Here is a 244,396-nt window from a genome sequence, read left to right as displayed (position 1 = left end):
ACTGAATCCAACAGTACCAATTTCGTTAAGAACTTATTGCACGAAATCATTTTATCTCTCATCAAAGATGGCAGAAAACATGCATTATTGTACTCTGGAGGGGAGTTTCACAGGGGATTACTCAAAAAGTACACAGTAAAAGTACTTGATTGTACTTGTGCTACTAGCCCAAGTAGTACTGAATCCAACAGTATCAATTTCATTAAGAACTTATAGCACAAAATCATTTTATCTCAAATCAAAGATGGCAGAAAACATGCATTATTGTACTCTGGAGGGGAGTTTGACAGGGGATTACTCAAAGAGTACACAGTAAAAGTACTTGATTGTACTTGTGCTACTAGTCCAAGTAGTACTGAATCCAACAGTATCAATTTCATTAAGAACTTATAGCACAAAATCATTTTATCTCAAATCAAAGATGGCAGAAAACATGCATTATTGTACTCTGGAGGGGAGTTTGACTTGATTGTATTTTTGGTAGTAGTCTAACATGTACTGAGTCCAACAGTACCAATTGTATTAAGAACTTATGGCTAAAAATCATTTTATCCCTCATCAAATATCATTTATTGATTGATCAAATATCCCATAAACACTTGTACTTGCGTCAGCGCCACTTCTCGGCGATTACCGTAAATACGCTATTAATCGCGCACTCAAAAATGAAGCTGCTCATTTGACCAAGCAAATGCGAGAGACGGCTGAGTTGACCGCAGTGTGGAAACGCGCCATAAATGTCTTAAGGAGAAGGGCCTTAATCGCCTCATATTTGCAATGGTGCGGGGGTCTGTGATAAATCCCACCAACCTGGATGACGTGGAAATATCCCCATCACGGACTCGTTGGCAGACAAAGTGTGCCTCCACTGTGCGAGCCACGCCGCAGCGGCATGCTCCCAAAACTCCGGCAGCTTTACAAAAACTTCGCGATCAACCATGTTCATTGAGTCTTCGGAAACTTTCTCGAAAACGTCAGGGTCACCGATGTAGAGCCGATGAACGGGAGTCAGAGGCGGTGTATTCAGAATGGACTTCCACACTTTATTATCCATTAATTGACAAAAGGTAAGTACATGTGCTGCTCTGTATGATAAAATGAATAATAAATAACACCAAACCCCAGTACCCTCATTAACCGGTCCGGGTTGCAACACACACTATATGACTCAGTGAATTATGTCCCGTAACTGTCACTTGCTCAGAAACAATGCCCGATGTGTTTTGGACGTAATGTGATCTTTGTTTACATTAGCAAGCATCGCTAACACTCAGAGCTAACCTGTACTGGAGAGAGTATGTGTACAGAAGCAGGAAATAAAAAAAGGAATTCACCTTGTGGTAAACCCGCAAGAGAAAAAGCATTTGATGTTTGTTTCAGAAATAATCCTTGATGTCGTTTGGAAAATGATATGGCGTTTAATCACGGGAGAATTTAGCTTTATCTCCGGTAGAATTCTGAGTAGTCACAAGCTCCCCCTCCTCCTTTTTTTTTTTTTTTTAAAAGCTAAGGATCCTGAACTTGCAGTTCTCTAGGGCTGGAATATAGGGATATGAAGGATGTCTAAAATGCATGATCTGTTCGGTATTTTGAGCAAAACACACCATAGACATGTTTTTTATATATTTGTATGTATCTGAGACCCATAATATATGCCTAAAAATAGCACAATAGGAGACCTTTAAGTATTTCAATGTATTGCTACTTTGTACTTCTACTCCACTTCAGTTCAGAGAAAAATCGTGTAATTCATTTATTGAATACCTTTAGTTACTTTGCAGATTTGAATTAATAATGTAAAATATATTTACAACATTTAAAAAAGACTTTAGTCGCAAGTAACATCCACAAGCTACCGTGCACTATACAAAGTAATTCATATTTGCTGCACCTTTACTATCTTTGATAAATTGTAATCCAAACATGTAATATATGATTCTGAAATGGGCTAATCTGCATAAGACATTTTACTTTTGGTACTTTGATTATATATTATATTTTGAAACTAATACTTTTGTACTTTACTTGAGTAGTATTTGAATGCAGGACTTTCACTTAACAGAGTATTCCTACACTCTGGTAAGTCCATGAAGAGTAATTTGATTGTGTTGTTTTTTTTTCTATCATAATTGCATTAAACCTCATGTGGAGACCTTTAAGCCCTGAACAGGGATCAGTATTCATTTATTCTAATCCTGTTAGCCTTATGGGACAAGGTTCAATATAAGCTGACATGAGCTCAGTGCAATGAGGTTAACAACAATTGGCAACAAGAGATAGAAAACATAGATAGCATAGGAACGAACAATGCTGTGGACAAAACAAATTGCATTTATATTGGATTTTAAATTATTTCAGCATGATCATAGTGGTTTGTTCTTTTTGTTGCACTTACTGTAGTCATAAGTGCAGTTTGATTGACCTTTTATCTTATTTTTACCTGATTAAGCAGGACATTTGTGTGTTTCGGCTGCTGTGAGGGATGTTATTCGGTTCTCTCTGCAGGATAACCACAAAGCAATATAATCAGGTGTCGTAGAAAGGGATATCAACTTCAAATAAGACAGGAAAAACGTATAAACACTTTATTATCTGCTGCTCCACATATGTTGTCTTTTACCTACTTGTGATTGAATTTCCATATAGTTTCTCCATACTTGTCATTCCCAATCCATCCACAAGAGGCCCTCAGAATTTCCCATCAGCCCCATTCACCTCACTCTTACATTCACCTGTTCCTCATTACCCAATTAACCCCAGTATTTATATCAGCCCATCTCCACCTGCTTCTTGTTAGAGTGTCAAAACTGCGTTGTGCTTTCGACTGAAACCTGTACCTGTCTGCCAGAATATTATACATCTCCCATCTGTTCAATACATTTGATATATTGTTTTTGTCTTATTTTAAATCACAAATCCTTTAATTAAATATCCAGATCATTATTAAAACCCTCACTTTTCCATAAACGTATTCTTAACGTTACAAATTAAACATCCTTGTCATTGTTTTTGTTGAAACAGAAAACGCCTCATCTCCTTTCAAAGTGGGGCAAAGGACAAATGCCAAGTGTAGTTAAGATATTTACAAAATGAAATAAGGCCTCATCGTAGCACACACATGCAATCTTAATGTTTCACCACCTGATTCACTCAGTGGCCTCCCGCTCTCCTTGCTCCTGGGTCCTTTGGTTCACGCTGCCCAGTCATCTGAGCACCCTAAGGGGGGGGGGCATTTCAGAGCACCACCACCAGACAAGAAACGCTCACAATGTTTCTTTCAGTTCACACACAGAATAGTTATTTATAATTGTGCAGCTTTTTTACAGCACTTGTCTTAACTATTGTTGTCATTTTTGGTTGCTAACTTGGTATTAAATTAAAAGGTTGTTTGTGAATGAATAAAAAGTATATTTTTTGAGCTTGACTGTCTTTGGTTTGTTTTACAGGGGTGATGATGGGAACTATGGAGAGTTGTGGAGGGAAGACATATGGAGCATTGGAAAGAAGATCCATGCTGGAAATGATCCAAGATGAGCCTGCTTCTGATGCTGCTTCAACAACAATACTGGTAAAGAAAATATGAAATCCTAAGGAAATGTCTGTTTTGGCTTTTTTTTCTTCTGGTCTTCAAGCTGCATTCTCAAATGGTCTTTTTATGTTTATCCGTCCACTTAAATTGTCCGTAGCAGATTTTTTACCTCAGATGCACTCGCTGTTAATCTTGGCTGGTAGCTGACTCATATTTAGAGACAGACATGCAGCACAGGGTGAACCAGTGAAGCATTGCATTTGTCAGATTCAGTCTGCCTGCTTTTAATATGACAGCAAAAACAGTGTGACCTAATTACATACAGTGCACAGTGAATACACAATATATTGACAAGTCACATGACATTTATTATTCATCTTTTCATAAAAGTTCCTCCTAGAATCCCAAACTTACACGAACCAACACCATAGTTCTCATACCTTAATATGAACACACTTTTTTCAACCTATACCTAAAACCCGGTTCTCAGTATAACTCCATTACGATGAATTGTGTAAGATTGTTAATAACTGTAATATGCTTACTGCACACATTATTAATGTTTGCTTCAACTTCATTTCTGAGATATTGTGTTTTGTTTATCTATTGGGTTGACGTAAGGGTCTAAAAATACCCATAAGTCTTAGCAGCTGTGGAGAAGAAGCCAGCCACATTTGAGAAATGTGGTCTTGTATCTTTTGTAAATATGAACTAGAAGGAATACTGCAGATGTGAATAGGACTTTTACTTCCACATTAAGGGTTGACATCGGTGGCAGAATTTTGTCGATTAATTTGGAGGACTTGTTTCAATGTTTGCTTTCAGCTTGTGTTGCCACATTTTTTTTTTAATGTGTGTCTTTCTTTATGAATTGCTTCCCTTAAATGTTTCTACCCTGTCCTCTCCATTCGCTGTTCTTTTCCTTTGGGTGACTTCCTGTCGGACGAACAAGCTCCTCAGGGAGAGTTTGAAGTTTGCGACAGGACGCCTTTTAGACAGGGAACACTCACTCATGAGACTCAGCGCTTAGCCAAAACTGCTCCATGTGGTTGTTTCATGTGTCCACCAGGGACACAAGCTGATGAGTTGTGACATCCCTCCTGGAGCACACACACACACACACACACACACACACACACACACACACACACACACACACACACACACACCACACACACACACACACACACACACACACACACACACACACACACACACACACACACACACACACACACACACACACACACACAGACTTCCAGGCACTCAGGCATATAGAGCGAACAAGCAGCATCTGGAGAATCTTTCTGAAGGACTTTATACCCAGGGTTATTAATGACATTACTGAACAGAGACATGGTTATGTGTGCAGGCAGGCAGGAAGACACACACACACACACACACACACACACACACACACACACACACACACACACACACACACACACACACACACACACACACACACACACACACACACACACACGCTCACGCACAGGCACACACTCTACATGTCATTGACCTTAAGCTCTCAGCAGGCATGGTCATGAATTTGGCATTTATCCATCATTTGTCATTAACTATGCCTCTCTGCTTTTCTCTCCCGCTGGTCTCTTATCACTCTCATTTCCTCTTGTCCTTTCCAAAAAATGGTCCTGAATCACTACACACCATGTTGATATACATTTGGTTCCTTTTGTAAATGTTCTTAGATAATCTGAAGGATTTCAAAATGTCCTTTTTTCTTTTTTAAATGAGGAAACCTTGACAAACCCATTGGATTTTCAGATATTTCAAATATCTGAAAAATGTAAACATGTATGTTGGCCTTGCTCGCGCCATGCTTTTAAAGATGGCCTTGTCAGTCAGTCTAACAGGATGCAAATGGTCAGAGTTACATATCTTAGCAACTATTTGATGGATTGTCTTGAATTTTGCTGCAAATATGAAAGTTTCATAGAGGATTATACCTGCTTACTTTGGTCAGCCTCTTTCCCTTATTCTAGGAAACATCTCAACATCTACTTGATGTCTCAACACCAGATTTAGTTCAAACATTGATGTGAGCCGATGAATCCTTTTAGCTTCTCCTCGAGTCTAGCACCATCATCAATTCAAGATTTCTGTTGTACAAATACTTTGGTTTTGGACCAAATACCTGCAATTGTGACATTCCCATTCGACTTAGCTGTGCTTTGTGCTCCTCTAATTGCTAGCATGCTAAAGCAAGCTGGTAAACATGAGTATGCATGTTATTGTGAGCATGTTATCAGTTAGCTCGAAGCTCAGCATGGCTGTTGATTCACAAAGAAATGGACTTTTAAGACGAGGACGATTGATAAAGCCTGAAGCGTTGCTGACTTCTTGTTTTAACAATGGTTTCAGGTTGTTATAATAATGTACCCCAATGAGCATGTCTGCTCCTCTATTTACTCTAATCTGTATTTCTGTTGTTCAGTATTTGGGATTCCTTCCTTCAGGGCCGTCCTCTTCACTAACCGCTGTACAAACAAATCTCTAATTTGATCCCTGAAGCACTTCTGCATCATTTGCAATGTGGTTCCATCACATCAGAGTACAGCCTCTCCTCACAGTGCAGTACATCATCGAGTTAATACAGACGGGCGGGCACTGCTGAGGTGCTCCTGAGAGGGGAAGCAGGTCTCTTCTTTGGCTTATGTCATTCATGTTGTGTTTGCATAACCAGTGCTTAATTATGTAAATATATGAGGACAAAATCCAACACTAAACACCTCGAGCTAATAGCTAAAGTTTAATTAACAATCTGGTTCATCTGTGGTGAAAACATCATCAAATGGACTGTATGTCTTGAGGAGATTTAGACATGCATGGAGCTCTTCCTCATCTTTGTCATTTCATGGTCCTAATTTGGTTTACATCGGCCTTTTATAGCCTCTATTAAAAATAGAGAATTACAATTGAATTTAGCACATATCACATCTATAAATAGATGTTTATATGTGATGTTTATATGTATAAATAGATGTTTATATGTGGCATTTTAAGCAGATATTAAGACATTATCAAGTGTCTTTACACTTAGTTTGTTTTGTTAAGTGTTGGCTCAATTTAAAACTATGATACTTTTCACATTTTCTGTGTTATTATATTTATACTTTAAATGTTTCTAAACACCTTGTAAATGCTGTATAAAACAGGTCAAACCTTTTATCCTCCGACTAACAGTTTGTATTCATAATTTTTTATTTGAATGTGAAATATTTCCTAACGAGGGTTTTGAGAAGATGACTGACAGCTTTTAACAATATAACATGTCAAGTGTTGATATTAGTTCTACAAATCAAAGCTAAAACTAGTGATTTAGTAAATACAAAATGTAATTAATCTGTTATAAAATAATGGGTCACTTCCTGTTCATTGGCTCTGAAGATGTATTGGGCTCAAACTAATGTAACACCTGTGTAAATCTACTAAACCAGACACAGATGAGAGAAGGCTGTACTGAACAATTATAATATTATCATTCGTTAAACAAGAAGAGCCGCTGTTACCTGAACTGACACTCTTCTCGTGTTGTTGCTAACAGAGAGCATGTTTTGGCACATTTTCAAGGCTGGGTTAACATGTCATTTTGTGTAAATCTCCTCATGGCTAAATGTTTGGCCAATCAAGTGTTCAATGTAGCGTAGTTACAGAACAGATTATAATTAGACATTACAATGAGCCACAAGAGGGCAACAGCAGGCCGGACGGACACTGCTGCAGGATCTGTGTAAATGGCAGTTTAATTTGAGCTGAACCTTTGGAGGACAGGAAATGCTCCCCTGGGACAAGCTAACCACAGTTCAATAAATCAAAGTGGCTCCAGAGACGCTCATTGTAATACCTTGACATACAGATTCAACATTTCAATAGCATCGGTAACATGTGTGATGTTAACATCTCTGTGTCTCCAGCTACCGGTCTGGTAAATGGCTTAAGGTTAACTCTTGGCTACGTTTGCTGAATAATAGAATTACATAATCATTATGGTCTCTAATTGCACAGTGCATGCAGGCCTATTGGATTTGTATTGTATTGCACATAATAAGTGCAGCTGTTTAGCTTCAGGGGAAGTAAAGGACCAAAAATAGATCTATTCGAAAGTATTCCCATATGGTGCATGAATACAAGCTCTTTTGTAGCACATGTATACAGTCGGAGGCAGCACTGGATTTAATCGGGAAAGGAAATTCGATCTTTTTTCAAATGAGTCGTTTTTGAAGTTTAGGCAAGCAGAATATTTTTACTTAATTGTAATGTAAACTGTTAACTACATCCTTCCAAAACAGTACAATTGGAAATCTAGCAGTATTGGTATACAGTTGCATACAAAAGGATATATTCAAATAAAATACTAAAGTCAATGTTCTTTTCACCATTCTGCAGAGTCCAGCACACTCACTGGTATTTAAGATCTAATCACTTTGTTTTCTTATAGTTCACTTTACCAGCAAATGTGACATCACCATTTTGTCTTGTGCTGATGAGATGAGAGTGGATGTCTTTAGAGAGAGAGAGAGAGAGAGAGAGAGAGAGAGAGAGAGAGAGAGAGAGAGAGAGAGAGAGAGGAGAGAGAGAGCAGAGCCTCTAGCGATACTAGATACGATAGACCCGCTCTATATCGATCTCTCGCTCTCGCTCGCTCTATATCAGCTCTCGTCTCTCTCTCATCTCTCACTACTCTATCATCCTCTGCTCTGAGAGAGACTTTTACTCCAGTGTGTGTCGAGGAGGCTGGCAGTGAGGAGGAGAGCACCGGAGAAGATGCTGGATGCTGAAACGGAGCTGCTGGCGTTTCGCTTTCTGTCACACTGAAGCAGCTCTTATTGCGACAGGCAAAAAACAATACATCTGTGTGAAAGCCTCAGGTAAGAACAGACATTCATTTTAAAATGAGAAAAATTGTCTATCTTTTTTAATAATTTAATAATAAGTTTTTTTCAATTAAAATGTCTGGTTGGTTATAATAAACATTTTCACCTGACTACTTGTGATATTGCTCAGATATTTAAGTTTATTTCCTCAGAAAACCTCGGATTGCTGACGTCATTTTAATTACCTATTATGATTGTACGGTTCCAATTTACCATGAAGAAACATACCTTTTATTATTATTAAGGAGCAGTTATTAAGCACAACTGATATCTATCTGAATTTTATTTAGTTTTATTTCCATTTCTATGATTTCAGACTGAGCGACAAACATGTGCAAACAAACAAAATATATAAATCTAAACATTCAAATGATATATTCTGTATCTACAATACTGCAGTTCTCAGAGATTATGCAAGTGTTTCTACACGTTCTGTATGATTTCTTAGAGGGAATAACTTGCTTCATTAAATCATATATTCTTGTTTTTAGTTTTTTTTTCACATCTATCAAACATACAAACATTTTTGATGCAGAACCCTTAACTTCAGTTTATGTTGACTCTAAAGTCCTCCATCAGCCTATATCTTTGCAGCTTACTGCCAACAAAGCCTCTGCGGATATTTGTGGTAAACAACAATTATTCAGATATATCACTTGGACTTGAATAATAAAGCTTGGCTGGACGTAGATAAGTGCCTGTTTTAAATCAATATTACTTTTTCATTTATATTGTCGTAATCTTAAAGCCATAGTTCAACATTTTGAAATATGTACTGATTCAAGTTGGAAGTTTGTGCCGGCAGCTTGTTAGCTTAGTATAGCACAAGAGCATTAAACCGAAGGAGTAAAAACTAGCCCTACTCGAGTCTAAATAAAATAATAATGCATATCTAAAGCTCGCTTAATTAAACCTTATTTTCTTGTTTTTTATTTTAAAAATATAGTGGTCCATATGTAGACAAACCTGTTTATCAGTGTGGCTTACACACGTTGGTAGGTGGATTTTGTTTTTCTGACAGAGCACACTGGTGGTTTTACCCCGCTTTCTGTGTTCATGCTAAACTAAGCTAACTGACATATTGGAGATACTGCATTGATCTTCTCATCTAACTCAGCAAGAGAGCAAATAAAGATATGTAGCAAAATATCAAAATATTTTTCAAATAAGAGCAAAGCTTTTGTCTGTGCAGCCGAGAAGTCTTTCATCCATGTTATAACCAGTGGTCAGCTCAAGAAGAGTCCTCAGTACAGAGGAGGAGCTCACTGGCTAACATGTAGTGGCAGCACCATTTTCAAAGCTGAGATGGAAGGAAACGATGAAGAAAAGGAAGCTTGAATTGTCCTTGGTGTGTGTGTGTGAAATCGATTTGCAGTACAATAACAATCACTTTTATTTGGTCCATCATCCTCTGCCATGATCAATTTATTGAGTCCCTTTCTTCTTTCCCATGCTCCCTATAATCCCTGCTGAATGCTCCTTTTGACCCCAAATCAACTGTATTGACTGTATTGTGGTGGTGGATTATACAGGCTGCTGAGCACTCAGGTGCTGACTGATGTGGCTAATGTGCTTGAGCAGAAACGGTTCACGCCGACTCAACACCCCCTGCCTGCTGAACTCAGGGGAAATAATTCCTACTGTAGGTTTATTTTCTTGTGGGTCGGTGCTTTTCGAAATGTTAGCATTCAACACTTAATTGTCTCGAGTCCTGTGTTTTTAGTAGCAAACCAACTTAGTGGCAAAATACCTGCTGTCAGTAGGTAAATGAAATGTTACACAGTCTGTTTTAAAGGGTACAATTTACAAACACATATTTATTTATGGATAGTCCACCATCGTAGGATATGACTGATTTGAAGTGCAGTGCCAGCATCTATGTATGAAATTAATTTGAAATTAGAGTTTCGAGGTAGGAATGCTGAATGGATGATGGTGCATATAATGTTCATGCAGATGATCCGAGTTCATATCCTATGAAAGATTAATGTCTTACTTTTCTGTCTAATTTTTTTAATTAATTTTTTTACCTTAAAGGTGGGGTAGGTCATTTTGGAGAAACCGGCTCGATTGCGCTAGAATTTGAAAATACACAGCCGGAACAAATCTGCCACTTCCTTACAGAGCCCCTCCTCCAACACACACGAACGCGCACATGACTAATGAGGGCACGATGGAAGGCTGACAGGCAGGTAGGCCATCCAATCATTTTAGCCGTACCACGGCACGGCTTCCACAGATGACATTTTTGTATGTATTTTTTGTCAAAGCACTTCAGATATTCATTGCTATCGGGATTTTAAGAGCATTCCATGGAATATAACAAAAAGTGTATCTCGAGCCGGTTTCTCAAACTTACCTACCCTATCTTTAAGCAATTGTTTTAGTTGCCCAAAAAAAATGTTTTATTCAGATATTACTACTAAGTAATACCAGGGCCAGAATCACAGATGTTGATACCAATACCGAGGCTTTGTGTCAGTTAATATAGGGAGAACCAGTATCATGCTTTGAGGTGAATACTTCACTTGTTTATTTTATCATTATTCTTTTTTTCACTTACATTTCAAGCCAAGCTGATTTTGCTGATCTCAGAATATATCCAAATAAAGATTGAATGATAAAAAGACGATGTATACAAGCAGTTTCTGATAGACATGACCCATTGATTGACGTTTCCTCCAAAACTTAGATAGAGTTAGGGAAAGTCCAGAAATAAGGTTGAAATAAGAATATAAGCTCCTTGTGATACCGTATCTATTTCTGAGTCTTTAGCTTCAACTCTGCAGGGAAAATACAGAAGAACAGTGACTTTTTAATATGTCCATAATGTATCTTTGTTATTTATAATGAACTGACTTGGTTACGTTATCCGTAGTTAGAGCCCCTGATTCCCTTTATTGACTGTTGGTCAAAGAATAATATTTCTATGCATGTACAATTATTGTAAAGAAAGGCTAAAACATGTATTGGCTATGACTTGCAGTATGCAAATGAATTCAGTCACCAGAGGTTGCTGCAAAAGTGCTGATATCGTATTTTTAAAGGGGTGCTTTATTCCCTTTATAATAACTAAGATTGATATGCACATGGCACACATACTTAAGGTTGAAGGTAATGGAATTCAGTTGTTTTATGAGGACACCTGTCCAGTATAAGTGGGTGAAATTGCCTCTTTCATCATAAAACGATGTCAGGGTTGGGGTCAAGTCCAGTCAGACCTAATCCATCAAAGCAATCAATGGAGATTCATGAATTTCCCATTACTTCCAGTGACGACGTGTTCCACATGAACTCATTCAGTCAAGCCTTTAGCAATTTGGACGGTGGAAATGTACAGTAATTGACTTTCCTCCTCCACAAATCTGCAGCTGAGGCATTATTGTTTCCAACTCTCGGGAATTCCCCTAGCACAGCAGATGTGCTGCACAATCCCACTGTGGCTCAAAGTGTTTGATTAGCTATATATCACGGGCACATTTGAATGGTTCACAGCCAGAAAAGATGGTTGGAGGCAGATGTGTAATTATGTATCTGTCACAGAAACACAGATGTAAACAGAGACCACTATTCCACCTTGTATATGCTGCTGTGTGGTGATGTCTGCCCTGCATGACTCTCCGTCAGGGGTCTCAAGGGGACAATATTAATCAGAACGAACAATGTAAACAAACAATCGCGTGAGAAGTTGTAAATTATGCTGATGACCATCTTATGTTTGGAAAAGCCTTCCTTAGTTACATTACATTACATTACATTTAGCTGACGCTTTTATCCAAAGCGACTTACAATAAGTACATTCGACCAGGAAGACACAACCTTGAAGAAAACAGAATCATATAAGTGCATCAGGTTTCATAGAGCCAATCATTTCAAGTGCTACTCAACTGGCTTTAGATAAGCCAGTCCTTTATTAGTATATAAGTGCTCTGTTAGCAGTTCTTTGTTAGTCATTCTATCGCTCGAAGTGGAGTCGAAAGAGATGAGTTTTCAGTCTGCGCCGGAAGGTGTGTAAGCTTTCTGCCGTCCTGATGTCAATGGGGAGCTCATTCCACCATTTAGGAGCCAGGATAGCAAACCCACGTGTTTTTGCTGATGGGAACTTGGGTCGCCCTCGCAGCGAGGGTGCAGCGAGTCGTTTGGCTGATGCAGAGCGAAGTGCACGCGCTGGGGTTTACGGTTTAACCATGTCCTGGATGTAGGAAGGGCCAGATCCATTCGCAGCATGGTACGCAAGTACCAGTGTCTTGAAGTGAATTCTAGCTGTTACCGGAAGCCAGTGGAGGGAGCGGAGGAGCGGAGTGGTGTGGGAAAATTTAGGAAGGTTGAAGACCAGACGAGCCGCTGCATTCTGGATGAGCTGCAGAGGTCGGATGGCACATGCAGGTAGACCAGCCAGGAGGGAGTTGCAGTAGTCTAGGCGTGAGATGACGAGAGCCTGGACCAGAACCTGCGTCGCTTTCTGGGTCAGCTGGGGAAGCATCCTCCTGATGTTGTAAAGCGTGTATCTGCAGCAGCGGGTTGTAGCAGCGATATTTGCAGTGAAGGACAGGTTGTTATCCAGGATCACACCCAGATTCCTTGCAGTCTGGGTCGGGGAGACAACAGAGGTGCCGATGTTAATGGTCAGGTCAAGAGTGGGACAATCTTTTCCCGGAAGGAAAAGCACTTCAGTTTTGTCAAGGTTGAGCTTGAGATGATGAGCGGACATCCACTGAGAGATGTCAGCTAAACAAGCAGAGATGCGTGCGACGACCTGGGTCTCTGAGCGGGGAAAGGACAGAATTAGTTGGGTGTCGTCAGCGTAGCAGTGGTATGAAAAACCATGCGGGCTAATGACAGATCCGAGCGAGTTTGTGTACAGGGAGAAGAGGAGGGGACCAAGAACAGAGCCCTGAGGGACCCCTGTAGTTAATTGACAAGGGTCGGACTCGGACCCTCTCCAAGTTACCCTGTAGGTGCGGTCTTTGAGGTATGAGGTGAGGAGGGAAAGTGCAGAGCCTGATACTCCAAGTTCTTGGAGAGTGCGAAGGAGGATCTGATGGTTCACCGTGTCGAATGCAGCAGACAGGTCCAAAAGGATGATGACAGAGGAGAGGGAGGCTGCTTTAGCAGTGTGCAGTTCCTCAGTGACAGCAATGAGGGCAGTTTCTGTGGAGTGACCTGCCTTGAAACCAGACTGGTGCGGATCCAGAAGGTTGTTCTGATGGAGATAACAGGAGAGTTGTTTAAAGACAGCGCGTTCAAGTGTTTTAGACAGGAACGGGAGGAGAGAGACAGGCCTGTAGTTTATAACATCAGACGGGTTGAGAGTGGGTTTCTTCAGGAGAGGGTTTACTCTTGCCTCCTTGAGACTGTTTGGAAAGTGACCAGAAGTTAGAGAAGTGTTGATGAAATGGGTGAGAAACGGTAGAATATCAGGAGCGATAGTCTGAAGGAGGTTAGAAGGGATAGGGTCCAGAGGACAGGTGGTAGGGCGGGCAGAGGTAACGAGGGTAAGAACCTCACTTGGCGAGAGAGGGGAAAAAGTGTGCCGGTTGACCGTCGGTCAGGTGATCCAGCGGTGAGTAAAGGTGAGTCAGAAAAAGACGAGCGAATATCGTCAACCTTTTTTTCAAAGTAGTTAACAAAGTCGCTTGACAGAAGGGAGGAGGGGGGAGGGGCTTTGGGAGGGTCCAAGAGGGTGGAGAAGATGGAAAATAGTTTTTTAGGATTGGAATAGGAAGATTGGATCTTGTCTTGAAAGAAAGTGCTTTTTGCCTGAGAGATCGAAGAAGAGAAAGAGGAGAGGAGAGTTTCTTACTTTCACCTCACAGCACCAACAACATCCTTCCTCTTGCTCGTTGCTATGTTTACATTTGAAGAGCTCCCTATGGGAACATTGGTTGGTGTTACGTGTCATGGAATATTGTCATATTTGGCAAAACAATTCTCTTATCTTTTTGTTTTTGTTTGTATACCAACTCTGATATACTTCACACCATAAAACTGCCATTCGCCAAACACCCATTTTTGTTCCCTTCTTTTTCCGTTCCAGGCTAATATCTTCCAAGTGTCTTTTTATCTGAACCTGCTTTTGAACAGTGCAGTCCACTCTCAAAACACCAAATGAGGGAATATCTAGCTGACAAGTGGTTTAAATCCCCCAGTAGAGTTCAGATATACAGAATACGTTCTGGAGGTTCGTGGTGGTATTACCTTATATGGGTTCAGTCTACATATTATAAGTTTGATTAGCCTGAACGACTAAATAAGGTGGCAGACACGACCATTGATAATTGTATTAGTTGTAGGGTAACAAGGAAAGTCTCAAGTCTTAATTTTCGATCAAGTTCAAGTCATCAAAACTTCAGTCGAAGTCACAATGAGTTAAAGTCCACATCTCTGCCTAGCACGCCATTGTTTGTTAGATGATAAGCTCCCCAAGAGTCTGTCGTTGGCACCTCCTCCCCGATGACTTCATTCAGGTTGTTAAAGATGGCAAGCTATGATGGGTCAGATACTAATGTGTAGTCTGAACCGTTTATTGTCAGGGTCACAGCAAGAATCTATGACTTATATAACCCGATCTGAAACAGCGACACACTTTCTGTTTCGTCAATTAGTGAACGCCAGCGACAATTAGACAATACTGTTTACAGGCTCCTTTTTAGATGGAGGTTGTATCTCAGTCAGTGGGGTCTTGTTCAAGTACCAGTACAGACCAATCTGTCTAGACTGGTAGCTGGAGATTCTGACATCTCTTCTTATTGATGTGTGAATCAAGAAGTAACAATAACAAAACTAATTTCTCAAAGGGGACAAATATAAACCTTATGTGAGGGCATAATAGGGCGTGTTAGGACATGGTTCTGGTGCATCTCTGACCTTGTTTCTCCTCATTATTCTATCGCTCTCTTCCCTTGCAACTTCCTCATCATAAACCCAGAAAAACCCCCTCAGCAAGCCGTCTCACACACACACAGAGAGCAAACAGATACCACAGAACGGCAGAGAGACAGAGACAGACAATAAGCCTGAGGTTTGCATTCTGTTTAGTGGCCTCCGCACTGCCTCTGGTGTATAAAAGCACGCACAGAGACACTGGGATTTCCACTCACCACCATATGGGTGTTTGCTCTCATACTGAGTTTGTCATGCAGATCACTCTTCTCCACACACAAATACACATGCATGCCATGCAGATTAAAAAAGGTAAATGCAATCAATCTTTTGCAGTTTTTCATCCAAAATAAGAGGTTGTATCTGAGAAGAACTTCAAGCTGTCGCTGACAAGTTTGTGCTCTAGTAAACAATGTATTCATTGGCACATGACGGCTGACACACTAAGGACAGTCGGCCTTGGTTGACAGTCACACGACATGGCACACAAGCATTAAAACAGCCGCAAGGTCTCAGGAAGCGGTGTTCTAAAGCGTGTATCTGTTGCCACAAGCCATCTTCTCCCCATGCCTTTTCCAGATCTAAAGCTGCATGAAATGAGGATGCAACAACCCACGTTTGATACACCAAGTCTGCTTGTTTCATTGCCTAGGCGCCATCACCAGGGTTGTTATAACTCAACAGGAACAGGAATGTCTCTACAAAATGTCATGGTAATCACTCCAATAGTTGTTTAGACCTGTCAGTCAATAACATCAAATGTCAACATCATGGTGGCACAACAGAAAAAGCCAAGGGATCACCAATACTGCTAGGATTCACTGTTGAGGGACAAGGGATGTCTGTATGACGTTTTCTGACAGTCCATCCAATAGTTGTTCAGATATTTCAGTATGGTGATGGATAGATTATGTGAGGCTTTACTTTCGGCACAGTTTATATGCTGATGTTTGTCGTCATAAATGACAAGACCTAAGTTTTGACCCGCTAAATGGAAAGTCAGGGGATCATCAACATGTTGTTTGGGAAGGGTTAGGATGTCTGTATGGAATGTAATAGCCAATGTTTGTTGAGATATTCTAGTGTGAACTAAAGTGGTGGAAAGAGTCTGATGCTGTACATATATACGCAGCTAACGTGCTGATATGTGTTGTCATAAAGAACAAAGTTTGACCTGGTGGTGGCGCTAAATAGAAAGTCAGGGGATCACCAAAGTTCTTGTGATTCATCCCAAGGACGACAAGAATGTTTGAAACAAACGTTATAGCAATCCATACTATAGTTTGTCCATTTCACTGAAAGTTGTGGACAGACCAACCCATATTTTTTCATGCCTTGAGTCTCACTGCTTAACAAATGCACCCTAACATTTTATCCGTCCTGCTTTCATCCCTTGACCTACGTATGTAATATTTGAAAGCCGTTGAGTCTTTCACTCTGACATGTTTTGTTGCCCTGCCTCTTCCTCTCACTACACATACTCTACTGTAGGTACAGACATTTCTAGACAACTCTGAGACGTCAACGCTTTCAGCTACACATGCTGGGATGGAAGACCAGATTACTGTTTTATCAATGCTTGGCTTTACCCAGGAGATCGTGTGTGTGTGTGTGTGTGTGTGTGTGTGTGTGTGTGTGTGTGTGTGTGTGTGTGTGTGTGTGTGTGTGTGTGTGTGTGTGTGTGTGTGTGTGTGTGTGTGTGTGTGTGTGTGTGTGTGTGTGTGTGTGTGTGTGTGTGTGTGTGTGTGTGTGTGTGTGTTGTGTGTGTGTGTGTGTGTGTGTGTGTGTGTGTGTGTGTGTGTGTGTGTGTGTGTGTGTGTGTGTGTGTGTGTGTGTGTGTGTGTGTGTGTGTGTGTGTGTGTGTGTGTGTGTGTGTGTGTGTGTGTGTGTGTGTGTGTGTGTGTGTGTGTGTGTGTGTACCCCCCCCCAGTACCATCCCTAGAGAGTCATCAGACAGGGGATAAAGTAGGTGGTGATGCCTCTTTCCAGAACTAAGCTCCATAAGCTGCTTCCTCACGAGTCTGACAGCCTCAGTGGAGGAGTGGAGAGTCGTTTAGTATGGGGGCAAGATAGCAGAGAGCATGAATGGATGAGGGTGAATGGATGAGGGCTGGATTGACGAAAGAAGTGACAGCTGTGGAGACAGCGAAGGAAAAGGAGTGGGTTGGGAGGGGTTTGTTATGCTGCGATGGGTTAGTCTGTTGAAATGAGATGAAATGTTTTAGTCTAATTTAAGATGGGATTGTTTAGATTCCTCGGGGAACCATCTGTTCACCCTAAATTACTGTTGTGGGGGACAAGGTCGCCTGAACCTGGTTTCCTGGAATAACTAACCTCCTGTTAAGAGATAGTCCAGATGTTTTGAAATGGGGTTGTATGAGGTACTTATCCATAGTTTGTGTATTATCTAAAGTAGATGTTGTTCGACATGTTGAAGAAACAAACAGCAGAGCAATGTTCTGCTGTAGACAGAGGTAGCAGCTAAACATACAGTATTTAAGTCACTATCCGTCTTAGTTTAAAGCTATATTTGTTTCAAATATTTGTATTGAGAAGAAGCATACAAGTGTAAGCAATAGTACATACTTCTTTGGGGTGGAAATCGTGCTTCTCTTTTTCAACATAGAAGACAAACAGAACAGCCAACAAGAAATAATAAAGAAAAAACATAGCATGACAGGAATAGCATACTTAATGACATACATAGTCAGACTCATAGTGGGAAAGAACATACAAAATAGTATATATAATACAAATAAATAAATAAACTTAAACAATTGTTTTTGCAATGCATCTCAGCCGACCGTCCCCCTTATAAATGAAACCATTGGACCCCACATCCTTTCAAATTCCCCCAGTCTATCTTTTAGGATATATATAATTCTTTCCAAATGCAGTTTAAGCTATATTTATTTGCTTTATTTGAATGGAAAACATTATCATCATGACCGAAAGAACGAGATTGCGGATACAAGCGGCCGAGATGGGTTTTCTCCGCAGGGTGGCTGGCGTCTCCCTTAGGGATAAGGTGAGAAGTTCGGTCATCAGGGAGGGACTCGGAGTTGAGCCGCTCCTCCTTCGCGTCGAAAGGAGCCAGTTGAGGTGGTTAGGGCACCTAGTTAGGATGCCACCTGGGCGCCTCCCTAGGGAGGTGTTCCAGGCACGTCCAGCTGGGAAGAGACCAAGGGGTAGAGCTAGGACCAGGTGGAGGGATTATATCTCTTCGCTGGCCTGGGAGCGCCTTGGGATCCCCCAGTCAGTGCTGGTTGATGTGGCCAGGGAAAAGGAAGTTTGGGGCTCTCTGCTGGAACTGCTACCCCCGCGACCCGACCACGGATAAGCGGGAGAAGATGGATGGATGGATGGATGGATGGATGGATGGATGAATGGAAAACAGATATTTTTTTCGGAATGGATCTGATTATATCCCTTTGCTCTCTTTAAATCCACCATAGACAGAAACGTAATTTTGCCTTACAGTACACAGATGTCACTAGTCCACCTTTGCCTCCATTACTGTACAGTAGGTCGTTTGTTTGTCTTATTTTGTGACTTTACAAACTAACCCATTCGAACACCAAAAACACAGTAACACAAACTAAATAATTGAGGCAGCAGTACACTAACTTGTGTGTTCTTCAAGGTAAAATTACTCTTATGGTCAATGAATCCTGGTGGTTTTGATCCGTCAAAAAGGGCTGTCTGATGGCAAAGTGTACACTTACACTGATTGGATAAGTACCTCATACAACTTTCAACAGGTCTGAAAGAATAATTTAAAGTTCAGATGACTGATCCAATGCCCTCAACCAAATTGTGTACTGTCCACCTGTTCTGTCACTACCAGGGTCATTATAACTGGGTAATCCTGTAGTTTTGGCCTTCACTCAATGCTGGGATGGATCTGTTTTGACTCCACCAAAATATAGCTGGTAGGGCAGAAACTGTATGGATTTGGCCTCTAAACACTTAGTCTTAGGCTTAATTCTGTCTTAATGGTGGCCGTTTGACATGTAGGTCGTGGGGAGGTCACATCTGATTTATTGCCTGACCAATCAATGATCAGGTTTTTGGACGGTTGGTTGGATTTCTGTGAGATTCAGCATTTCAACAGCCTAATTTCCCAATAAGGCTGGTTTAAAAAACCTGTTCTAAACTGCAGTTATCTTGGTTTAATATTACTGCAGACTGTCTGGTTACTCTGCTGAGCGCCAGCTGTTTAAAGCCAGTTGTGCTCTGTCAACACAGCTGAACAACAAAAGACAAGGATTTCACAGTGGCTTATACATGTTACTAGGTGACCAGTTATTCACAAATCCCTGCTTTATGTTGACCAAATAAAAAAAATGGATAATATAACAACAGCTGCAGTGTCTGATTACAGCCACACGGCCCCTGATCTGTGCAGTCTTCATATTATTTGCCAAAAGCTTTGCTTCAATCCCGCACATACAAAAACACAAGTCCATTTCTGGTTTAAGGAGGGAATACTTCCATCATTTTAGGAAGCTCAATTGAGATGATTTACATTAAATAAAAAATACTAAAGTGTTGGCTGAAGTCAACTTGTTTTCCCATGTTGGTCACAGTTTTCAGTAAAACAGAAACAGAAATTATAATTAAATCAATCAAAGATAATACCCAAATAGAAAACATTGATTAGAATTTCCTTTAACCTGAGATGAACATGAAACATTTATTTTTTATTTTTATAGTCCCTCTTGAATTATTACTATAAAACAATTGGCCGCAGTATTAACTAGACCCAATTCATCTATTTATTTGAGGGTTAAAACATTTTTCTTTTTTTCCCTAAAATATTAATATGTTTTAAAAGTCAAATCAGTCAGAATCAGGGAAGCTCCTCGGCGTTGCAGGACACACAGGAAGATGATACAATCTGTCAGAGTTTTCCTCCCTGCAGCGCTCACACACTCTCACATAATGTGTGTTTGCTTGTGTGCTGACATAAATAACTTCTATTTGTGTGTGAGTGTGTACGTTCATGCTTGTGTGTGTGGCCCTGCAGCTCTTAGTCAGCCCAGTCTCATGGAGCTAAAATGCCTGGGTTTCCATTTACTTCACGTCAATTTGCAATGCTTTTCACTCGGCAGCTGACCGGGTGTGACAGGTCCTCCCTCTACACACTGTGTGTGTGTGTGTGTGTGTGTGTGTGTGTGTGTGTGTGTGTGTGTGTGTGTGTGTGTGTGTGTGTGTGTGTGTGTGTGTGTGTGTGTGTGTGTGTGTGTGTGTGTGTGTGTGTGTGTGTGTGTGTGTGTGCACATTTTTGCATGTCAATTTGTGCTAATGTCAATGCCAGGTTTGTGAAAGTCTTAAATAAAGAAGACTTACTTTCCTGTTTTTGCTGGAAGCTGAGAAACGGACAGTGTGAGCGAGCAGGCAGACAAACAGAGATGGATGGACAAACGGAGAGAAGGAGAGTGAGCTGAAAGATACAGAAGAGCAAACACCACTGATCCTTGCATTTCAAGTTCTCCTCATTTGACCTTGGATGGGAAGAAATGTTGTTGTGTTGGATGGAATAGAAGAAAACTCAAAGTCTGCAGCCATGCTCCCAGCTCTGAGTCATGCAGAGCAGGGAGATGCTTTGAGCCCAACGCTAACATGCTCACAACAATTTTAACATGTCAGGACAGTCAGTGGTCATAGTTTTACTTCAGCATGTTTTTAGACACCTGGAAGCTGATTGATGTCTTCCTATAAATGCAACAGATTTAACCATCTATTGTAAAAAAAACGTAGGTCAAATCTGAAAAACGACACTTTGCTTTTTATGTTGACTCTTTACTCAACTTTTCTTTCTGCTTCAAAAACAAAAGCACTCTCTGTTGTGTTCTCTTTCTCTTGGGTTCGTTTAAGCGCTCCCCTTCAAGGCCTGGAGACCTGCTGTTGTGTTGATTGAATATGCATTGCTTCTCTGTGGAATTTCAGGTTTTTTTGTGTTTTCTTTTGTTGAATCGTGTATACTGTTTAAGTATTTGTGCTGGCTTTCTGCTTCACATTTTTCATTTCACATTTCTCTGCTATTGTTGCATTTGTTGTTGATGCTATATGTGTTTATGAATTGGCATTGGTTTTAAAGCTGCTGCATGTCGATGTTTTTTTTAGGATTGGATAAATAAAAATGTTGTCTTGAATATGGCATTAGACATTAGTCAGTATTCATTAGTATTCCTCAGCTGGGTACCATGAAAGTCTCCAAGACATTTCAAACAATAGGCTTTCAGTTTGGTCCAAAGTCTTGGGCCAACTGACAGATTGAAGCGTCCCTAGAGCCTCGCTGGCACTGTGGATAAAAATAAAACCTCTACTATTTTCGTAAAACTACATCCTGAATGTCTTTTTTATGGTTTTAATCATTTGAATTTTTCGATAATGTACATGATAACAACTGTGAGTAGGAGGACGAAAATTACTCTGCTACTCCTTTCATCATCATGGAGTGGATAACACCCGGGTTCACGTCACAAATAATGACCTACTGTATAATCTCAAGTGGGCACACACGCACACACGCACACGCACGCACACACAGACATACAGTACATGAAAGTACCCCTGCTCCCCAGAGGTTGTTCTCCCCCTCAGTCAAGTAGCGCTATAAAACGGCCGTAAATCAAACCTGGCCTCGTGATGACATGTGTCCTTGGTTTGGCCTTCTCTGGAGATGCTCCCAAGAAATCCCATCATCCCCCACATTACAAACATAGTTTGGACAGATGATGCTAGATGACGGGACGGGTGGCGCAGTGGTCTGTGCATCCGATCATCAGATCAAGGGGGAGTGCTGGGGAACTCCAGTTCGAAACCCGCTCCTGCCGCCACTGCGTCAGGCCGTTGTGTCCTTGGGCAAGACACTTCACCCGGATTTGCTCCGGTGGGTATTGTCCACAGTACATGTATCACACCAATGTATACTTGCCTCGATGACCTCGAGGCGTGAAGATGGACGGTGTGGCGCAGTGTGCTGTGCAATGATCATCAGATCAAGGGGTGAAACCCGCCGCTGCTGCGTCTGTAAAGCCGTTGTGTCCTTGGGCAAGACCCTTCACCTGAACTTGCTCCTGTGGGTATTGTCCACAGTTTCTGACCATTGCATGTATGTAATGTGTTTATATGTAAAGCGCTTTGAGTCATTGTAAAAGCGCTATAATAAATGTAAGGAATTATTATTATTATTATTATTATTATGAGTATCTGACTGTCATATAAGCCTTAGGTGAAGACTGGATACACAAAAGTATGTTTTGATGTGGAAGGACCTGAAATAACCCCACTACAGTGTAATGAGAGCAAAGTGTATAGAAGCATGTTTATAGCTAACAATAACATTGTGGCAAGGCAACTCATTACGTCTACTCCACTACATCTTGTGCTTGTGATGAACTGAAGGATTAAGGTTAATATTGAAAAGATACTGCTACATCTTATGCTGAATAAACCATTAAGAACCTTGGATCAGCTGGAAACGGCATTATCAAAAAGCTGGAAAGTTTACTTTAGCCCTGAGCCTGTTTTTCAGGTCTCAGGCTCGAAAATGACATTCCCAGAACAAATGACCATATCTTCCCTTCTAAAAGGGTTAAATTAATAATCTTTTTTCTCGAACTAATGATAAACCTGTGAGTTGGATGTAGAAAAGTCAGAATCAATATAGATGTTTTTTATTTTAAAGAAAATTCAGATTGAACATGGTAAAAAACTGTAAATTATAGTGTCCGTCCAAAAAATATTTTGTACTTAACAAACCTTGGATGATGGGTTAGTAGACTAAAAGCTTTAGGAATCCAAAGTACAACATATAATAAGTACCCTGTATCAAGATTGAAAAAAAAAACTCTTCTGGGGCCATTTGGGTGGATTTTCCTTATCTCTGGCCCCCCTTGCTCGATTTTGACATGTGACATCTCTTTCTGACCGTTAGAACCAATAGAATCGAAGGGGAATCTCCCTGCACACACTCATGTTAAAAAAAAGATGGCGTCTTCGTGTACACAGTTGTGCTCCAGAGTGAAGCTGTCTCTAGGTCTGACATCTCAAAACCGAAAAACAGATTTATTTCTCATGGATTATCAGAAATCATTCAAAGGGACACAGACACATTGGATTAACCTATGGATTAACTTCAGCATCGTTTTTATCGTTTTAATGCCATTGAAGACCACTTTTGACCAGACTACCACACAGGTGAGCTATTTTGCCGTTTTTGGCTAACTAGCTCCATATGTTTTGATGTGTGTTCTTGTCATTATCTCCGAGAGTTCGTATGATTGAGTGACAATGAGGATAATCATCGATTCTGTGTCCCCTCACGATGTGAAACGATGGGTTGACATGTGCAGCAAAGATAAATAATAAGGTTTTGTGAGTGAATTTCGGTGCAGTCATCTGTTAGCATTCAGAGGCTCAGCGTTAGCATTGTGTTTTTTTTTGTTAGATTAGTTTCTTTCCGTTACATGGATATAAAACATTCATAGTTTATTAAATGAACATGCCCTCAGACACTGTTTTCTGCAAGATATTGCAGGAGGCCCCGGGGTCTCTCGGGTTTAACAGATTAAGATACATGGTTCTTAATCTGTAAGATTTAAGATCCATGTGCAGATGATGTGGTTCTAATGGCTTCATCGGTCTGCGACCTTCAGCACTCACTGGATCGGTTCGCAACCGAGTGTGAAGCGGCTGGGATGAGGATCAGCACCTCCAAATCTGAGGCCATGGTTCTCAGCAGGAAACCGATGGACTGTCCACTCCAAGTAGGGAATGAGTCCTTACCCCAAGTGAAGGAGTTCAAGTATCTTGGAGTCTTGTTCTCGAGTGGGTTTTCTCCGCAGGGTGGCTGGTGTCTCCCTTAGGGATAGGGTGAGAAGTACGGTCATCAGGGAGGGACTCGGAGTTGAGCCGCTCCTCCTTCGCGTCGAAAGGAGGCAGTTGAGGTGGTTCGGGCACCTAGTTAGGATGCCACCTGGGCGCCTCCCTAGGGAGGTGTTCCAGGCACGTCCAGCTGGGAAGAGACCAAGGGGTAGACCTAGGACCAGGTGGAGGGATTATATCTCTTCGCTGGCCTGGGAGCGCCTTGGGATCCCTCAGTCAGAGCTGGTTGATGTCGCCAGGGAAAAGAAAGTTTGGGGCTCTCTGCTGGAACTGCTACCCCCGCGACCCGACCACGGATAAGCGGGAGAAGATGGATGGATGGATGGATGGATGGATACATGGTTCAGCTCTACTACACTATGATTAGATTAGATTAGAATCTTTAACGACCACACAGCCAGGCTGGTGGAATTCGTGTTCAGTGCAGAGTATTACAGACACACAGCACAGCACAGGGGAAAGACATATCATAACATAAAGTTCAAGGTGTGGTGGATTGTTATTGTTCATTGGGGTTATTTAGAGTCCATTTAGTGTCCGTATTGCAAAGGGGAAGTAGCTGTTTTTGAAGCGGGTGGTTTTGGCGGACAGTGACCTATGGCGCATCCCTGAGGGCAGAAGTTGGAAGACATGGTGAGCTGGGTGGGAGGGGTCAGAAAGGATTTCTTTGCCCTTGTGACAGTTCGTTGGTGGTGAAGTGATTCGAGTGATGGAAGGGGACTGCAGGTGATTTTTGATGCTTTATTGATGATACGTTGAAGTTTATTCCGGGAGAGGTTGTCTGAACTGCTGTACCAGACTGTGATGGATGATGTGAGGATGCTTTGGATGATGGCTGTGTAGAACTGGATTAGGAGATGTTTCCTCACTCTGTATTTCTTGAGCTGCCCAGAAAGAATAGCCTTTGGTTGGCTTTTTTCGTTTTTTGTAGATGTGGTCTGTGTTGGTCTTCCATTTGAGGTTATTGCTTATGTGAGTGCCAAGAAATTTGAGTGATTCTTTGGTGGAAATGAGTTTGCCGGAGATAGATAGAGGTGATTTGGGCTGTGGCTTTCGCTTGAAGTCGATGATTATTTCTTGGGTTTTTGCTGTGTTAAGTAGGAGGTTGTTTTCTGAGCACCAGGTGACTGCTTGATGGATCTGAGTGAGGTATTGTGTTTCATTATTATTTGAGATGAGTCCTGTTATTGTTGTGTCATCTGCGTATTTATATATGTTGACTGTGGGGTGCTGGAATGTGAGTTGGTTTGTGTAGAGTGAGAATAACCAGGGGGATAGGACACAGCCTTGTGGAGCTCCTATACTGAGGTGCAGAGATGTGGAGTTATTTATTTTGACCCGTTGTTGTCTGTTCCAGAGGAAGCTGTGGATCCAGTGACAGATGCAGGGGTCAGTGTTCATGTCCATTAGTTTATTGAAGAGTTTTTCCGGGTTGATGGTGTTGAAAGCGGAGCTGAAGTCTAGGAACAAGATGCGTGCGTAGGTGTTGGGGGATTCCAGGTGTTGTAAAGTGTGATGGATTGCCATGGTTGACAGCGTCATCCACGGATCTGTTGGTTCTGTAAGCAAATTGATATGGGTCCATGAGGGGGGATGTGCTGGTTTTTAGGTGCCTGAAAATGATGCGCTCAAATGATTTCATCGCCACAGATGTGAGGGCTATGGGTCTGTACTGTAGTCATTGAGGCAGGATATTTTATTAGACTTGGGTACAGGGATGATAGTGGATTCCTTAAAACAGTGAGGAACTGAACACTGGCAGAGGGAGGAGTTGAAGATGTTGGTGAAAACAGGGGCCAGTTCTGCAGCACAGTGATGGAGTGCCGCAGGGCTGATGTTGTCTGGGCCTGCCGCCTTGTTTCTCGCCTTGTCTGCCTCTTTGATGAGGAATGCTGTAGAAGGCGTTCAGTTTGTCCGGAAGCTGATGGTCATTTTCAGGTGTGGGACGGGGGCTTTGTTTTGTAGTTGGTGAGGACCTGAAGTTTTTTCCAAACTGTCCTAGTGTTATTGTTTGAAATGTGTATAAAGGAGTTCAAATGAACACAACCTTAAACATTTATAGCATTCAAACCAGAGACTGTATATATAATGATTCAAACGCATACATTAATGTACCAGCCTTGTTTATCCAAAAACATACAACGATTCCCTCTGAAATGTAATGGAATAAATACGAGGACCTCAAATGTGTTTTATTGCACAATACCTTAGATTCCACCATCGATCTGTAGAACTAAGTACTTTACATGAGAGCGATTGAGGGGGTCATGGGGTGAAAAGAGGGGTGATATTGATATGCTGTCATGTGTAAAGCAGTTTCTGTCCCCTCACTGGATGACATTGAGAATCAGATAGGCGTGCGTCCTGCTGCAGAGCTCCAGAGCACATCGATCTCCTGTAGGGCAGCGGCCGCTCCACTCAATAGGCCATTCGTACTGCGCGTGCGTGTGTGTGCGCACGTGCGTGTCTTTGAGTGTGTTTCGATCTAAAACATTTCTAATATGATAAATTATTTACAATCTATTATAGATGAGAAAGCATATTTGTGATATTACATTTACAATCTTATTATTTCAAGTACATTTAATCCAGGGCACTGTTGAAGTATGTGTATTTTTACTTGAGTATTTTCATACTAATGAATATCTACTCCTCCACATCTAAAAGGAAAATATTCACTAATATTTACACGAATCACTTAGTACAATTGCAATACCACACTTTAAAAATATGCGATTACATGAAAGAAGGGGAGGGAATAAGCTCATTTATATTTAGTTGCCATTACGGTTTATGTATATATATACTCTAGTATAATATTAAATTCACAACTTTTTATATATTTATATATGTATAGCATTTTTAGTGTTGTAATGTTACTTTTCACCCCCACCTCATCCACCTACATTGGCTGCCGGTCAAGTCCCGGATTCAATACAAAACACTCATCCTCAGGTACAAGTCCCTCCATTCCCTCGCCCCCCAGTACTTATCGGACCTCCTCCATCCCTACACCCCTTCTCGGAGTCTGCGGTCCTCAGACACGGGCCTGCTCTCCATCCCCCGCTCTCGCCTCCGAACTGTTGGTGACAGGGCGTTCAGGGTTGCGGCCCCCACCCTCTGGAATGCACTTCCTGCCGAGACATCTTCAAATCATCACTAAAAACACACCTGTTCACCCTGGCCTTCGGGCCCTAGCCCTTTTCTGGTCCCCCGGCTTCCTTTATTTATTTATTTATTTGGTTTGCCCGTTGATTGTCTGTTTGTTTTGTTTGTCCACCATGTACAGCGACCTTGGGTCCCTTGAAAGGCGCTATATCATTTATTATTATTATTATTATTATTTTATGTGAGTAAATTGTCTGAATGCTTCTTCAACCATTGATTTATTTCATTACAATTAAAAAAAACTGAATACTATTTCCTTACCCATTAAGTTTTTTGATATTCTACCAATTGGTCATTTTCACACCGTCCACGCTCTAGTGATTTAATGTATATTGACACTGTGTGTGCGAGTGTGTGCGCGCGTTTCCGTTGAGTGGTGACTCACAGGCTGAAAGTGCCGGCTATTTTAGAACATTTCCTTTCTTACTGACCCCACCTTTCTCTCTCACTGAACCCTTCAAGACACACACACACACACACACACACACACACACACACACACACACACACACACACACACACACACACACACACACACACACACACACACACACACACACACACACACACACACACACACACACACACACACACACACACACACACACACACACACACACACACACACACACACACACACACACACACACACACACACACACACAGACACTCACAGACATCAATCTGTCAAGTTGCCACCGTCCACAATGATAGCAATCCTTGACATTTACATGCATTGGAGTGAAGACGGGGAGGAAAGAGGGGGAGCGGGAGGATGAAGCGCACTGAGCCGTTAAGTAAGTGAGGCATTAAAACCTCCGTGCTCAGCAGCCACTGGCTGATCTTTTGTGATGTGTAATGCTTGGTCAAAGTCATACAGCGGCTCGTTCTTACACTCTAGGTTACTCTACAAGTTAAAAGTGAAACGATGACATTGACAGATCCAAATGGAGACTGATTATATTGATACATTGGGGTTGGCCATCATCAAGACCCTTAAAGAATGGGGCATAGCATATGCTTACAATGGAGGGAATGTATGTGCTTTGGAATCTGTGCAGTTTCTTCTCTCTATACTGTCGTCAAAATGTGTGCAGGATCACTCAATCAGGGCGGGGCAGGCTGACACAGCAGTCTGCGCTGGACCACAGGCGAGAAGTTGGGGTCATGCTTCTCTCTTAACAATGTTCTTGTCAGAGATAATGAGTGCGCTTCTCTGCAGTGAAAATGTCTCGAGGCATACACACAACACATTACAGCCAACCCTGGCAACACTTCACTGTCCGCAGTCGGCCCCAATTAACGGCACATTTTCAACACGCAAATTCATGAAGCCCGTGCACTTGGACATGACTGGCAGATGTTTGGGAATGTACTGTAAGGCACAGGCGCGGGTTCAGCAGTAGGTGAGTTAGAGCTGAAATAAATCATGGATAATCAAATGAGTTCCTCCCGGAGCTTGTAAAGGGAGTGCTCCTCCAGCCGGGGCACACTGACCGTGGAGTGGGCCGTTACATCTCTGGACTGCTTCTACTGCTTTTTGCTTTGAGTCTGACGTGGTCACTGATTTCATTCTGTGCAAATATGTTTACATGAATTGACACCAGTTTTTTGGTCTAAACTTCTAACACAATATTTTTCACAAATAAACTGTGATCTGTTCCATAACAATATTTAATATTTAAAAAGGAGCCACATAAAGCTAGTTTAGTCACGTCTCATGGAAACATAATGAATCATCATTAGCTATATGCTTATGCCAACATGCTAAGATTTACTAGGTATACTGTTTACGATGTTCACCAGCTTTGTTTGTTAGCATGCTAATATTTGCTAACTAACACTGAATGCAAAGCTGATATGTCTATATTGTAGCTGAAAAGTTAGGTAAAGCAAAGTTGTTACGGTTTATCTTCTAGGCATCTTTTCACATGATCGCTGTACACAATTTTATGACAATCCATAAAATACTTTCACACAAACCTCCACACATGACGTCACCATCTTTCAAGCCATGCACAGCTAGTGTGGCTAAAATGGATCAAACCCAGATCAATCAGAAGACAGTTAGTCACATCTGCATTCCACCCAGGATTACAAAGAGCCAATTCACTTAATTAATGGAGAAATAGAAAGTGCTAGTTGTAGCATTTTACGAGCTGTGGTCAAGTGCACATGTGAAGAGAGGCAGGCACGTGTTTGAAATCCTTAAAGTCATCCCAAAACTGCAGAGCAGCAATTTAAGCTCCATATGCAGCCTGAAGGTTTGTGCTTCACATTATGCATGCAACTAAAATAGCCACCTTGATCAAATCTTTCATATCTCTCACTTAAATCTTTTTCCAAAATAGGTGCGCAGGCTTTTTGTTGTTTACAGTTTCTGAAAACAACAAATATTTGACTACTAGAGTTTGCTGAACACAGCAGAATGCAAATAAGGAAATATTGGGGTTATAGCAGAATCTTTGCTGTATTTTATGAATATATATATTAGCCACGGTAGTAACACATTTTTATTATTTTTGGAACAATATAGAATCACATTTTGGCAGTTCTCTCGACATTTTTGTCTTAAAGAGCAACTTAAGAGCTGGTGCAAATCTTGTTTTGCTTTAACTTCTCGCCTTTTCTCACATTACTGCTGGGTGGATTCTTTATTTTTTAAATGCTGTATAAACACTTAAATTAGAGCCTACGTTATCCTTAAATGGGTAAAATATGGCTGACTTTCACTCATTTTGTGCTAATGTTAAAGAGGCAAGGCTCACCCGATAAATGTTCTAATATTTAACATAGTCGTATATGATTTTGAAATGTTTGTTACCGAATAGGCTATTATAATATATTGTCTGCATCCTCTTGAGAAACCACAAACCCTATTCCAGATACCACCATTTCCAAATGTATGCAGTGTGTTCCTGTGCATCATGGGAAACATATTTGAGGTTTAAAAAACAACAATCCTTCTGTTCCCAGGCTGAGTGCATTTGATTTGTGCTGGCAGGAGATTTGGACTCTGCGCTGGCAGTTGGCAACAAGTGATTTTAAACCTAAAAGACAGTTTCTGGAAGCTTTCCAAAAATCCAGCAGCCGTGAAGTTTCAGAGAGGAAATGTTTTTATGTTGATTGCTTTTTGTCTGAAATAAAAAGGTAGATTGTTTGAGGCTGTTATTTTGCAGCTTACTTTGAGATACAGTACATTGGGGAAAACTGCGGGAACATAAACAGGCACTTTAAAAACACCCACTTATATTCTTTGGCATAAATACATTGTATTTACATTTCAGCAATTAAAATAGAGGTTCAACTTGAAGCTGTGTCTTTGTGAGTTCTAAACGCTGAATCTTCATCTGTTATTCATTATAAAGTGAGAAATGTGTTTTTTTATGACACCTTTTTTTTCACTAGACTCCTTTGCATTTTTCTGTAGTGTACTTAACAATAGAAACATTGTCAGTGTTAGCTTTCGCAACATGCATTTCATTAAGTATAACATTATCCAAAGATCCTTATGTGAAGAAAATGGCATCATATTGGGTATTCGGTGTCTTTTTAACAGAAAGTTACATGGTCTTCATAGAATCCCTGGACTCTTCATGTGTAAGCCCAGGATTTACAAGAGTTATATTGATAGACATTAATCCTAGGTTGATTATTACTGCTGCACTGATTTAAAAGAAGCTGCTCAAAACACATCTAGGGTGACAAAATGAATGATAAAGTTGACAAATGGAGATTAAGCTGGTTCATATACAGTACTGTACAGTATACCACATACAACATAAAGATTGAAAATGCTTTATGACAGAGAAGTACAAAATATATAGAAAGAATAACTAACCCCCTAAACGCACCAGGAGCGTCTGCGCTGCGCGGCGCAGGCAGGAAGTGATGAAAATCACCTTGTTGTCTGCTTTGCTGGTTGAGGGGGTGCACCCAAAACCGGCTCCTTCTCCTCCCCCCCACCACCGTCTTTCAAGTAGGAGAATACATGCCAGCGCTCTCCTCCGGTTTACAGGCACTGTCAATTATATATATATAAAATAATTATGATGATGAATGCATATTTTTTTACCACTAAAATACAGCAACACATCTTTGATTCATGTCGTTTATAACTGGAATATTACAATTATTTTTAACTGTGTGTGTAGTCTACAACACAACAACATAGGAAATAACAACAATAAACACGATTTAAACAGACACAAACATAAACCATTTAACTACGTAGCCTACTACTTGTAGAAGTACGTGGGGGCGTGTGGCGTAGTGGGTTGTCCCTAGGCGTTCGGATCAGGGGGTCACAGGTTCAAACCCCGCTGCAGTCAGCATGTCGTTGTGTCCCTGGGCAAGACACTTCACCCCAAATTGCTCCTGTGGGGATTGTCCACAGTATTGAGTATGTAAGTCGCTTTGGATAAAAGCGTCTAACAAGTGACATGTAATGTAATGTAAAAGTACAAATGTCCAGGAAATATTCCAAAATCAACAACAACTGCGAGGCTGCACACACGACGCTCCTCTCTGCAACGTTTTGAAACGCGCCTGGTGTGTTAGGTCGCAGGAGGAGGTCGCAGGAGGAGGTCGCAGCGTGGCGCAGCCGCAACGCAGTGCGGCGCAGACGCTCCTGGTGCCTTTAGGGGGTAAGACCTAAAAAATTAAAGTTTGTTGCCTTGAAACTTTTTATTTTTTACATCATGCCAGGCGGGTGATTTGAGACACATGAACAAAATGCATGATATGCTCTCAGATGATAACTCCAGTTCATGCATTATTTAAAGAAAGTCACTAGTGAGCCTCTTTGTGACACACTATGCAGCTTTGCTTTGCTTTAAGCCAAAAAAGTTTCTCGCTGTCCTGAGACCTCAGCGTCTCGCTGTCCTTAGTGATGCACTTTTTGGAGTCGCTGCCCTTTTTGTGGGAGCTGCATGTTTACTTTGCATGCCTCTGCGTCTCTCTCTTTGTGTGTTTTAGGTTCAGGATGGAGAGGACGATGAACATGTCTGGCGGCCCCCCGGGGGAGGAGCTCACGGATGAGGAGAAGGAGATCATCAACGGCGTCCTGGCTCGTGCTGCCATGATGGAGGCCACGGAGCATGAGAGGATTGAGTGAGATGGAAAACTATTGTCTCCGTTGCACAGAATTAAATCAGCCGTCCGTGTAGAGATGCTCTCTGAGCCGAGCGTTTTTTTTGGTGTAACACCAAGTTTTTCTTTTTCGTGTGCTTACATCTATTTCCATGTGTTCTCAGGCGCCTCTCCAGTCGGCTGGATAACATCAAGAAGACGGCGTGTGGTGACGGGCAGTCCCACTGTCTGTTGTGCGGGGCGTCTTTCGGGCCACAGGGGGTCACAGCTGTCCTCTGTGTGCAGTGCAACAAAGTAGGTGGAGCTGTACTCTTTTTGCTTGAACAGGGACAGAAAAGAGACAGTATTGCAGAGAGTCCCCAAATGATATTAGGTTGCCCTGTTTACTATTTTCTTCTATAATGTTGTGTAGATCCTAAGAGGTTTTTCTGTGGTGATGAGCACCCAGTGGGCCATATGCTAACAGGGTTTAACATACACTCTGCATATCCTGGTCTCATGCCTGCATACATTCTGCTGCTTGTTGCTCTCAATTACTACGTACTGTGTGAACTGTAAAATATATGAGCTCTGTGCACCTGCCACCAGGAACTATAATCTGTAGGTTTAATGCTCCGTGCGTGTCTTAGTCATGCAGTGGTGGAATGTAACTATATGTACATTTACTCAAGTACTCTATTTAAGGACACATTTTCAGGTACCTCAGTCTTTTTTAATTCTTATGACACTTTCCACTTCTACTATACACAATAGGGAAATATTGTACGTTGTGCTGCGTATTTATTTGGAAGCTTTAGTTACTTGTTACTTTTCAATATACGAAAATGCAGAAGGAAGATAAAACTATTAGTGGATTAACCAGAAATGTATTGGGACCTGTTTTGATCGTTTCAGGTTTTTTTTAAAGTAAAAACATTTCATGGTTCCAGCTTCACAAATGTAAAGCTGTGTTTTACTTCTAAAGCAGTTCAAATTGGATTTTCATCAATGCATGAGTAACTTTAATGTAATGATTTATTAGGGGACATTTTACGCTTTAATACTTTTAATACGTTTTACTCATTATACTTAATTACCTTTACTAAAGTAACATATTCAATGCAAGCCTTTAAATTGTCACAGTATTATTTATAGAATGATATTCGTACCTATTCTTAAGTCTGTATTTGCTTCTTCGCAGCACATGTGCAGCAAATGTGGGATTTTCAGCAACGGAAGGACGAGTCCTACCTGGCTGTGCAGAATCTGCAATGAACAAAAAGAGGTGAGAGGATGAGGAGAGATGAGTGGTTTTGATAAAATCATTGGGACATATTATACCATTATGTTGTTCATCCGCCACCAGAACACAGGCTTTTCTCATGATGTGAACCATTTTCTAGCTTTTAGTCACGTCTTTTAGCACTGAATCGCATTTCACCGTCCAGTGACCTGGAAAATTACCTTCCATTGATACCCCTTCAATACCCATAATGATTTATTTCAACGCCTTTTTAATTCTTAAAAATACAGACAGTGTTTTGATCAATATGAAACATGAATATTAAGGTCTGTTTTCAGTTTTTCTCCCTGATTCAGTTATACAATACTGTTGTGATGATGGCGCTGCGCTTTGTTCTCTGCCTCGGGGAGCCCAGACTCTTTAATTAAATGCTCTCTACTGTCAGTCAGACACAGGGGTGTATCTGTTAGGCTGCCAAATATAAAGTGCTCCGGTGTCTGCCCCACTGAATTAAGCAGGCACCAAAATAATATTAATTTTTGATAGCAGTTAAATGTCTTAATCCGTCAGTTTATTAATCTTGGAATATATTTGAATATAAATAATCACACTAATCAAAAAGTAAACACAAAGACTTGTTTCCTTCATTAATCCACTTACAAGTATAGACAGACACTCACCGAGCAAAAATCTCCCCAGAGGCCAAATTCTCTATCTGGCAATGTTAACAAAAGTACGATTTAACATGTGTTTCGCCCTGTGATTCGGATCCGCTCCAGATTGAATGGCTTCTCCCTTTGCCCCCTGATTCACCCTTCCACTAAGTTGAATGAAAATGTGTTTTTACGTAATCCTGCTAACAAACAAACTCAACCAAAAAACCTAACATCCTTCCAGAAGGTAATGCAAGGAAATACTGAACTCCTTCTTGTTTCTGTCTTTCTTTTTGAGTTATCGTTGACACAATTTGTTTGTGTACTATATATACGTATATGTGCCTCTGTGAACAATAAAAATAGGTCACAAAAATCAAATCAAATCAAGTTTTATTTATATAGCACATTTATAAACGATTTTTGGTCGAACCAAAGTGCTGTACATATAATAAAAATAGCCTACAGTAGAGACACTTTACAGCAAATACAACAGCACAGATTGTTCAGAATATCAGTATGAGAAAAACGACACCCTCTATCCTTAGACCCTCTGTCCTTAGACCCTCTGTCCTTAGACCCTCACATCGTACAAGGAACAACTTCCAGAGAAAACCCACAGTTTAAGGGAACATGAGAGAAACCTCAGGGAGAGCAACAGAGGAGGGATCCCTCTCCCAGGACGGACAGACGTGCAATAGATGCCGTGTGTAAATCGAAGAGATAATACATTTGACAGCATAGAGACCGAATGTTAGGAAATGCATGTGTCTGTAATAAGAAGATGAATCCACGAGGATGTCAGCTACAGTCCTGTGGAAGCCATCAGGGAAGCAGCATGACGAGACCCAAGGCAGGACCGCAGAGACAGGTTCAGCCACGACCCGAAGTCCACGACTTAATCCAAAACTCAGGATAGAGGATCCAAGACACAGGACTACAGCAAGAGGATCAGCCTCGACCCCGGATCCCGGCGTAGATATAGATACAAAACAAGAAAAAAAGATTTGGCTGGGTTAATCGGAACAAGAGAATACACAGACACAGACAGAGAGGGGAAAGGTCATTAGATAAAAGTTATTCTTGATAACCTAGAAAGATCTCCCCACTCAATCTATCAAGACCCGAGCAGTTCTATTAGATATAGGATAAGAAACAGAGAGCACAACAACCTATCTCTTCGTCAGATGCACTCCCCCGCTTATCTAAGCGACTCTGTACCCCGTTACCTTCTACAAGGCCATAGACCAGCAGAGGGAAAATGGGGGGTGGGTAAGGGTAAGGGTTTTTAAGAATAAACCGCAAGGGTCTAAAGGGAAAAAAGATGAAATATAAGGTACTATATTTGAAGTAATCCTATCTACTATTCCTATATTCTAATAATGTATAAACTATTTTAAAAATACTTTATGAAATCCTATGTTATGTTATAAATATTCAAATAAAGAACTAAATGAATAAATAAATAATTAAACAAAAGCCAGAGAGAAAAAGTAAGTTTTAAGTGTTGATTTAAAACCCCCCAGGGTCTGGGCCGACCTCACATGGAGGGGCAAAGTATTCCAGAGCCTAGGGCCAGCCGCTGCAAAAGCTCGATACCCTCGGGTTTTAAGCCTGGTCTTAGGCACTATCAACAGCAGCTGATCAGCCGACCTTAAGGCTCTGCCTGGGGTGTAGCGATGGAGGAGTTTGGCTACATAGGCCGGAGCCAGCCCATTTAGGGCTTTAAAAACAAATAAAAGGAGTTTAAAATCTATTCTGAACCGAACTGGAAGCCAGTGCAATGAAGCCGGAATTGGGGTGATGTAGTCACGCTTTTTATGGCCAGTGAGAAGACGTGCAGCTGCATTCTGAACTAGCTGGAGGCGTCTAATTGAGGCCTGGTCCATACCCACATACAGAGCATTGCAGTAATCCAGTCTCGAGATAACAAAGGCGTTAATAACCCTTTCTAGGTCTTTAAAAGATAAAAACGACTTGGTCTTAGCCAATAGTCGTATTTTGAAAAAGCAGGTCTTGACTACAGTGCTAACCTGCTTATCACATTTTAAAGGCGCTGTTGAAGGTCACTCCAAGGTTCATAACAGAGGGGAGGATATTTTTATTGAGGGAGCCCAGAATATCAACCGGGGAGACTGTTGGTTGGGGTCCAAAAAAGATAACCTCGGTCTTGCTCTCATTGAGGGTGAGGAAGTTTTGTCTCAGCCAGGAATTAATCTCTATTAAGCAGTCCTTCAACTGCTGTAGTGAGTTGGCATTTTGATTGAGAGGCAGATAAATCTGTATATCATCAGCGTAACAATGGAAGGGGATATTATGTTTTGTGAGAATTGAACCTAGGGGCAGTATGTACAATAGAAAAAGGATGGGGCCCAGAATCGAGCCTTGGGGAACCCCACAGGTAAGAGGGGCTTTGGCAGAGGAGAAGGCACCTAACTGCACTGAGAAGCTACGGTCCGTCAAATAAGACCTGAACCATGCAAGGGCAGAGCCTGTAATGCCTGCGGACTGTTCAAGCCGGACAGGATACTATGATCCACAGTGTCAAAGGCAGCAGTTAAATCTAACAGCACCAAGACAGCTGGGCTGCCTGAGTCGGCGGCTAAGAGCAGATCATTAAAAACTCATAAAAGGGCTTTTAAGAGAGAAAAAGAAGGGCTGAACTCTACCTTACCCTATCTCCCACTAAAGTAACTGCATTTTTTTATTATTATGGCCACTAGAAGCTGGCGACAAACTTAATTACTTAACCAAAGGAACCGGGTAATTTCCCATTTAAAAATAAATCTGAATTGACTGTGTTCCTGCAGGTACAGAAGCGTTCAGGAGCTTGGTTCTTCAAAGGCAGAGTGCAGCAGGGTCTGCCGCCCCCCCTCCCTCTGTCCGGATCCAGACAGTCCAGCTTCGACAGTTCTGGACAAGATGAAGCTACACATCAACAGAGATATGGTAGTTTAAGCTATAATTTGTTATGGATTGATGTAAGGACGTTTAAGAATATCTTGACTGTACTTAAATAAATATAAGTAAATGCATCGAAGTGCATTTTAATTTCAACAACCAGTACTATTAGATTGATGTTATAATATTTCATTCTCACTTAGTACACAAAAAGTATGTACAAAATACCATTTCTACATCGTGTTACAGGATATTTTGATTAGGTTACTTATTAATGTAAGCTTTAGCCTTAGTACAGTTAAAGTGGACCGAGTAAAATAGTAGTAGAAAGATTTGTTTTAGATGAAGCTGCAAAAATAAAATGCATATCCAAATGTCATAATATAGTATTCATGTTTCATTAAAACATGATCCTTGATGCGCTCGCCACAGGACCCAAATGTCTGATGGTGTTACAGAATGCAAAGTGCAGCAAACACAAAGTGCAGCAAACACAAAGTGCCACGGCCCGTTAGCTCCTGCAGGCGGCTGCTATAAACGCTCGTGTCACTTTTGACCTATATTTCAAAGAATTAAACTAATGCTGGCTTTTCCATGAGAAACAGTAGCAAATTAGATCTTTTAATTTATTGAACTAGATTAAATTATCTTCACTTTCCTCGATCTGTTCACTGTCTTCAGTTGAGCAGCTATTACATGCTTGAATAAATGTACATCTGGCAAATTGTACTTGTTATTTCCAAAATACCCTTTGTTTATTTAGAATATTAAGAAATTATACTTCTTATCTACTAGACTTGGATGAGCTGACACAAGGTTACTCTATATTAAAGAATCTTGGACATAAATTCATATTTTGTGACATTTTATTTTACTTTCAACTTCTCTTCTCTATGTTGCGAGAAATATTGTACTTTTTACGTGCATATACTGCAGATTCATATATTATATGATATATATATATCTATTATAATAGCAAAGAAATTATGAATGATGATTTATTATTTTGGATTAAGATATCCAGCAGTGTTGGGAAAATACTGAATGTACTGTTCTAATATCAGAGTAGCACATGATAACAAAGGCCCTACGTAGCTGTGTACGTGACAGGATGTATGATTACCTAGAAGAGCGTCAGGACACACTGTTTTAGGCATATGATAGCTATGTGACAACGATTAACATGATGATTCAGCCTCTATGGAGATAGACATACGACTGTCATGTTTATTGTTTACGCAGGCCCTACAGTATATAATAGCTAATCTAAACTAATAGAAGGCCAGAATACTGCTTTGAACCGGTATTCTGCATCTTGTGACTGAATAACACCCTCTTTTGTATATAAGCATGTCAAGGACACTGTTTGGGGAACTATTTGTCCCACGCAGCTCTGTGTGTGATGACTACTTCCATTCTTGCAAGGATAATAAATACATGTATCCTGATTTTGAAGACCAAGCCGGTGGCGAGTGATATTTTTCTAACAAGCAGTATTTAAAACACTTCAAATTAGGTCCAGCTTTACCATTTGCAAATTTAACGTGGCAAATGCATATCCATATTATTGCGAAATAGGACTTTAACTTATGGTTCTTTGAGTATATTTAGATGATATTACTTTAGAGAGTTTCTGTTAAAGATTTTTTAGATTATGATATTGCTACTTTTGTGTCTTCCACCACTGGAGAAGTAATAGAGATAGAATTAGCTGTGTGTCAGCATCATTATGTTGCTGGTGGCAGCTGATATTCTCATTTTGTGGCTCAGAGGCGCAGCAGCAATCCTGTGGATCAGAACAATGGGAGCAGACAGCAAGAACAACAGCTGACAGCTATAATGAGAACCCGTCCTGTCCAGCTGCTGTAATGAAGACCGAGAGACAAGTGTTAGCCTCAAAACCACCGCGAGCAAACACACAGCAGGCCGCCCCCCCCTCAGGTACAGCAGCACTGCTCCTTCTGAGTATAAACCCAACACAACAGGACTGCTTTCAGAATATATTCTGTCCCTGACAGTGTATAAAAAGATGCTTCAGACACTGCTAATTTCTCTTCCAGACGTTGGAGACAAACCCCCAGAGAGGAAGGTGTCCCACCCGGCGGTGGAGGAAAGAAGACAACCTGTCGTCTCCAGCTCCGTTTCATCCCCTGTTCCTGCAGCCAGGGTTAATCCACCTGTTAACCCACCTGCCAACAACCCTGCTGCCCCCCGCCCCCCCCCTGATCAGACAGAGGACGAGGAAAACGACTACGACTCAGATGACACAAGTAAGACCGATATTTTATCTTAAACTTCACCTTTATAGAATTTAAAATCCTCTGTATTAGTCTTAGAGTTTCACTTTTTCAATTATTTCTATCATTGTGAATAATATATATTGTGCTTGCATCGGTGAAAAAAAGTATGTGTGGAGCAGTGAAGACAAACAAATGTTTATCTGTCTTCGAGGGAAATTGGTTTTCTAAGTTTTCAGATTCCGTTTTTCTCTCAGATGTCATTTGAGGTCCTGTGTTTTTTTATTCTTTCAGCCACGCTGGGGTCTCTGGAGTTCAGCCTCCTTTACGAACAGGAGACCCACGCTCTGCACTGCTGTGTCATTAAAGCTAAGGTAAACATATGTACACACACACACACACACACACACACACACTCACACACACACACACACACACACACACACACACACACACACACACACACACACACACACACACACACACACACACACACACACACATGAGATGAAGAGACATGAGATGAAAAACAAGGACGGAAGAGAGGTACAAGACAAAGTGAGATAAAAGAAGAAATGACAAACAAGACAAGATAAAAAAAATACATGACAAGATTTGACGAGACAAGTAAAGACATGAAAAGAGTAGAGACCATCTGGAGACGTTATCACACAAGCCACGACGCAAAAAAGGACTCGGGGCGTAAAGTTCGGGGGCCATTTATTTCTGGCCCCTTTGCCTGGACCCCACCAACTGCATACACACCTTTTTGATTCATCTAAAAATGTACATTTAGTGACGGAAAGTGATTGGGCAAAGGGCTTAAAGTGGGGGTCTAGGTGTGTCGGGGGAAATGCGAGTGTAAAAATAAAGATGTGAATTGAAATGAAAAGATGAGAAAAATACATCTCGAGAAAAAAAAAATCCTCAAAGTGTCATTTCATTGAAAGAAACATTTGCAGTGCAACAATACAATATGTGGAATATATAAAACCAACTTTTGAGAGGCATTTTGTTTCAAGCTGATTCAGAACCATTACTTTCCTGTAATGTGTCTCTCAGGGTTTGAAGTCAATGGACTCAAATGGATTCGCTGACCCGTATGTGAAGCTGCATCTCTTACCTGGAGCCAGTAAGGTACAGTCACCTAACTTCCAATTTCAAGGTTTATTTTGAAGAATGTGCGGCTGTGTCCCTATTTTAAAGATTTACTTTACTTACTTGTATTTTTCTCAGTCTAACAAGCTTCGCACCAAGACTCTGAAAACCACTCTGAACCCGGTGTGGAACGAGACTCTGGTCTACCACGGTATCACTGATGACGAAATGGCTCGCAAAACTCTCCGGTAAGAACAACCTTAACCTTTATATCCTACCAATTAATTAAAAAAAGAGTTTAATGAGGGAACATTTCCGTCTTCAGGCTTTCAGTGAGTGACGAGGACAAGTTTGGACACAATGAATTTATTGGAGAGACTCGAATCGCGCTGAAGAAACTGAAGTTTAACCAGAAGAAGAACTTCAGTGTTTGTTTAGAGCGGGTGATCCCGGTGAGCCTGACAACAACACTAACATCTCATACTGTTAAAGAATTCACTGAGAAATACATGCATTTTAATTAAATGGTCAGTTCAACTTAAATCCCAGTCAACTAAAGAGGAACTTTTTCTACCCAACTAATATCTGTGAAGAGACGTTTAACAATCACACATTTTGTATGTAATTTCATGCAGAAATGTCAACATTTGGAGGAATAAAAACAAAAGATTGAGTTGCCCAAAACAATCTCACCTCAAGGTTGATTAAACTGCAAAAAGACAGTTTAGTAAATGTCCACTTTAGAGCTGCATTTCTTTTACCAGGCCAGACGAGCACTTTCCCCTGTTTCAATGTTTTTATGCTAAGCTATGCTAACTGTATGCTGCCAATAAGGCTTTAGTCAAAGTCAACTTTAATGTTATTTGTCATACAGATATAAAGCCAGAAAGCAATTAATAATTTCCTAAAATACAGTACTTCTCTTTTAATTGACTAATGAATATACAGTAGCTTTTTGGTGAACAGAATATAATAATAACAATAATGATAGTGATGACAATGCTTTTTCTCTGTACAGGTGAAGAAGGCTGTGGGGGGATCAGCTCGAGGCATGGCTCTCTACGAGGAAGACGTAAGACCCTCACATGGATCTCATGATAATGTGCATTGGGTTTATTTGACTGTATAGTTGTATTCTAAGAAGTCTGCTTAGTTTGTCTGTATTTAAAAAAGTTATCTTCAAACATTTGAGGACAGCTACATTGTTTCCTCCCGTTTGTTAAACGACAGTGACCATCTGTTTTCGAAAATTAGTTAGCATTTGAAAAATAGTGAAGCCTCACTTCAGTTGAGCCAGTTTTTAGAGACAGGCAAACGCATGTTGATTGAAGTCTGTTATAATGTACAAGCTGTATTGAGTTAACCTTAATGCATAATGATATACATGCACTTTATTCAGTTCTTAAACTCATACATTATCTTCCATTAGTAGGAATTATGATAATCACTGTATAATCCATCCAGCCAGTGCAGAGGGCAAAGGAGCGGAGTGAAATGTAATACTGTTACTTTACGTGCATTAGTGGCATCTGTTTTTGTGTGTGTGTGTGTGTGTGTGTGTGTGTGTGTGTGCGTGTGCGTGTGTAGCTGAAGGAGGGGGAGGACTCAGAGGAGAGGGGTCGTATCCTGGTGTCCCTGATGTACAACAGTCAGCTGGGTCGTCTGATGGTGGGCGTGGTCCGCTGCGCTCACCTGGCTGCCATGGACTCCAACGGATACTCCGACCCTTTCGTTAAATTGTATGTACTCCATTCATCTGAATCCTCCAGATTAGGTTTAAATTAGGTATTACAATTACCTTTACATTCTCTCTGAAGAGTGTCCATAGTTAAAAGAGGCACATTTTGGTAGAGGATAATGTAACAAACTCACAAAAGTGTCACTTGAGAAAAAAAAAGGGACATGTAAAGTAAAAGCAGTATTACTAACAAAATATGCTGCATTAAAATATCATATTATCAATCAATGTTTATTTATATAGCCCAATATCACAAATGATACATTTGTCTCAGTGGTCTTCACAGTGTGTACAGAATATCAGTATGACAATACGACACCCTCTGTCCTTAGACCCTCACATCGTACAAGGAAAAACTTCCAAAGAAAACCCAGTTTAAAGGGAAAAATGGGAGAAACCTCAGGGAGAGCAACAGAGGAGGGATCCCTCTCCCAGGACGGACAGACGTGCAATAGATGCCGTGTGTACATTGAAAAGATAATACATTTGCAACATAGGTAGTCCAAATGTTTGGAAATGCATGTGTGTATAATAGGAAGATGAATCCACGAGGATATCCATCCAGGACCTATGATCCAGGACCACAGCCACGACTCAAGATCCAGCGCTCGCGATCCAGGACACAGGACCGCAGGATCATCCATGACTCCGGATCCCAGCGTATATAGACACCAAAAAGAAAGACATTTGGGGAAGCTGGGTTAATCGGAACATGAGTGTACACGGGTATAGACAGAGAGAAGGAAGAAGTAAGATGTCCCCCGACAAACTAAGCCTATATCAGCAAAACTAGGGGCTGAATCTAATCAGCCCTAACTATAAGCTTTATCAAAAAGGAAGGTCTTAAGCGCACTCTTAAAAACGGATAGGGTGTCTGCCGCCCGAACACAAACTGGAAGCTGATTCCACAAATGTGGAGCTTGATAAGAAAAGGCTCTGGCTCCCATTGTACTTTTAAAGATTCTAGGAACAACCAACAACCCTGCATTCTTGGAACGCAATGCCCTAGTAGGACAGTAGGGTATAATGAGTTCTTTAAGGTAAGATGGCGCCTGCCCATTAAGGGCTTTGTAGGCGAGAAGAAGAATTTTAAATTCTATCCTGTGTTCTATAGGGAGCCAGTGTAAGGCAGCCAGAACAGGAGTAATGTGGTCCCTTTTCCTAACTCTGGTTAGTACACGAGCCGCAGCATTTTGAATCAGCTGAAGCAACTTGATTGACTTCTTGGTACTCCCTGATAATAAAGAGTTACAATAATCCAGCCTAGAAGTAACAAATGCATGGACTAGTTTCTCTGCATCGTTTTGAGGCAAGATATGCCTGATTTTTGCAATGTTACGTAGATGGAAGTAGGCGGTCCTTGAAATTGATTTTATGTGGGCGTTAAAGGATAAATCCTGATCAAATATAACACCAAGATTCCTTACAGTCTCACTGGAGGCCAAATTAATGCCATCCATAGTTAGTATGTCTTTAGATAATTTGTTTCGTAGATTCTTCGGGCCAAGTACAATAACTTCAGTTTTGGTCGTGTTTAACATCAAAAAGTTTAAGGTCATCCACGTTTTTAAGTCCTTAAGGCAGTCTTGAATTTTATTTAGATGATTAATTTCATCAGGCTTGATTGATAAATATAGTTGAGTATCATCCGCATAACAATGAAAGTTTACAGAATGATTCCTTATAATATTGCCTAACGGAAGCATATATAATGTGAACAAAATAGGTCCGAGCACTGAGCCCTGTGGCACTCCATGGCTAACTTTGGTTTGCGTGGAAGATTCATCGTTAACACGTACAAACTGAGAGCGTTCAGATAGATAGGACCTAAACCAGCCTAAAGCAGTTCCCTGTATGCCAACTAAGTGCTCTAGTCTTTGCAATAGGATATCATGGTCGATAGTATCAAATGCAGCACTAAGATCGAGCAAAACAAGAATAGAGACAAGTCCCTTGTCTGAGGCTATTAGAATATCATTTGTGACTTTAACCAGAGCTGTCTCTGTGCTATAATGTGTTCTAAAGCCAGACTGAAAATCTTCAAATAAATCATTGTTTTTTAAGTAATCACACAACTGTTTTGCGACCGCTTTCTCAAGAATTTTTGAGAGGAACGGAAGATTAGAAATAGGTCTATAGTTGGCTAAAACCTCTGGATCGAGGTTGTGCTTTTTAAGAAGCGGTTTTATCACTGCTACTTTGAATGATTGTGGAACATAGCCTGATAATAAAGACATATTCATAATATTTAATAAAGAAGTGCTAATTAATGGAAAAACTTCCTTCAACAGCTTAGTTGGAATTGGGTCTAACATGCACGTTGATGGTTTAGAAGAGAGAATCATTGAATGTAATTGTTCAAGGTTAATGGCTGAAAAGCATTCTAGTTTACTATCTAGTGTAATATTAGAACTTACGATTCCGGGAGCTGTTGATAACACTATACTGGTCGAAGGCAAGAGGTCATTAATTTTGTTTCTAAGAGTAACAATTTTATCGTTAAAAAAGCACATAAAATCATTACTACTGAGTGCTAAGGGAATAGAAGGCTCAATCGAGCTGTGGCTCTCTGTCAGCCTGGCTACAGTGCTGAAAAGAAATCTTGCATTATTCTTATTCTCATCTATTAATGAAGAGTAGTAGGCTGCTCTCGCTTTACGCAGTGCTTTCTTATATTCATTGAGAGTAATATGCCAAATTAAACGAGATTCTTCAAGTTTAGTGGAACGCCATATCCTTTCAAGTTGTCTAGACTTTTGCTTTATTTTGCGGGTTTCGGCATTATGCCATGGAGCTAATCTATGTTGTTTTATTTTCTTCTTTTTCAAAGGAGCAACAGAGTCTAATTTTATTCGCAGCGCATCTATAGCACTATCAACAACATGATCAATTTGGGGTGGTGTACATTTTGTATAAGTTTCCTCCCCTACATGCAGACATGCTATCGAGTTAAGTATTGGTGGAATCTCTTCCTTAAATGTGGCTATAGCACTAACAGATAGGTTTCTGCTGCAAGAGCTTTTGACTAATGCTTTGTAGTCTAGTAACAGTACTTCAAAAGTTACTAAGAAATGGTCGGATAAAGCAGGATTATGCGGTTCGACTAATAGTTGCTCAATTTCAATACCATAAGTCAGAACAAGGTCGAGAGTGTGATTATAACAGTGGGTTGGTTTATTTACACTCTGACAGAAACCAACAGAATCTAATATAGAGTTAAATGCAACAGTAAGGCTATTTTTATCATCGTCAACATGAATATTAAAGTCACCTACGATAATTACTTTGTCTGTTTTAAGAACCAAAGTTGATAAAAACTCAGAGAATTCTGATAAGAATTCTGAATAAGGACCTGGTGCACGATACACTGTAACAAATAAGATTGGCTGCAAAGTTTTCCAGGTCGGATGCGTAAGACTAATAACGAGACTTTCAAAAGAGGTATAATTACATTTTGGTTTAGTATTGATAAGTAAACTTGAGTCAAAGATTGCTGCAACTCCACCTCCTCGGCCTGTGCCTCGAGCAATATGAGTGTTGACATGGCTGGGTGGAGTGGCCTCATTTATGCTGACATATTCTTCATGTCTCAACCAAGTTTCAGTGAGACAGCATATATCAATATTATAATCTGATATTAAATCATTTACCAATATTGCTTTAGATGCTAGAGATCTTATGTTTAAGAGACCACATTTAATCTTCCTGTTTTGTTGCACTGTAGTAGTTGTTACATTTACTTTTATTAGGTTATTATGTATGACACCTCTATTAGGTTTTACCTTAAATTGTCCTTGGGCAGACACACACACCGCTAATATTGGGTATTTTATTGGGTTCGGGATTCCTATGGGTGACTGCCTAGGAGAGAGCGCAGAGAAGCGTGTAAGACTGCGACTCTGCCTCCTGGTCTCAACTCCAGTTTGTCATGGATTACGTCCACAAAGCCCTGAAATGTTTGCCGAAATGAGATCTGCACCTTTCAAAGTAGGGTGAATGCCGTCTCTCTTAATCAGACCAGGTTTTCCCCAGAAGGCTGTCCAATTATTTACGAAGCCCACATTGTTTGCTGGGCACCACCAAGACAACCAGCGCTGAAATGATGACATGCGGCTATACATGTCATCATTGATCAGATTGGGGAGGGGACCAGAGAAGATTACGGTGTCCGACATTGTTTTAGCATAACTACACACCGACTCCACATTAAGTTTGGTGCATTCTGATTGGCGTAAACGAACATCATTACCACCGACGTGAATAACAATCCTACTGTATTTACGTTTATCTTTAGCCAGCAGTTTAAGATGCGCTTCAACGTCGCCCGCTCTGGCCCCCGGAATGCATGTGACTGTGGAGGCTTCGGTCTCTAAATTCACGTGTCTCATAATAGAGCTACCAATAACCAGAGTTGGCTTCTCAGCGGGTGTCTCGCTGAGTGGGGAATATCTGTTAGATACGTGAACGGGTTGGTGGGGACCTGCGGGTTTCGCGTTATGCCCCTTCTGAACAGTCACCCAGCCTCCCTGCTGCTCGGGAGTTGCCGGGGGACGGCTAAGAGGAGCTTCCTTTTGCCGGTCCGCACATGCTAACATGGGCTTTACTTTAGCTGAGTTACTTTCTAAGATGCGGAGCCGGGCTTCTATGGCTATGATTCCCGCCTCCAACCTAACAACTATACTACATTTAACACATGTATCCTTACCAGTAAGGGAGGCCGGGAAGTAACCAAACATGAGACAGGAAGAGCAGGAAATAGCACCAGAAGGTGGGGAAAGAGCCATGGCTAGCTATCAAGCTAAAGTAGCTACCGTTAGCAAACCCGAAAAGAGTGTAGGCAACTGTGGAGTTACAGTCGCTAAGAGAAGGAGAGTTGTGAGTGCTTAAGCTGTAGTAACGTGTGATTACAACGTCAGGCAGTTGCCGTGATCAAGAGTTTTAAAACGATCGATTAAGTTTAAGTTAATAAGCTATCAGCAACAGAACAGGCACACGGGATACCCGGAGATGACAACAACAACCGGAAGTTACAACGTGCTCACCGCAATAGGTTCCTCCTGTGGTTAGGTATTAAAATACGGCAACATTTTTTGGAAATGTTCTTATTTTCTTTGCTGGGAGTTAGTTTAGAAGATTGATACCACTCCAATGTATGTAGCCTATATTAAATATATACGTAGCTACAGCAAGGAGATAGTTAGCTTAGCTTAGCATAAAGACTGGAAACTGTAGCAGCAAAAACTAGCGGGCGTACATGTGCATCCATGTGCCCTTTAATATCCCTCTATTTCAGCCCATGTTAGAGAAGGGCTGATTCTGGGTCAAAAGCTTTAAAAAATCTTATGCTGAGTGTCTGATCAGGAGATTTCTACCCAGATGCAGCTAAATGCTGCCGTGATTTAATGCCATACCATGTTCAAAATCACATTAAGGAATATTTCTGAAACAGTAATGAGCTCAAATGCTTTTTCTCTTACGGGTTTACCACAAGGTGAGTCCCTTTTTATATCCTGATTTGTTACACATACTCTCTCCAGTACAGGTTAGCTCTGAGTGTTAGCGATGCTTGCTAATGTAAACAAAGACCATATTACTTCCAAAACACGTCGCTCATTGTTTCTGATAGGGCCGTGGGTGTAAAGCCAGCCCACATTTCCGATATTATGTCATATCGGCAGAAAATCTGGATCAGCTCCGTTGTACCCCCGTTTTTAGAGATTTGGGTAGAGAGAGAGAGAGAGAGGGTTTTGCTTTCTGACACTTTGTGAGTTCCCTGACACACCGGGGACACATTTTTATTGAAAAGTGCATTTTGTATGATAGGAGGCCTTTAAGGGACAGACAAGGGGGGTATTGATCTTAGCATTTGACTTTCAGCATAAAGACAATAATAGTTTGGAATGTTGAACAATTTTGTCTGAAATGTCTCACAGATTTGAAGACATCATTGTTGATGATTTTGATTCTGCAGTTTATACAAAGTGTTTTATTATAATGTGTGTCATAATGTCACTGTTTCTTTCCTTTGTGCTGTAGGTGTCTGAAGCCAGATATGGGGAAAAAAGCTAAAAACAAGACGCAGACAAAAAAGAAGACTCTGAATCCCGAGTTTAATGAGGTCAGTTATTTCTCAAACGTTGGCATTGTATTTGCACATACTGAACTTCTCCATCTCTTCTGCTCAGCCAGATCTCAGTTAGAGATGTTGTAATCATGTTCAACAACTGTGTTTCAGGAGTTTGGTTATGAAATAAAACATGGCGAGCTAGCCAAGAAAACCCTCGATATCTCAGTCTGGGATTATGACATGGGAAAATCGAATGATTTCATTGGTAAGTGTGGATACTGTCTTGTGATCGCGCTTCAAACATCATTTCCTTGGTTTTGCAATGATGCCTGTTTCGTTAGGCATCAAATGTAAATGTATTTATCGTGCCTAGGATGATTCTTAACAACTTTGGTGTGGTTCTTCAAGCACCAACATGATGTTGATATGTGTGTGATTGAGTACAATTTCATTTGGATGGATTGGAAATTTGGTAAATGCATTTATTTCGCTTTCAGGATGAAAAGTGAAAACTTTAGTGATCGCATTACTTTTGATGTTGGATTTATTACTAAAACCTGCAAAACTAATGTTATTAACATCCTCCCAGGCTGTTCTTAACTTAACTGAAGTAAGATTACACTATGCCTGGTATAAATCAGCATATAAGTCTTGCCATTGTGAGCTAAATACAGCGTCATAGAGATGCTATCATGTACAATAACTCTTAGTGTTTATGTATTATGTATTTCCGCTAACTTTTCTCTGTGCCTCCAGGAGGATGTCAGCTGGGCATCCAGGCTAAAGGGGAGTGTTTGAAGCACTGGTACGAATGCCTGAAGAACAAAGACAAGAAGATTGAGCGCTGGCATGTCCTGCTAAACGACAACTCTGTCCAGTTTGACGATTAAAACCTCTTCTATGTTTATTCTTTCTCCATCATTCCCCCTGTAGCATATTGTCTTCCAGTCAGCACGGGTAGACGGATATTATCCTCTTGCTTTGATGTAGTTTGTCCCCTAAGTGCAATGTGCAGGCTACATTTGACACCTGTAACAGTTTACAGGTGACCAACACGGATGTTGACCTCTGGCTCTTTTTTAATGAGGAGCATATCATATCATCAGCTGTTTCATATAATAAGTAAACCTCATATGCACTAATGATTGAACAGAGTTATCATTTTTTATGGAGAAACAAAACCTTGTTATCATTGTGATTAACACACTATGTTGAAATTAAGTGTGCCTCCATGGGGAATTCCTTTTTCTTGCATTGACCTGTTCTCCTAATGTTGATCTGTGCTCTTGTCATACGATATGAGATCATGTAATGTGTTATCTACGTGACGAGTGCTTGCATCATGCATATGTTAAATATTTAATGGGACAAATACAGCTGTTTGGTTTCCAAAATGATGTTTTTTGTTGATGTGAAATGCGTTTATTTTTTGTTTTTGACAACATGTTGGTCTCTTTATCACTTCATCACCTGTGCATGTGTGAGCTCTCCTCTACTGGAGAATTGCTGAAATGCTTCTGCATGACAGTTCATTATGAAGAACATAGTCAATACAACAATGTTAGCACACTTGCAGATCATCTGTGAATTTTTCTTGAGAGATATATATGAGATTCAGATCTGCAAGTGTTATCAGATTGATTATTCATATTTTGCTCTTTGTATTTATATTGATGCATGTCATATTGTAGCATACACGTGGCTAATAAATAAAGACATCATGACACTTCCTGTTCTCCTCTGCTTGCTTGTGTTGTGACATGTCAGGAATCAGGCGAGGTTTGAGCCAATCAGCTCCGTCAGACACGCGGCGGAGAGTTTTGCGAACTTTGACTTCTGGTGATAAAACCTCTCTTCTTTCCAAGTGGGTAAAAGTTTAAAAACTTGTTACACTCTGAAAAGTCTGCTTGAATTTGAAGCTCAGGAATAATCTACCCTTTTTAGTGGGGAGGTTCAAAGGAGGGCCTGATGGGAAATATAAATATTTACAACTGGAAAATGCAGCAGCTTCAAATATATGCACCTTTTGGTTGCTCACACATTTTTCTTTTGTTCTTTTTAAGTTCTGGATACTATCACTTCTTCAGTATAGGTTCAATTACATTTTTGTCTCGATTCATTTGTTCTCAGAGGCTATAAACTTGTAATTGTTTGTTTGACTCATCAATGCAGAGATTTTGTATTTTTATTCCATGCATTGGTCTTTCTCGTCAAAACTTTGGACCTACATTACCCATAATGCTAATTGACCACAGAGAATTCAGTCAGAGATTGAGGATTGTCATGTACGAAGTGGCTTATGTGTAAACAACGCTGACTCACTGACATCACTTGCGTCAAGTAATCAAAGTGTGTCCCTTTAGAGACACTAAGGACTTTACTTTATTAACTAAATGTAACATGCTAGTAATCCCAGACAACATAACTTTACTATAAAATCATTGTAGATCAAAAGGTTAAAATATTCCTGGCTTGAAAAATATAGTCACCCCACATTTGTTCTCTCCTCTGATTGCTCCCACCTTCTGTCAATGAATGCAACATGAAAGCAATCACTGATATGATTAGGGTTAGCTTTGTAAGGGTAAGTATCCGCATCCGGAAACATAACCTTGACAATAAAACAATATTACAAACATTTCTTTATTACCAATTAAACTGTATACATTCACACAAATACTGTATGTTTTAAGCAAAATCCAGAAGTGTTTCCCCATAATTGCATCAAAACTGTAACAAAATGTCTCATACATTTCTTACTCAACTTTAAATGTCGTCCTCCCCACAATCTTTCAAAAATAATATCTGTTTGTCTAATATCCCATTTTATAATCAATATAAATGTATGAGTTTGTCCAACATTAATTGAAGAGTCTATTTATCGTGTCTATCTGGGAGCAGCTGTCACTTATAAATGTGTTCGTCACATTTGCAGATTGAACTGATTTGGCTTGTGTGTGTAGGTGTGCGTGTGTGTAGGTTTGTGTGTGTTTATGTTAATCGATTTATGTCATGGTCACTGTCAGTGATGTTTAGGCGCGAGACAGAGGAAGAGAGGAGTGATGTTTGACTGAACTGACAGGGTCACGTGGTTCAGGCTGATTTGGATGTTGCGTTCATTTGAGATCCACCGAGTGAAAAAGCCGGCGCGCCACCGCCCCCCTTTCTCATTTAAAAACAGACCTAGCGTCTGTCAAGCTGTCATTGACTCCTCAGTGAGTGGAGGATTCATTCGTTTTAGATTTAAAGTTTAACAGCCACTCTCTTTCAGCCGCTTTTTTCGCACTTTTTCACCATGACGCACATCTCTCCTTTTCTCACTCTCATTTTAACTTTATCCCTCCTGAGCTGCACAGCTGCAGAAGCGTCTATCCTCTGCACCTGGACAAAAGTGTTGTCTAATAAAGAGGTGCATTACGTCTTTCTCCACGGTGATGCCTCTCCATCTCTGCGGCTCTACCACAGCGCCTGGTCCGAGCAGCGCGCACTGCTCAGCTGCACTTGGAGCGACGACGCAGCAGTGATCCAAAACTATTTCTCTATATGCCGTGAGCGCAGGGACGAGTTCTCAGATCATCCAGATAAAAGTATCGATTTGGACTCCATGTTGAATGCAGAGGGGCTGTGCGTCTCTTTGGCTTCTCCAGGAGATGGAGGACAGGAGGTGCGCACAGGAAAGAGGCTGGTGAGGAGCGTCAGTGGACACTCGGCAGCTGAGAATCATCCAGGTCAAGTTGAAAGGTCAGAGGTCAGGACTCACCAGCGTGTAAAGCGTGGCTTTATTGTGCCAGGGACTCTGTGGTGCGGCTCTGGCAACAAGGCGCCATCATATGCTGATTTGGGTAGGTTTGTCTCTTTTCTTTCCTCTAAAAAGCAATGTAATAGTTCTTGATCAATGTTGGAAAGTAGTTCCCAGGAAAATCTGACAGTTATGATAAAAGGTGTTTCGTTTCTTTTTATTAAAATACTGAAGACGTTTCTTACTTTACATGACATGACATTAACTCTATCCAAGCAAGTTGTGTCACTTAAAAGTAAACAAACTAATTGCTGTTTAAATTAACCGTTTATCACATTGTGGTTATCTATGTGGGAATTATTTCTCATAAAACATTTGCAATCCTGACTTTCCTCAAAAGTTTAAACATTCTTTATTGCGTTCATGTTTACAGGTTCCTATCTTTGCTGCCTCATTACTGCCACTTGTAGGTCAGTAGAATACTGTGTGACCAGACAGAGTTGTGTATCACCACCACCTATTTAAAACATTGACCAATAGTGCAAGGAGTGGTAAAAAAACAAAACTCAGGGCACTTAAAGTTGTTTTCTTATGCTTGACAGACCTCCAGAACAACAGATGAAATTACAAAACCGTTGAATACTATAGGTGTAGAGCATGTGTCAAACTCAAATACACAGTGGGCCAAAATAAAAATGTATTTAAGTTTATTGCAAAACGTATTGAAATGAACTTATTGCACATATTACACCTGGAACTAACAAAGCTTAAATTATCGCCTATAAAAACAACATTAAACATTAAATAATCAGTTGCATTCATTTCTTATGGCTCTATCTGCAGCTTTTCCGGAGTAATTTCTTATGATTACATTTTTCCACAGGCCAACAACAGCTTCAAAAAAACAATTTCCCTCAAAGAAAAAAACAAACATGCCCTGTGGTCGCAAGAAAACAAGTGCAGATGGAACATCCATTGAAACTCAGGCTGCGTCTCAGGTCGACTATTTTCATTTCCTCGGTCGTCGGTCCTCGGTATCACCGGAAGTTGATTTGTCTGCGCCATCTTGAGTAGCGTCCCATGGCTCTTATTTCCATGCATATTTCTGCCGGAAGACCGAGGATCGAGGAGCGATAATGGAGGAGCGAAAACCGAGGAACCACCAGACTCCGATGAAATCCTCAGATACTCGCCCCGCCCCCTTACTGTGTATCGCTCACTGATTGGACGATGCAGCGCATGCACTGATCTGATGCTTCTTGACATGAGAGCAGTTTCCCAGCGGAGTGAAGAAAATACATGAACCTCACGGGAGTCACTCCTCAGTTTATACTGTGTTTTGTTTAAATTAATGTATCATTTAGTTACAAATATGTGATATATCTGAACAACAAAGTGGTCAAAAATCATTTTATTCATTTATTGGAAACATTTTCATGATCGCTTTTTTCGTTTTACATTTTCATTTATTCTCATTTCTATTCAGTCAGTCATTAAGTGCTATTAAAATGTTAATGTACTACATATCCACACAAACAAACAAAGTGTGTGCAATCCAATGAATGTTAATCTAACTGGGTTTTGATCAGAGGCACGGGAAGGTATTTTGAGTGGGGGTGCTGAGGTGCTGGACTCCAGTGAACCCTATTACGGGCACTATAGAGCACGCACAAAAGCACTCCCCACACGCAAACACACAGTACACCCGCGACTGTTACAATGAAAGGTGTGCCGCGGAAATAATCTTTTGAATAATTTGTGACCAAACCGTTTGAGACCCACTGAGATAACTTAGACTAAAGTTAACTATCTAAACACTCAGAGAGTCCTTTAGCTCACCTGAGCCTCTCAGTCTGAGAGGAGAGGACTCTCCTCCAGCTTGTTGTGGAACCAACAGCTCCGTATGTCCGTTAGTGCAGCTAGCTAACCAGATGCTAACAACACGGTCCCTGCTGCTGGCACCGGTCCCTCTCTCTCTCTCCTTCACACACACACACACACACACACACACACACACACACACACACACACACACACACACACACACACACACACACACACACACACACACACACACACACACACACACACACACACACACACACACACACACACACACACACACACACACACACACACACACACACACACACACACACACACACACTTTTATTTCCATGCAACTCTCTGATTGGTCTGGTGTCTTGCCTCTGTTGCATTCACTGAACACGGGAAATTACAGTTCTCTAGTGTCTTGATGAGGTTCACGTAAAGCACGGTTAATGTATTATATTATGGAGGTAGAATTGTCCGGGGCTACAGAAACAACATTCGGGGCAGGCCAACATATTATTTTACCAACAATGTGGAATGTATTGGCTACATATGACACAGATTATGCACAGCGGGAGCAGCAATAACCGTCAAATAATAATTCAGACAGGGGAGCTCCGCACCCCCTGCCTGCCGCTAGGGGGTGCTGCAGCGCCCTCAGCACCCCCCTTCCCGCGCCCATGGTTTTGATAGATAACATATCTATTTTTCTTCTCTCAATTATTTTATTTCTATTGTGCACTCTAATCAATATTCAAACTATTGTTCGTTTATGCATTTTAAGAATGGTGTTTATCTTTTTTGAGAATGAGTTCTTATTTTATTTGAGATGATATAAATGTTTGTGTCTGTAAATGTGTGGCGGGGGTGTGTGTGGAAATAACGGGGACAGCGCTGGCTGCTGTCAGATGATCAGCTGTGCGGAGTCATCACAAACGGACGTCGCTTCACGTGACGCTCCGGATGAAAGAACGTCCCATTGCTCGTCATTTCCCTGCTTCTCGTGGTTTCCTTAGAGGCTTCTCAATTCTTAAATTTCCCCTCCTCGACTCCCCTCCTCGAGACTTAGTCCCGCCCACAGGAGATGCGAGCGGAGGACCGAGGAGGGGAACCGAGGAGAGAGGAGGGGAAGCAGCAGACGTTTAAAGAAATGAGAACTCCTCTCCTCTGAGCGGTCATATTAAAGCGACGTCCGTTCATTATTACGTGGCAACAGCTGCATCAGCTGTCAGTGTTTTGTCATAGCGCTGTATTTTATAATCTCTGTTAGATCAGCTGAACATTGTTCCCCCACATATTTACTTTGAATTAATTGAGAGTGCGGTATAATGAGACAATAACAGGCTACAGATGCAGACACACACACACAAATATATGTATATAAATATATACAATTTAAAGTATGAGAGCACTCTCATAATAACGTAACCCAATCAGAGACTGGATATCTCCCCCCCGTTCCCCCCTCTCTCTGGTCGCTGAAATGGGGAATTGAAATTACGGGCCAAAAGTTGTATTTACAAGTATTAAAAGTAAGGACACCAAACCAACTGAGACCTGTCTATCCGCCGCATCTACGCACACACTGTACCACAGACACACCTACACACTGTACCACACACACCTACAGCTCCTAAAGCATATAATCAGGCTACAGCCGTTGTGTATTTTATTCTGTGAAGCACTAAATGGTTTTAGAAAAATATTGACTCTTTGTTTGTAGATATCTACTCAACTAAAGCAAATGAAGAGAGTAGGCCTGTTATACTGAGTGATATACATTCGACACACTGCTCTGCTTTCTGCACGGACCTCACAGCTGTTCTCTCTGGAAATATCACCACGCGATGAAAGCAGTTTCTAAAATAATATCCAGGGGATGCATGCAGAGCTGTCATTGGCTGAGATAAGTCCGGCCGTGCGTCATGCCTCCACCGTTCCCGGAAATGCATCCGCGGAGGAGCCGTGGAGGAACCATCAGTGTATCCTCGGTTATAGCTCCTCCAGAGAGCCTCCTCGATGCTCGATCCTCGGTCCTCGGTGTGCATTTAGAGAAATGAGACGTCCTTCAAAATGGCGAGCTGAAATTCATTTCCGGGTCACTACCGGAGGACCGAGGAGTCGAGGAGGGGAAATTTGAGTATTGAGAAGCCTCTCTTGCGTCTCTCCATGCTTCCCTGGTGCGAGGGACTACACCATAGACTGTATATAGGACTAAACGCAGGGAAACGACGCAAGTGAGGGACGCAAGGATTCCATTTAATCGACCTGAGATGGGCCCTCAATGTGCTGCTGTGATGCTAGTTCAAGCCAAATACTTGGCATCTCATCTTGGGTGCAAGTTCATCAATGTTTGGGGTCAGGCCCTGAGCTGAGGAAACCCTCTGGATTGAGTGAAGGTGTGCGTGCAATATACCGGCGGGCCAGATCTAATAGCAATTATAAATTATCCTGCGGGCCGAAATTAAATCCACCAAGGGCTTGATTTGGCCCCCGGGCCTTGAGTTTGACACATGTGGTGTAGAGTGTTTTTTTCAGTTTTCACAGTTTGGTTCCCAAAAATGTAGTCTCTGTTAACACTTTCTGGAATTGTAATGGTATTTGACTCAAGATGCAGTTTCCTTTTAAGATAAGATAAGAAAATATAAGATAAGATAGAACTCTATTTACTTGAATGGAAATTGTTGAGCAACAGTACAAGACTGGAAAGTGTGCATTATAGAAATATCAACCACAATCTGAAAATGTACACAACAATAATTATAATTTTGTCATTGATTTTTCTCTCTCATCCCTCTTGCAGGAGTGTTTTCAGATACTGACAGCTGTTGTCGTGAACATGACCAGTGCAAACACACCATCCTGTCCTTTCGATCCCAGTTTGGGGTCTTCAACAGCAACATCTTCACCATGTCTCACTGTGACTGCGACAACAAGTAGGGAGTACATGAATGTAGATGACATCCAGTCTATATCATCTGATTTGTCCTCTTTAATGTTATTTAACCCAAAATGTTTCATGCTGCAGGTTTCACAGTTGTCTGATTAATGGGAACGACAGCATATCTGATGTGGTGGGATACACTTTCTTTAACCTGCTGAAGATGCACTGCTTTGAGTTATCACACAGACTCCAGTGTGCTCAGAGAAACTGGTTTGGAATGTAAGTAACGTTTTAATTTATGCATGTAGTGTATGTTTGTGATTTGGATGACCATCTGAATTTTTATTTATGCTACCAGCAATACAGTAGATGTCAATGTTGATTGGTCCACTACTTTTGTCCTGATTGATATGTAACTACGTATATTCACTCAAGTGGTGTACTCATGTGCTATTTTAACTAAATTGTACTTTACTTTAAAGTTGAGTTTTTCCATTGTATGCAACTTTGAACATTCTCTACTACATTTCCGAGACAACTATTTTGATACATTTAGTCAAAGTCAAAGTCAGCTTTATTGTCAAGAATTCTACATGTTGTACATCCAGAAATATCGAAATATCGTTTCTCGCAGTCCTACAGTGTGACATATATATACATCAAACAGAAAAACAAAAAGGGCCTAGATAAACTTGGTATACATTAAATAAAATAAAGTTCCGAGATAACCGGGGTATATTTATCTGGCTGCTGTAGTAACTTTCATATATTTCAAATGATATTACTACAGGTGCAAAGAGACTGCAATGGCTCTCTATGCTGAGGTTCATCCACCCTCCCTGTACGAGTCTACCAATACAACAGAGGTGAACAACACAGACTTCACCATGAACACCACCTCACCCACAGAGCTGCTGGGGAGCAGCATTTCAGACTCCATCGCTGCTGCTCTTTCCACAGTCTCTACGCCTTTACCAAGTTCCACCTCCATCACACCTGTGACCAACGTTACCTCATCCACATCCACATCAGAGGAATCAACACCTGAGAGGATCTATAATCTGCAGAACACTTTACTGACCAAACAACAAACTCCATCTGAGCTGGACATCACAGGTATTTCAGTCATCTCTCCTCTTATCTCCACACTCCCACAGTAACAGAAAGTTGGAGAGATTAGTCATAAAACCTTGAAATAAGTCAGAAATGTAGTACCTTTAGTTCCCTCATTTTGAAATAAATGGATTTTTGAATGTGTGATTGGATAGATGCCTGAAATAAGGTCTGTGGTTATCAAAAGCCTAACATATTTTAAGGTTTTATTTATTCAAGGTTTTATTTCATGGCTTAAATTATGTCAGTAAATACCCAACTTGTTAAGTTCTGAAGCTTTTATGAGTTATAATAAAGGCGGTTCCCAACAAGTGGCCAAATGTCATCACAAAAAAGACAAGTCATGAAATCATGCAAAATATACAATTCATGTTTAGGGATATTCCTGCTGAACACAATATGAAGTTATCATAAATGTCTGTGTGCTACAGAGCTAAATTACTGCATAAATCAGATGAAAGCCCATTGGCTTTTTGTTTGGGGAACAACTGTGATACTAACTTCCAGGTCGGCTGACAACAACCATCAGTGCATGACTCAATGGATCTGAACATAATGTCTAAATCCCACAGAGAAGCAGCTGTCCTGTGCCGTCTACAAGGATCTCGATGAGTGCAGGAATAAGATCCCTCCGCAGCAGGAAAGATACGGCCTCCACAACACAGAGGCCAGGACGATGTACCACTGCAACTGTACCACCAGGTAAATAAAGACATCAAGATATTAATTATACGGAGAATGTAAATTTATTTTGGATAACATTGTTGGTCTCGCAGGGGCATGATCAGCTGGTCAGTCTGACACAGAATGACATTGAGTTGTGTCACAACATGTCTACACATATCGACCTAAACCGCCAGGGTAAATATTTACAGTGCTATTGCGTACATTGTGATAATGGTGCACTCACCCTTATTTCTGTTTGAGAAAAGGCAGACATGGTGTGATGTTTCATCACACAGAACCAGGTCACAAGCAGCATGCACTCATATTCAGAGTCACACGGTTACATAAGGTGTGGCGACTCTCTGAATCCGCACAGATAGGATTTCACAGCCTTGGAAATTATCATAATCTCATGTTTGCACACATGGGCTCTCTGCCCTGCTCTTTTTGCTTTGATGGTCTGAGCATCTGCCACGTGTGTTTTTGGTCTCTGACGTGTTTGTCTGTGCTTTCAGATTATTCCTGACTTTGGCTAAACAGAGACAACTGACCGAAGTGCAGGCTCTTCTGCTGGGACATGTGTCTGAATCCTGCTTCCTGCGACAGGACTGCACTGCAGGCAAACTGTAAGAATACAAACACAGACATAGACATATTGACATAGCCTGTCACTGGCATTAAACACCGCTTTTTATCCATTATGGTATAATTAGGAGTGATGGCATATGAGTTCAAATCTATTACCAAGTAAACATATCAATACAACAATAAAAAAGTATAATACCACTTCAGTAAATACTTCTTTTAAGAAGTTTCTTACAGTAAGTACAAGTAGATAGGTATTATTAGAAGCCAGTCTAATTACTAAAATGTCTCCGGTGACTGATATCTGATTCTAAGAAAAAATATAAATCTGCAAAGTAACTAGTAACTAGAGCTGTCAGACAGATGTAGTGGAGTGAAAAGTGCGATATGACCCTCTGAATATAGTTAAAATTGAAATTTGAAAAGTACAAATACAAATATTCAAGTAAAGTACAAATACTTGCTCCTTTCAACCACTTGTATAATGGTTCCAAACATGGTAAACGTCAAATTAATGGAGATGGGCGGTAAATTCTACATTTGCTTTCCCTTTTTGTGCGTTATCCTTCATTTTTTTCCTCATTTCAAGTGAATATAGTACTTGGTTTAACAGTACAGTGTCTCAAAACTACAATTTATTCTTGTTCTTACAGCTGTGGAGCAGTTCTGGTGAAAGCAGAGCTTCCTGAGAGGAGCAGAGCAGAAATGGAGGTGCAGCACCACCTACAGACTGTCAGGCTGAAGGTGAAGAGGCCCAACGTGAGGAGAACGAGGAGGAAGGACAGAGCAGGCAGGCTTCACAAACTGTGTCTGAGGATGGTCCGGCCCAGACTCAACAGGAACAAGACCCGAAGACTAGGTCAGGACGCACATCAGCCAGCTGTAAGAGGAAGAGAGCTTGCCTGAGAGTAAAAAGTATGGAGAGTCAAAGTGTTCCGAAATACTGAAATACATAAGATGTTATTTAAGGTCATTTTCATTTTATTCCAGCACTTAATTTAATGTTAAGTCTTCTTTCTTCCAAGGTTCCTTTATCCTTCGTTTCAGATGACAGTTTTGGCCTGAAAGACCAGACATTCTTTTTCCACTTAATTTAAGTTAGTTTATGAATCATTCAACATCATTCCAAGGGATAATAATTAAAGGTGGGGTAGGTAATTTTGGAGAAACCAGCTCGAGTGCGCTAGAATAAAAAAAAAAATCTGCCACTTCCTTACAGAGCCCCTCCTCCAACACACATGAACGCGCACATGACCAATAGAGTGGCGAAGTCACGCCCATCTACTTCCGCCCCATGGGACCTTATTTCTGAAAAATTATGTGTTGAAGTCAATGGAGAGAGAAAACATATCTTTCAATCCCGTTTGAATTGTGCCATGAATGATTTTTTAAGATTGACAAACATCATATGTGTAATATGATGTTTGTGAATCTTAAAAAATCATTTCCATGTCAAAAAAGTCACAGTTTGTCTTAAAACTGTTGAAATATAAGACTATGCAAAATACGCAACTAGAAAGACTACAAATCCCAGAGTCGAGTACATTAACGTTACACATTACACTTGTGTTACTCACTGAAACCTTATCTTACGGAACCGACTAACTCCCCTTTTGTGTATGTACAGCTCTCAACATGCCCCAGACTTCTTTTTTTCACCTCTTTTAATACTTTTCACTTCATTCTGAAAGAAAGAGGTGAAATGTGCATAAGTCACGACCATCTTGGTGTTGGTGACGTATGCGAGACCAGAGATGTAGTTTATTCAGCGCTTCACACAAAAAATGTTGTTACTTCACAGTTTTACGACACATTTTAATTGTTTTGACTTGCAAAATTATCTTTTAAATTGACAAACATCATATGTATAATTCGTTGCACAATTCAAACGGAATCAAAAGATAATCTTTCTCTCTCCATTGACCGAAATAAGGTCCCATGGAGGTCCCCCGGAAGGGGAGGGACTTCGCCACTATGAGGGCACGAGATAAGTTAGTGCACAGATGGAAGGCTGACAGGCAGGTAGGCCATCCAGTTATTTTAGCCGGGCTGGCTAAAATGATTGGTCGTGCTTTTTACAGTATTACGGCTTCCAGAGATTACATTTTTTTTATGGATTTTTTGTCAAAGCACTTCAGATATTCATTGGTTGTACTTTTTACAGTATTACGGCTTCCACAGATGAATTGAACATGAACATGAATTTATGAATTTGTTGTCAAAGCACTGAAGATATTCATTGCTATCGGGATGTTAAGAGCATTCCATGGAATATAACAAAAAGTGTATCTCGAGCCGGTTTCTCAAACTTACCTACCCCACCTTTAAGTACAACCCAGTCTCACGGCATTTCGTGTTATAGTCACGAAATTAATCTATTGAATCATGTTCACCAACACGATTTCCCCATTTTTTTTCGTGTCACACAGAACGATTTTAAAAGCTATGTAAATAATAACAAATTAGAAGGAAAAAAAGATTTTAAAAATACAGATTTCAGTATTCTGGGGCTCTGAGCCCCATTTATTTTCCTCGCAGACGGCAAAAAAACTCAAACATTATACAATTTTTAAAATAAAAACAATAATCGTGGCTTGATATTGAGTAAGAAAATGTTTTTATGAACCACACAGCGTCCGGTCTTCCAAGACCCGCCCGGACAAAAAGACGTGGTGCAGGCATGAAACATACTACCAATAGAAATACATTGCTTTTAAAATCAATAGATTAAATTTATTTTTCGTGACTATTACACGAAATCCCGTGAGACTGGTTGTTAAGTATGGAAACCAAAAAGGCTCTCTATGCAAAAACAAAAGAAACATTTATTTGGAATTTGGTTATAAACAAACTACAGAAATATGCTGGGATGTAATGAGAATTGCCTGAAAGAGCTTCAAAAGAGTTTTAAACTAAAACAAAATGGTGAATATGGTAAACATGTTCAGCTATGCATCATTTTGTTAACTTTTTTATTTGTTATCATGTTGACATTTATAGCCTCTAACTTAAAGCACCTAAGTAAAGTCATAGCTAGCATGGCTGTGTAGACTCTGCTATCAAAATGTCTGCCATTAAAATAGTCTATTGAGTCAAATATTGGTGGCACTTTCCTGATTTAAAGGAGGTCGTTGTATTAACCACCCCTTTATGCACCACTAAATCAGTAGAACCACTTTTTAAAGTCATTTGTGTCACTGTTCTTGAGGATTTAGCTCTTAGTGTATATTTGTAAATATGTGTACCGTGTTGCATGAGTTGTAGATAGCTGCATTATGTTATCAGCCCAGCAAATACAATATTCTGTAAATATTTGTACATTAGACACATTGTGAAATAGTTACGTTTAAAGGAATAGTTGGACATTTTGGGATTTCGCCTTCTTGTTTTAAAACAAGAACATATAAAGATGTTTGTTAAATCTGTACAATACTGAACAAACATGTAAAAACTATAAAGTAGGCCTATGGCAGCTAGCTGTTTCCAGTCGTTATGCTAAGCTAAGCTAAACTAAACTCTTAGGCTAAACCTGACTATATGTAGGCCTATGCATCACAGGAAATGAAAAGAGCGGTATCATATCTTTCAAACTACAGTGAACATATCTCCCAAAATGTTTAACTATTTATTTTAAGTTGTAAACATACCATTTGCCCCTTGCCAATTAAATGTAATATGTGTTGATTATTTATTTTTTGTCGGTAGTAGCCTAAGTTAAAGTTAAAAACCATACAACTGTGTTCATTTTTATTCCACAAGAAAAGCAAGAAAATATAAAGATGTTTGTTTAATCTGTATAATACTGAACAAAAGTGTAAAAACTACCCTTGCTGTAAATTCACATTTAGAAATCAACATTAAGACAGAGCTAGCTGTTTCCAGTCGTAATGCTAAACTAAGCTAAACCCACAGCTAAGCCAAATCACAGGAAATTAGGATCATATCTTTCCACCTACAGTAAAAAAGTTAACATATCTCCCAAAAAACTATTTATTTTAAACATTATGTTTTAATTGCCTCCTGCCAATTAAATGTAACATGTGTTTGATTATTTATTGTTTTGTTGGTGTTTGTTCGATCTAGTAAAAGTAAAAACCATAAAAACTGTGTTCAATTTTTATTCCACAAGGAAAGCATCACTTTTAATTTATCCCACATTAACATACCAGCAGTAGCCTATTACAGGCCTGGTGTAATGCATATCTGTCAGGTAACTCAACTCCCCTCTGATGTCATCAAGAGTAATTGAAACCTTGCTGAAGGCTGCAGCCATGGAGCCGACCGGATCCCCGCCTCTCACTGGACAAAACCTCGCTATGAGGAGAAGCTCGGCTGTGGGAACATGGCGAACACACTCCGGATTAACTTTCCCCAGGAAAAAGTTTGTAGGTTCGCTATTTAGCAGGCAAATCTCCCCATAGTATCGAGCAGTAAACGCGCAGCAAAGTGTGGATAAACTACCAAACTGTGGTGTGTTTTGGATGGTGTGTTTTCCTGTCCTGCTTCACTGGGATGAAAGTTTGTCGCTGCCGGATTTAGCCGAGAGCAGGATGGAAAAGCAAAGAACGAAGAAAGAGAAGGTAAAGCTAATGGAAAAACAATGGTGTGTTTTATTTAGTGGTTTCACAAATCCGCTGGTGTGGCTGGCAGAGCATTCCTGCAGGAGACTGGGGGAGAAAGAAAGTTCACAGACTAAACAACAGCTCACATCCCATGATGAAGTGCCAGCCTGCAGGATTTGTTTTGAAACCACTGGCAGGAGTTTACACTCATTGAACCCCTCCCAAAAAACGTAATCTTACCAATTGTTTTCTATATTGATTTATTACTCCATGTGTCTCTCTCAACATATACCATCTCTTAAAATAGTAATACGTCTTAACGTTAGTGGTTGAGGAAGAACTCATATATTTTACGTAGGTATTGTAGGTTGTAACAGCAGTGCAGAAATAGCCTACTTCTAAAACTCCTCCAATAAAACAAGTGACAACAGGACAATGGTGTTGTAATAACAGCATCATGTCCTGAGAGTAAACCCTGAAGTAGTATATTAAAAGTCCCACTACATATTATAAAAATCATATAATGCATCATAGTTGAGTTGAGTAAAAAGTATGCTAAGTATTTTTCTCTGAAATGTTGTGTAGAAGAAGTAAAGTAGACTAAAATTGAAATACTCAGGTTAAGTACAAGTACCTAATTTGTGTATTCAAGTACAATACTTCAGTAAAGGAAGGTAGTTACTTTCACCATCGCTAAATGAGTAGTCTAAAACACCAAAAGCTCAACATTTTACTTAAATACACTACTTGTGTAATTGTACATAGTTACTTTCTACTACTGGTCTTAAGGCAGACACATATTCATAAATAAATATCAACTTATATATATATCCTATCCTCCTTCAGTTATATGTTTATGTACAACTTGCTTCATATACTCTATTTATATATATATATATTACTGTGTATGATTGCAACTAATAACGTGTTGCCTATAATGCCTCTCCTACAAGGATATATACTTATTGATAGATCAAAGTGCTGCGTTCAGGGACACAGCTTCCTCTCCAGAAATGTACTCCTTTTGACCTGGGCTGCGAAAGAAACTTAATAAGATAGGGGAAGTGTGTGTGTGTTTGTTTGTGTACGTGTGTGCGTGTGTTTGTGTGTGTGTGCATTATTTTAGGAAAGGAAACTCATGTTGTGTTCCTTTTATTTTTGCGTGTGTGTGTGTGTGTGTGTGAGCCTTTAATTAGCTGTTACAGGAATATCAATCAACAGACATGTGATGCAACAAATCACATACAGATGAAGCCGGTTGCACACACAAAAGGTCAGAGCATAGTTCGATATTTGATATAGTTCACCATTAAAATCAATTTAAGGACATTATACGACTAAAAGCAATTGCTGTGATTAACTTGTTTCATTTCTGTGGCCATAAAACTAACATTTTCTGGGAATCTTGTAAGGTTCTGTAAGAGAAAAATAAAGCTTTTAATGCTTAACGGCAGCTCTAGAATAATGAACATTTTTATATGAACAAAGGGTCAAATGATTGCAGTGTTGGGTGTTGCACCCATGGCTAATTATCACCCCATTCTGCTTTATTGCGTGTTTCAGCTCATTGCATTGGGCTTTACGGCCAGAAATGTTCCTTTACTTTACTATTTTGGTTCCTTTCATCAGCGTTGTTTTTGACCGCAGCAGTTTTTACAGAAAAAGCCACTGTACGCTACCTGCTACTAGCTAGTGAAGATAGTGGAGCATTTACCACTTAAAGAGCATATATGTCCCTCAGGAGGTTGTTGGGACCAAAAATGGAGCTAAAGTGGGCTTTCATGATTCGAAATTAATTCTGATCCTGCTGAATTTATGGTCCATGTTTAAGAATTGGAAAAAACCCACAATGGAAGGTGGAGTGAAAACCAGAAAATTATAGAAATGATATCACTTGGAGATAAGCGCACATTTTCAGACTGTCTCTCCAAGAAGACTTTCATACAGTAGTGTTTCCCTTATTAGTTGTTCAAAGAAAAGTGACAGTAATAGTTGTGTAAAGAATTAAAATACAGACAACCGGCAAATGTCACCATTAATCACACAGTATATGCCAGAAAGTTGTAGTTAGGAAGTAACGGATATGATAATGCTTATCAAATGTTGGCAAGCTATCCGTAGAGGTTCTCTCTAATAGGTGTCTCCAGGACTGCATTTTGCCATGGTGACACACACACAGAGTCACAAGGCGAAAACTATACCAGCGTCTGGATATTTATTAAGACCCCTGATATATTTTTCAAACTTTTATCAGGTAAATCTGTACACTCTCATTATAAAACTCTCGCTCTGTTTTACTCATCCGTACAAATACATCCTCTGCACGTACAAACAAACATTTGAACAGTTGGTACAGGTGCACACAACACAACACAACACAACACAAGTGTGGTCAGACTAAAGTTTAAAGAACATTGTAACTCCTCTGTATTTAACTCCTGCTTAGTTACACAAACTGTGTGATTGCAAAAGTCCATCTTAGGCATTTCTCTTTTTGCACTCTATTAACTGTGTTCTAGTTAAAGAGTAATACGCTTGGAGATTTAAGTCCTAATTCCACACACGTGATTAACGTGGGTTTCTTTGTTTATTTCAGCAAACAGCGCCTTGGTAACATGTTTCACAAGCTCTGTTTCATATCGCATGTGTCATATTTGAACGAGTGTTACATAACAACATTACCTATTCATTAAACGTGATGTCATGCTGCAGAGAGCAGCTGAGAAATGGGCTTTCCGATTACTGAACTCTGGAAATCTGCTTAGAAAGTTTAGCATTACTGTGTCACAGTTCTCCTCAGGACCTAAGCTGAAGACACTGAGGTCATGTGCATAATATTGTTCTCTAAACTTTTTTAGTAAGGCTTCAGTATTTTGACTTCTCGTAGTGTGGAGAGGGCTTCGAAACAGCATTTGTTTATTGCATTGTCCTTTATTTCAACATGTCTTGTTGAGATTAAAATCAGTTTTTCAAGAGAGATTTTCAAGAAAACATTGTTAGAGCAACAAATACAAACAACATAAGATAACTGTTATATGCTAGAAAGTTGGGCTGGACAATATCTGTAACATATTGATATGTGAAATCTAGATATTGTCTTAGATTTTGGATAGCTTCATATTGTTAAAAGTGTTGTCTTTTCCTGGTTATTACGGCTAATACAGTAAATGAATGTTGTTTTCTGCACTTCTCACACTGTTCATGTTTTATTATTTGCTAACTTTATTTATCAAATTGTAATACATGATTTAAAGTGGACCTATTATGCTATATTGGACAAATATATTGTAGGGCCTTACCTATCCAAAACATGTCTGGAACGTTTTTTGCTTAAAATACCAAACAGATCACCCATTGTAGCCATCCCTCATACTGCTCATACCCCTCTTTTGCAGCCCTGTTAGAGAAATGCAGTTTTTGGGTGAGGAGGCGGAGCTAATGCCTGATCAGAATTCTACCGGAGATAAAGTTAAATTCTGCTGTGATAAAATGCCATCCTGTTCTAAACCACGTCAAGGATTATTTCTGAAACAGTATGGAGCTCAAATGCTTTTTCTCTTGCAGGTTTATCACAAGGTGAGTTCCGTTGTTTATTTCCTGCTTTTTAAACACATGTGCTCTACAGTACAGGTTAGCTCTGAGTGTTAGCGAGGCTTGCTAATGTAAACAAAGACGAGATTACGTCCAAAACACGTCAGGCATTGTTTCTGATAGCAACTTTCTGTGGGTCCGCTGCCGATTTGACGTAATCGGCAGCACATCTGTATCCGCTCGTTGTTCACCCGTTTTTAAAAGATTTGGGTACGGAGGAGGAAAAGAGAAAGGGTTTTATTTTCTGACGCTGTGTGAGTTCCCCGACACACCGGGGACACATTTATGTATAAAAGACATAAAAAAGTGCATTTTGCATGATCGGTCCCCTTTTAAATAGTGCAAATATTTTGTGAAAGCATGAATAGTCAGAGTGTTTCTGCTTTTTGCTGGATTTTAAGGGCTTTGATTTTGACCTCAGCATTTCTAAAATCCTGTACTCTTAATTTAAATGTCAGGATTTCATCAGTTCACTATGAACCAGAGCTCAGAGGACCGGGTACAGTCAAGACTTAAATCTTGCTTTTTACTTTCTGGCCCTTGATTGTTTCCAAGTTAATCACATCGCCATCTGTCAGTGGAACACTTAATTAGAATTGCCATCAACTAAACAGTGAGTAGAGAAGTTGTTCAGGTCTTAAGGCCCTGACACACCAACCCGATTTTGGGAGTCAGAGGCTGTCGGGCATTCGCGGCGCCGTAGTCAGGTTGGTGTGTCCCGCACCGTCGACCGTGACACGCCTTATTTGGACTGCCAAACCCGATGCATGGCCGATTCAACATGTTGAATCGGCCATGCATCGGGTCTGGCAGTCGGACCAAATAATCACTCTGTTTGGCTGTTCAGCTAGCAAATCAGTGCATGAGAAGCGAAGCGGAAGTGAGGGACGTAAACAAACGATTTAAGAAGGCACACACAGACTGCTATTCATTTTCATCTCATCATGGCGATCTGGAATGATGCAAACGAAGACCTGCTCATCACCTTGATCCAGGAGAGGCCAGCTCTGTATGATATTACGGAGAAAAGATACTCTTCTTCTTCTCTGTCTTCCGGTTGTTGCCTCTTCATGATGAATACACACTACCGCCGCCTGCTGGTAAGGAGAGTTATTGCCACTCACGCACTGAAGTCGGTGCGGTGTGTTCCCGTGCGACACATGGCCAAAACGCAGGAGAACACGGCCAGGCAACAGCCGACTTCAGCGTCGGCTAGTCCTCTGGTGACTGCTTGGTGTGTCAGGGCCTTTAGGCCCGGCCACACGAGGACGAAAACGGCTAAACGCATAGGATTAACGCAATCGCAAAAAAGCTTCCGTCCACACGCAATATTCACCGGATAGTGTCTGTCCACACGCAGACCCGGCGCCAGAACAAATCTAAAGGGAGGGCCTATAATTTTCATGGGAGGGCCTACAAAACCGTCACATGCTGCGTTGCGTGCCTGCGGCACAATATATATCAAACAGCGAGGCCAACAGCATTGCGTAAAGACGCACACTTATCGCAAATACATACACAAATAAAGGGCAACATAGAAACCACTTTTGAAACATTGTGTGCGTGGCAGCACAGACACTGGTAAATCACGAGCAAGGCACACTGGTTAAGGATGGCAGCTTCCTTATCGTTTCACTCGGAGAGAAATAGTAGAGACGGAGACGATGAACTGTTTAGCCCGCCTTGGGCATGGTTTATTTTCCTATGCACTGCAGGTGCATCTTTTCGCTCAGCCGAGCTAACTTAGAACAACAACACATATATATCTGAACTGAATGTGCATCAGGTGAACACACCCTCATTTACATATGACGAAAGCCTGCGTCCTTAAGTAGCACATAACACTTCAGTGCCTCACAGTGGTACAATAATAACATGACATCCCTTTGTGAGCTTGAGTACAGAATAGACATAGGCTAATATATATATATATATATATATATATATATATAACAACAACAACAACTGAGGACATATGCACATTTCCCTTAACACACACATTTGAAATAAAAATATAACAGCAACAGCTTTGCTTGGGCCACCGTTGACCGGAGCAGCAAACATAATAATACAGAGGGAGCGATGCGACACCACATTATGCAGTGCGTAATGTGGCGCAGTAAGCACTGACATATTGACATGCAAACATTACTTACTACTTTATGCTAATACAGCTGGAGACGCCGTTTGCCTGAAGAATGGAATCGCCTCAGCAAAGTGTCCTTCCACTCATCCCTGCATTTCCTGGTCAAGTCCTTTTCAAACCCGAGTTGAATAAGGTGAGCTTTCCGCTGGTGCAGCATGCTCCGTCGGTGGTCACTGAAAATGTTTTTCAGGGCTGAAAACGAGTTCTCACAGGTAGCAGTGGAGGCCCCGAAAGTTAAGGCCGACTTAAATGCCCCTATGACACTTGGCATGGCTTCCAGGGTCTTGTGGAAGGTGGTGAGGAGTGTTTTAATGGTCCATTTTCCATCATCTGGGGGCGTAGAGCCTTCCATTTGTGCGCGAAGAAACTGTCGGGCCACAACAAACTCGGCTTCTACAAGTTTAGTGCTGGTCAACTCCAACAGGGGCAATACTTTGTCTGTGTTCAAAAATAAATCACTCTCAGGATCAAGTGAAGCCATTGATTCCATCAGTGTGCTGTTGCGCTCTCCAAAGCGTCGTGCCATCTCTCCACACACTGCGTCAATGCAGCTGTAAAACAGTCTCCTACTTTCTGTTACTGTTTCGTCCTGGTCAAGCCGTGCTCCAGTAGATTGCTCTACAACGTAATCTTGTAGAGTTGTGTTTTTTGTTGTGCGTCTCTTCTTACTTTGGGGCGGATCAGTTGTGTCCTCTGCTGCTCCACACTTATCCCATAGCGCACCAAACTCGGTTTCTGTGCGCAGGCCCGCAACACACTCCGTGGCTGAGTTCACCAGTTGGACAGCTGTCAGGAGATCCATGTCTTTCGATTGTAGCATTCTTTTAGGTGGTTCAAGAAGCATCAAAATCTTGTTGATGAGAAGCGCAATGAATCTGAAGTCCAGCTTTGAGATGACACTCAGCAGTCCCACAGCTTCCACTCTCAGGTCAGCTGGGAAGGAGCGTGCACGTTGAACTTCCGTCAACAGCTGGGAAATTCCCCCATGTGATTTCTGTATCACCTGCACTGTGGCCAAATGACCGGTCCAGCGTTGGTCAAGCAGACGTTTTAGTGTTTCCCCTTGATAACGAACCGCGACTGTGGGTTTTCGGATGAATTTGTACAAGAGGTTACACGCATTAAAAAAATCTGTGATGGGCTGTTCTGCAGACATTGCCTGCACTACCACTAAATGGAGCTGATGATTGAAGCAGTGCACGTATGGGATTTCCCTCTTCAATGTATCCTGAAGGAGTCTCTGTACTCCACCATGTTTTCCCGACATCAGGGAGGCCCCGTCATACACTTGGCTCAGTATTTTGTCTGTGCTCAGTCCAGCCTTGGTCAGTTCGGAAATAACCGTTTGGGTTAGAGTGTTGGCATCCCCTCTGTCTGCAGTGGCTATGGTCAAAAGCCGCTCTTTTATCTCACAGTTTGCATCGATAAACCGAAGAACAATGGAAATATTCTCCTGCCCGGTGGGATCCCTGGTTCCGTCGACTTTAATAGAATACACTGCATCCCCCATCTCTTCGACAATATGCTCAGTCACTAAGGTGCTCATTATTTCTATTATGGCATGTCGTGAGAGGTGTATGTTGCTGTGTGGGGAATGCTTTCCATTATTTTGGCCAACTCTGCATCTTTGTGCAGCGTATACTCAAACAGCGATAGGAAGAGCCCACTGCCTGACTCGGACATGCTGTGGAGTGCATCGTGGTCACCTCTGAGAGGGAGTTGTTTGACAGCTAAAAAAGCTATCATATCAACGACAGCTGACACGTAATAACGGTTCCGTGCCAGCTGATCTGTGTGCACCAAAGTACTAATTTCCTTATTTGTTTCCTCGCGTATCTGTCTCTCTCTCCACAAACTCTCACATGAAATGTGTTCTTTTGATGCGGCATGCCTTAGCAGTCCTTTATCAGTCTGTAATGCGTGTTTCCAGTCGCAAAAACCTTTGACAGTAAAAGCCGCATCAGATGAAGACGTAGGCCTATTCACTTTAAACTGTCTACAGGGGAAACAAAAGGCTGCGTCTGCTTTTAACGAATATTCAAGCCATGGTCTGTTGTTGTACCATGCAGTGGCAAAAGTGTGCTTCTTCCCTGAAAACAATCTCTCTGGATAACGATCCAGTTTCACCTGGCTGGGTTTATTAACCCCAAGATCATCTGGGGCTGTTGGTCTTTGAGCGGTTGCCAATAGTACCTGTTGATGTGCTGCGAGGTAGCGTCTGTAGTGGAGGCACCGGCACGGAGCAGGAGGAGGAGGATGCTGCCGCTGCTGCTGCTGGCGGGTGTGGTACAGGGTGTGGCAACGCAGGTGGTGATGGTAGGGGCACAAGGAGCTGTGCCTCGGAGGACAGCGTTGGTGGTGGCCGCCTTGATGAGTCAAGGATTGGGCTCGCTAACTCAGCCCCGGGGTTTGCCGAGGTCAAGCTTGTGAGATTAAGGCGTGCTGCTGCAACGGCAGGTGCAGGTCGCCAGCAGCACCATCGGCTGCAGTTATTTCATCGCTATTTCGTTTGAATACATTCTTAGATCTTTTAAGCCAATTTCTGATGTCCATTTTGTAATTCAAACAGAAATGGGAGTCTACAGAATGCACAATAAACAATAAACAAATCCAGAATTGGCGGCAGAGTTTGACGCTGTGATTGGTCTAAATGTGGACGAATCACAAATCACAACAGACACATGAATTTATTTGACGTAGCCTGCGATTTTTTTTGTAGTTACTATCTGACATCACATACATCGTAGCATAAAAGTTCACAGTTTATTTATAATTTAAAAAATTTAAAATAAAAATGTTTTAAAAAAAATTAAATGTTATAAATAATTTTTAAAAACGTGTTTATTGGGGGAGGGCAGGAATGTCAAATGGGAGGGCCAGGCAGAGTTTTTCACCAGTCAACGTGTATTAAAGTTTAAATCTTCCGGTCAAAGTGCCGGTCAAAGGTCTTCTTTGTTATTTATTGAGCTTTAAAACAAATGAATAACGACTCTATATAATATAATAATAAAATACACGGAGCCTCTCTTTTTCCTCCCTCTCTTCGGACAGCGTCAGTGTCTGTCTCATGCAGCAGCTGATCCAGTAATGAGTGACCCGGCCGACAGTAAAAATAAACATATTTATAACTAGTTTAGGGAGTTTGAGAGGTAATTAAAATAGCTAAGGGTGATGATCTGACTTGAAGTGTGTGTTTTGCTGCAGCGGGAGGAGCTGCAGGTGAGCAGTGCTGCGTGTCTCCGTCCTGTCAGATTAGACTTCACTCGCGTTTATGTCCATATCGAGAGAAAGATAAATAATCTGAATTCAGTGTGCAGTTTACTTTGACGCGGGGGTGAGCAGCAGAGGTGGGGAGAGGCGGGGCTATTGCCTCATCATTATCAGAAAATGATCGTATAGGGCGTACACACGGAGCCGTTGGACCCCCCCAGAGCGTTGCGTATGCCGTTCTATCCACCTTGAGACCCGTTATCGTTTCCTCAGTCGTTTAGTGCCGTATTCTGTCGTCCTCGTGTGGCCGAATGGTCTATATGACACTAAACAGTAACGCAAACGACCGTTTTCGTCCTCTTGTGTGGCCGGGGCCTTAGAGTGCTCAGGACCTCAATAAATTAATCTTTCTCTTACAGGATAAAAGATTTGCTGAGCCAAACTGGAGAACTATGATGCCAAGTGTGATGTTTGCTCCAGAAAACTCATTCATACAGAGCACTGATGTAGGGAACAGTTAATAACATTAGTATATAAAACAAATACACATCCTATCTTCATCCTGCAAAAAAGAGCCATACGAGTTATACATAAAACTACGTACAGAGAACCAACAAATAAATTGTTCATCAAACTAAAAACACTAAAACTACAAGACCTGGTTCAAATTATGTTCAAAGCCGCAAATCAACAATTACCTCATAATATCCAGGGACTTTTCACACGGAGAGAAAGCAGGCACATGTTGAGAGGAAACTGCATTTTCAAAAAACCACCCGTACGAACAAATGCCCAACTTCATTGCATCTCATCAAAAGGTGTTAGTCTGTGGAATAACTGTAATGATGCACTGAAATATTGTACAAGTCTATCTAAACTGACAGTATTATTTAGGAGCCAAATCATTAATGGTTATGAACAGGACCTGTAAAATCCTATTTGTTGTTATTTCTTGTAATTGTAAAAGTTATTTCTTTCTGATTGTTTTGTAAAAAAACAAATTAACAAGACAAACATGTCGCTGATGACGATGACCTAATGTTTTATTTATAAGAAAAATATATGTTAGAGGGTGTAGGACCAGAAAAGTTTTTTAAAGCTTCTTCTTGCCCCTGTTGAACATGACAGAGACTATCTGAGATTTTTTTTTATTTTGTTGTTGTTGTTATTATTATTTTTTTTGTACTTTGTTATAATTATTAATTTGAGTGAGAAAAAAAAGAGAATATATATATATTATTGTTGTATGTTTTTGTTTCTGACATGTTCAATAAACTGACAAAAAAAAAAACAGTATCTCCAAACTATGTATTGCCTGTCCTTGGCTGTTGCTCTGAGCCATGGATGATGCTTTTGCAAGTTTTAGGAATCCCTCCAGTCTGCATATTTTAGGAGTGTGTGTGTGTGTGTGTGTGTGTGTGTGTGTGTGTGAGGGGAATAGAGAGAGAGATAATGAAGGCCTTGGTGTAAGCTCTGGTGAAAGGACAAATTTGGAAACAACAGATCAGGGAGGGAGGCAGCGTCTCGAGATCAAACCTCAGTGAGCACATTTAAAACAAAGTTTGAATGAGAAGAACAGAAGCCTCCTCGTTCTGTCTGAGCCTCCGTCTGACTTCCCTCCTTTTTCGTCTCTGAGGAATTTAAGCCGTTACCACCGAGTAGAAACAAAAAAGTGCATGCAGCTGTTTGGCGTCCCATCTGCCAGAAAGTACATTATATCATGCTAATGAAGCTGCAGCAGTTTTGGTGTCATACTGCGTTTCTATGACTTATGTAACCGCAGCGAAAGGCATTTTTTCATGTTGTGTTTCTAAACTTATTTTTGTTTCTACAACACTGAGCAAAAAGCCTTTCTCATTAGTCAGTCTTTATATCGGCCTCTAAACCAGTGTGATCAGACTGATACCGGCAGGTGCTTGTTATTTGTTGTCCTGCAAATACACTGATATTAATATAACTGCTATGATCTAATATCAGCCTAATTCATAATACTATTTATTTATTGGTAATCACTACAGACCCTGCTGAAGAACATTCACCTATATATAAACCACTTACTGTTTTATTGTTGGTCTTTTTGTTGTAAATAGACAAATTAGAGGTTTTAAATTATGGAATAATATACAGCTTATTTTCTTTATTAAAGGACTTATTGTGTATGGAAAGTGCAATTTTAAATAAATAAATAAAAGGTCAAAATTAATAGTAATCAAAACTGCGGTTGCACATGTGCGTGCAGTGATGAGCGTGCCCTCGCGTCCGTGCGCCTGTCGGGGAGGCTTAGGGTTCCAAGAGGATTATTTGTAGAGCAGGTTCACCCGGATATGTGTGCAAAATTTCAGGTCATTCGGAGTTACGGTGCGATTTTGTAATTTATTCCGAAATGGGATTTTGATAGGTGGCGCTAGTGAGCAGGTTGGAATATTTAACCCATTGACTCCAGAATATTGAATTTTTCACCGGTCCTGGCGTCCGTGCAAAATTATACAACTTTTGAAGCATCCTAAAGACCTCAAAAACAGGAAACGCCAGCAGAAAAATAATAATACCACCAATAACAGTAGGTTTCCTCGCACTTCGTGCTAGGACGCCGTCGGGTCCTAGCACATCCTGCTCGGGCCCTAATAATACCACCAATAACAATAGGTTTCCTCGCACTTCGTGCTAGGACGCCGTCGGGTCCTAGCGCTCAGTGCTCGGACCCTAAAAATGCCTGTCACAGCTTCCCAAAGTCCAAAGTGAAGGACTCAAATGTCATGTTATATCTAACCAAGAGTCCAAGGACCAAGCTTTCCCTTTTACAGTGATACAACTGCAGGGAAAAGCAGCAAATCTCCAAGTTCGAAAAGCTGGAATCATCGAATATTAAGAATTTTACATTTATTTAATTGTGACAATAGTTTCTGCTGGTTGTCTATCTAATGGGATAATTGTGAAAATTAACCAATGTCTTCTCTCCTTGTCCTTCCCCCTTCCCCTTCTCCCAGTTCTCTCTGTTTGGTTCTCGCTCCACCAGCAGGACCACCAACCCTCCCTCTTCCTCCTCCTCCTCTTCCTCTCCTGTCATTCCTTCAGCCTCGCCGGTGAAAAGAGACCGACTGCCCGTCCCCCTCGTTCCTCCTATTTCTCCTGGCCTCAGTAAAGCAGAGTTCCTGGACCGTGTGCGGCGCAGTAACCAGGCCTGCCAGCAGGGAGAATATGCTCTGGCTGTGCAGCTCTACAGCGAGGCCCTCACCGCGGACCCCCAGAACTGCATCCTGTTCAGCAACCGCTCCGCTGCCTACCTCAGACTGGGAGAGTACAGCACCGCTCTGGATGACGCCATCAAAGCTCGTCTTATCAACCCCAAATGGCCAAAGGTAAGAGGTTCAACACCTCACTGTCAATCACACTCCTCTAATGATGAAGATACTGTGTAAAGGGTTAAAGGGGCCCTATTATGCTTCTTGGGGTTTTGGTGCATGTAAATGGTCTGCTAAGGCTAAAATCCTAAAGTTCCCTCCAAAGGGAGTATCTCTCCCCCCCCGACTGAAACACCTCCATTGGTCTCTCTTTCTTCTAGAACAGAGTGACATCACGACGAAACACTCACACGTTTGTTGGCTAGCGACATGTCACAGTAGAAGCACAACATTTGAACAGAGATGTGCATAATATACAGAGGAATATGAATTTACAGTATGTAATATATATATATATGATTTATGTAAGTAACTGTAGAGTGATTGTATCCATTAAGAGGATGATTATATGGATGTTTAACGAGTGCATGGATGAGCCTGCCTCTTAAAACCATCTCAGTATTGGTATTTTAATGCATTTATATTGAGCAGTGGATACAGCTAATTATAAACTCTTCAGATCAATATGTTATCCTCTTTGGAAACTCAGTAGTTCATGCACAAGGCAACACAAACATATCTTAGAGCACCTGCCACTAGATATAATCTCTGCTTTTCTCCTGTGTTTGGCTAAGTTTGTACCTGACAGACTTTAATTGGCTTCACGGGGAAAATGCAAAACCGTATTTCCCGTCCTTCTCTCCCTGATCCTGTCACACTGCTTGTAGTTTTATTTTATTGTCACCAATGGACAGCAGCTGAAAACAAGCCTCTTATTTAGATGCATCGGTCCACATGTTGCGCTTGTGCTGAATAGTCTTTCTGTTTGTTTGACAAGTGTGTTTGAAAGGGACAGCACGCACATGTATAACTCAGCATAATGAGATGTCCTATACTGTATGCTGGCATTAGCAGATCCAGTCTGGTGACAGTGATGATGATGGAGATCTCAACAAGTAGACAGATGTGTATGATGTTGCTGATGTTGGTGCTTTCTGTAGCTGTACATCAGAAGAGGAAGGAAAATAAAAGGTTCGGAGGCTGGGTTGGACAATATAAAGAAATATACTGAGGGATAATAGTTGTTCATGTATATTTGCCACAATATGCTTACTTTGTTTACATCATTACCAACCTTCTTTTTCAAAAACTCCATGAATCTCCCCCAGATATTTTCAAAAACTTCCAGCTGTCCTATAGTCACAATATGCTCACTAATATAGAACTGCACTTGTTCATTTGGCGGAGGCTGTGGCACAAATAGAATGACATGTTAAGTGGCATGTTCATCATAAGGTCACTATCATCTGTTTCATATGCAAATAAGAGACAGTTGGATTGGGTCATAAGCTATATGAAAATGATTGTCCCAGTAAAAGCTGTACTGCCAAAATTGTTGGTATGCAATTTCCACATCTGGGCCAATTTTAGGGCACACACAGATCATCTGGCCGGCTGTCAGCCGACGCTGGCCTAGAACGGACTATCTGGGTGGTAGCTATGTTTAACTTTGGGAAGCTTGTGCTACATTACATCTGCATTATGCATTACTCTTGTACAATGTTTATATACTGTACCTCACTTGACTCATTCCATCAATATATTTAACAGGAAAATATTATACTTTTCTCTCCACTGTATTTATTTTAAGTACTTTGCAATACAGTTAAACAAACAATGTGTAATGTTTTCCCCCTAGGTTCTAAAGGAAAAACATAACATTTAAATTGTGAGGTCTTGAAGTAGCATTGGATCATTCTTTAGGTTAAGAAATCATTATTTATCTGATTCTGTTTGTCATCTTCTAACTTCATTTACTTAATATCTGGACGTCTGAGTACTATTCAACCACTGTCAACGAGGACGCTTGATTTAGCCAAGAGCAAACATGATATATGTTAATATTAAATTACATATTTATTGATATATCCCCTAAAGTTGTGACATCACATGAACTGCTTTCACATATTTGAATTCCATTTATGTGTGCAAGATAATTATTATAAATAAATGTGCAGTGCAACACATTTGCAGCACATTTACAAAAGAAATGAAGGGCTGGAAACTACATCAAGTACTAAACTGGAAGTGGCTCTTTCCATGCAACACAGAGAGGAAGAGAAGGATGGTGAGGAGGGCTGGGGGTATTTTAAAGCCATTCAGAAGGAGGGTAAGCAGGCAGGAGACTGTGTTTGCCAGGGCCACCTCTGTCTGGACGACTGGGGCCGGGCCAGCTTCAACTTCCTTTCTCTGTGCGAGAGAATGGACGGAAGTGGTGTGTGTGTGTGTGTGTGTGTGTGTGTGTGTGTGTGTGTGTGTGTGTGTGTGTGTGTGTGTGTGTGTGTGTGTGTGTGTGTGTGTGTGTGTGTGTGTGTGTGTGTGTGTGTGTGTGTGTGTGTGTGTGTGTGTGTGTGGTGTGTGTGTGTGTGTGTGTGTGTGTGTGTGTGTGTGTGTGTGTGTGTGTGTGTGTGTGTGTGTGTGTGTGTGTGTGTGTGTGTGTGTGTGTGTGTGTGTGTGTGTGTGTGTGTGTGTGTGTGTGTGTGTGTGTGTGTGTGTGTGTGTGTGTGTGTGTGTGTGTGTGTGTGTGTGTGTGTGTGTGTGTGTGTGTGTGAGAGAGAGAGAGAGAGCTCTGCACGGCTGTTATTTTGTTTTCTGAATCCTGGCGAGGCCTTGGCCTTAGTTTGGCACTTAAAGACAATAACAGAGGCAGCATTCCTGTGTGTGTGTGTGTGTGTGTGTGTGTGTGTGTGTGTGTGTGTGTGTGTGTGTGTGGCTTGCATAGTGGCGGTGTCATAGCAGTGGGCTTGCTGCTGCATTCGCTGTGGGTCAAATGCAAGGTCAAGACTAATGAAGTACCAATAAGAGAGTCTTTCTGAAAGGAGAGTTTACTTCTGCTTGAATTCTCTCTTTCTGCTCTTCCCTCGGTCGGCTTTGCTCTCTTCTCTTTTCTTTTACTCTCTTCTGCTTGCCTCCCACAGAAGGTCCCACTGCTGCCCCTGTCGACTTTTCTGTTGGCACAACAGGCTCAAACACACACTCGCTGTATGAAACACACACAGAGAAGGGCGACTCGGTCATGGGAACAGAGGGGAGTAGCTGGTCAAAAAGTTGCGAATGTTTGGTGCTTATCTGAATAACAACACGGTACAGAATAACAAAAAGTGTTTGCATCTTAATGTTGTTTCCGTCGTTTTGTGCGGCTTTATCTTTTTTGTTGGTGCATTCAATGCAAAGCTTTGAGAAAGCCTTTTGTTTCTTTGTCATTCAAATGAAGTCACATCACAGAAAATGCTGCAGGAGCGAAAGCCTTTCTTTTGACTCGCTGGAGTGTTTTTCTCCCACAGACCCGACTGTTTTGTTTTTCTGTTACCCGCACACTCGCTCTACGTGTTTTGTGAAGGTGTTATACTTTCAAAGAGGCTGTTATCCACATTCAGGTGCAATTATTAAGATCCGTAAGCTCAAAGCAGTCTGGGAAACGTTTTCCGTTTGCATTTGATGACGTCTGTTTGGCCCAGAAAAGAGGAAGGCGGTCAGCGGCTGATGGCTGCACCTCTGATCTGTTTCAAGATCACAAAGTTAGGAGCGTTCCTGACTAAACAACCTCAGGACTTATACCTGCAATAACTTGTTCTCTGGGTCATCAGAAACAAGGGTGAACATTGACTTATGATCACCTTTTAAATTGATCTGTTGACCTCGTTCAGTGTTTCCCACATCATTTGATTCTATCTGTGGGGGCACCGCACCGCACCAGCCACCAACCCCCCCCGGAAAGAAAAGCCAAAGGCCCCTTAACCTATTCGGGTGGCCCATGCATCCACCCCCCCCTCAAATAAGAAAATACATGTGAGTTCATGGCTACTGTAGACAACGTTCTTGTTGCTCTGTGTTGCGTTGTTAATGAGTGAACACACCAGAGTTGAGGATCTGTGGGGTTTATTCTCCCAAAAATATAATTTACAATTTAGGCATTTAGCAGACGCCTTATTCCAAAGCGACTTACAACGACCAATTACAGGGACATTCTCCCTGGAGTAACTGAGGGCTAAGTGCCTTACTCAAGGGCACACTAGTGGTGGTGTTCCAGGCGGGATTTGAACTCGTAATCTTCCGATCATCAGCCCCCCTCACTCTCCATTAGTGAGATCCATTTGTGGCGGACGATATTTAATTGTGGCGGCCCGCCACAAATAAATCAATGTCAGGGAAACACTGTTGTTAGCAAACAGTTGCTCATGGTTGAACTCACTGTATACATCTAGCCATGTATATAGTTGTAAACAATGAATACAACAAATAATTATTGACGCTTGTGATAATAGATTGATTGTTTTAGTCATGACATTTGAACATTGTCTATTCTTTGTATATTGAATCTCGATAAAAAATAATATTTTCACAATTTCCTGACCTATATTACAGATCATTACTTAATAGATCGAACCAGAACATCATATACAATTAAATGTCAAGTAAAGTATCTTACTCTTGATAATCAGAGCTTTCATTGCAACTACTTCCAGAAACAATAGTCCCTAATAATAACAAATATATTATGCTGATAATTCACATCAAAAGGGACACTAATACACGTGCATACACAACTCTCATTCACCCCAATACAGTGGAGAAGAAGCTAAAACACAGGGCGAGTTAAACCAAAACTATTGTCTAATTTAGAAGTAAGTGAATAAATATATTATTATCAGCTTGTTGGACTGACCCTTTATACACAGTAGGTGTTATTTAGGGTTAACATCCTAAATATTCAGCTGTGGGACGAAGTGTAGCTGGAATCAGTGCAGATGATCAGTTAACGGCTCTGGGCTCTGAAGTGGGAGCCAACCAGATGGCAGCCAGCTACGCCTGTTTACCCAGAAGGCCTCGGAGACGGCTCAGGCTTCCCCTGTCATTAAGAAACTACTCTTCAACCACACGCTGCAAAAAATATTACCGACATATGTGCAGAGGAACTCAGAGTCCCGTGTCTTTAAGTATGACCCTGGACCTAAAATGACCTGTTGAGGAGGGCTCCCCACATGACAGAGTTAAGCACTATATCTGATCTAAGAGAAGATTCAATTTCCCATGTTTGGGATCCTCCCCGATCGGACAACAAGTACGATCCCATGAATTGACCCTGTGTTGATGGGATGGTAATGTTCTCTGTTGTGTTCGTGCTGCATCCGAAATTGTGCCATAGAGAACTCTGGGTCAGAAGGGTAATCCAGGACTTACTGCAGAGCATGTGAGGAGAGGGAATAAGACTCCAGCAGGGAGACATTTCACTTCCATCGCTCCACTTAAAATACTGTTTCGACTCACTGCGACACATTTCCATCCAGAGGAATGGAAATAACTGTTTGACATGGCGCATGTGCAACCATTAGGTCGAATGTTTTATTATGTGAGCAGATGTTGCAAAGAGTCACAGCTTAAACAAGTAGTGCGTCAATAAATAGGACATTACAGCATGCATGGTGGATTTACAAAATAAATAAATAACACAACTCTTAACAACCCCTTTAGGAAACAACGTATATGCACACAACAAAAAAACACACACTAAAGGTAACTTATTATTTTCATAACTGTGATAAACTCTGATAAACTATTTTATTATACTATTTTTGTATGAGGGATAATGTGAAAAAACAAAAAGCATGTTTTGACATTAATTTACTTACCTCTGACTATAACCACACAATTTAGACACAGCCTCTATCTATGCTTTGGGATAAATCTAACTAACCGGACTTTCGGTTTATTTTTGTTGATGCTATTAGAACATTTCCTTTATTTTTGGGGCTGTAACTTTTCACAATTTCCAGGATACAGTTATAATACTAACCAAGTTACAAGACAATGTTTTAATTAGACTGAACATTTCTGTGGATTTTGGCTTCCTGGAAGGGAATGCCAAGAATTTAAACCAAAGTAAACATCCATTCATTATTCACGTGCCATTGGAAACCACATATACTGCGTGTGTGTGTATGTGTATATGTATATATATATATATATATATATATATAATTGTGTGTTTGTATGTAGACATATAGCAGCTGACGTGCTGTGCAATAACTTAAATGTATCGCAGCAATTAGTTGGAGTTAAAGGTTTTAATTGGGTTTCAGAAGTTACAAGCCGTTCAACAAAAATAAAACACTAAGCAGGGATCAGGCTTCAAAATGGATTGCATTCTAATAAAAATAATGGATGTCAATAACAGGATAAATAACACAATAACACCACTTAATAAGTGGAGTGAATAAATGCATTTGAATCTGTCCTTTACTGACTTAAATTTGACTGATTGTGTTAGTGTCTTTTATAAATTATAATACATTGGATAATATATGTAATGTCTGCAGGTCCGATAAATCAGTGAGTTTATAAAACTTAAAACCATAAAAGTGAGGTATACAAAATACATTAACTAATTGTTACTTATTAATTGGAGGTGGATCAGCTGAACGCTGTCTCTATTTTCGCTCCATACCTGAATCCACACATGTGCAAATATCACTTTTCCAGCATCTCACCCTATAATCAGTTCCAAGTTACACACTTCTTTCCAGGAAACGTCTTACGGAACCTGCTCTATTAAGTCATGTCGAAAAATAAAGGATGTGAACATTGTTTTTCTCAGCCGCCACTAGAGCGCAGCACCGTCGTGGCGGGAAGCTTGGTGACGACCTCAGGGAACTCAAACACAACTTTCCCTTTGTTACAGCAGCCCTCTCATGACTCACATCACATGAGCCGCACAAGCATGCACCCCCCATGTAATCCACCCAGGCAACAGGCTGCACAGAACTTCAGATATAGCATGCAGGGTTTCTTTTAATGTCCGTCTGGGTGTGACAATGACCATTATGGCTTTTTAAGTGGCTCGGTTTTAATCCTTTTCTGTTTCCTCTTCTTATCCTTTTCCACCTTCCTTATCACGCTCATCAGCAGCAGCAGCAGCAGCAGCAGCTAAAGCTTTTTCTCAGCTTCCATCTGTGATATGTTTGCAGAAAAGTGCATATCAGCAGCAAATAACCTGCTGCTCTCTCCGTCTCTCACACCCAGACTTGCACTAACTCTCGCCTGCAGAACGTAATGAGTTTTGATTTAGCCTCGAAGTGGATTGAGCCTAATTGTCTGGTATTAATGGGGAGATATGCTCTCAGTTGTTCTGACGCTGCTGAAAGACATCAGCTCAGACTCGGGACAGACTCTGCTGTCTCAGCAACCAAACTGAGTTATGGGAGTTTTTTTACCCATTCTTTATCCTTCCCCCTCTGAGTTCATCTCTCTTGCTCACAGTTGGGTGCCTCAGCTGTCTGTGCAAAGAGAATTGCAGAGGAAGAAGAAAGATAACAGCAGTGGGGGATAATGAAAGGGTGACTTGGTTGGACTTGAACATGGTTTGGTGTGACTGCATTAATGTATAATGTCCTTTATTGTTTTATGTTTCATGTGGAACCTATATGCTGCAGGTCTCCCTTGAAAAAGAGATCTATGATCTCAATGGGACCAATCTGGTTCAATAAAGGTTTGAAATGAAATGACTGCTATCAGAGTGTGAATGAGAGCAAATGAATGTCACAGGATAAGGATTTAGGTCTCAGCTCACACTCTCTACCCAGTGTTAGCAGCAAATTACCGTAGCGAAAGCAGCTCATGGTGGGAAACCATTGCTAGGAATGTATATCACATCACCTGTATGATTGTGCACGTGCATGCGTGTCTTGTGAGCATGCACACAACAGGAGCCCACACTGAACACTGCTCCAGAGTGCTACAAGTAAACCCCTAATGGGTTCCTTTAAAACTTAAAGATGTTTTGCAGGATTAGCAATTTCACTATGTTTGTTAAGCATGCCAACAGTAGTGCTAATTAGCACTAAGCACAAGTACAGCTATTGGGAATCTCATTATTTTTGCAGGAATTGCTCATAAACCAAACCAACCACATTTAAATGTTGACCCAATAGGGTTCCTTTGTTATTTCTCCTGGCCAGTCAATGTTCAAATCTGACCCATGGCCCTTTGCTGCATGTTGCCCTGTCTCTATTACCCTATTTAGTCTTTTTGCCTGCAACCAATGAAGACAGGACTGGCATAAAAAAACATAAAAATATTAAACCAATGATGGCTACTGAAGATGGAAGTTCAGTGAATTACTAAATATGTGATGATTGATCCCCTGGGGAACAGGATCCACACTTTGTAGAAATCCTTTAAATAGTTGTCAACAAATATGTATTCACTTCATTAGGATTCATTCCCTAGGGTCCATGAACGTCAATACTTAATTTGATACTTGTCCATCTTGTAGATGTAGAACATCTCACTTTCTAATGTTTTCAAAGTTCATGTTGATCCCCAAAATCTGTAGAATTCATCCCCTGGGGACCATGAATGTCTGTCTGAAATGTCATGGCTATCCTTTGAATAGTTGTTGAAATATTAAGTGGCTACACTTGTGGGTTTTTTGGTCCCGTGATAAACCTTTACTTATCCATTATCTACAGTGTTTTCACTGAGATCACTGAACCCTGTGACCGGATCTACAGTACTGGAGCCTCATGCTTTGCTTTGGGACCTGTCATGTCCTTGTCATGGGTCTTGGGACTTCCTGGTTACCTCTCAGTGTTTCAGAACAGAGCAGCTTTGGTGTAATAGAGCTGCAAAGGACAGCAGAAAGGAGAGAGGCGAGACAAACAGCAGGAGAATGACTCACTAAAAACGGGGGGGGGGGGGGGGGGGGGGGGGGGGGGGTGTGTGTGTGTGTGTGTGTGTGTGTGTGTGTGTGTGTGTGTGTGTGTGTGTGTGTGTGTGTGTGTGTGTGTGTGTGTGTGTGTGTGTGTGTGTTGCTATTTCCAGACAGGGGTTGAGGTTAATGAACAATCACATATTTGGGACTCCTGTGAAGTCTGTGGAGGAGGGCGGTGTTGTGTTTGAGCTTCAAAGAGAGCGCTTTTTGTGAATGTGATGGGAGACTTTGTAATATAAGCAGGGTTCATATCCGGGAGTGTCCCTTCCTCTCTTTATGAGGAAGGCCTACTTAAAATGATTTAACTGCAGCACAAATCAGTCAGTACAACTTGTTAGTCTTCAACTGGATTCCTCACCTCATCACTTTAGAGACAACAAGATTTCAATGTTGGATAATTATCTCTTTTTAATCTAATTTAATCTTTTAGTGTTCAAATTAGGTGCATATCCTTATGTGTTGCTTTGAGCCAAAATAAAAAACCTTTAATTTGGGTTTAACTCAGGATTCACTGCTTTATTGTTGATGTTTTCTTATGTGTTTTCCTCGCTGTTGATACTATTGCTTTAGCTTTTTATTGCTTACATTCATTTGATCTTGTTCTGTTAAGCAATTTGGGCTGCATTTGTTTTAATGAAAATGTACTCTAACGGTTATTATGATAGCGTTAATATATTTAGTTTTACGTTAAATGTCTGAGCAACTATTGGATGTTAACCTCTGCAGGTCTGAAATAAAAACGATTTAGTTTTAGTGGTTATTTTTTCACTTCTCATACCATCCATCCATCCATCCATCCATCCATCCATCCATCCATCTTCTCCCGCTTATCCGTGGTCGGGTCGCGGGGGTAGCAGTTCCAGCAGAGAGCCCCAAACTTTCTTTTCCCTGGCGACATCAACCAGCTCTGACTGGGGGATCCCAAGGCGCTCCCAGGCCAGAGAAGAGATATAATCCCTCCACCTGGTCCTAGGTCTACCCCTTGGTCTCTTCCCAGCTGGACGTGCCTGGAACACCTCCCTATGGAGGCGCCCAGGTGGCATCCTAACTAGGTGCCCGAACCACCTCAACTGGCTCCTTTCGACGCGAAGGAGGAGCGGCTCAACTCCGAGTCCCTCCCTGATGACTTATCACCTTATCCCTAAGACAGACACCAGCCACCCTGCGGAGAAAACCCATCTCGGCCGCTTGTATCCGCGATCTCGTTCTTTCAGTCATGACCCATCCTTCATGACCATAGGTGAGGGTAGGAACGAACATGGCCGGTAGACGGAGAGCTTTGCCTTCTGGCTCAGCTCCCTTTTCATCACAAGGGTGCGGTAAAGCGACTGCAGTACCGCTCCCGCTGCTCCGATTCTCCGGCCCATCTCACGCTCCATTGTTCCCTCACTCAAGAACAAGACCCCGAGATACTTGAACTCCTTCACTTGGGGTAAGGACTCATTCCCTACTTGGAGTGGACAGTCCATCGGTTTCCTGCTGAGAACCATGGCCTCAGATTTGGAGCTGCTGATCCTCATCCCAGCCGCTTCACACTCGGTTGCGAACCGATCCAGAGAGTGCTGAAGGTCACAGACCGATGAAGCCATCAGAACCATATCATCTACAAAAAGCAGTGGTGCAATTCTTAGTCCACCGAACTGCAGACCCCCTCCCCCCACGACTACGCCTCGAAATCCGATCCATGTATATTACAAACAGGATTGGTGACAAAGCGCAGCCCTGGCGGAGGCCAACCCTCACCGGAAATGGGTCCGACTTACTGCCGAGGACCCGGACACAGCTCTCGCTTTGGGAGTACAGAGATTGGATGGCCCTGAGTAGAGACCCCCTCACCCCATACTCCCGCAGCACCTCCCACAGTAACTCCCTGGGAACTCGGTCATACGCCTTCTCCAAGTCTACAAAACACATGTAGACCGGATAAGCATACTCCCAGGCCCCCTCCAGGATCCTTGCGAGAGTAAAAAGCTGATCCGTCGTTCCACGACCAGGACGGAATCCGCATTGTTCCTCCTCAATCTGAGGTTCGACAATCGGCCTGACCCTCCTTTCGAGTACCTTAGAGTAAACTTTCCCGGGGAGGCTGAGTAGTGTGATGCCTCTGTAATTGGCACACACCCTCTGATCCCCCTTTTTAAAAAGGGGGACCACCACCCCGGTCTGCCACTCCTTCGGTACTGTTTCCGACTTCCACGCAAGACGTTTCAACCATGACAGTCCCTCAACACCCAAAGCCTTCAGCATTTCCGGGCGGATCTCATCCACCCCCGGAGCTTTGCCACTGTGGAGTTGTTTGACGACCTCAGTGACCTCCCCCCGGGAGATTGGTGTTGATCCCCCGTCATACTCCAGCTCTGCCTCTAACATAGAGGGCGGAGTTGTCGGGTTCAGGAGTTCCTCAAAGTGTTCCTTCCAACGCCCTAACACTCCATCAGTTGAGGTCAACAACGTCCCATCCTTACTGTACACAGCTTGGATGGTTCCCTGCTTCCCCCTCCTGAGGTGTCGGACAGTTTCCAGAACAACTTTGGTGCCGCCCGAAAGTCCTTCTCCATGTCTTCTCCAAACTTCTCCCACACCCGCTGCTTTGCCTCGGCCACGGCTGAGGCTGCTGCCTTTCGGGCCTGTCGGTACCTTGCAACTGCCTCGGGAGTCCCCCGGGATAACAAATCCCTGAAGGCCTCCTTCTTCAGTCGGACGGCTTCCCTGACCACCGGTGTCCACCAGGAGGTTCGAGGGTTACCGCCCCTTGAGGCACCTAAGACCTTGAGACCACAGCTCCCCGCCGCGGCTTCGGCAATAGAGGCTTTGAACACCGACCACTCTGGTTCAATGTCCCCAACCTCCACAGGAATGCCCGAAAAGCTCCGCCGGAGGTGTGAGTTGAAGGCCTCCTGAACTTGGGCCTCCTCCAGACGTTCCCAGTGCACCCAAACTACACATTTGGGCTTACCAGGTCTATCCAGAGGCTTCCCCCGCCACTCGACCCAACTCACTACCAGATGGTGATCAGTTGACAACTCCGCCCCTCTCTTTACCCGAGTGTCCAAAACATACGGCCTCAGGTCCGATGATACGATAACAAAATCGATCATGGAAATCGATCATGGACCTTCTGCCTAGGGTGCTCTGGTACTCTCGTCCATTGGGGTAAACTCCAACAACGAAGCACCCAACCGGGGACTTGTGAGTATCCCCACACCCGCCCGGCGCCTCACACCTTGAGCAACTCCGGAGAAGAATAGAGTCCAACCCCTATCCAGAAGTAAGGTTCCAGAGCCGACGCTGTGTGTAGAGGTGAGCCCAACCAGATCCAACTGGTAACGCTCCACCTCCCGCACAAGCTCCGGCTCCTTCCCCCCCCAGAGAGGTGACGTTCCACGTCCCCAAAGCCAGCTTCTGTCGCCCGGGTCTGGTCTGTCGAGACCCTCTGCTTTCACTGCCACCCTTCTGGCAGCGCACCCGACCCCATCGCTGTTTCCCGTAGGTGGTGGGCCGGAGAAGCGGAGGTGTTAGCCATGTTGCCTTTTCGGGCTGTGCCCTGCCGGGCTCCGTGGCAAGCCCGGCTACCAGACGCTCGCCGACGAGTCCTCCTTCTGGGCCTGGCTCCAGAAAGGGACCCCGGGCTTCCTCCGGGCCGGGTATCCTCACTTCCTGGTTTTTCTTTCATGAGGTCTTTTGAACCAATCTTAGTCTGGCCCCTTGCCTGAGACCAATTTGCCATGGGAGACCCTACCAGGAACACAAGGTTCCAGACAACACAGCCCCCAGGTTCATCAGGGCACACAAACCTCTCTACCACGGTAAGGTGCTGGTTCTTCTCATACCAAGCTTTAATAAGATGGTGAACAATATGCACAATATTGGCATCGTGAACTTGTTGGCATGCATTAGCATTTAGCTTGAAGTAAAAACGCAAAACATGACTTTTAGTCTAGTTGGACAACAATGGAGCTTTATGACGTAGATGAATAAGACACATTATACCTAGAATACACAGCTAATACATGTTTGTAGGATCAATGCATTTTTGGCTGTGGTCTTCTTTTGGATTTCTAGTTCTACAATCAGAAAACTGTTCAGCCTTTATGGTTCATTTAATTTTCTAGATGGGGGAATGAGTCACCATTATATTGTGTTCGAGGCAACTGAGAAACTTTGGGATATCATACAGTTTATTTTAGGATTTCCAGGTCAAGTTATAATTGATAATCTTTTTTTAAATCCACGTTTTCCCCTTCATCCTCTGCCACGCTCAACTAAAACCTCTCGTATCAGCTCGGATGCCCCTTCATGTTGCTGGACCTTAAACTGACATGTGTCAGTGTTTCATGTCCCTCTCTCTTTCACTGGGGAGAGTGGTGTGTCTGCGGCCGGTCACCTAGGCAACAATGGTTCAAAGTATGGATTATCTTTTTTCTTTTGTGAATTGTTCTCAGGGTTTTGTGTGTGTGTTTGTTTTAAATGAGGAAAATTACTTGAAATGTACAATTGTAGCTTGTTGGCTTTAGATGCTTCCCGAGGGAGTTTACTTGTAACATTATCAAGGAGGGTCGGGTGTTGATATTTAACGCTATAACATATACGTTAATGTTATACGTTTATCAGTTTGAATTATTTTTCATATATTTTTATTCGTCCCTCAGTTTGGCATTCGGCTTGAATCACTACAATACCCATAATCCCTAGTCTCCGTTGGTATGGAGAACAAGCCGTTCAGAAGCACAAATCAGTCGCTGAATTCATTTAGAATTTACCCAAAAAAGTGTTTTGATGTCATATGCAGATTTTTGGGGAACTTAACAGCTTGGTGATTACCTTCAGTTGAATAACAACTCAATACAAATCGACCACTTTTTAGAATGTAGTTGTTACATTTGCCCTTTGAAAGTTCCATGCTTATCAAAGCTGCAGAAGTTTCCATGTTTAACCATTGTCATTATCATATCAAAGGATTACAGTAGAGCTGTTGTTTGCAAATAATGTCTTCAAAGTTATCAGGCTCCATCAAATGATGGCAAAAAAGAAGGCAAAACACCCAAAACATTGTGCTGAAGAGAAAGGGATAACATGTAGTACTACTGTATAATACTATAGTACATTTGATTAGATTGAACTTTATTGTCATTTCAGAGAGTACAACGAAATGTGTGTCCAACCAGAACATGCAAAGAGTATATAAAGTGCATGGGGTTACAGTATATTCTCATATGAGGTTACAGTATCAAAGTTGTTGCATATGTGGGGCAAGGTACAGATAGGTTTGTATAAATATGAAATAAATATTTACAAATAAGGTGCAAGGTGGTGTGAGGCATACGGATAAAGTGCAGGGGTTAGTCATATGTGTAAATGCAGGTATAAACAGGTAGCAGAAGCATGGTGGGTAAAGTGGTCCAACTGTGAGTCCTGTAACATTTCAATGGGAAAACTGAGGACCTTACTGAATGCAACCAGAGGTGTCCAGAATATCTCCTGCCACTTTGCACCTCTATTTGACAATACAAACGTTCCAAATGGAGTAGAACAAGAGGGTGCTTGATTATCAAAGTCACCCAATGTGTCGAGACCCTGTGCACGCTCCCCTCAACATTAAATCAAACACAATTACCGGCTCATCTGTTTGGCCGGGTCCCAGCGACTCCGTGCCAAGCTGCCAGGCATCCTCAGCGGGCATATGTGCCACCAACTGTCAGTCTGACGGGGGGGGGGGGATTGTTGGTATCAATAACAACAAATACTATTATGCTGTTGATTCTTCATCTTCTTAATACGAAGAATGTCGAGCAGCAACACGCGAGCGTCAAAGGATTAATGGACGCAGAACTCAGCAGTTTCACAATCAGACAGGGTTAATTCTCTCTCCAGCTTATCTTTAACCCCCAAAATGGAATTATATATTCATGATTTAGAGTGAAACTCTTCAAAAGCGGCATGTGCTTTTTTCTCCCTCACTGCAGGGAGAATAATCTGGATGAAATAAGTAATCAAATATGCAGCTTTTACATGTTCAGGTCTCCTCCAGAGAGACTGGGATCTTCATGTACTGTACACTGATTACAGAAAAAGTACTGCGGAAGATGTACTATAATATTTCACTGGCATTAATATTTAAATTGTATTTCTCTATATTACCAATCTAGCTGTTGCATGTTTCATGTATATTAAAACAACCACACACTGCTTTCTAAATCAAAATCTGTCAACCACTCCTTTATACACAGACAGAAACATTGTGGATTCATATGCCAATTATCTATTTGATTAATCATTTGGTTGATAAACTGTCAGAAAATGCCCACCATTAAGAGCTAAGTACAGTCGTGAAATATTTTGTTTCACGAACATTTAATTACTTCAATATTACACAAAGAAAAGCAGCATATTCTTAAAACTGATAAGATGGAACTTCATGATATCTTGTGTTTATGCTTGAAACATTATTGCATTATTCATTTATGCCATTATTCATTGACTTATTGCATCTGCTCTGCACATACAAATACCTAAAGCCCTAATTGTAAGAATGTGCTTTTCTTTGTCTTTCGTGCCAGTAAACTATACACCAATGAATGTCCCACTGTTGCTTGGACAACACAACATATTTAGAGACATCTCTTAAGCTTTAGAAAACTGTGATGGGCATTTTCATTATATCAAACAAAGTTATAATACAAATAATATTCAAATGCCTTTTTATAGACGTTTTTTAATATAAGACTGGGAAGAGAAAACTGGCATTTACCTCTTACATTTCCCAAACAAAAAGGCAATATTTAATTCATTGTTATGCAGCATTAAGAGGATTTCAATATAACGGATTTAAAGCATTATATTTTGTTCAATGTATTATTATAGAATAGAGTATCCTTTATTTGTCACTACATATATCCAATGTGCAGTAAAAAATAAACACTCAAATTAATTGTTTTAATGGATAATTCTAATAGTTGAAGTCACTGGCTTGGTGAATATCTTTGGGTTTTTGGACTGTAGCTCAGAAAAAGTACTATAATGTGATAATAAGATGTAATAAGAATACCCATCTGCATCTCTATGGTGTTGAAAGTGATGGAATGCTTTGTACCCCCAGTAATCTGTTAATTGCAGAATGAAAAGAACCTTAGTGCCAAAGGTGTGAGTTTCTTCAACGTGCTCTCAGCACCTTCTCCTCTCTGACGCTCCTCTCCTGTTATATCCAGAGAGGAGGAGGAGTGTATGTCAGCTGGTTAAATATGACCTTCAGCAGAGTCCCGAGGGACCAGGCTCAATGTACAGCGCTCTACCAACACCAGCGAGCGTCGGTAATAAAGTCGAATATCACAAGGTGTGTGTGTGTGTGTGTGTGTGTGTGTGTGTGTGTGTGTGTGTGTGTGTGTGTGTGTGTGTGTGTGTGTGTGTGTGTGTGTGTGTGTGTGTGTGTGTGTGTGTGTGTGTGTGTGTGTGTGTGTGTGTGTGTGTGTGTGTGTGTGTGTGTGTGTGTGTGTGTGTGTGTGTGTGTGTGTGTGTGTGTGTGTGTGTGTGTGTGTGGCCTAGCATTACTATACTTGTGGGGACCTAAATCTGTTTACACAGTCACGTGTGGGGACTCGCCTCCCTTATGGGGACAAATTGGAGGTCCCCATGAGGGGAATCATTAATTTTAGGGTGAAGACTTGGTTAGGTTTAGGATTAGGCATGTGTTGGTTATGGTTAAGGTTAGGATAAGTCTCCAGGAAATGAATGTAAGTCAATGTAATGTATAAAGTGTGTGTGTGTGTGTGTGTGTGTGTGTGTGTGTGTGTGTGTGTGTGTGTGTGTGTGTGTGTGTGTGTGTGTGTGTGTGTGTGTGTGTGTGTGTGTGTGTGTGTGTGTGTGTGTGTGTGTGTGTGTGTGTGTGTGTGTGTGTGTGTGTGTGTGTGTGTGTGTGTGTGTGTGTGTGTGTGTGTGTGTGTGTGTGTGTGTGTGTGTGTGTTAAAAGAGCGTAATATGCACAATTGAATACCACCTTGCAATAAGGCACAGACAGATCACATTTACTATTGGTTGTACGAGGAAGTGTGTCATGGAAATATAAGGACGCACACACAACACACACACACACACACACACACACACACACACACACACACACACACACACACACACACACACACACACACACACACACACACACACACACACACACACACACACACACACACACACTGTCCTCTCTTATAATTTCCATTGACCACATGCTATGTATTTTTGGTTCGACACATACGGGCCTGCAGCATTAGATTGTTGTTTTAAGATGATAGTCAGCCCCTCATAGCGTTGTAATTATTGTGTGTGTGTTTCGTGCACAGGACCAATATAATCTGTCTGCAGGAGGACAACACTGATACTGTTGACTCCAGGATGACCCGAGGATGATGCGACTCCAACATTAGGACAATTATCTCCTCCACATTGACATCAACACACACACACACGCACACGCACACGCACACTCACACACACACACACACACACACACACACACACACACACACACACACACACACACACACACACACACACATGAATACAACTTATGTTTAAGACTTTCAATAATTAAAATAATGTAAGGTGAATACATGATCCCTGACTAAGACTATTTACCTGTTACAAATTAAGGGGAAATGCAAAATTAGTGTTCAAAGGGTCTAAATCCTTCAAAAACACCTTTTTAACAGTGGTTTGAAACTCATTAATATTATCAAAATCCATTACAATCCATTCATTTATCCACTTACTTTTGGTTGGGGGAAATACCAATGTTGCACCTTGCAGGTTCTTTTAAAAGTTAAAAACAAATCCCTTGGGGGTGTTTTAAACTGAAAACTGTGCAAATATATCACAAAAACATCTACACGGTTTTTAAATACATTTTCTTTATGATATCATGAATTCCTACATGTCTTCGCAGTCAGAGCTGGTGAATAAATTGGACCTTGAATGCATCACCTAAGGGGTTTATGTTCTGCTGGCTTATCACTGCTCAATACTGCAGCAGTGCAGAGGTGTTACCCCTCGCTCCCCTCCCCCAATCTTCCTGCTCTCCCCCAATTCACGAGGGGAAGAGATCAATGTCAAAAGCTTTCGTATCTGTTAATAAATCGATCATTTATTTTCACTCACACGCACACAGCTGGACAGATTTGATAACCAAACACACTCGCTTTCACTTTGACCCGCATGTGACCCGGCGTTTGACCTCCGAACTCTTGACCTGCGAACTCTTGACCTGCACTCGTGTGATTCACAGCACAGGATGTGTGTGTAGAGGCTTATGGTAACATGAATGTAACCTGTATGTGGTATGCAAAGAGAGAAGGATCCATTCATTTGAATAATTGTTATGTTGCTTTCAAAACAACCAATTCTCATTCTTACAGATCTCACCTCCTGCTAAGAAGAGCATTTTATTTCAAAGAAACCCTCTTTCAGCATCACAGAGACGTTTCACTGCTGGCAACAGATATGATTGAACCAAGGTCTCTAACTAAAGCTTCCTCACTCAGTGCTGGAATAAAATGGGATGTGACACATTTGCAGCTCTACTCGTAATTCATGCTGTTCCCGCTCCACCTGCCCTGACAACTCAGAAAGGTCAAAGGATTTTTATTCTGCTCAGTTATCGTCAACTCAAAGGGAACTTCATTAATGGATGAACACTTGCAGAATAATAGTGGACTATTAATTCTAGTCTCTTTTTTTGGACTATTTAAGATTTCTATAAGATGACATTTAGTGCCAACAGAAGGTGAATGAAGGGAAAGGAGAGACTGCTTTGTGAATTAGACACAATAGAAATATCATACTTCGCTTCTCTTTTTCATAGCAATGTTGTTTCTTTACTCCTACGTCACTCCTCCAAATCCATTTGGAATAGTTTGTAATTATGTTTACTATATCAACATAATGGAGGGTTTCACAACATTTCTGCTGAGAATGGCTTCATTGTGTTTTACAGTATAATCATCTTCCGTAATCCACCATTGTTGTTGTTGTTTATATTGTGTAGCATTAAGGGACAACAACGTGCATTTCATTGTGCAACCCTGTTTTGTACATCGACAATAGATGAAACTTTTAATCAGTTATTCGATTTGAAGACCTATTTTGATATAGTTGCAGATTCGTTTACTTACCTGGCCAACTACTTACCTGCAAAGTGCCCCCCTTCATGTTTTATCGTGTATAATTACTATCTTTTTTTAATCATCTGATTGTATTCCTCTTGATTGAAAAATGGTTAAACCTTAACTGTTTGTTATTACCATGAGGACAATGCTCACATTACACATGAGCACGTCTCAACCATAGCTATACAACGGATTTATTCAATAGTGATGTACCATTTATTAAAGGCACATGGAAGCTCAGTCTTTATCTCTTTCATTTTGAGGAAATGTTGCTCTCCTTATAGAAAACATATGGGGGGAAGTTATAGAATAAAAAAAAAATTGCATTTATAGCTTAACCTCAAATTCTCAGAAACACTACATTTGGTACATCTTGAACCCATCACAACAAAGCCGATAATAAGAGGTGGCACTGAGACAACAGCAGGTGAAATTCCTGCTGTGGCTGCAGAGGAGGGAGAATGAGCGGATTAGTGGTGTGTGTGTGTGTGTGTGTGTGTGTGTGTGTGTGTGTGTGTGTGTGTGTGTGTGTGTGTGTGTGTGTGTGTGTGTGTGTGTGTGTGTGTGTGTGTGTGTCTGTGTGTGTGTGTGTGTGCCTGGTGACACATAGAAAGATAGTGTTTGCGGCCATGTATGGTAGCAGAGATGAATGGTCTCATTTGTGGTGGGCGCCTGGAGGCCACACAGACTGATGCCGGCGTGTCGCTGCAGACTTTATCTCACAGTCAGAGCGTGTCCACTCTAAATGCTGATACATCTCAAAACATCTTCTGTGAGCCAAACAGGGTTTTGTTGGCACCAACATTTTTTGATTTTCACCACCCATGGCAAACAACAAGTCATTCTTTCTTTAAATTGATTCATCAGTTGTGTTGTTAGTTTTTGCTTCATCTGAAAATAAGTTTAAAGAATGGAGGGGTTTGACAGCTAGTCCTCCGAATTGAACGATAAAATAAAGGGCAGCTCCGTCAAAGGCTGTTTCTTTTGCGCGTCACATTTTGATTTGGTTTTTCTCACTTCAGCCAAACACAAAAACGTTTGGTGATGATTGCTATTATTAACTAAATGTGTATAGAAACACGTGGACGTTTAATGTCTACGATAGACGTTGTTGTAATTACCTTTCATAGTGTTCTATTGCTGGTATTTTCCTCTATTTTCAGATGCAACTCACCCTTTTAAATTACTTGATGAGATTACAGGAGAATCGCCTCTGATATCGGATGAATGTTGTGATTGCTGTCACTGATTCAAAATCCTTCAGCACGTAACAGCAGTAACCACTTCCAGTCTGAAATCACTTGTACGGTTGCTGTTACACAGAAGTAGTGTTTCTCAAGGCTGGCAATTATCAAACAGCTCAGCTACTCTGTCCAGAACAAGAGCCTGTTATTTCCACTGTGTAGGGACCAAACTGAATGCCTCTTTGGACACTTTTGGTTTATTTTTTCCAATATGATTCTCCAAATGAGGGGTGAAATATACAAATGACTCCCCGGTTTTTAACTCCATTAATTTATACAGTGCATAAGCAAGCACCCCCACCATGAGTCAGTGTTGATGTTGAAGGTAAGCCTCTCTCTCTCTGCACTGTTTCCCTTCTTCTTTCTTTACAACCTATATCATTTTCTCGTGTGTGTGTGTGTGTGTGTGTGTGTGTGTGTGTGTGTGTGTGTGTGTGTGTGTGTGTGTGTGTGTGTGTGTGTGTGTGTGTGTGTGTGTGTGTGTGTGTGTGTGTGTGTGTGTGTGTGTGTGTGTGTGTGTGTGTGTGTGTGTGTGTGTGTGTGTGTGTGTGTGTGTGTGTGTGTGTGTGTGTGTGTGTGTGTGTGTGTGTGTGTGTGTGTGTGTGTGTGTGTGTGTGTGTGTGGTGGTGATATTTCAGGTGGAGCTGTTTATTGCATCGATGACTGGATAACTTAATTAAAAGTTGTATTCATGCATCACCTGCAACACTCAGCGTTTGAGTGTTACCTTGAACTTACAGCTATCGCTTATATCTTAAGATATTCAGTTTACTATTAATTACAAAAACATTATAACTGTGACTTAAAGGTGGGGTAGGTAAGTTTGAGAGACCGGCTCGAGATACACTTTTTGTTATATTCCATGGAATTCTCCCGATAGAAATGAATATCTAAAGTACTTTGACAAAAAAATGTAATCTCTGGAAGCCGTAATACTGTAAAAAGCATGACCAATCATTTTAGCTGGCCCGGCTAAAGTAACTGGATGGCATACCTGCCTGTCAGCCTTCCACCTGTGCACAAACTTATCTCGTGCCCTCATTGGTCGTGTGTGTTGGAGGAGGGGCTCTGTCAGGAAGTGGCAGATTTTTTCCGGCTGTGTATTTTCAAATTCTAGCGCACTCGAGCTGCTTTCTCCAAAATTACCTAACCCACCTTTAAAAGATGAATTAATGGGTGATACAAATAGCTGATGTAATTTCTGTCGATCAACTCATGCATAAATCAATTCAGCGCTTGACGTAATAATGCTACAGAGCAACAACTCAACATGGTTTCTAATCTTTTATTATATTACCTTGGAGTGTATTATCACTTTTATACAACATTAACATAATAATATGTGAAATCTTCCTCTGGTTACAGTAGGTTTTTTTCATTCTGATGATTTTAAAAGTCATGCTTTATTACTATGACTGTGGGAGGTTTTATATTGTGGTTGAGACACCAGGATAATTATTACAACATAAAAATGCAGCGCATCTAATTATAAAACAACAATAAATGTGTCAATAACGCAGCTGAAAGGGACCATCGAGCGACACATACTAAATATCTGTCTCCCAACACACACACACACACACACACACACACACACACACACACACACACACACACACACACACACACACACACACACACACACACACACACACACACTACATTCATCACTGCCAAGGTGTGTGTTTAGTAGCCATGTTTGCTGCGCTAAGTGCTCCATCAAATAGATTTTCCTGACATGCGTGTGTGTGCGTGTGTGTGCGTGTGCGTGTGCGTGTGTGGAGTGAGTGTATTGAGACGGACTGATGATGCCGGTCAGAAAGATGAATAAGACTGATTTGATAAAAACATATGTTGTCCAGGCTTTGACACACGTCTTCCAGACTCTGAAAGAAAGGCTAAAAGGTCAAGGTTGACTTTATTATCTCGTATAAATACAGTCAGGAAATCCAGAAACAGCCTGTCGATGATGTTATTGTGCCTGTGCTGCTGTGACACACTGAATCAAAGCGATATACGAGTAACACAGAGTCCCTTATTACTGGAACATTATTACAGGGTTGTCGTGTTTATTAATGACCTCCCTACTTAATTGTATATCTTTGCTGCTGCTGCTGTTTGCTTCCTCTGCCTGCTCCTTGTAACAGGTTGTAAATATGCAGTTTACAGTTTTCATGAAAAACAATGAGGCTGGCACCAGCCATGAGCATAAACACACACACACACACACACACACACACACACACACACACACACACACACACACACACACACACACACACACACACACACACACACACACACACACACACACACACACACACACACACACACACACACACACACACACACACACACATAAAACAACAGTTGCATTATTGATTGTGTCTGAGGGCTGTGTGGTTGTCTAAGGCAAGGCAATTTTATTTATATAGCACTTTTCAGCACGTGGCGATTCAAAGTGCTTTACTGTCTAACACAATGGTATGGTATTATTATGGTATTCATGCAGAATATAACAAGCTGTAACTCAGAGTACTCAAGTACTGTACTAGGTTCCAGGTGGAGTATTTCATTTGGATCCCTTTACTGTCCTTTTAAAACCACACACCTCCCTGCGTGTTTCTAGGGCTGAAGAAAATCGAAAATATACTCTGACAATATTGAGAACATTTGGTGCCTTTAGAAAATTACTTATTTTACTTTAGTAACAGATCTGAATACTTCGCCCACTACTGAAAACAAGACATTTAGAAGTGGAAGAGGAAAGTTATTCAAACCGATTCAGATTTGAATACTAAGACCCCTCTCAGCGTCACAGCGAGTCCTCTTCAGTCTGCAGCTTTCTGGACAAGCTGCCTCCCTGCAGTTTGGCAAATCACTCTGCTCTAAGAAACATGGACTGTGGCAGTATTGCTTTGTTTTACAGGAAAACACATTCATTCATCAAGCTGAGGTCCTACAGTGACGTTGTTATGTCTGGCACCCAGCTGTGTGTTGAATGGTTGAAGCCAATCACATTCTCCATAAACATCCATTCGGTGATAAATGCTGAAGGAAATGCATGCATGTGTTTTCAATACCTTCTGCTCAGATGAGTACATGCCGAGAAGTTGTAGCATCATCAAAGTACTGCGTTCAGAGTTGGTACTTCAGCAGAATAAGTGTTTTTTGCCGTTTGTTAATACAGATTCCAGTTCTCTGTAGCATTCAGGTGGTCTTTGATGTTCTTATCATCCCAGCGGGAGTCAGAGATCTCTCCCTGAAATCAAAAGGGAACACAGTCTAACAAGTCTCACTGTAACATGTCACTGACATAGCCAACGCATTTGCATACTCAATAACAGCTTTTGCTTTATTCTGTGACAGAATATTTTATTCAGTTGCACATTAGCATACTCCCATGTTTTAGATGCTGGTTCCTCCTGCTCTCGTGTGTCCTCTTGCTCCACTGGATTAGGGTTGTAATGCTTCGGATGACAGACAGTCACGTTGTCTGAAAAGGACAAAAGTGAAGGTGCGTAAATAAATAACATTTGTGCATGCAGACACCTGTCACACTTAAAATAAATCACCAGATCTCAGGGTGATGTGGTCGGTGCTTCTGTGCAAAGGTCTTTCTTTCTCGCCAACACCTTTTGTTTAACTGCTTATTTCCTCCTCTGTCCCAGGGTTACTTCTTCAGCATAAAGTCGAGGATCTCTTTAATGAACTGTTATGGCTAATGATGTCACCACTAGTGTTTGGTTGTTATAGAAATGGCATCAGGACTACTATATCAAGTTGTGTTAACGCTATAATGTTTATTTGTAACTTCTTGCTAGCTGGAAATGTGATGTGGTATCAAGAGGAGGTGCAACTTGTCATCTGCTAACTCACCTTCACTTCTTCCTCCTGTGTCTCAGTTACACCCGACTGGTTTCACCCGCGTTACATCACCACCATCCTCCTTGATCTTCTGGGTGTTTCTTCAGATCCTCTACACCAGAACTTAATGCAGCTGGCATCTTATTGTTTTGTAGCAGTAAGCTTAACCAATGTCAACAAGAGAAGTATGCTGGTCTTTAGAGAGTACTGGAGCTCAGCAGTCCACCTGTGATCCTTTGCGCAAGGTTTTGATTTTCAGTCTCTGCTTTATGCATCCTTAACATCTTGCTAAGTTCACTGGGCCACCTCCCGCTAACAGCAATGAAAGAAAAGAGAAGAAGAAGAGCATCTTCATCTCCAAAACGGTATTTATTATGTAAAATACATTATCCTTGCCCTCCCCAAAATTCCAAACCATTGTCAGTGAAAAACACGGTAACTGAGCATGTTGGGAATTCTGTTTAAATATGAAGATTGTCATCAAAAGTAAACCATATTAAAGCAGAATAAATATTTAATGATGCCTGTGATTTATAAATGTTTTCGGTTCCAAATTGTATTTTCATTTTTATAACTTCCTGTTTACTGAGATGGTGTTTCACTCAGCTGATGACTAAATGGTGGCCACAGTGAGGCTTTACACATAGCTTGAAACCGTCCTCTAAAACTAATTCGCCCTTGGTTGTTTATTTCTTGAGATTAGGTTGTTCTTTAAATGGCTCACAGTCCAACACAAGCAGGCACCTCAAAATGTGTGTGTGTGTGTGTGTGTACCTATTATTGGAAATGGGGTTAGTTATCTTCATCCTTCACTACAATTTACCTTCACTCACTCTGTGAAGTTCATTTCTGTTATTGATCTGAGGAACCCGTTACAATTACACACAAAAGCACTTCAATCCGGATTCCGTTCACTTTGACACTGTAATGACATGCAAGCCTTTGAATTTGACCTCTGTATTACTTTAAGAAACCTGCTGGGGGTTCAATCAAATAATAATGATGAAGAAATTGGTGAGTGCTGAAGACAAAAAAAAATCAGCTGAAGAATAGTTTGACATTTCAGGAAATATCCATGTTTGTTTTCTTGCCAAAAGTGAGATGATAAGGTCAATACCACTTGATCATTATAGCTATAGGAGTTTAGCTTAGCTTAGACCACCCGACACAGCACCTCTAAAGCTCACAAACTAGCATTTTTTTTATCTTGATCGTTTTAAACCGTACAAAAATTGTTTAAATGACAAGTTTTGGCCCATAATTTTCAACCTGTTAATTAGTGGACTTTGCAGGCTTAATTGGTTGCAATTTCCAGTCTTCATGCATAGCTTAGCTAATCATCTTCTGGCTGTAACTTTACATTTAGTGCACAGACAAGGTTGTGAATTTTCATTCTCCATTAAGGCATTGCAACATGTCACATGTGAATGCAGTTCAGTCTTAGAGCATACATTCACTGTGAAGCAGGGGCAGGTTATAATTATCAGGAGCTTGTGATACATCCTGTCGGTGCTTATTGATCACACATATCGATGTTGGCATATCATTTTTATTCAGATTTACCATTATAAACGAATTTATTGCGTCAGGTTTAAATTGATAGACTCCACATGTGTACCTGTGTGTCCATTGTGTGTAAGAAAAGTCACAAATCATGTGATACATGTTTCATCCTCCATTGATTTCCAGTGTCTCTAAAGGCTCCTCTACCAACAGCACTGATACTCTCTGCTTTGCTGTGCAGGCTTGTGGGTGTCAGAGCTCTGTCTTTGTTTATGGAGGGTAAAGGATCCTGAAGGCTTTTCTCTTGGACCTGATGTCTCTGGCCTTTTAACTCCCCTGATCCCCAATAATATTACCCCCAGCTCCAATTTCAAACAGTCTCACTGCCACCCTGAGTGCAGGGATGCAGAGAAGGTGTTGGGTTCTCTTCTTATGCAAGCATTGTTTACTTTCAACTCCTTCTACTATTATATCAACCCGGTATCACGGCAAGACGTGAACATGTGACGATTTACCATGCTGGGAGACATGAAGATGTCACGATTTCGTCCCTTCAAACGTGACGGTTACACGGTATTGTTAACCCATGTTAACCAGTGGAGAAATAACCGGAAATGCCAAGCAAATGCTACCCCGACGGTCGGTTGTTATTGTCATTCTTAATATAATAATGATTTATTTTTTAATAGTCACACTCGATTACGCCGATTAATGTATTAAATCGATGTTAATCCATGCTTGTGGATGTGGAATTAACGGACGTGACGCTGTGTGATTGCGTTGCCAGGCAACAGCTTTGGTTCATGTCAATTTACAAACTCTTCAACTGCAACCGTAGTTATATTTAAAAACATGTTAGAAGGCCTCACAAAATACTTTAATGTACATTTAAATTTAAATGTGAAGGAATGTGTGTATAATCCAATTGGTAGATAGGCTGTATTTACACCATAACGGTGTTTATTTTTAAGATAAAAAAAGATATTAATAGGAGGATGTGCAAAACAGACAAACTAATAAGGCTTAATTTAAACATTAAAGAATAATTTAGGTTAAGGTCTTCTTTTGAATAAGAAAAAAGCTTTGGGGGTATAAAAGAAGAATATGGAGGGATGAAACCCTGGTCACACATGCAGAGCACACAGCACACACAGTGACATATGTATCTACAGATAAATATTAAGCCTGACAAAGTACGTAACGTCTAATAAATTGCTTTCCTGCAATGTTAACTATGTTTAAGCACTTATTTTAACAGATATTATACATATGTATTATACTCTTATAAGATGTATGTAGAAAGTATAAGAAATGTGCAGAATATGAGAGTTTAATGGTGGAGGTACACACATATTGATAGATGTCTTGTAATGCACTGTTGAGGAACCTGCGACCCAAGTTTTTCATTCATTGCATAACTACACCGTAGTTGTGTATAATATGATATGTCAATAAACCTTAGAACATCTTGAAATCTTGAAAGGGATGTGCTAAATAGTCATTATATACAGTCTTTAATTAACTATTAGTAGAGAATAACGATTAATGAATATACGTTATAGGGATCCTATTAATATCTAATAATAAAAATAATAAAATCCAATAACGTGCTTATTGGATGTATAGAAAGGTGTCCCTTTCGATCAGCTGTGCACCGTTATGGTGTGAATACAGCCTATCTACCAATTGGATCAAATATAAAAGTCAGCCAAATTAGTGTAGATACTGCAAGGAGACGTATTGTGTGAAAAGAAATGTAAGATGTTGTTTAATTGCTTATATATTTATGATCCACGTCACGTTTTCAGTTTTGGCGGCAGTTCCTCATGTTTGTCTAGAAGTCTTCTCAGTAGGGCTCTATAAATAGAGAACTACGGCAGATATGTAATATTTAATGCAGCCGAACCGTGTATTACAATGCCGTTATGTAATGACTTTCAAAGAGAAAAGCAAGCACACTCGGAATAAAGTATTATTTTATTTTAAAAAAATGTTTTCGGATTCCACATCGCATAAACACCAAATCTCAGCATGCATTGCGGCTAAACCATCCAATCACCGAGCTGAGCAGTGGCGGCCAGCCCATAGGGGCGCTAGGGGCGCCGCCCCACCTCTTGCCAGATACAAAATAAAAATTTTAAATAAATATTAAATAAAAAAATATATTTTATATTTAAATTTTTAATGAACAAGGTAAATATCATACAATTGGTATCACAAAAATGTATAATCTACAATACAATCTCGTTTAAAATTGTGTTACGATGTCTAAAGTTACTGATAAGTCACCTGTTTCCTGCCTGGCCTTGCCCATGGCATTAGTTTATCATTACGGGGCAGAGCCCCCGAGCCAAACAGCAGCAACCAGCACGTTGCAAAAGTCTCAATAGTAAACTGTGCCGCCGAAACATAATTTCAGCCAATCAGCGCCGTCAAATATTTTGGTCACGTGGGCGCTCACGTTGGCGCCCATGTTGCTTACGTGCGTTGACGTGAGTTGTTTTTTAGACTCGTGAGTGACCAAGGTGACGCAGTATTTGGATGAGAATGGTGTGCAGGTGGAGTCGCCGGAACCTCGGTCCGCCCAAGAGCTACTCTCCAATCCTTTTGAAAGGAGAATTTTGGGAGATAAATTGATACTTAAAGACCTTGGACCGGACCAACCCGATTTGTATATATCACAGCAAGCTCGTGAAAAAGACAAAACGTATCAACAAGGCTTCTCACATGGCTAGCTGGATGCAAACAGGTAAATCTTTTGTTTCACATGCTTGCTCTTCAAACAGCCGGGGACAGATACGATCTGTTCAGAAACTAGACAAAAGTTAAACAAGGACAAACCACAGACTGTCTGTGTCATGGAGAATACAGTCGCTGGTTTATTTATGTCTGTAGGCCGTTGTTGTGAGTGTGGACGGTTGGAGCATATATTGCGTTAGCTTAGCCAAGCTCCATTCAGGAAACAAGCATTCTAAAAGGTTTTTCGCCTGCCGTCTGTCTGCAGACTTGTTAAAGCATTAATTCATGGTTTTTACTAACCGGTATCAGTATGTTGTTACGTCGGCATCATTTAGAAACGTGTATTACAATTTAATCACGGTAAAATATGTTCATGTTGTTGTAGTTGTGGCTCCTGAGCCAGCGCGTCTTGTTTGAATGACGCGAGTAAACACAGCTGGCAGCTGCGCTGCGGTGAAACTCGAGCGACTAGAGCGATGCGATAGGAGCGTTGAGAGCGAAGCGAATATTCGCATCGCGTCCGGTCTGAACGCAGCATAGCGAGCTCCGCGCTGCACTTTAAACGCGCCATTACATCACCAGAAGTCCTAATTTAAGGGGTCATTTCTCCCAAAAAAAAGTTTTACTCACTCTATCAATAGCCCCACCAAAAATATTTTCCACCAGCCGCCACTGGAGCTGAGGATCTTGCCTACGTCTGTTTCCGGTTTCGTTTATGACGGATGTATTTTGTTATACACACATTCCTTCACATTTAAATTTAAATGTACATTAAAGTATTTCGTGAGGCCTTCTAACATGTTTTTAAATATAACTACGGTTGCAGTTGAAGAGTTTGTAAATTAACATGAACCGAAGCTGTTGCCTGGCAACGCAATCGGACAACGTCACGTCCGCACGCATGGATTAACATCGATTTAATACATTAATGTAGCCTTTGTTTCTGCTAAAAGAGGTGTCGACCAGCTGGGGCAACAAGAAAATCGGCGTAATCGAGTGTGACTATTAAAAAATAGATCATTATTATATTAATATTGACAATAACAACCGACCGTCGGGGTAGCATTTGCTTGGCATTTCCGGTTATTTCTCCACTGGTTAACATGGGTTAACAATACCGTGTAACCGCCACGTTTGAAGGGACAAAATCGTGACATCTTCACGTCTCCCAGCATGGTAAATCGTCACATGTTCACGTCTTGCCGTGATACCGGGTTGTATTATATATCTGGTACTTCTGAGACATGTTCCTATACTTATAAAGCTAAATAAACTATTTAAAAACCCTCTGTGATTAGTGAAAATGATCTTTTAGTTAAATCAGCACAACCTTAACATCTAGATGTTTAAGGTTGTGCTGATTTCACTAAAAGAGGGTCGGCAACCGGCGGACCGCGGTCCGGATCCGGACCCAGGCGCCGACCTATACGGACCCGGACCTATAATCAATACATTAATAAGGGATTTCAATTTTAGGGGGGGGGGGGCAAAAGAGACGAGTGAGTGATACAGGGAGAGAACACAGAAGAAGAGATGAGAGCGGGGCAGAGAGAAGCGGAGAGGAAAGTCCATCCATCCATCTTTTCCCGCTTATCCGTGGTCAGGTCGCGGGGTAGCAGTTCCAGCAGAGAGCCCCAAACTTTCTTTTCCCTGGCGACATCAACCAGCTCTGACTGGGGGATCCCAAGGCGCTCCCAGGGCGCTCCCAGGCCAGCGAAGAGATATAATCCCTCCACCTGGTCCTAGGTCTACCCCTTGGTCTCTTCCCAGCTGGACGTGCCTGGAACACCTCCCTAGGGAGGCGCCCAGGTGGCATCCTAACTAGGTGCCCGAACCACCTCAACTGGCTCCTTTCGACGCGACGGAGGAGAGGCTCAACTCCGAGTCCCTCCCTGATGATCGAACTTCTCACCTTATCCCTAAGGGAGACGCCAGCCACCCTGCGGAGAAAACCCATCTCGACTGCTTGTATCTGCGATCTCGTTCTTTCGGCCATGACCCATCCTTCATGACCATAGGTGAGGGTAGGAACGAAAATGGCCCGGTAGACAGAGAGCTTTGCCTTCTGGCTCAGCTCCCTTTTCGTCACAACGGTGCGGTAAAGCGACTGCAGTACCGCTCCGATTCTCCGGCCCATCTCACGCTCCATTGTTCCCTCACTCGAGAGGAGAGTGAACAGGCGTGTTAGCGGCAGATAGGGAGAGACAAATAATTACACGTGGCGCTCTCCAAGAAGAGGAAAGTGGACAGTGAGAACAGAGCTTATAACCCTGAGTGGACGGACTCGTTCATGTTCATCCTGCCCACTGGGAGCACAGAGCCAGTGTGTCTCATTTGTTCAGAGACCGTGGCGCTCATTAAAAGTGCCAAAACGCCACTATGAGACAAAACACAAAGTGTTTGACCAAACATTCCCTCTCAAGTCAGAACTGAGGTCACAACAAATAAGCAGTCTCAGATCAGTCCACCAGGATCAAAATTAAAACTAAATATCGTTCCAGGGCAGGCTAACCGAGGCTAACCAAAACAATGAGCACCTGCATGTGTATGAGAATGGCCTTGACACCATTTCAGCCCAGATTTACAAACTCCTGGCAGGATAAGCTCAAGCTCAATTCTCGCACTGAATTTAAAAAAAAGTGAGTGAGGGGCTGCAATATAAGAGGGAACAACTTTAAAAACTGTTCAATTGTTATGATGTTGTTATGAATAGTTATGACTGATATTGTTCTATACCGGCTGAAACTGTTAAGTCATGATGTGAAACGGTTAACAAAGAAAAAGGGAAACTCATGTTGCTGCTACACTTTATTTTATTTATCTAAAATTAAGCACTTTTGAGATGCACATATTTTCAAAAGCTATTTTATTTATTTTCTCTATTTTATTTTTAAATGAAGCCAGAGAGGAACATTACACATATCCACAGTATTTTACTGTATATCTGTATAGTTCAATGTTAATTGACAATAAATATTGTTGTTTTTGAATTGTACTTTCTTTATTTGATTGGCAGTCAGTTGTTGATTACATGCAGACGTTGATAAAGCTACAGGCCACTTCAATATATATCACATTAATTCATAAAGCAAGTTAGACATTTTGATGTTCCGGACCTTTGCATGGGGACATTTTCTCTAACTGGACCCCGTTGAATTGTAGTTGAATACCCCTGCAGCATAACAATGCAATGCACACATTAGTGCAGCAGTAATAATAATCCTAAACAATATAATAGTAAAACACTGACAGAACATTTTGCTGCAGAAAACGAATCATCTTTCCTGATATTAGTCTATATACTTGAGTGTAAGACTCTAACTTGTAGAGTCAATTCAAAGTGTGGTATTAGTAATGTTGCCTTAAGGCATCTAAATACTCATTTCAACTCTGAATATTAGCCATATACAGTTAGTAGAAGTAGTATTCAGATCTTTGACTTTAGTACAAGTAATACAGTTTAAAAACACAATATTCAAAAAATATTGCTCAAGTACAACCTAAAAGAATGTGCATCAAAATATACTTCAATTTACCAAAGTAAAGGTAATCCACAATGGCTCAGACTCGTATATAAATATTTATACAAATTGATGCATTCATGTGTTAAACATTTAAATGCTGCACTTGAAGGTGGGGATAAGTTACATTATGATACACTGGGTAGTTTAACCTATTATAATATGCGAATACAACATGCCATTAGTTTTAAAACTGATTTATATATTAAAGGAACTAAATATGTAAAACAAATATAGTGGCGTAATAAGCACAACATTTTCTCCATAATGCAGTGGAATAAAAGTATTGGTAAAGTGAAGAAACTCAGGTGAAGTACATACCTCAAACTTGTACTCAAGTACCGTACTGTATACGTGACATTCCACTGGCCATACATGCAGCAGGACTAAGGGTTTATAATCGAAAAGGGGGAGTGGGAGAGAGGGGGTGTGTGTTAGAGAGAGGGGAGCCGTGTAGGGTTTCAGCTCTCCTGTTTCTCGGTTCATTTGAGTCCTCAGAGCCGGGGAGGTCGGATGATGCTCGGCACAAACAGGGGTCTGGATGACAGGACTGTATACTTCTCTCTTTTTTACCGGAGCGGGGTTTCTACGGTCATTATCCCGGGATTATAACTACACTAACTAACTCTTGCGCGTCTCGGTTGCTCTCCCTCCGAGAAGCCGGCGGAGGCAGCTTGAACTCCGGGTGTGAGATGCCTCTGCCTCCGTATGTGCATCGCTCCACACCGGCTGTTGTGACACATTAATGCTGCACATATCTGGTTTACAAATATGATGAAATGGCAGCCCCGGAAGAAGGTAAGAGAGCTGTGTGCTGGTTTTTATTCGACTTTTCTCCAAAGTTAAAGCGGAATGTGGCGCGTATGGCTGACTGGCACCGTTTGGGATCAACAGGGCTATTTAAACACTCTCACTGAGCGCAATCACGGACACTTTAATACGGATAATCCGTTAATAGCCCCCATTTCAGAAAGACACTGCAGAAACATGTCTGTGTAGGATTATTAAAGGATTAGAAGACGATGAAAAATGCCATAAAGTGGCGTTAAGCTGCACTATCCACCACCTGGGACACTGTAAAACCTGTATTTCTATTATAGATAATTAAACATGACATTAACATCGAGAAAAGAGTTAGATACTTATATTAAACACCAAAAACATTGAAAAGTCTGTTTAATAATGCAAACAACCTACAAACGCTCCTGAGACACAGTAGTGATACAGTATTAGTTATCAAAGAGGGACCGAAATACTTAAATACAGGTCACAAAGAAGGTCTTTTTACCCTGCTGGTTCCCGATCAGCAGGTGATAATGATTTCACTTGATTACTGAGGAAGATGGAAATGATTAATTTAGGAATTTGGAGACTAACAGTGTGCAGTCCTCATTAAAGGCCACATGTGATCTTTTGATTTGGTATTTGTAACTCTGCATTAGACAATTAGAAGAAATGTGTTGGTTTTTAAGAATAAGTTGATTAATATGCAGAAATGGTGTGGTCAATAATATTTTAAATATGATTTATTGTTTAAATTATTTATAATATAAAAAATGCACTGCACTGTCCATTTATTAGGGTTTTTCATTTATTTTCCGGTCATCTTTTGAGTAAGTCAGTGATCAGTAAATTGCAAAAATAATCAATACATTAATCAGACATAATGTGTTTTCTTGTTCGTTGAAGCACTGACATATTTTGCAAAAATAACAGTCCTGAGTGAAATATCTTCAAAATATATCACATGTTTTTGCTCACAAATTAATACAGACATTCATATTCCCCAGAGGAGGAACCCTAAAGACAGGGAGGCTTTGACTTTTCCTCTTGTAACACAATCGGGTGTACATTTATGGTTTTTTCCCATCTCTATTAAGCAATCACCTTATTTTTGTGTTTTAGAAAGTGTTGGTTAAATAAAGTTATTTATTATTAAATGAGTTGTATCGCTACTAAGCATGCTGGCATTTAGCTTGAAGCGTTGTCTATCAACCTCACAGATCTGCTAATGCTTCTCAGTGTTGTTTCTGTATCAAGTATGAGTAACCGTCACTATGTAGGAAATTATGTTGGCTATTTTAAAACCTCCTCCATCTTTTGAGTGGGTAGTGTGAACTGGCTTGTGATATCATGCCGAGCCACATTTGTCTCTGGCTCAAAGATCACAGGGAGCATCAGTTCCCCTGGAAAGAGGGTGAGCCCTGATCTTGAAGTGGTGGATCCAGCTGTAATAACTGGGGGAGCTCCCAGTGGGATAACGTTCCTCTCTCATCCAGCGGGAGTGTGTTAACTGATAGGCCAGACAGTCAGCTGTTAGTGTGCTAATGGCAGTGATGAGAGGAGAGGAGGAACCATAGATCTGTCCTGGGGAGTTCACTGTAAACACCACCAGTTGTATGGGTTGTGTGTTTACAAGTGTTGTTCAAGTAATTAATTAGCAACAGTAATTAGTAGTTGATAGTTGACTGCTGCTGCTGATATTGCCAGGAGCCTTTTGTTTTCAATGGTGTTTGTAAGTAGCAGAAATGGCACACTAGTTTGGACAGATGCAAAACCGGGAAATAACACCATTTTACATAATGCCCTATTTAAGACTACCACATAGTTAATACATGTGATAATCCGACTGGTCACATTCCTGTTCTCCTCGACATGCTGTTCTCCAGTTCCTGCCCATTTCCCTGTTTGTATGCTCAATAAGCGCGATTAGCTACATGTGTCTAATTTCCCCGTGTTGTCCTGCTCATGTCATGCTTTGAAATCTTCTGAGATGAGATGCCTGACCAGATACACAACGATTTTAAACCAAAAAAACTGTCTTCTACAAAATTCAGAACATTCTCTATACGATAGTCATAAAGGTGAATATTTATGAGACCTTGATATTGCAAATTGGCAGTTTTATGACCAATAACCCCTTTTTCAACACTCTTATAAAGATTCATCCACATTTAATTTGAACATTGGACATTTAAACAGTGTAGACTTTTAAGAAAGGAGGCTTGGTTTCTCTGTGAAGTCTTCATGTTGACCAGACACCGCGCTGTGTTTGACATGTTCGGCCTCAGGATCCTCACAGGGTGACGAAAGCCTCTGAAAGAGGCTCCGTGGACCTCTTACTGTGACTGTTTGTGTGTGTCTGCAGATATACTGTACAACAGATATCTGCCTCTCAACGGCTGTGAAACATTGCGTAATACTCCCTTCAAACACTTGTTGCTTTGCTGAGCGTTTTATAAAAGCACAAACACTTGGAATTGCCTATTTTTCAGCAGAAAGCAGATTGAGTGTCGGCGCTGTAATGTATTAGTATGAATCAGACTGTTTTTGAACGATGTAAGATGCCATTAAATCAATACCCCTTTTCTGCTCAGCATTACACATTACAGCTGATGCATGGGCACACGCACACATGAAATACACTCTTGTGCAGATGCTTCACACGTTGCTTGTGCGAGCTTTTTGTATTCTGGGTCATCTTATCTGTAGAATTGAAATTAAACCATGATAGATGGATGGATAGAGAACAGGACTGAGAAAAAAGAGAGATAATGCAGAAATGATTACATTTGGACTGTATGTGGTGTATCTAAGTACAGTAATATGGTGTCATTTAGATTTTGAAGCATGCAGGTAGATGGCCTCAATTACATGTTCATATCCTCTGTCTGGAGGGTCATTTCTTAAGATAGTAGGTGTGTAATGTTTGCTCACATTTGGCCTCATTAGAACCTGATTTATGACTATTTATCCCTCCTTGACCCAAATGTATGAATACACAATATTATCTATGCAAGTGATCTATTTCAAAGTATGAGTATGTTAAATCACACTTTTACTAAACTATGTGCATTAGAGTTATAACGTTTGATGAATTAAGTAGAGTTAAAGTAATAGGTGACGCTTGTAGTGATGTAGCCCGTTGTTTTGGTTGTATCGCCCCCACATGTTATAGCTCACTCTCACAGCTCTCTTTAACCCGGTTTACAGCAACTTTCCAAATCTATTGTAAACTACCTGTCCATCATTGAAAAAGCTTGAAGATTGACAATACCTGGTGAAAACAGTGGAGCGTTCAGCAGCTAAAGAGACGGGTCATTCACTTTGGAGTGAGTGGAGACCAAAACAGAGCAAAAAAAGAAAGCAAATATTGGACTAGAAAGTACCATGTGAGTTCCAAGTGGCCACAAATAATAAATGATGATTTAAAGTGTCACTGTGACTCAACACTGCACTGTTAAAAAGTTCACAGACAAATTATAAAGAAATTCTTTCAAATGTTATCAACAGAGGCAGAAAATGTGTCTTGACCTCTCGTCTGAATGAATCATGCTTCAAAAAGTTCACAACTCCATATAGCGTTTCCTTAGACTCTCCGTTTGCAGTACAAACACGAAGCAATTCCTTCACTAAAAGAGAAACATGGACAGTACAGAATGTTGGCAGCAGGTACGTTTCCCTTTAAACTGATGTGTTTAAACATTGTTATTGGGATATAAGCAAAGTGTCTACAGGACGGGGTCTGGTTTGAAAGATGATGGTAATATTGTGTTTTAATTTTTAAGTGAGCTGGATGTCTAAACTAGGAATGAATGGAATCAGTGCTGGACACACTGGTAGTGTGCGGCACATCCACCATGTGAAATATGCGTACTTGTACTTAATATACTGTTTTGGTGCGTGTGTGTGTTTCCCCTTAAAGCTACCTTTCGATTTTCCTTTCATGACTGCATTGTTGACAGTCAGTGTAACTCGCAGGTCGGTTTCAGGGACTCGCTTGTTTTTTTGTTTTCAGCGTATGAAATCAGAAGTTTCTCTCTGTCTCTGAGGCATTGTTATTTCCCCCCCGCAGGAGTTCACGAAATGTCATATTGTGTTCTGCTCCGCTGGATTGGCAATGCGCTGGGTGTAATGTGTTTACTTACAATGCAGTTAAGCGGCTTAAAGCTACACTCCTGCCTCTGATTTAAGACTTAGCCTCTTTGCACAAGGGCTCAGTCAGACACATTGTGTGAATGTCCAATGACTAATCACCACAGTCTTCTTTAATCCGGTGGAAAGATGCACTGCAGGCTACCAAATCTCAAATCCATTTTTGGAGTGCCGTGATGTACCAACATGATGGAAACTCAGAGCCGTGGTAGAGAGTGGATTCAACACACTTTCTCCCTTTACATTAACAATGACTGTTCTTTCTATTCATGTGCAGATATATGCAGCGTGTTGACAACTTTCAACAGAGAAGATAAACTAACCTTGAACTATGGGTTGCTTTTTATTAAGATTGCATTTGTGAGTATCCTTTGTTATCTTGAAAATATCAATATGAAGTGCCTACGATCGAACATCTGTAAATATAAAAGGAGGACAAACCACGTAAAAAAGTTCAAGTTTAGAGAGTTAATGCTTTTACCACCCCTTTCTTTAAAGACTCAACCTTGTTGTAATCAGGTATTGGTATTCAGATCAAGTCCTTAGCTTTTCTTATTCACAGCATGTCAGGGATATTTAATGTACACTCTTGTCAAAGTGCTCTTTTTAGCAGTCTTAATGGGCCTAGGAGAGAATCAGAAAAGTGATGAACAGAATTACATTTATGAAAACGTCCTTGGTTCTGCGGCTTCTACTTTCTTTCTTTGAGTTTTGAGAAGCCGAAAATGGTTATAAAGGAATTCCCTCAGCGGTGACCAAAGCTAGACTCTCTCTCAGAACTGCATCTCCGGGCTGAGAGGACAGCGCTCGTCACGATGGAGCTGTGCGGCTCCTATATCCTCAGGGCAAGCCCCTCACCGTTTATTTCACGCGTATCACCCCGTCTGTTCTCAGAGATACTGTCTAACGGAACCCTCATCTGTCCCATGGACGAGGTTATTCCCTTCCTTTCTCTTCTCATTTCAGCTGCTCCTCCCTTCATCTTTATATCGTCCTCTGGAGAGGAGCACGCGTAAAACACTTTTTCTTTCATACAAGTACAGCACAGACAAGAGGAGGACAATATGTGGCTGCTCTTCGTAACATAGCCTCCACCAGAACTACTACTTCTACGCCTCGTCCTTCTGTGCGTTGGCTTTTCTCGCCGTTTGTCGTTATGCGTGTGTTGCACTCTGCGACTGAATGACATTTAGCCGTCACACATCACCACACATACTCTAACTCCTCGACCATGCGTTATACCATCTGAACCAGAACAGATGTGCAGGAACATCAGTCCAGTCTCACTTCATCTGTCCATAATGACTCACTTTATCTGTGAATGTGTTTAAAATGTATGCCTACTGGGAACTCTCTTCAACTGAGCCAAAGTGGGAATGTCTCCTTTCATTTAAAGAAAAACACTTATTCAGGGATTTTACATTTTTCCTTTCTGTGCCTTTTTTATATTTAAAGGTTTATAATATTCTGCCTTCTGCTTGATTGGGTAAAGTTAGATGGCTGAGAAGATTACTCTTTGTTTTTGAATGTCCTTTCATGCCTTTTAGGTTTTAGAAAGTCTTCTTGACAATGAACGTTATTTTGTATGAAGGGATTATTTTGTACATGGAGAACAAAATGCAGTTCCATTATAGCAGTCTGACAATTAAATAACATCTTTTTGGAGTCTCCCCTTCCTCCTGTGGTGTGGTATAGGTTTGTGTGCATGTAAATGGTCTGCAAAGGCAACAATCCCAAAGTTTCTCTCCCCGAATCCTCTCCATTGGATTCCTTTGTTTACTTCTACAACACACGTACCTCACTGTGTTACACTATTGGCTACTTCTCCAACACAATTACATGATAAGCTAAAGGGCAGGACATCCTTAAGCGGCAGACCAATCACAACAGAGCTGGCCAGCTGACCAATCAGAGCAGACTGGGCTATGGTTTCAGACAGAGGGTGAAAAGAAGTGCTGCAGCACAGGCAGAGAAAAATAAAGACATTTTTTAACATGAAAATGAGCATTATAGACCCCCTTTAAATGGCAGGAAGAGACACGGACACATCTGAGCAACTGTTCAAAAAGAAAAGATGAAGTCAACAGTCATTAGTTCCAAAGGAATTGGAAGCTAATCGTCAAAATATATGCTGATTCAAGTCGGAACTGGTTTCTTTTCAGTGTCAGCAGTACAATAATGCCTGTGAAAAGCTTTTCTTCACACTTCACAAGGAACATTGGTTAGCTTAGGCTCAACAAGGAGAATCAGCTGAGCATACTGTGGACCTGCACATCACAGTTAAACCCTATTCAATGGTGTCTGAGTTATACACATTATTATTTGACGAATGGATAAAACCCATAAAAACCCAAATAATGGCTGATGCAAACTTCTCAATGTTTGTTTTCTTTCAGTGATGTAGTTATTTTTGATTATTTGGTGTTAGCCTACATTCTGTTCTTTCCATCACCAGCCACAAGCCTTTGTGTAGCTTCCACAGTGAATACACGTGCCTCTGTTACCTGTGCTGCGATGCTGGCAGAGCAAGCCTCGTGTCCCTGAACAGCATCAGGTGGGAAATGCTTGGATGCATACATTTGTGCAAAGCTTTGTGTGTGCTTTATGAGGAAGCAAATGGGATTGAACCAGTTGGGGGAGGAGGGAAGCGTGAGAACACCTCGTAAATGTTTTATTTAAATGAGCTATGTGGCACTGGAATGAAAGATAAGCCGTAGTCATTATTTTGTCGGTGCAACACACTAACAACCTCGTGTGTGTGTGTGTGTGTGTGTGTGTGTGTGTGTGTGTGTGTGTGTGTGTTCCCTGTAACTCCTACTCTATTATTCATGTTTGTGGGGGATTATTGTTAAGGTAAATTACACTATTTGTATATCTTTTAGTCATTTTCCAATGTATGTCCATTTTGTCCACTATTTATTTTGATTACACGTCTTAGCTGAATTAGTTGACTCTTACGGAAACCTGGTATTGGCTTTTGCAGTGTGTAAAGACCGTGTCATGGTAAAGAAAATGTGAACAGACTTGGTCATTTACAGAAAACCTCAATCAGTGCTGAAGTCAATTTAAGTTACGTTGCTGTCTCCGCGGTTCCAGCCGTTGGTACGCGGGGAAACATACAATTTGTTCCTAGTGGAAGCAATACGATCATTTCTTATCAATAGTTTGAGTCATGTCGTTGGTATGTTTAGTAGGTAGCCGTTTAATATGGAAGATAATGTCCAGTATTCCGCTAATGACACTACCCTGCTGCACATGATCCCTTGTGTAGAGGTTGATGGTGACTGTTCAAACAACCAGCACCTTCTACAGGAAGTAGGCAAAACACCTTTCCAATACAAAACACATACGTTTTACTAAGAGATTTAAAAACAAGACACATATGGTAATTAGTGAGCGTAAGAGTTGCAGTCATTCCGATTGTGTTACCTTAAGACGGAGGCCAGGCAGGCATTGCTTAAAGTCTCTGGATACACACTTCCTCTTCCTAAAGTGAAACATGTGTTACTGGTGTGGGTGTATCGTTGCCTGGGTGTCTCTGTTCCCAGGCTCCCATGGACACCAGCTCAATGTCCTCCTAATATGACACTTTAAGAGAAATCTCAAATGGTTTTATGTTCTCAGCAATGTTTACCCCTTAGGTCAAATGTTCAGTGTTTGTTTCCTTGGGTCAATATGTTGAAATCACCGACAGTCTATAGCCTATGGATGTTGTCCTCTTTGAAACCTGCGCCTCAAATCTGTGGACAGACAGTTTTCTTGACTTTAAAACATTAACATTTTCACATTGACTTGATGGTCTTTTACCTTCCATGCAAACTGCATTTAAAATGTCCTCTTCCTTCCCTTGGTGTCATTATTCTAAATTGAAAATCAGCAGTATAGTGATAGTGATAAATATATCAGTCAGTGCAAAAGAAATGAAAAATGTTAATGTGACCATATCAAAAAAGTCAAACTAAATCATGGATTTGGAGAATCGTAAAACCCTTATTTTAAAACCAATACAGAGATTGAAATGGGCTGGAGTTGAGAGAGACACACACACACACACACACACACACACACACACACACACACACCACACACAACACACACACACACACACACACACACACACACCACACACACACACACACACACACACACTACACACACACATACACATACACATACACATACACATACACATACCACATACACATACACATACACACACACACACACACACACACACACTGTACTCCTGATCACAGAGAAATACAGTCAAGGTATCTGTGACCTTGATAGAAGAAATAACTGGTCTGTGCCATTATGGGAATAACAGAATGTGTGTGGTGTGTGTGGTGTGTGTGTGTGTGTGTGTGTGTGTGTGTGTGTGTGTGTGTGTGTGTGTGGTGTGTGTGGTGTGTGTGTGTGGTGTGTTGTGTGTGTGTGTGTGTGTGTGGTGTGTGTGTGTGTGGTGTGTGTGTGTGTGTGTGTGTGTGTGTTAATTTCGTTGACTAAAACTATGACGAAATATGTTCGTCAACGACCTTTTTTTCCATGACGAAAACGAGACGATGACGAGACGGCACCGACGGCAGTAAACAATAACTGTAACGAAATCATCATGCAATATCGTTGACGAAAAGTGACGAGACGAAAATGTAGTTTACTAAATAAAAACTATGACAAAATCTCTCTTTACTTTCGTTGACGAAAAATGAGGAGACGAAATATTATCAAAGATAACGTTAAATCTCTGATAGTCAGTTGTTCTCCCAGCAGTTCCATTTCCGGTGCTGCGGCAGAGCAGCAGCTGTTTCTGTGCTGCGCGCGGCGGTACATTTGAATTACACCGGGCAGCGGCACAATATGAACTGTCAGGAATACTCGGGTCTAACTCATGGTCTAACTAACCTTATTTAACAGAAAATAAAATGGCAACAACAGGGCTTAGGAGCAGTGGTCGCGTTAACCGAATACCCCCCCCGTCAGCGCGAGTGAGTGATACATTGTGCACTCGACGGATAATAATGGATTATGACGGAAATGTTACGATCCTGTCCGTCAAAATGACTGACAACGAAAAAGTCTAAAGCCACCACTGCTTGGGAGAAAGAAACGATGTGATATTTGGGCCCATTTTCGCTACAATGAGGCGGAGAAAAAAAGCGAATGCATTGTTTTATCAGAAGGGAAGCAATGTGGCCAAAACCTGAGCAGATACTCTCTGCAAAGCGGCTTTCTTAATCATTCAACCTGTGTTTTTCATCAAATAAGGACAAGATAATCTTATTTATTTATATACTAAAATGACAAATTATTGGTTTTGGCTAGACTAGTTTGTTCTATATAATCTGATGACTAAAAAAGACTCAACAGTTTTCATTGACAAAAAGTAGACTAAAATAATTAGTTTTCTTTGACTAAAATAAGACTAAAATGCTCAGACTTTTAGTCGACTAAATCTTGACTAAATAAAAACAGGATGAAGGTGACTAAATATGACTAAAACTAAAAAGGAAATTTAACACAGGACTAAGACTAAAACTAAATTAAAAAATAGCTGACGAAATTAACGTGTGTGTGTGTGTGTGTGTGTGTGTGTGTGTGTGTGTGTGTGTGTGTGTGTGTGTGTGTGTGTGTGTGTGTGTGTGTGTGTGTGTGTGTGTGTGTGTGTGTGTGTGTGGTGTGTGTGTGTGTGTGTGTGTGTGTGTGTGTTTGGAAGCTGGACCTATTTTTAGTGAGGCAATCGTGACATTTGGTGTTTGCCCTCCATCTACACTAGGATGGTCTTTTAACCCCCGTTATCAAAACTACAGTCGTCACCTGACACCCGTAGCACTTTTATTTGCCCCACCTTGTAAGTTAGTCTTTAGTGACTTTTGCATAGTTTTTGGTTTTATTCTGCAACCACCCACATATTCCCCCTGGGGGTCAATGAAGGCCTCCTCATGTCTTAAAGGATCTTATCTTACAGTGCAAAGTTAATTCAGGATGAACACAAGTCATAATAGAAAAGGTTTTAGCAAACAGATGTAACATATTTAAATTGTGGTGGAATGATATTTCTTGTTTGAATCAGTTCTTCTAAAATGTAAATATTACTTTCAGCAGGACTTTGTAGTTTGTGCAAATGATTCCCCTGTTCTCTGGTGAGCAGTGTGACAGGACGTGTAGAGGGGGAATGTTTGCTGTAAATAATGCAGATAAAAGGCTCTATAAAACATGACAGCTTTCCGATACGTATTATCAGACTCTCCTCTTGTAGTCCTGCAGCTGGTGTGTATTGTGTGTGTGTGTATTGTGTGTGTGTACAGCTCGTTGTGTGTGTCGCTGCTCACTGTATTCATTGCTTCAGCTTAGCGAGGCAGTGGGGAGGTGCAAATGTCACGCTGTCTGAAAAAGCTAAGCCAACTGACTGTGGAAAAGTCTCCGGAGAACTGTGAGAAGGAGGAGGAAGAACTGGAAGCCACTTCAGAATGTGAAAGCGCTGAGTGAAAGGTGGCAAACATCACAAATCTCTTCAAAATGAGTCTCTCTGCACACACACACACACACACACACACACACACACACACACACACACACACACACACACACACACACACACACACACACACACACACACACACACACACACACACACACACACACACACACACACACACACACACACACACACACACACACCATCGTCAGAGCATCTACGGCCTCTAATCACATTCCAGAGCGTTTCTGCTGCTAAATTGAATTGTAATTGGCAGACAATGTGCGTGACATCACAATTCACTGGCTGGCTCACAGAGAAGCAGCTCATCTAAATGGAGTCTAAAGTGGGCCATGCTTACTGATGAGGCCGGAGCGTTAATGAAAGAATAAAAGGAGCAGAGAGCATCGTACGTATAGGAAACATGGAGGCAGAGAGGAGAAAGGGACGTGCACTAACTCTGGAAATTAATTGCCCTTTGGGATCGGTGTCATTATTAATTATGGTGTGACAGCAGCAGCCGCATGTCGACTTCTTCAGCGTGTGCACGGCCACAGCTGAGTGATCTCCTGTGGAATAATGGAGCTTTTATTGCTAGGAAATCATGTTGTGAATGTCCCCTTCTTTTGTTCAGTGTATTTATTTCTTTGGTCCCATTTCCCAATTTGTTGTTGTTGATTGCACCTGTATGTGTTTGTGGTCAGACGACACATTAGGGCATGCATCATCACATTCATGCTCTACTATGTTAACACATGAATAAAAGGAATAGCACCCCCCCCCCCCCCCCCCCCCCCCCCACACTTTTTTTTTAATTGTCTCCCTAGTGTCCAGGACATTTCTTAAAATTGTTTGGGGCTGAACTATTCCCAGATTTGTGTAGCTAAGACATTTTTGCCCAAACTTCCTCTCTTACCTTTTTTAGAAAACAGAAACTGAGAAAATAGTTTGTTGTGTGTTTTTGTCTCGCTGCAAGCCGGTGTCTTTAAGTGGCGAATGGACACTGTTGCTAACATCAGCATGCTAACATGGTTGCAATGGAAATGCTAACGTGCTAATGTTAAGCAGATATAATGTCGTCCATGTTCTCTGTCTTAGTGTACTGTGTGAGTATGCTAACATTTGCCTGTTAGAACTCAGGTCGAGCTGAGCTTATTGATTTGTAATAAAGGGGACGGACCTTTTAGCCTCTACCCCCCAGGTTAGAGAAATTAAATATAGATAGAAAAAAAGAAATCTTTATATAAAGATCCGAAAGGATGGAAACACAATTACAATTCTGTCTGCCTCTTCAGCACCACGGACAGCACCATGGATTTATTACTGAACACCAGAGTTCAGAGTTATGTTCAGGAGCCATACTGACTTGATCACATTTCAATCAGATACAGGTTGAGTTGGGGTGACTAACATCCCCAGCTGATCAGCCCCTGCTCCCTCTTTACCACGAACAGATGGAGGGAAGGGAAGCTGGTGGCGGTGGCATGCATCTTATCATGTTGGTCTTAGTGTGTTTTGTTCAGGTTTAGTCACTTATTGGACACATGTAAATGTTCACCTCACGATAACAGGACATGGAAATCTAGAGTTATTGTGACTAATTCTGAGGAGAATATGGATGAACCAAATGTTCTTCTTCTTCTTCTTCTTCTTCTTCTTCTTCTTCTTCTTCTTCTTCTTCTTCTTCTTCTTCTTCTTCTTCTTCTTCTTCTTCTTCTTCTTCTTCTTCTTCTTCTTCTTCTTCTTCTTCTTCTTCTTCCTTCTTCTTCTTCTTCTTCTTCTTCTTCTTCTTCTTCTTCTTCTTCTTCCTTCTTCTTCTTCTTCTTCTTCTTCTTCTTCTTCTTCTTCTTCTTCTCCTCCTCCTCCTCCTCCTTCTCCTTCTCCTTCTCCTAAAAAAAAGTGAGAAGAAGAAAGAAAAGTCTATTAGGAAATACCTGCAAAACAATGCTTGGAGGATTCATCGTGTTAGATGTTATGCGAGGAACTGCCATCCAACAGCCCTGTAAAGATATTGTCACCTTTTAAAATGCCTCACACCCGTCAAATATCCAATCGTCTTATTGACTTTCCCAAGAAGGCTGTCACCATGCCTGTCAGGCTTTCCATTCTCACATGGCTCATATGATGCTTGGAATAATGGAAACGGATTATCTTTCCGAAGTCAAATAAATACACCTTCACAGCTTGCTCCATCACATTTCATCAGCGTTAGACTTAATGAAACCGTAAATAAGGCTACGATCACAGCCCCATATAGGACAGATACATGGTTAAATCCATCCTTTATAATGTTGCTGCTTTTGGTTTAAAGAATAAAAAAAGATCAATCCTCAAAATCTTTACATGTCTTTCTTACTAAACCCTAGTCACGGTTGCATAGCTATGATTGGACAATCGCTGTGGGGGAGGGGTTTGGTGAACGGTCATCTGGAATGAAAAGTGTGTATTTCTGCATTAATACCCTGAATACAGTACATTCCTCTTCCTTCCACGAACACCTTCTGATAATCCCTTTAGAGGATTAGTCAGGCTGAACAAAAGAGCTGTCAATGGATCAATTACACTGGAGAGAGAACATACACACACTGGGACCAGGCGCAAGGACATCTGGTTCTCTGCATCTCGTTGACGACGCACAGGAACGCGTGCTGGTACCGGCGGTGTTGGAAGACCGAAGGGAATGGCAGATGAATGGCGGAATGCCCTTTGCTGGGTGCTCCTCTGAGTTATCACAACCTGTGAGGCTGGACGTGAAACAGAGCGTCTAATTAGAGGGGAGTCATTAGGACCGTGTTCTCTCCTTGCCTTGATTCACTGAGTGGGAACGGCATGCGTGGCGTCTTCCCCCGATTAATCACGGGTCTCGCTCACCGCCGCCTTCTACCCCCCCCCCCTGTCCTCCACCTCTCCTCATCTCTCCTTGGATGATGTGGCTCTAATTAAGACGATGCACCACCAGGAGAGGAGGAGGAGGGGGGCGGTGACCCTGCTTTAAGTTTGGGTCGTTCGAGGTGTTAAAAACAAAGTTGGAGGAAGAGAAGGACACTGAAGTTAAAGTAGAGGAAGTGAAGGAAGTCTTAGGAAAGATATGGAGGGGGGTTGAGTCCAGTTTGTATCACTTGAGGCTCCTGACTTTGAGCGTGTAATTCATGCCTTTGTTTCTACGCGTCTAGATGACTGTAATGCACGTTATGCCGGCCTAAACAAGACCTCGCTGGCCCGCCTGCAGCTGGTACAAAACGCTGCGGCTCGGCTGCTTACCGGAACCCGCAAGCATGAGCACATCACACCTCTTCTGGCTTCCCTCCACTGGCTTCCCGTCCATTTTAGAGTTCATTTTAAGATTCTATTGTTTGTTTTTAAATGGCTTAATGGGCCGGCCCCAGAGTACATCTCCGACCTCCTGCAGGTGTACACGCCCTCAAGGGCTTTGAGGTCGGCTGATCAGCTGGCAGTCCCAACAACAAGGGAAAAGACCAGGGGAGACCGAGCCTTCTCAGCGGTAGCCCCCAGGCTCTGGAACGACCTGCCCCCCCCAAGTCCCGTCTGAAGACCCACCTCTTTCCCCTCGCTTACGAGTCCGTCTGAGCGATGTCACACCTATTGGTATGCTTTTACTGTCTGTCCATAGCCTTTATGTGCCTTGTATGTATTCTTATGTGTGCCTTTTATCTATTGTTGTAATATTATATTTTATTATAATGATGTTCATTGTGAAGCACTTTGGCAAACCCTCTGCTTTTGAAATGTGCTATATAAATAACGTGGATTGGAGTCTACACTACAGACCTGACTTCTCCAATATTCATACAATAGTCTAGAGTCAAGACTTGTGTATGAATATTGGAGAAGTCAGGTAATATATTGTTGTTGTTATATGTCATGGTTTTTAATGAACCCACATTGTTACTGTGCTTGTTTCTCCTCCCAGACGTATGTACTTCGACGTGTTGCCTCGTCTTCCTGTGCACAGTTTTGAAGGAAGTAACACAGACTTGTCTTTTGTTGACATCGCTTCAGGAGAAATTGTGAGCGCTTGGTTTGATGCAAAGGAGCTCCCTGCTAATTCAAACAAGGCCGCATCATTGTCAGCCCTAATGAGCAGAGAGTTCACATCAAGCGTTACTCCTCTAATTATTCTCTCTCAACCGCGACCCTCTAAATCAGTGCTACAGTTCTGGTGTGGCTCTTCACATTGACCCCCTTCTCTCTTCCCCCGGTAGGTATATATATATGCTCCCTCGTGGTCAAAGGTTACTGAGGCAATCAAATGCTGCACGAGCACACACACACACACACACACACACACACACACACACACACACACACACACACACACACACACACACACGGCAGCAGCAGCAGCCGCTTGAGTGACAGTCTAATTACCCGGTGTAAGAGAACCAAACCCCTCCGCTGTACCGCAGTTAACAGGATCAGAAGGCCACTTGTACTCATCCCACTCCCCGATCCTCCTTTATGCATATTTCTCTCTTGTAAGCGCTGCTGTGTGTGTGTGTTTGTGAGTGTGTAGTTTAGAGAGAGGAAGAGTGTTTCAAAGATGGTGGCTGATACACGAAAAGGTCGAGGGAAAGACTCAGGGTCTAGGCCTACAGATAAAGTAAAGCAGAGAGAGCGCAGAAAAAGGGAATTGCTTTTGGTCACCGAGGGAATAAACCTTGTGTGTTGAGGTTAACTAGGATTACGTGTGTGTATGTGCGTGACAGAGAAAATGCTTTCTTTAATTTAGAGCTCTCGGTTCAGAGTAATTCAGTCAAGGTTAGATATCGGGACTGACATCCCACTCGGGTTACCACACTGACTTTCAGCATGATAAAATACTCATTGAGCAAAACAGTGCTTGTTATGTGTATGTATGAGCAGCTGCAGTGGAGAGAGGTCGTGTGCTCTCTGAGAGGAGAGAAAAGAGAAAGATCTGTCCGCTGACTCTACTGTGACCTCGAGACATTTCAAAGGGAGAATGAAAAACTGTTTTCTACTGTACAGCACTTATGTGTTGGCTTCCACTTAAACACTCCCCTCATCAACACTACATCCTGTGGCCTTGACGGGAGTAGAGTAGCTTCAGGTTCCGTATGTTTTAGTATGACACCCTGGCAACGGTTATGTAATTACCGAAAATTCAACTTTAAGTAATTAAAGTAGTCTTCTGTAAAGCACTTGCCCAATCCACTGAATGCTGAATCCACTTATCATTTCACCTGCTCGGAGTACATTGATTTTGTTTGCTTAAACAAGAGTGGAATAACTAAAACCAGTGGTAATGTGGTGAGATTATGACCATCCTGGCCAAAGCTACAGAGGGGGTGCAGCCCTCTTTAAAGGGGCCCTATTGTGCTGTTCCCTTTCCTGTAGTGTGTGATACACATGTGTGTACATGTTGAGGCTCTGCAAAGGCATGACACGCCTCCATTGGACTCCTTTGTTTACTTCTGTAACAAGGGGCTGGACATCTCTAAGCGGTTGACCAATCACAACAGAGCTGGCCAGCTGACCAATCAGAGCAGACTGGGCTCTGGTTTCAGACAAAGGGTGAAAAGAGGTGCTGCAGCACAGGCAGTATGAGACAAATAAAGAGCTTTTTGAACATTAAAGCATGGAGACGTGTCCCAGGTGAGGATCAAAACACAAACATGAACCTGGAAGTTAGCATAATAGGGCCACTTTAATTACCTGTGTGGTTGGTAATGTAGGGAGAGCTTCACTTTGCAGTGCTGTGGTGTTTTTATATTAGACATCAGATTATGGCGCAGTGGTCTGTGCGTTTGATCATCAGATCAAGGGGGCGTGGGGGAACTCCAGTTCGAAACCCGCTCCCGCCCCACTGCGTCGGGCCGTTGTGTCCTTGGGCAAGACACTACACCCGAATTTGTTCCTGTATTGTCCACAGTAGATGACCATTACATGTATGTATGATCTGTATGTGTGATGTGTATTTTGTAAAGCGCTTTGAGAGTCACTGATAAAGCGCTATAATAAATATAAGGATTATTATTATTTATTATTATTAGGTGACTCAATGTTTTAGCCCCATATTCAAGTGTTCCTCAAAATATGATGTCTGGGGTGTCACATGCACTTACACATGCTAGCATCCATACAAACTCTGTTATACAAACTCAGAGAACAACACGAGAGACATACACTCATCTGTGTCCTTGATGATTTAGGGGTTTTATCAAGCAAAACTAATGTTCATACATTTTAAGGGCTTACACGCAGCTCCGCCTTGTTCCAGAGGTTCAACACACCACAGTACGCAGACATGTGAAGCCATTAGACCGCTCTGCAGGCCGGAGCCCACAGCTGGTCATCTTTATTGGTCCCAGTGGAGACGGTCGTTATGGCCACTCCAACTCAATTATTGCATCTTAGTTAGGGTCCCAGTGAAATAATGATAAATATTCATGCAGATTAACCAGAGAGCAGTGTGTTATGTGTGTGTGAGTGCCTGTATAAATAAAGTGATGTGTTTGTAGATACAGGGACAAGTAATAATAGAATAGCTAGAAGAAATAAAATGTCAGCTAACTGAAAGGCTAATTTGTGCAGTGTAAATGGCCAGAGGCTTAAGCTTCATGGATATAAACAGCTACTAAATAACTCATTCAAAACAAAAATATAAAAAATAAATGTTAGAACCTTTCCTTCTCATTTATTTCCCCATGAATCATCTCACGACCCCTGAGATGTATCTGGTGACCCCTGGTTGACTGAACTAGCTTACTGTATATCATGTAAGCCTAGGTACAAACATCTCAATATATAGCAGCGACAGAACAACACTGAAATGTAGCTCTTACCTTAGTGCATCAGTATTAACCATCAATTAACCACCGGGAGGCTGTAGCACAGTGGGTTAGTGCGTTGGTGTTCGGATCAGGGGAGCGCAGGTTCAAACCCCACTGCAGTCAGCATGTTGTTGTGTCCCTGAGACACTTCACCCCTAATTGCTCCTGTGCGGATTTTCCACAGTATTGAGTATGTAAGTCGCTTTGGATAAAAGTGTCTAACAAGTGACATGTAATGTAATAATGTAATGCAATTACAATCAGACCAGTCATGTGAAACTTTTTATTTTTTGCTTTGGATACTTTTTGGCTGATAACACTTAAAGGTGGGGTAGGTAATTTTGGAGAAACCAGCTCGAGTGCGCTAGAATTTGAAAATACACAGCTGGAACAAATCTGCCACCTCCTCACAGAGCCCCTCCTCCAACACACACAAACGCGCACATGACCAATGAGGGCACGAGATAAGTTTGTGCACAGATGGAAGGTTGACAGGCAGGTAGGCCATCCAGTTATTGTAGCCGGGCCGGCTCAGATGATTGGTCGTGCTTTTTACAGTACTACGGCTTCCAGATGACATTTTTTATGGATTTTTTGTCAAAGCACTTAAAATAATCATTGCTATCGGGATGTTGAGAGCATTCCATGGAATACAACAAAAAGTGTTTCTGAAATAAATTACATACCCCACCTTTAAAGGTGGGGTATGTAAGTTTCAGAAACCGGCTCGAGTGCACTAACATTTGAAAGTACACAGCCGAAAATAATCCGCCCCTTCCTTCAGACTTCCTTACAGAGCACCTGCTCCAACGCACATGAACGCGCAATGCACGCCCAATTACGGCACGCCCAATGAGGGCACGAGATACATTTGTGCGTGCACGTGATGGAAGGCTGACAGACAGGGCGGCAATCCAATCCGTTTATCCGGCCCGGCTAAACGGATTGGATGTACTTGGACAGTACCACGGCTTCCACAGATGACATTTTTTTATGGATTTGTTGTCAAAGCACTTCAGATATTCATTGCTATCGGGATGTTAAGAGCATTCCATGGAATATAACAAAAAGTGTATCTCGAGCCGGTTTCTCAAACTTACCTACCCCACCTTTAAGTGCAATTTTTAAATAAACATACTTTTAAAAAAGTATCTTCCCATTGCTGTAATGTTCATGTTGATGAACAGAATACGTTACCTCCCAGCACTTCACTTTGAGATGGCTTTTGTATACATATTGACTCAGTTTCACCAGTTCAAAGGATTTGTTCTACCAAACGACCTTTGTGTTCTTATTCGTGATGTGTTTCCAGTTTGCTGTAAAGCCGCTTGCTCAGCAGCATTATGTCTCCGCGACAGTGCTTTACAGGCTGACTAGTCCATTAGACGAACTTGTTTGAATCACGTCTCCCTGCAAGATGAGAGAGCTGTTAATTCCCAGACTGTGAGTAACTGCACATTGCTGCAGAGGTCTGCTGGTTTACATGCACAGGGTTTGATCATACTTCACCCTGGTAATAAGGTGCATCCACTTCTACAAAGAAGCATCCTTGCAATACAGATTGCGGTTTTTAATGACTCCCTCAGACCCTCTCGCGCTCTTAAATAATGATCTCACTCTCTGAGGTTTACAGCACACTGCTCACAACTCACACAGCGTGACGTTCTATCACCTACTGTGGGATAAGTGGGGTATTGACTTGGCAAAATGAACCCTCTTGTCTTTAGTGATGGCCAAGTGATGTCAGCACCACCTCTTGTTCCTCTCAAAGACAATAATTCTTCCCCTAGTTTCACTCTGAGGATTGCACCAGTAAACTGTGGATCTTACAGGATAAGGCTTGTTTTCTGCACTTGTGTTCTCGGTACACAACAACAACAAACCCTCCACTCTGCCCTAAATGAGCACTTTATACTTTACAGAGTTTACAGTAGTGAAATATACATACACAATGAAGCAAAACGTCATGCAAAGTTACACAAATACATGGTTTGAAATGAAAAGCCAATTTTGACAGCTGTAAATAGCTTATAAGCTTTTTATAAATCTCAAGTGGATTTTTTAACGCTTCTATTTGACTAATTTAAAATGAAAATCTAAATCCATTTAGTGACAGCAATGCAAAACCCATCCCCTCAGCATTTACACCATTCGATGATCAAGGACATTGAAATTAGCCGTAGCTAGTCTTTATAGCATTATAGCAGTGTATAAAGGTACATGGAATTAAAATGATATTTATTTCCAAATAACCTTGTGTGGATGCTTAAAGAAAGTAACGTGTGGTCTTTGCTTGAGAATAAGAGCACTACTGTAGGCTGTTTTCTATTTACCCTGATGTGTTCAATGTCATCATAACCGTTAGCAAAATGAAAATATAGGAACCAAGGTCTACCGTCTGTTAATAGCAACACTAAACTAGTATTGGGGCTTCCAATTAAATCGTTTTTAGACCAGCGCTAAAATGGTGTGATGCTTTGGGAATCTTGAAGCCAAATGAAGCCTAATGTAAGCTGTGAGTTGTTTGTTGGCAGGCTTACAGGTGTGTCAGCCTCCTCCATCTCTAACAAATCACTCAAGGCCACATCTCCCTCCACCTCCTCCGCCCACTGTTGTCATCTGTTCAGTCACGAGCAACAGTGCCGAACAAATAATAAGGTTCAATCCACTTTGTGTACAGATGAAATGAGAGAGAAGGTTCTTTGTGTTTTGAGGCAGATTGTCTGATTTGCAAAGACATCAATCTCCATCATGTCTGCTTTACGTGATCCTCTCTCACTCGTGCTCACCCTCTCTCTCTCTCCCGCCACTTGTGTTGCCATCTGTTCTCGATTAATGTGAGTTACGAGCGGTAATTGAAGCATCTGTTCATCCGGTGTGCATCCTTTCCTCTGACACTCCAACATATCGCACCTCTCTCGCTACATCTCTCAATCTCTCCTTTCGTATTGCTTTCCATTATGTCTCTCTCACACACACCGCTTGGTCTGCTGCTGCTGCTGCTGCAGTGTTTTCAGCTGGTCGGTTGGTCCACTTGGATCCAGACTGAAATATCTCAACAACTATGAGACGGATTTCCTTGACATTTTGTTCAGACATTTGTTTTGACTTTTCTTCTTCTGCCAACACGACCATTGTCTTTTTGGTTTTGATTGAATTGTCTTACCTTATTTAATTGCGATTTGGTTAACATTCCCCCTAGAACTGATCAAAGTCAATACATTTATAAAAAGGTGGACGACACCAGTGGGCAAAGCTGTTCTGATTGGGATCTTTTTAGGTTCCTCACTGTTTGCATATTATTTAAAAAGCAGCTGCTTTACTCCACAACCACAACTCATCTTAGGGCTCATCTGCTTGCTTTTCACCTACATGTGGCAGCGGAGTCACCAGAAACAAGTGGAGCGACATCAACTGTACAACATTTCCACCACACGTATCCACAAAGATCCTCACCAGATGGTTATAAAAAGATGATATCTATGGGCCATTATTTGGGGATTTTGAAGGATAATGACAGATCTGGAGCCACAATATAAAGATCGTCATCGCACAACAACCTTAAGATGAAGATTAAGATGAACTTTTATTAATCCCTCATGGGGAAATTATTTCTCTGCATTTGACCCATCCTGTGTTAGGAGCAGTGTGCTGCCATTTTGAACGGCGCCCGGGGAGCAATGTGGGGAACGGTGCCTTGCTCAGGGACACCTCGGTAGCACTTGGTCTTTCGGGGACTTGAACTGGTGACCTTCCAGTTCCCAAGCCAAGTCCCTATCGACTTCGCCACCACCGCCCCACCTCAGACTGTTATATGAAGCCACGTGGGACAAGATGTAGACTATAGGCCTAATGAAGGTTGAGACACTCCCTGTACAGAGACACATGGAAACACATACCATTTTAGTTCGAATTAGTTGGACCTTGACCTTTTGAGTGAGAGCTTTAGTAAAGTAAGGCTATTTTTAAAGATTTCTCTCTGAAAACATTGACCTGTTGCCCAAAGCAATACATGTGTGTGCCGGACAGCTAAACACTGATCTGTAACTTGCTAGAAAGCTTCGTAATGCAGAGGGAGCTGTAGATTCATCTGATTATTAACTGTGTGTACCAGCAATATCTGTACTATAGTAGTTTAGGTGACTCTGTCAGCTTAAAATCAAGAGCTCCAAGGTATATTTGAACACACAAAGAGGAAACATCAATACATACACACACATATAGGTACTGTAGATGCACACACACTCACACATACCATATACCACCAGGATAAGTCTTGTCCTTTTTATTGATCACTTCACTTTCACTGACACAGACCTGTCAGCTGATCGTGAAGATGCTGTCTTACTGCTGGATTGGGAAACGGTGTAAAGTACCTGCAAACAAGACGTGACTCGAGCAGTTTGTGAATAGACTCTAATCTGACAAGATGCTCCAGAGCAACTGCTGAGAGGAACGAAAAGCAATACAGAAAGTGTGTTTCTGTGTGTGTGTGGCAGTGTGAACTGTACCCCCTGTATGTGCTTAGCAGGCTGCGCAGACTGACTGAGCTAATAGGCAGGATGTGTGTGAGCGGGAGGCTGGAAGAGGTGGTGAAGGCAGACTCTCCCTGCTGTCACTTTCTGTCTGGCTCTGGCATGTTTACACCCTTGATGGGGGTAAAAAGCTCTCACACACACACACACGCACACACACACACACACACACACACACACACACACACACACACACACACACACACACACACACACACACACACACACACACACACACACCACACACACACACACACACACACACACACACACACACACACACTCATAGTCTTACCTATTGTGCTGTACATTCAGTCAGACACTGTCATGCAGAGATAATTCCTGTCTCGCATTGATTATAACTTCTCCTCCTCTGATGTAATCACCCTCATCTGACTGAGATTGTCCTCCCGGAGCTTCCCCAATCAAGAATAGGACATGAATGCCTAAAAGAGAAACACTGCATCCTCCAAACGGGAGCCAAATCAGTGTGAGGGCGACAGATTGAGGGGTAATGCTAAGTAGAGGTAGGCAGACAGGTGGGGTGTCCATATGTCGCTCCCCTAATATCCCTCTCCTGCCTGGATGGGGGTCAGAGGGCAGGCTGCTGTCTCTCTCTCCTCAGCATGGACACTTGGCATCAGGGCGGCGTGCTGAAAAAGAGCCGCCATCCTGCATTTCAGCTATTGTTGAGTACTATAACTACTACTGCTTTACAATGGTGTTCTTTCTGTCAAAAGTCAGTGTCTCCTTTTTAAGGGGAACTCGACTGACTTTATACACAATATGCATTTAAGTGAGCTACTGTGAACAAAAGTAATACAAAACCTTTTGTGTCTAGGCAGCTGTGTGAAGTCTGATACATGTCCTTAAGCGATGTCACAGCACTAAGTCTTTAGAAAGTCAGGGAAAAAGAATCTGGTTGTGCGGAGCATGGTGTGGAGTCAGAAAGAGTTTACCCAGAGCTTCCTCTTTGCTGCAGGCTTGAGGCTACATAAACTGCTACTGGAAAAGTAAACTTGAATGAATTGAACTGTGAGCGGTCGAGTTGTATTGTGGGTAATTAGGGACCATGTCTTGAAAAGGAAGAACAATGTGTGTTAGCACAAAGATGATATCTCTGGCACTGTGGCATTGGTTATGATCATGACAAATACTAAGGGCTATAGCTAAATATGTGGGGTAATCTCTTAGTGTTAAAGGTACAATTGTTTTATAGAATTAAAGGCTTTCAACATTCATACATAGGCCTTTAGCATGCACACAATGCATTTTGGTGAAAAACACAACGTTATACTTGTATTTACTTCTGGGTTTCCAGACTAAGAGTTTAGTTAATTCTGATCTGAAGTCAAATGTTGTGATTTTTTTTTTTGCACCGTGTTTCAGCTTTATGGTTTTACAGGGAAAACCAAAAACAACAACATTGTTGGACGACAGCGTTTGTGTCAGTAGGTTTGGCACTGTCCATATTACTGAATCTGATCATGAGAGACTGACAGACACAGAAACTGTATTCGGGGTCATCACTTGTTTGTACAGCAGACAAATGAAAAGGCCATAAGGTTATATTATATTATCGCTGCTGCTTTGACTGATGTCTCTGTTTCTGACGGGATATGACCCCAGCTGTAATCAGGGACCATTTATCCTCCTTTGTGGAGATCAACAGCGACATGACACCGTGTCCTGCTCACACTCTGCTCCCAACACCAACACACCCATCAAAGGCTTAATGTATTAGATTAGGCTTGACCCCCGGCTCTATTCGTTTCAATTAAGCTGCCTGAAGACGAGGAGAAGGACAAAGACAGTGGCGGGAGCAGAAAGTGGCAGGCGGGACAGGAGAAGCTGTGTAATCTAATTCCTCTTCTCTTTGTCTTCATACACTCACTGTCATGACAGATTATGTTTAAATGGGAGGAGAGAGGGCAGGATGATAAATGAGAGAGAAACAGGGGGAGGAATTAGGGGGAAGAGAGAGGGAGACAGGACAATTAAGTTACAGTCTGTTCTGCAGAGAGAAGAAGAGAGGTGTGTTTGTGTGTGTCCTCCTCGTGAATTTAATGTCATGATTCATTGACTCCAATGTTGCTGTGAAATGCACGAGGGATCCCAAGTGTGTGTGTGTGCTTTTCTCAGCCTGAGACAGCGGGGCGAGGCTGTGAGTCTGTGTGTGTGTGTGTGTGTGTGTGTGTGTGTGTGTGTGTGCTCGGGCTGTGTCTCGCTGTCTCGCTTACCCGGAAACCACACCAGTTATCCAGCTCACACTGTCCGCTCCTCGCAGCAGCAGCGAGCCTCGCAACGTCCCGCCAACACGGCACCCCACGCAGCATTCTCATCTGTTTGTCATTACTGGTGTCCTTTTCTGGTTGCCAACGCCATTGTAACACATAATCACTGATGTTCCGCTGTAACGGTGGTGGACTCATCAGAACAGAGTGGGCGAGCTGACCAATCAGAGCACAGTGGGCTCATAGGGAGGGGGGGGGGCAGGAGCTCCAACAAGCCGTGTATGATAGAGAGTGAATACACAGACTATACAGAGATACTGTTTGAGAAACCAATGTGAGTTTGGAACATTGAACAATGTGAATCTATTCTAGTAGACCTCAACAATGGAAATATGAATGACCATGACATGGGACCTTTAAGTTAAAACATGAAAGTAAAAGTACTCACTGTGGAGTAAAATGTTTCCTGTCATTGTTTACTACTTTATATGATGTATTCAGATTAATATTACTGCTGGTTTGTGTGTATTTTATTGTGTATGTGATATAGTTTGATCCACAGCATTGCACTTTGTTCTGTAAGGTTATAACATATGTAGCCATGTTGTGCTGTGAGGAGAACCACATATCTCAACACATTTTCATCAGAAAAACAGCCTTTGTAATGATGCCTTTTCAGCTGATCCAAGAGGGTTCTTTAATAGTCTTTTTAGCTTATGAGGTAATGTTATTTTCTCAGCACATAAATGAACACTTCATCCATTCAAAATTGTACTGGATAAGCAATAAAATATGTGTTATGAAAACTAACCAACAGCTGAATTGAATCAGTTGAATTGTAAAGAGGCATTAAAAGGAAATAAAGTAGATACATCTGCCATGAATACTAGCGTTATCAGTAGCTTAGCTCAGCTGTAGGGACTTGGCTTGGTAACCGAATTGTCGCTGGTTCAAGTCCCAAAGAGTTTGGAGTGTGAATTCGTAGCTGGAGAGGGGCAACCTCCTGGTCACGACTGTCCATGAGCAAGGCACTGCACCCCCAACTGCTCCCTGGCACCATAACACATGGCACCCTATTCCCTTTTACACCTCGTTATAAGAAATGCATGTGTGTATTACAACCTCATGTGCATAGGTCTGTGCAAGTGCTATTTCGTGATCTTCTTCTTTTAAAGCATGTACCTGAAAGTAATTGAGTTATTGTTGAACATGGAACACACGCTTAGCTTCTGGCATGACCACAAATCAAGTCAGAATCCCCTATCTTTTAGCCATAACAATTCAGAAGCAGATACAAATGTAAAGGTCTTGATTAACTTTCTTTCTTCTTCCTGCAGGCCTACTTTCGTCAGGGGGTTGCCCTGCAGTACCTGGGTCGTCATGCCGACGCCCTGGCAGCGTTCTCCTCCGGCCTCGCCCAGGACCCCAAGAGTCTCCAGCTGCTCGTCGGCATGGTGGAGGCCGCCATGAAATCACCCCTCAGAGGTAAGACTGATCTAACATGCTGTGTCCTTTTCTGCATCCTTATCACGTATTTCTGTACAACAACTCCAGAGATGTATACATGTATTTGTTTGACTTGTCTCCCATAACTCTGAAAGTTGTTGGAGTGGAGAGTGAGACGTCAGCGCTGGGGAAACTGTCTCAACTTTTCTTTTGTTGTGTTATTCAGTGACCTTCCTCTGAGATAGAAAAAGATGCCTCTGATGATTCACATCTCGCAAACAAATGGATGCACTATTTATCTGACAGAGGGAGAAAAGAGACACTTAAGTGAGATGGAGAAAATGAATAAAGCAAGCACGTCAGATGAATTTCAAAGAGAATGAGTCTGATGTTTAGTGTATGAAACACACACATTCATGCACATGTAAAGTGTCCACGAGGCAGCTCTTCACTGTGGTGGGCAGAGGTTAATAAATAAGTGCTATCTGGTTCTCTCTCTGTTTTCACGACATTCATATGAAAACAAGTTTTTATTTTACAATGTCTACAGAACTTGCTTCCCCAATCACTGATTTGATTTGAAGAGATTGTAAACTTTAATCAATCTTATCGTCTAACCCTCTAAAAAACACATATCTGTATTTCTGTAAATTGTATAATATTTATGAAAACATGTCGACAGTTAGTTGTAGAACTAGGCCTCTCAAGCTAAAAAACTGTCTTTGATGACATGTTATCAAATGGACTCTGACGGAGCGTCCACACTACAGCTTCAAAAAAAGCTTGGAGCTGGGCGTGTCTGTAGCTTGGGGATTTTATTCAAGCACGCGACCAACAACCAATCACATGAATCTCCCGCCCCCGACATACAAAGCAAAAAACCCCGGGGATTTTATGGGAGCAATATATATATAAACTCCCCAAACAGGCGAAAACCTACCAGTTTCCCCCACTGTCTCTGCCCCCTCCCTCCATGCCTGGTTCCTCCGGTTTGTATCCCGGTAGGTGAAGAGGGTCTGGTCATACAAAACCGGGTGATTTGCTACGGCGATAGTTAGTTTCTCCTCCAACTTTTTTTGAAATATGGAAATGAACGGCGGGATATCTCTCCCAGCTTAGACGCGGTTTGATTGGCTACGGCTTGAGCTGTCAGATTTTCAGAAACGGATTTGATTGGCTGGCGCTGGCTACTCCGGCGTCTCAGGCGACAGAAGTTGAACATTGTTCAACTTCTGTCGCCTGAGACGCCTCGCTCTGCTACCCACAATTCAGTTCGGCGAAAAAGCGCGGCTACGTGACGTCACCCCATTGAAAGTGAATGGGCATATTGGAGCAGATTGGAGCTTTCGACGCTGTAGTGTAGACGGCCAGTAAGGCTATGTTAACATGAGTAGTTACGGCTCTGTTCAGAACTATAGGGAAATGATAATTTTCTGATGTCTAATGTTTGAGAAAGTAAACAGATTCTCCAGAAGTTACAAATAATCAAATTTCTCATTAGATGCTTTGCCATCATGAAGAATCTTACGAGCATGAGCTGAGAACGGTGAAGGGATAGTTTTGCTACCATGTTTGTTAGCATGAATTTGCTTCTCGTGGAGCTCTTGATGAAATATTTACAAGGTAGACTCTTGTGTGTCATTGATCTCTCCAGCCACTGTTCACAGTGCACTTTAATGTGCCGGTCTCAACAGCAGAAGAAGATGAAGTGCACAAATCAAGGATGGTTTGCAGGCTAGAGTTGGCACAGGATTATGTTGTATGCCCTTCAGCTGTATCAGAATGAGAGCAAGGCTTCTTGGGGATAGCCTTCCACTTGGCAAGCTACAGCAAATGTCTATGCACGTGGAATTCAGCTCGCTCACTGGAGAGCATTATCTAGTTATTCACGACATTTCCCTTTGAGGTAGAGAAAGTCGATCCAGATGAGGCGTGTGAGCACAAGGCCATTGGTAACTGACCAAATGAGATCTGCTTTCTCTTCTTTTAGCATTTACAAACAGTTGCAGCATTGTAAGAAAAATGCAGCTCTCCTACCAGTGTTCGATAGGGATAAGGGGCTGTCCATACATTTACATAATTTATATTATATGGATATCAGCACATGAGACTGGATTACTTATTCATATCGTTTTGGGGAGTTGTATTGTTGCATAATTGGGGCACAGTGGCTCAGTCTGTAGGGACTTGGGCTTGGAACTGTAGGGTCGCCGGGTCACTGTGTGTGGGCACCTCTCAAGCTACCAGGTGTCGACTGGTAGCTTGAAAGGTGCCAGTTCACCTCCTGGGCCCTGCTGAGGTGCCCTCGAGCAAGGCACCTAACCCCCGATACGACTGGCTGCCTCTCCACTCTGGCACCTCTCTAAATGCATGTGCACCTACTGTATATACCTGTGTGTATTTGTGCTGTGTGTGTGTGTATAAAACAGAGTGGAAACTGAATTATCCCCAAGGGGAATCAATAACGATTCATCTTCTTCTTCATCTTAATTGTTAAATCTTAATAAAATATACAAAAATATTCCAGCCAATTTTTTTTTTAAAAGAAGGGGGGGGGGGGAAAAAAAAAAAAAAAGTGACATTCAAATATTTGGCCTCTTTGATATAGAAATCTTGGATGTGCTACATTTTGACACATTTTTCAAATATGTTCATTTTATTGGAGTGGCTTGTGCAATCTAACATGAATCCCATTGTTGCAGAGCACTACTTTTACTACAGTACAAATGTGATGTATTATTGTCTTTTTTTGACTTTACCTACAGTAAAGTGATGCACTTTTCAGGCTGTTCTAGCATTTCCATTATTCTTAGTCATTATATCCCCTTTACCGATCATTATTTATCAAAAGCCTTACAAATACATTTATGAAAGCACCAAGAGTCAACTGTTCAATATCATCAATATTGGGGGATTTGATAAAAAATACTGTTATATCCCTCAGCCCTATATTGTGATCACAGCATGTTGTAAGCAGCATCAGCGAGGACATGCAGCGTTGTGTTTGTGTGACAAGAGTCCTGTCTGAACTACTACAAGACTTCACTGTGCAGATCTGATGCTGTGGGGGGGGGGGGGTTCTGCTGTCCAGGGGCTGCAACCTCAAAAACTGCATCTCCCATAAGCTTCAAAGCAAGCGAGCCTTAAGGCTTACAGTCAGACGCCAAGTATCAAATGATACCAGGAGTTGTCATGCTCGAGAAAGCAGGAGGAAGGGCAACATGTGGGAGCATGGAGACGTCCAAGGTGCAGGAGGGGGGGGGCTGCAGTTTACCAGCATAGAGGGCAGGGGGGGGGGGCTCCTCTGCGTTATCTGTCCCCTGTTGAGTCTGCTGATGTCTTTTTTAAAGCCTGATGTGCTCTGAGGCATCAGCCAGGCAAGTTGTTAAAAAGTCGAGGCAATCCTTTCCGATTCCCACCGGGGGATGTTTACTCAGCCTGCCTCAAATTAGCGTGAGAAGCGCAACATTTTACATCGCCACCAATTTTTCAATTTAGCGTGGTATTACAGAAACTACACATGCAAATGAGACCAGCTGCAGTTTATGTCATTGGCATAAAGTGTTAAGCTCAATATGACCCGACGGTGATTCTGGCACATGTTGCATGCCTGGAAAGCAGTAGAACTACAGGCAAAAGATCATAGGTGAGTTATGAAACATCAGCATGGGAACACATACATTCCAATGTTTGTATCTCAGTAAAACAGCGCAACATGTTTTACACCTGCTTTTTCTCGGATGTCACATACCGTTTCCTCTGCTGCATTGATCAGCCAGCAGCTTTGGCTCTAACACAAAATACAGTTTATTTTAAGTGCAAAACAGAAGTACAGCAGCAGATATAGTGAAACCTAGAAGTCACAGCTCTGTTCTCTCTCTGCTCTACATCACTGTTTCCCCCTCAGGACCATACATTAGCACTAATTCTCCCTCCAAGCACCCAGACAAATTATTTAGTGATTTTGCTTTGTCTCCACGCCAACAGGTTTTCTTATAAGTCACATTATGTAACTTTTAGATTTTATAATAACTGTAGAGTTGTTTTATCATTACCCAAAAATATCACAAATATATATATGTCCTGTATTGTCCAATCAGGTCACCAGTGTTGCCACCGTTACACACTATAACTGTAACACACATTACTTTTTGTTTTGGCTGTGTTATCTCTGTACACTGCACATTCTCTATTGTTGCACAGTGAACTTTGGCACATTCCTTTCACAATAATCTTGCACATTCCTACAAATTAAACACTCATATGTCTTTCATATTTGTTTCACATTTTGATTGATCATTTGCTTAAAATTGTATTGAGGTTTCTTATAGTACTAGATTTTTTTTTGTATTTCTCTTTACTATGTTTTTTGTTAAGTACCCAAGCACATTTCTTCACTTTAAAATGTACTTTGCAATAGACCTCAATGTTTCTTCCACATACCACGTGGACCAAACTGAAAATAATGAATGTCAAACAGTTAAATAGGTGACATTCAAAAACTGATGCAACTCTGAATGTTACATTTCCTGCCAATCAGACACTAATAAAAAACGACTTTCCTCACGGTCGTCTTTGTGTCTCCCTGCTCAGACTCCCTGGAGCCGACCTACCAGCAGCTGCAGAAGATGAAGCTGGACAAGAGCCCGTTCGTGGTGGTGTCCGTCATTGGTCAGGAGCTGCTGACCCACAGTTTCCATGGCGCCTCCGTGGTGGTGCTGGAGGCCGGGCTGAAGATCGGCACGTGCTCGCTGAAGCTGCGGGGGTCTGTCTTCTCGGCCCTCAGCTCGGCATACTGGTCTCTAGGTAACGTGGAGAAGAGTGTGGCCTACATGCAGCAGGACCTGGAGGTCACCAAGACTTTAGGTACGAAGAGGAGCAAGAGATACAGTGCAGAGTGCAAAGATAATGAAGAAAGGGAACTCATATTCTCTTTTGGTCCACAGGTGACCAGTCAGGGGAGTGTCGTGCTCACGGGAACCTCGGCTCTGCGCTCTTCTCCAAAGGCAGCTACAGAGAAGCGTTGGCCAATCACAGGAACCAGTTAGTGCTGGCCATGAAGCTCAAGGACAGAGAGGTACGTTTGCATACAAAAATGCTGAGTGTGCTCATGTATATTCATGATGAACCAGATTTGCAGTTTAACTCTAGGCAGTATCAGTATTTGCTTCTGGGTTTAACAAGTTAGAGATAACAATCTGAAGTGCACCACACAAATGTAGGCTGGGGCCCAAGCTATCACCCAGAGCAGGTCCTGTATCCATGCCCACCTCCTAACGCCAGATATTACCATCACGTTTACAGATTAAAGTTATATTTGACGGGTTTGTCAATGCATGAACTTTGTTAAAAAAACGAACTAATTTATTTTCAGGCAGTAGCCTATAGGTAAAGGAAAAAAAGGAAAAAAATACTTATTGTGTGCCGCAAATCTCTGAATGAGAGAATCAGTTCAGGGGTAACATTCGCATTCAAGTCCCAAGCAGGGATGGGACGTTATTAATAAATGTTTAATTAGGGAGCTCCCAATTCAGTTTTTTCCTGCCTCAGATCCTAATCTAAAAATACCCAGTAGTTATCACACTTTGCATTTTAAAATGGGATGGAATTCATGTGTTGGGTAAGACACTGGTATAATATAATAAGATCAATATGAGTTCATCTTGAAAATAGTTAGTGCTAAGCAGTCCAAAGCGTGTCTGTTTTTTGCAGAGCTGCAACTAAAAGCAGTATAAATTTGTAGTAAAGTGTTGATTTCGTCTTGATTGTTTTTCTTAGAAATCTCTCTCCATCCTGCGATGTTTATTTAAATTACCATACTGATTATTCAACATAAGCCTATACTGTAGATTAATATGACAACGTTACCTGTCTGTACAACACAGTGAATTAAGTTTAGATTGGAAATGATCATCCAAACCTAAATAAATATTAAAACAAACTTCTGATTAGCTCTTGTTCCTTTGCTAGTTTGGAGCGTCTGACTCTCAGAGCAGGTGTTTTCAGCCTCGGGCCACAGCTACACTCCCCTGTTTCTTTCTGAAACAGTTGGACAGTTGTGAGAAGTGAACTTAATTAGGCTGCTGTTTCAGGTTAGACTTTGACCCCTGCATGTCTCATAACTCTAAGTGAAGCTGTCAGGTTGTTTGTGTTCATTTACCGTCGTCAATCTAACCACACAAACAGTATTTTGTACATCTACTGTGTGTGTGTGTGTGTGTGTGTGTGTGTGTGTGTGTGTGTGTGTGTGTGTGTGTGTGTGTGTGTGTGTGTGTGTGTGTGTGTGTGTGTGTGTGTGTGTGTGTGTGTGTGTGTGTGTGTGTGTGGTGTGTGTGGTGTGTGTGTGTGTGTGTGTGTGTGTGTGTGTGTGTGTGTGTGTGTGTGTGTGTGTGTGTGTGTGTGTGTGTGTGTGTGTGTGTGTGTGTGTGTTTGCGCGTGTGTGCGTGTGTTTGCTAATTCCTCAATCGTGTTTGTGTATTCTTCTGTGTGTGCCGATGGTTACAGAGTTTTTGTTTGTACATAAGTATTTGTGACTGCTGCTGTGTACCAGAATATGTTGATTATTTAGATGTTATCTTTACGTTGTTGCTTCACGTTTTGCAAGGTTTTGTTTGTTGATTACATATGATCAACACCCCCTGAAATACAATATTATTTTCCTTTTTCTGTGAGGTTTGAGTGAGGTGGGGTTATATTTTATATATGTAATCTTTTATACTAAATAAAAATATATATTATATTGCATTTATCCCATTATCTGCAAACCATATAACGATACCTTAACAGAATACTTAAACATTGTATCATCAGTTACTTACAGTGTTAATTCTTAAAGAAAAAAACATATACAAAAAAAGGTTATATTATTTTTGTTAAATTCACAATTGTCATAATATTAATACATTAATAAATATATGAAACAATAATAAAAAAATAATGACCAAAATAAGAACACCCACTTTTTAGCTTTGTAACTCACTCTATGTAAACGACGTGGTTGTACTTGTCATAACGTTTTGTGACATAGATGGCTTAAAGCAGGCATCCTCAAAGTACGGACTTTGGTCCGGATCCGGACCGAACCACAACTGTCTCTGGACTCTGAGCAAATTATACTTTTCATATGTATTATCTGTGTTATTTGCGAGACATCGCCACAACGCAACGAGTCAAAATGATCCGCTATGTCCATAGACTGCAAACAGCGCTCATCGGACATTTATGAGAGAAATTCTCTAATGTCCGAGTGCAAGTGAATGCAGCACAAGATGCACGTCATGTAACTCCTCCCCCGGTCCTGGCGCGAGCGTGGACATATGATAGGCGGCGATTTCATTTGAATGGGACGGCGCAAAACGAGAAGCATTCGGACCCAAGCACTGAAGGAATGAGGTATTTGCGGTCTACAGTGACAGAGAAGAGACTGTCAGTCTGGCTGTACTCAGCATTGAACCAAAACGCACTAAAGCTGTTGATCTTAATACGTTTGTGAGGCGTTTTGCTGAACAAAATGGTAATTGCCGCATTCAGCTGCAATAGACATGTCAACTTGATGCTCTGCTCACGGATGAGCATACAAAACTATTAAGATGTTGACCTTACGTGTGTAAATATTTTTTTTTCTTTGAGGGGGTCTGCCCCCAAAAAACAGTTTTAAGTCCTGAGAAAGTCAAATAAGACGGTGTGTAAAACTACACTGCCCAGCCAAAAAAAAGTAACCACTTTGATTTAACTAGCCAGTAGGTAAGGACTCTCCACTGGATAATATCTGAAGTATAAAAGAATGTATGACTGAAGTGATGGAGGCCATGTGGAAGGCAAACAAAAAGAGGAAATCACAGGTCAAATCAAGCAAATTCCCCTCTCAGATTCCACAGCAACCAGAAGAACATAAATACTGGCTGGTGATTTGATTAATCAGCTTTGTGATGGAATAAAAAATGCACAGTGCATTTCCTTAGCTGTGGGTGAGTCCACTGACACCACTGACAATGCTCAGTTGCTGGTGTTTGTGAGTTTTTATGATGAGGCAAAGGGGGAGTTTGTTGAAGATGTGTTGGGCCTGACGAACCTCAGTGGACACAGAAGGACGCAAGAAATGTATAAAGCAATAATGGGAATGCTGAATGAAAAAGAGTGCAGCTGCCTTTATTCATAACTGTGCAGCTCTTACACTGCGACTCTGAGGGATCAAGCACAGACACAATAACAATGAAAACTGCTGCATACAGATTATTTTTGTTTTTGCAACCTCGTGTTAAGAATCTTGTTGCAATTGTTTAAAAGTTTGAATGACCGTAATAAACGGACCTTTGTCTTATTGAAACATTTATTTTGGACCTTTAAGATTTGTGTTTGAGTACCCCTGGCTTAAAGTATACCTTAAAGTTTCTTCCTCCTCTTGAGGCCCTTCATATCACAACAGTTCTTCTCAAAAATATAAACTCACTCTATTATCTGTATGATTAATATTGTTATTGCAGTCTGAAAGGGCCAGACAGTTGGACTGATTATTATTACGATACTGTATATCTTCTTCTGTTAACTCAATAAGATGTCTCTAATGTACAACTTTATTATAACTGTGACAGTCCACTATATGTTTGGCTCCACTGGACCATCACACTCCAGAGGCTTGATATTACACTCAGACACACACACACACACACGTGCGCGCGCACACACACACACACACACACACACACACACACACACACACACACACACACACACACACAAGCATGTGATTGCATCCTGGATGTGGAGAGGTGGATTGAACAGCTGTCAGTAAGACGAATGAGGGCTTTAGTAAGTTTGTTTTAATGAAAGCAAAGCTCGTGTTTCTGAGCAGCTTCCACTTCTATCACATTAGTTTTGTCATAAATCTCAGTATTGAAACCAGACAGAACCGTTTCTCCCTCTGAGCTTTGTGTGTGTGTGTGTGTGTGTGTGTGTGTGTGTGTGTGTGTGTGTGTGTGTGTGTGTGTGTGTGTGTGTGTGTGTGTGTGTGTGTGTGTGTGTGTGTGTGTGTGTGTGTGTGTGTGTGTGTGTGTGTGTGTGTGTGTGTGTGTGTGTGTGTGTGTGTGTGTGTGTGTGTGTGTGTGTGTGTGTGTGTGTGTGTGTGGTGTGTGTGTGTGTGTGTGTGTGTGTGTGTGTGTGTGTGTGTGTGTGTGTGTGTGTGTGTGTGTGTGTGTGTGTGTGTGTGTGTGTGTGTGTGTGTGTGTGTGTGTGTGTGTGTGTGTGTGTGCTGGAGTGGTGAGTCTGTGTTGTTGACAGACGGATTATTGAGCCTCTCCTCCACAGGTGCACAGCCTGAGGCGGCTGAAACATGGCCATCAACAGAAATCCATATCTCCCACTGTGTGTTTGCTTTGCTGTCGTACATGTGTTTATTTGAGTGTTTCCAGACAGCATGTCTCCAAACAAAGACGCCACATGCGGAGCGCTGATGTTAAACCCACAGGGGTGGACACACACAAACAAGCAACACCTATATAATATTGTGTAAATCAGTTCACCTGCTCTGAACTGAAAACAGTCAGTTGACAGAAAATGAATAAGAAACAATGATGGTAATCAATTAATCATTTGAGTCTGAGAATTTGTCAATCCTCATAAAATCAAATGACGAATTACATTTCTATGATGCTTTTTGGCTGTGTGTCGAACATAACCATTGAAGTAGCATCTCAGACTCCAACAAAAGTGATGAAGTGCTTTTCTTAACCCTACTGAAAAAACGTATTTATTAAAATAATTACCACCTTTATCAAGTTTATTATGTAAAAGATTAGTCAAAGATAAGTTGATTTGTCTATATAGATGTTTCTGAGATTGCATAATAATAAAAGGTGTAGTTTGATTGTGAATTGTTCGACATGTGGGCTATTTCACCACTTTTGGCACCCCTCACTAGTTACTAACTGAACTAAAGACAACAACGTGTTGTAGGCAGAACTAGATAATCATAACGACTGCGGTGGCACCTCACATGGAAACCCACGAATATAACTGTAATGTTTGCAAAATATTTCATATTTGAAATGGTAGACAGCTAGATGTATTTTCAGGGATGGACTATGAGCTTCTCCTACAACAAACTTTGAAGGACATACAATCCTCTGGTATTTGAAATGTTGCTAACATTCAATAAATTGTACAAATTTTGATTTCTAAGTTTTCTATACAACAATATAAGTGGTTCCTTACCTGGGGCTGATGGTGGGGCTATAGCAATAGCTTTTTATTCTCTTATCTTTCTTGGCCAACATTACATTTTCTATTAAAGAATTTGTTTTGATAACAATGCAGTAAATCAAGAACTTTGATGATTTTCACTCACTAACATGCCAGAACTTCAGAAGCTCTTCCCAGACTTCCCTCTCCATCTTTCTGTCCTTTCTCACACTGTATGTTCTGACTCAGACTGTTGGTCTCTGAGTCGAACCAACATGAACCAGGTTAACTCAGAACTGCCATTTCCCTCAGAAGCAGCAGGAGAACTCATTTATTTCTTTATCCCATGCTGAGGGTGAAAAGCCTATCTTTTTTGGGTGATTGAGCAACGCTTTAGCAAACCCCCCCATGACTCCCGGCCACTTTATCGAGCTCAGCAGCAGGCAGCGGATGCACTAATCTTCCTCTCTCTCCTCTCTCTCTTCTCTTTATTTAGAGTTAGAGATATTTTCCTGCCTCTTTTTAACTCACAGGGTTTTTCTCTTTCTACCCACGCAGACCCTCCTAATGAGATCTCCCTGCAACATTATAAGATCTAATAATAACAGTTTGCATATTATCTTAGATTTTCTTACTGTGCAAAATGACAAGGGTTGTCAGTTTCTCCATCTCCTTATAAAAATAGACCGTACGGGTTCGCAGGCCCAGACACAACATGATTGGATTTCTTTTAGTTTTTTCTCGTGCAGGGGAAACATTGTGTCCTTGAGGGAAATCAAACACTTGTCTGGCCGGTTGACTGTACACACAGAGGCCTTCTCGTCATTTATTAAAACTGGATTTTATGTGTTTACGCTCATCACTTTGCTGGGAATTGGGATTCCCTTTGGTGTGTGCTGTCCTTTTCACAGCGACACACACATCGACACAGAAATGAAAAGAGCAGTTTTCCCTGATTTTAATTAGAAGGTAAATTCCACCAAAAGGTCAGTATGGCTGTTTTCATTTCTTAGCATTCATTCCTCCCTCAGGGAATGTATTCCGGTGTGAACGCGATCTGTACTAAAGAGTTCTGATTAACTAAGTACAGCAAAGTACTTGGTGTGAACGCGCCTATTGTCAGGTACATACTTGTATTTTGATCCTCTACTGTGACATGTGTCCATGCTTTAATGTTCAAAAAGCTCTTTATTGTTCTCAGCACCTCTTTTCACCCTCTGTCTGAAACGAGAGCCCAGTCTGCTCTGATTGGTCAGCGGGCTGGATTTGTTTTGATTGGTCAACCGCTTAGAGATGACCTGCCCCTTAGCCTATCATGTACAATGTGTTTGAGCGCTAGCCAATAGAATGGCGTGTGTTACTTAGTGATGGCACTATGTTCTGGAAGTAAATAATTATATTATTAATAGAAATCGAAACATATATTTAAACATCTAATATATTTGATCCAATTTCTTAAGAATTTAGACCCATTTCCATCTGCAGTGCTTAACACTTGGAAACAGCGTTAGTATATCTACCGATTTTCTTTTTGTTATCCCCCCAAAGTAGAAGAACACTTGTCTGACTCGTAAAGAAAGACAGGGTGATTGGCATATAAATGAGTTCTGAACATGCTAATAACTCCCCTTTAATAATTCATACTTCATCTCCTCCTCTCGCTCACCTCCTTTAAACTTGCAAACATTTCATTATAGTCTCTGACTTATTCTCCGCTGTCCCTCTCTCTGTGCTTTGAAAGGTCAAAGTCATTTATTTATTTTTGATTGTGAGTCTGTGTGACTGCTGCTTGTGTTCAGACGGCCTCTAACTTCATTATTGTCACTGTAATTGCATCAAAAGAGATCATTCTTAGAGTCTATAGCTCCTCTGTGTAGGGAAACTTCTGCGTAGCAGCAATGCAGTGGGAGTCATCGACTCAGGAAGGAGACACGGGAAGAGCAGGAGCTTTGATGTCAAACACTGATGGTTTATTTGGAGCTTCGGCCGGAGAATTCACATCACAAGTCCAAGAGCCAGAGGTTCTGACTGCACGGTAGAGTTGCCTCTCTCTCGTCAGCCCATTTAACTGGATTCACAGAGAGCAATCAACATATTTGAGAAGATAGCCTAAACAGTTGGGAACACTGAGTTACTTGCGTCTGACACTTATGGCCTCGAAGATTTCACACCTCGGAGTCAACAAACACCGAGAAGGAAGTGTCCCAGTGTACCCACAACAATACACCATCTGTGAGTCTGTGACCTAGGGTTGCCCGGTCATAGAATGGGAAGAACAACATTATGGCTCAAGCAGCCTCTGTCCTTAAAGGAGATAACAGACGTCAGGGTTGGTCCTGCACGTCATATCTAGGAGTCTAGGACAATTATTTCCCTAACACTCTGTAATTACATCACGCTGTGTGTCCACAGATATAAGCTGCGTTCAGTACATTCATTATCACATGTGAGCATGATTCCTTTGAAGGCTGGAGGTGTTTGTAGGGTGCTGCATAATATAATATGCTATAATAATATCACAGGAGCCATTCTGCATGATGATTACTTTGACTTTTGTTACTTAAAGTTCATTTTTATGATGATAATTCTGTATTTTTTCATTGCTGACCATTCAAATTTGGGATTTTTACTTGTATTTGAGTATTTTTTGACTTGGAGTCATTACTAGAAAAGGATCTGAGTATTTCTACCTCAGCTTTATTTACAATATATTTATTAAAAATAAAATGTTGCATTATTCTGCAGGTTGTGCACAGTGAGTAGTGGAGAGGCTACATGCTGCACAGCAGGGCTATGGGCGTACAGCTAACGTCAGCATGCTAAAATGCTTACAGTGATATTACTTACATGCTGATATTAATTGAGTGCAGGGGTGATTTTGAGTGGAACAAATGTATGAGCAACAACTACCTTGGAAAAGATGCAAACCATGAAATTGAACACATTTTACATTTTGAAAGAATGTGCTATTTCACATTTCTCACAGAGCTGAACACAAATGATAATCTGACCGACTAATACCTGTTTTCCTCAACTTGCTGTTGAGGTTTTGTATGGGTGTCAATTTGAGTTCTTATCTTATCAATTTAACAGCGTTGTTAATCCTACAAAGAAAATGCTTGAGTTTTAAAGTATTTTCTTGACCAGGTACCATCCCCTCCAAATAATAAAACACACAGGGCGCAAATAAAAATAAATTGTCTTATCAGACGAGCTCGCATTGAGACAATTTTCCTGGAGTCCATCACTAACTTAAATCTAATTATTTATCCAGAATTATGGTTTAGATATTATTCAACGGCTGGGGCGCACCAAAGTGTTTAGTACCACCGAGCGTCACTGAAGCGATGCTGGCCCATTTTTCACAAGATAATAATGATGATCATTTTGATTTGTAATGAAATACCACTTGCTCAGCTATGGTGCTTAAATTGTTAGCAAAAGTGACTTTTTGTGTTTGTGCAGGTGAAACTTATAGCATTAATGAATGCTTAATTAATTAATTAAGCTCCTATTCTTAAATATGTGTTAGATCAGGGGTGTCCAGACTTATTTCACTGAGAGCTACATACAGAGCTATATACGAAGGGCTGGGCCACTTACCAGAGGTGAGGTATATTGCCTTATAATTAAAGTTATAAGTTAGCTAAATCAATCAAATGTAGGCAGATTATTCTTGATAATTGAACAGCCTGTATCACAGCTTTCCATTAAAGGTCCCCTATTATACTGTTTTTCATCAATATTTTATAGTTCTCGGATATATACAAAACATGTCTCTGAAGTGTTTGGCTCGAAATATCAAACAGATTGTGCATTGTAGCATCCCATAATCCCCTCTGTTTCAGCCCTGTTTCCAAAGTGCTGATTCTCTGTCTGTTACTTTAGATGAAAATAAGGAGCCACTTTGTGTTACAAAGAACACAATGGTGCTCTAGGAGGAGATTCAGGTGATAAGGTGGGGGGGTTTACCTTGGTTGGTGATTGGCTAATGGTTACACAAGCCAAAAAATCGTTATGACATCATAAAGTGGCCAAAATCTAATAAGCTCATTTTCAGTTTTTATATAAATGGATCAGGACAAAAAGAGAGCTAATCTTTTTCCTGAAACTTTCAGAATGTCTTTACACAGAGGGGACGTATACAATGGGATGTATAAAATACATTAAAAAGTGCATTTTGCATAATAGGTGACCTTTTAATAGTGTTTCATTTATTTGTTACAAAACAGCTCATTCCTTAAAACAGATGCTGCTCTCCCTTCACAGCCCTGTATAGAGTGAGGGGTGGATGGAAAGGGGATATTTCAAAGGTGTTATACAAATAAGTTATTGGGCTTTTGTATCAACTGAGATTTGTAAGCAAATGTTTTTTAACTTTAATGACTGAATTTATTTGAAAATTCGGCTTATTAACACTGACAACAAAGAATATCTTGTAATTAGTGCTGTCAAAATTATCGCGTTAACGGCGGTAATTAATTGTTTGAATTAATTGCGTTAAAATATTTAACGTATTTAACGCCTGTGCAGAATGGCCCGCCCCATACGTGCCACCAGTGGCAGCGGCAGGGTATGGCTGGGGTAGGCTACACCCATACCAAGAAATGGCTTAGCTCCACCATGAAAAATGATGTTAAAGTAAGCAAAATAAAGTCTGCCAACTCGCGTGGAGTAAATTGCACAGACAGCAGTTAGTAAGATTTCAGTAGCCACGGTTTTGAAAACTTTTGTCACGTAGTGATCGTCTTCTCAATAGAACATCTTTGATAATGTCTTCTGGCCAATCAGAATCAAGATAACGGCGTGGTGTTGTTGCAGGAAGTCCCGACGGAGAATACTTTTGCTGTAGTACAGGGCATGGATGTATAATAAGAACTGGATACAGCGTGGGAGGCGGGGCCTCATTCATTCCTATGAGAGTTGCTCATTAGCGCATGATGATAAAATGGCCCAACTTTTGAGAGAGTGAAACGTCACAGATTACCCGGCATGCCTGAGAAGTACCCGTATGTGCGCTCGTAGCGCATGCGCAACTTTAACCAACATGCTCGTTCACATCAAGCACGTCAATTTGCGTACACGTAACAGCACCGTGCGCTCATGACAGCATGGTAATGGATTGTTATTATGCAGTTAGCAGCTAGCGGCTAGCTAGTAATTATGCTAATGTGCACATTAATCGTTATGTACTTCTATTATGCTGTAACAGGATCTAGGGATATCCAACAGAGCTTCATTTAGCATGAAAGAATTATTGCACTGTATATATATATATATATATATAAGAAGCTACAGGAACGTTAATCTACGTCGGTAATATTAACTTTATTTAATACAACATTTACGGTACAAGATTTACATCATACAGCCCATGTAGTATAATATTTTACAAATGATGAATTACAGCAAACATGTGCAATATATCCATACAGCTCCGTGGGCTCGCAGTAAGGCGATATGGGTCCGTTGTTATTGTGCATCCATGGGTAAAGAGAAACTCATGTAGTGCTGAACACGTAACATGAACATGCCGGGCAGCGCGGTCCCGTGGGTTAGATGCGCGTTCATAATGCCGAGGGAAATAACTCTCAGAATAACGTTATTGGCACATTTTTACAACTTGAGGAACGAATGTTTTTAATAAGGGCTATACAAGTGTTCATACTGGGTTGTTTATTTAGTTTAAAAAAAATTATCCAACGAGTTACAGACCACTCTTTCCCCATCTAAGTCAATGGGAAAAAGTGTTTCCGGGCCTGGCAACCAAACGGATGTGCAGTACCGCCGTTTGGCCAGCACGAATATTTCCATCTGAGTCCGGCGCACTTCCTGGGGGCTTGGTACAGGGGTGCACATAACTGGTACGCAGGTTATGTGCGTAATCTGAAATGCGTACCGTCACTTGTGTCACAAAGCGCATTTGCGTACCGACGTACTTGTGAAGCTTTTCCAGAAGGCGGTTAGATCACCGGACGATAGAGTCGGTCTCCGTGTGCACAGACAGGGCTGCTGTTAACGTCGGTCTGTACAAAGGAATTGTGCCAAAACTACGCCAACCGGCTGCGGAGGGAGACTCCCCCCCCCCCCCTTCACTGGAGAACTGCGCTAAAACAGCTGATCACAACGTTCACACTCTGTGGTCACGAAGTACTCCACTAGCCACCGCCGCCCCGCCCCCCCCTCTGTCGACTTTCCTGAAGTACTCCCCCGTTGATAGAATTCAACACGTAATGAATTAAGACCCCACGGTTTGATGATTGATAGGTGTGTGGGCTGTCTTTCATTTTGACACACAGAACAATGTTATAATAAACATAGATACTGTATGTGGATATATCCGCCTTCTTTCATTTATCTTTCCATTCCCACAACAATATACATAAATAAATGGCATATTTTGGACATAGTTCGAATGGTGATTAATCATGATTAATACATTTTTAAGCTGTGATTAATCTGATTAAAAATTGTAATCGTTTGACAGCCCTACTTGTAATATATTTGTACATATATATTTAAGTGCAAAGAAGAAAAGCACATGCTTCAGGTCTGGGCCATATTCTACTATATTTTTAGAATTTGCTGCGGGCCAATTCAAAATGGACCACGGGACGCAGTTGGCCCCCGGGCCTTAGTTTGGACACCGCTTTATTCGATATTGTGGATTGTGGTGTAAAATGGTAGTAAGTGATGATGGTAACACTGAGCATATTATTCTGCAGCAGATCTCTGCAAAAATAGAAATGTTTATGCATAACATTTATTAGAAAATTCAGTGTTTATTAATGTGTTTGTGTATTCACGTATAGACACAACAGACAGTGATAAATGTTTCAATTCAAGCTGTGGTGCTCTTTTCTTAATTTTCCCGGGTAATTTGAAACAGACTTTCTCATTGCTGACAAATATTTCCCATGACTCCTCTGATCAATACCAATAACCTTTAGATTAGTTTGCAAATGAGTAGGCAGGTTTCAAATTACCAAAGCAAGAGGAGGAATGCAGCTACCGTTTGTTATTTCTCTCATTAGAGAAACAGACAAGGGTGTGTACAGCTCACAGTCTGTGCATTTTTGTGTGTGCGTGTGTGCGTGTGTGTGTGTGTGCGTGCGTGCGTGTGTGTGTGCGTGCGTGTGTGTGCATGGCCTTGTTTTTACGAAGGCAACACAGTGTGATCTTTAACTGAAACGCTCTTTGTGGTTTGCATGGGATTATGCCTGAAGAGGTCCCTGTAATTAGCAGGAAGAGTGCAGCTAGAAATCATTAGTGCTGTAAAAGTGTCTTATGTGCAAAACTAAAACAGAGTTATAACAGACCTGAGTGGTGAGACTCTCACAGCACGGTATAATAGGATGTGAAAGATTAGATTTCCCTCCTGTAGACTCCAATAACATTTCCATTTGGGATGTGAGGAGGTGACGTCCCTTTACTTTCTCTCAATACCTCATTCACACCAACGGTGTTTCAGGGCCGGTTCGGAGCTTGAAAAGCACCGGGTTTTCCTATTCACACCGCAGCGGAGCAGCCTCTTAGCTCCGGAATCCGGTTCATTTCGAGCACCCAAAAATTGTCCGGCCAGAGCAAAAGCACCACATACGTCACGCTTACGTCGAGGCGGGGGCGGGATCAACTCCTGAACAACAACAACAAGCCGGCGTTTTATCCAGCTTGTACACAACGATGGAGAAACTTAACAAGCAGCAGTGGTCCACTGAAGAGACCAGCTACCTACTGGGAATCTGGTCTTCCGAAGAGGTACAGAGGAAGCTGGAGCACAATCGGCCATTGTTGTTGTTGTCGGTGTGAGCTGTGTGGGGTTTCCGCGCGGTTTGGCTTTATGAAGCAGGCACGCAAACGGTTACGTCATGACGCAAACGATGACGCAATGACGCAGCACCAGTCGGACTCTGGGCAGTGTGAAAAGAGCCGGAGCTAAACCGAAGAACCGGTTCTGAACCTGAAAAGCTCTAGCACGGAGCTTGAACCGGAGTTGCGTTGGTGTGAATGAGGTATTAAGTGTTAGATCCTTTACTTTAGCTACATTATTAATACCACACTGTGAAAAGGCTCTACACCAAGTCAAAATCCTGCATTCAAACCCTTACTCAATAAAAAACTACAATAAAATAAATCCTTAATTAAACACTGTTCAGTATGTTTTTCTTTACAAATGATGTGTTTGGATTAATATGACAACTGTATTAATATGTATGTTGCATTTTACTGCTGTAAGTGTTGACAGTTATGATAATTCTTTAAATACCCTTGGTTAGTTAAATCTACAGCAACGCATGATATTCTATACTATCATCATATGTTTGTAATGCTGTCAAATAAATATAGTGGAGTAAAAAATCACAAACTAGTAGCGCAGTTGAATTATAAGGGCGCACAATATATAAAATAAAATACAAATATTGTGTAACTCAATTAAATACTTATGTTCAGTCACTAAATGTGCTTAATTAACACCACAGCTGTGGAGATGCTATATTTGAGACAAAATACACTTTTCAGATTCAATGTCAATTTATGGTTATTATTTAGTTTTATGACATGTATTTTCTAACAGTGATATCCATAATTAGTAGGAGTTCTAGCAACACTGAATCAACAACGAAAACACGTTGAGATCTGGGAGCACAGCGACTATTCAACACTACATTTACGAAAATCAAGCAGTGAGACGATCACAGAAGTTGTAGACAATCCAACAGTTTAACAGATTATCAAATTCAATCATTCCCAACAGGCGTACTATAGGAACAGAATGATCCACATGTTTGATTATAGGTGGAAAATAAATACACAAAAAGGATTAAACTAGTAGCCATGATGAGCTGAGTGCACAGGACAAGCCTCAGTTGTGACACCTTAACACCACATGCTAAGAATCAGAGTGCATGACAGCTTATAGTAAAGTCAAAGGAGATAGAGTGTAAAAGAGATGGATTAATGGCTGAGGATGAATCATTGTGAGAAGAAGGGTCTGCAACGAGCCTAAATGATATTAAATGACAATACCCCCCCCCCCAGCCCACATCTCTTCTGTCGTACCTCCAGACTACAGAGCAGAGGCTCCTCAACTCATCCTGCACACTCCAACACAAAAAATACTTTTACTGTCTTTTGTTTGTTTTTGTTATGCGGCAAAATGGGACAATAACTGCATTCTGTTGTACAATGAAAATAAATTACGCTTGTAAAAGTCATGCTGTTAAATACGAAAAAAGTAAGAAGCAAATTGTAATAAACTTAAATTGTTGCAAATACAACACGATGTATTCTTCTGTCTTTATCTTGTTACTGTTTAATAGCCGTGTTTGGTGTTTACTGGGCCAATGTGGATGGTTTTGATCCTATCTTTGCTGCACTCTGGGTGCTAACGTGTGTGTGTGTGTGTGTGTGTGTGTGTGTGTGTGTGTGTGTGTGTGTGTGTGTGTGTGTGTGTGTGTGTGTGTGTGTGTGTGTGTGTGTGTGTGTGTGTGTGTGTGTGTGTGTGTGTGTGTGTGTGTGTGTGTGTGTGTGTGTGTGTGTGTGTGTGTGTGTGTGTGTGTGTGTGTGTGTGTGTGTGTGTGTGTGTGTGTGTGTGTGTGTGTGTTTGGTTTCAGGCTGCATCCGATGCTCTCAGCAGTCTGGGCCATGTGTACACAGCCATCGGTGACTACCCCAACGCGCTGGCGAGCCATAAGCAGTGTGTGCTGTTGGCGAGACAAACGCAGTGCCAGCTCTCCGAGGCTCGCCAGCTGGGCAACATGGGCGCCGTGTACACCGCGCTTGGAGACTTCACCAATGCCGTTCAGTGCCACGAGCAGCACTTGGACATCGCAAAGGTACAGAAGTACACTTTATGATCTGTAATGTTTCTGATGGGGGGGAGGAACTTGGAACAACCTTAACCTTAACTTTACTGGCACTGAACAGGTTTTTTTTAGATTAGTAGTCGTAGAGTAGTTTCTTGTGGATAAATCCTTTGACATAATCATCTATAACTGTATCTACTAACACGTTGTGGGTGTTTATCAAAGCCTGGTAAATCTTCTTACTCGGTGCCATAGAGCTCCATAGTTGTCCAAAACTGTTCGAAACACATCAAAGATCAGCACTGTTGCATTGGGTGACATGTTCCTTCATTAATTAATCAAAGTTTATTTTGACTCAATCCCCAATTACAAAATCCTGCTTCCTGCTGCCCCTAATTCACTAAAGCACCAAATGTGGAATACTCCGCAGCTGAAAATAGTCCCAAACAAATGAACGCATTTTTGAAATCATATTTTTGTAAGTTATTTTTAAAGACTAATGACAGTCCGAGTGCCATATAGATGACCGGGAAGTCAGAAAATATTAAGAGACAAGCAAACAAATATTGGTTATGGTCTCATGCAGAGGTGTAAAGTAACTAAGTTCATTTACTCAATAAATATACTGAAGTATACTGAAGTACAATTTTGATATACTCGAGTATTTCTATGTTATGCTACTCTGTACTTCTACTCCGCTAAATGGTGTTCTTTTACTCCACTACATGTATTGAATAACTTTTGTTACTTTACAGATTTGGATTAATGATATGAAATATAACCAACTCTTAAATCAGACTTTATTTATACCTGGAGTCAATTCACAAGCTACCCTGCAGTATACAAAGTCATTCAAACTAGCTGCACCTTTACCAGCTTGGATAACACTTAAATGCATCAATAATTATAAAACATATCATATATATTATTCTGAAATGGGCCAATCTGCATAATAAGTAATTTTACATTTTGTACTTTAAGTATATTTTGATGCCTATACTTTTGTACTTTTACTTGAGTAACATTTTGATTGCAGAATTTCTACCGATAACAAAGTATTCCTAAACTCTGGTACTTCTACTTTGACTCAAGTACAAGATCTGAGTACTTCTCCCATCTCTGGTCTCTTGATGTGTTTTGTTCACAGTAACAACATAGAGAATACTGTTTTGCTTCTGAAGTTAATTAAGTAACTATCTTAACTTGTAAGGAAGTATTTAATTATTCACCTGAGGGTAACACATGAAAGGAGAATTAAGATATTTCCACAACATTGTGACAACATGCTGACATAACTTCTCAAATCAGAAACGCGTGTTTTCCCAGATGTACTTGATCATTGGGCTTCCACGTTCAAAAGTAGCCATATATTCCCAGGGGACATTTTGTTTCACAAACAGGCTAAAAATGGATATCACACGTAGGGTACTTATTGAATATAAAGCAACCAGCAGTATCCAATTAGTGCATTTGGGGTTATTATGGAGAGAAGCGTAATTAGTTTTTCAAGACGATGAAAAATTCAAACCGGAGGGCTGCAGGGACTGTGAGTTTGAGTCAGGAGTTTCTTTCTAAAGTTGTTGGGTCTATTTTAACATCAATCTATCATTTGCTGAATATAGTATTTTATAACAAAGTTATTGCATATTTCCAAAGCACGTAATGTGTGTTCAACGCTGGTTGTATAACATTGAAGCTCCTCCTGCAACTGTTACATGAGCAAATATAACAATCTGAGCACATTTAACTTGTTATGTTACTTTTCTTGGATGAAATGCAGAATTGTATTGGAGCCAGTCACTGCAGCCAACATAACGACAGTGTGTGCAGCTCTATTGCCTAACACACAAACTGAACATCTGTTGACAGTCAGACTCGTACCAGAATAAAGTCAAGTCTTCTGACTACTGAAAGCTTATAGAGAGTGAATTTAGGTTTTTAAGTGAAGGTCTTTTTAGCTGGAAGTGTTGCAGCTTGTCAAATAAACAGTCCATCTGTTAGAGATGGGAGTGCTCCATCTCCAATTTTACAGAAAATCTGTTTCCATTTTTTAAAATGCACAATCCCTTTGAGGAAGTACAACTGAATTTCATTATCTGAGATTCATTTCAAGCTACATTTCTTCATAAAGACTGCCTTTAATGTCCTAAAGCAAGTAACAATGTTTTTAATAAATCTTCAGTTCTTTGGGCCCTTTTGTATTTTTTTGTGTGTGATGTGTGCCCTCCGATGATGAGTTCTCTTTCAAAGGAATAATCGCATCAATAGAATCTGATCTTAGACTCCCAAGCTATGGGAATTAGCTCCATCTTGTTATTCTGATCTGTATTGATATGGTAATGTCTCGTGCAGACTATGGAGAACCGGCGTGAGGAGGCTCGGTCCTACAGCAACTTGGGCAGCGCCTACCACTCTCAGCGTGACTTCGACAAGGCCATTTCATACCACACACGCGTGCTGCAGCTGGCACAGGAGCTGGGCGACAGAGCCATCGAGATGAGGGCGTTTGCTGGCCTGGGGCACGCTGCCAGGTGCATGCAGGTTGGTTTAAATACAGGGCTAACTGAATAATTAAACAACACAGGGGTACTCTGATATACAGTATGTCTGTGGTATATGTTGATAATGCACTAATACACATTAATAATGGTTATTCTTATGATCTTTAGGACTTAGAGAGAGCTCGTCAGCACCACCAACACCAGCTGGAAATCGCACAGGAGCTGCAGGACAGAGCTGCTCAGGGCCGAGCGTCATCTAACCTGGGTAAGAACGCCAAATGGACGCCTAACCAATAGGCAGGTCATTGTAGAACCCACCAATTGAATGGTGAATTTAAGCTACCTCTCAGGGGTGTAAATCTGGCTGATACTAGCCAGTGCCTCCCCATCCACTGACCTCCCCGCATGTCATTGCTGCTAACAGACCAGCCAGATGAGAACATTTAGCCTGTATTACTATCACAAAAAGTCTACAAGCTTCCTTATATTTTCTCTGTACATGACAGTTTGCTTCCTCCTTACATTTTGTTTGCAAACCATCCCTCTTATGAAGAACAGTTTATGCTCAAATAGAGGAGGTTAAATGAAAGTCAATGCGACGCAGCTAATACGTTATACTACGCTGTTTTCCAACATGCTGCAGTCCTAATTGTGAGAGCATGACAGGTGAAAGATTGATCACATTGTAAGTTTGATTCCCAGTCATAAATCAGAGTCGCATGTCTCTATGACTGGAATGAAAAAAGAGCATTTGGACATTAGTAATATTCCTCTCATGCAATCAAGAATAACTGACATCTCATAAAAACACGATATTTAATACCTGACCCCATTTAGCCAACTACTAAAACTAATGGTAGGACTATACACAAGAAGTGGTTAGGGAAATTTTAAGCTGGTACTTCATCTTTTATTTGTTTGTTTGTAAGAATTAAGAGAAAACTAATAATGATGAGGAGAAGTGAGGCGTACTCTCATCTAGCTGCACGCTCACCCCAGAGGATTCAGAGTTGACAACAAGTAGGAGGAGGGTTGGTGTTTCATGTTTTCTTTTGTGTAGGAGTCAAAACAAGTTGCATCCGCTGTATCAAAGAATGAAGGATTTGAGAGTGTACAACAATACACTGGCTCTAAATTGCTGGTTCATATTCAGTTCAAACACTATCTGAGCCGACAGTATACTGAGTCGTTGGGTACATTTGATACAAATACAGTGTGATGAGTTCAAATATCCACACATACTATAATAATAATAAATAATAATATATTTTATTTATAAGCGCACTTTTCATTTGCGTAAACAAAACTATAGGTTACTTACGTAACCCCAGTCTCAGAGTAACATGATGAAATGTCTCACTATGGGATGCGCCTCATCGCGGAGCAAACAGAAGCATCAATCTCATTACGCCAATCCTGATTGGCTGGTGATCTTGACGTCAGCGTCAGGGGAAATCACCCCCTATAAGTAGCTTGCGCCACAACGCATGCGTCATTCAAAATAAGCACCTCTTCTCGCTTCACCATAGCAAGGAGGGCCGTCTGGTGAGACATCTCACTTCATGTTACTCTGAAACTGGGGTTACGTAAGTAACCTATAGTTCTCATTCATAACACTCCGTTCGATGTCTCACTATGGGATATTGTAGCTCCCGTATTGCCAGACGAGCTTATCTCGAAAATCACAGATCAACCAGAATTTAACAGGTAGAGTCCCGACTCAACAAGGTGCCCAGCACTGCTCGGGCCACGCTTGGAGCGGAGACGTCTAGCCTGTATAAGCGGACAAAAGTGAGCGGTGAGGACCAGCTCGCCGCTGCACAGATGTCTTGGATGGAAACACCCTTGAACAAAGCCCAGGATGTAGCCAGGCCCGAGTCGAGTGAGCCCGCAGACCCGAAGGTGCTTGCAAATTCTGACTCGTATAGGCCAAAGCAATTGCCTCCACAATCCAGTGGGAGAGCCGTTGCTTAGTAACAGGCTTGCCCTTGTGAGGGTTAGCCCAGGACACAAAGAGTTGGTCATTAAGACGAAGCTCTTTTGATCTGTCCATATATGTGTGTAAAGCCCGGACTGGACACAACAGATCGTGCTGCTGCTCCCCGGAGGAAACCAGCGGCGGAGGAAATGCCTCAATGTCAATTGGGGTACACGAACCAACCACCTTTGGTGTAAAGGCAGGGTTGGGTTTCAACAACACTCTCGTTTGCCCTGGGGCGAACTGAGTGCATGAGGGATGTACAGACAGTGCATGGATATCACTGACCCGTTTAGCGGATGCCAGGGCCAGTAACAGCACTGTCTTGAGTGACAGATGTTTCATGTCAGCTCCTTCCAGGGGTTCAAATGGGGTCATTCTGAGCCCATTTAAAACCACTGCCAGGTCCCATAAGGGCACCAGTGACCTGGAGACAGGGAGGAGCCTGCGAGTTCCCTTCATAAAACGGCAAACCAAAGGATGTTGGCTAGCCGTCTTACCCTCAAAGCCCTCATGGCATGCAGCAATAGCAGCCAGGTACACCTTGATCGTGGAGAAAGCTCTGTGTTTATCGATCAAGTCCTGTAGGAATGATAAAATCACCCCGACAGGACATTGAAAAGAGATGTGTCCTTCTTGAAGGCACCACTCCTCAAACACCCTCCACTTACAGTCGTAAAGAGACCTGGTGGAGGAAGCTCTCGCACTCTGAATAGTGTTTATCACCTTCTGAGGGAGTCCCACTGTATTCAGATTGTACCACTCACGGGTCAGGCCCATAGTGCCCCGCGCTCTGGGCGTGGGTGAAGGATCGCCCCCCCAGCCTGAGACAATCTGTCCCTGCGTGGTGGGGGCTGCCATGGCTGCCCGCACAACAGCTGATATATCTCCGCCAGCCCATACGTTGCGGGCTAGGGCGGAAACATCAGAGTAAGTGTGTGGCGTTGCTCCTTCACTCTGGCCAGAGTTAAGGGTATCAGAGCCAGGGGTGGGAACGCGTACAGAGGACCCGGAGGTCAATCGTGTACGAGTGCGTCCTTGCCTAACAGTGCGTTTAAATCGTGCATTAAAGAGAACAGCTGTCATTGAGCATTTTTTCTTAATGCGAACAGATTTAACGCGGCTCCGCCGTAACGCACCCACAGCGGACTCCCGATCCTTGGATGAGGAGTCCAGTCTGCATAGAGTGGTGCACCTCTGGACAGTAGTTCTGTCCTGAGGTGCATCACTCCCGGTACCTGTGTCGCTCTCAGAGAGAGGAGACGTCTGCCGCTCCAAGGGATCAGTTTGTGTGCCAGTGTGTGTGACTGGAGACAACGCAACCTCCCTTGGCGGTTCATACACGATATCGTGTTGTCTGTCCTCACGAGGACATGGTGTCCTCTGAGAGAAGGCAGGAAGCGTTTTAGGGTGGGGAACACCGCTAAAAGCTCCGGGTGATTTATGTGCGCCCGCTGGAGGTCTCTGCTCTGGAGACCTCTCACCGGGCGACCTTCGTAAATACCCTATCAGCCTGTCTGACATGCGTCCGTGGTGACCACCTTCCGTGAAAGGACAGCACCCATAGGCGCTTCCCGTACTAGAAAAGTCGGGTGTAGTGCCACTACGCATTACATAATAACCAATACTCTCCGCACACCGTGGCGCACGGGGTTTAGTTTTATTATGAGCCCCATGTTGAGCGGGTGCTTTACGAGGACATTTGTCTGCGTAATCTGACTCTGCTCGGCGGGAATTATAGATAAAACCCTTCTTTCTAGGAGAGAGAGAACCTCTCTCTCCAGAATATGGGTTGACTCTCTCTGGGCTTGTGAAAAAAGATAAAGTATAACTGTTTTGAGAAGCCCAGGCAGATGTCGTGAGTATCTCCTGCTGTATGCTCCTTAGAGCCAGCTGAGATGTCACGTTTACAGCTCCAGCCGGCACTGTGCATGCGTGTGACGGTGGTGCCTTCACGACCCCAGCCGGCACTGCGCATGCACGTGGCGGTGGTGCCTTCACAGACCCGTCAATAATCCGCCTTTTGATAGATGCCGTAGCTGCTCTCAAAAGGGGAAGAATTGGCGGGCTGTTTATTGGTTTTATTGATTTTCTTTCATTTTTTTTTTTTGTTGAGCTGCGCCCTCGGCCTCAAGCCTAGATGCGTCAGCGGCAAATGATTTATGACAGAGGAATCAATCAGCATGTGACATGTGTTTGTGCGGACTTGAGGATGGTGTTTAGGCATCTCTCGAGGCGGCGGGAACACATTCACGGAGGGGAGAAGGAGGGGCTGTCACACCGCTCGCTTCTTCATCAATCAATCAATCAATCAATGTTTATTTATATAGCCCAATATCACAAATGTTACATTTGTCTCAGTGGTCTTCACAGTGTGTACAGAATATCAGTATGACAATACGACACCCTCTGTCCTTAGACCCTCACATCGTACAAGGAAAAACTTCCAAAGAAAACCCAGTTTAAAGGGAAAAATGGGAGAAACCTCAGGGAGAGCAACAGAGGAGGGATCCCTCTCCCAGGACGGACAGACGTGCAATAGATGCCGTGTGTACATTGAAAAGATAATACATTTGCAACATAGGTAGTCCAAATGTTTGGAAATGCATGTGTGTATAATAGGAAGATGAATCCACGAGGATATCCATCCAGGACCGATGATCCAGGACCACAGCCACGACTCAAGATCCAGCGCTCGCGATCCAGGACACAGGACCGCAGGATCATCCATGACTCCGGATCCCAGCGTATATAGACACCAAAAAGAAAGACATTTGGGGAAGCTGGGTTAATCGGAACATGAGAGTACACAGGTATAGACAGAGAGAAGGAAGAAGTAAGATGTCCCCCGACAAACTAAGCCTATATCAGCAAAACTAGGGGCTGAATCTAATCAGCCCTAACTATAAGCTTTATCAAAAAGGAAGGTCTTAGGCGCACTCTTAAAAACGGATAGGGTGTCTGCCGCCCGAACACAAACTGGAAGCTGATTCCACAAATGTGGAGCTTGATAAGAAAAGGCTCTGGCTCCCATTGTACTTTTAGAGATTCTAGGAACAACCAACAACCCTGCATTCTTGGAACGCAATGCCCTAGTAGGACAGTAGGGTATAATGAGTTCTTTAAGGTAAGATGGCGCCTGCCCATTAAGGGCTTTGTAGGCGAGAAGAAGAATTTTAAATTATATCCTGTGTTCTATAGGGAGCCAGTGTAAGGCAGCCAGAACAGGAGTAATGTGGTCCCTTTTCCTAACTCTGGTTAGTACACGAGCCGCAGCATTTTGAATCAGCTGAAGCGACTTGACTGACTTCTTGGTACTCCCTGATAATAAAGAGTTACAATAATCCAGCCTAGAAGTAACAAATGCATGGACTAGTTTCTCTGCATCGTTTTGAGGCAAGATATGCCTGATTTTTGCAATGTTACGTAGGTGGAAGTAGGCGGTCCTTGAAATTGATTTTATGTGGGCGTTAAAGGATAAATCCTGATCAAATATAACACCAAGATTCCTTATAGTCTCACTGGAGGCCAAATTAATGCCATCCATAGTTAGTATATCTTTAGATAATTTGTTTCGTAGATTCTTCGGGCAATAACGTTTTGGTCGTGTTTAACATCAAAAAGTTTAAGGTCATCCACGTTTTTAAGTCCTTAAGGCAGTCTTGAATTTTATTTAGATGATTAATTTCATCAGGCTTGATTGATAAATATAGTTGCGTATCATCCGCATAACAATGAAAGTTTACAGAATGATTCCTTATAATATTGCCTAACGGAAGCATATATAATGTGAACAAAATAGGTCCGAGCACTGAGCCCTGTGGCACTCCATGGCTAACTTTGGTTTGCGTGGAAGATTCATCGTTAACACGTACAAACTGAGAGCGTTCAGATAGATAGGACCTAAACCAGCCTAAAGCAGTTCCCTGTATGCCAACTAAGTGCTCTAGTCTTTGCAATAGGATATCATGGTCGATAGTATCAAATGCAGCACTGAGATCGAGCAAAACAAGAATAGAGACAAGTCCCTTGTCTGAGGCTATTAGAATATCATTTGTGACTTTAACCAGAGCTGTCTCTGTGCTATGATGTGTTCTAAAGCCAGACTGAAAATCTTCAAATAAATCATTGTTTTTTAAGTAATCACACAACTGTTTTGCGACCGCTTTCTCAAGAATTTTTGAGAGGAACGGAAGATTAGAAATAGGTCTATAGTTGGCTAAAACCTCTGGATCGAGGTTGTGCTTTTTAAGAAGCGGTTTTATCACTGCTACTTTGAATGATTGTGGAACATAGCCTGATAATAAAGACATATTCATAATATTTAATAAAGAAGTGCTAATTAATGGAAAAACTTCCTTCAACAGCTTAGTTGAAATTGGGTCTAACATGCACGTTGATGGTTTAGAAGAGAGAATCATTGAATGTAATTGTTCAAGGTTAATGGCTGAAAAGCATTCTAGTTTACTATCTAGTGTAATATTAGAACTTACGATTCCGGGAGCTGTTGATAACACTATACTGGTCAAAGGCAAGAGGTCATTAATTTTGTTTCTAAGAGTAACAATTTTATCGTTAAAAAAGCACATACAATCATTACTACTGAGTGCTATGGGAATAGAAGGCTCAATGGAGCTGTGGCTCTCTGTCAGCCTGGCTACAGTGCTGAAAAGAAATCTTGCATTATTCTTATTCTCATCTATTAATGAAGAGTAGTAGGCTGCTCTCGCTTTACGCAGTGCTTTCTTATATTCATTGAGAGTAATATGCCAAATTAAACGAGATATTTTGCGGGTTTCGGCATTATGCCATGGAGCTAATCTATGTTGTTTTATTTTCTTCTTTTTCAAAGGAGCAACAGAGTCTAATTTTATTCGCAGCGCATCTATAGCACTATCAACAACATGATCAATTTGGGGTGGTGTACATTTTGTATACGTTTCCTCCCCTACATGCAGACATGCCATCGAGTTAAGTATTGGTGGAATCTCTTCCTTAAATGTGGCTATAGCACTAACAGATAGGTTTCTGCTGCAAGAGCTTTTGACTAATGCTTTGTAGTCTAGTAACAGTACTTCAAAAGTTACTAAGAAATGGTCGGATAAAGCAGGATTATGCGGTTCGACTAATAGTTGCTCAATTTCAATACCATAAGTCAGAACAAGGTCGAGAGTGTGATTATAGCAGTGGGTTGGTTTATTTACACTCTGACAGAAACCAACAGAATCTAATATAGAGTTAAATGCAACAGTAAGGCTATTTTTATCATCGTCAACATGAATATTAAAGTCACCTACGATAATTACTTTGTCTGTTTTAAGAACCAAAGTTGATATAAACTCAGAGAATTCTGACAAGAATTCTGAATAAGGACCTGGTGCACGATACACTGTAACAAATAAGATTGGCTGCAAAGTTTTCCAGGTCGGATGCGTAAGACTAAAAATGAGGCTTTCAAAAGAGGTATAATTTAATTTTGGTTTAGTATTGATAAGTAAACTTGAGTCAAAGATTGCTGCAACTCCACCTTCTCGGCCCGTGCCTCGAGCAATATGAGTGTTGACATGGCTGGGTGGAGTGGCCTCATTTATGCTGACATATTCTTCATGTCTCAACCAAGTTTCAGTGAGACAGCATATATCAATATTATAATCTGATATTAAATCATTTACCAATATTGCTTTAGATGCTAGAGATCTTATGTTTAAGAGACCACATTTAATCTTCCTGTTTTGTTGCACTGTAGTAGTTGTTACATTTACTTTTATTAGGTTATTATGTATGACACCTCTATTTTACCTTAAATTGTCCCTGGGCAGACACACACACCGCTAATATTGGGTATTTTATTGGGTTCGGGATTCCTATGGGTGCCTAGGAGAGCGCGCAGAAAAGCGTGTAAGACTGCGACTCTGCCTCCTGGTCTCTTCGTCCTCGACTGCTGGCCGAAATTCTGGGTTGGCTGAGCCTGAGCTGCAGCCGGAACCGGAGATTTTCTCGGCCAACTTGCCCATGTCTCCAGCCTGGGCTGGGGACTCGGGGTGGGCTGCGACCTCTGCGTCTTCGGTGTTTTAAACCGAGCAGAGATCGAGGCAGCTTGGGCAGAGGACTGCTGCTGCGAGAGCAGCGGCTGGACCCTTCGAGGGAGGCAGAGGTGGAGTGCCTCGTCCTCCCTCTTCTTCGTCTCACACCTCCTTTGCATGGAGGCGAGAGCGGAGCCGAAAATTCCCTCGGGAACGATGGGCATATCCAGCACATCCTCCTTTTCCCGGTCTGGGAGGTTGGTGAGGTTCAGCCATCTCGCTCTTTCCTGCACCACCATGATCCCCATTACCTTGCCTGTGGCCTGGACGGCGCAGCATTGGACACAGAGACAAATGTCCGTGACCGCTGCCATCTCGTCCAGAGTGGCTGCCCCCGGGTTACCCGACAGGTCCTCGCAGAGCTCCGCTTGGTAGGCGGTTAACAGCGGGACACATTCAAGGCCCTGGCGGACAGCGCTGCCGCTTTGTCATTGCTGACTGAAAACGGTCCGACTTTGCTGGCAGCGTGGGGTTCCTGCTCGGTGAGGGGCCCACCTTTGGTAGAAGGTGAGCCGCTACCAGCGGTTCCATGGGCAGCATGCAGAGCAGGCCGAGCTTCTCCATTCCGTCACAGTCTAGGGAGGAGGCACCCTGGATTGGGACCTTGTTGCTGAAGGGCCGGTCTCTCCACGAGACCGACACCTCATCCAACATCTCCGGGAAGACTGGAAGGAGTTGTCTCTTTTTCCCCGCTGCTTGGGGAAGATATTTTCCCTCGTAGCGGGACCTGGAGGTCTCCTTGGCCATTTCGGGCGTTTACACACGGCCTGCAGGTCCATGCTCAGACCGGGCGAAGCTGGTGTGCTATCGCCCGGGAGAACAGCACTTGCCTCAGGCTTTGCAGCCTGAGCCGGTGACATGAAGGTGTCCTCTTCCTGTTCATCCAATTCGGACAGGAGGAACGCCAGGGCGTCCTCCTCTTCGTCCTCCTCGTAGTCAGGCCCGAGGACATCCTCCGTGGGTGAGACCATGGTGAGGTCTAACCGGGAGCCCCAGCTTGGTGGAGTGCGGGAAACCGTTCCCGCGTTTCTTGCCGTCACCGGGTCCCGGCCTGCCAGGGCGCGGGATTCCAGTTCTATAGCCATAGCAGATAGTGAGCCCCAGACCAACACGGAGAGGGGCTCACTCTCTGTGGCAGACGCCCCCGTGTCCTGACTGCCGGTCGGCGGGTCCGTGGACATGGGGGGGTCCTGTTCCGACAGGCTAGCTTGTCGAGCTAACCGTCGGTGGAGGCTCTTAACAGTGAAGCGGAAGCAATGTCCGCATGACCCGGGGTTGTCGATAGCGCCTCGGGCGTGTTCCAGCCCGAGGCAGGACGAACAGACCTGGTGAGTGTCTGTGCCCGATATCTTCAACCCGCAGCCGCAGAGTCGAGCCACCGAGTCCCTGACTCCTCTGGTGTGAGGGAGAGGGGCGTCCATCTTGGCTGCCTCGTGGCATGGAGAGGGCCCGCTCAGGTGGGACGGGAGAAAAGATAAAAACCACTTTGTCCTTAATCCGGAGAAAAGGACGGTGTGGGTCTTTTATTCCCGGAGAATACTGACTGGTGTGGCAGTATGCTCCTTTTTAATCCTTTTCCCCTCCGTGGAGGAGAGAAAAGAAAAGAACTTCCTCGCTACCGTGGTGTCGGTAGAGAGGGAGCGAGCTAGCAACAGGTGTGCTGCTAGCTTAAAAAAATCGGACCTACCTTACTTTCCGGGGAAGAGAAGGGCGAGGTCGATTTTAATACTAACTGGCGTTAGTACTACCGTCTTCCTGCGAAGCAGAAGGAGTAGCCGGCGAGCGCCCGTCGACCGAAATGGGTATTTGGGTTCAGTCTGTGGACAGTGAAACTTGCCCGGCTACTGTAGAGATGTGCTCTGAAGCGAGAAGAGGTGTTTGAATGACGCATGCGTTGTGGCGCAAGCTACTTATAGGGGGTGATTTCCCCTGACGCTGACGTTAAGATCACCAGCCAATCAGGATTGGCGTAATGAGATTGATGCTTCTGTTTGCTCCGCGATGAGGCGCATCCCATAGTGAGACATCGAACGGAGTGTTATGAATGAGAACTCAAAGTGCTACAAAATTAAAAAGGGTGAAACAAAACAATAAAAACAATTTAAAACAATTTAAAACAATTAAAACAACCTAATAAAAGCTGTGACATTCATGCCGGCATGGCATTATGTGGGGGATTTAAAAAATCTAGTTAAAGGTTATTCTAAAAAGATGCGTTTTTAGGCCTTTTTTGAAAGCCTCCACAGTCTGTGGTGTCCTCAGCTGGCTTGGGAGGGCATTCCACAGTCTCGGAGCAGCGGAGCAGAAGGCTCGGTCTCCCATGGTCTTCAGTTTTGTCCTTGGTGGGATGCGGAGGTTTGCCTTTACTGAACGTAGGTTCCTCGTGGAGGTTTGTGGGGGGAGCATTTCTATTTCCATATATGCACTGATGAGTGAAGAGGGTGATTTTGTAGTCAATCCTGAGTGAGACCGGGAGCCAGTGCAGTAATTTGAGGATGGGTGTGATGTGTTCGTACTTCCGCACTCTCATCAGGATCCTAGCAGCAGTGTTAGTGTATAGTCACTGTAATGAACCCTTCAAAAGACATGTTTATGCATACAAAGTTTATTATAGATTGGAAGTAACTTATTTCGTTGCACAACAATATACTATTGTTGTTGTTTGATTTGAAATAAATTGTTATGCAGACAAAACTTTCCTTAGTATTTTAATGCAAACCAATAAACATAGTCAGAGAAAAAGGAATTAATTAAATGACTTAAATCACAATTTATTCCACGCCATATATTGCCATCTATGTTTCCTTCACACTTAGGCTGATATGATTGTGAAACTGATACAAAATCTGTGTTATTAAAAGTTATACATTTCAATTGGTGAACTCTGCAGGCATAAACTAAAAGAAAGAAACTTGATTTGATTTTAAAGTTAATCATTTTTAACAGTGCTACTCGCAATTTGTGGAATGGAAAGCAGAATAACCAATTTCATCAAACCAGTTATTTGTTATTTATTATAAATATGAATGTCTAATGTTTTTAAATGTCAAGAGATATTAACTTCTTCATTGTGTCCTCCTGTCTGTATGAAACCAAACATTATGCCCTTTGGAAACTAAAAAGTAAATCAAGGATGACTTTTATATATTCTGCATGAATTTCATTTTCAAAAAGTGGATGATGTGATGCAATTTTAGATAAGAGGTGAAACACTCCAGTTTGCAGATGCAGAAGTTATATTATTGCAGCTGATGGAAAAAGCTCCTGCGTCACATGAACTGTTAACCATTGAGCCACCTGTCACTGTGTCGCCACGGCAACTCAATAGACTGACTGGACCTGATCAACTCTATCAGCATCGATCAGCTCTCAGACAAACGACTCTATCTGTTCCATAAAGCACTCAGTACATTTACCCAAGTACTGCATTTAACTACAATTGTGGGTACTTGCAGGGCCGTATCTAGGATTTCTGAAATACCGAGGTCCAAACATGTTAGGGGGGTTCGGGGGATACCCCCCGAGATTTTTGGGATTTTCATGATCTAGTTAGGTGCTTTTTGAAGTCCTGTGGGGGGTCACAAATTGGATAATATATTGATTTCAAACCATGTCAGTGGGCTGACAATGTCAGCATAAATTATTTTTGAAAGTGTAATGCATAAGAATCAGTTGATTGTTACATATTAATAATCTGGACATGCAGAAGAGGCTAAAATGATCACAAAACATTGTCAACATTCATTTCCCATGTCTCTCTCCTTTCCATAACCTGCCCTCTCTTCCCTCTTCTTTAGTCTTTCTGTCCTCTATGCTTTCTCTGTGTTCTATCTCTCCCTCGTTGTTCACTTTTTGCTCCTCCTCACTTGTCGCTCCTGCCAGTGAATTAAAAGCAATTCAGCAATTTAGTTCATTTCACTTGTTTGTTTGCATTATTTTTTTATTTAAATCTGTTTTGTTTGATTCTCAAAAGAGAACAAAGATGTAAGAAAATGGTGTTTTATACAATTGTATGTTATTATGACATCATAACTGCAATAGATATATGTTGTTTTAAAAGTATGCCTATTGTAAATGAAGACTATTGTTATAGATATATAGATAGATAAATAGATGGCCTACATTCTTTTGTGTGACTGTACCTGCAGTTCCTCCCTGACTTCCATCACTTTCTCTCTCTCTCTCTCTTTCTCTCTGCCTGTCCTGTCTCTTTCTTACCAAAGCTGAGCTTCGACTGACGTAGTCTTTTCATTATATCTGAGTCAGTGTAAAAAAAAATTAATCAATGTTATATCTTCAATGTTTTACTCAAATTGAAATGAAAGAAAAGCATTACAACGTTGGTTAAAAGGTAATTCTTCTGACATTGGATGAATATAATTCACGTTAGCTCTCTAGCTAGTTTATTCACGCAATTTAAACCAAAGTATAGCCTATAGCTGCAATATAAGTTAGTGTGCATGTTGTCGGACGTCCACTGACTAACGTAGAGCGTTCACACAGGATCTGCTGGTCCTATGATGTTCTGTGAGGAGCAGAAACACAAGCAGCCCGCTGGACTCAGGTCTCTAGATACTTCATCACTACTTCGCTGCTCCGGTACAAGCATGGATGTATAACGGCCCGTCCACACAGCGGCGTGCGTTGACGCTTCCCCATTCACTTTGAATGGGGTGACGTCACTTTTAGCCGAAATGCATCGTGGGAAGCGACGTGGAGCGTAGCTGGTGTGGCTCGCTGCAAAAGTTGAGCAATGTTCAACTTTTGACGCCTCGGCGAGGCGTCAGCCAATCGAATCATATGCCAGTACAAGCTCTAGCCAATCAAACCGCTGCTTGTGTGTCAGGGGCGGGAGATTCATGTGATTGGTTGTTGGTCGAGTTTCAGACACGCCCGCCGGCAAGCGTCAGCGCACGCCGCTGTGTGGACGGGCCGTAAGGGTACATGTCCGAGCTGCGGTGGTTTGTTGATAATTGTCGTCTTCTTCTGTTTTCTTTAACCGAGGCTACGTAGTTATGCAGCGCCCCCATCGTCAGTAAATGGAAGTACTACAAAGAACCCCGTTTAGTGCAATTATTTCACAAGTTTTGTATACACACTACAGCTCGACAAATATTACCGAGGTCCGGACCTCGGTGACCTCAATGGTGGATACGGCCATGGGTACTTGTACTTTTCCATTTAACGCTACTTTGTACTTCTACTGAACAATATTTAAAATGTATTGAACTTTTTTAAATTTGACTACTTTAGTTACATTTCAGATAAAGATTATTAATACATAAATTAACCGATACATTATAACTTTATTTAATTTGTATTATTTAAGATCAATCTACCCAGCGGTATTCAAAGCCATAAAAGCAACTCCAACGTTAGCAGCTGCAACACGAAAATTGGAAACACATTATTGCATTAAACATTATAACTTGTGTTATATACTGTATATTCTTGTTGAGTACTTTTAGTATATTTTGATGCTCATACTTTTCTCCTTTTAGAGATTTTAGTCACTTTAGCCAAAATCCAGAAGAAGGGCAATCATTTTGGCATACAATTTAGTGCATTACCAAAGTACACGAATGAGATACATGAGGTACTTCACTTAGGTATTTCCATGTTATGCTAATGTATACTTCTACTCCATTACATATCAGAGGCAAACACTTTTTACTTGACTACATTTTTCTGAGAGCTGACGTCACTTTGTAGATTTAAATTGTATGTGAAAAGCATATGATGAATTTATAAAACAAGATAACATTTTGTGAAGTTAATCATATTCTGTTTATAAAATGTATTAAATTGCAAAAATATATCAAATGGTTTAAAATAACAGTAAAGTATGAATTGAGTATGAATGAATCAGTAATAATAATCTTTTTAGCAATAATAATAGCAGATACTGCATGGTAAAACAGTTACAGTGGTCATCTTCCAGGTTTAAGGGTACTTTTACTCAACTTTTATTAAAGGTCCCATGTCATTTTTTTCCGGTCAGTACCCGTCCCCTTGTGTTATGTAGCTTGTTCTGCATGGAAACAGTCTGCAGAGTCACAAACCCTCAAAGTACACCCTGCAGCGAGTACAACTCTAACACAGAAAATACCTGTCTGTGCTGCCCCAGAACGCCTCGTTGGACATTTCTCTTTTTCCATTGTTTACTTCTTAGTGACGTATTTCGGGTATAGTGACGTAACGTACTGTAACGGTTCTGCGGATAGGTCCAAATGGACCTATCTGCGGAGCCGTTACGTTACGTCCGCGGAGCCGTTACGTTTGGACCAATCTGCGGACTCCCTCACACACACACACACACACACTCGGCGGGACGTTGCCAGCCAGGCTGCGGGTGTGTGTGTGTGCCCAGGCTGAGTTTCGCAGTGTCTCGCTGTCTCGCAGACGGCCACTGGGCTGTCTGAGAAACCAATGTAAGTTTGGAAAGTTGCACAATATCAATTTATTTTAGTATACCTCAACAATGGAATTATGATCAGTAGAAATGGCCATGACATGGGACCTTTAAGTAAAGCAAGTATTTTCAATGACGGACTTTTAGTTGTAGTAGAGTATTTTTTCGGTGTGTTATAAGTACTTTTACTCAACTAAAGGATCTGAATGCTTCTTCCATCCCTGGCCGTAGACCATGAGTAACTCCCCTGCTCATCTGTCTTCTTAGGCCGTATCACATGACCACAATAGTGCTTCTCTGGCCAATCAACGCGCATGTTTTATTAAACGGGTGCTGGTTTCTGCGACCACAGTGATATCTGAGCCACTGAACCTGACTCCGCCGCTGACTGGACTGTGTGTGTGTGTGTGTGTGTGTGTGTGTGTGTGTGTGTGTGTGTGTGTGTGTGTGTGTGTGTGTGTGTGTGTGTGTGTGTGTGTGTGTGTGTGTGTGTGTGTGTGTGTGTGTGTGTGTGTGTGTGTGTGTGTGTGTGTGTGTGTGTGTGTGTGTGTGTGTGTGTGTGTGTGTGTGTGTGTGTGTGTGTGTGTGTGTGTGTGTGTGTGTGTGTGTGTGTGTGTGTTTTCCGCATCAGGCACAAATGTCCCTGTTTTAAGCCGTTTTCACTTCCTGCTCAGTATCGCATTATAACAAGCCTCTTGTGTTCAGTCACCAGGAAGTCTTTTTATTCGCCGTCTGAAATAAGCAACAGTCAGAACCACACAGTGCTGTAATGTGTGACTAATAGGAGATTGCTGAAGTCGCTGACACTCTCCTGACAGACGAGAAGCAGTCTGTGGTTCGGATCAATGAGTCGCATCATCATTTATGGATGATACTTGTCTCACACTGAATGCTGACTGGGCAACTCTTCCACCCCCTTCTCCTCCTCTGTTTACTCTTCCTTTCTTGTTTCTCCTCTCTGTATTATCTTGTACATTCATATTTTCCTTTCTCCTTAATGTTTCATCTTCTCTTCTCTTTTTTTCCCTTCTCTATTTCTCACTTTTCTTTTCTCCTCCTCTTTTGGTCTCGCTTGTTTCCTCCTCACTTCTCTTCTCCTCTTTTTAGTTGTCTTCTCCTTTCTTCTCTCATTGTCTCTCTTGTTCACCTCGTCATCCTCTTCCATCCTTACTGGATTTGTCTCTTCTCTTCATTCAACATGTTTTATCCTTGTCTCCTTGCCTAACTTCTTCTCTTGTTCTTGCCTTCCTCTTCCTCAAATGAATCCTCCTATTGTTTACCCAACTGGTTTTTGCTCCTCTTCTCGTATGTTATGGCTTCATCTCCCCTATACTTTTCTTATCCTTTCTCATTTTGTTTATTCCTCTCTTTTTCCTCTCATGTCTACTGAACCTGTCTCCCCCTTTCTTGTCGCTAGCTTCTTCTAGGTTACAAATGTGTCATTCAACCAACTGTGTGTAGATATATTATCTTAGTCTTAGTTCATTGATGACAGAGCCTCTTCCTGGAGATCACCCTCCTCGTCTAATCTCTCTCTGCTGTCTCAGCTGAATACCCCCGTCATCAGACCTCACCTCCTTTTACAGACTTATAATCCTCACAGCTCTTCTCTCTCCAAAGTATACCCCCTCCTCATCGGGGAATCCCAACATCCTGCAGAATATATCTGCAGATAGCTGTCAGCTCCACGCCTCGGAGGAGCTCCTGTGTTCTCATGTGTTAGCAGAGTTTAAGAGGAGGTGTAACTGTAACCAGCTATTCCCGCCAACTCTGCAGGCTGCTCTGTAATCCTCTTAGCACGAGACCCCGATGAACAAGGTCTCCCTTTCCTTATCAGCTGCCTCCTCCTCCTCCTCTTCATCACGTCATCCTGCTTCCTACATATTCCACACAGGGTGTATGTGAGAGCGAAATCATTGTATGCTAGTGTGGTATCATTGCATTTCTTAAAACTGACAGTTTTACCAATTATGCTTCCTATTGACTCACACTGGCAAGATGAGTGTGTGTGCACACCACCCTTCACACCCCATGTCTCTCACATAACTGGTATTTATAAGGGTGTATGCTATAGAGTGATTTGGTTGAATTAAACTGAATCAAATGCATCATTATTCTCAAAGAAAGTTGAATAACTATGGGATGTTTTTAATTTATAATATGCCAATTAAAGACTCAATTATTCTTTTTAATTAATTGCATTTGTACATCCAGTTGTATTCTTCTTCTGTTCAGTCGGCTTATGTTTATGTAATATTCCACATTTGTTTTATTCCCCTATGTTAATGTTTTTTCCTCCAATGTGTGCCTTTATTCAAACCCACTTTATATATTCTTCACTTGATTGACATGAAATTATGAAATTAAGCGATGATGATTCATGATGGTGAACAGATGCCTACGTAATAAAATATGTAATTAAAGTAAGTATGGATGCTATAGACATTTAGTCGTCATGGTAATGAAGGAACATGTCACCCAGTGCAACGGTGTGGCTCATTCATGCGGTTTTTTATATTTTTGGGGAAGACAATGTAACTCTGTGGCGCGGACAAAGAAGATTAGGCTTTGATAAACAACACATTATTGTTACTAAATAAATGCATTGTTGGTTTTGGACATTTCAAGGGATTTCATGTCAGGAACAACATTACCAGTATAGCCAAAATAGTACAACAAGGCTTGGAATGTGCAGTGGTTTTTGGATTTATAAATCTGACGTCTGTCTGTCTGTCTGTCTGTCTGTCTGTCTGTCTGTCTCTCTCTCTCTCTCTCTCTCTCTCTCTCTCTCTCTCTCTCTCTCTCTCTCTCTCTCTCTCTCTCTCTCTCTCTCTCTCTCTCCAATCTGACGTCACATGTAACCTTTTCCATCTGGTGTCTGGACACCCCCTGTATCCCTGTTCCCCTTCTCCTCACCCCCTCTCTTCTGTCCTCTTCATTGTGGAAATAACATGTTTTTAATAATAAATTAAAGTTATGTGGTCTCAGGTTTAAGGATTTCTTAATATTTCAAATGAAATATTTATGTAGATTACATTGTTAATACTGTGCTAAACAACTTGGGTTATCTTGCTCTACACTCTACAATGCTCCTTTCCTTATTTGAATGTCTAAAACATAGATCAAATGGTAACGTTTATACTTTGCAGGGGATATGCAGCTTTAGCCTCTTTTTGCAGGAAATCATGAATGTAGCCATCCGGTCCGTGACACGGGGGGGGGGGCAGAAGGGAAAGGTGAAAGGAGAGGACAGACAGTACCTCTGCAGGGGAGCCAGACAACTGCCAACTGTTGAAAATAACCCAAAACAAACACAATTACAAAATGTGGCGCCATAACCCGTATTACTTATTTAATGTGAGTGAACTCCTAGCACACCAAACACACCTGTGACTAAAGGTCACTACCAGCTGCAGCACAGGACACAAAGAGAAATCGAATCGAGACCCTACTCAATGTAAAGTAGTTAATTTAAAGATTACTCTGATTTATTTTGTTGTGAGTTATTATTGTAAACTGTGGGTGTGGCAATAGTAACTAAGGGTAGCAGACCCTATTGAGCGATGACCCCAATAGCTTTAAAACAAATGCCAAATTAAAGCAGTATTTGCAGTGCCGTTTCCTTCAGGATTTTGAACCTGTAAGGTTCAAAATAAAACAGCAGACTGAAAAGGTATTACATTTAATAAACACTAATTTTAAAGGAGGATGTGAAATGTAATCCTGTTAATCTAGCTATGTTTTGCTCTGATTTAGGCTTTAATTAGACCTAGATTACCCAGTTAGGGGGTTTGCATGACAGTTGCACAGTGTTGCCTCTTATCTGGGTATAATCAAGTCATTAGCCTTGGTGTAAACACAATAACTGTAAGAGGGAACAGCACAGTTAAGCCCAGAAACACAGGTTTAAGATATATACATTTTAAGAGTCTTGTGTGGCTGTGCAGCATCAATGGCTGCTTTTCACAGTATTGAGGTATCTGTTAAAACTCCCCTGTGTTTAACTCTCGTACCTTTCCTGCAGCGCTGTGAACTGGGTTACTGACAGTAGGAAAGACACATCATCACACTCAAAAGTTGGGATATGTCCTCCTTCCTTTTCCCTGGATAGAAAGACAGCTCCTCTGGATCTCTGCATATTCAAGATCCACAGCAGCCGCTATTTAGGATTTGTTGAATTTTCCCACTCTAGCTTTTCAATTATTTACAGTACATGTTCTCGCTTGTTGGGTAATCATTAACTCGGTGCATCATTTTGGGAATTGTTGATGTTAATCATGACTGCATCGACATGCAGTGCAGCCTCTCTGGTTGATGTTTACTGCAAATCAAATTAATGTTGGATGAGCTCATCAGCAAGGGGCGGTAACCCTCGAACCTCCTGGTGGACACCGGTGGTCAGGGAAGCCGTCCGACTGAAGAAGGAGGCCTTCAGGGATTTGTTATCCCGGGGGACTCCCGAAGCAGTTGCAAGGTACCGACAGGCCCGAAGGGCAGCAGCCTCATCCGTGGCCGAGGCAAAGCAGCGGGTGTGGGAGAAGTTCGGAGAAGACATGGAGAAGGACTTTCGGGCGGCACCAAAGTTGTTCTGGAAAACTGTCCGACACCTCAGGAGGGGGAAGCAGGGAACCATCCAAGCTGTGTACAGTAAGGATGGGACGTTGTTGACCTCAACTGATGGAGTGTTGGGACGTTGGAAGGAACACTTTGAGGAACTCCTGAACCCGACAACTCCGCCCTCTATGTTAGAGGCAGAGCTGGAGTATGACGGGGGATCAACGCCAATCTCCCGGGGGGAGGTCACTGAGGTCGTCAAACAACTCCACAGTGGCAAAGCCCCGGGGGTGGATGAGATCCGCCCGGAGATGCTGAAGGCTCTGGGTGTTGAGGGACTGTCATGGTTGACACGTCTCATCAACGTTGCGTGGAAGTCGGAAACAGTACCGAAGGAGTGGCAGACCGGGGTGGTGGTTCCCCTTTTTAAAAAGGGGGATCAGAGGGTGTGTGCCAATTACAGAGGCATCACACTACTCAGCCTCCCCGGGAAAGTTTACTCCAAGGTACTCGAAAGGAGGGTCAGGCCGATTGTCGAACCTCAGATTGAGGAGGAACAATGCGGATTCCGTCCTGGTCGTGGAACGACGGATCAGCTTTTTACTCTCGCAAGGATCCTGGAGGGGGCCTGGGAGTATGCTTATCCGGTCTACATGTGTTTTGTAGACTTGGAGAAGGCGTATGACCGGGTTCCCAGGGAGTTACTGTGGGAGGTGCTGCGGGAGTATGGGGTGAGGGGGTCTCTACTCAGGGCCATCCAATCTCTGTACTCCCAAAGCGAGAGCTGTGTCCGGGTCCTCGGCAGTAAGTCGGACCCATTTCCGGTGAGGGTTGGCCTCCGCCAGGGCTGCGCTTTGTCACCAATCCTGTTTGTAATATACATGGATCGGATTTCGAGGCGTAGTCATGGGGGGGGGGGGTCTGCAGTTCGGTGGACTAAGGATTGCACCACTGCTTTTTGTAGATGATGTGGTTCTGATGGCTTCATCGGTCTGTGACCTTCAGCACTCTCTGGATCGGTTCGCAACCGAGTGTGAAGCGGCTGGGATGAGGATCAGCAGCTCCAAATCTGAGGCCATGGTTCTCAGCAGGAAACCGATGGACTGTCCACTCCAAGTAGGGAATGAGTCCTTACCCCAAGTGAAGGAGTTCAAGTATCTCGGGGTCTTGTTCTCGAGTGAGGGAACAATGGAGCGTGAGATGGGCCGGAGAATCGGAGCAGCGGGAGCGGTACTGCAGTCGCTTTACCGCACCCTTGTGATGAAAAGGGAGCTGAGCCAGAAGGCAAAGCTCTCCGTCTACCGGCCATGTTCGTTCCTACCCTCACCTATGGTCATGAAGGATGGGTCATGACTGAAAGAACGAGATCGCGGATACAAGCGGCCGAGATGGGTTTTCTCCGCAGGGTGGCTGGTGTCTGTCTTAGGGATAAGGTGATAAGTCATCAGGGAGGGACTCGGAGTTGAGCCGCTCCTCCTTCGCGTCGAAAGAAGCCAGTTGAGGTGGTTCGGGCACCTAGTTAGGATGCCACCTGGGCGCCTCCCTAGGGAGGTGTTCCAGGCACGTCCAGCTGGGAAGAGACCAAGGGGTAGACCTAGGACCAGGTGGAGGGATTATATCTCTTCGCTGGCCTGGGAGCGCCTTGGGATCCCCCAGTCAGAGCTGGTTGATGTCGCCAGGGAAAAGAAAGTTTGGGGCTCTCTGCTGGAACTGCTACCCCCGCGACCCGACCACGGATAAGCGGGAGAAGATGGATGGATGGATGGAGCTCATCAGCATTGCTGCAGAATTTAGAGTTGGATGCATCAAACTTAAATCACAAAAACAAGGACTTGAGTATTGGACTTGCCTGGCTTGCTAAACTAACCTGTATTAAATTACTTAAAACAATCGGGACGGAAATGTTCGGATTTCCAAAGGGAGGTTCTGTGAATAAATAAAAAATCAAGAACCGAAATAATTGAACTATTCATATCTTAGACTGCACTGTAACTTTTATCTTTTAATGTTTATTTTATTAGCTTTTCTTTTTAATGACTGATTTTAAATGCCATTTTCTTAATGTCTTTCATTTTTTGTTTTTCTTTGAATGTTTCTTTTATTATCTTTTACTGTTTTTAAATGCCTTTGTCTGAATGTCTTTCATTTTTGTAAAGCACCTTGAATTGCCTGGTGCTGAAAGGTGCTATATAAATAAACTTGCCTTGCCTTACTTCATATTTGACCTGGCAAATGTCTTTAGACTCGACTTATGGTTGCCCAAGACTCAAACTGATCTCCTGCTGGACTTCAGACTTGGTTGTTCTTTTCTTGAAGTACTTGAAACTTGAATTGGTCAAGTTTCAAATAATCCGAGTCTTCATTTGGACTTGTTTCAAGTGGCTGAAGACTTGACTCAAAATTACTTGAGATATTTAAAGTGGATTTTTCTCATAAAACTTCAAAATTGCCCTGCTGTTGGATTGAGACTTGACTTCGACTATAAGCCGTAGCGCTGTAAAAAGCAAGTCCAATTATCTGCCTCGGCCCGCGTCAGATAATTGGATAGCCTACCTGTCTGTCAGCCTTCCATCTCGTGCACAAACTTATCTCGTGCTCTCATTGGTCATGTGCGCGTTCATGTGTGTTGGAGGAGGGGCTCTGTAAGGAAGTCTGAAGGAAGGGGCAGATTTTTTTCGGTTGTGTATTTTCAAATTCTAGCTTACTCGAGCTGGATTCTCCATTCTTACCTACCCTACCTTTAACAACATTTATTATTTTTTCTCAGGCATCATCCACCAGATGAAGGGGGAGTATGACACAGCCCTGAAGCTCCACAAAGCCCACCTGTCCTTCGCCCAGGAGCTGAGTGATTACGCTGCCCAGGGGAGGGCATACGGTAACATGGGTAATGCCCATCACGCACTGGGCATCCACGACCAAGCTGTCCGGTTCCACCGTCAGGAGCTGCAGATCTCACTGGAGGTGAATCCCCGGGACTCTTCACCAGGGACATGTAGACGCACATGTGGTAAAAACAGATCAGTGAAATGTTTTTGTGTTTCAGGTGAATGACCGCCCGTCCCAGGCCTCCACACACGGGAACCTGGCTGTAGCCTATCAGGCGCTAGGGGCTCACGACCGGGCTCTGCAGCACTACCTTCACCACCTGACCATCGCTCGAGAGCTGCAGGACACTCAGAGCGAAGCACGAGCACTAGGCAAGCGAGACAGAGGAAGGTGAATTCAGACAAATCATTGGGATTTCATTGATTTAAGTTCTAATGTTTTATGTTTTATTTTCCAGCAAACCTGGGTAACTTCCATAGCTGCAGAGGGGAGTACGCTCAGGCTTTGCCGTACTACCAGCAGTACCTGGCTCTGGCTCCAGGCCTGCAGGACCTGGAGGGAGAAGGCAAGGTGTGCCACAACCTCGGCTACGCTCACTACTGCCTCGGACAATACAGAGACTCTGTCAGGTCAGAGACGTCTTCATCTCACACAACAAAGCTTTATAAGAAGGACAATAGGATTTTTCAAGAGAAATAACGTCTTTCCTGTCTTTTTTAACTTCACAGACAAATTTGAATTTGTAGTTGAGAGGCCAAAGTTCAAAAATATATCAAATTAGACAGAGCAAGTTTTGGGACTAGGCAGCTAAAATATTTCTGTTTAATTGGATGGTGCAGTCTTGGGGTTTGATTATCTCCCTCAGACTTAACATTTTATTATCATAAGACACTGTCAAACTGTGGAATAAGATGACTGTTAGGGTTACTTAAGTGGGAAAAAAAGAACAACTATATGTCTAGGTTGTATTGTCTTGATGCATACATTAACTCAACTCTATATAGAAAATGTATGTCCATATACATTTAAATTCTTGTGTGTTTTTATCATTTCTCAGGTATTATGAGCAGGACCTGGCCTTGGCTAAGGACCTCCAAGACAAATTAGCCCAGGCTAAAGCCTACTGTAACCTGGGCCTGGCCCACAAAGCACTGGGGGAGTACAAGAAGGCAGAGGAGTGTCAGAGATACCTGCTCTCTCTTGCTCAAGCCTTGGATAACACTAAGGTCAACTACTACTACTGCTGTGTTCACCAACTGTAAAAACATAACCTGTACACGGGAAGTGGTTGTTAATCATGTGGTTGTATTGTCGGCAGGCGGTTTTCAGGGCCTATGGGAACCTGGGAGATGTGTGTGTGTGTCGGGGTGATCTCCCAGGAGCTGTGAGGTTTCACCAGCAGCAGCTCAGTCTGGCTCAGAAGGTCAACGATCAGAAGATGGAGGCTGACGCTTACTCTGCACTTGGATCAGTTCACAGGTAATAAAGTTGACAGGTATCAGGATGAGAATCAGAATCAGTTATATTACCAAGTAGATTCAGGATTTCATGTCATATGCACTTAAGCTACAGTGTAGAAATGACAATGAAAATCTAATGACCCAAGCTCCTCCAACAAAGCAACATAATTATGTCATAAATTACTAAAATTAAATTAAAAAATGGTGCAAGAAGTCTATGTACATGTAAATAGAATATGATATATACAAGAACAGAACGGAAAATTAAATATTTCAGTAAGATGAAATTAAATACTGTTTATTATAGTAGGTAATAGTAGGTTTACTCATACGAGGAATTTCCGTTGGTATAAATGGTGCATACAGACACAGAAAGGATACGTCGCACAAAAAAGTACTATTATAAGCTATTTAAAAAAATATTATTTTAAAGCTATTGTAAGACATTTAAAATAAAGATTATATCAACAGAAAATATAAATATGTGAGAAACTCAGTACATTAAAATATGATAAATGCTATATTCAAAGTGGAGAGCTGTGCAGATTTAAAAAGAGGTAGTGTGGAGCAGAAATGTAATCCTTACCCTCTGTCTTCTTCTCTTACCTCTCTATTTTCTCTTCTTTAGGATGCTCCGCCAGCTCGATACAGCCCTGTCCTTCCACAGCCAGGAGCTGACCGTGCGTAAGGATCTGGGTGATCAGCAGGGGGAGTGCAAAGCCCTGGGCCACCTGGCCGCGGTTCACATGGCCCTGGGAGACTATGCGACAACCTTCCAGTGTTATGAGGCCCAGCTCGGCCTGGCGCAGGGTCTCAGGGACGCCCGTCTGGAGGCCCAGGTTCATGGGAACATGGGCATCACCAAAATGAACATGGGGGTGTTTGAGGAAGCTATTGGATATTTTGAGCAGCAGCTGGCCATGCTGCAGCAACTGAGTGGCACTGAGAGCATGCTGGACAGAGGCAGGGCGTATGGGAACCTGGCAGACTGCTATGACGCTCTGGGAGACTACGAGGAGGCGATTCAGTACTATGAGAAATACCTGACTGTGGCTCAGAGTCTCAACCATGTTCAGGACCAGGGGAAAGCCTACAGAGGACTGGGCAATGCACACAGGTAGACACAACTAAAGAAACGCACCTAATCGCATATTTCCCAAGTTAGATGTTAAGATCAAGACCACTCTAATATCTGTATGTAAATATTAAGTTACAGCCAGCAGCTGTTTAACTCAACAAACAAAACTAAAGACAGGCTTTGAACCCTTTAATTACAAATGCACGGTTCATACCAAAATGTGTAAAATAAGTATTCCTGCCTCCCCCTTCAGTAGCTTTACATATAAGTGTATTTCCCAAAATGTTTTACTATTTAGATTTGTTATCGTCCTATATATGATGACTGTCCCCACGTTGACTGGTCGTGAAATGTGCAGCTTTAAAAAAAAAAAAGCTTTAAAATAAATACAGATTAAGGAAACTTTATTAAATGTTCCCTTACCGGCTAGAACAACGGCAAGTTAAACATGTAAAAGTTAAAAAAGTTAGACATGCCATGGAAGCGAATCTCTAACATTAGTTCTACATTTCTGTTAATATGTATGTTATGTATATAATTTGCTTTCCTATCAGTTTGGATGCCGGGACGACATTCCTACAAGAATCTCAAATGAGTAGTTCTTGCCTCAAGCATAAACATTTGAAATGAGCGCCATGAAAGTAATGAAAATAATCATAATTCAATAACAGTAACAAGCAGCAGCAGTGCTGATCGGAGTGGTTTCCTCGCTTTTTTCAGAGGTTACATCTCCACATTTCTCACATGAAGCCATACAAGTAATGTTCACTGAAGAACAAGGCTTAATGATGGGTTTCCTTTATCCATCTGCTGTAGTCTGTTCTGCTCTCTGGAGTGTGAATGAGATGGAAATGAGGAGAGGAGTCACTGTTTTATCTCATTGAATACAGCCTTTGTAGATGTTTCAGTTTTTTTTGGAGGATACAGTACTGAACTCTTTTCTACAGCTTCAAAATCTACATTATTCTCCTATTTCCCTTATTGTATGCTTTCATTATTTGGCCATATGGGTCTTTCTCTCTGCTGTGAAAATCACATCGTATGGGTTTAAAAAAAACTTGAAGTACGTTTCATTCAAGGGTTTGATAGAACAAATAAAACACAAAGAAATTATGCTCAGGCCTTTTGTTTTTGTCTCTCTTCAGGTCCATGGGTAGTCTCCAGCAAGCACTGGTGTGCTTTGAGAAACGGCTGGTGGTAGCACATGAGCTGGGGGGGGAAGGAGGGGGCAAGGCTCAGGCCTACGGGGAGCTGGGCACCTTACACAGCCAGCTGGGCAACTACGAGCAGTCCCTCTCCTGCCTGGAACACCAGCTGAACATCGCACGCACAGCGGGGGTGAGCATTTACCTGCAAAGTGTTCTTGTTTCAGCTGACGACTTCACTTTCCGGCCCCTTTTGAATATGTGAAATATAAACATATCTCTTTTTTTTATTACATACTATATTATCCACAGAAAAATATTGTAAATCCTTTTCTTAACCAACAGGATAAATCCCTGGAAGCAGAGGCAAGTGATGCTCTTGGAGGTGTTTATCAGCGGATGGCAGACAACGAGACAGCGCTACAGGTTGGTGTAGATCCAAAATACATCATGAATAGGTATTTACTCGCCGTCATTTAGAGGAAAAGTTTGACATTTTGTAAAAAAAAAAGGCTTATTTGAATACTTTTAAGAAATATTGTACTACTCTTTTGTCTGTAAATTAAATATAAAGATACAGCCAGCAGCTAATCATCTTAGCTTGGCATAAAGACTGTCCAACTTGCAGAAACTTGGCGAGCTCTACACACTGTTTTTTGTACAGATTACACACAAATACACATATTGTGAGCTTTAGAGATGCTAGTAGGCAGATTTTGTTTTTCTGAAGCAGCCAAACTAGCCGTTTACCCCTGTTTTGAGTCTTTATGCTAAGCTAAGCTAGCTGGGAGCAGGCTGTAGCTTCATATTTACTGTGCACACATGATAATGGTATCAAACTTCTCATCTAACTCCAAGCAAGAAAGTGCATTATCATAATTCCAAAATTGTCAAACTACCCCATGAAGTAATCACACTTCCCTGCTACAGTGGCACCAGAGAGCTTTGGAAATAGCGGAGCAGACGGGCTGTGTGAGGAGCCAGGGTCGATCCTACGGGAACCTGGGACTGACCTACGAAGCTTTAGGGAAGTATGAGCGGGCCGTGGTCTTCCAGGAGCAGCACCTGAGTGTGGCGGCACAAACCAACGATCTGATCGCCAAAACTCTCGCCTACGGGAGCCTGGGGAGGACACACCATGCACTGCAAAACTATGCACAGGCTGTGATGTACCTGCAGGAAGGTAAGAAATCAGCTGCAGAGCTACTGACTGGAGTTATTACAAGGTTAGCAGCATTGTAAAGGAACATTTAAAATAGTTTCCAGTATTTTAGTATTTATAGATGACTAAATAAGCAATATTTTGTATTCTTTGATCATCTCCTTATTCTGGATTTCTCTATTTATTATTCTGTCGATATGGTGTCAGAAAAAAAGTCTATTTTTTTTTTAATTGTCACCTGCTTTTCTGAGTATCCACAAATTCGTTAACTGACTCATTTTCAGCTGAAATCCCCTGAATATCTGATTTATACCACAATGCCACACACAGCAACTTTTCTACCTTGCCGAAAAATAGCTAAAGAGTGACTACATTCTGAAATTACTTTTTGGCTTGCGTCATAAATACCCTTTAGTACATTTCATATGTTCACCAGTGAATGATAGCCGCACAAATCCAAATAATTGATCATTATGACACTATGATATCTGATATGTGACAGAAAAGTTCCTGAATGCTCCATAACAGGACGTTATGTAATACTGATGGATTGAGAGGTTTGTAGTCCCACCTGAATCAAGATGCAGCATATGATTGAAAGGATCTTTTGATTTCGGCATTTCCACTATATTTAAAAGAAGTCTGTAATGCTGACACACAACAAACTCTCAACTTGATGAAAGGGAGCGATAAAGTTATAGCAGTCTTGCCATCGCCTGCAGTCACACACTCTCTGCAGAGACTTTGATCTACATGTGTGTTTCTTATTTTAAAGTCAGAGCTGCTTTATTGGCCTGAGAACATTGTGAGTTGTATTTCTGATACCATCCAGAAGCATGAAGGGTATTCATGAGTCACAGGCCAATAGGAAATCTGTGTTTTGGTGCTAACCCTCAGTGTTGTGTCCTTTAGGCAGCTTGTAACTTCTATAGCTAGACTATTACACACACTTTTCTCATGGTTCTAGTTTTAAAACTGCTTCATTGTTGAAAATAATTTCCCTGGAGTTTCTTTCCACATTTAAATTTGCACAGATACAAACTAAGGCTGAGACAAAGTAAAAAAAAAAAGAAGCATGAAATGGATGTTTTGGTTCATTCATGAATTCCTCCAGGCTTCATCGGGCTTGTAAGACACAGTCACGGCTTGTCACTAAACTCACAGATCCTGCAGATTTTAATTGATCATTAACTCAACAAGCAGCTTGAAACTCAGCTCAGAGTTGAGGTAAGGACAGAGCTGGAGAAACATTTGTATGCGTGCCTCCAATTAACCTCACCAACCGATGGAAAGACACAGATACAGAACATCACAGGGCGAGACGCAGAGAGAGAGGCAGGCGAGACGCGTGAATCAAAACTCGATGTTTGAGGAGATTCTGCTCAATCTGTGAGCCTAATGAGAACTAATCACAACCCAACACGACTGTCTGCATCTGCACAGCAGGGGAGATGAAACATATGAGACGAACTAAAGAGGAGAGGAAATATCTTTGAATTTGAGAAGTGGAATGAAAAGAAAGGGGCACAATGAGAGATAAAGAATGGCAGCGCCCTGGGCTCAGCACAGGTTGGATTCATACAGCAACAGTTGTCATGGCTGTCAAAGAGATGACGTTCAGAGAGGCCTGCAGGAACTAACGTCTGATCTCCTCTCTGATCCGCAGGTCTGCGCCTGGCAGAGCAGTTAGGGCGGAGAGAAGATGAAGCTAAGATACGACATCGCCTCGGCCTGTCTCTGTGGGCAGGAGGCAACCTGGAGGAGGCACAGCACCAGGTGTGTGTGTGTGTGTGTGTGTGTGTGTGTGTGTGTGTGTGTGTGTGTGTGTGTGTGTGTGTGTGTGTGTGTGTGTGTGTGTGTGTGTGTGTGTGTGTGTGTGTGTGTGTGTGTGTGTGTGTGTGTGTGTGTGTGTGTGTGTGTGTGTGTGTGTGTGTGTGTGTGTGTGTGTGTGTGTGTGTGTGTGTGTGTGTGTGTGTGTGTGTGTGTGTGTGTGTGCGTGCGTGCTGAGCTTTGTTTCACAGTGTACATGATAACCTCTTATAAATCACACAACTCCAGCCTTAGCAGGTCTAATTGCTACATACTTTAAAACACCTGTGAGAGTAAACTGAAAAAACTGAAACGTTGAATTTAATTAAATGTATTATGTCAACAGATTTCACATTACTCTATTAGGTTAGTTGAAAGCAATAATATTAGGTTGAACCTTATTGAAAACTTTTTATTTAAACTGAATATTATTGCTTATATGAACTAACTTAATAAAGTTATGTGAAAAAACTGTTGACATATTTAATTAATCACTGAAAAAAACTTAAATAATGTTAAAGGTGGGGTAGGTAAGTTTGAGAAACCGGCTCGAGATCGCTAGAATTTGAAAATACACAACCGGAGAAAATCTGCCACTTCCTTATAGAGCCCCTCCTCCAACACACACGAACGCGCACATGACCAATGAGGGCACGAGATAAGTTTGTGCCCCGATGGAAGGCTGACAGGCAGGTAGGCCATCCAATCGGTTATATCGATTGGTTGTACTTTTTACAGTATTACGGCTTCTACAGATGACATTTTTTTATGGATTTTTTGTCAAAGCACTTCAGATATTCATTGCTATCGGGATGTTAAGAGCATTCCATGGAATATAACAAAAAGTGTATCTCGAGCCAGTTTCTGAAACTTACCTACCCTACCTTTAAGTTTAAAATACAAAATAATAGGTTCTACTTAATACTATTGCTTTCGACTAACCTAATACAATTATATGGAACCTGTTGACATAACACATTTAATTAAAGTCAATGTTTAATTTTTTCACTGTATGCAGGGACACTTGTATAAGAACAACTATACATGCAAATATATATAATATTGCAAATTAATTATGCAGTGTAATCAACTTATAGTCTTGCAAAAAAGAGGTTGCTAATTCAAAACAGAAGCGCGGTCACACTTAAATTCAGTTTTGTATTTTAGTTAAATATTTCCATATTATTCTGTTACATATGAGAGGAAGATATTTTGCTGTTTACGTCACTGAATTCATCTCACAGCTATAGTTATTAGTTAGTGTGTTAATACATTTAATTAAATACATTGTTGGAGATGCAAATGACAAATCTGTGTTTAAAGTAATTAAAATGAGCACCAACTCAACTGACTGGAGGATTGAAATGCTGTGAATTGATTCATATTAATGGTCTAATAATATAATACAAAATACAACATAATAAACTAACTTTCTGATACTTGCATAATGAAAATTGTATTTCTTATATCTACAATACATAATGCTTTCCTTATGTACTGCTGTCAGATAGGGGAAGTAGTAATACCATTTTAAGTAACTTTATGATAACTTCTCCACTACTCTGGTGACTACTTGGTAACCCTAACCAATCAGTTTTGGCACACTTTGTGTTTGGCTATTGTTTCCATTGTGTGATATTATGTGTAACCTTCCATGCCTAAACTCAGTTCCCAGTTTGTTGGAGTGAAGAAAAGTAGATAATCCATATTCTTCAGATGAATGTGATGAATGTGTATTTGTAGTGCCCCCCAGTGGTTAGCAATGTAACAACATGCTCTCCTAGGTTTGAGCAACTAACAATTCAATTCCGCTCCTTCTGCTTGAAATATTGTGTTTCATACAGACAGGGGACATACTGTATATGTGTGTGTGTATATTGAGCCCTGTAGTTATATGCATGAGTATCAGTGTGTATGTTTGTTTGCTGTTTGTTTCAGTTGTACAGAGCGTCCGTATTATTCGAGACAATTCGTCATGAGACGCAGCACAACACGGATTACAAGCTCTCTCTGTTTGATCTTCAAACCAGCTCGTACCAGGCTCTCCAGAGAGTCCTCGTCAGCCTAGGTGAAGTAACCTCCCCTCCTGTGCTGATATTTTGTTAGTGAGACTCACAATCTGTCTGTAAGGTGTTCTCACCTCTCCTTTCTCACCTTCACACTTCCTCTCTGTGTGCCTGTTAGCGATGCACAAATTATCACCTGATGTCTGAGTGCTAATTTAGACATTCTGTTCCCCCCTCTCAATTTCCTACTTATTAATCTTTCGTGTTACATCTCAGGCCGTCACGATGAGGCCTTGGCCATCGCAGAACGAGGGCGAACGCGAGCCTTCGCCGATCTCCTGGTTGAACGCCAGAAAGGGAGCCAGCAAATGGCAAGCACTGACCCTTACATCCCAGTTACTGTGGAGCACATCCTGGAGACGGTCAACGGTCAGAGGGCCATGGTGCTCTACTACTCTCTGGCTGGAGGCTTTCTGTATAGCTGGCTGATAGCTCCAGGGACAGGTACACACACACACACACACACACACACACACACACACACACACACACACACACACACACACACACACACAGTCAAAAACAACCACACATTAAAAAAAGAATGCTCTGTTCACCTTGTAGAGGAGATTGAAAAAGCTGTAAAATGTATATTTCATGACTTCTGGGTTTTCCAATTCCTATAGTGCCACCTTCAGGGCAAAACTTTAATTTGTTTGTTAAAATATCAAATGTCAATTTCCAGATACCCTCGAGTCTTGCACGATAAGTGTTTTTGAAGAAAGGTTGACTGGTTAATCTGGACATGATTTCAGTTTTCTCCTGCTATTGTGTACAGCAGGGGTGTCAAACTCAATTTCATCACGGGCCACATCAGCATGAAGGTTGCACTCAAAGGGCCGGTTGTAACTTTAAGACTATATAAAAATACATATATAAATATTTAATATATATAAAATAATGCATTATATTACATTATTGCCTCTGCATTGGATTGTTATGGGATAGGGTAATAACTTCATAATTAACTACGTCTGAAAGCAGAAGTCTAGGGCAAATAATTGCAAGTCTCTTCAGTGAGGATGTTACAACATGATTTAAAAAGAAAAGCCAAATTCTGGAAAAACAAAAAAAAGAAGTGACATTTTGAAAAGAAAGTGACATTTCTTTTCTTTTCAGAAAGTAACATTTTGAAAAGAAAATCTAATTCGGAGAAAAAGGCAAATTCTAAGAAAAAAAATGCATATTGAAAAGAAAAGGCAAATTCTGAGAAAAGTCAAATTTGAGATGCATTGTGGGACATGTAGTTGTTGGGCAAAGTGCTTCTGTAAAGTAGCATCTAACCGTATAATAAACTTATTATATTCTTTGCAAGCTCTTGTGGGGCCACATAAAATGAAGTTGCGGGCCGGATTTGGCCCCCAGGCCTTGAGTTTGACACCCCTGGTGTACAGTATACATACTTTAGATTGAGTTCTCTTATAAAAGTGTTCAATTGGAAAGTCTGCAGCCCTTTTTAAATCAAGTTGGAAGCTATTATTTGGTTTTCCAACATTTATTGGAAGGTAGAAAATCCCCTGAGACTGTTCAGTTAAAGAAACACATGCACTGAATAATAAAAACAACATGCATTTAGAATTGTGCCAGAACCCGTTTTTTATTCATGTTGAAAGTATCTAGAACATTGTCACATAAAAAATATTATGGATTAATTTAAAATTCTCCTTCTTTCGCTTCTTTAACTCGTCTTCTCTTTTTAGAGTCCAGTTTCATTAATCTGTCATCATTTTTGTCATTTAAAAGCCATGACGCTGGTCCAGTTGGTTCTCAACTGGTCCAGCCCATGGGTCCAGCCTCGGGACCCACTTTTTTCCTTCGTCAATAAATCGCGACCCAACATGTTGAACCACTGAAATCGATTCAACAAAAAATCGTGATTTTTAAAAAAAAAATGAAGTATAGTGCCTATATCCCTTATATCCCTTCACTGCTTATAAAAAGTTTAATCTCATGATGGTCCTCAAGTTTCTAGAATCAAAGTTCAGCTGTGTAACATAAAAAGGCACACTTGTCTTGTACTCAGTTAAAAGGCAGACTTGGAGACAATCCCAACCCCAGTAGGGGGGTCTGGGGGGATTCTCCCCCAGGAGATTTTTAGAAATACTAACATATAAACTACACATTGTGGTACTCTCTGAGAAGAAAATAAATAAATCTATTACTACCCGACATATTTAATAATATTTTATGCCATTTTTTGTTTTTCACTTTGTTCTGACAGCTGAACTTGCTGATCCACACAGAGAGAAGAGAAAATAGGAGATAGTCTGTTTGAATTACTTTAAATTGTGGATAAGGGTAGATAGCCCCCATTGTTCTGTGACCTGTCAATCATCAAACCGGGGGTCGTATTTCATTACGTGTTCATTTGTATCTGAAGTTGTACCCATGGAAAGAGTAGTTCTACCACAAAGTTGTTCTCCGTGGGGACTTCCGGCAACCATCTTGATTCTGATTGGCCAGAAGACTCGAAAAAACATCAGCAAAGATGTTTTATTGAGAAGATGATTTTTTAACTAATTTTCTTTTTTTACTCGCACATCTGCGACCCACCAGTTGAGAACCACGGCGCTAGAGTAACTTAAGTCTTACGTTTCTGTCGTCTATTACATCAGTGTTGGTCACTGATGCATCTGTAGCAGGTAGTGAGCCTTCAGCCTCTTCAGCCAAAGAAAAAGCTGCGTTACCATTAACTAAAGTAATAGTTGTGTTACTGTCACTCTGCTCTGAATGGCTTTGCTTTTTTCAGACCAAAACATATAAATATTTTCTGGCTCCATGCATAAATAATGCTTTAGAGCTAAAAGCTGAAGTTGAAAAAGCCTTGAGCTGTGATCCCATTTAACCCCCTTGCCATTCCCAACGGCAAAACCTAATTCTGAATGACTGTTTTACATTTTAAGAAACAGTTTGTAGGGTCAAATTAAACATGTTTATACAAGCTTAGCAATGTGTTACTGAAACAATAATTGAGTCTGTCTTAAAAGGAGATAATTATACTGTTCCACTTGCATATGCACAAAGCATTTCTGCATGCACTGCACAAAATAAAACTTTGATTTAACTCTCTAGAAAGACAGCAGAAAGAGCGGGTTTGGAAAGTGCTCAAAAAGCCCCCAAAAATACTCTAAAGCACTTTACCAATTTCACAGTAGGACTGTTTTGAATGATAAAGTCAGTAAGAGTGGAATCTGGAATTGTGCCAGGTTCTAAGCGGTTGATTTCTATGACATTTACTGAGCTCAGTCTCCTCAGTGGATGAACCCTTTTATTTTGGTCTCCAAATGATCTTTTCCTCTTGCGCCACCCTCAGGCCAAAATGTCAACCTTGTGTGCGCACATCTCATAATCTAACTGTCATGACATTTTAGGACATTTGAGCACTGAAGGGGGAAAACCTTTGGATTGTAATCACTTTCTGACCTTAATGGACACATGGCCTTTTCCTCCAAGGCCATCCCCAAGGGAACTTCACATTTGCAGCCTGATCACTTTGAGGTTTTGGGCTTGCATCAAACATTGCAGCTTCTAATATCCAATTGCTACTGGAGTTTTAGACTTTTAATCTTGTCAATAATTAATATATAACCTCACATCTGACCTGCATACTCAGTTGTAGCAATTGTGTGTGCAGACTTTGTTATAGAGCTGCACGGCCTGCTTTAGTAAAGTGGATCCTTGTCCCAGTTTCTCTAATTATTCAGAGTCTTGTGCACACCATACAGTACATCTTTTAATTCATACGCAAGCAGACAAATAAACACATACACAGTACAGCGAGCAGTAATTAATTCATGCTCTTCCTGCAACAGGTATTGTGAAGTTTAACGAGGTGTATCTCGGAGAGGCCGGAGTGGAGGATTTCCAGGATGGTGGTGGGAGCCCGCAAAGTGGAGGAGGAGGGGGGGGTGGAGGTCCTCAGTCCCTGGAGCAATACATCTGCAACGCTAGAGAGGCTCTAGGAGTGGACAGCCATTACAGCAGGTATTTTTCTTTACTGACACAGTACATTTTGTATGATGATTTTAGTCATACTCAACATAACACATTTGTCCAAATATTCAACAAAAAAGAGAAGAAAGACAGACATGGGGTCTTTTCATCTATTACTGTTAACAAGTCAATATTAGAATGTGTCCAATACTTTCCCCTACATTCTAAGCTGCACTTTGTATTTTAGTGCTAGTTAGCAGCGGTAGAATGTAGCCAGGTGCATTTACTCAAATTTGAAGTACTATTTTTTCCTCTACATATGTCTAAAACCTTAAGTTACTAGTTACTGCACAAATTAACACTTTTACATTAAGTCATTACTTGATAGTTTACAATTAGCAATGATTTACTGTAAAATGAGTAATACTAATCTAATGTAATATATAATAATATAACAGTCAAAGGGGACATTTTCCTGCTTTTAAAAACTCTTAAGTACATTTTCCAAAATGTCCTAAATACTTACATTCTTTGACTTTGACACAGTATTTTTACAGTTTGGTTTAAGTACATTTACTTAAATAAAATATCTGAAACGTCCTCAACCACTGCTTATAAACAAATGTATACACACACTATACTAAAATGGTGAAAATGTTAAAAAGGATATCTGTACTGCCTCACAAAACAGCAAGCTTTGCTGTAGACTCTTATTACTTATTACTGTTCGTCGACACTCATTAAAACACAGAGGGAGGAGAGTGAGTAAAAGAAGACAGAGGAGCCGCATGCTGCATGTCATCTGTCTTCCTTTCCTCCTACTCTCTGCTGCCATATTTCCTTACACTCAATTATCCTGCCCACAACTTCAGGCCTTGGTTGGCACCACTGGACGACTTTGTAAATCACTACCATATGTTGTGTCAGCAAATGTTCCCCAACACAAACTGCTCTCAACTTTGTGTGTGTGTGTGTGTGTGTGTGTGTGTGTGTGTGTGTGTGTGTGTGTGTGTGTGTGTGTGTGTGTGTGTGTGTGTGTGTGTGTGTGTGTGTGTGTGTGTGTGTGTGTGTGTGTGTGTGTGTGTGTGTGTGTGTGTGTGTGTGTGTGTGTGTGGGTGTGTGTGTGTGTGTGTGTGTGTGTGTGTGTGTGTGTGTGTGTGTGTGTGTGTGTGTGTGTGTGTGTGTGTGTGTGTGTGTGTAACCCACCAGTGGAGTTGTACTACCCTCTAGCATGTAGAAACGGCTATTTTCACACTAGTTAAATCTCCCTAAGCTAAGCTGGAAAAAGTGCAGCTACATAAAAAGTAATGGTGTTTGTTAATGGGGAATTTGTGCGATCAGTCCAGGACATTGAATCTGAGTCCTGTCATTGGTCTGTAAAGAGACTGTCACTGCCAGCATGCTAAACATTACATGTTAAACTGCGTTCTGCATCCTATTTCCTCTTTCAAATAAAAAAAATAAATTAAAAAGTGAGTTTATTTAGCTTTTTGAACAAAGAACATTTTTTATTCATGTTGATTCATAAGAAATTAAACACACCCTTCTGTTTAGATGTTTGGGTCAAAACCGCTATAATGATAACATTCAACACTCATTTTCTGCCTGGTATGAACACAAGCCTATAGTGACTAATGATGGCAAACTCACTGTAAGTTGGTACAGGGTGTGTTCGCTGACTTTTTCTAGTTACTGTTACACTACTAAGCATCTTTGGGTTCAAGAAAAGCGCTATAGAAATATAACTTATTATTATTATTTTTACTACATTCTAAAATGTAAAATTATTCTCTAACTGCTCGGCTGAAGCTTACCTAACAACATGAAATAATAGATGCTAGAGGTTCTGACTGAAATGCATCAATATTCGTGCTTTGGGACACATGTTGTGGTGATGTTGCAGTAACAATAAAGTAAATGGATTTTGCCGATGTGTTTATGTGAATTCAAAAGTAATCTACAAAATGGAGGAGACCGATCTGATCGGAGCAACTGTGACAAATAATCCAACTGAAACCGGCATGGACAATGACTATGTTTTAAAAATGTGCTTATCCAGAAAAGCCTGGTTTGGAAACTTTACGCGCAGAAGAAACATTTCTATTAAAAAAAGAATTATACATTTCTGTCTTGTTATGCCTATAATAGCTACTAACTTGAAGTAAAAAAAAAAAAGAAAAAAAAAGTCTAAATATGATATTTGGCCCCTGCGACCTTTGGCGCCCCCCAGGTTGGGAACCATTGCTCTAGGGTACCTATGATTCATTCACATTCAAACACACACCGTTGGCCATGCCATTGGGAGCAACTCAGGGTTAAGTATCTTAACTGCACAGGCTGGGATCGAACCCACATCCTTCTGGTTGAAAGACGACTGTACTTCCTCGCAGCCCCAGTAAAGTCTGTTTGTGTTATCGTTTACTTCACAGAGCTTGCTCCAGCAGTGAGACTGAAAGTGAAGCCGGAGATCTTTTAGAGCAACAGTTTGAAGAGCTGAACAACAAATTGACGTCAGCCACCGACCCAACAGGCTACCTCCGCATGGTGTCCAGAAATAACATCTTTAACAGGTATGACTTTTTTTTGTTTTTTTTATCTTGATTGATTTTTAACCGTGCTAGTGGCCTGGCCTATGAAGGGTCAGGTGGTTAGTCCAAATCTTTGGTCTAGACTAGAATTAAAATCTTTCAAAAATCATTGAATAGATTGCCATGAAATGTGTACAGACATTCATGTTCTCCTGAGGTTAAACCCATACTGACTTAGGTAATCTTCCGACTTTTCCTATCGGGTCCCTAGCAGATTGTTTTTTGTGGTTTTGAGGGTAACATCTTAACTATTGGTAGGATTTCCATGACCTATAGCACAAAAAACCCTTTCCCTCAAGATGAACTGTAATCATTGTTGTGATCCCTTCGCATGACAAGGTCAAACATGTCATCCAACACTCAAACCAAATACCTGCAAAAGTGATGACATTACCATCCTCTTGAGCTGTACTTTGTTTTTGTTGCTAATTAGCTAAGATTAACATCAAAAGAATGTGAACATGTTAAACATTACTTGTGATAAAAATCTCCAGTGTGCCTCAGTACATCCTGACAGAGCTGCTAGCATTGCTGTGGTAGCTTAGTCTATTTCATGTATTGCTTTTACACAGAGTGTGTATTTGTATCCGTGTGTGTGTTTAACAGAAGCTGTCAGAGCATGACGAGTCTGTACAGCGCCACAGTATCTCCAGTGAAGGACAGCTTACACTCTCCTCCTTACCGGCCGAGTACCATCAGCAAACCTCCTCTACGAGCCCTTTATGATTTACTTATAGCTCCAATGGAAGGGGTATGTACTGTATACCATTAATCTGCATATTTATATTTCCCATGTTATGCTTTTTAATCTTAACCTCTCTCTTCTTCTGTCTCCAGGGCCTGATGCACAGCAGTGGTCCTGTGGGCCGACACAAACAGCTCGTGTTAGTTCTGGAGGGAGAACTGTACCTGATCCCATTTGCCTTGCTCAAAGGCAGCTCTTCTAATGAGTACCTTTATGAAAGGTTCAGTCTCATTTCTGTACCTTCTTTAGGCAGCCTGGGAACCACAATCAAGGTAGGCAAATTGCATCTATAACAATATCTTTAACCTATTATATGCTAACTTTCGCCTCTTTGTGTTACCAAGTGTTATTGTTCTTGGTGCTGCTGCTGTCCCAAAGACAACCTGATCGCTCTTATTTAGACAGGGGAAAAGCAGTAAATGCATTGAACTAGTATATTAATTTTGTTGTTAACTAAATTCCCAATGCTTCTCAAAGAAAGCACAATCCCTCACTGCCACTAACACAATCACTAACCTTTTTTAATGTGTGAAGACTATGCAAATTAGCGCATGCAAAGTAAAATATCATAGTTTTGTTGTTGTTATGTTAATGCTGGTGTGTCCTATAGAGAGAGTCGCAGGTTTTTTGTTGTAAAGTGGGTGGGACTGCAGAAGACCCATCTTATTTAATTGGAAAAGAGTTGGCAAGCTGCTCAGATTACACTGCGTTTTGTTTACCATGGCTCTGTGCTATAAATACAGCCTTTGTTTTCTGGGAGGTCGTACACCAGGGGTGTCAAACTCCATTTCATCGCGGGCCACATTAGCATTATGGTTGCACTCAAAATAAGTCGCGGGCCGGATTTGGCCCCCGGGCCTTGAGTTTGACACCCCTGTCGTACACAATGACAGACAGGATAACAAGGTGAAAATGAGGCTTACATGGAACGAATATAGTATACACTTATTAGCTCATAATACTTAACTGCGAACATAGCCTTTATAGTGTCAAATCAGTTAAAGCGGAAAACCTTGTGTACTGACACCTTAAACAATCTTATGGTCCCCCTAGTTTGGAGTGATGCAGTGATTTGTTTAGTCTTTTTTGGGGGCTTTTTAATATGTGGAAAATCTCAATCAATTCGTGTTCAACCCACAGCCTCATCCTCGTCGCGGTGGTCCCTCCCTTTGCTCAGATGGAGGTTCAGTGGCTGCTGTGATTGGGGCTCCTCGCCTGCCCGCCTCCGTGATGGACCGCTGGTTGTGGGGTCCCTTACCATCAGCCCAAGATGAGGCTCTTTGGCTGGGGGAGCAGATGGGATGTCATCCCCTAACTGGAGCCAATGCCACAAAGGAGCGTGTGCTTGCCGCTCTCAGTCAGGCCGAGTGTGTTCACTTTGCGACTCATATCTCTTGGAAGCTCGCTGCTTTGGTTCTCTCTCCGAGCCAGGAGCATGCTGGGGGAGAGGGGGCGGGCGGGCGACCCAGGGAGAAGTCCCCGTGTACGGGGTCAACCTCTGGTGAGACTGCGGGTCAGGAGGGAAAGATCAAGGGTTTGTTTCCGGAGAGACTCAGGGGAGCAGATGAAACGAGCGAGGACGGGGAGAGTTTGTGTGACATGGAGAGTGTGTGTGACGGTCCATCTCTTCATGACTTCCTCCTCACGGCTGCTGATATACTGGATCTGTGCTTGAACGTCAAACTGGTGGTTCTGAGGTAAAACTTTAAACACAAAGGTTTTATAAAGCCTCCCAAGGTTCCCCCTGACCTCTGGCTCCCTGTCCCCTCAGGTTGTACCCGGAGTCCAGCAGCAAGGTGACGTCTGACGGGCTGGTGGGTCTGACCCGGGCCTTCCTGGCTGCCGGCGTCCAGTGTGTGTGTGTCTCTCTGTGGCCTGTACCGATAGCTGCCTCCAAGGTCTTCACACACACCTTCTACACAGCGCTTCTCAACGGGACCAAAGCCAGCGCAGCTCTGACGGAGGCCATGAAGACTCTGCAGAGCAGCAAACACTTCTCACACCCCTCCAACTGGGCTGGTGAGCAAACACACATTACACTCATTTTTCAGAAAGCGGAAATCTGATTTGCCAGCTATGATTGATGCTCAGAGCAGCAACTCCCACACTAGTTTCTTATGTGGGGATAACTGCATGTCGGATATGTCAGGTTTTATACAGAATGAAGACAAATTATTATGAGGATTTCTGTTCTTTGAATTCATATCACATAAGTTATTTGTTGCCTGCGAGCGAGGTTAGAGCGAGGTTAGACAGTCAACTCGAGCTGCTTTGCTACATTCTGCACCACATATCCAACATATTTGGCTGTTATTTTAAGCCATCAGAAATGCCCAGCTGTTCATCTTTTCTGCCAAACCACAGCACTCATTTCACCCCAAGTATCTGAGCTTTATTCAGCCTCACAAACACAACAACCCAGGCATCCAGCAGTAAACTCTGATTTTAGTCCCAGGAGAGAAAATGTCTGCTCACCAAACTCTCTCTCTGTACAAACAAAAATATTTTACATGAGTGCATTTTTCTTTTCTAAATGTGAGATTTTTGACTTTTCTAGTTCGTGTGTTGTACTTTCTTTTCTTTGTTATGTTTATCCTAAAAACCTGCTGGAAAGAAACATGTTTCTGAGAAGTTACCTATTAACTAAGTTAATTTGAGACACTTTTGGTAAAAAAAACAATGTACGCATTGTACATTTGTATTTGGTTTGGTTCGTACATAAGTGCTATGTGCATTTCGATAGGCTGTTTTACAAGATGGAGTTTCAAACAAATGCATACAACTCTTTATTTAACTGCAGCAGGCCATACACCGGAACATTTTGATGTAACTCACTTTCGAGTTGTGTAAATGTAATATTTCAGTTTCTTTTAGTGTGCTTTGGCCCTGTCACGAAAAAAAACAAGGAATTGATCTTCAAACCCTTATTTTAAAAAAAAAATGTATTCACTTTTGTGCAAAAGGAAGCTCAATCTGTGTGCAGCATTACTCTTTTAAAGCTTAAATATGGTTGAACCCTCTCTAAAAGAACGCACAATGGCATAATTGAGTGTTTAAATGTCATTAATGTCATTTCTCATGTTTCTCTTCAGGCTACATGCTGATTGGCACTGATGTGAAGCTGAACAGCCCCATGTCGCTGGTGGCTCAGGCCCTGGCAGAGATCCTGCAGTACCCAGAGAGGGCCAGGGACGCCCTCAGAGTGCTGCTACACCTGGTGAGACACACTCACACTTTAGGGATATTAACAATTACATGAGTCTGGATCCACCATAATTAATTGAACACCCCACAGCCATATCTGGTCTTTTTATTCTATAAATATACCCTGCTGAAGTTATGCAGATCTCCCAGAATACATGATATTGTTGTGAGAGGAATCGCTTTCTTTGTTATGCCAAGTACTAAGGACTATTGATTTGTTGGTTGACGATAACATTTCTCTGTAAACAAGAGGCAGGAGTCCAGTGTTTCAACATCATATTTCTCTCCGCAGATTGAGAAGTCTTTGCAGCGCATTCAGAGTGGCCAGTGTAACCCGATGTACACATCACAACAGAGCGTAGAGAATAAGGTCTGTGTGTGGCTCTTTCTCTTTCTTTATTCTCTAAATGTCAGCCTGCGTGTCTCCTCCACTAATGTCCACATGTCCTCTCTCCTCTGGGGCAGGTCGGGGGGGTTCCCGGGTGGCAGGCCCTCCTGTCTGCGGTGGGTTTCCGGCTGGACTTCTCTGGTAACTGTTCCGGTCTGCCTGCGGCGGTTTTCTTCCCCACCTCAGACCCCGGGGATCGGCTGCAACAGTGCAGCGCCACTCTACAGTCCCTGCTCGGTAACAGCTCTTTCATTATTCAAAAGGTCTTTCATGTCAATCACCCTGATAGAATAACAACGTGTCCATTCCCCAGAGGATACAGGATTCAGACTGTCTTTTGTTTGAGCATGTACTTCCAAAATGTATTTCACATTTCATGATGAAACAATGAAATCTAATTATCTGTACATCCATCTTCAGGTCTCACTCCTCCAGCTCTGCAGGCTCTCTGTAAACTGGTCACAGTATCTGAGGCCGGAGAGCAGCTCATTCATAAGGTACTCTCGTGGTGTGGAGTAACAGCACAGTCATTCATACAAGTGGTGGAAGAAGTACTCATTAAAGACATCGAGAAGAATACATAATACATATGTTTCCTAATTTATCATTTGTATTTTCATGTGAAATATTGGATCTTTCTTTTGGCCTTGAACGGTTATATCATTCTGATACAATCTGAGAAGTTTAAACCGTAACTCAATTTATTTATGGCAAGAAGTCCAAACTAGACTAGTCATTTTTTGTAAGAGTTCACAAGCTAACAAGTTTGGAGCAACTGGTTTAATATTTGACAATGCGACATTAAGGTAAAGCACTTGAGGACAATACTTGATTCAATGCACTTTCCACCACTGGTTCATGTCAACATCTTTTCAACTGAGTAATGCATGCAAGCACATTTAGTTCAGCGGGGCCATGACCATTGCATGTATGATATGTGTAATGTGTATTTGTAAAGCGCTTTGAGCATCTGGAAAAGCGCTATAACAAATGTAAGGAATTAATTATTATTATTATGATAAAGCTTACAAAAAAGAAGTCCTTCATAGATGCCTGGTATTTTCTGGAAAACAGTCGCCATTGCCTTTTTCAGTTCTGTGTAGACTCTGCAGGTATTCCGTTCAGGCTCCTAACAGTCCTACAAATATTAACCAATGAGGTCAAGCATCTTTTTTTTGCCTTAGAGGCAATCCTAGGGCAAACAATTCCATAAAGCATTGAACTCCACTCACTGCTGCTCTTCAAGTTTATTACTGTGAGCATATGGTGATAACTGAACAGTCAGAACTACTCCTGTCCAAATGTTGGCAGCTTGACCATTTTCAGTTAGAGTTGGGTAGAAAACCAAACTGAAATTATTAAAGTGACGTTTTCCCACCATTCTCAGTGGAAGTTAAACTCTTGAATGCATGTGTGTTGTAATTGCATGTCCTTTAATGATCTCCTAATTGTCTAAAAGGCATGTCTGACATTTCTTTGAGTCATACACCTACAAGTAGAACATATTTCAAAGCCTGTATAGCCCTCATATACACCATATGGGTATCATCAGGTATCATCATCCATACATGATTCAGTTTGCAGTGACTCAAACCAAACAATTCAAAAGGAATAAACCCCTCAAAATCTGTTTCCTCCCCTCTTATACCCACCTCACAAGGCGGTAAAAAGCATGGTGGGCACGGTAAGTGTTTATGAATGACTTTGAGTTCAAAGAAAGCGTGACATGAATCAAAGCAGGCACATGAAGTGAAGTTGTTGTACATCAGACTTCTGTTATTTGAAAGATGTCTGTGATGCGAGTGCTACATCTTTCTTGCCTGAGTGAAGAGTGTTAAACCACACTTGTTTTGTGACAAACTAACTGTACCATCCAATGTAATGATATGTGATCTCCTCTCCAAAGCTTCACCAGGTGCTGGTTCAGTTGCAGTCGGGCGACAAAGAGCAAGACTTCTCTCTGGCTCCCATTCAGGTGTCCATCAGTGTGCAGCTCTGGAGGCTTCCAGGCTGCCACGAGTTCATGGCTGCACTCGGTGAGTCCTTCCAAAAACACTTCAGAGTAGATAGCTATCCATTTATCTATGTCATATATGATAGTAAATTAGTATAATGTATTAAATGGTAATATTGCTTAGGATAAATATGTGAGAAGAATGTAAATGTTTGCATCAAGAGTAAAGGTAGAATATACACAGATTTTCCTTTTCAGAGATTTAAAAACAATTACAAGTACATTCATTATGTCTACATTACTTATTGACATGTTTACAGCATCTGGTGCCACTTTTTAACCAGGCATAGTTTATAAGAGGTTTCTCAGTAATAAGTTAATAGTATTACTCAACTGTCATTATCAAGGACAGCTATTGTGTAACATCTATTTTGCATGTGAACATGCTGCTCCAGCATCACTCACGATGCCTTTTCATTTGAATGAATGTGTGTATATGGTAAATGGACTGTACTTATGAATGCTTTATCAAGTCTTTACGACCCCCTAAAAGAGTCATTCACCCATTCACACCTCATTCAAGTAGAGCAGTACCACTTGCTCTAGGGAAGCTGACATTAACACGCATTCACACATGTGGCCACGCCATCGGGAGCTGCTCAGGGTTCAGTATCTTGCCCAAGGATACATCGACATGTTGACTGCACAGGCTGGGATCGAATTCACAACCTTCTGGTTGAAAGACGACCCCACTCCCTCGCAGCCACAGTTACCCAGTTGTAACAACTTTTCAAAAACTTGCAACTGCATAAAGCTTATAGCATGCCTTCATTAGAAAATTGCTAACAACAAGTAACTGCTAAACTTGGATATCATTTATAAACTACTTATTAATAAAGTCAAATATTTTCTGCATTAAAATCTTTATTTCCAAAGTACCCAGTTAAGATAGGTCTTAGACAAATGTAGTGGAGTACAAATGAATATTTCCATCTGAAAGTCAGATTTATAAACTACCAAAAACTGGATATGAAATCACTTCAAAATTGTGAATGTAGTTGTAATTTGTTACCTGTTGTCTCTGTCAGGTTTTGATCTCTGTGAGGTGGGTCAGGAGGAGGTCGTGCTGAAGACTGGAAAGCAGGCCAGCAGGCGCATCATGCACTTTGCCCTTCAGTCTCTTCTGGCACTTTTCGGTGAGAATAATGGAAAAACGTTCTTTTTTATAAACTAAATCCTTATCTCTAGTCCACCCTGACACCTGTCTTTTTTTCAGACTCCACGGAGCTTCCCAAGCGACTGAGCATGGACAGCTCCTCCTCCCTGGAGTCTCTGTCGTCCTCCCAGTCGGCCTCCCAGCCTCACTCCTTACCCCTCTCCTTTGGGTGTTACCCCCCCCAGCCGTCCTTCTTACCCCCCGTCTGCCCCGACAACCTCTCCTGCGACGCCATCTCCGTCTACAGCCTCAGCTCCCTCGCCTCCTCCCTCAGCTTCCTGTCGCGACCTGAGCCCGCAGGAAGTGACATCATCAGCCAGCGCTCACATCAGCAAGATCTGGACAGACATCGCGGAGGAGGAGGCCACTACGCCTCAAAACGCCACACAGGAGGCATGTCGAGAGGAAGAATGACCAATCAGGGAGGAGGAACGTCAGGAGAAGGGGAGGAAGAGGAGTACGAGGGTTACTCCATTATTAGCAGTGAGCCTTTAGGACGAGGGAGGAGAGAATGTGACACGCTGCCACTTCCTGCCGGACACAGAAACAGCAGAGGTGGTGCTGGGAGAGGGACAGCCGGGGGTCATGGGTACCCTCTTACTATTTCCTCCAAGGGAAGCATCAGCTCACCTACATCTCCCATTAAAGCTCCACAGCTGCCCCTCAAAGTTCTTACCAGCTCCAAGTCCAAGCAGGAAATGTAAGTTTGACGTTCATGTCGATTAAAAGATATGGTGTTTTTTAAATGCACTTGTCAGAGATGCAAAATGGGATGAGCCGGTGTACAGTCACTCAAACCTCAAAATGTGCAGCTCATTGAAGACTTATAATTGAAGAATTACCTGCATAACTTGTTTTCTTTCATATTTTATGATTTATCATTTTTAAATGCAACCTGTTTGATATATATAAAATCTTTCTTATATTAAGAAATGTTCAGGAATGCATGTCTTTATCTTAAAATAACAATCACACACCTCATTTTACAAAATAAAGCTTGAAACAAGGCGATTAGCATATGCCAACTAAAGATATTGTAAAATAATTGTATCTTTTCTCCTTCATGATATTTGATACGGTTTACCAAGTGGTAATGATACATTAAGAAAGGAATAAATGATGATTAATTTATGATTAATGTCATAGGAATTATAGTCAAAGCTAACTTGCAACTAATCTTTCTATAACTTTATTATTTTGTTCCCAGCTCTCCTCCTCAGAGGACAGCGAAAGCAAAGGTCAGCAGCTCTGAGTCGGACCAGTCGAGTACTGAGACCGACAGCACGATCAAGTCCCAGGAGGAGAGGATGGGGCCCGCAGGACAGCTGGACCCCCAGGAACTGGCCCAGAAGATCCTGGAGGAGACACAGGTCCACATGCAGGCTGTGGAGAGCCTGCAGAAAGCAAACATTAGGGGGAAAACACTGAGGGGGCCTGAGGGGGGAGAAGAGGCGCATGCCAGGCAGCATTCAATGTCGACTCCCACAACTCCAACTCTGACTGGAGCGACACGAGGCTTCCAGCCCTCTGAGACCAGTGCGTTTAGCAGACCGCCCAGTAGAGCAGGTCTAAAGGCTTGCTCCTCCCCTCTTTCCCCCTCTGGTCAGTTCTCACCCCTCTCCGCTTCTGTTTCTACACCTTCCCCAACTCGACCAAAACCGCCGTCCCGCTCCTCATCGCTGCAGAAAATCAGCTCCGGCTACAACAGCCCGGCTCATTCCTCTCCCACTTTATCTCTCTCTGTGAAAGAACAAGGGTCGCCTTTCCACACCAATTCCCCAGATGTGCAGCTCAAACTGAAATACCCGACCTCACCTTACACCACTCACATCTCCCCTTCCCACTCTCCTGCTGGCAGTGCCACATCGCCGGCCCTTTCTTATTCCTCCACAGGATCCGTTTCAGCCTCCTCCAGCCCTGCAAACACCCCCGAACCCAACCAGCCAAAGCGGGACCATAAAGTCCAAGCAATTCATAACTTAAAAACGTTCTGGGCCAACGCTGGCCAGAAACAAGAGGGGCCCTGCCCTGCCAGTTTACTCCGAGGGGGGAATAAAAAAATGAGTACAGTTCAGAAAGATGTTTTGGGTTTGCTTAATCTCTCACCTAGACACGAGTCTGTCAGCAAAAATCTAGAAGGATCTGAGGATCATAACACTGGCGAGAGTCCAAATGGTCACCAAAAACTGGAGGCTAAACCCCCTCCACCTCCATCGGCTAACTCTAAAGGAAGCATCAAAATTCCCTCGGGGAACGGCTACAAGTTTCTCTCACCTGGACATTTTTTTCCATCCTCTAAATGTTGAGATATTTGCTGAACCCAATCTTCTGTTTCATTTATTGTGCTATGAAAGAGGCTATCAATTTGTCAGCTAAATACTACCACATTTTTTAAGCAATACCTGCTGAGGAATAGGATTAAAAATGCTGTTTCATACTGACTGAGTGATTTTACACGTCACTACTTTATGTGAAGGGATGTTACATTTGTGAATGTGATGACTGTGCCTTCTCCTGGAGAGAGCTGGAAGGACAAAATGAGAAGTGTTGAGTCTCTGGCTTTAATTTTGTTTTGATGACTGACTAGAGAGCATGTATCTCAATGCCTCCATGTACTGTACTCACAGTCTGTTGACTGAATGCCTGAGAAAAAGAGAACATTTTATGTCAACCTAAATGCTCGCTATATTGTTGTAAGTTAACCTGAATTTGATCTTGATTTATTGTGTGATAACTATTGGTAAATGTCACTATCAATGCTTATGGTTGTCATTTATTTTGTAAAGTAAACAGTGTTTTCCAATCATTATTATACATTTTATAAAGACAATTAAAAAAAAAAGGACGTAAGGAAAACATTTTGATATTTTTTATGGAGATTTTATGTGTGATTGTCAGCATGGTACCTCTTGCTGTTCAGTGTGTTAGCCACTTTATAATGTATCATTTTACAGCAGTGCCAGACTCCTATTTGGAAATATTTCAATTCTCAAGAAGTGGACAAATAAAAACGTTCTTTTCCTTGTTTTGTTTTTATGACACAAATATATTCTCTCCACATTTTCACTTACATGAAACTGTCTATCTATCTATTGCAATGGATTTTATTTTTTAGTAAATCAAATGTTTCTAATTAATATGTAGAAATCATGTTTAATTCATACTCTGGTAAATCGAAGAGACAGTGGTGTGGATTTTTCAGCCTATCATATTTTTTCTGGAGGGCGGAACGAACTTGTTGATAATTCTTTCTGGTGTCCGGTCCCAGTGCGCAGGCGCAGCCCGGGTGACGAAGATGGTGCTCATCAAAGAATAGTGAGTATGAGGTGTTTTTAAAAAAAACGGTTTTTGGTGTGTTTAGAGGCTGATTTCCATCTATTCGAGTGCATATTACTGAAGAGTAAATATATATGTATCGTTCAGGTCTGTCGTTTGCTGGATTTTGCGGTCGCGTAACCCGTAAGAAGCCAGCTTTGAGCAGGGTGGATCAGGACGTGGATAACGGGACACACCGGTCTTTTTTAGGCGTTGCTAGTGCAAGCTAACGTTAGCATCTGAGTTGTAGCAGCGGAGGGGATAATTAGCTTCTTAGTGAAAATGAGTTACATAAAAAGGCTACACACAAACAATCTAGACATTCAGTCAGTCAACATGATTTTCAGGGTTGGATATGTCACCAACATTAAGGTAGCTAACCGGTTTGCAGCATGTTATATGTGTAAATTGCCGTAATGTTAAGCTTTGGTCCCGTGAGTGACAGATTAAGGTTCCTTCACCGTCGGATTTAACATGAACGTAATGCTAGCTTTGGCTAAGTTAGCCCTAGCAGCCGGCTAGCTGCTAGCATAAGCATTTTTGACAACAAGTTCATTTATAAACCTATATCTAACTGCCATGTTGGTGTATTACATTCAATCATATCGTTAACAAAGAGTTAGCAGGTATTTTCGTCCAGTATTTGCTAATTTCACATAGCAGTTGTACCCTTCAAGATAGCTTGAGGTTACTTTGCTGTTACTTTGTTGGCGCTAGCATTACAGAGTTAGCCTTTTAAATGGGCGGCTAATACTTACCAAGCAACATCTCTAACGCAATTAATCACCAAATTGAGCCCATACATTTGTCGTATTGGTATTGAGGGGGTCCTTTTCATCCACTTTCGTTTCAGCAAAGCTTATTAGCTTCTGCTATGTGGCTAACCAATATCCGCTCCAGATAACGGTACCTGTTGTAGCCTTGTTTGTTCAAGTAGCCTTGGACACATCTGCTTAAATCTACCACATTTTCTTCTTATTTTAAAATTGAATTATTATTGCATACTAGGCTAAAAAAACATGTGTTAAAGGTTGGATACAACCAACATGGTGTGTTTCTGTGGAATAACAATAATACAAAAATAACCTGTATTGCATTTGTATTAACGCAATTGTAGAGTATTTAAAACTTACACGACATAATAATTAAAGTAAAAATGTTATTGGTCAGGAGATATGGATTTATACATATATAATACTGTAGTATAGTTTGCCCACATTATGCTTTCTAATCAAATGTATGACAATGGAACAATATATTTGATTATTCTATGCAAAATATAATCCTTAAGCAAACAGATGTTCCTATCAACTCATGTTGTTATGTTTTATAGCTGTTATGGTTGTTTATAAATATTGTGATTCTAAAACAATGATCAGTGTATAGGAGGCATCTTGTTTAAAGGGAGCCTTAATTGAAGAAAATGTGTAGACCTACATTTTGATGAGCTCATTAAGAGAAAAGTACATTTCAATTTTAGCGTCACTGTCAATTCTCTTTTCTTTCTGCACTAATATGTAAGTGAATAAGGCATCTGGGAGAGAGCTCGGTCAGATCACCATGGTTATTTTTCTGGTTGTGTTTTACTGCTATCTTAGAAGGATTTTGTGGACCATATCTATTATCTACACATTGTCCTAATCCCTAAATCAGTATCTTCAACACTTAAAAAGAAAAGCTGCTGAGAAATACATTTGAATTGCTGTAGAAACAAATGAACAGTATGTCCAATTCAGGCATGCTTATCTTGCACAACTTACACAAGTATGTACAGTAAGAGTGAGCTGTTATCACTGTTGTAAAACTCAACTTTGGTCATGATCGACAGACACACATTACACTTTACATGAAGGTGCATTAGCTTGCAGATTTCTTTAGTTTTAAATTAAATGATTTGTAATTACCTTGGTTGCACCAACACTTATATTTGTTATAATTGAATCTGCAAATGTTTTCTCAAATACATGTTTTGTCTAAATATTGTCCATTATAAGTTAATGAAATTAATTGTTTTGTCTCTGCAACAATCTTAACACAAAAACAATATGCTTGCAATGACAAATGACACAAACAAGCTGATTTGTTGATTGACCAATTCACCCCTAGAAGCATTACATGGATGGTGTAGTAGTTCTATTAGTCACATGAATGAAAAGTGAAACGGTTAAATATTCAAACGTCACAAAGGTTGATCCCCCCCCCTCTGTGTCTAAGCTGCACAGTACCAGTAAAGTCTGCAAAGGCACATAGAGGACTTGACGGGATATTACATAACAACAGCTTACCTGGACTACAAGACCTCTTGAGCTGTGACTGGTCAGCTTTTGTCGAATAGTTGTGCCCTTGATAATCCAAGAAGCTATTTCCAGTCCAATCCTCTCTCTGCTGCGGGCATACTTGCCAAACCTCCCGATTTTCGCGGGAGACTCCCGATTTCATTGCCCTCTCCCGGTTTCCTCCCGGGGTCATATTTCAGATTTACTCAGGACTGTTTCCACTCGGACTTTAATACAGCTACACCATTGTTTGGTTTCCATGGTAGCGCGTTTCTTTAGTAGCGCGCGCAACTGAAAGTCTGAGAGGTTGTGGAAAACAGAACAAGAATCGACAACTCGACCCTCTGCTCACTAATTTCCTGTAAAAATACAGGTCCAGCCCACACATACGCTCCATCAAGACAGTGCACTTACAACTACATTAAGCATGTTACTGTTAATCTAATACAGCTCCGGTGATGCACCCCTCCCACCCCCTGCGTGGTTTTGAAATGCTCCCGATTTCTGAGGTCTCAAGGTTGGCAAGTATGGCTGCGGGTACTCTGTATAACAAAGTGAATGTTAGTCAGTGTAAACACAGTCAATGTGTATGAAATGAATGCATCGACTACCAAGGAAACAAATGTTCCGATTATAATTATAATGCATGTTTATGTTTGCCTAGCACAACACAATCCATTTCTTAACGGAGAATAATCAATGACCAATGAATCATTAACTCACCTGTGCGCTGCAGAGAAGGGACACTTTGTGGTGTCATTTTCAGCAGTTGGGGGTTTGAGCAGATTGTAGGCCCCCAGATTTTTCTTCTCACTATTGTGTTTGTCAGTCACTTTTTATCTCATGTTCAGCAAAGCACGTTTTGTTTTGATTAAAGGTCCTTCCCTTTATAAGCAAATACAACAAAACTGATTGTGAAACAGTGGATATGATCCAGTGAAAGCTTTCTGCTCTTCATTGCACTGGATTGAAAAGCCCTCTGGGAGTGTCAGGGTCCCATTATTGATCCGTTTACTTCAACATCTAATGCAGTGGATGCTATTTACGTTTTTGCCAGAGCCAACTTGTTAATTTCTCTCTGTTACAAAAGCCACACACCAGCAGTATGAGCACAAAAAAACCCTGCTGCACTCTGCCTTTGTTTTTCCAGTTGTGCAACATTGTTTCTAAGGATGCATGACTGTCGGAGCACAGATTCTGGATGTGTCTTTAAAATGTAGATACATGATGATGGATCATACATGTATTATGAAGTATAACACACATATATCTAATGTGGTGGTTGTATTTGGTTTTTGGGAAGAAAGCTCAACTACCCCTAACTGGAGCCAATGCCACAAAGGAGCGTGTGCTTGCCGCTCTCAGTCAGGCCGAGTGTGTTCACTTTGCGACTCATATCTTGGAAGCTCGCTGCTTTGGTTCTCTCTCCGAGCCAGGAGCATGCTGGGGGAGAGGGGGCGGGCGGGCGACCCAGGGAGAAGTCCCCGTGTACGGGGTCAACCTCTGGTGAGACTGCGGGTCAGGAGGGAAAGATCAAGGGTTTGTTTCCGGAGAGACTCAGGGGAGCAGATGAAACGAGCGAGGACGGGGAGAGTTTGTGTGACATGGAGAGTGTGTGTGACGGTCCATCTCTTCATGACTTCCTCCTCACGGCTGCTGATATACTGGATCTGTGCTTGAACGTCAAACTGGTGGTTCTGAGGTAAAACTTTAAACACAAAGGTTTTATAAAGCCTCCCAAGGTTCCCCCTGACCTCTGGCTCCCTGTCCCCTCAGGTTGTACCCGGAGTCCAGCAGCAAGGTGACGTCTGACGGGCTGGTGGGTCTGACCCGGGCCTTCCTGGCTGCCGGCGTCCAGTGTGTGTGTGTCTCTCTGTGGCCTGTACCGATAGCTGCCTCCAAGGTCTTCACACACACCTTCTACACAGCGCTTCTCAACGGGACCAAAGCCAGCGCAGCTCTGACGGAGGCCATGAAGACTCTGCAGAGCAGCAAACACTTCTCACACCCCTCCAACTGGGCTGGTGAGCAAACACACATTACTCATTTTTCAGAAAGCGGAAATCTGATTTGCCAGCTATGATTGATGCTCAGAGCAGCAACTCCCACACTAGTTTCTTATGTGGGGATAACTGCATGTCGGATATGTCAGGTTTTATACAGAATGAAGACAAATTATTATGAGGTTCTGTTCTTTGAATTCATATCACATAAGTTATTTGTTGCCTGCGAGCGAGGTTAGAGCGAGGTTAGACAGTCAACTCGAGCTGCTTTGCTACATTCTGCACCACATATCCAACATATTTGGCTGTTATTTTAAGCCATCAGAAATGCCCAGCTGTTCATCTTTTCTGCCAAACCACAGCACTCATTTCACCCCAAGTATCTGAGCTTTATTCAGCCTCACAAACACAACAACCCAGGCATCCAGCAGTAAACTCTGATTTTAGTCCCAGGAGAGAAAATGTCTGCTCACCAAACTCTCTCTGTACAAACAAAAAGATTTTACATGAGTGCATTTTTCTTTTCTAAATGTGAGATTTTTGACTTTTCTAGTTCGTGTGTTGTACTTTCTTTTCTTTGTTATGTTTATCCTAAAAACCTGCTGGAAAGAAACATGTTTCTGAGAAGTTACTTATTAACTAAGTTAATTTGAGACACTTTTGGTAAAAAAAACAATGTACGCATTGTACATTTGTATTTGGTTTGGTTCGTACATAAGTGCTATGTGCATTTCGATAGGCTGTTTTACAAGATGGAGTTTCAAACAAATGCATACAACTCTTTATTTAACTGCAGCAGGCCATACACCGGAACATTTTGATGTAACTCACTTTCGAGTTGTGTAAATGTAATATTTCAGTTTCTTTTAGTGTGCTTTGGCCCTGTCACGAAAAAAAACAAGGAATTGATCTTCAAACCCTTATTTAAAAAAAAAATGTATTCACTTTTGTGCAAAAGGAAGCTCAATCTGTGTGCAGCATTACTCTTTTAAAGCTTAAATATGGTTGAACCCTCTCTAAAAGAACGCACAATGGCATAATTGAGTGTTTAAATGTCATTAATGTCATTTCTCATGTTTCTCTTCAGGCTACATGCTGATTGGCACTGATGTGAAGCTGAACAGCCCCATGTCGCTGGTGGCTCAGGCCCTGGCAGAGATCCTGCAGTACCCAGAGAGGGCCAGGGACGCCCTCAGAGTGCTGCTACACCTGGTGAGACACACTCACACTTTAGGGATATTAACAATTACATGAGTCTGGATCCACCATAATTAATTGAACACCCCACAGCCATATCTGGTCTTTTTATTCTATAAATATACCCTGCTGAAGTTATGCAGATCTCCCAGAATACATGATATTGTTGTGAGAGGAATCGCTTTCTTTGTTATGCCAAGTACTAAGGACTATTGATTTGTTGGTTGACGATAACATTTCTCTGTAAACAAGAGGCAGGAGTCCAGTGTTTCAACATCATATTTCTCTCCGCAGATTGAGAAGTCTTTGCAGCGCATTCAGAGTGGCCAGTGTAACCCGATGTACACATCACAACAGAGCGTAGAGAATAAGGTCTGTGTGTGGCTCTTTCTCTTTCTTTATTCTCTAAATGTCAGCCTGCGTGTCTCCTCCACTAATGTCCACATGTCCTCTCTCCTCTGGGGCAGGTCGGGGGGGTTCCCGGGTGGCAGGCCCTCCTGTCTGCGGTGGGTTTCCGGCTGGACTTCTCTGGTAACTGTTCCGGTCTGCCTGCGGCGGTTTTCTTCCCCACCTCAGACCCCGGGGATCGGCTGCAACAGTGCAGCGCCACTCTACAGTCCCTGCTCGGTAACAGCTCTTTCATTATTCAAAAGGTCTTTCATGTCAATCACCCTGATAGAATAACAACGTGTCCATTCCCCAGAGGATACAGGATTCAGACTGTCTTTTGTTTGAGCATGTTACTTTCCAAAATGTATTTCCACATTTCATGATGAAACAATGAAATCTAATTATCTGTACATCCATCTTTCAGGTCTCACTCCTCCAGCTCTGCAGGCTCTCTGTAACTGGTCACAGTATCTGAGGGCCGGAGAGCAGCTCATTCATAAGGTACTCTCGTGGTGTGGAGTAACAGCACAGTCATTCATACAAGTGGTGGAAGAAGTACTCATTAAAGACATCGAGAAGAATACATAATACATATGTTTCCTAATTTAATCATTTGTATTTTCATGTGAAATATTGGATCTTTCTTTTGGCCTTGAACGGTTATATCATTCTGATACAATCTGAGAAGTTTAAACCGTAACTCAATTTATTTATGGCAAGAAGTCCAAACTAGACTAGTCATTTTTTGTAAGAGTTCACAAGCTAACAGTTTGGAGCAACTGGTTTAATATTTGACAATGCGACATTAAGGTAAAGCACTTGAGGACAATACTTGATTCAATGCACTTTCCACCACTGGTTCATGTCAACATCTTTTCAAACTGAGTAATGCATGCAAGCACATTTAGTTCAGCGGGGCCATGACCATTGCATGTATGATATGTGTAATGTGTATTTGTAAAAGCGCTTTGAGCATCTGGAAAAGCGCTATAAACAAATGTAAGGAATTAAATTAATTATTATTATGATAAAGCTTACAAAAAAGAAGTCCTTCATAGATGCCTGGTATTTTCTGGAAAACAGTCGCCATTGCCTTTTTCAGTTCTGTGTAGACTCTGCAGGTATTCCGTTCAGGCTCCTAACAGTCCTACAAATATTAACCAATGAGTCAAGCATCTTTTTTTGCCTTAGAGGCAATCCTAGGGCAAACAATTCCATAAAGCATTGAACTCCCTCACTGCTGCTCTTCAAGTTTATTACTGTGAGCATATATGGTGATAACTGAACAGTCAGAACTACTCCTGTCCAAATGTTGGCAGCTTGACCATTTTCAGTTAGAGTTGGGTTAGAAAACCCAAACTGAAATTATTAAAGTGACGTTTTCCCACCATTCTCAGTGGAAGTTAAACTCTTGAATGCATGTGTGTTTAATTGCATGTCCTTTAATGATCTCCTAATTGTCTAAAAGGCATGTCTGACATTTCTTTGAGTCATACACCTACAAGTTAGAACATATTTCAAAGCCTGTATAGCCCTCATATACACCATATGGGTATCATCAGGTATCATCATCCATACATGATTCAGTTTGCAGTGACTCAAACCAAACAATTCAAAAGGAATAAACACCCTCAAATCTGTTTCCTCCCTCTTATACCCACCTCACAAGGCGGTAAAAAGCATGGTGGGCACGGTAAGTGTTTATGAATGACTTTGAGTTCAAAGAAAGCGTGACATGAATCAAAGCCAGGCACATGAAGTGAAGTTGTTGTACATCAGACTTCTGTTATTTGAAAGATGTCTGTGATGCGAGTGCTACAAATCTTTCTTGCCCTGAGTGAAGAGTGTTAAACCACACTTGTTTTGTGACAAACTAACTGTACCATCCAATGTAATGATATGTGATCTCCTCTCCAAAGCTTCACCAGGTGCTGGTTCAGTTGCAGTCGGGCGACAAAGAGCAAGACTTCTCTCTGGCTCCCATTCAGGTGTCCATCAGTGTGCAGCTCTGGAGGCTTCCAGGCTGCCACGAGTTCATGGCTGCACTCGGTGAGTCCTTCCAAAAACACTTCAGAGTAGATAGCTATCCATTTATCTATGTCATATATGATAGTAAATTAGTAATAATGTATTAAATGGTAATATTGCTTAGGATAAATATGTGAGAAGAATGTAAATGTTTGCATCAAGAGTAAAGGTAGAATATACACAGATTTCCTTTTCAGAGATTTAAAAACAATTACAAGTACATTCATTATGTCTACATTACTTATTGACATGTTTACAGCATCTGGTGCCACTTTTTAACCAGGCATAGTTTATAAGAGGTTTTTCTCAGTAATAAGTTAATAGTATTACTCAACTGTCATTATCAAGGACAGCTATTGTGTAACATCTATTTTGCATGTGAACATGCTGCTCCAGCATCACTCACGATGCCTTTTCATTTGAATGAATGTGTGTATATGGTAAATGGACTGTACTTATGAATGCTTTATCAAGTCTTTACGACCCCCTAAAAGAGTCATTCACCCATTCACACCTCATTCAAGTAAGAGCAGTACCACTTGCTCTAGGGAAGCTGACATTAACACACGCATTCACACATGTGGCCACGCCATCGGGAGCTGCTCAGGGTTCAGTATCTTGCCCAAGGATACATCGACATGTTGACTGCACAGGCTGGGATCGAATTCACAACCTTCTGGTTGAAAGACGACCCCACTCCCTCGCAGCCACAGTTACCCAGTTGTAACAACTTTTCAAAAACTTGCAACTGCATAAAGCTTATAGCATGCCTTCATTAGAAAATTGCTAACAACAAGTAACTGCTAAACTTGGATATCATTTATAAACTACTTATTAATAAAGTCAAAATATTTTCTGCATTAAAATCTTTATTTCCAAAGTACCCAGTTAAGATAGGTCTTAGACAAATGTAGTGGAGTACAAATGAATATTTCCATCTGAAAGTCAGATTTATAAACTACCAAAAACTGGATATGAAATCACTTCAAAATTGTGAATGTAGTTGTAATTTGTTACCTGTTGTCTCTGTCAGGTTTTGATCTCTGTGAGGTGGGGTCAGGAGGAGGTCGTGCTGAAGACTGGAAAGCAGGCCAGCAGGCGCATCATGCACTTTGCCCTTCAGTCTCTTCTGGCACTTTTCGGTGAGAATAATGGAAAAACGTTCTTTTTATAAACTAAATCCTTATCTCTAGTCCACCCTGACACCTGTCTTTTTTCAGACTCCACGGAGCTTCCCAAAGCGACTGAGCAATGGACAGCTCCTCCTCCCTGGAGTCTCTGTCGTCCTCCCAGTCGGCCTCCCAGCCTCACTCCTTACCCCTCTCCTTTGGGTGTTACCCCCCCCAGCCGTCCTTCTTACCCCCCGTCTGCCCCGACAACCTCTCCTGCGACGCCATCCTCCGTCTACAGCCTCAGCTCCCTCGCCTCCTCCCTCAGCTTCCTGTCGCGACCTGAGCCCGCAGGAAGTGACATCATCAGCCAGCGCTCACATCAGCAAGATCTGGACAGACATCGCGGAGGAGGAGGCCACTACGCCTCAAAACGCCACACAGGAGGCATGTCGAGAGGAAGAATGACCAATCAGGGAGGAGGAACGTCAGGAGAAGGGGAGGAAGAGGAGTACGAGGGTTACTCCATTATTAGCAGTGAGCCTTTAGGACGAGGGAGGAGAGAATGTGACACGCTGCCACTTCCTGCCGGACACAGAAACAGCAGAGGTGGTGCTGGGAGAGGGACAGCCGGGGGTCATGGGTACCCTCTTACTATTTCCTCCAAGGGAAGCATCAGCTCACCTACATCTCCCATTAAAGCTCCACAGCTGCCCCTCAAAGTTCTTACCAGCTTCCAAGTCCAAGCAGGAAATGTAAGTTTGACGTTCATAGTCGATTAAAAGATATGGTGTTTTTTAAATGCACTTGTCAGAGATGCAAAATGGGATGAGCCGGTGTACAGTCACTCAAACCTCAAAATGTGCAGCTCATTGAAGACTTATAATTGAAGAATTACCTGCATAACTTGTTTTCTTTCATATTTTATGATTTATCATTTTTAAATGCAACCTGTTTGATATATATAAAATCTTTCTTATATTAAGAAATGTTCAGGAATGCATGTCTTTATCTTAAAATAACAATCACACACCTCATTTTACAAAATAAAGCTTGAAACAAGGCGATTAGCATATGCCAACTAAAGATATTGTAAAATAATTGTATCTTTTCTCCTTCATGATATTTGATACGGTTTACCAAGTGGTAATGATACATTAAGAAAGGAATAAATGATGATTAATTTATGATTAATGTCATAGGAATTATAGTCAAAGCTAACTTGCAACTAATCTTTCTATAACTTTATTATTTTGTTCCCAGCTCTCCTCCTCAGAGGACAGCGAAAGCAAAGGTCAGCAGCTCTGAGTCGGACCAGTCGAGTACTGAGACCGACAGCACGATCAAGTCCCAGGAGGAGAGGATGGGGCCCGCAGGACAGCTGGACCCCCAGGAACTGGCCCAGAAGATCCTGGAGGAGACACAGGTCCACATGCAGGCTGTGGAGAGCCTGCAGAAAGCAAACATTAGGGGGAAAACACTGAGGGGGCCTGAGGGGGGAGAAGAGGCGCATGCCAGGCAGCATTCAATGTCGACTCCCACAACTCCAACTCTGACTGGAGCGACACGAGGCTTCCAGCCCTCTGAGACCAGTGCGTTTAGCAGACCGCCCAGTAGAGCAGGTCTAAAGGCTTGCTCCTCCCCTCTTTCCCCCTCTGGTCAGTTCTCACCCCTCTCCGCTTCTGTTTCTACACCTTCCCCAACTCGACCAAAACCGCCGTCCCGCTCCTCATCGCTGCAGAAAATCAGCTCCGGCTACAACAGCCCGGCTCATTCCTCTCCCACTTTATCTCTCTCTGTGAAAGAACAAGGGTCGCCTTTCCACACCAATTCCCCAGATGTGCAGCTCAAACTGAAATACCCGACCTCACCTTACACCACTCACATCTCCCCTTCCCACTCTCCTGCTGGCAGTGCCACATCGCCGGCCCTTTCTTATTCCTCCACAGGATCCGTTTCAGCCTCCTCCAGCCCTGCAAACACCCCCGAACCCAACCAGCCAAAGCGGGACCATAAAGTCCAAGCAATTCATAACTTAAAAACGTTCTGGGCCAACGCTGGCCAGAAACAAGAGGGGCCCTGCCCTGCCAGTTTACTCCGAGGGGGGAATAAAAAAATGAGTACAGTTCAGAAAGATGTTTTGGGTTTGCTTAATCTCTCACCTAGACACGAGTCTGTCAGCAAAAATCTAGAAGGATCTGAGGATCATAACACTGGCGAGAGTCCAAATGGTCACCAAAAACTGGAGGCTAAACCCCCTCCACCTCCATCGGCTAACTCTAAAGGAAGCATCAAAATTCCCTCGGGGAACGGCTACAAGTTTCTCTCACCTGGACATTTTTTTCCATCCTCTAAATGTTGAGATATTTGCTGAACCCAATCTTCTGTTTCATTTATTGTGCTATGAAAGAGGCTATCAATTTGTCAGCTAAATACTACCACATTTTTTAAGCAATACCTGCTGAGGAATAGGATTAAAAATGCTGTTTCATACTGACTGAGTGATTTTACACGTCACTACTTTATGTGAAGGGATGTTACATTTGTGAATGTGATGACTGTGCCTTCTCCTGGAGAGAGCTGGAAGGACAAAATGAGAAGTGTTGAGTCTCTGGCTTTAATTTTGTTTTGATGACTGACTAGAGAGCATGTATCTCAATGCCTCCATGTACTGTACTCACAGTCTGTTGACTGAATGCCTGAGAAAAAGAGAACATTTTATGTCAACCTAAATGCTCGCTATATTGTTGTAAGTTAACCTGAATTTGATCTTGATTTATTGTGTGATAACTATTGGTAAATGTCACTATCAATGCTTATGGTTGTCATTTATTTTGTAAAGTAAACAGTGTTTTCCAATCATTATTATACATTTTATAAAGACAATTAAAAAAAAAAGGACGTAAGGAAAACATTTTGATATTTTTTATGGAGATTTTATGTGTGATTGTCAGCATGGTACCTCTTGCTGTTCAGTGTGTTAGCCACTTTATAATGTATCATTTTACAGCAGTGCCAGACTCCTATTTGGAAATATTTCAATTCTCAAGAAGTGGACAAATAAAAACGTTCTTTTCCTTGTTTTGTTTTTATGACACAAATATATTCTCTCCACATTTTCACTTACATGAAACTGTCTATCTATCTATTGCAATGGATTTTATTTTTTAGTAAATCAAATGTTTCTAATTAATATGTAGAAATCATGTTTAATTCATACTCTGGTAAATCGAAGAGACAGTGGTGTGGATTTTTCAGCCTATCATATTTTTTCTGGAGGGCGGAACGAACTTGTTGATAATTCTTTCTGGTGTCCGGTCCCAGTGCGCAGGCGCAGCCCGGGTGACGAAGATGGTGCTCATCAAAGAATAGTGAGTATGAGGTGTTTTTAAAAAAAAACGGTTTTTGGTGTGTTTAGAGGCTGATTTCCATCTATTCGAGTGCATATTACTGAAGAGTAAATATATATGTATCGTTCAGGTCTGTCGTTTGCTGGATTTTGCGGTCGCGTAACCCGTAAGAAGCCAGCTTTGAGCAGGGTGGATCAGGACGTGGATAACGGGACACACCGGTCTTTTTTAGGCGTTGCTAGTGCAAGCTAACGTTAGCATCTGAGTTGTAGCAGCGGAGGGGATAATTAGCTTCTTAGTGAAAATGAGTTACATAAAAAGGCTACACACAAACAATCTAGACATTCAGTCAGTCAACATGATTTTCAGGGTTGGATATGTCACCAACATTAAGGTAGCTAACCGGTTTGCAGCATGTTATATGTGTAAATTGCCGTAATGTTAAGCTTTGGTCCCGTGAGTGACAGATTAAGGTTCCTTCACCGTCGGATTTAACATGAACGTAATGCTAGCTTTGGCTAAGTTAGCCCTAGCAGCCGGCTAGCTGCTAGCATAAGCATTTTTGACAACAAGTTCATTTATAAACCTATATCTAACTGCCATGTTGGTGTATTACATTCAATCATATCGTTAACAAAGAGTTAGCAGGTATTTTCGTCCAGTATTTGCTAATTTCACATAGCAGTTGTACCCTTCAAGATAGCTTGAGGTTACTTTGCTGTTACTTTGTTGGCGCTAGCATTACAGAGTTAGCCTTTTAAATGGGCGGCTAATACTTACCAAGCAACATCTCTAACGCAATTAATCACCAAATTTGAGCCCATACATTTGTCGTATTGGTATTGAGGGGGTCCTTTTCATCCACTTTCGTTTCAGCAAAGCTTATTAGCTTCTGCTATGTGGCTAACCAATATCCGCTCCAGATAACGGTACCTGTTGTAGCCTTGTTTGTTCAAGTAGCCTTGGACACATCTGCTTAAATCTACCACATTTTCTTCTTATTTTAAAATTGAATTATTATTGCATACTAGGCTAAAAAAACATGTGTTAAAGGTTGGATACAACCAACATGGTGTGTTTCTGTGGAATAACAATAATACAAAAATAACCTGTATTGCATTTGTATTAACGCAATTGTAGAGTATTTAAAACTTACACGACATAATAATTAAAGTAAAAATGTTATTGGTCAGGAGATATGGATTTATACATATATAATACTGTAGTATAGTTTGCCCACATTATGCTTTCTAATCAAATGTATGACAATGGAACAATATATTTGATTATTCTATGCAAAATATAATCCTTAAGCAAACAGATGTTCCTATCAACTCATGTTGTTATGTTTTATAGCTGTTATGGTTGTTTATAAATATTGTGATTCTAAAACAATGATCAGTGTATAGGAGGCATCTTGTTTAAAGGGAGCCTTAATTGAAGAAAATGTGTAGACCTACATTTTGATGAGCTCATTAAGAGAAAAGTACATTTCAATTTTAGCGTCACTGTCAATTCTCTTTTCTTTCTGCACTAATATGTAAGTGAATAAGGCATCTGGGAGAGAGCTCGGTCAGATCACCATGGTTATTTTTCTGGTTGTGTTTTACTGCTATCTTAGAAGGATTTTGTGGACCATATCTATTATCTACACATTGTCCTAATCCCTAAATCAGTATCTTCAACACTTAAAAAGAAAAGCTGCTGAGAAATACATTTGAATTGCTGTAGAAACAAATGAACAGTATGTCCAATTCAGGCATGCTTATCTTGCACAACTTACACAAGTATGTACAGTAAGAGTGAGCTGTTATCACTGTTGTAAAACTCAACTTTGGTCATGATCGACAGACACACATTACACTTTACATGAAGGTGCATTAGCTTGCAGATTTCTTTAGTTTTAAATTAAATGATTTGTAATTACCTTGGTTGCACCAACACTTATATTTGTTATAATTGAATCTGCAAATGTTTTCTCAAATACATGTTTTGTCTAAATATTGTCCATTATAAGTTAATGAAATTAATTGTTTTGTCTCTGCAACAATCTTAACACAAAAACAATATGCTTGCAATGACAAATGACACAAACAAGCTGATTTGTTGATTGACCAATTCACCCCTAGAAGCATTACATGGATGGTGTAGTAGTTCTATTAGTCACATGAATGAAAAGTGAAACGGTTAAATATTCAAACGTCACAAAGGTTGATCCCCCCCCCTCTGTGTCTAAGCTGCACAGTACCAGTAAAGTCTGCAAAGGCACATAGAGGACTTGACGGGATATTACATAACAACAGCTTACCTGGACTACAAGACCTCTTGAGCTGTGACTGGTCAGCTTTTGTCGAATAGTTGTGCCCTTGATAATCCAAGAAAGCTATTTCCAGTCCAATCCTCTCTCTGCTGCGGGCATACTTGCCAAACCTCCCGATTTTCGCGGGAGACTCCCGATTTCATTGCCCTCTCCCGGTTTCCTCCCGGGGTCATATTTCAGATTTACTCAGGACTGTTTCCACTCGGACTTTAATACAGCTACACCATTGTTTGGTTTCCATGGTAGCGCGTTTCTTTAGTAGCGCGCGCAACTGAAAGTCTGAGAGGTTGTGGAAAACAGAACAAGAATCGACAACTCGACCCTCTGCTCACTAATTTCCTGTAAAAATACAGGTCCAGCCCACACATACGCTCCATCAAGACAGTGCACTTACAACTACATTAAGCATGTTACTGTTAATCTAATACAGCTCCGGTGATGCACCCCTCCCACCCCCTGCGTGGTTTTGAAATGCTCCCGATTTCTGAGGTCTCAAGGTTGGCAAGTATGGCTGCGGGTACTCTGTATAACAAAGTGAATGTTAGTCAGTGTAAACACAGTCAATGTGTATGAAATGAATGCATCGACTACCAAGGAAACAAATGTTCCGATTATAATTATAATGCATGTTTATGTTTGCCTAGCACAACACAATCCATTTCTTAACGGAGAATAATCAATGACCAATGAATCATTAACTCACCTGTGCGCTGCAGAGAAGGGACACTTTGTGGTGTCATTTTCAGCAGTTGGGGGTTTGAGCAGATTGTAGGCCCCCAGATTTTTCTTATCTCACTATTGTGTTTGTCAGTCACTTTTTATCTCATGTTCAGCAAAGCACGTTTTGTTTTGATTAAAGGTCCTTCCCTTTATAAGCAAATACAACAAAACTGATTGTGAAACAGTGGATATGATCCAGTGAAAGCTTTCTGCTCTTCATTGCACTGGATTGAAAAGCCCTCTGGGAGTGTCAGGGTCCCATTATTGATCCGTTTACTTCAACATCTAATGCAGTGGATGCTATTTACGTTTTTGCCAGAGCCAACTTGTTAATTTCTCTCTGTTACAAAAGCCACACACCAGCAGTATGAGCACAAAAAAACCCTGCTGCACTCTGCCTTTGTTTTTCCAGTTGTGCAACATTGTTTCTAAGGATGCATGACTGTCGGAGCACAGATTCTGGATGTGTCTTTAAAATGTAGATACATGATGATGGATCATACATGTATTATGAAGTATAACACACATATATCTAATGTGGTGGTTGTATTTGGTTTTTGGGAAGAAAGCTCAACTATAACCAACACACCTAAACTAATAGGTATTCCCTTACAACGTAAAACGTAATTTTTGCTAGAAAAACCCCCCCAAACAATAAATCTATATATCATTAAAGTTGCAGATGTATTTCTGTTGATGCAAGGTTTTAGCTGCAAGGTTTTTTCACGAGTATTGTTGTTCAGGGGATCCTCTTTTAGCTGTCTGATTGTTGTCAGCTTGTAAACCGCCTCAAGCTAAACTTATCAATCACTTCATGTTTACGGGTGGGGTGCTGAATCTGCTCGTCCCTGCACCTCATTGATAGGAATTATGAGAGGGGGAGGGGCTTTCTTGGAGGGCAGGAAACTAGAGGAATTAGTGATTGTTTCATGTTCAAATAAGCTGCCATAGCCAAATATCAGCTATGTATAATTGATCCTTTGTTATGCCTCTTTTTGAGCAGCTGCTCTATCCTTGTCTTTTTGTTACTTTAAATGTGAATTACCTCATGTTATTGGTTCAGCATCTTGTGTTCTTATTACATGACTGGACACACAGTATAACGTTTATTGTCACCACCAAAAAAACTAAATAAAAGTACGACAATCCAGTATGTCCCAATGTCATGCAGTAACACTTTTATATACAACATGTAGTACAAATGGGTAGTTGGCAGAAATCCTAATGAATTATCCTGATAAAACAGTTTTTATAAATGATGCAGATAATGTTAAGGTTTTAGAATACCCTTGTTCACCAATTTATGTTTGACCTAAATTGTGTTCAACCTTTACCTCGTAGTTATTATTGCGTTATAGCTGTGTGCAGATGAAAGACCTTTTGAGCCAAAGCTGAGTTTCAACATTCAGGCTGAGGGCCAGTTCATTTTCCCCCAAAGATGGTCAGAGCAGAGTAATGTTTATTTACTGCTCCATGTTTTTGTAAGTTCAGTCAGTGCTATTTATACATAAACATATTGGGATATTTGTGTATTTGTGCTCAATCATTGCTGGTCATATTAAGACTAAAAAAATCAAAATATTTCACTTTGAGTGAAAGAAAGCACCACTTACTTCTGCCCAGAATCGACTATGGACTGTTTTCAAACCCTTAACATTTGTACATCTTCTGCAGTATTTTACCCCAGTATTTTAACTTGTTTCTCTCTCCATTTCCTGCCCCACTCCTCCCTTGTTTCCACTTTCTCAGCCGTGTAGTGTTGCCAGTCTCTGTGGAAGAGGTGAGTAATCATTACATCCATACCATCTTTGATACTTAAAGACATGTTTTCTTTCCAGCGAACCTTGCCCATCATACTGTGTATCACAGACACACCATGTTGGAATAGTCATATTTCTGTATTTATTTTCTCCTGTACACAGAAGTCTCTTCCACTCAGGCTTTCGGCACATATCGAGACAAAATAGCCTTTGTTAGAGAGCACTGGTATTGGTGTGACAGGCTGGTGTTGGTGTTTGCACAGAGAGAGCTGGACTGGAGTGTGAGCTCAGACTTTAAAACTACAATCTCTATTATATTTCTCTTATTAGGAATCCTTTTTTTGTGCTTGAAATTATATTTTTTGGTTGCAATTGTGCTCTTTAAGCCCTCAAAACTAGATTGGTTCAGTGAGCCCAGACCCCAGTGCGATATCTAGTGACACGATACTTTTAATTGGCCCTATTTCACAGCATTTTCTAAATTGGAAAAACATGTGATTCCTCATTTAAACTGCCAGCCACATTTAGTTTGCTCTTAATGGGTTTTCTAGAGAATTAGTACAGCAACATAAAATAAATGATATCAGCCGCAGAAGTTATTTTGGAGGTCTTTTTGATATACTTAAGAGTAAACATGCATGTAGCTTTTGTGAGGTCAGCCGCAAGTTAATAAAAGGGTGTTGTGAAACCTTTACGGCTCAGCTACCTCATAACAGGATTATAGGACAGTTAAGAAGCAAACACCACAATTCAGAGGCTGATAAACACACTCCAACATACCTCATTTAGAGCCTTATATACAATAGAATTAAAGAGAGTAGTCAGGGCTTTAGGTGTTGATGCAGTATAAGATTTTTCTGTGCAGCATCTAGTGGATGAGAGCGGTAAATATCCTCAAAGCACCTGCCTTGGCTTCAGGGACACGCTCAGTCTTTGCCTGTTTCAGCAATAATCGTCCCTGCACTTTAATGCTGTATATTCAGTCTTCAGTGTCTTTTTTCTCTCTCTTCCTATTTCTCACAGTATCAAGTAGGGCAGCTGTTCTCTGTGGCTGAGGCCAGCAAGAATGAGACGGGAGGAGGAGAAGGCATCGAGGTGCTGAAGAACGAACCTTATGAGAAGGATGGGGAGAAGGGACAATACACACACAAAATATACCATCTAAAGAGGCAAGTCTTTCAAACTGAATTGTCTAAGGTTAAACATTGCCCGACTTTTTAAAAAGAGAAAATATTTAAATAACCCTTAGCCAATCATAGGGTGGATACAGTAGTTTGACCGCCTTACAGTGATGGCTACACAGGTTTGTGTTAGGCTAAAGGTGTAGGCTTTTTGCATGCAGCAGTGGTACTTAGTGGATGCAATAAGTGGCTCAGTGATGAGGATGGAGAGACAGGGAAACATCTGCAGCCTCAACGCCACCAAAAAGGTAAATAAAACAAAGCGCTGGCATCAGAACGTGATTGTTTCCTCTATCTGGACGTGTTTGTTTAGATCACAGAGAAAGGACTATTGCCATTTACAGGTATAGCTGTTGTGGGAGGCAGACATTAGGTAGTGATGACTACTCTGCTCAAGCGCTTTGAGCACCAGGAAAAGCGCTATATAAATGTAATGTGTTATTATTATGCCAGAAGAGTTTCCTTTGAGTTTATTCCTGCTTGATGTTCTCCATGTTTCAAGAGGAAAGTTCAAACCAACCTGCAGATAAACACAATCACCCTGGATGTTTGCTTCCTCTTGAAAGGATCACAGAGTTGCCTTTCTGACGCTCTTTCCCTCCCACTGCAGTAAAGTCCCAGGTTATGTGAAGATGATTGCACCAGAGGGAGCATTAGTTTTTCACGAAAAGGCCTGGAACGCCTACCCGTACTGTCGCACAAGTAAGTTCACGTCGATGAATGAATCATTTCATACTTCATGTTATTTCACAATAGGGTGCTGGATGACGAAAATGTTATTGTTAAAGCAAAACCTTCAAAGCACATTTTATGAATGCAATACAGTTGTTTTTCTCTTAGTTGAACGTTTTCTTATCAATTGAATCCAGATTGTTGATACTGATGCTTTTTTTAATTCCCTTTTCTTCCCCTCCCGCTTTGCAGTTGTGACGGTGAGTTGTTTCTCAAACTTGTTACTCTCTGAAGTTCATGTTTCTGAAAGTCTCCTCACAGAGCTGACTAGCAGTTTTGTGGTTAGCTCCCCAGCTAGCCCGACAAGAATATTAATAAACAACATTTCTATGAGCTTCCTCCTATTTTCTCTATTATTTACTACTACGGGTGTTTTGTTCTCAGGATTGTACATCATTTCATTAAATAAAGAGTTTTTAAAGAGGGGGTAAACAGTTCTAAAAGGGATCCTTACTAACAAAAATGTTTTTCTTTTTGCCATTGATTTCTTTTGTGAGAAGTTTTTATCCCCACAGGGAATGATATAACGGTAGAGGCTGTTACCTGGCTAATAAGCTACAATAGTCTGCATGTCGGAAGTTGATAATTCTTTTTACTTTGCGGCTAAAAGTGTTCAGATTGACTCTCCCCCCAGGAGCTTCCCCTATCTCCTGGGGGGTGGTATCACACATACTGCTGACACTGATCCCTGTTGCTGTACATTACCTGCCAGCTTACACTGTTACGAGGGCTTTAAAATAGATCTGAGCCGAGCAGCATCACTAGTGATGTTTCAGTGTAACCGATTGGTTGATTGGATTTAGCTGCAGGGTTTAAGCACAATAGCAGAATCCTCATTTTACGGTGTGCTCTTTTGTCCTGGCCCCTTGAAGCCAGCTGCACTTCATTCAGTTTACCAGTGGTACTTTTAAAAACTAAAGGCCAAGTTCTCTTTATCCCCCTTGATAAAAATGTGTCTGCTTTTCAGAACGAGTACATGAAGGACGACTTCATGATAAAGATCGAGACGTGGCACAAACCTGACATGGGAACAATAGAAAATGTAAGTGACCAGGGTCAACGGTGTGGAGGCATGTTGGTGTTAAAAGGGTTCTTATTTTGGTGTTGCACTCTTTCAAGTCAGGAGAAGATTAAAAATGAACAGCAGCAGAGGCTAATATGTCCTGACCTTCAGACCCTGGTATAAGTCACAGTCTGGAACACTGCATCCTACATTTCCCATAATACAACACAAGAGCATGTTTCATTGGACCATCCCTGTTTGATTAACAGCCCTTTAAAAAGAGTGTGTGCCCAGTTTATAATGCAGGCTTTCTGTTATACATTTAAGTCTCCAAGTCCAAACGCATATATTGATTATTCTCCCAAACTCCCTGATTCCCCTCTGAAGCCCCAGAGGATGCAACACAAGCTTCAAAGGGTGAAACGGGTGGATTCCCACATAAGAAGAAAAAAACATCTTCATAAAGTTGCAGAAGAAGAGTTGAAGTTCCAATACACTGCTGTGGTTTTGAATGTCATTAGATGTTCACTCCACACTGACCTCCTGAAGGGAACAAAGTGTCCCTTGTGTGCTGAGCTGAGCTGTACATGTTTCTCTTTGTTTTAGGTCCATGACCTGGACGAGCCAACATGGAGGACGGTGGAGGTGTCTCCAATAGATATTGCCAGCAAAGAAGAAGTGGCCCCAGGGGTGAGGTTTTCTGTTTTATACTGGTGTTCCTAAAAGGCCTTTTTTTCATACCACTAAACATAGATGAACACAAACTAAGAGCACACAGCAAGTGAATCAGGTGTTGGTAACTGATATACAGCACGGTGTGTCCACCCTGAGGAAGAGTGTGGTCATACAGAATGAGAGACATGCAGTCACTTTATTCATTTATGGCCATATGGTTGTTTGCAATATATCTCACTCATCATGTTTATCATAAAAAACGAAATGTTCTTGAGATCGACTGGGGGGGAGCATTCACTTGAATTGGCGATAATGGATACTCCAATCAATTTCCTGCCTGGATTCTGCACTTGCTTGTCACTCCACTCATTGTCAGTTTCGTGAAAAATGTAAAGTCTATCATTTCTTCTTGCGGACAGCTGTCTCCCTCAGCTGGAAATCCAACCATTAAGACTTGAATAAATAGCCATTTACATGTAATCAGTGACTGTCTGTAATGCACTGTAGAAGCTTTTCAACAGTGACCAGTACAATGCCTATTGTTGCTATCATATACCTCAGCAGCTGATTCAATATTGACTGTCTTTGGAACAGCTCTAGGGTGTGCATTATCTATTAATGTATCTTTTATGTGGCATCATTTCTGACCATTCAGAAGGAAAATGTCTTAATGCAAAGTTGTATTGTATTGTTGAAATGGCACGACTATACAGTTGGACTGCATTTATAAAGCACAAGGAAATGCACTGTGACAGCTTATCAGTCATTTGATTTGCTGTCAAATGGATATAAGAGATATTAAAAGTATTTTGGTAAATGGCGTGAGACCACTGATATATTACACTGTGAACCTTCTTTTAAAACCTTTCACCAGTTCATTATGGTCTCCTGTCGTCAGTACTGTCTACCTAGACTGTCATGTCGCCTGTGGTTTACAATCTTAAAGGAAGCATTAAGCCATTTTCATCCTGGTGGGACACAGTGTTTCTTACACCAGCACATGAACAGTAATGACTTAAGTGGATCAGGTTGAGGCTGAGGCGTAATCTGAATGTCCATCTGCTCCAGGTTTCTGCACTCGTTTCCAGGGGCCTAGTGGATTAAAACAGCAGAGAGCCACGAGCTTTGGTGTGGGGGAGTACAAATACAATGTTGTAGATGCTGATTCGTTAGTAGTCCTGCACCGAATAGGACTCAACTGAATTTGCTTTGATTAAAACTAGCAAGTAGTTAAACCTGTTAATCCAACTGAGATTAAAGATGTCTACTACAAGAAATACCTGAGTTTCAACAATTAACATAAAAGCACAGATTAAAGTATTATTTAAAAGTATTTCTACACAGACCTATACGACTTTGAAGCTTCAAATAAATAACCAACAAGACAACGCTGCTTGCTTTCACCAGTTTATTATTGATTACTCTCATTGTACATCTTTACAGTATTTACAGACAAGTTTAAAATATCCACAATAACTGCCTGGACTTTTTTAGATCTGTATTCATATAAATATATCTATACATAGACCCACTCAGTGTTACCATGTGTTGTAGTTTAAAATCAGGTGGTAGATTATCCCATGCAGTAGATGCAGACATTTTAAGGATTTTAGGACAGGCGAAAAATCCCTGCAAATGTAGGTTTACTGAAAACAGCCTGGTTTTGAGCTTTGTAACAATAGTTCAGGTGATGAAATCTGTTTTTAAATTATAAATGTGTCTTAAGAACTACGAGGTTTTAACACCTTAAGTCCCCTTGAACATAAATATGTGTTTGTGTTTGTTGATTTGGATGTTTGACTTTCCCCGTGTAAAAAAGAGTATGTGTAGTCTGTACTTGACCCTTATGGTTCTGAGCATGCTGGCTTCAACAAACAGGAACAAGTCTGATGATGGTGACGTGACCCTTAAACAAAGGCTGTCTATCTGCACACTCTGTTTCTTTATCTTAATGTGTTGTTGCCCTCTGTTCCCTTATCAGGACTATAAGCCAGAAGAAGATCCTACCCTTTTCCACTCCGCCAAGACGGGCAGAGGACCCCTCGGCCCTGAATGGAAGGTACCTGAGTTCCAGAGAACAGGACATATAAAACACTTACTGCTGGACATCATGATGTTCTCTGTCTGTCCTTGGTAACATTTCAGATGAATGAAATGTGCTTTTTCCCCTGCTTCTACAGAATGAGCTGAAGACAGATTGTCCTTACATGTGTGCGTACAAACTGGTCACTGTCAAGTTCAAATGGTGGGGTCTTCAGACCAAAGTGGAAAACTTCATCCACAGGGTAATATATCTTTGCCATATCGTGTTTTTCAATGAATAATTGGTGCATAGTCTTTGACGAGATTGAAATGTACCAATGAAGTGTTGTTTCTGTTTTGAACAGCAGAGGGAGACATGGCTTTTTCAGTGTTTCTTAAAATTGGAGAGAGAGTTTAACTGAGTAAAGCATGGATCAGTGCAGGGAAGAGATGAGACAGGCAAGGGTAAAGGAACGTTAACCTTGTACAATTATTTAAATAGAAAAACATTCAAAGTCTCCAACACAGACTGAAGGCAGGAAGCAGGAGCCCCCACTTCAGTCCGACCTGTCATTTGCCTCTAATCCACTTTTGGTGGTGTGCAGTTGTTTTACATTTGAACCTTTCTTTGTCCTTCCACAGCAAGAAAAGCGTATTTTCACCAACTTCCACCGCCAGCTGTTCTGCTGGATTGACAGGTGGGTGGGTTTGACCATGGAGGACATCAGGCGGATGGAGGAAGAGACCCAAAAAGAGCTTGAGGAGGTAATTACATTTCCAACTATCCACTGTACTTCTTGAATTTGAAAGCAGGTGAAAATAATGCAGGATTCAGTAGACCTTCATTAATATTTGACATGTTTAAAGATATTCTTAATGTCAATGAACTCACACATCAATCAATTGTTGTGTTTGGAGCAGACTGCTGGAGGCGACGCGACACACCTAATCTTCCTGATTTAACCCCCTTACTCCTGAATTTCACTTTAGATGCGTCAGAAGGGAGATGTGCGAGGCACCTCTGCAACAGACGAGTAGAGGCCCGCTGCTGTAGGTCAAACACTAGAGGCAGGCTGAGTAAGTCTCATCACAGGAGGGTGGTGGCGCTGCATGGATCATTCTCCGCCCATTTCCTAATCCTTCTGTCTAATCATTTATTTTTGTTTATATTTTCGAGCATAGAAATTCAACAAAGCAGTTTGTCACCTGCGTTTTCTAACACTTTATACTGATAGAAATACAGATCATACAGTAACAGGCCATTCCTCATCTCATAAGGTCAGACACAATCCATTTTTCCTAGTATTTCAATAATTGATCAACACATAGTTTAGGTGAAAGTCATTCTCTCCGTACTTTCAAGATGAAACAATTCAGTCTTTATTAGACGTTCTATGTGTGTCTGCTGTCTAACTGACTTGTTTTTAAGTACTGTCCAGTTTGCTTGATGTTTTCTAATCCCCGTCTTATCTTCCCATTCTAATCTTTCTTCATCTCATTCCAGTCACTGTCCTTTTGCCTGCTTTTCATCAATCACATTTGTCATTTTAACACTCTTGCAGCTTCATCACTTTTTTCAATTTGTTTATCTCCTGATGTTCTGTTTGTTTTTAAGTGTTGGCTGATTCCCTGCATGTGCACGTCTTATTGCAACCACATTTACCATCTCTTTCGTCCTTTCACCCAAAGTAAAGCCAAACTTCTCTCTCTGTCTCCCAGCTGCGTAAAACAGGTCCGATTCGAGGCACCAGTGCTGCTCATGACGAATGAGGCAAATCAACCAAACCCTGTCATGATGATGTCATCAGAGACACGTCCACCACGATGAGGAAGTGGCCCTGACGTCGCCTCTTTTTTTCCTGTCTCACATGATTCATTGGGGGGTTTGAAAAGATTGGTTAACAGTACTGTACAGATTCTACCCCAATCACAAGCCTCCTGTTCACAACAGAAAACATGGTTTTGCATACATATAAAAAGAAAAAAAAAACTCTTTGCACAGAACGTAAATTGCCTGATATGTAATTGTTAGTTGATTATTACAATGGGCTTTGTTTTTATTCAGGTGTGTACACCGTGACTCAGAAAGTCAAGCCTTTTAAATAATTTAGAATGTTGTTTTTAGGTATACAGGTTCCCACACAAATTGTTAAAGATGATTTAGCAGGTATTGGACCATTTATCCCCGACCTACCCTCGTATTATAATTGTCTGTCTCTACTTTAATCCTCGTCTCTCCCCTCAGTATCGTCTATATGCTTGTCCTGGTTAAATGTGTCTAGATCTCCTCCATGTCTTACTGAACCCTCTATCTGGCAGTAGTTGGGAATTCTGATGTTTTTCTTTGTTTTTTAGTTTTCATTTCAAGGCGTTTATGGTTCAAAGCAAATGTCATGCATGATGGATAATTCTCTGCTATGGTTTTCCCCACACATGCACACCAGCCCTCCTCCTCCTCAGTCACAAGTGCATGTGTACAACAGCAACTCCTCGCTGCACTGTCATTGCATGTGTTTAGTCGCTGCAATGCAGCTGCGCTCAAGTGGATTGTTTGTGTTGATTAGAGAGAGAGTCTGTACAATACACCTGTGTGCTTGTAAGTGTTATCAGCTGCCTTCGCTCTTAAAGGACTGTCACTCTTGAGATGAATAATGTTCAGATTTAATATCCAGGCTTCTGCGTGTTCTCGGCTCACAGCTGAGCTCTCACTCCTCCACCAGCCTGTTGAACCTGCCTCATGCTGTCGCTGCATGTCCTTGCTCCTTGGCTAGGGCTTTAACTGGACGGCACCAAAAGCCTCCGCAATGCTTTTTAAAACTAAAACAAATGAGGATGAGAGTTTGTGACTGTGTGCATGAATCAAGGTATTTTTTTTTTTTTTATATCGTTCTCAAACTACAGTTTCCTCTCTCCCCTAACAGAGCAAATCAGGCAGATCGTTTTTGTTTGTTGTGGGTTGATGAGCATTTTGCTTGTATAGATTTTATTTTCACAAGTTTGAAAATACTCAAAGGTTTGAGGTCAGTCGGATCTTCTCTCATCGGTTAAGGAGGGAATTGCCTCGGAAAAGGTTAAAAACACTTTACTCTTACAGTTTAGATCAGTGTTGGGTTATAGTACGAGCCACGATCATTATACTGCGCTCTTTCCTGCATCGCTACGGTTTGGATTGATTCAATCACAGCAAGAGCTCACTTTTGCAGTCTTTAACTTGAGAGTAATGCAGATCCTGTTTGGGCTCTAGGTAAAATATTTGTGATGTTTTTGATCATGATGTAGCTTAGTGCAGATATACAGCTGTGATTGAGACTTAGTTTATTCGATCAGGTCTGAGTGTCTAGCCTATCTGTGCGTTGTGTTTGTTGGACAGGTGAACAGAGAGTTATAAGTGTACTTTATAATAGGCCCATTATAGAAATGGACAAACTGTACATACATAAAGACTTGAATGGATTATTCACAGCTTCTCAGCGGTGTCAGGTCTATCATTCAATACTGCTAACTTAAAGTAAGTTATGATGTTGTCAGAGCAGGTAATGTCAGCTCTGTGGGCAGTGTGTGTAAAGTAAACGGTCTGCGTGTTGTTGCTCACACCATGTTTAACCGTACCTCATCCATGCTTGTGAATGGACAGCTAGGAGACAGAAGTGATGTTTCTGAACTGCAGGACAACTGACTTGTTTCACACCTGTACAAGCATGACATGGAGCCATTATATCATCAAAAGACAAGGAGAGATTTAAAACAACTTCAGAATTGGATCTGCATGCTCAACACTTTCTTTTCATTTTTTATTCTTTACGTTTTCCTTTCTTTTGTCTCTGTTGTTCTCTGTGTTTGATCAGGACATCAGTGCTTTTGAGAAGCTCTTGAACTGCATTAGACAAGAAGGGAAATCTTTTAAAAGGGCAGCTCTCCTCCGAATCAAACTGGATTTGGCTGGACCTCGGTTTACAAACGAGGAGTGAAAAGCCTTACCGAGTTTGATGATGACGGGAGGCGCCTGGTAGACTAGAATAGGCTGAGTGATGTACAGTTTTGTAGCATTACCAGTGATGCCAGCCAGGGTATGACTGAGGGGAGGGATAAAAGCTTAGGGAACAAATGGAGTCCAAAATACAGTTTTCTCTATTGTAATCATGAATAAGCACTTGCAAAATCTACTGTTTTTTTTTTTTTTTTTGTTATGTTTTTGAAAGACAAAGATTCACAATGTACTCAATTTTCTCTTTTCTGATAAGGCAACATTCAGGGGAATTAGTAGTGAATGTAATACAATTAGTTCCTTTTCTTTTTTGTACAGCTTTCAGGCTGTGACAGGTCTAGACAATGGAACATAACAGAATATCTAATAAATTTGAACAAATAAGAGAATAAATGTGCCGTTTCTTGTTTTTCATGTGAGAACTGTCACTTATGGTTATGGAGGACGGAACATGACATAAGTATGAAGAAATACAGGAATACATGTGAAAATAAAACGGAACACACGTTATTATATATCTTTAATATATTTCTACATTTATTTCTGTGTCCGTATGCTAATGAGGTGGGCGGTCCTAACCTCAGTCTGAAGCATGATTGGTTACAGGAGTGTGATCATTTCTGACAGATTGGGTTTAGCAGAAGTGGCATGATTTTGTTCTCAGGAGGAGAATTTGAGAGTATTACCCAAAAAGTACACAGTAAAAGTACTTCATTTTATTGTTGGTAGCAGTCAAACTAGGACTGACTCCAACAGTGTCCGTTTTATTAAGAACTTATGGTAACAATTATTTGTATCGCTCTGAAAAAGAAAGCAGAAAAAACATGCATTATTTTACTCTTGTGTATTAGTAAAAAGACATTAATTAAGCAAGGGACAGAGGACAGAGCTCTTTACTGTTGTTCATGCTTCCCCGCCACAGCATCAACTCCCGGGCCGTTTCTCAATCTCGAGGATACTGGCTTGGTAGTCGCGTACTTCCAAGTCACTTCCTTCAGAAACGAAGCAAGTATGCTTCCAAGCCACGGCTTTGGAAAACGAAGAAGAATGGAACAGGCTAACAAGTGTACCACTCTCTAACGGTTTCAACATAAACTGTACCGAAAATAAATACCTCACGATGTCTATCTAATTATGAACTTGCTTTACTTTCACGGAACACATTTTTGGTGATAACAAATGTAACAAAGTAACATATTATTTAGCAACACATGTTCTACGCCACTACATACTTACATTTAAATGTGTGCTGCGTCGGTTCAGCCATTCTCCGCAAGGGTTTTTGAAATTGGTCCGTGCGCAATGCATTGTGGGGATTTTAAGGACGCGAAGTCTCGAAATTTCCCCCGAACCAAGGACGAGGCCTCGGTGGAATTCCAAGTATGCTGGAGATTGGAACAGTCCCTCGGCGGCACTCGATGACGTAGCATCCTTGAAATATTGGCTTGGAAGCCAGAATCCTCGAGATTGTGGCCGTTTCTCAATCGCGAGGATGCTGGCTTGGTAGTCGCGTACTTCCAAGTCACTTCCCTCAGAAACGAAGCCAGTTTACTTCCAAAGCGGCTTCGAAAACGAAGAAGAATGGGACTAACAAGTGTGCCACTCTCTCTAACGGTGTCAACATAAACTGTACCGAAAATAAATACCTCACGATGTCTATCTAATTATGAACTTGCTTTACTTAAACGGAACACATTTTTGGTGATAACAAACAAATGTAACAAAGTAACATATTTACCAACACATGTTCTACACCACTACATACTTACATTTAAATGTGTGCCGTCTGTTCAGCCATTCTTGTAAGGGTTTTTGAAATTGGTCCGTGCGCAAAGCATTGTGGGGATTTTAAGGACCCGAAGTCTACCCATGTGCAGCCTCAAAATTTCCCCCAAACCAAGGACGCAGCCTCGGTGGAATTCCAAGTATGCTGGAGATTATAGTATGGAAGCAAACAAGAGACAGAAGTATTTGAATTTTATCAGACACCGAATTTATAGCATTGAAAATAATTACTTTGAAAATCATGTATCTGAATGTTTTTTGCTCCGAATTTACCTATGTGAAATAAAAATGTTGAAATTCAGATCCCAAAAATTCAAGTGAAAAAAATTCGACGTCAAATATTTCGGTGTTTAAAATTCGATGTAAAAAAATTCGGTGTATAAAATTCGACGTCAAAAATCATAGATAATATAAACACTAGATGGCTCATGGGAGATTTTCCAGCGTAGCTGACTGGCCGCCATCTTGCTACAGTCAACAGTTACTCTGATTCGCGTTATGGTAGCTGTTGTCAGGTGAGTGATCGGCACAAAAATACTCTTAACTCGCTGAAATCTTGACTGATTTACAAACGGTTTGGTTTATTATAAACATTATTAGCATGGCTATGATACAGGATGCTTGGACATGTTGAAATTGCAGCTTTTCTTTGTGTATGTGGTTGTATTTATTAGCTGGCTAATAACAAGAGGCTGTCAGTGAGACCTAGTATTACAAAGTTCACCCAGCAACTTTACACCAGTGGGAGAGGCAGAACTGCTCTTTCTTTTCAACATAACTTAAGTTACACATGATTTATTCCAAGTGGTTTGGCTTGTTAAAAACATCTTGCATTATGATACAGGAATTTGCTGGCTTTGTGTTTACAGAAGTACCTGACTATGCCGGACTTTTGTGCAGCCTACGGATGCTCCAATCGCCGCTGTCTGCAAACAAGAACCCGTGGGATCATCACCACATATGTTTATGTTTGCTCAGTCTAATAAACCCATAACATGGTTGTGAAAGAATACCAAAGCTGAGGCTGGACGATGATTGATTGTTAGTGTGCCATGTGTCACTGTGTGTCTTATTGGTTTTGTGGTATACTGTATTTTATTTTATTGTGTGCAAGACACATTTAAAACAAATAACCTTGAACCTTGAAGCCCCATCTCTCCCCACCTGCTCCTGCTTCCTACATCCCCTCCACACCACACCAAGTTGTTCTTCTTAATAATAATAATACATTTATGTTGGGGGGCCGCCTTTCATAACACCCAAGGACACCTTACAGGGGCATAGGGGCAATATAGGGAACAATTTAAACAGTGGATTTTGTGATATATCAGCCGGGGTGAGTCAAGACAAACCACACATGGACTACAGGGACATATGGTACAGTTTATATTATTCTTGGTCTTTTTTCAATAACATATTTCAAAGGTTCTGGATTTGTTTACAAATCTAGAAACTAAATACAAAACTAGGATGATATGAAGATCTCATGTCAAAAATAATTGTGATAAATTAGACAGAACTGGCCTGTCTGTGAGCACATTTTATGTTGGTTTGGTTCTTCTGATAAAGGTGTGAATATCTAAATAATATACCAACATATGCTATTGTCATTAGTTGTGTCCCTGTTCTTCAAGCTAAGGCATTGCTCAATTAACAACTCTTGGTTTACAGAGTGGTAACATGAGACCGATTTTATATATAAAATATAAATGTATTTTAATTTTATAATTTATTTATAATTTATTTTAAATATTGACAATATAATAAAATAAATGGAAATATATACACCGGCAAATATTTAATATAAATACCTTGTGTGTGTGTATAGCTATTGCTTTATCTGATTAATGTTATTTTCATATGAAAGTCCATGATTATAAGTATGCAGTATCATAACTACATCTTTGATGTTTATAAAAAACCAAACCGTTTGAAAATCGGTTGAAAATTGAGCAAGCTATGGTTATTTAAATAGTAAACCATAATGTTATGAATGAGAGCACTGCCTGTAGCAAGATGGCGGCCAAGTGGCAACGTCGGTCTCCATTGGCCAGCAGCGCGTGTGAGCCATCTAGTGTTTATATATATCTATGTCAAAAATTGCGATGCAGCATCATCCGGGCTACTCAGACAGGATAAGCAATCGAGCCCGAATGCAATCAACCCGAGTTCTGGGGGACAGTGCTGTGAAGCTCAATGCTGCAAACTGTAGGCGACGTCGGATGCATATGGGAGCAATTCCCGTAGACCCTATGTTAAAATGTCCAACTTAACAAAAGAAAATGAACATGTTTCTAGCCTGGATCCACAACAACATATTCTGTATATAGTTAGATTCCCCCTTCATGACAACAGGACTGCTTCTCCTGGCTCCTCTGTCTCACTGCTAGCTCCGTTAGCTCCATTGGCTCCGTGATGCTACAGCGGCTCAGCTCATGAGGAGAACACTACTTGAACTCGGCCGTGTTTGTTGTGTTGGCTCCTGGTGGACTATTCGTCATGCAAATATAGGATTTATCTGCGGTTAAAATAGACCGACCGTGAATGCAGTTTATTCGGTAAGTCAACCCTGCATAAAGTACATAAAGTACTTATGTTATATTACTGGTGTTTTTATTAAGCTAACTTTAATGAATGTTTAGAATTGGGTTAGCATTTGAGCAATCGTAGCTCCATCTGTGCTAACGATGCTATGCGTAGCATCCAAGAGTGTATAACATTAAGTGGGATGCTACTGTATACCAAAAGGCTTCTGTGCGAGGTTGCTAAAATAAGGTCATCCTTGTACGTTAGATAGTTAAGTTAATGTATGCATTGTTAAGGTTCGTTTAAATTCGCTATGCTCTACTATATAGCATACAATAGACTAGCTAACGTCAACGTATTGTTGAAGAGAGGCTTAGTGTATATTAAATCAACCTCACAATCAAATGTGTGTATCTTTAAAATATATCCATTAGATATTGTAATATGGTTTGTTGAACTGGAGTTATTTATTGCAGCTAACCGCCTATCCGACGAACGACACAAACATTGTTTTTAATATTATTATTACCAATGCCTCTTTTAATTGTGTTATCCTCACACTTGAGAAACAGCCTTATGTGGCTGTAGAACAGAACATGTAACTTAATGCCTGCATTTAAGGATGATGAATAGCGTAGTCCAGTGGTTCCCAAACGGTGTGCCGCGGCACACTGGTGTGCCGTGAGGCAAGTCCGTGTGTGCCGTGGGATTTTGTGACAACCATACCTTATTATTGCACTATACAACTACACAAAAATAATTATTTTTTAATTTACTATATCAGTACTTTGTAGGTTTATATGTACGTAATCTGCGCGATTTGCGCGTCCACATCTCCACGTGCAGTGCTGCATAAACAAGGCTGTGTCTCGAGGCCCATTATTTTGAGTTCATCCGAAGAATAGACAGGAATGTGCCGGTGAGGTGCAAACTGTGTCCAGGCCAGAAGCTGTTATCCACTGCTGGAAACACCACGTCAAACCTCAACAAGCACCTGCAAAGAACACATGCTATGGTGGAGCTACCGCACACGCCATTTGTTGTTTGTTTATATCACAGTCTGTTCTTCTTCTCTGTCTTCCGGTTGTTGCCTGTTTTGAATGACGAATACACACTACCGCTGCCTGCTGGTAAGGAGAGTTATTGCCACTCACGCATGCGCAGTTCGTACAACAACACGCAGGAGAACACACCGACGCAACAGAGTGAGCAGAGATAGACTGCGCAAAATATACAGATAGCAGGAGACAGAGAACAGCCACGGTCAGATAGGAAAACATTCAGGATCTGGATCAGTCTTATGCGACAATGGAAACTGAACTAAAGAGAACATTTGGAAGTTTAGCAGTCTGCGTGATCTGCCTGCAGGGAGGGGCGGGCCGGCCCTGCGAGTAAAGTAACGAATTACTTTATGTAGAGTGTAACGAAGTAGTGTAATATATTACTTTTTAAAAAAGTAATATGTAATGTATTACTTTTTAAAAAAGTAATATGTAATGTATTACTTTTTAAAAAAGTAATATGTAATGTATTACTTTTTAAAAAAGTAATATGTAATGTATTACTTTTTAAAAAAGTAATATGTAATGTATTACTTTTTTAAAAAGTAATATGTAATGTATTACTTTTTTAAAAAGTAATATGTAATGTATTACTTTTTAAAAAAGTAATATGTAATGTATTACTTTTTAAAAAAGTAATATGTAATGTATTACTTTTTAAAAAAGTAATATGTAATGTATTACTTTTTTTTTAGTAACGACCCCATCTCTGCTGAAATGTTACATTTATAATTTGTAGTTCAGGACCATGGACAATGCAGCTTCCTTGCATTGACAGTTCTCTGTGCTGAATTTCCCTTGTCTCATTTTTAATGTTGTGACCTGTCTGGTTTAAATGAGTGTGTTGCTGCTTTGATGAAGCCTAATTTGATAACGTTTCAAATTAATTTCTGAAATATTTCGTTAATAAATATTTCATGAGTAATATAGTTGTCTTCGTCACATTTTATTTGGCATTAGTAAATAATTATGCAAATGTACAGATATTTTACATGATATGAGTGATAACGTGTTATAAGGGCTATTTTACACAATAGGTGTGCCTTGAGATTTGTACTTGTCCTTTGGTGTGCCTTGGGCACAACAAGTTTGGGAACCACTGGCGTAGTCAATGCTTTAGTGACAAGGAAATTATTTGTTTAAATACTAGATATGACGTTATGTGTGACTTCAGTGAAAATTAAGCTTATCCATTGCATTTGTTCAATAGGTTTGTGTCTTACCCTTACGTGTGTGTGATGCATATGAATATGGCATATGAAAACAAATTAATTTGACTGACTCATGAAAAACTCATCCAAAGTAACAATAAAATAAAAAAGACCTACACAATACTCAATCAAACTGATACAGTATGAGGACTGTGATATCCAGCAATTTCTTAAGTATAACAATAAGATTATGACCAGTTTTTAAAAGAAGATAAAAAGTAGTTTGCATGTAAAGAAGTCTGTAACCCACACATGTAACTTTACATCTGTTTGTTCAAAGTGTCCTTAAGGTGATCCAGACAGGCTGGACCAGAGGAGGAGAGACAGATCTGGACTCCTAGCAGCAGAGAACTTCAGCACGGATTCCAAGGTACACCTTTTTCATACTTTACAAAGAATGCATAAAGTAATGACTCCAATACACTGATATACATGCCATTAAACATGACTGAATACTAGATCACTGTTACGTTCCCTTGTAGAGCTAGGGGTACCAAGGGAAGTAGCGACATACAAGATGGCCGGACGAGAGAAAAAGGAGAGGAAACTGAATGCGGAAGGAGTTTAAGTGAGGTTTTAATCCGTCAATAAGTAAGGCGGCTCACCAGCCAAATTACAAAACAAACGTACAATAAACACACAACTATGCTGGGTCGCACACCGAGACAGGCTGCACACATGCAGCCAGACGAGAAGGAGAGAAAGAAGGGGCCTCACTGCAGTCCTCCTCCGGTCCTATATGGAAGCCCTGATTGTTAATTAGGATCACCTGGGGAGAGGCTGCACCTGGGGACAATCAGAGGGAGAGAGAGGAAAACACACACACACTACGGCACGTAACACTTTCCCCCATAAAACACACCTTATACTGCTCACCAGCAGCCAACACCGGAGCAACACATGGAACACACACAACACACACACCACTCACTGAACACAGATCCACATCGCTCTGAGCTAGGTCCACACCCACCGCTTCAGAGACAGAAACACCCACACGCACAGCACTGTCACAGACGGATGCAGAACTTAACTGCAACTCACCACTCTGTCGCATTGCAACCGGGTGCCGGTCTTTTGGCTTTTCCAGAGCAGCTGCCACCTGCTCCTTCCGAGCTACACACTCTGCCTCTAGATGACCAGGATCAAGACAAAAGAAACACAATCTCTTTTTCTTGGGTCCTGGAAGAGAAGCAGAATGAGCATGTGTGGCACGCCTGTTACGAGCTTTCCGGAAACCAAAACGATGAAGAGAATCGCTCTGAGCCAAAACACCACTGTGCCCTTCCTCATCCGCCATAGTGGTGGCCTGCTTTCGCTTCCAAGCTGCTATCATATGACCTGGGTCAAGACAAAAATAACACGCTCTGTCTATCCTGGGACCTAACAATGGAACACTGGCACAGGGAACATAATTATCAGGAGCTCTCCGATAAGTGTCTAGCTGAGGAGGATCCCGCTGAAAAAAACCGCTCCTGTGTATCAGTGCAGACTCGTCTGCCAGAGTGGCAGCCTGCTGAAGGGTAGTCACTTTCTGCTCATTCAGGTAGACTACCGTATGCTCCGGTACACAGTTTTTGAACTCCTCTAACAGCATCAGCTCACATACTGAAGCGATGTCATCCGCTTTACATGCTCTACACCACCTGTCAAAGAGGACTTTCTTCTCCCTCGCGAAGTCCACGTATGTTTGGCCAGCAGCTTTCTTCATGCCGCGAAAACGCTGCCTGTAGGCCTCAGGCACAAGCTCGTATGCCCTGAGAATAGCACCTTTCACCTTGTCATACTCCAAACTATCCTCGACAGAAAGAGAAGAGCAAGCCTCCTGAGCCTTGCCGACTAGCTTGCACTGTACAAGTATGGCCCACACGTCTTCTGGCCAGCGCAGAGCAGCAGCAATGCGCTCAAATGCACCAAAGAAAATCTCCACTTCCGACTCACGAAAGACAGGGACCAGCTGAATGTTGCTACCAACATCAAAAACAGCAGCAGAACCTGAAGGTGTAACTGCAGAATCACCCACCACAGCTGCTTGGAGCTCGAGCTGACGCATCCGGACAGCAGTGTCTGCCTCCAACTTCCTGAACTCCAGCTCCCTCCTGAGCTGAAACTCTCGCTCACGCTCCTCCCTCTCACACTGGAGACGAGCCATACGTACTTTTACCCTGGCATCTACTTTAGACCCCGTAGGTGAGGATCCTGCCGAAAACGAGTCAAACTGAGGTGTGGTGAAAATGTTTGCCTGTTTCGTAGCACTCTGAACCACCGTGCCAGGAGATTCCACTAAAACAGGCCGCCTCAAAACCCCCTGTTCAACTAGTCCAGCTATCAAAGTAGCCTTGAGTTCACTTTTTACCAGAGCCGAGGAGACAGAAACATGATAATGGTCAGCAACTAACCGCAAATCAACCTTCATGCACCCGTCTAGCTGACCCACAGTAGGACTGGCCACAAACTGCTCCAACACAAAAGCCATCTTTAGCAACGGCTACTTACAAATATTATTATTTATTTATTTACAAACTTCCCCAGATCCTGCCTACCAAACTTTACCTAACTATCTTCTGGAGCGTGCCGGGCTCGAGGCGACTTTAAAGGCAAACATCAGCGGCCGAAACCCTGAATCGCCTGCCCCCAACAGGGAATAAATCCCCACCCAGGATTACCCCGAAAATAAAAAATGAGTGCCTGAAGGAAGGACTGATTCAGTCCAGCTAGACACTCCCCTGTCTAAACTGAGGAAGCTGTTCAACAGTAAATAATTTCACAGCCAATCCTACACTTATATACACTACTGCTCACCACCAAACACAATATCAACACTAACCAACAACCAAATACTCACTCTTTGTCTCAAAGATCCCGGACGAGCCCCCATGTTACGTTCCCTTGTAGAGCTAGGGGTACCAAGGGAAGTAGCGACATACAAGATGGCCAGACGAGAGAAAAAGGAGAGGAAACTGAATGCGGAAGGAGTTGAAGTGAGGTTTTAATCCGTCAATAAGTAAGGCGGCTCACCAGCCAAATTACAAAACAAACGTACAATAAACAACACACAACTATGCTGGGTCGCACACCGAGACAGGCTCCACACATGCAGCCAGACGAGAAGGAGAGAAAGAAGGGACCTCACTGCCGTCCTCCTCCGGTCCTATATGGAAGCCCTGATTGTTAATTAGGATCACCTGGGGAGAGGCTGCACCTGGGGACAATCAGAGGGAGAGAGAGGAAAACACACACACACACACGACCACACACACTACGGCACGTAACAATCACCTACACATCAGTGATGTTGAGTGCACTTTCTTAGCTAAAGGTTACATTTACATTTTACCAAGCAACATCACTTTTTTGTTCAACTTTCACATTTCAATGTATTTAAGGCAAATATTATTGAACATAGTGAGAACTGCGACCCTTTGTCTTTCAGTGAGACAACCGGACAGAGCAAGCTTCTACAGTTGCACTAAGTTTTGATAACAGTTAAATAGTATTTTAATAATACATTTATTTCAATGTTGATGAATTTAGAACGGTTTATTCATAATCTGATTATTTTTGTAGTACACTGTTGGATTTAAAAAAACACATTAAAATAAAAAAATCATTATATTTATAGCCCCCGAACAAACAAAAACACCTCTTTCTTAAATAACACACTTGCTCTGCAATAATATGTTTTTTGATATTTCTGTTAGGAAAGGAAAGGACAGGCCTGAGAGACAGGACTGCTTCACCATGTTCTCTTTCTCTGAGGGTCCAGAAGAACATCCAAGAGGGAAAGGAATAGCTGATATGATGAGATTTAAGAGCAGTACAGGACATTCACTAAGAGACACTTAGGCCCTTTCTCATTTCACTTATTGCCCTCCTCGAGACTTAGTCCCGCCCACAGGAGATGCGAGCGGAGGAGCCAAGGAGGGGAACCGAGGAGAGAGGAGGAGAACCGAGGAGAGAGGAGGGGAAGCAGCAGGCGGTTAGAGAAATGAGAACTCCTCTCCTGAGCGGTCATCTTAAAGAGACGTCCATTAATGATGACAGGAGGCACAGCAGCCCTCTGTCTGATGGACAGATGTGTTCATGACCACTTATATATTTACTTTGATTCATTCACAGTGCGGTATGAGACAATAACAGGCTACAGATGCGGACATATACACACACATAGCCTATGTATATATTTATATAAATATATACAATTTCAGAATCAAACGGAGCACTCTCATAATAACGTAACACTATCAGAGACTGGATATACCCAAATAAATGGTGGCAATCTTCAGTCAGATGTGAATGTATAACTTAACATTTTCAGTAAGAATAACGGACAAAAGGAGTGCAAATGCAAATACAATTTATTGAAATGTGAACTAAAAGTTATCAAGCATGAACCATCACAATTTTTTTTTAAATAAAAATGAAATAATATACATAAGTTACGCTAAATGTTAATCTGTTAATTGATTAAGTAAACACATTTTGTCAAATAAAGTGACAGGCTAGGCCTGTGCAGGTGGTAACAGCTATGTCCAGCATGGGCTAAGTTCTGTAGGTGCAGGTCCTCCTCCCTCAGGCCGGGGGCCTGTACTACGAAGCTGGTTCAACCTAACATGGATATGTTTGAGTTAGCCGGTTGGCCTAATCCAAAACATACGCGCTCTCGCTAAACGGTACTACGACGCGGGTTATCAAGTGAATCGCTCAAGCCAGCCGTGTCCTATCTAGTTAGGTGCGCGTTCACATGAAAGGGGTGGTATTTGGAGCATTCGACCGATCACAAACATGGAGAAGCGCACTGACAGCGCAGCGTCATACTTCCTGAATGAAAAGTCAACGATAATATTAGACATATGAAGAAGTTAAACTTTAAACATCCATGACTTAAACACTTTATCCAGGATAAAAGCCACAGAGCTGCACCTGCAAGGTGAATACAGCTGGCAACAGAACAAGTGTTTGAATGCGTACATTAACAAGTTTATGATATCACTGCCCCGTCTAAGACACGATCTGACTTCAATTACATTTGACTCGAGTGTTTCCTCAACTTAATGTGTTGCTTAAAATAATACTTCTGCATACAGTATGTGACACTGTGAGTGTTGCAAGGCCAGATATGGCTCAGCTGACTCAGATAAGGAGATATATGATATATATATATATATATATATATATATATACTATGAAGTGATATGCCGCGGACTGTACTTAATGTTACTCTGATCCGGTTACTTATGTTGTGGCAGATATTTAAGTAAGCTTTCTTAACGCTAATGTTATAATAGTCAGATTGCTCTGAAGATGGAGGTGATATTCTATTAATGTTCACGTTCACACAGTCGGTGATTTCTGCCGGCCGTCTTTCCTGCAACGGCAGCTTTTCTGTATTTCCTTTCTCCTGTAATATGACTTGATCGCTTTAAACTCCGCACACTTAGCTCTGATTGGTCAGCAGGCAGTGCTTTCACTGAGTTGAGCTCTTAGCCTGCAACCTAACCTGGTCCCGACCAGGTTAGCCGCTAAGCATAAGTTACCATGGAGATCTAGCTTGCTAAAAAGAGAACCAGCTTCGTAGGACCGGAAACCCAGAGTTTTCCCTGAATTTAGCCGGCTAAGCGAAAATCCTGCTTCGTAGTATACCCCGCAGGTCCTCCTCGCAGGGAAAGACCCTCAGCCCTCTCTGGCCAAACCAACAGACAGGACGTTCATAAAGCTGAGGTCTCCCCCAAAGTCTCTAATCATCCATCCTGTGAATATGAGAGGGGAACAAATAGTGTAATAGATGCTTTGGACAATAAGAAATATAAAGTTAACTGTTGAGTTGCTCAGTTTTTTAGATTGACAGGGTTTAATAATACAAACAAAAGGAGAGGCACCGTAAAATAAAGATTGGTCTTTCAATAAATTGTGTTGATTTTGTCTTTTGAATTGTTTGTCTAAAGTCAAGTACAGAACTGTTACTTATAGTTTGAATGATAGTCTGGTTATAATGTTTGGAGGAGGCATCACAGGTAAGAGCACCATTTGTTGTGTTGCATCCACAACAAATCAGATGTGTGTGTATTTATTTATCTACTATTTCTTGAATCATTACTGTTAGTCCAAAACAAGAGATTTTGTTTTAGTAACATTTTTTTTCCACTACACTATCTTGAATATTTTAGTTTTTACATCACTACATTTATCTAACAGCTTTAACATTGTAAAGGTGTCACTTATGACGTAATTATGACAGCATGTCCTACTATTTTGAGAGTTTGAACAAACCAGACCTTCATCTATTAATGTAGAAAATAGTCAGCACATTAAACCATTATGAAAGTAATCATTAGTTAGCTCATTGTTCAAAATGAGCTCCAACTACAACAGTTAA

General features: G+C 41.5%; 4 protein-coding genes, 1 long non-coding RNA gene and 1 pseudogene across 7 annotated transcripts; all 6 read left to right on the top strand.

Annotated features, from left to right (window-relative positions):
- The first annotated feature begins 8,296 nt into the window (after window positions 1–8,296).
- rph3aa (rabphilin 3A homolog (mouse), a) lies at window positions 8,297–50,108 on the top strand. Its single transcript, XM_034096072.2, has 16 exons — window positions 8,297–8,421; window positions 32,350–32,484; window positions 32,628–32,757; window positions 33,644–33,727; window positions 37,149–37,287; window positions 39,010–39,180; window positions 39,300–39,509; window positions 39,771–39,850; window positions 40,539–40,613; window positions 40,713–40,822; window positions 40,900–41,026; window positions 41,593–41,646; window positions 42,162–42,313; window positions 48,349–48,430; window positions 48,548–48,644; window positions 49,136–50,108. Exons 2-16 carry the CDS (start codon window positions 32,357–32,359, stop codon window positions 49,267–49,269), a joined length of 1,773 nt encoding a protein of 590 aa, XP_033951963.1. The 5' UTR covers window positions 8,297–8,421; window positions 32,350–32,356; the 3' UTR covers window positions 49,270–50,108.
- A 1,440-nt stretch (window positions 50,109–51,548) lies between these two features.
- pla2g3 (phospholipase A2 group III) lies at window positions 51,549–62,883 on the top strand. 2 transcript variants are annotated; one of them, XM_071205028.1, is made up of 8 exons: window positions 52,127–52,221; window positions 52,552–52,588; window positions 56,755–56,887; window positions 56,980–57,114; window positions 57,626–57,951; window positions 58,521–58,650; window positions 59,130–59,240; window positions 59,853–62,883. In XM_071205028.1, the coding sequence occupies exons 1-8, from the start codon at window positions 52,210–52,212 to the stop codon at window positions 60,103–60,105; spliced, it is 1,137 nt and encodes a 378-aa protein (XP_071061129.1). In that variant the 5' UTR covers window positions 52,127–52,209; the 3' UTR covers window positions 60,106–62,883. The 2 variants fall into 2 exon arrangements, with proteins under 2 accessions (XP_033951291.1, XP_071061129.1); XM_034095400.2 differs by lacking the exon at window positions 52,552–52,588 and having other exon boundaries at window positions 51,549–52,221.
- Window positions 62,884–63,525: 642 nt separating this feature from the next.
- LOC117455983 (tetratricopeptide repeat protein 28-like) lies at window positions 63,526–204,392 on the top strand. 2 transcript variants are annotated; one of them, XM_034095660.2, is made up of 35 exons: window positions 63,526–63,779; window positions 75,696–76,067; window positions 134,176–134,323; window positions 138,878–139,150; window positions 139,231–139,361; window positions 154,075–154,296; window positions 156,619–156,807; window positions 156,936–157,032; window positions 178,562–178,758; window positions 178,841–178,994; window positions 179,081–179,252; window positions 179,681–179,849; window positions 179,942–180,102; window positions 180,712–181,200; window positions 182,307–182,499; window positions 182,652–182,732; window positions 183,237–183,489; window positions 185,135–185,244; window positions 187,216–187,345; window positions 187,560–187,787; window positions 191,156–191,327; window positions 193,706–193,846; window positions 194,471–194,615; window positions 194,702–194,881; window positions 195,750–196,306; window positions 196,381–196,628; window positions 197,702–197,826; window positions 198,106–198,183; window positions 198,279–198,438; window positions 198,622–198,698; window positions 199,862–199,885; window positions 200,108–200,237; window positions 201,244–201,351; window positions 201,432–202,071; window positions 202,579–204,392. In XM_034095660.2, the coding sequence occupies exons 1-35, from the start codon at window positions 63,681–63,683 to the stop codon at window positions 203,675–203,677; spliced, it is 7,752 nt and encodes a 2,583-aa protein (XP_033951551.1). In that variant the 5' UTR covers window positions 63,526–63,680; the 3' UTR covers window positions 203,678–204,392. The 2 variants fall into 2 exon arrangements, with proteins under 2 accessions (XP_033951551.1, XP_033951552.1); XM_034095661.2 differs by lacking the exon at window positions 199,862–199,885.
- Window positions 204,393–208,235: 3,843 nt separating this feature from the next.
- LOC117456594 (tetratricopeptide repeat protein 28-like) lies at window positions 208,236–215,078 on the top strand (annotated as a pseudogene).
- A 1,918-nt stretch (window positions 215,079–216,996) lies between these two features.
- On the top strand, window positions 216,997–231,650 carry pitpnb (phosphatidylinositol transfer protein, beta). The gene is made up of 12 exons (XM_034095635.2): window positions 216,997–217,060; window positions 221,829–221,859; window positions 222,863–223,008; window positions 223,631–223,722; window positions 223,945–223,952; window positions 224,720–224,794; window positions 225,362–225,445; window positions 227,412–227,489; window positions 227,611–227,715; window positions 228,095–228,217; window positions 228,443–228,529; window positions 229,172–231,650. Exons 1-11 carry the CDS (start codon window positions 217,041–217,043, stop codon window positions 228,488–228,490), a joined length of 810 nt encoding a protein of 269 aa, XP_033951526.1. The 5' UTR covers window positions 216,997–217,040; the 3' UTR covers window positions 228,491–228,529; window positions 229,172–231,650.
- A 5,093-nt stretch (window positions 231,651–236,743) lies between these two features.
- On the top strand, window positions 236,744–242,409 carry LOC139434861 (uncharacterized). Its single transcript, XR_011644164.1, has 3 exons — window positions 236,744–237,144; window positions 238,301–238,390; window positions 241,722–242,409. It is a non-coding gene; the product is annotated as an uncharacterized lncRNA (long non-coding RNA).
- Window positions 242,410–244,396: the final 1,987 nt, after the last annotated feature.

Source organism: Pseudochaenichthys georgianus, chromosome 12 (genome assembly GCF_902827115.2).
Source record: "Pseudochaenichthys georgianus chromosome 12, fPseGeo1.2, whole genome shotgun sequence".
In the NCBI taxonomy this organism is placed as follows: domain Eukaryota; kingdom Metazoa; phylum Chordata; class Actinopteri; order Perciformes; family Channichthyidae; genus Pseudochaenichthys; species Pseudochaenichthys georgianus.
The sequence above is the reverse complement of the archived record's forward strand: the minus strand, read 5'-3'. Positions and strand labels throughout refer to the sequence as shown.

Coding starts and splice junctions, on each gene's coding strand:
- LOC117455983 (XM_034095660.2), top strand. CDS start 63,681: ATGGTGTGTTTTCCTGTCCTGCTTCACTGGGATGAAAGTTTGTCGCTG. Junction 139,151..139,230: donor GGAGGTCACCAAGACTTTAG/GTACGAAGAGGA, acceptor TTTGGTCCACAG/GTGACCAGTCAGGGGAGTGT. Junction 179,253..179,680: donor CAATACAGAGACTCTGTCAG/GTCAGAGACGTC, acceptor ATCATTTCTCAG/GTATTATGAGCAGGACCTGG.
- rph3aa (XM_034096072.2), top strand. CDS start 32,357: ATGGAGAGGACGATGAACATGTCTGGCGGCCCCCCGGGGGAGGAGCTC. Junction 40,614..40,712: donor TCTTACCTGGAGCCAGTAAG/GTACAGTCACCT, acceptor TATTTTTCTCAG/TCTAACAAGCTTCGCACCAA. Junction 42,314..48,348: donor TCCGACCCTTTCGTTAAATT/GTATGTACTCCA, acceptor TTTGTGCTGTAG/GTGTCTGAAGCCAGATATGG.
- pla2g3 (XM_034095400.2), top strand. CDS start 51,675: ATGACGCACATCTCTCCTTTTCTCACTCTCATTTTAACTTTATCCCTC. Junction 52,222..56,754: donor GCCATCATATGCTGATTTGG/GTAGGTTTGTCT, acceptor TCCCTCTTGCAG/GAGTGTTTTCAGATACTGAC. Junction 57,115..57,625: donor CAGAGAAACTGGTTTGGAAT/GTAAGTAACGTT, acceptor ATATTACTACAG/GTGCAAAGAGACTGCAATGG.
- pitpnb (XM_034095635.2), top strand. CDS start 217,041: ATGGTGCTCATCAAAGAATA. Junction 223,009..223,630: donor AAAATATACCATCTAAAGAG/GCAAGTCTTTCA, acceptor CTCCCACTGCAG/TAAAGTCCCAGGTTATGTGA. Junction 224,795..225,361: donor ACATGGGAACAATAGAAAAT/GTAAGTGACCAG, acceptor TCTTTGTTTTAG/GTCCATGACCTGGACGAGCC.